The 285,958-nt window shown below is 42.1% G+C and overlaps 3 protein-coding genes and 2 long non-coding RNA genes across 13 annotated transcripts in view; 4 read left to right on the forward strand and 1 right to left on the reverse strand.

Annotated features, from left to right (window-relative positions):
* PACRG (parkin coregulated) overlaps positions 1–5,278 on the forward strand; it is a 512,311-nt gene extending 507,033 nt beyond the window's left edge. For both annotated transcript variants that reach the window (XM_082730758.1, XM_082730759.1), the window contains one exon: positions 4,800–5,278. In XM_082730758.1, coding sequence (XP_082586884.1) covers positions 4,800–4,960 — 161 coding nt within the window. In that variant the 3' untranslated portion in view covers positions 4,961–5,278. The remainder of the gene's footprint in view (positions 1–4,799) is intronic.
* A 20,265-nt stretch (positions 5,279–25,543) lies between these two features.
* LOC309864874 lies at positions 25,544–79,258 on the reverse strand. 2 transcript variants are annotated; one of them, XR_014311803.1, is made up of 5 exons: positions 78,019–79,258; positions 73,837–74,050; positions 70,566–70,791; positions 30,089–30,181; positions 25,544–28,305 (listed from the first exon to the last, which is right to left on the reverse strand). It is a non-coding gene; the product is annotated as an uncharacterized lncRNA (long non-coding RNA). The 2 variants fall into 2 exon arrangements; XR_014311804.1 differs by lacking the exon at positions 78,019–79,258 and adding an exon at positions 75,149–75,345.
* Positions 45,072–51,112, forward strand: LOC309864281. The gene is made up of 5 exons (XR_014311427.1): positions 45,072–45,301; positions 45,856–45,960; positions 46,380–46,577; positions 48,086–48,190; positions 49,481–51,112. It is a non-coding gene; the product is annotated as an uncharacterized lncRNA (long non-coding RNA).
* An 8,444-nt stretch (positions 79,259–87,702) lies between the features above and the next one.
* Positions 87,703–243,083, forward strand: QKI (QKI, KH domain containing RNA binding). 7 transcript variants are annotated; one of them, XM_082730753.1, is made up of 8 exons: positions 87,703–87,995; positions 124,618–124,760; positions 148,292–148,408; positions 197,487–197,630; positions 231,359–231,446; positions 232,804–233,100; positions 235,825–235,899; positions 239,969–243,083. In XM_082730753.1, exons 1-8 carry the CDS (start codon positions 87,854–87,856, stop codon positions 239,983–239,985), a joined length of 1,023 nt encoding a protein of 340 aa, XP_082586879.1. In that variant the 5' UTR covers positions 87,703–87,853; the 3' UTR covers positions 239,986–243,083. The 7 variants fall into 7 exon arrangements, 6 of the variants coding, with proteins under 6 accessions (XP_082586879.1, XP_082586882.1, XP_082586880.1 ...); XM_082730754.1 differs by having other exon boundaries at positions 87,704–87,995; positions 232,825–233,100; XR_014311800.1 differs by having other exon boundaries at positions 87,705–87,995; positions 232,801–233,100; positions 235,036–235,899.
* LOC309864872 (uncharacterized protein) lies at positions 88,002–89,765 on the forward strand. Its single transcript, XM_082730762.1, has 2 exons — positions 88,002–88,500; positions 88,577–89,765. The coding sequence occupies exons 1-2, from the start codon at positions 88,145–88,147 to the stop codon at positions 88,656–88,658; spliced, it is 438 nt and encodes a 145-aa protein (XP_082586888.1). The 5' UTR covers positions 88,002–88,144; the 3' UTR covers positions 88,659–89,765.
* Positions 243,084–285,958: the final 42,875 nt, after the last annotated feature.

Genomic DNA, 285,958 nt, shown 5'->3' on the forward strand with positions numbered 1-285,958 from the left:
CCCTCATCGTTTCTAGACCCATGCAGGTGCTTTGTAACCAAGTTTCCCAAGCCGGTATTTTTTCTCCGAGGGTGTGGTTCATTGACTTTTAAAAGCACTTAGGTCTTTCCCACAGGGGTGGGGGGTCCCGCCCAGCCCTCCGGGGAGCAAGGACCACTCCAGCCAGGACATCCCCCAAACCCACAGAAGCATTTCCCTTCTGGAAATTGGGCCTGTCCATCTTCTTAGTCACACCCAGAAAGTACAGGCTGAGTCTAAAAATGATTTCATCTGTTGGTTCACGTAATAGTTCAGGCACATGGACTAAGCCACCCCAGGTAGGCAGTTACAAGTTTTATATTTCCGATGCCTTAAATAGTGCTTTCCCTTCCAAATAACACCTTTGTGTAGTACCGTTCCCATGAGAGTATCTACACATTTAACACTTAAAGAGTATTTACCGAAAAGCGTTCAAGTCAGAAAAATCCAAATGTGAATGTAACTGCTCGCTGTGTCCGTCCACGCGTCTGAGATAGAAGTCTGGGGCACCTGCTGGAAACACACAGATAAGGGTGCTCTCGGGACACAGGTCACCGAGATAAGCCAAGCAGCGAGGGGGATGCCCGCGGCCCTGAGGGTCCTTGAGGCGAGGGTGCGTGATCCTGTATGGCCTTCCATGGTGGGTGGGTGTGATCAGAGCATTCTACAAGGCGGCGCTCAGTCAGAGGTTCCCCAGGAAGGTGATAAGCCCTGATTTTCCTGGATCTCATTACTCAGCGGTGCCCAACAGAGTGCCTGGTCTGCAGAGGGCCTCACATCGTAACAGCTCCCGGGAGGGCCGGGGCCAAAGGCACCCACAGTGGGACCAAAAAATTCTGTCACCACCAACTGCAGCGCTGACGTGGGAAGCCCTTGCTCTGGCTGCTGAAAGTGTCCCCTTTTTTCTGGCTTTGCTTCTCCTGCCTTTTCCCCTCCTTCCTGTAATCACATTAACTGAAGGAAAAGAATGCAGCTTCTACATGGTTTAGAAATCGTGAAAGTGCTAAGAGAATATCTCACCCAAATTCTACGTGATATGTATCTGTTGCTGGCCCGTGTCCACTACACACAGATATTTGTGTGAAATGCAGATGTGTCTCATGTAGCATCCCTTTGAGGTGGCCCTTGGTGGCGAGGTGTGATTCATAGTCACGTCTCAGAGCCGCTGAGTTCAATGCCAGGAGCAGGCTGGTGCCAGAAGCAAGGCTGGGATCCAGACATCCCGGCTCTGACCAATATGGCGCCTGGAAGAGGAAGCATCTGGATCAGGGCGGTTTAAAGAGGGGTATATAGGAAGAAAGTATGCATGGGATAAAAACCGATTGCCCACACCATCGACCGTTCCAGCATGCAGAATAACAAATGCATTTACGAGGGCACTAAACAGGCACCACTTTCAACCACTACCTGTACACCTCCTGCATGAAGAATCTCCAAGAAGATTACTACACCCCTTGCTCTGCTCTGCTTGCCTATTACCCCTCTAGAAAAGCATTCTGGCTTAAACCTCTCTTGCAGTCCCTATTTGTTTGGTTATAAATAAAACATATCTTTTCCATCGTTGATGTATCTTTCCAGCTGCTGGACATAAAACAGATTCCTAGCTTCCTAAATTGAAATGTCATCTTTCTAATCAGAACCGACGATTGTAAATAACCATCTGGATTTTTTTTTAAGTGCCCTATTCTTACAAGTGAACCTTCCGACCGCATCGCGCGTGTTGGAAATGGTGAGCTCCAGCTCCGATTCTCAAAGAAATGGCAATATAACTGCTTGGGAAGGGAGAGCACATCGCTCACCTGCCTCTGAACATGGTTTGAGGCTAAATTGTGCCCTGTCATCGCTAAAGCATGCCAAATAAGGATGTGTTCCTTTTTGGTCTTTTTTTCTGCCCCAGTGATATACGTTCTGCCAACCACAAAATATGCCAACTCCAACTCACTTTTTGAATAAGCAACTTCTGTTCTGTTCTGTTCTGTTCTCTTTTATCATTGGGTTTATACGCTGTTGAGAAACAAAAAAGCTACATAGTTTACTTACTCCTACAGTTAAATATTTTTTAAAAAGCAAGAATAGGTTATTATTGAAATAAAGTGTTGCTTGTCACTGTAGCCTTCTGGAAGTCAGTGGGAAAAACAGGGTGTGTTAAGCTTTCCATTGTGTGCAGACTTTCCAGCCCCTCTGCCTCCACCAGGAAAATATGTGTCCCGTGATCTATTCAGTTCTTGACCTTTTGACTAATATGCCAACAAAAGATGCCATTTATTAGTGATTGATTTACGTATCTTTGCATAAGGAATGAGATCGAGGCTGTCACCACTCAGCACCATCACCGATGACATTTGCCATGTGCCCTCTAGATATTTGCGCTATGGGCTTGGCCGTCCCATGCAAGCAAAGCTCATGCAACCTTCCATCTAAGTCCACGTCTTTCATGACCAGGAGAAGTCTATCAGGAATGCCATCCTGGAAAAAGAGGCACAGAAAGATCAGTCAAAAATCCCTGCTGGGTACGCTTGCCCATTCCAATTGGAATCTTGGGAAGCAGAAGCTGTTCCCAACAGATACCTTCTATGATATCCATCACACTTGCCACACGTGATCTGTCTCTGTCCCTCCTGCCCCTTTTTCTGACTCTCTTGCCCTGCCTTCTTTTGGACTTTCTTTCTTAAGATCTTTTCTTGACACCTGTAACAAATATCAATGACCCCCTCCAACACACACACATACACACCCGCGCGCACGCGCCCTTCTCTCTTAATTCAACCTAAAGACTTTCTCTTTTTGGAAAGTTCCCCCAAATAGATTAATATCACGCTGTCCTCCCTAGTGGGCGCTTCTGACTGCAAGGACTCTCTCCTCCCACCACCATGTGGATCTAGAGGAAAAAATAAGCCTGTTACTCTGTGCGTTTGTCTACATTTTTGTTTTCTAAAAAGTTTATCTTTTGCTCAAAAACAATGAGGTAAAAATCTTTCTTCAAACATCTTATCTCTTGCTTATTCTACAGTAACTCATATTTAGTTCTTTAGGATGATCAACCACTCTGTACATCAAACTCACTTAAATTGAGCTTTCCGTGTGATCACAGAAGTGATCGTGAGCAAGGGGAGCCCGTCTAACTGAGGCGCCCTGGGTGGCTCGGTTGTCTAACTGGCCGACTCTCGGCTTTGGCTCAGGTCATGATCTCGGGGTCATAAGATTGAGCCCTGCATCAGGCTCTGTGCTGGGCATGGTATTTGCTTAAGATTCTCTTTCTCCATCTTCCTCTGTCCCTGCCCCCGCTTCACACTCTCTCTCATGTGCCTGCGCTCTCACTCTCTCTAAAAAAAGAAAGAAAGAAAGAAGAAAGAGGAAAGAGGAAAGAAAAGAAAACCCTACCTAATGACAATGGCTTTGCATTATAAGGCTATTTGTTATGAAAAATTGATATATACCATAGCTTTATGACTCATAATCTCACTTTGAAAATCAGTAATATTTCTGCCTGCCTTCACCCCCACCGAAAGAAACTAACCAGGAAAGCGATTCCTTTTCCTTATGCTATAGAAGACAGTGATATTTCTCTAATGGGTTTCTGGAAAAATCAAGCAAAAGAGCTGCTTATCTCTGCTGTATGGGGCTGCACTTGTTCCTTTTAATGCTGGTCTGAACCATTGCTCGGTCCTTTCGTACATGTCCAAAATAACTGAGGAGAAAAGTTTGAAAAACCTTTTTTCCCTCTATAATTTTCTCATTCAAGCAAAATCAACATATTGGAGCCATACTTGAGATGTGGATAGAATGAGGACTTTTGTCTGCAGCTCCGGCCCAAGCGGGTCCGCAGCCGGTCACTTCAGCAGAGATAAGGGGGGGTGACGTCAGCAACTGAGCAGCGGCGTGACCATGCCCTACTTCCTGGGAGCACAGGGCGGTGGAAGCCCAAGAAACATGTGCGAAGTGCATCATGACGTGTGTGTCAGAGAGAGCTATTGGGGGAACCCTCGCGGGATCTCTACCCTCTGGATGGAAGCCAAGGGTCTCCGTTCTAGTTAGACCCCCTCACCCCTGGGTAATTCCTGCAGACATCGTACAGGTTGGGTGCAATCAGGTACTTCTCCTCCAAATGGTTTGAGATGGAGTTTGCCTACTCAGGCTCCCAAGGCCAGTGAAGGCCCCATCCCAGGAACCCCTTCCCGTGTAGAAGCTGGCGGGGAGCTGCAGAGGGCCCTTCAAGGTTCTGCAAGGCCCGGCCTTGGCTGGTCCCTGGGAAACCGTCGGATAGCTCCAGCAGGAAAAGCAGTTTCCTCCTAGCCGCCCCCGCAGCCCCCACATCTGGGTGATGGAAATCACTGCAGATGACTGCGCGCTTGGAAGAGAGACAGATGCCACAGCACCAAAGACGTGGGGGTGGGCTCAGCCTCTCCTTCCCAGGTGTATCCGTTCAAACCCCTAACCCGAAGAGAGTGTTCATTTCTGGGACTTTGAAGAACTCAGGGTCCAAGAGAACACTCTTCGTTACGGTCAGTCCTGAGATCTGTGGTTGGTCGTGTGCCTGTGATCACCCCACTTGGGGTTAGTCTGCTGTTCCCTTAGTTCAGAGGACTTTGCGTCGGCCGCAGTCTGGGGCTTTGCATGCTCGCAGCGCTGCTGTTTCCACTCCTAGAACTCCCCGGGACCACCTAGAAAATGTGACGCGCTTGCGTCCCCTCCCAAGCGTTTGGAGAAAATGCCTAGACGGGTGTGTAGGGCGTCCTGGAGAGAACGGCGCAGTAACGGGGCTCTTTGTGTGTTTGAACCAGTGAACTCCGGAGACGGCATCGACTACAGCCAGCAGAAGCGGGAGAACATCGGCGACCTGATCCAGGAGACGCTGGAGGCCTTCGAGCGCTACGGCGGGGAGGACGCCTTCATCAACATCAAGTACATGGTCCCCACCTACGAGTCGTGCGTGCTCAACTAGCGGGCAGGCCCCTCCCGGCCCCTCCCGGCCCGCGCCCGCAGCCCTCCCCACTGCTTTCGGCATCTCATTCCTGGTGACGTCTACAGCTTTCTCTTCTCCAGCTGCTAAAATAGTGGCTTCTGGACCATTGGACCGCTAGCCCTATTGAGAGCAAGGCTTTCCAATGCATAAATAGTGCCTGTTTCTTAGATTACAATAGTGTACTGTGCTTATTTGTTCTCCGAGAAGAATTGCTTCTTTATACTGCTCGGACAGAAGCAGGAGTCCGAGCGAAACCTTCAGTTGTATAGACAATAAAACTATGATTTTCATGCGCAATTCAGCAATTGCTGTTCTGTGTCTGCCTGCCCCGAGGGTGATGTCAGAGGTTGTAAGGGAAGAGTTTATGCTGACAGCTTAATAGGTGTTTATCATGGAGGAAAAACCCGGGTTCTGCAGCCCCTCCCCGGCAGCTGGGCAGAGCTCCGCGCTTGGACGTTCAATAAAACCGTTGACTCTCCACTCCAGTTGCAGAAGGACAGGGTTGTGGCCCCTTATGGGGCTCAGCTACCAACGTAATGAATGCTCCTAGCCCACTGGTCGTCTGGGCTTGTTGGGGGCTTTCCGGTGCATGTCTTGGGGAGACTGAAGGGTTGGGTGGTGTAAAATGCAACACAGCAAACGCGATAAAAATGCCAGCATGCAGGGCGCCTGCGTGGCTCAGTGGGTTAAAGCCTCTGCCTTCGGCTCAGGTCATGATCCCAGGCTCCTGGGATCAAGCCCCGCATCAAGCTCTCTGCTCAGCGGGGAGCCTACTTCCTCCTCTCTCTCTGCCTGCCTCTCTGCCTACTTGTGATCTCTGTCAAATAAATAAAATCTTAAAAAAAAAAAAAAAAAAGAGTGGGTATAAACTCACTAGCTCTAAAGAAAAAAAAAAAGCCAGCGTGAATGCCTGACAAGATGTCACCCAGCCGTTTGCTTAGGGCTTTTGATCATTTTTGAGAATGACTTACATGCATCTCAACAATTGTTTGGCAATTCTCTTTGCCTTTGCTTCCACTCACAAGGTGGACGGGTTCTCCTCTGTAGGTCTAAAGGCAGTGTTTTGGAATTTTACTGTAACCAATAAAACAAACAAACAAACGAAGAACATGTACTTTTTCATTTAACTGAGAAAGAAAAAAAAAGGTGCCCAAAGAGAACCCCAACCGTAAGGTAATCAACCCCCCACCATTTGGCTTTTTAGGCTCAGCTGGGTGCTGAGCTCGGGGCGTTTGAAACTCAGCCCAGAAAACTTCATAAAGACGGAACACGGACTTGCACACCTGAGAAACGCTGCAACTGCCCAGAAATGCGTAGCCTGAAGTCTCTCATTCTGTAGCAAAGTGCAGTTTCTGCACAAAAGTGAAGACACGGGACGTGCTCCACCATGCACGGAGCAATGGCCTCGAGATTACTGTCACTAATTATTTAAGACTCAAGTTTCCCAAGGCAAACACCAAATTCGAAGACTGGTCCATTATTCATCTTCCTCGTTGACTGGCTCAGCATACGAAATCTCCCATCTCAGCAGCTCCCACCACCCAGATTCCGGAAGCATTTTTTAGGATAAACAGAGACGCATGACTATGTAAAACAAAGTGGCTTTGGTGTATATTTTGCAAAGGCGTAGTTAGAAGCAGACACCGACAGGTTAAGGCAGGCTTTTCTCCAAACGGTAATGTTCACTTACACCCATTAGAGCTTGTCCTGGCATCGCGGACGTATCTGAAGGGACACCCACATCCGTGAGACTCACAAAGATGGTGGCTTGTTGGCACCTTTGGAAAGTTCCTACTTTCCTTGTTTTGTTAGGAGATGGAAGCAGGGCTGGCCTATGGCAGCAACAGGCCTGGCTTCTTGCTCTGGGTCATGTTCTTGAAAGCTACCTGGGCGAGGGAACAGAGAGTGCTGTGTCCGACACCCTGCCAGTCCAGGAGCCCCAGCTTTGGCTTGGAACGAAAACATCACAGTTCCTCTTCTGCTCTCAACTTACTAGCTCTGCGCCTTGGGCATGTTAGTCAGCCTCTCTGAGGGTCAGGTGCTCTCGGTGGTAAGGTAGAGATTATTCCTACCTGTAGGAATGTTGTAAGGACTAGAGTGATCCACGGGAAGGGCCCAATGCAGTTTCTTATACTTTTGGCGTTTTATTTCCAAGAGAAACATTATGAATAATGATGAGTTTTTCCCCCAGCAAAGCAATGTATATTCGGAGAATCTTCAAACAATATGGCACTTCCTGCAAGGCAATGATGAGTTCCTTGTTATAACGAGATAATCTTGCAGAAAACCAAAATAACTCCATAAATAGCACCACGTTCTCTGGAGAATTCTTCAAACGTCATTTTACCGCTACGGAGATAGGAATGGCCTGCTTTTCAGATCCTACCCTAGGTTTGTCTTCTGCTTCTCCCAAGTAATTTCAGATTAACTCCAAGGCAATAGTGGCTTCTTTCACGGGCTCCATCTTTGCACTGAAACTTCCTTTTAAAGATGCCTAAGGGCATGCGGCAATGAAGAGTGGGAGCTGTCAAGCACTGGTATAGTAGGCAATGGTGTTTGCCTGTGTCGCTTGTGTGCGATTGTGTTATTTTTACCAGAGGAAGACGCCAGCCCAGTGTCACAGTTAGTTTAAGGGAAGCAGTCAGTAAAGCTCTGAATGTGAGAGTCAAGATCCGGGTGGGAACTCTGAGCTTGGTACTCAGGAGCTGCAGAGCCCAGAGTGAGTCACTGGAACCTGATCTAATCCCCCTAATAGCCTCTGCTTCCCAGGGTCGATGCCAGGGCCAAACGATGGGTGCAGGGCCCAGTGGTTAGAGCACCGGAGTGGGAACCCGGCAGATCTGGGCGTGAATCTCTTTCCACCAAGAAACGGCCTGGTGACCTTGGGCAAATTCTCGAAACGCTCTAAAACTCAAATCCCTCATCCCAGAACAGGCCTTGCAATGTCTTCTTTGCAGGCTTGTAACAAGCATCACATGACAGACGCATGTGGTCAGCCCATCAGGGTGCCCCGTGGGCTTCCGGGATCCTAGGAGGATTTTTCCTGGGAAAGCAGCCAGCCCAGTGCCTGAGGTTGGTCGTAGGTGCTCAGTCCCTGAGAAATGCCCCAGGCGGGGCGGTTCTCACTCTGCCTCACTAGGTCCCCATCAGCGAGGGCATGGTCTCCGGCCTGCCTCATAGACACGGGTCTTGGGTAAACATGGGTCCTGGTGAGAAAGACAGCAGAGCTTCCACAAGGCCACCCGCCCTCCCAGAATTCATCTCGGGAGTCACGCCCTCACCCGTAAGAGTGGCCTTCCCCTCCGGCCACCCCGGGACGCCAGCCGGTCATCGTTACTACAGAGGCAAAATGTCAGGCAGAAATACAGAGTTCAAAAGTTCTGCGAAATGGTTGCATACTTGGGGAATAGGATTTCAAACCCGAAGCTTTCTTAAACAAAGAAAGCTTTAAGTCCTTCTGGGTTCACTTACATGAGCTCTCGAGAGAAGTTTCAGGGTAGGCTATGGGATATCTCGGAACACCGTAATTTAGAGAAGCAAAAATGAAGTCATGTTAAGTCTGTTTCAATACCCAGGGCATCGCGTACTTCTTTTGGCTATTTTGAGATGTTCGACACCAGCCGTTCGTAAGCAGAGGCTGGGGAGCTAATATACCCTGGGAAATAGTCCCCGGGACATTTTTTGAAATAGAAATTCTACTTTCAGGATTTTAAGTGACAGCAGAAAAATCTCAAATGTTTTTTAAACAATTGTCTCCACAAAAGCATCCCTTTCCTAGGAAAGCCCCCCTTAACCAAAGTTCATCCAAAATCGGACACTTCCAGATCTGAGCTGAAAATGACCCAGTTCCCGTTCACAACAAGACAACTCACGTCCACTGATTGGATGTTCGGGGCCCCAGAGGATCTCGGCGCTGACACAGTCAGCAAATGAGCTGTGCTCTGAGCCACCCAGGAGCCATGCAGGCAGTAAGTCCCCCTCGCGGTCAACCTTCCCCACCACGTGCCCCTCCAGGGCCGTCACAGAACACGGCACTCTCCCAGAGACCCAAGAGGAAATGCTTCCCCAAGCTCCGCCAACCATGTTTTCTAAACCTCGGTACTTTCCATGCAGTACGGTTCTGGTCAGTCCTCGTGCCCGAGACTCAGCACGGCCTTGCTCTGCTCCTGAGAGCCCTGCTGAGCTCAGGGGGAAGGGCCTTTTCCAAATGGGACCTCGACCTCACGCCCCAGTGACCATTTGTCGACATGCTGTTTCAATACAAAAGAAACCACAAGCATCCTAAATAATAATAATATAATAATAATACAAGGGTGTGGGACTTACTCAAGAGCACATGCCGCAGGGAAATCTGTGTTGGGGCTGACTCTGATGGTAAAAATATCTCGCGTCACCTCTGTCTCTCTTGCGGTCTAAAATGCGTGAGTGTGAAATCCCAAACCCACATCGGCTCTGTTTCTGAAAAACCCTAAGAGCCTTTGCCCCTTCCCTCAAGTGCTGACGAAGCTACTAAAGCGAATGCAGGAGCGACCCAGCCCGGGCCAGAAGGTGGCTCCGCGCCATCTCCCAAGGAGGGACCGCTTCTGTGACCTGCGCCCGCAGGTGCCCGCCCGGGTCTCCGGCTGACGGGTTTGCGCCCTCCTGCAGGCTGCGCGGGTTCTGGCACTCGCCGACGATGGTGCTCGGCAGTTTCTCTGTTTCAGGAGGTGGATGTTTGCTCTCCCCAACGGGAGTATTTTTTAAGTATTTTTCTTTCTTCATCCTTCCTTTGCCAGATTGCTGTAGGCTTCGGGCTGGGTGAGACGTCTGTCCTCGTCCCATGTTCCCGAAGTCTAAACACGCATCACATCAGCTTCGTGATTCTTTAGAACGTACTGAGGAATGTCCCCTCGTTTTGCCTTAAGAATCTTCTGGAAACTGTACACGGTCTACTCAGACGAGAGCCCGTGGCCCGCGGGACCTTGAGGATAATTTCAGGGCATTCCCAGCCGAGCCTGTCCCCAGCTGTGCACCGTGGGACCCCACATCGAGACCGCCTTCGTGAGCAGGCGAGCCCGGCTCTGGCCCTGAGGAAAGCAGCGCTTGGGTTCAGAGAAGAAGAGGACACGCCGCCGCGCGCTCAGGGACGGGCCCGGGGACCAGGACAAACCGCGCGCGCGCTCAGGGACGGGCCCCGGGGACCAGGACAAACCGCGCTGGAGGATGAGCCTCCAGCCTGGGGAGGCCCGCGGACGCTCACCCGCGCCTCTCCTCAGCCCCGGCGCCGGATCCTCCTGCTCCTGCTGACCTCGAGCACGTCAGGGTCCCGTGGCCAGGCCTCCGTCTCCCTCCCGTCCCCCACCCGGGCCCTAGGTCACCTCACCCAGGCCAAGACTTCAGATGACAGCTACACGTCCCCGATTCCCAAACTCAGCGCCCGCTTCCCGAATCCCCACCCGACGTGCGGCTCGGATGCCGAAAGGATGCAGAAACCGGACGGGAAGCCGGGCCCGGGCCCGCCGCCTCCCGGGCCTCGCGGCCGGCTCCTTCCCTCCTCCTCGCGCCTCGCTTCGGCCCGTGGGGACGCCGCGCGCGGACGCCAGCGACCCCTCACACCCGGATGCCCTCGGATCAGCCGACCTCTCCGGCCGCCCAGCGACGTCCCCCTCGTCCCCGGGAGTGGCTCCAACTCTCGCTCCCTGCACTTTGGGGCCACCGGCTTCGCCTGAGCTCCCCGACCCCGCGTCCCCCCAACTCCCGCTGCCCCCGGTCTCCCACCTCCCTGTTGCGGCTCTGCTGGCCTCACCCCTGCCCCGCAAACAGGCCGGACATTCTGGCCTCCGAGCTCTGCTCCCGTACCCCCTTCCCACCTCCACTGCGTCCCCTCGCTCCAGACGTCGTCCTGGTCTCTGCGAGCGTCACTTCCCCAGAATGGCCTTTCTCGCCGCCCGCCTCCCTCCCACTCTCTGTCCCTTGTTTGGCTTCATTTGCCTCAAAACGCTGCTGAGCATCTGACCCGCTGGGGCACGTTCCCTTGCTTGTTGGTCGATCGCAGGCTGCGTGAGCCCGGGGACTTTGTTGTGTGTGTGACGGTGTCCCCCGCCGTGAGGCGGCTCCCGTGCACAGTCAGAACTCAGTGAACATTTGCCCCATCCGTGAATGGGTGACCCTTACAAAATGGCCCAGAGGGTCCACTGTCAGACCAGCGGGCAGAGAGAACTGGGCCCCTCCTCGCTCGTTGCAACTGACCTCAACTGACGGGGACACCGACCGTCCTTGGGCGGTCCCCGGCCGGAAAGTTAGCAGTCCAACATAAGAGTCATTGAAGACGCTCAGACCTTGGAAGATTTAAAAAGAATCTGCTGTCATGGGGACAGGCATTCATTATTCTGTTTAAACCAAACCAGAGGAACGTGTTTTAAATATCCTCCCAGTCTGCCAGAAACACGGGGCCAGCGGGGCATCCAAAGACGGACGGACAGCCTCCGTGTGCGTGGCCACATCAATGTGGCTTTGGCATGTGGCGCTGGATTGCGGGCTCACCGCCTCCTCTTCCCGTTCCTCCTACCAGGTTCCTCCAGGAACACTACCGGGCTGGAGTCGGGAGGACCATCAAGGTCCCTTCCAAATACCCACAGTCAAATGGATGTTTCCGTGGGGGACTCAGCATAAATGGACTCAGGTGTCCGTTTAAATCTGTGTTGTCGGGGAGGTTAACCAGAAGTAGACACTGACACCCGGAGTTAACAGTACATCCGAGCACAGTGGTTCTCAAATTGGGGTCCCTGGGAGCTTGGGATGGGTTCACATTCGGGACCCCTGCTCAGATCTGCTGATTCAGAACTCCAGAACAGGGCCAGCCTCTGCGTCTGAGCAAGTCCTCCAGGGGCTTCTGATGTCCTGGGAAGTTAGGGAATGACAGTTCCAAACCAATGTCTCTGTCCCAAACATTGGTTCCAGCCCTTGTGGAGGCCGGTCTACACATCTACACATCCTCACAAGGTCATTGACTGTGTGGCACCAGTCTCCAGAGACCCTGCTTTCAAGCCTGACCACTCTTGCAATTTTCCATTCAGCATAGGACTCTTCGAGAAAAGTAATTTAACGAAGCCTTTAAGAATAGGAGGAAAGCTTCAACGTCCCTCATCAGGAAGATAAACTAAATTGTTCACAGACTAGAGAATGAATAGGTGTATCTTAGAAAAATATGGTTTAAATCAACCAATAAAAAGCCAATGGTAAAAACCCATCATCTTCGCTTCAAGAGTTACCAGGAAAAAAAAAAAAAGGCTTAAAGTATCAGACTTCACTCTCCCATTTCCAAATATTCAAGGTGGTTGTCATCTTTATACTTGAAACTTAGAAAAATTGAATTATTTCTATTAATACAGAAAGGGAACTTTCTAATGAACTGGGCACAGTTCAAAGGGTTTGGAGCAGCGGTTTTAGAAACAGCTCACTTACTACGCGCCCCCTTGCCAAATTCCCATGCCTACGTGGGCATCTCCCCACCGCCTCGGGTTTGTCTCCGGGGCTGAGGAGACCATCCCACAGCTCCCACTGTCCACGTGCGTCCAACCACTCCCCCAAATGCAAAGCGGGAACCTTCCAGAACCAGAGCTTTAAGTGGCCTTTTGTCTTCTCCCTCATGCATCTGGGGCTGTGAACATTACATTAAAATGCAGCAGGGCAAATGTCCTCTGAAGAACTTTATTGACAAAAAGGTAAATTTTTAATAACCCGTCAGTAGGCTCCCTTCGAGAGGGGGAATGTGTCATGGGATTGGGCTTTTTCCATCTCCTCTAGGAATTCTCCAGACGAAAAGGATGTTTTCCGTTTAGAGGGAACCCAACGGCAAAACATCCCTGAAGTGTGACAATTTCTGCCCCAAATCTCATATATCTGGCGGATCTCTGTTTGCTGAGGGGAGTCAGCTGCCCTCTGGTAAGGTGCCGTTCCCTTCTGTCAGAGCACCACAAGAATGACCCAAACGAGGAAACTGATGAAAAGGCTGTATTGGGACGGAACAGAGTTTCTCTGGACTTGCTTGACTATCTAATGACATCACTAACAGTAAAGGCCACGTATCTAACAAATACCACAGCGCCTCACAAGAGGCCGGAGTCCTGACTGAAGAAAGCCTTTCTCTGGAAATCCCCCGTGAGAATAACCCACCCAGCCACGAAACGCAGAGAGGCCTCTTCTTCTCCAGCCGCGAGAGGGGCCACCAGAAGGCCCTCCCCACCCCCGGGGTTTCCTGGGCCTTCTGGACTGGCTAGAAAAGGGAACCGTCTAACTCCAGTGTGAAACATAAAATTAAGTCCAACGAGGGGGTGTGGGGCAGGCGGGGGTGATACATGGTGGCTTGGGACTGGGTTGGGACTCAGGGCACGTTTTAAATGGCGGCTCCACCACCAACCAGCCAGATAATGTCCGTCTTCCAGTAGAATCCTCCGTGCCTCAGTTTCCCCGTGCGGCGGTGGGAGGAAGGACTATGTGGGAAGGCGTCGGAAGGGTTACATGAGGTATCTCGGGGAAACCGCTTAAAACTGTGCCTGAGACGTCATCTCTCAACGGAAGACACCTGGGACCTGCAGCTGCCCGTCAGACATGAATACAGACCAAGGGACACAGCTGTGAGCCTCCACCTTCCCTCGGCGGCCCAGACACGCCACCTCAGAGCACGTGGCCTTCTGATCACGAGAGAGAGACAACCCGGGACCTGCCAGGGCTCGTGCCATGAGGTGCGACTTCCCGCGTGGTGTGGCCTTCCCTCAGCGCCCGGAGGGGACACCCCGCACGAGGCTGCAGACCCGTGTTTTTCCTTCCGTGCGTCACACTGTGAGGCGGTGTGGGGTGTCGCTACAAAATACCACGGTGAACACGGACCCCATTGCGTTAAAACGTTTCCTCCGCATTTTATTCGTGAAAATGCCAGCCCGGCTCGGCTCAGCCTCCGGAGAAGTGCGGCTGCTGCGCTGGCGAGCGCGGCCCAGCCCGCAGGCCCCGGGCTCGCCGGCTTTCTTCTGGGCCTTCCGGCCTCCAGCTCTTCTCTCGGGCGGCTTTCCGTCCCTCCTGGGCCCGAAAACCAGATCAATAGTCAGTCGTTGGACAAACATTTTTTAATTTCCCAGGAACCGCAGACCTAAAGCAGGGTGAGAGGGAGCTTGGATTTAATCACAGATGAGATTTAATTTGTGTATTTTAAGCTCCGTAAGAAAGTTGTAATTTTCCCTTCCGAGCTCCACAATTAATCCTCCTTCCTTCTGTCCCAGGCGCTGTGAATGTCGCTCGTCCTTGGCCTAGAGGAGGGGGCGGACAGCTTGGATCGCGGGGCCCCCGCCGGTCTCGGAGGAGATGCTCGGGGCGGCCCAGCCCGACGTCTCCGCGGGCCGCTGGCCAGGCAGGGCCGCCTCCGGGTGTGGACGGGGCGCCTCCAGGTGGGGAGGAAGCGAGGCCACAGGCGGGGCCTCCGTTGGCCTTGGCTTCTGATCGGCAGGTGCAGCCACTGCTCCATCCGCCGGGGCTCACCGCACCGCGCCGTCTGCGGAGGCCAAAGAGGCATCCACGAGGCCAGGAACATGAAGGAAGCAGGATATGTAGCCTGGACTCGGGCCTCCGGAGGACGGTGTGGGGCAGAGAGTCCTTGGGCACCGCACATTCGCAGACACCACTGCTGACACAGTGCGCCCGCTCCGTCCCCGAGATGAGAACACGGGCCGTCGGGGCCGCTCATGAGCTGGTCCCGGGCCATGCAGCCAGGAGACAGGGATACCCAGGGATACCCAGGGTGCCGTGGGGCTCCCAGCACCCCAGTCCTTCCACCACAGGCCCCTCGAGTATCTCTGGGGGAGGCTGTGTGGGAGCAAGACAGGCACAAGCTGGAGGTTTGGGTGAGTACCACGCATGGTTTAAAACCTGACTCGAGGGGCGCCTGGGTGGCTCAGTGGGTTAAAGCCTCTGCCTTCGGCCCGGGTCATGATCCCAGGGTTCTGGGATCGAGTCCCGCATCAGGCTCTCTGCTCAGCGGGGAGCCTGCTTCCTCCTCTCTCTCTGTCTGCCTCTCTGCCTCCTTGTGATCTCTGTCTGTCAAATAAATAAAATCTTTTTTAAAAAAATAAAATAAATAAAATAAAATAAAACCTGACTCAAAGCTACCCAGCTGCCCAAGGAGCCAGAGACTTCCCTTCTCCTTGGAAGCTTCAAGAAGGGCCAGGGACCGTCAGAGACTGTCCCAAAGGGGTTCCTAAAGTGGGCAGGAAACAGGCCCACGGAGACCCAGAAGTCTCTTATAGCCTTCACATTCTGTGAATCTGCACGACGGCATCTACCCCTTCCAGAGGTCAGGAAAGGAGAAAGAGCAGGTCAGCCAGCGGCCAAAGCCCACAGGAGGGATGGGCGTCTTCCACAGACGCCCGCTCCCTGCTCGGGGTATCCGGACCCCTTCCTGGAGCCTTCCCCACCCCCCCGTCCCAGGTGCTGATCTGCCCAGGCCTTCCCTCGTGGGGTTCCGACCAGGACGGCGCCCCTCACGGACCCAGAGACTCCTTCAGTTTCCCACCCCACGGCCTTTCCCCTTCCAAGGGGCACGACGGGCCTGCCCTGAGCAGGGCTTCAGGAACCACCAAGCCACTGAGAGCTCCTGGACACCAAACGTGTAAATCCTCTGGGCCTCAGTTTCCCCTTCTGTGAAATGAGGCGACAGGGGTAAGTCTGGATCTCAAAGCTCCTCCCAGACATTGGACTCCGGGATTCCAATCCGTGATCACAGAGGCCAGGGACTCCCTGTACTTCTCCGTGTGCTTCTCCCACACAGCTCACCACGGCGCCTGCACAGCCTTCGGAAGAGAACAAGTAACATCCGCGTGGCTCCGATCTGGGCCACCCTGCTGGGGAGAGAGCTGACCCCCCCCAAAATGTGGCAGCCCCTGCCCCTTCGCGGGGCTAGAGCTTTTCTCCAGGAGGAAATGGGTCTTGGCCAAGGTTGTCTGCGGGGCCTGGGAATGCGCCATCCGGGAGCGCAGAGGCCGTGGCGTCCTGTGCCAGCCTGTCGCCCTCCCAGGCTCCCGGCCACAGCTGCCAGTGGCTGCTTTCACTGCGGCTGAAAGGGGCCGGCCCCACGCACTTTCTCACAGCTCCTCACTGCCGGAGGGAGCCCTGGCCATGGCGGGCACGCCAAGAAGCTGCTTTGTGCTTGCTTGAGCTGCGCTTTCTTACCCACTGGCCTTTCTTCTCCGCGCCCCCCTAATCCTTCCTGGCTGGCATGGGTAGACCCAAGGGGCCGGGCCGTCCTGTTGGGGGGCCCTCGGGGCAGGGCCCCATGCTGGGCCTGGCCCACCTCGTGGCCGTCCACCCGCGTTGACCGTCCCTGAGCCGTCCAGCTTCTCTCTCGCAAATCTTGAAGGGCTGGGACTGCCGCTCTCGCGGGCAGTTTCAAGTTCAGGTGAGGTGACATGGTGGCACCTGTTCTAAAGGAATAAGGACAATGGGATCTGGTCCCAAATGAGAACACTCGGGAAGGGGAGCGTATTTTTATCACATGGGTCTCCACCGTGGAAGACAGGGCCTAGAGGTCTCTGGATCATAAACTCGTGTTTGTAAGCTGCTCATCTGCTGGTCTCTGTTTTTCACCAGACTCGTTTTAAACCTGTACTTAGGGCACCGTGGGCTCTCCTGCAGGTGGAGGGTCCTCCGCGTCACTCTCCCACGACCCTTCCAGGAGCACGTAACTCCCACGCAGGAGCAGACCGCGGAGGGCTGTGCGACCCTCCCGCCCCTCCCCACTCATCCAACCTGCCCCGTCCCCTCCCCCCACCCCAGTGGTTTCCTTCTCTCTTCTGCCTCGTCTGTGGCCCATTCGGAGTTCTTCCAGCGAAACTCCCGGGCAGCTTCTAAGGCCACAGAAGCAGAGCGGTAAAATCCTCCCACGGTGAAACTAGTCCCTGTAAGTGAAGGGGTCCGTGTTGGGGGTTGGGGGAGCCCCTGCAGAAGGACAGATGAGGGGTGACCACGTGGGTCACCGCGTCCAGCTGCGTGGGGAGCAGAGACCCAGCAGGGCCAGGTGGCCACGCTGTGCTGGGCAGGGGCACGAGCTCCCTGCCGCTCCCTGGTGGCTCTGCGCGTTCTCTCGTAAACTGTCTGAGCTGGCGCGAGGGAACCTCCTCCAGGAAGGGTCACAGATGTCACTCCCCATTTGGAGAACTGGATTCATTCTTGAAGAAAACTCTTTGGCGCCATGATTCTCCAACACCAAGGGGCCAGTCCCGGAAGTGTCCCTCCTCCCCTCCTCCTCCTCAGCGACCAGCTCTGTCCTTCTCTCCCACCCCCCCCAAGCCCCAGAAGGTGAACTCCTTAGGGTACAGGCCTCGGTCTTTCCGGACATCTCGCCCCGTCCAACCCTGCCCCTCCCGAGGCAGCAGGATGCTCTCCGAGAACACCACCCACAGAGTCCAGTCAGCACCTGTCTACTGGCGTCCAGCACCTGCCGATGGCGAACTCAGCGGACCCCCGGACGGCAGGAATCGGGAATAACAGGAGGAACACACATGACCTTGCTTCTTCTCAAAGACCGCTTCCTGTCCACATGCCTTGGATACTCTTCACTAAAGGTGGGCAAGAAATTTGATTCGTGTGTTGAATGCCCATCTGAATAAGTTCAACAATAGCTATAGTGCTTATTAAGGAAAAGGGGAAAATTAATTTTAAGAAGTCGCAGAAGGACATACACCAATGGCCAATAAACGTGTAAAAAGAAGTTCTCACCATAGATCGCTGGGGAAATCCAGACTTGAACTGCACCGAAGCACCACGACACACCCACCAGAATGACTGATGAAGACCACAACCACCATACGTTGTTGATGAGAGAATAAATGTCATAACCACTTCAGCTTTGACCCACGATTTTCACTCCTCAATATTTACCCAAGAGAAATGAAAACATTTGTACACAAAGTTACTTGTACAAGAATGTCCATAGAGCTTTATTTATAATAGCAAAGAACTGGAAAGAGCCCAAGTGTCCATCAGTAGGAGAACTCCCATAAATAAATGGGAGTATGTTCCTATAATGCCTACAGCTCGGGAAATAAACACAATGACCTACCGACACCAGCAGCATCGGGGACGAAACCCAAACTAGACTCACCAGGAGAGAACGTGCTGTCCATTCCCTTCACATGAAGTTCCGGAACAGCCAAAATTACTCATGAGGGAGAAGGTGGTTACCTCTGGGTGTGCCAGGACTGACTGGGAAGTGACACGTGGAAGCTCCCAGTGATGGGATTGGTCTGTTTCTTGATAGAGATTTGGGTTAAACAATCGTATACATTTGTCAAAAATAAATAAATAAATTAGCAAATATGCGCATCCACTGTGTGTGTGTTGCATTGTAAAGGGGTCCTCTAAAGATAAAAGAAAAAAACACTGTAAATGCTGGAGAAAAAGAGCTCTGGTCTTCCTTGGGAGCGGTCTACGAGGGAAATGGGAGAACACAAACGTCTTGCCTCGCAACAGTATGGGGCTCAGGCCGCTGTGGAGGCCTAGGTCTGGCGAGAAAGCACACGCCCATCACCCCATCACTAACATTATTCACATTAGTGGAGGTGGTGCTGGGAACCCAAGGACGGGATTTCTTAGAACTGGAAATCTTAGGATGAGTGTGGTTCCCAAAGGGTATCTAGCAATTAGGGGGGCTCAAGAGACGGGCCAGGCTTCCCCTCGTAGTGCCAGCTGCCACCAGATAGGGTGGCTTCCTGCCTCAACTACCAGAAGCCTTCAAGTTGTCATGACTTCAGTGTTGCGAGGAGCACTGGCGGTCAGGGGCTACTTCCCTTCCCAAGCAGGAGCCCCCAGGCACCATCCCCATACCTAGAAAGGCCCAGCCTGAGTGACCCAGACATTTTATGTCTGTTGATATGAGGGACTTAGAAGTGATTTTATGTCTGTTGATATGAGGGACTTAGAAGTGACCGCCCTCTATGCAAACATGCCTTACAAGTGCAGCTGACGGTTATGATGAGCCCCAGGGTGCAGGCGACACGGGGGACAGAGGAACGGGCCAAACGACATCTCGGAGACACAGTCAGACAAAGCCAGCAGCGGAGACGTTGTGCAGCATCACCATCCAAACGAAGTCAGTGCCACAAAGGGACAGTGATGCTCAGAGAGACTAACGGACACAACCGTCAGCTACAGTGAATGGCTACAGATGCGTGATTGGTTTGAGTGAAGCCACTGGAAACAAGACACAGTTTGAACATAGGTCATGTACTGAGTGAGAGGTAAGGACAGTTGAATGAAGCCAGTAGACAGCGGTGTATGCATTTTGTCCCATTTTAAGAAGTCTTTTTCAGAAGGATATGCTCTAGGATATTCAAGGTGGTCGTCTCTGAGCAGGAGAAACATGGAAGTTTTGGCTTCTATTTTCTGAATTTCTACAGTGCCTATGTACCATATCTGTTGTGAATTGAATTGTGCCTCCCTGCCCCCAAATTCATATATCGAAGCTCTCACCCTCAGGAACTGAGAATGTGACCTTACGGGAAAGAGGGTCATGGCAGACAGAATCAGGTAAGTTAGGATGAGGTCATCCTCCTGCTGGAGTCCCGTGAGCCCAGCCCAACAGTGCTGGTGGCCTTATGAAGGGAAGTTCGGACACAAGGAGAAGGCGGTGTGGGGGTGAAGGTGGAGACTGGGGCCGTGCTCCCACCAGCCTAGGAAGGCCTGCAAACCGCTAGAAGCGAGGGGGGAGGAGCGCAACAGGCCCCCCCTCCGGCCCCAGCAGGAGCGCCCCTGCCCACACCCGGCTCTTGAACGGCTAGCTTCCAGAATCGGGAGACGGTAAATGGTAGTTGTGGAAGTTCCCCAGCGTGTGGCACTTTGTGGCTACGAACTAGCAAAGTAAAACGTCTATAAAACAAGAAAATACTTTAAATTTAAAAATTAAAGTAGAGAATGTGGGGCTGGGGTGGGAGGTGGCTGATGCACGGGGTGGGAGCTCTCAGCACGCCAGGGACCTCTCTCCCACTGGGCACTTGGTTCCATTTTTTAAACAGCTTTAACGGCGAGAACATTCTTCCTTATGTCAAGCTGAAAGCTGCCTCCCCAGCTCTCCGCCCATTGATCTCATGAGTCAGGCTCCCCATGAGTCACTTCTGCTCCCTGGAGCGGTGCAGAGGAAGGCTTCCTTCCTGGGGAGCCCCCAGAAGCTGTGCCACTCTGCTCCCCGCCTTCGCTTCTCCCCTGTGTCCCCGCGATGAGCTCTCCCTTGGATGGCACCGGCAGAGCAGAGCCCGGGAGGGAGGAGGGGCCCTGAGCCAGCGAGCCACCGTGGTCCCAGTGCCCTCGGAGAGCCACCGCCTCCAGCGAGCTCGGAGTCTATTATTATAATGAAATGCCTCATCCTCCGGTTACGTGGCCCTGAGGCTGGGCACAGAAACATGAGCTGACGGGGGCCAGCAGATCAAAATCACTTCCAAGAATATCCCGGCCCGCGCCGCTCCTCCTGCACGGCCCGGTGTAGGCCTGGCCCGGCCGGCGCTTCCTCCCCACACTGCCCGGGAATGAGGCTATCATGTCGCACACACTGAAATTCAATAAACTGGAACAATCGGAGGAAGTGTAGAGCTTTCTCCACACGGGGAGTGAAACGGGACCCTGCTTATCAAAGCGACGAGATTTATTCAGTTGCTACAAACTTCCAAAGACTTCCTTTCCCAAAAGAAAGGCCCGGGGCAGGGGGGGTGGGGGTGGGGGTGGGGGGTCATGTCCTTCGGTCACCTCCACGGAGCCCGGACCACCATCTGCTTCACTCCAAGCAGGCCTTCAAGGGCACCCCCACCCCCCACCTGGCCTCTCGCCTCCGAGATCCAGGGCCAGGGAGGGAGCGAACCATCTTTCAAGGGTCCAGGTAGGGGAGGCCCAACCTCTTCTCAGACCACAGGCCAGTCCCCAACACGGGGACCGACCTGGGAGCAGGGAAGGGGAGGAGAAGAGGGGGAGGGAAGGGCAGATAAGGACAGAGAGGGGGGTCACCTGGAGGGACGAACCCAGGGAAGGGGCGAGGCGAAGAGAGGGGGGCAAGTTCCCTCCTCCGCACCTGCTCTTGGCACCTTCCGCACTAACCCAGGCCCTCCAGCCCAAGCCCCACACCAGGTGGTCCTCCCTGCCTCTGGACTCCCCTCCCCTGCCCGCTGGCCTACTGCTGCAGATCAATCTTGCTACCATCGCATTTCCGTCCTGCCCTCTGTCTCTATGTCGCGCCCTCCAAGTAGAACACACCTGCTGAGCCAAGTGAATGGGGCTCTGGTTCCCTGGCCCCAAGCAGGCCCCAAATCCTGTGGTGGGCCCTTGCCCGGGCTGCCTCCCCACGGGTCCTCTGCTCTCCTTCGTAGCCAGGCAGAGGCTCCTGCCAAGCCTGCAGAGCCCTGGGCCTCTCCCCTGACCCCGTGCCTGATGCCCTTCCACTGGGACGGGCGTGACCCCTGTCCCGTGCTCCCCTGCCAGTGCCCGGGGTGGGGGGTAGGCTCTGAAATGGGAGCACAGCGGAGCTGGCCTGTGCTCTCAGACGAGGAGGTGCTCTTGGGGTGGATGGAAGCCCACTTACCGCAGCGGACAGGTGAACCCGACACCGGTGTATTGGTATCCACAGAAGTGGCTTCAGATGAACAACTTCTGGGAAGCTTGCTCTGCTTCCCGGAGGAGGTGTGCCCCCCATCTCAGATGGTCTCTGCACAGAGAAGCCGATCTAAGGGACCGGACCTTTTACAAGATGTGGGGAACCCTTTTGGTGGTCTCTACTCTGGAGGGACTCCCTGACTTTCCTGCTCTAGAAGCCAAGAACCAGTCCTTGGAAGGATGAACATCTCACCTGTGTCCTTGGGAGCCTTAATACTGATCAAAGCTAAATTTGGACAGGGCTTCAGAATCCTTCTCAACACCACAAACCAGATCAGTCAGAGTTGGCCTCTACGAGTTGAAACCTGTCCGTTCTTCCTGAGGAGGACCCTTGGCATCCCCCCACGGGTGACATGACTCCTGAGCCGCCAGCTCACGGCTCATCTCCAGGATATCACCCTGGGGTGAGGTGCCCCAAGCCGCCCGCTTGCTCTAACCTTGAGGCCTCCCTTGTTCTCTCCCCCGTGGCCTGGCAGCACTGGGTGGTGGGCAGGAGTGCGGGGACCACACGGTCCAGCCAGCCACCTCCTCCACGCAGATGGCACCTTCCCGTGCGCCTGGGTCACTCAGAGGCATTTCTAGGCCTTCTCTGGGCTTCCATGTATCCACCAACCCGTCAGCAGTGACTGAACACCTCCTACAGAGAGCCTCAGCCGTGGTCGGCAGCTGATCACCTACAGAGACTCCGGATGGCTGCATCCATGTTAACTGCATCAGCTACGAACAGAGAAAATTCAGTTAAAATTGCCTTAAGAAATAGGAAATTTATTGTGTCTCATAAGAAGCACAGAGTGGACAATCGGGGCTTGCGGAGGCACACCCCGAGTCCCAGGAGCTCCGACTTCCCATGGGGTCGCAGAGCAGCCTCTGGTCCAGGGCCTGGACGCGTCAGGGGGGGGCGCTTCTCCCTCTCGAGTCTCCAGGCCCCTAGAACCGGCTTTCCCAGAGGTTCCCCTGGGAAAGGGCCAACCATCCTTCAGGTCCCCTGGGTCTGGAAGTCTCCTGGCCTAATCCTAACCCGAGCGAGGGCAAGCAGAGCGAGTCCTCGGGATGGGCTCAAGCCCCTGGGGGCTTCCTGGGACAAAGGAATCCAGGACCCCATTTGGAGGCCTCAGCAGCGGGGGCTGTGCGGGCATCCACACCCGGCCCGGGGTTTGGGGAACTTCACAGACCCCCTGACGTCTCTACAGAGACCACACAGGAAGATTCCCCCGGCGGCCTGGGGACCAGACACTAGGTCAGCATTATGAACTGGACACACGCCTCCCCCAGAGACGCACGCTCTCAGCTAGCAGGGGACATGCAGGTGCCCATCGGGGCCACAGAGAGACCATCCGGCCGTGGCAAGATCACCCTTGTCAGTGGAAGGGCAAGGAGAGCCCCACAGCGGCTCGGCGGTTCACACGGAGGAAGGTTGTGCTGGGACGACATGGGGAAACCGAGGCAGCACGCTAGCATGGACCAGCTTCCAGGGGAAGGAAAGGCAGGCGGGGGGCGTGGCCCACAGACATTCCAGACCCCGAAAAAGCCCTGAGTTTTTCCCGTGACAGAGGAGTTTGCAGCTGTGGCTACAACTAAGCCACTGGCCGGCCCACGGCTGTGTTTGTATTGAGTCCTTTTGATGACAGCGTGAATTCTGAGAACAAAGCTTCCAGGCTGGGGCTGTGTAACCAGAACCCGGAGACAAAAATAGCTTCTCCTGCCATGCGTGTGTAGGGTCTGATGTGTCGCTTTGAGAAAGTGTTTCTGTCATTTAGAAAACTTAGCAGGTTTCTAAAAAACCACAAAACAGGTGAATGATGGAACATTTCTATTGGGCTAGTTTCATCACATATAATATTTTTTTAGTGTTATTTAGTACGTTCCTAATTAACTTTTCCTTCTCTGATTGAAAAAACCAGTGACTTTTCAAAGTGTTTCAAGGTATAATATAGAATGATCTAGCAGATTAAAAGGTTGGAGTTCTTATAGAAACGTGGAAGACGGTATCAGGGAACTGAAAACAAATCTTTTTATTTTATTATGTTATGTTAGTCACCATACACGACATCATTAGTTTTCCACGATTCATCCAGAATTCCACGATTCATTGTTTACTAATAACACGCAGCGCTCCCTGCAGTCTGTGCCCTCCTGAATACCCAGCCCCTCACTCCCCTCCCCTCTAAAACCCTCGGCTCGTTTCCCAGAACCCATAGTCTCTCATGGTTCATCTCCCGCCTCTGATTTTGCCCCTTTCATTTTTCCCTTCCTTCTCCTAATGTCCTCCATGCTCTTCCTTATGTTCTACATGTAAGTGAAACCAAAAGATAATTGTCTTTCTCTGCTTGATTATTTCACTTAGCCTGATCTCCTCCAGGCCAGTCCATGTCAATGCAAATGGTGGGTAGTCATCCTTTCTGATGGCTGCGTAATACTCCACTGTGTATACGGACCACATCTTCCTTATCCATTCATCTGTTGAAGGGCATCTCTGCTCTTTCCACAGTTTGGCGACTGTGGTCATTGCTGTTATGAACACTGGGGTGCTTGTGCCCTTCTTTTCACTATATCTGTATCTTTGGGGTAAATACCCAATAGTGCAATGGCCAGGTCATAGGGTAGCTCTATTTTTAACTTTTTGAGGAACCTCCACACTGTTTTCCAAAGTGACTTTACCAACTTGCATTCCCACCAACAGTGTAAGAGGTTTCCCCTTTCTCCACATCCTCTCCAACACTTGTTTCTTGACTTGTCAATTTTGGCCATTCTAACTGGTGTAAGGTGGTATCTCAAGGTGGTTTTGATTTGAATCTCCCTGATGGCTAGTGATGATGAACATTTTTTCATGTGTCTGTTACCCATTTGTATGTCTTCTTTGGAGAAGTGTCTGTTCATGTCTTCTGCCCATTTTTTGACTTGATTATTTGTTTTTGAGTTTGAGAAGTTGAGTGTTGAGTTTGAGAAGTTCATTACAGATCTAAAAAGCAAATCTTGAGGAATAAAGCTTTCCTTAGAAAGGCACATCCACATCCTCAGACGATATTGCTAAATCGAGTCAGGAAATGCCCCAAAGAGAACATAGCTCCCTTGTGTCCTACCTGAATTCCTGAATTGGGATCTTTATACCCAATACCTGGTCAATAAAAATTGAATCATGAAGAACTATGGATTTATAACATGTACTATGGAGAAATTAAGATTATATAAATATATTGATTAATAAAACAATATAAGTATATCCAAATCTCTTTATCAACATAAAACGAAATGCATTTCTTTATAGCTTCCTTTCATGTGTATCATATATATTTATGTTACTTTTATAATATTTTCAATACTTCAATATTTCATATCCTATCTGACATTATTTTGTAGACATTGTATTTTGTATACACTCTGTCATTTTTAATTACCATGTAATATGTTATACAGTTTTAGTATTCTGTGACAAAGTAATTCTCACTATATTATTGGATTTTTAAAACTCTTTTAATTCCACCTTTATGCCTCATTATAGATATAGCTTTCTCTTAATTTGTATTATTTCATTCTCTGGAACAGAATTATGGGGTCAGTGTGTAGAATGTTGTGGCTCTTCATGGTAACTCTTCCAAATTCCTTTCCAAAATAATCAAACCAATTGGTACTTCCATCAGGAATTCCTGGATATTCCAACTTACCCATTCTTTCCTATAACAACAGTGTCTCTGTTGTTACAATGATGGTACATATTTGCATTACTTTGTGCTTCACTACCAGTGAGTTTAGTGGTAGAGAATAGTCACTAAATTCATTCGTTAACTTTAGTTTCAACTTCTGTGAACTGTGAACTTTTTTGGCCATTCTTTTTTTTTTTTTAATTTTTTAAATTTATTTGACAGAGAGAGATCACAAGTAGGCAGAGAGGCAGGCAGAGAGAGAGAGAGAGGAAGAAGCAGGGTCCCTGCTGAGCAGAAAGCCCGATGCGGGACTTGATCCCAGCAGCCTGAGATCATGACCTGAGCCGAAGGCAGCGGCTTAACCCACTGAGCCACCCAGGCGCACTTCTTTGGCCATTCCTTAGAGTCTTATATGCCTGGACATTTGTAAGAATCTTTTATGTATTTTTCACACCTCTGTCATTTATTACAAAAATACTTACTGTTACCACATTATTATTATTTACCATTTATTATTGCTCACATGTGCCAAACTCAGTGCTCAGTAACCTCATTATAACCACATGTGAGGAAGGACGATCCCCATTTTATAGATAAGAAAATAGAGGCTCCACCACTTAGACATTTTGGTCAACAACACAGAGCTAGAAAATGTCAGCCATGACTCTAGATGGTCCCTTACTGCCCTGCCATGGTCCCAGGATTCTACAGACTCTTTCTGTCTTGGTGTATTCTAGTTACTTGGTTTTTATAACATTGTGGTTTTTGATTCCATATAATCATGTATGTCCATATTGTTTTAAATTTTTTTATTTCTCTATAACCATAATTGCCACTAAGCACACATTTGTTGACTTCGCTTGATATGGGTATTTAATAAGTCCCAGTGAACGGTGCCCAAAACTACTTTGTAGAGCCAATTTTGACATCCGAAGCATCACTTGAAGTAGATGGTCACTGAGATGCAGAGATCTTTGTCATAGAGAATTTTAATTTAGAAGGATTTCTTTCCATAACTCAAATCTACCCATTTTAGAATTAGCATGAGTAATAACATTTTCCAAGTAAGAGAAGAAAAATGAGGCCGTAATGAGCTGTGCTTTGGGAGGAGAGCAGAAGCGAAGCAGACGTGAAGATCTGAGCTGACTGTCCCCTGTCACCACGCTGGCTCGCTACTGCCGGGGGCCAGCCTTAGACTGCCACGCTTGTAAGATCGGGGGTGAGTCAATGCTCCCATCACTGCATCTGAGAACAGGTCCGGACACCCCGTCCCTGGCTCCTGTGCTTTGTCCGCTGCTTACCCTTCCTCCGATTCGGACACAAACCCTGAGACTCCGGGACTGGCCCACCCATCCCCAGCCCGGCCGCGGGCTCCACTCTCTGCCCCCTGCCCCCCTGGTGCCCTGCCCGTGCCCGCCGCCAGCCAGGCTCTCTCTGGCAGCGCTCACCAGCCGCAGGTTGTGAGAACCATGGCCCCGGCTGCCATGTCTCCGGGGTGACAAGGGATTCCTAAACCGCTCATACTGTCACTGGGGGATACAGACCCTTTGATCTCCGGAAGCGCTGCCGCTGCTGCTGCCCTTCTGGGCAATTCTAACAAAGGAGGTGACTCTTAGCAAAGAAACCTTTCTGCAGTTCTCCCGAAGCCAGACACCACACTCGGGACAGGTGGCTCCGGCCGTCTCTCCGCGCGGCTCCCGGAGGCGACGAGGGACCCCGGGGTCTCCCGCAGGTGCTCCTCGTCCCACGACGCTGTCCTTGCAGTCCTGGGGAGCCCGGCCGGCCCCCAGGCAAGCTTTCTCTTCCCGCCTTGCGTTCTGGGAACATGAGCCGCAGCCCGCCTTTTAGTCCGGACCTCCCTCCTCTTCCAGAACGCTTGCACCTGCGGATCGACCGGCCGGGGCCCTCTCCTCCTCCCACTGCTGCTTGCCCGTCCCCCGCCGCCCCCGGTCGTCGTCTCTACCGAGAGCCCATTCACTTCCCGGCGGCGCGCACGTGACACGTCGCAGGCAGCTCAGCCCCGTCGGCTCCGGGCTCTGGCAGGACCCGTGGCCCCGCTAGCCCCGGCTGCAATCTTGCTCGTCCCACAGTTTATTCTGCGGCTAAGAGAGCCGTACCTCCAGCGCAGGATCCCAGCACCCCACGGTACTTATCGTAAGGACAGCTCTGTGTTTAGGAATGAGAGAACCAGGCGCGCCAGCTTTCCGGGGCCACCGTCACGGAGTGTCCCAGACGGGGCTGAAAACAGCTCTAGCCTCTCACCCTCCAGGGTTAGGAGTCTGAAACCAGGGTGTTGACAGATGCTGACAGATAGGGCCGTGCTCCCTCCGAAGCCTCTTGGGGAGGCTCCTTCTCAGCCTCTTCCAGTCCTGGAGGCCGTGGGTGGTCCTGGGCCCGAGGCAGCATCTCCCAGGGCTCTGCCTCCCCCGCCCTGCCCCCGCTCCAGGGAGCCGCCTTCTCCCTCCTCTTCTGGAAGCGTCCCATCAAAGCGGAGTAGGGCCCACCCTGATGACGTCATCTGATCTTGATCACAACTGCAAAATCCGTACCCCCAAAGAAGGTCACGTTCACAGGCCCTGGTGGGTAGGACTTCATGTGTCTTTGGGGGTCACACAGCTGAACCCTTAACATAGGCAAAGTCTGTCTTCGGCCTCCTTCTCCATCATCCTTCTCCATCTGCATTTCCATCCTCCGCCTCCCTGCAATCCCTTCTTTTCCGTATCTGCTCCCCAGCCCCATTCCAAATGAGCATCGGCAGGAGGTCGGAGGGAAGCCGGGCTCCTGCTGGGGTGGGATTAAAAGTCTTACACTCACAGAAGACACTGATGATGGGGTTGGACACATCCGTGAAGGACGGAGGAAGGCAGGTGATTGAGGCCTTGAGATCCTTTCTGGAGGCATCTGCTGGGTTTGCTGACACCGAGGCTCGAGCCAGAAGCCTGGTGTCCCCGGGTCTGAGTGAGTCCGCCAGTCCCGGCACTCCCCGCACGAAGCAGCTGGAGGCTCACTACTGCAGGGCAGAGGGAACTGTCAGGGAGAACAGATCTGTGAACATGAGATGCTCAGGTGCTCGAAGACCCAAAGGGTTACAGGGAAGAAACAGGGGTGGGTCCAGATAGGAGAGCCATACGTTCCCACCTTAATGGAGGACACACGCTGGCAGACACTGTGAAGACAGGAAGCCAATGACCCCAGCCCAGTATGACCAATAAATGACACACATGTGGTCAGGCTCCTTTCTAGCACCTGCCACTGACTCAATCAATCCGTTACAGGTCGGTGATTCCTAGAAGCCAGAGGGTGACCTTAAAATCTCCCCACACAGTGGCCCAGGCAGATCAGCAATTGGAAAGACCTGACACTGAGATGAAATCCGTCTGCGATCCTTCGTCTGGACCTAGAAGGACAGACATCTCCGGAGTTGTGACCCGAACTGCACGGGGACACCATGGCCTGTGTGATGACAGACTGGCCCCCTCCATGGTGTCTGTGTTATGGGGCCCGGGAAAAGGAGACGGAAGTGCCTGGCAGGAAGAGCTGGAGGCCACACTCCTTCACTCCTTTGGGGAGTAGGGCCCACTCCCCTGTGCCTACCTAGCAATGGTGACGCTGTGGCCAGGGCCAGGGCCAGACCCATACATCTTTACTCTTTACCCTTGTCTCTGCTCAGGGCTGGAACGAGGGCTGTGAATTCCAGCTTGTGGATCAAAGCGGTGGCGGCTAGAGAAAAGCTGGGACCACTCACAGATGCGCTGCGGGTGAGTAGCCCGGGTGCGAGGGCACAGGCTCTGGGGCATTTCAGAATCAGTCCTCTCTTCTAAAAGTGTGTTCATGTCATCCTGGTATTTTAAAAAATGTGCTGCATCAAAGTTCAAATTCAAGCAATAAAGTTGTTATTTAGCAACAGGCTTGTGTGCCTCCTTCAAAATTTACTTTCAGGTCACCTGGGTGGCTCAGTCGGCTAAGCGTCTGCCTTGGCTCAGGTCACGATCCCAGCGTCCTGGGATGGAGCCCCAGGTCCGGCTCCCTGCTGAGCGCGGAGCCTGCTTCTCCCTCTGACCCTCCCCCACTATGCTCTCTCTCTCTCTCAAATAAATAAATAAACATCTTTTTAAAAATTTACTTTCTGAAAAGATCCATCCTATGTCCTTTCACGACCTACTCTTCTGCCTCATCTTTCAACTTCTTCCATTCATGGTGACTCACTATGCTCCAAGCTGAACAGTGGGAGTGACACCTGGACACAAGGCCGGTGGGTATGGGCGGAGATACGCTGCTTTGCTGTACAGAAGAAAGCCTCCACTTTCCTCCAGTAGGCGCCCACCATTTCTCAGACCTAGACAGAACTGTCAGGCGACTGAAAATAAATCTGCACCTTGGTCTTAAACTCTGTGCAGCGTCCTGGACCTGCCAGCTGCCCAGCCCCCAGGGACCCACTTCGGGGTGGCACACACTCTCCCCTCTGGGTTCCTCCCCAAGGGCAGAGCTCCAAGCAACTCCAGCAGCTGCAAATGTAGACTTCCTTCCCCACAGTCAGATTGAGAAATAGGACCCCCTGCATGTTTGGACCCCGCTGGAGCAGGATTTGTGTGAAAATGGGAAGGAAGGAGCCCCTCGTTGGCTGACTTTTTAGCTCACATTCAGCAGTTTTTCTGGGGCTCGCTCACCCTTGCCCGATCTGCTCCTCAAGGACATCAGCCACACCTCTGCACGGCTTCCTCCCCAACCTTCCGCCCAGCTTTTAGTCTTGCAGCCCACCTCCTGCCTCTAGGCTCTGCCTGGAGTCCCATGAAGAAGTTCTAGAGCTTACCGGCCTGCGGTGCAGTCGGAGCTGGGAAAGGACTTTGGTCCACTGCAATTTCCAAACGTCTTCCTGTTTGTGCTCCTGCACTAGGCAGGCCCTCTGGGAAGCGGTCACAGACACAGAGAAAGAGCAAGAGATTTAAAAGGTGAAAGGGGAGGAACCAGGGTTGAGCAAGGGGAGCCCCGGCCCGTGGGGCAAATCTGGCAGAGTCTCCGCCAGCTCCAGAACAATGACTTCCTATTAGAGGACTGGGACAGGTAGCAATGCCCACGCCCTCAAAACGTAAGTCCCCACCCCAAGTTCAGTCACTGATGGGGCAGCTCAGGAAGAGGATGGCCTGGGCTGGAAAGCTGAGTCCGGCTATGGGGGAGCTGGTTGCTTCTTAAAGGAAGATAACACATTCCTACCGGGACACTTCCCCATGGCTGCCCCAGCTCAGATGTGTTTTGCAGGTGTGTGTGTGTGTGTGTGTGTGTGTGTGTGTGTGTGTGTGTGATTTCACTGCTTCACTGGAGGTTCTTTCTTAAAAAGAAACCATCTCTTCTCTTCCCGGTCCTTGACCACTGACTGGGGTCCCATGCAGCCAAGTTCCCTCTCCTAGGTGTCCATTGCTAACGCGTGTGTAGATCACTGCACGCAGCATCAAGCCAGGGCCACCTCTCCCTCAAAAAGTACAGGGAGGCTCTCTCCTTGAGAATTAATTTCAAGCGGCCTCCTGATGCTTTCTGTATGTCCCCGGGACTTGTCCTGCAGTGTGCATGTGGCCAGCAGCACACTGGGCGGCACCTCCACTGTAGGGCTGGTGGGCAGGGGTCTTGGCGGGTCACAAAGTCTTAGCTGGCTGAGCAGAGCGGACTGGTCCTGCAGGCTGGCGGGGGGACCCCTGAGTGCCCCCCACCTCCCGTCATTCCTCCACACCCTCAGAAGTCCCGGGATCCAGCCCAGCTTCCCATTGTCCGGGCCCCAAGGTGAAGGACGGCCGACCGTGAATCAGCTCAAGTGCCTTTGGCCATCTGGTCCGAATGCCTGGGTCGCAGAGTGTGTTAAACACATGTCACATCAAAACATCCCTAAAAATAAGGGCTGATGTCAGGAGGCTGGGCCGTGAGAGCTCCAGGTGAAAGGGCAGAAGAGGGAGCAAGACCCAGGCGAGCTCGTCCCTCCCGCGTCTTCTCTCTTCCGGGGACACTGAAGAGCCAAGTGCGAGCAAACTGTGCCCTTCACCTTCGGAAAGACCCTGAAATGCTTACTTTCCAGATAAGGTTAAACAACAGGAAACTTTCAAAATCTGTTTCTTCCGACTGGAACTCCAGCTCCAAGAACCTCTCCTCCGGGCCCCAGGCCTCCCCTCTCCCTCCCAGGGCTCCCCCCACTCCTGCCTCCGCTCCCTTCTCCCTCCCCTCCCCCTCCTCCTCTCCGCCCCCCCTCCCCCCTCCCAGGGCTCCCCCCTCTCTCCTGCCTCCCACTCCTGCAGGAGCCCCTTCTGGAGCCTCTCTGCGGGTTTGGACCCAGCCCGAGCTGCTCCAGATTCTGCAGGCGAGCCGCTCCTTTATAGCCTTACACTCTGTTGTCACAGACGCGGACCCCAGGAGCCCAGAGGGCACCTGGAACCAACCGCGTGGAAGGGGCCCCAGGCGACAGTGACCGTGGCCCGCGCTCCAGTGGGCCCCGCGCCGGTGCAGGGGTCAGCACCCGGTGCGGAAGCTTCTGGGGGTCAAAGGCCTGGAAATGCCAGAGTGCCAGCCCTCGGAACGATTTTATTTTATGAATGTTAACACACTAGAAGCTCATAACACGGCCAAGTGGTTATGAGCTCAAAAGCTTTGTGAGAGATTTTCTCTGAGGACTCGTTAATGTGGTCTTTTAATGGAATCCTCCCGAACCTGGATTCTTAACCGGAGCTATAAATAGGCTGATAAGTACTTGACAGGGAAGCAGCCCCGGCCCGAAGAGCCCTTCTTGTCCCAGAGTTCTGTTTGCAAAGACCACGGAGGGGACAGAGGGCACCGGGCAGGGGAGGAGGCCACCGCAGCGCGGTGGCGGGACACGTGTGTCTTGGCATTAACAGCCCACGGGAGCTGGGCGGGGAGGGCGCCGCGGCGGGAGAGGAGTTAATGGAGTGGGTCGAGGCACATCCCGATTGCCAAGAGCCGTGGAGTTGCCTCCCAGCGCTACCATTAACCTGGATAAATCCCGCAACTCAGCCAACCGTACCCCTCAGCCCGGCCCACCCCCAGGGCCTGAAATCCTAGGGCAGAGCTCCCCGCTGGTGACTCACGGTCAACTTCCCGGCCCGCCCGCCTGCCTAAGGCCCTGCTTGGTGCCACCTTCCAGAAATCTTCCAGTTGAGGGAAATTTCTTGGGATATTTTTGGTACACAGCTGTTTGCAATTCTAGCCCCGAGTGCTGGGTGGCACTGGCTAAAAGGGTGAGGCCCGGGGACCCAGCTGGAGGATGTGGACATGAAGAAGGGACGAGTTGTGCCCGGGAGAATGGTGCCTGGCAAACCCGCATTAGGAGGCTGGGAGTCTGGGAGGCTGGCTGGATGGCTGGACGGCTGGCTGGACGGCTGGATGGCTGGACGGCTGGCTGGACGGCTGGCTGGGTGGCTGGGTGGCTGGTGGCTATGTGCCCGTGGGAAGGAACAAATGAAGGTCCAGCTTCTTCAGCTGCCCATCTCCAGCGCGGAGGGGAGGTCCAGCAAACCCTCGCCAGATATTTCTGAAATGAAATTGCAGATCCTTCAGCTGGAATTCCTCTTCCCTGGTGCTCGGTGCTTCCCTCACCAACATGTGGTGGCCTGCAGAGAATGCGCCCAATGGGAGACGCGAGCTCTGCCTGTGATCGGTCCAGGCAACGCCCCAAACCGGTGTGAGATGCGGATCTGCTCACGCCGGGCCGCCTCCTCGCAAGGGGCTGGGATGTGATTTCCCAGACTGGGTTCCCGCTTTCCCCAGAAACATGCATCAGTGTTGCACGGGGGCAAACAAGACTGGGAAATACTACATAATACATTTCTCCCTCAGATTCTATTAATATACATTAGCATATTAAAAATTGGAAAAGTTCACCTGGCACCTGGGTGTCTCAGTGGGTTAAGTCTCTGCCTTCGGCTCAGGTCATCACCTCAGGGTCCTGGGATCGAGCCCCGCATCTGGGTCTCTGCTCAGCACCAAGTCTGCTTCTCCCCCTCCCTCTGTAATCTTTCCCCCTCTCTCAAATACATAAAATCTTTAAAGGAGAATCAGAAAAGTTCTGTGGTAAAGAAACCTATTTAACTTTATATGACCCAACATTTCTAAAATCTGTTTGTTAAAAAAGAGCACCTTTGTGTCATGTGGTTACAGAACAAGGCCAACCCCATAGGCGTCCGTGTCCTAATCCCCAGGACCTGGGCCTACATTACCTCACAGGGCCAAGGGGAGTACACTGGTACCATTAGGTTAAAGACGCTGAGATGGGAAGGTTACCCGGGGACGCCCCGTGGGCTTAATCTAATCACAGGAGTCTTTACGAGAGAGAAAGCTTGTTGTCAGGGACAAAAGTTGAGGCAAAGAAACAGAAGTCGGAATGATGGATTTGAAAAGGGAGAAAGGCCCAGGGGTCAAGGAATGGGGCGTCTCTGAAGCTGGAAAGGAGAGGAAAGAGGAAAAGAAAACGATCCTCCCCAGAACGTCCAAAAGGAACATAGCCTGCCCACACCTTGACGTTAGGGCCCACACCTTGACTTTAGGGCCCACACCTTGACTTTAGGGCCCACACCTTGACTAAAGGGCCCACACCTTGACGTTAGGGCCCACACCTTGACTTTAGGGCCCACACCTTGACTAAAGGGCCCATGCCAGCATTCCGAGCTCCAGAACTACCGGCGCGTGAATCTGTGTTGAGTTGCTAAGTCGGCGACAACGCGTTACAGCAGCAAGAAGCAGCACACACATAGAGTATCGGCGTTTCAGAGGTGATCCGCAGAGTTCGGGAAGCTGAGGACATCCCTGCTTGGTCGTCAGGCAGGACGAGACGCCCACTGCAGGCCTCCCCAGGACCCGCGTACAACGGAGCTGCAGGTGTTCCTGGAGTCCTGTTTTGGGGATATGGTAACCGCTGTTGAAGGAACGCATCCTCTAAGAAATCAGTATCTGGTCTCATCGGTTTTTTTCTAATACTGTGACCGTAGAACAGAGACAAAGGAGCTGAGCTCTTGTTTCAGCGGCTGGCCCGATGTTAGGCTGCTAAGTCCTTGTCCTAAGGGAGACCCAGCCGGGAAGGCTTTGGGGAGCTAAGCACCAGCGAATGTTGTGTGTACCTTCATCAGAACACCTGTCATTCACATCCTGGCACTTCTCCCCCATAGAACATTCTGGAGAAGGGCAAAGAACCCTTCAAGGCTTCCTTCCACCCCTCGTCCTAAGTCCCAAGTCAGTCTTTGGGGCCATGAGCCAAAGGGCCTGGCCCATGGATGTTTTGATGTAGAGAAAGATTAGAGGGGTTGAAAACAAAAAAGAAAGAAAGAAAAAGAAAGAAAGGAAAGAAAGAAAGAAAGAAAGAAAGAAAGAAAGCAAGCACATCATCTTGCCAAAAATCTTGCAAAGAAGAACCAGCTCAAAAACGAAGTTGCTGAGGTAGAAGAGCATCTCCAGCTCGTTCCCTTCTGCACGTTGGGACTTCGAAGCAAGAAGTCCGCAGGCGGGGTGGAAACCCTCATTCACTTGCTTCAACCCAATCGCAACATATTGTTCTCAGGCCAGACCCACTCCGGGGCCAAACGGAACAGCCTGCAGACCCGCACAAGGCCCATTGTGTGCCGCCCGCCTCGGCTCCGTGTGTCCTGTGGAATGTCCTCCCCCAGCTCCCCGCGCAGCCAAGGCCTGTGTCTTCAAGGTCGGGCTCCTCCGACTGACCTTCCCTGACAGGCGGCCAGAAACACTCTCACACCCCAGAGCAAGGGTCGCAGGGTCCCACCCGGCCCTCACTGTGCTGTGGCCCTGTGACCGGGTGTGTGTGTGTGTGTGTGTGTGCGCGCGTAGGAATCAAGACTCAACCGTGCCCTTGCTTGCGTCCTCAGACCGCACTTTCCCGAGGGCCTGTCTGCCTCAGGGCTCTTTGCATCCCAGACCGCAGAAGCCCGCCCAGTCTGGCTTCCTCAGAAAAGGAAATGATCCTAAGAATCCTGGTTCAGGTCACCAAGCCCAGGACTGATTTCGCCGGCGTCCACGCAGGAGCCCTCAGCCTCGCCTTCCCTGACCTCAGGGAAGGGGAAACTAGAGAAAGGAGTTTCCTAAAGACGGGGTCACTGACTGGGAAGTGGGGCGCATTTTCTCGGTTCCGTGACCTTCCTAGCACCCAGCTCAGTGACTTGCATATGGAAAATGCTCCCTGAACCAATCAGGAGTGGTTGAGATGTCTCGGGGAGAGGTTGAGATGACTCTGTGACCGGTGAAGGTCACCTCACGACCATTTATAAGGGAGAGCCAGGGCACCGCGGGGAGGTTAGGAAAGACCCTTCCCACACTGACACGCACAAGATCAAAAGTTAAATACCTTCTGCTCTCACCTACACTGAATATGTTTGCTAAACGTCTTTCTGACTTTCCAGAATTCTTTTTCACCTGTGGTACACTTCCTGTGATTTTTGTTTTTTCAGATGAACATGAGGGCCCATCGCGCTCCATTGATACCTGGAAAGGTATCAGAGTTCGAATACAAATATATCGAGCATATTCTCTGAAAACAACTATGTTTGAAAATAAATGTGTTCTAAGCCTCACAGCCTTTTGGACACTTGGGAACTCACTCTTTACGTGCCCCCCACGGCCCCCACCCGCCCCCAATGCCATATTTTTACGGTGAACCCCAAAGCCCTTCCTCATCCTGCAGTGGCTAAGCCACGGGCCCAGTCACCAGCCTTTCCCGGGCGCGACTCTTCCCTCTCATTCCCCACGGCCGTTCTCACACCACTCCTCTGCACCGGGCTGCATTTCGTCCAGTCGTCGGGACCCTGCGATCAAGTGTTCAGACCAAGGCGTCTTCGGCTGGGTCACGCAGCTCCTTCCCCAGGCCCCTCTGCCCAGCCCCTGGAGTACGGTTTGTGCTCACAGGGGCGTCAACACGGGCTTCTTCCAATGGCACAATATGATGACCGAGTGGTGGCAGGCGTGATTCATTGACACGGGTCGGTGGGTTGGCTCATTTGGTTGGAGGGGCTTTCCCAGGACCCACTGAGCCTTACAGACACCCCTGTGCACCGAGCACCTCAAAGTACCGGACCCCGTGTGTGTACTTACATGCAGTATTGCCCTGGAGAAGAGGGTCTCAGGGTTTATTCAATTTTATTTTCCCACAATGGCACAACGGATCAGGACTAGACCTGAGATCAGAAGCAAGGTTTGTCTGTCTGCCTTTCGTCCAATGCAACTCCTCCACCCTCCTTGCCTGCGGCAGGCTTCTCAGTGAATTCTACGAGATAACAGCTGCTTTAGAAATAACCATATATGTCCCCTTCTAGACCAAAAGGGTATCTATTTCCAGTTTGCCACTGAGCACCCCAGGGGACCTGACCAGCTCCGTGGTCACACCCCCAACTCAGCATCTCTTGAGTGAAGATTTGCTGAGATGCTTCGGGAAGGAAGGACATCACTTAGGGAGCACAGGAATACACTGACCAGCACCACACCTCTTCTGCAGCCCAGGAGACTTGATGAAGCTGGGTGCCCCTGTGACTGCGGGCTCCTCTTCTGTCACCACCCCTCAGCCCTCCCCAGGAAATTTACAGAGGGCATCATTTGTGTCAGTGGGCCCCGGACCCCAAGGGGAACATTGGAATCAAACCCCATGGTCAGGCTGGTATCTTGTTCACTTTCCCTGGAAGTATCAGCATTGAAAGAAATTTTACAAATCAAATCATAGGCACATTGGAGTTAATTATATACTATTAAATTCACTGTTGTGGCAAAGCCTTGGAAAATGAAGAATCTGTTTCTAATTAAAGTAAACAAACTCCAGGTCCCCTCTTTGCTTTGCTTTTCTATCACACCCTCTGCGGAAGGCACAGTCAGTCCCACGCCAAAAAATGGTGCAAAAGCCCAGGCGAAAAGATCTAAGAAATCTTTAGGAGACCAGAATTTCTGAGCCTTTCTAAGCATCTTTGATAACGACTCTCAGCCTGTACTTTCCTTCCTGAAGAGCTCAAGGGTTTGTAGATGGAGACAGTGGGAAATGCTGGGAAGAGCCAATGACACAACCTCCAGGCTGCCCTTGGAAACGTGACAACCGGCGGAATATGAGAAGCAAGAAATGCAGCAAACTCTTGACTGAGTCCCGCAAGGGGCTTCCCAGTAAGGCCTGCCTCTTGGTTTCTGCCCCACACAGTCCCCATGTGACTGTGAGATTGGGCAGGGCCCACCTCACGTAATTTGCATAGGAATTTCAGGAATGTGAGGGTGTGAAATATTAACAACCCTCTATATAATTATTAGGGGATTTTTTTTTTTTTCCAGGCTGAAAAATTGTTACGGAGCTTAAATACAGGCTGAGAACATTTCATTAGCTTTTCTTTAAGTTTCTTTCAGACCAGTGGGAATCACAATTTGTAATAGTGGAGCTCTCTTTGGTAAAGAGTGATAAGGCTGAGGTTTCTGATTCTAACTACACATGCTTTAAATACCTACCATAATTAATTATTAAGAGAAGTAGCCTTCTTTTACACGCAGAAGACTAAAATTTGTGAGCAGGGAAAAAATATAAGATTGACATCTTATATTACATGATCTTTTAGGGCACCCGAAGCTTAAAATGGGATTCCTGTCGGTCAGTATTTCAGGAGTGGAGATGTCGCTTTTGAGGAAGTGTCTCCAGGAGACGTTTTTGCCCTCAAAAAGTCATGATAAAGGAAACGCTGTTCTTTCTTTCCACTGTGCTGTTCAATGCTGGGAGACAAAGGGGAAAATCAGACACTCGCTCCTGTGTTCCTCCCTGTGGTTCTCAGACGCGGATTGGACTTGCAGAAAACAGGAGCCAGACACAGGAGAAACTGTCTCGCAGCAACACGGAAGGGTCCAGACGGTGCCCCAAGGGGGTAGCACACCCATGTAGGAAGGGGTAAAGAAGGGAACACAGCCGGCTAGATTCATTTCCTTTTTTGATTCTGGGAGGCTGACTTTCATTTCCCCAAAGTGCATGCAGAGCTGGCATGGAAGCTTCCAGACTGGGCAGCCCCCCGGCAGGAGCTGTGGACAGCACTGCGAGGCTAGGGACTGACTCCTGGCAGCTCCGGTGGACCTGACCCGTCCTGCCTCATGGCCACGCGCCGGCGGGGATGTGGGCAGACAGACGGGGTCTGTGCTGGTGGAGCACAGAGTTAGGGAAGCACGTGGCTCAGGGCTGGTGTGCGTGCACACGTGTGCCGCTGGGGCAAGCTGGCATCTGCGTGCGGTGAGTGTGGTCTAGACCTTGTTAGAAAGAATAAGAACCATGAGGGCCTTTGGAGGTACTTGGGCTGGACATTGAGATTATTTTTTTTTCTTCTCCTGCTTGGCTACAAACATCCAAAGGAAGTGAATCTCCGCGACCTGATGACCTCATTTCCAGCGTTTCTCAACAAGGCACCGAGCCGTCAGCAGGAGGCCCGGCCAGCCAGGCCTTCGGGGCGGGGGGAATGGAAGGTGCTCGGGCACGGACCGCAGCCCAAGCCTTCCCCACTGCTCTGCTCCGCACCGACCTGGCCAGCTGACCCCCAGCCCCGCGCCCCTCTCCTCCCAGGAGGTGTGTCTGGCGAAATCATTCCAGAGAGGAGATGAGAAGGTGACGGCCATTCCCAAATAATAAAGCGCCCAGGTGGACGGGATCCCACCGATGGGGTGGGGTCCTTAGTCACAGGCAGAGAGCCCAGGACTGTGACAGGGACTGGGTTTCCGGTGATGATGCCCGGGAAATTAGCCACCCGCCGGAATCAGCAGGACACCTTCTACGGACGACGTTTGCCAAACTGGAGGCAAATCGAGGGCTTCATCCTGCCCGGTGACAATGATAAATGACTTTTATTAAATCAATAGATCAATTCAGAGCCAATAAGTCAAGACGTCCAGAGGTCGATCAAAGCAATATGCTAGCACAGGAGCCCCGAGGTCAGCTCCCCGCGAGCTGAAACTAGAAGCCCACGGAGGAAGCCTATGAAGGAGCAGAAAGTGAAAAACGACCGTCTTGGCCTTGCTCTGCTCATCTGCTCAGTTTCAAAGGAAAAATAGAAACAGGCCATATTTTGTCCTCGAGTCTGTTGCAGCCGAGCCTGGCCTGGCCTCAGGACCCTGTGGGCGGACCCGGGCGGTCGGAGGGTTCTTCAGCAGCCACCGCCCCTGTGCGTTTTCATCAGCGTCTCCTGGAGGAGAAAGTGCAGAAAGTGGAGGCTCCCCGCGGGATGGGGAGGCCAGGCGGGAAGCGGGAGGGAGTGTGGCAGAGCACCGGTGGGGAGCACGGTGGGGAGCACGGATTCCTAACCCCCGGAAGGCTGGAGGGGGGGCCCAGATCCCCTGCGGGGATCCGGTGGGAGCCGGTCAGCAGCAGGGCAGCCCCTCCTGGGGGCCACCCCCTCCGCTCCCCGCAGGCTGGCAGGGGCACCTCTGGGAGCTGGACGCCGATTCTCTCCACAGGCTGTCTCACAAGCAAACACACCTACTCATGCTGTCACCCACGAGTGTCACCCACGAGTGTCACCCACTCGTGCGCCCAAATCCACGCCCACAAATCCTGACACAGCGCTCATAGGTATGAGCGTGGCACTCGCTCTCTCTCTCTCTCACACACGCACACGCACACACACACACACACACACTGGACACCAAGGCCACCCCCCACAGCACCTCTGCGAAGGCTGGGGGTGGCTTTAACCCTTCCTTCACCCTCCCCCAATCCTGGCCTGCGTCACGGGCTCAGGTGGCAGGTGGAAGACCGAGACACGGCGGGGTTTCCTCAGGAGCGCTCGGCAGGACGGGACGTCAGGAGCAGGTGTGTGGGCAGCGCGGAGAGAGCAAAGGCAGCGGCCCCGTGGGGGGGTACCGAGAAGCAGAGCCACGCACAGCCTGCCCCCGGCGTGGGGAGCCCGGCCACCCGGCGATGGCCCAGAAGGAAAAGGAAATACTAGGAGAATGTTCTGGAAAGCCTCGCTGTGGAGAAGGGCGGGTTTTGACGTGGGGCTGGCTTTCCCAAGTACAGTTTGGCCTCCCGGATCTGTGCTCGCGCACAGGGAGGCCACCCGACGCGGGTAAGTGTGCGGCTGCCGGGTTCGAGCTGGAAAGAGCGGGGAGACGGAGGCCCCGGCGTGGAGGCCAGGCCCCCCCATGGCGGGAGCGGGGGTCCGGCCTGAGGAGGGCCTGGGCTGGAGATGGGTCCCGCGTGAGGAGAAGCAAGCGAAGCGAACCAGCGCTGTGTGTTCGTGGACACTCGTCACGCGCACACAACACTCTACTGAGCTACACATACGAGGGCAAAGATTCGTTCAAATAACACTTGACCCAACTCCACGTCCGTGAAGAAATACATTCTTAAAGGACACAGAGTCTGAACCCAAAAAAGCTTACAGTCAAATAAAGTCCAGAAAACAAGAGTTGCAGCAGCAGGAGGATGTATAGATTCTTTACGGCCGCTCGTAAATGTCAAGGAGTCCCAGGGGCAGCTAGAGCCACCCGCGGGCCTGAAGGAATTCGGTTCAAAAGCTCCTTGATGGGGTGTGGGAGTGTGGGAGGAATGCGGGGTGGTGTCCAGGAGGGAGGCCGGCACGCCAAGGACATACTGTAGGGGACGCGCAGGGAGGACGGGGTGGCGGAGCCGCAGGGGCGGGGCCGGTCCGAGGTGTGGCGCACCAGGGCTCGGTGGCACCGACTAGTATTCTAGGGAGGAGGGGATACGTGGTGGGGGGCTGGGAAGATCGTCCTGAGGAGTCGTAGGTCTCCTTGGAAAGGGCACAGGAAACACCGAGCTTCCAAGAAAAACGGCCCCTTAGCCAGGAAAGTTCTGCGGTAGCAGAACAAGGGGGCTGGAGGGGGCTGTTGACGGAGGTTCTGGGGACCGTGCGTGGAGGACGGGGAGAGGTCGTGGAAAGCAGCGTCCCGTGCACGGCACGGATGGGCCGAGTCTGGGAGACAGAAGAGAGAGAACTCACAAGTGACCCAGAAGCCACTCCTGACCAGGAGGATAGGAATGTGACTGCTGAGAAACGGGAAGATTAGAGCATGAGGGAAAACTAGAGAGAATTCCTTTAGCTTTAAATACTAGTGGATTTCTAAGTCCAGATTTCCCACCGAAAGCAAGAGGAGGAGATGGAGGAGGACGTGAAGGGGCAGACGGAGGAGGAGGAGAAGACTGGCTGGACTTGATGTCGGAAAACAGCCTTGCAAGGGCAAGTTTTGGAACTAGGTAGACCCACATCACCTCCTGCAGAAAAGACAGGCGCTAACAGGCCAGCCTCTACGACCAGGAGAAGTACCCTGAGACCGCCAGGCCCTGCAGAGGTAGACTCATGGTCGGTCTCCGCGGAGGGATGATTACTGGGCTGGGCCACCTGGCAAGGGGTCACCATAGACGATCACAGATTTCTTGCTTTTGTCCATTGAACATTATTTTTAAAGTTACGGTTTTCCCTTTTATGGTTTAGTAATGGGGGGATAATTTTAGATACGCAGAAAAGTTGCAAAGATAGACTCTTTGGTGGTCCTGGTTCCTTAGTCTCTTCTGCTTTTGCGCTCTTCGCAGTCTTGCTTTGGCTGGCATGACCGTTTGGAGGACTAGTGGTCAGCTGCGTTCTAGAATGTCCCTCCGTTTCGTTTCGTTCTCATTTCTTTTTGTAAATAGACTATGTCTGGTGGGTTCTGAGGGGAGGGGGGAACTGCAGAGATGCAAAGTCATCTCGCCCTCCCTCGACAGATGTGCACTGTTTACATGACATCAATGACTGTCATTAACTGTGGTCACCTGACCAAGGCCGTGGTCGAGAGATTCGTCCAGTAGACAGTTCCTTTTCCTCTCTTCCATGCTCTACTCATACTGTGCTCGGAAGCAGGTCACTAAGTCCTGCCCTACTCAAGGGCAGAGGGTGAAGGTGGAGGAGTATCCGTGTGAGTTACTTGCAATTCTTCTGTAAGGAATATTTGTCCCTTTGGTCCCATTTAAGTCCTTATTCAGGAAGTTGTTTCTGTCAACATGGACTCATAGAGATTTATTTTAGACTTTGAGCCATAATGGTGCTATGTTACCTACTTTTTTGCCATTTTTTGGTATCAATCAGTACAGCTTTGGCCACGGAGAGCTTCTTCAGGTGGGCTGTTGGGTCCCTCCGCCATCCCCATCCTTGTTATCTGAGCACTTCCTCACTTTCTGCCACCACCAGAGCCTCCAGACTCCTCTTGTGTTTTTCCTGATCTAGTCCCAGAATGAGCCATTTCTCCATGAGGCCCTGGAGAATCGCCTTGAGAAACCAAGATCTGGGCCCTCGGTGCATGTGATGCTACTGGAATGTCTCTGCTTCTTGGCCCTTTCAGCAGACAAAGCTGGGAGATCTGTGATTGCACACTAATTCATGCACACACGTTATCTGTAGTTACTTTTGTCTGCATCTATCCTGAGCTAACCAATGTCTTGGACTCGAATCTATGGCTTTCTCCCCTTGCATATCCTTAACTGCCTTCTTTCTCCCACGATCCACCAACCATTTACTCATTTGCTTGACGCCAGAGCACACGTGAAGTTGTTTCAGATGGTGAACCTGCACCGCTGTGGAACATTTTTATCTATGCTTTTGGAGCACAAAACACTCGTGTATTAATACAGTAAAGTCTCGGGGGAAGTATAAAAGCACATGAAAGAATAGGATTCATAAAAATATCAACCAGCTGGAATAAGGTATCCAAGTAAAAATGTGAACTTCCAGTACACACAAGAGTTCAAAAATAAATAAGTGACATAAGTAGAGCCCAACAGAGAACAGGCTCCCAGCAATTCACACGACCGGGGAAAGGAGTGGACGTATTTGGTTGACCACAAGCTTGGGATGTGGCCGTGCTGGGAAATAAAACCGAGAGTCTGCCCTGGTGAAAATAGAATATGGTAGTCAAGGCAGGAAAATGCCCCCCAGTCTATGTACAGGTCAGACACCATGTCTGCAGATGCATTTATATCCATCCTTTAGAACAGGGCATGGGAGGGGGAGCAGAGTCATACGCAAGGGATAAGATCATCCTCTTAAAATACTAGCAGGGATTAGATGTACCGTGTGCCACTCCAGAGAGAAGAACCAAGACCTAGGAGTCTGGGGACGAGCCCCTAAGCAGTGGGACTGCACAAGCAGAGGGCCGAATCTGCCCCAAACGCTCCTGACACGGGGGCCAGCAGAAGCATTGTCCCGATTCGGGACCCTGGAGGGAGAGGCTAGAGGTCACGCCCTTGAGAAAGCTTCAAGGACAAGCCGGAAGGATGGTCCCACAGGGCTGTCAATGACAACGCTTCGGTGAAAAGCACAAATAGGACGAAGAACCAACATGAGGGAGGTCAGGGGACCAGGAGAGCGGAGATCCAGGAGCAGGAGGAGGACGGGCAGGGAGGACCCCAAGGACCCGCTCCCGGCGCACTGGGGGCTTCCCGGCCAACTCCCTCTGACGGGTGGAGCCAAATGACCCCTCAAGCACAGCAGAAGGAAAACTTCCAAATAATCCGAGTTGTCCCAAAATAATAATCCCTAGTCAAGAGAGGGTTTCTAACAGGTGGGTGGGCCACAGTAGCGGCGTGGCCCCCGAAGACAAAATGACACTGCGGTGCCATGATTGTGGGGGACAGGCCAGTGCTGGGAAGAGAGACCTGGGATGGTGGGCTCGGAGGTCCCCAGAGAAGGAAACAGCGCTAGTCGGAGACTCACGACCCCTGGGAGCAAAGTGCGTGTCACAGAGCGTTGGAAACCTGTTTGGTTTGACGTGACTCTCGAAGTTGCTTCTGTTCTTTCTTTTACACGTATATTTTTAATTACAAAAAGATAATCTTAACATTGAGCCACGAGGCCAGGATGCCAATTCTGACTCAGGGACACGACATCTGGAGGACCCCGGGCAAGCGACTTGGGTGCCGTGAACCTCAATTTCCCCATCCACAGAAGGAAGGGGGCGCACAAGGAGATCTCTCAGGACTCTTCCAGCTCTACCTTTTGAGAAGAAGAGACCCCATTATTTCAAACAAGACCCCCTAAAAACTGTTTCCTCTCTAGGATGTCATGGAGCCGCCTTTCCAAGCCCAGTATGGTTTCTTTAACTTGGTTAGCAGAAGGAAAAGGGATCGCGACCCACAAGCATCCGCTGCCCGCCGGGGACGCAGTCCCGACAGTGGTGACCAGGAAAACTACGGGTGGATTCAGAGCGTACCAACGAAGGAGCCAAAACGGTGATCTCAGCTCTATAAGCGTCCGACACGCTGCGGACCACAGAGCGACCACAGCGTGCGAGGGTGAGGCCAGACGCCACGTCTGTCCGAGTTTGGAAAGGAACACAGCCCCGCGGAGGAGACTGCTATTTTGGTTTGCACAGGGGAAGGCATCCTGTCATGGGATACTCCAGGCTGTGTGGGCACCCCGGGCGCAGGAGCAGGAGGACTCCCGAGGGATGAAAAGGAAGACCGAAGCTGAGAGTTAGCGAGCGGGCTAAGGGGCGAGCGGGTTTAGCCCAGAGCCCAGCGCCTCCAAGGAGCTGAGCAAATGTGGGCTGGACGAATAGAAGTAACAGGGGATTGTGGGGGCCAGCAGGCGAGAGGACGTTCAGTCTGTGAAATGTGGGAATAAATCCATCTGCCTTCGCGGTGAGACTCCCCCAGTCTGACCCTGGTACACACCTGCCTGCGTGTCCGCAACTCGGTTGTGAGAGGTGTGAGGTCAGCACCTGCACCGAGATTCTGAGCCAAAACTTTTAGATGAAGGTAAATATATGCAGACCATCAGCAGGAAGTACGCATACGCACTTTGTGGAAGTTTCTGGAAGTTACCAGGGAACTGTGAAGTTACTTCCCAAAAGGGTTAGGGCAGCCCAGGGTACACTGAAAATCCACGTTGTAAGTCTGGCCGGAGCCGTTTCCTGGGTTGTTCCTGTGTCTCCGGGGTCGGCATGTGGTCTCTAGCACTGATTACTCCTGTGGCCCGCCCAGGTCTGTGGGAGAGGTCTCACCGGACCCCTTGCTATTCTGGGGTTTGGGGAAGACTGGGTGAGTAATTCAAAATGAAAGTAAAGCCTGGCTTTGGGACATTTTTGATCATTCTCTTCGTTAGCAAACTTCCTGAGTTTCTAAGGTGGATAAAATAATGAATTGAGGGACGCCTGAGTGGCTCACTTGGTTAAGGGTCTGCCTTTGGCTCAGGTCATGACCTCAGGGTCATGGGGTCAAGCCCTGCGTCAGGTTCCCTGCTTGGTGGGGAGTCAGCTTCTCCCTCTGCCCTGCCCCCCCGCTTGTGATCTTTCTCTCTCTAATAAATAAATAAATCTTAAAAAAAATAATGAATTGATAAAGGAGTTGAAAAAGAAAAAGCATGTCCTTTTGAAATTCAAATCACAATGTAAGAGGAGGAAAGCAGTACAAACAGAAATTGTATTATAAAAATTGGCAGCTTTGATAAATCTTAAAATAACAAAACTATAAAACACTAGAAGAAAACAACAAAACAATAACGAGAGGTGCAGAAATGTTTTGCAAATAAGAGAAATGTTCTTGGGTGTTTGGGGATGACTAGGTTCGAAGACACTAAGACTTCTTCCCTTCAGGGGGTCTTTGGAAGGCTGAACTTAAACGTGGGCCTTGGCTGGGCACCTTCCAGGAGCCAACACTCCGCGTCATCTCCTCTAGCCTCGGTCGTCCTGGGAACCAAGGTGAGGAGGAGGCCGCCGGGTCTGGATTTGGGGGAACTGAGCCCCTGAGAAGTTAGCTTCCTTGACCTCATTGGTTCCCACAGAGACTGCAGAGCTCTGCACAGAGGAACGGAGATTCAGTCCCGAATAGGCCTCACGCTGCACACTGTGTGCACTGATCCCTGAGGCTCTGTGACTGGCTAGCGGAGGGTAGGGGAGGTAGGACAGACGCCAGTATGGAAATGTGGCGGCTTTGGGTAACTACAGGAAGAGCACAGGGAATCCAAGTTTGGAAAGCTTTCTGGCTCGGCAGCACACGCAACGCTCCCCCCAGGGGGGCTCTGTGGCTGGGGAGGGCCCTCGTGTCAGCTCACCCCGAAGCGGGCAGGGCTGGCCTCCAGCTTTCACACAACTATCTTTTACTGCAACTTCAACCTTAGGATTAAGCAAGAGCCACCTGAGGATCCAGGGAAAGCCTAGGGTGACATCCGTGGGTGCTTCTGACACGCCATGACTCCGTACGGAATCATACACTCTGTCACCGGGGGGTGCACCTGCTTCCCAAGATTTGGCCTATGCATCAGACATGGCGGAGAGCCCAGGAGCAAAGTTCTAAGAAAGCACTGCTTCTGTAAACGGTAAATTGTGTTTTCTTTGTTAATTTGGGACTAAAAATAGCCGTCAGACCCCCATAGGGTACTTGGGCGCTATTTCCACCCACAGAGAAGGAAAAAACAAGGCTGCTGGTAGGAGAGAAAGTTTTCCTCTCTCCAGCTCCATTTTGTGTCCTTTGAATTTTCACCTTTCCCCATGGAGAACGAGACGTCGTGCATAATTAATCCTAGAGTTTACCCTCTCCAAGTGGGAATCTGCCACAAGTAAGTTCTGAATGGGAATGTCATGTGTAAGAGCTTTTAAGGTTATGATGGCACTATATAATATTTCTCCACTGAAATATCAAGTTCTAGAAGGAAGGAACGTGTCAAAATGCAATTCTTTGTTGTCATGGTTCCCAGGATGATTCTCTGCTTTGGGCCCCGGAGCCTTCTGAGAGGCCCTGACTCATAGGTCAGAGGCCTGGCCTGGGGGTCAGATCTGATTTCCAGTCTCTTGACTGTATGATGAAACCTAATACATAACAGCCCAAGGCCCTGAGCCTCTCGGGGCCTTAGTTCCAGCTCCAAAATCAAGAAATTCTGTGCCTCAACCTTCAGAGACCCAGCTACGATGTTTTAAATATGGCGTTCTGCATAAAACATGGACACAGGCCATTAACTATCTCATTAAATATCTGTCAAATGAATGAATGAAGGAACAAATGAGTGCCAGTCAGGGCTCCGAAGCCATTTTCTTGAAAATTTTGAAAGAACAATCAAAGGCAAAGTTCAGCAACCGAAAACCGGAGACTTTGATTCACTGTCACCGAACAAGTTGAAAAATCTTAGTAAGAGACACTTGAACCTTTTAAGTATCATCTTGTGGTAATAATGACCTCTCATGCATATTTATGCACTCAGCTTTATAATAACCACTTGAAAGACGAGGTTTTTTTCCCCCCTGGGGAATGAAGCTATGTGAAGTGTGACAAAATATTCCAAGTTCAAAGGTCCAAATATGTAAAATACAAAACGCTGGAATTTCTCCTACAAGCACAAAGCACCTTAGTGTTTACTGACTTAGGGAGCCTTTGGACACTCCAGCCCTCTTTGAAAGCCGCCAAATGCTTGCCTACCCCCGGCATTCCTTCTGAGGCACCCTGGCCTGCCCCGCCGAAGTGTGTGTGGCTCAGCCGTGGTCCAGGCAGGGCACGTGTGGAGATGGAGGAAAAGGTTGGTCGTCGGGTGCTCCGCAAAGAATTCCAAGCAGGTTCTGACAGCCGGAGCTGCTCGGCAGAAAACCTTTCTGCTACCGTTACTCAGGGTCATTCATTACCCTCCCAAAGTAAAATCATCTGACCCCATTTCCTCAGTAAGTTAATTATTTCATTTCTTTGTAAGAGGCAAAACACTACTTTTATTGTTAATTAATATGCTAAAATTAGGTTATGCCATTCTGGACATGTGAAATTGAATTTAGTACTTTCAAATATATTTTTTGAAAGCCGGTTAAAAATAAATGCCTTCAACATCTTTTCTTTTTCCAACAGCATAAATTTCCTTCCTATGAAATTTCACTTCTTCCTGCTGCTACAAATGACAGAAAGCCGCTTATTTTCCAAAGGGAAGGAGGAATAATAATAATGAGACATTCGGTGAGCATTTCAAAGTTCATATATTTAATAATTGAGCCAACTGAAAAGAAAAGAAAAAGAAAATGCCACAAAAGAGGGAGAGCCCTCCGTGGGTTTCAGGAACAAAATAATTAAATAGAAAACTGAGAGGAATTCTTTATTTGTGGACTGATTTCAGGCACTTAATTCAGGTTTGAATTCAGGTTTCAGGTTTCTTTTTCTTTCTTTTCCCCTTGATCAATGTGAAGAGATCATGGAAGAATCAGAAATTTCTGTTTCTGAAGAGAAGCAGAAATCCCACGTCTGTCCTAGAGACGGCAGGAAAGCTTCCTCGGAGGGAGGGATACAAAATGGCTCCTTCTCTCCCTCAGTTCTTCTGCTCTAATGAAATTCCCCCTGATACATCTGCCATCCGGCACTGTTAATTACTTTTCTATTTATTTAGTAGACCTACAAGTGGAAAGCAATCTATTGCCAGGGACTTGTTTGACTCCTATGCTAAGTAGACGGCATTCCGATGTGGTGAGGTTGATAGCGGCCGGAGCCCAACTTTTATCTCATTGCCATGTCAAATTAGCACCCAGCAGGCCCTGGATTCAAGGAGGGGTTGGTTCTTCCCTTCTCGGCAAAAGGTTCATAGTTCTTACAAGTCAGTAAACTGACGCTAGTCATTCTCTGTTGGGTCCTGCTTCTTTATCCCTGCAAGTGACAGGAGAGACTAAATGTAGGGTTTCCAAGGCGGGGAGGGGTCTTTATGCTAAGGACCTCGCTGTGAAAGTGCAGAGGCACCTTCGGATCACTGCTGTAAATGCACTTGGAATAGTGGGCCGTGTCCCCTGGAGACGACCGGAGGAGTAGGTCACGTCTACGCAGCAGACGTGCTATGGCGTCACCCCTTTGCCCCAGGTGTCCCCCCAAGCACACGTGGGACTTCTGGCCGTGCTTCTGTGAGCCTGATCTCCATTCTTTCCACCCGGGGTCATCTGGTGGTCAGTTAAGAGGAAAACGGAGTCAGAGATCAGACTGGTCTCTGCAGGCCGCTTGGGCGTCCCCAGGGGCCTGGGGAGAAGCGGGCGCCGCGGGTGTGCGGCCACCAGGCATCACTGAGGCGCCGAGAGGAGCCGAGCCGAGCCGAGCGGGGACAGCGCTCCCGTCTTGTCTCCAGCCCCGGGCCGGGTCCCTCACACGGTCTCAGTCTCCGTCCGCTGCTCCTGCCCGGTTTGCGGTGGTTTGTTTTGTTTTGTTTTTTTTTGGTTTTCGTTTTGTTTTTTTTTTTGTCTTCCTCCTGTCCTCCCTCCAATCCCTTTCAAGACTGCGGGCCACATGGTGTCTTCTGGAACGTTAGAAGGCGGGAGCAGAGGCCGCCACGCGGACAGCCCGAGTGCGATGATCAGCTGTGGCGGTTCAGCTCGCCTTCCCGTCCCGGCTGACCTCGGCCTGTCTGTCTGTCCGCCTGCCTGCCTGCCCGCCTTCCCCGACGCCCGGCCCCGTCCCCGCTGAGCGGCCGGGCTCGCTCTGTGCAGGGTCTGCCCCGCGGCAGAGGAGGTCCGCAGCCCTGAGCGCGGCCCGACCCTGCCACCGGGGTCCGGCCCGTCCCATCCTGGTCCCGGCGCGTGTCCTTCGCCCCCGGCGCGTCGGCCGTCCTGCCCGCGGGCCTGGCTCCGGCCCGACCTGTTCCCTCACGGCGGCCTCCAGCCCCTTCCACTCACGCGAGGCCTTTGTTTCCTTTGACCTTCAGCTCTGCCCTGAAGCATGTCCTGACTCCCCGGGGTCCGCTCTGGCGACACCCCGGCGCCCAGCCCGCTGGCGCTTAGGAGGACGGCCGGACGGCTCTCCCTGACCCTACGGCTCTCCCCGGCCCGACGGCTCTCCCCGGCTCGCATTTGCTTTGAAAGTGGGATTCCCGGGTTCTACCCGAGGGGGTCCTAGTGCAGGCCCTGCTACAACAGTCTGTGACCTCGGACTGGGAATCGAGGAGCCCCGGCGTCCTCTGACCTGGACACACACTGGGACCCTCCTCGGTGAACCCACCTCCCTCTCCTCCCTTCCTTGCTTGTCGGCCTCCCCTGGGCCTTCTCGCTGCTCCGTGGCCCCGGCTTCGCGGCCCGCTGCGGGGCCGGCTCTCGCCCCGCGGGCTCTGCAGCAAACTCTGTCCCAGGGTCCCGTCAAGCCTCTAGGGAAGGAGAGACTGTGCACTCTCCCAGGGCCCCTTCTCCAGGGCTGCCCCCTCTCCCCAGCTCCGACTCTCCTCCCCACTTGACCCGTCTGGGAACACGTGTGCCATCTCGCCGTCCGCCGGTGCTTCCGTGCAGGCTGGGGCCGGGCGCGGCCTCTGTTCTTCTCGATGTGGGAGAGTCAATTACGCATCAGAGTCTATTAATCTTATAAACAGTTATGGAGCTGAAGAGGCCGAATCGAACAGCTGAGGTTTTAAAGAAGTTGGAGTGTGGGAGCCATTATTATAATGAACTTCTGTGATGTATAATCATGTCTCTGGGTGACCAGCCACAATTCTTTAAGTCCGAGAAATTGTAAATGAAGTGCAGGGGTTTTATTTATTTATTTATTTATTTATTTTAATGTACACAAAGCAGCCTGCCAAAAGGTTGTGCTTATGACCAACAGCCCCCGGGACCCCTGTCTGGGGATGCACCTGCTCCCAGCCTGACTGGCCGGTCTTCGGCACCGTCATCCCCAAGCTGGCAGACCCCGCAATCTAGCGAGGAACCTCTTGCTCCTCCCAGGGACTGGGACAGAGATAGGGTGAGGAGGAGGAATATGCTGTGGTCCTTCTCTATTAAGACCTGTTTGGTTGTCTGTCTCTTAAATGTGGTTCAGCGGCATAAGAAAGGGGATTTATCTTCCTCCGCAGATGTAACAAACAGATGCTGGGACCAGAGATCTTGCATAGTCAATAAAAGATAAGTCATGCAATCTATAAAACTGCTGAAAGAAATCAGAATTTCAGCAAATTCTAGTTTCTTTTTTTCGGGCTGCTCCTTTTGATCAACTATGGGGAGAGGGGGGGAAAAGCCAGTCGTGCATAAATTCCATCTGTGATTATACCACGGTAGGAACGTGGCTGGAAGAGGAATAGGGGATAGAGCGATCATTGCGCTGCGATACTGACGCAGTAGAATGGAGAAGGATGCCGGTGATAAAGACAAAGCTGTCATAATCAATTAGCATTTAACTTTTTGTAAAGATCTGGGAGGCGATGGGTTCTTTAGATTTTAATGTGCAACTTCAAAGTAATTTTGTAAGCTATTTAAATGATGCTCCCTTTTTACAACTCTACATAATTTGATTATACAAACCATCCTCCAACCCTTGGATATGCAAATGCAGCATCAAAATGATTTTTTCCATATTTTGATAGAATTTGATGCTCGTGGCAGTGATGAGATGTGACACAGATCACAGCAGGGTTTCAGTAGCCTGTCCGTCAGGTACACTGAGGCCGGTCAGGTTAAATCAAGGCTTTTTGAGAATCACCCTTCACAGTAAAAATCTGGAAACCAAAGACAGGGCAGTGATTGATGGGAGTTTGGAGTCAAAAATGCCTTGCATCTAATCCCAGGGCCACGATGATGCTAAATCTGCGAATTAAACTCCCAGATCCTCAGTCTTCCCACCTGTAAAATGGGACTTATAAGTCATAGCTGACAGAAATGTTATAAAGGTTGGCAGTGAGAATGAAAACACCTGGTGGAACATGGAGGGGACCCTCATATGGCAGCCATCCTTGCTCTACGACTAAAACTAGGACCATTACTAACTTCCAAACTATTCCTTTGGCAAAGTTATTCTTCAAGCAGGCATCCAGTGATGTAGTGATGCTGAGATTATGCCAATGGCTTTGTCGTGATTTTAGAGGAGAGGGTACTTGGGGGCGCTTCCTCGAGGGGTCACCACCAGAACGGACAAGCCTAGAATGGCAGATTGTGCATTCACTCAACATTTCCTCAACTCTTCCTGTAGAGGAGATACTGTGCTGAGGGCTGACGAGTTAAGAATATGGGATCATCATTGACCGCTAGGAATTCAGTCTAATAAACTCCTAGAGGTCAACAGACTCCAAGACGTCAAGGGGTAGGGGAGACAGACAATTGCACAGCCGTGGAATAAGCACCAAACAGGGACGCAAATTTATAAGGTTCGGTTATCAGCAAAAGAGAGAGGACTTGCTTAGGGCAGTTCCAGAAGGCTTCGCGGTAGACCTGAGGTCTGGATTGAGGCACGAGAGAGGAGTGGGTTTGCCAACAGACAAGTCATGAAGCTCATTCCTGGAGAGCAGTGGTTATGGATCGGGTGTGATTTTCCTCCCGAGGGGGCATTTGGCAAGATCTCGAGACATTTTTGATGGGCATGACTTGGGGGTGTCAGCGTCCGCTGAAGCAGGGATGCTGCGATAGTGGACGGCAGACCCTCCCCCAGCAGAGGATCATCCAGCCCCAAATGTGAGTCGTGCCCAGGCTGGGCTGGGGGCACCAAGAGGGCGAGCACACGGGGGCAGGAGATCACACAGCGTGTCTGGGAAATTCCACGGACTCGGTATGGCCTCGTGCCTTTGCAGGAGAGGGAAAGGAGCCCGGACGGAGTCAAACTGTGACGAACCTTGTCGGCCATAACGGGCTGAGGTTTGCTCCTGTTTTTGTGCTCCTTATACTTCCCCTAAAGTAGCCCCAGTGTTACAGGACAACTAACTCAGTCTGCCATATCAGGAACCGACAGCCTGAGAGAGCCAAAGTTCTGTAGTATCTTCAATTTTCCTTCCCTTCCTAATTAAAATTTAAAAAAAAAAAACAAAAAACAATAAGGCGTTTTTCCGTACAAGTTGAAAGTCAGTGCTTTCAGTAGAACAGCACGTGTGTGTGTGTGTGTGTGTGTGTGTGTGTGTGATCCAGGATGAGATGCTTGAATGAGCCGGGCCGGGCCTGAAGAATTTCAAACGGGAAATGACAGAAGCTGACGTGGGAGTCTGGGTCCTGTGTCACACAGGGCTGCGTGAGAGCGGGCCAGCTCCGCAGCGCCGGCAGAACCGGCCTCCCCGGAGGACCGATTCTTGATCTGGTGGCCCGGAGCTCAGGGTCACAGCTGATTTTGAACCGTCCGCCAGCAGCACTGCCATGGAAGAAAGGAGCCCACTTCCTTCACAGAAAGACCAGGGGCTTCTAAAGGCTCTGGATCGGCCACTCATTAGCTGTGTGACCTGAAGAAAATCACTTCACCTCTCTGGTCTGGGGCGACAAGAGTTAGCTGGCCCAGAAGAGCTTGTAGGCTCCCAGCCTCACACTCCACACCGCCGGGCCTGAGGAAGCCTTTCTGCACAGCGGTGGGTTCTGGAAGTCAGCGGCTTTGGCTGGGCCCTGCACACCAACCACGGCACAGTTTTGGGGTTTGGGGAGGCCCAGTGGAAATTCAGCAGCAGTGAGTTTAATTTTCCACTTTCGTCATTTCATTCCTTCTGCGTCTTGAGAATTCTTTGGCTGTCAAGAGTCCCTTATTGTTATACAAATCTCCCGAATCCCTCTCAGCTGACCTCACAGGCCTCAGAGAACCCTTGAGTGCAGATTAAGGAGAATGAACTTGGGCGGACAGGACAGAGAGGCCTACGCGCGGCCCAAGAGCATGGATACTGTTAACGTTCCCGCAGAAATATTTACTCACCCGTTCATGTAGGTAACGCCCTTTCTCTCTGGGTCACACAGCATCACACACAACTAGAAATGGGTTGTCCCCACCTGCCCAAAGGGCCGTGGATGAACAAAAGGCACATACAGAGAACAAGGAGGGGCATGGGACTGAGTACCCTTTTCCTTGGTGGCCACAGGGCTCTGAAACGTCTTCCCAGACAGCCACGTGGTAGACCTGAGTCGGTTCTTACCGCCTCCCATCCATGCCCTCATCTGTGAACTAAGCAGCTGAAGTAGATGGTCCCGCACCTCTTTCTGCTCTAAACTTGTACGATTAGCGGGGTTGAGCCGTGGCTCGGTGCTGGCTCCACGGTAAAAACTAGGGAATGGAATTCTGGTTAGCAGGCGAACTTCCAATGAGGTGGCTGATGAGAGACTGAGGGCTGCTTTGTGGGCATCTCTGGGTTGACAGTGTGGCCGCTGCTCGATGAGTCATTGCTGAGGAAAAAGAATGGCTCCGAACTGAAAGTTGCCCCACGGAAGGGAGGAAAGCAGAGACCCATGGGTGGGAGAGGCCCAGAGGAGGAGCAAAGAGCCCGCGCAGGGGAACGCCAGCCCGGTCGGTGCCCCTTGGACCTCGGGCAGAAAATCCTGGTATGGTTTGGGAAGACAGAATTTGGGGGCTGCCCACTTGACTCACAAGAACTTGTAAACTTCTTCCTCTTTCATCCTTGTTTTACTGGAGTTATGTAAGAATGACGTAGTCATATCACAGGGTGATTTTCAAAGGCAGTCCACGTGACCTGCGTGTGCGGCTTTTGGGGCATTTGTATGTGGACAACCTCCTTCAGCATCACCTGCTTCCCCCGCCCCTTCGTCCATGGATCTGTCCCTTGGTTTGCCCGACAGCCCCCAAACTCACAGTAACCCTGAGGACGACCCCGGATCATCCATCCCTCTCATGGACAGAAAGCTAGTAGAGGCCTGTGTCGGGGGGCGAGTGGGAGCGGGAGGGAGATAGAGTAGGGGTGAGGCGGGCCCAGGTCAATGCAGAACCTGCCTCCAGGGCTGGGCTCCAACTGCACTGGTGGTCTGGAAGGATTCAGGAGGTCAGAGGCGTGTGACAGACTTTTTGTCATTTTGAGCATTCAAGACATGCATTTGTTGTATATGAACTATTCATAAATTGGCCCAATTGTGCATCTGTATTGATTGGGGCAGGGAATAGTTTCCCAGCAATAAACTTCAGGGGCATCATAAAACAGGCATTTTTGAGAATCGTCTTTGCCGAGATGCCAGAAGGCGTCTCACCTCCACGGGCTGTTCCTCCAGCCACTCCTGAGAACGAAGCCCACGGAGACCCCATGGCACACCCCAGCTCACTCACTCCTGGGCTGGAGCTGGGCCTGCTCCCCAGGGTGGGGGTACCCAGGAATAGGCCCCTGCATGGAGCCAGGAGCCCCAGTGTTGAGTCTGGGTGCCAAGGCCGGTCCTTAGGTCCCCGGCCAGGAGACTCCCATCTGACGGGAGTCTGGTGCCTCTGCCTCCGGCACCCCAGGCAGCCCTGGCTGTGATGGAGTTCTGGAAAACAGCAGCATTCAGTGAAGGCATCTGCTGTGGATTCCGAGTCAGTTCCAGAAGTTGGTCATTGGTTCTTGCATGAATTCTCTGAGCCACCCCAGTAACTGTTGAATATCTTTTTATCACTTAAGGTTGTTTGAATAAATAGAAGCTGAACTAACAGGAAAAATGAAACATACCCTTCTTGGGTTCCCCACTCCACCTGCTTATCAGGATCTACTAATTTACCTTCAGGCCCCATCAACTGGCAAATTGCTCTCCTCCTGCTGAAGCTGCCTGGGTCTTGCTCCCTGCGGATCGCCCCCCCCCTCCCCACCGGGCCAGTGTCAGGTGGCTTCGTCTCCGTGGCTCTGTGTCTGTCCCATAGCTCCTCAAGGGAGACACTGTCCCTCAAGCTTCAGAGTTAAGAGGGGACAAACAAAACCTGCCATTGGATTGGTCCGGACACCTTATATCTTATTATTTGTATCTTTTGTATCTTATTAGTCTTTGTATCTTATCTTTGTATCTTATTATTAGTATCTTATTACTTGGGCCAGACTCCACAGAGAACCCTGGGTGCCTCTCTCCCCTGAGCAGCCAGACCGATTGGCACAAAATCTAGTCGTAAACGGGCTGTTATGTAGCACGAGAAAGTTTAATTAGAAGAAAAACAACAAACATTCACCAGGAAGTGACAGGAAAGTTGCAGGCATTCCATGAAGCGCGATGAACATTCCCTCTGCCATTACCATCGGCAGTGTTGACCAATGGCACCCCCAAACACGTGTGTGCCCCCCGAAAAATAGGTTCCCATCCCAACCCCAGGAAGCTGTGAATGGCACCTTATTTGGGAAAAGGGGCTTTGCAGATGTGGTTAAATTAAGGATCTTGCGATGAGATCATGGTTTCCTAGGGTGGGCCCTGCATCCCGTGACAGGTGTCCTCACAAGAGACACTCGGAGGAGGGACCGAGAGAAGAGGAGGAGGTCACACGGGGATGGGGGCAAGGCAGAGAAGAGGTGCTCAGTTAGAACCCCTGAGGGGGCATAGCCCTGCTGACACCACGACTGGACTTCCGCCCTCCAGAACAGTGAGAAACGAGATTTCTGGGGTCCTTTGTCATGGTAGCCCCGGAGCCTACGACGTCAGGACTGTGGCTCGCCGGTGGCGCTCTGATCCCGGGAGCGGTTTCCAGCAGGTTTCTGCTCCGTTGTCACATCCAGTGCACAACCACCGTGTCCCCTACCTTCTCTACAGGAAGGGTAGGGGTGCAGAAGCCGCCTGTGTGCTGGGGGGCCACACGTCCGGGTCCCCTCCCTCGGCGCACGTTCCAGAGTTGCCAATGACATCTAAGGTCTCCTCAGTCACTATGACTATTTCAGTGTTTCACTGGTACAGAGACCATGACCCACACGACTTCCAGCAAAAAGCAAGAGGAACGAATTCTGCAGATGATTGGACCCCAAGGGCCAGAAGTGCAGTCAGGGCCGAGGGAGGGCCGAGAGCAGAGACTGGGTTTTTTCCGGTTCTTTTCATTTCTCTCTCTGTACCAGCTGCGTAGTCATCAGTTCTGGCTCCCCGGGCGGCCTCCGCTGGGTCGAGGCAGCGGTAGGGAGTGGGTACCTCTAAGTCCAATTCCAGGTTCTTGGGAGAGAGAGAAGTGAGCTGGGAGAGACCCCTGGCTAAGGCCAAGGGGGCAGAATCAGGCAGTCAAAGGAGCGAAGGCGGCCCGCTGTGCGGTGTGGAGGGGCTCTCCGAGAAGGGGTCTGCGGTTTAGGGCCACACGCCAGGGGTCCCTCTGTCCTCAGCCTCTGCACACGCCCAAGGCTGAGCCTGTGCACACGCTCTCCGTCTCCTCTCCCGGGGGCCCTTCCCCGCCCTTCTTTCCAGCTGTCCCCCACGGGGCCCTGCAGGCCATCCTCTTGTCGAAACCCTCTGTGCTTCCAACACCCCCACTCGGGACTGAGCCTCGTTTAGGAAGGGCCTCCCCCGCGCGTTTGCTAAGGTGCACTCCTTCCTGCCGCACCGGCCGATCGCCTCCATCTTTGTCCCTGCAGACGCGGCTACCGATGGGGACAACGCCGGACTGCCGAGCCCCCGCTCCACCCCAGGGGTGGGGTTCCAGCTCAGGATGATTACTAAGCACACACGCCGGAGACTCACCTTCGGGCCCTCCAGGGGCTCACCAAGGAGGTCAGGGCTCAGGGGCTGCCTCGGCTGAGCAGAGGTCACGGACACGGACGGTCTCGGATGGCGACCCTCCAGAAAACAGTGTCTGTTTCTGGGTACAGATGTATGTGTGTAGCTAAGGCTGCAGCACCAAAATTAATATCCAATTTCTGAAGAAGTGAGAGAAGGAAAAACAGTAAACAGGGAAATGGAAAACACGGTGCCTCCGGCCATTCAGGTGGGACTTCTGCATCTCCCGCTTCTGCCGCGGCCGCTCCACGGTCTGCTGGCCCTGCATAATGGAATTTGAAAGTGCCTCCCAAGCAAAGGGCAGAGCACCCTGTTAGGTCTGAAAATGAATAATGATGAACCCCAGGCTTAGTCCTGGTTGGATAAGGATAAATAAAATTAAAATTGGGAAATTTGTTTTAAATGGGCTGTTAATTGCTGTTGAGCTTTAAATATTTGAGTTTATTAATTTCTCCCTCACCCTCTGAATCATATTTCAGCAACATTCCCCTGTTATTAGGCTATTAAATCAGACATATCAAAAAGGAAGCATTTATTTATATCTTCAGAGACATGTACATCTAATTAAGACCGTGTTACTGTGCATATTTTATATCAGGCAAATGCTGTCTGTGATCTCAGCCTCATCAGCTCTGAAGGGCCTTCATGAGTGTTCGGAAGATATGCCTGGAGTTGGAGAAGGAAGACATCCTGTAAGATTTCTTAAGAAACTTCACCTAGGAAGAAGTGGCTGTTCCGACAGTAGAAAGCCCCTTCTTAAAGAATCCAAGACGGCAACCTCCAGAAAACGAGAGACGTGAAAGCTGGCTGCACTGCCAAAATGTTCCTGTGTTAATAAAAAGAGTGAAACTGGCTAACATTTAGAGAATGCCTCCTGAATGCCACAAATCACAAATTCTTTTTTTTTTTTTTTAAGATTTTATTTATTTGACAGAGATCACAAGTAGGCAGAGAGGCAGGTGGGGGCGGGGCGAGCAGGCTCCCTGCTGAGCAGAGAGCCTGATGTGGGACTCGATCCCAGGACCCCAAGATCATGACCTGAGCTGAAGCAGAGGCTTAACCCACTGAGTCACCCAGGCACCCCGAATGCCACAAATTCTTAATGAATGTTCATTACCTCATGCAGTGCTCCCAACAGTGCAAGGAGGGAGAGAATATCTTTATCCCCATTTTACAGAGGAGCAAAACAGAGGCTTAAGAAGATTCACTGATTTGCCTCCAGAGGAAGAGTAGGACTAAAATGAGGGCCTGCCTGAACTGGAGCCCAGGCTTTTTCCACTTGGACTCTTTTCGGAGTCGAGAAGAGTTCATTCATTCTAGAACTTTCTCAGCCAAGGTGATATCATCCCTCCCCCCAACAAGAAAATTGGTTCTTGGGGAGCAAAAGTCACATTATTTTTATGTTTAAAGCACTACATATAGTATGTAAATTGATAAACAGTATTTCTGTGAGAGTAAAACTTCTCAGGTGAGGACGTTTAGGAAGACATGTCTGAAAGGTCATCTTAGGGAGAAGTCAATGAAAAAGGTTGAGAAATACTATTTTATAGCAACTGCTGGAAAATGCCCCCCACGTTATGCCCGTCTTTGTGTGCGATGATAACACACTGCAGGCCTGTTGCTATTGCTTTCTCTTTGCAACTCAGATAAACTGGACATGAACCAACTCTGTGACCCCCTGCGATGGCAGAGCCCAAACACCAGGGTCCCACGGCAAATTCCATTCTGCTGAGTTTCTTATCTGAACTTGCATCATAAACAATAAAGTCCCGTTTCCAAAGGACAATCAAGTTCTCCATGTGAAGCCATTCCAGATCCTGGAATGATTAATTCACACATTGGGGGCCCAAGATTCCTGATTCTTTCCCCACCCACCCCCCAACATCATACAGGAAACTTCTGGACAAGGTGTGAGTTTGGGTCATATTGGAAAAACTCAAGATTGAATCATGGGTCTACACCTTCAAAGCACCTCTGTATTCTCACTGGTAAACCCAGATTCTTACTATACCGTGAGCATTTTACCCTGGACTCCTACTGTCTAATATGGAGACCATGAGTCACATGTGGCTACTTAAAATTAAATTCATTAAAATGAAATAAAATGTGGTCTAGTTCCTTAGCCACACTAGCCACAATGCAGTGCTCAGTAGCCACACAAGGTTACCAACTGGACAATATAGGTAAGGAACGTTTCTTTTCTTTAAAGATTTTATTTATTTTATATATAGGAAGAGCACAAGCAGGGGGAGTGGCAGGCAAAGGGAGAGGGAGAAACAGGCTGAGCAAGGAGCCCAATGGGGGTTCAATCCCAGGACCCCAGGATCATGACCTGGGCTGAAGGCAGCCGCTTAATGGACTGAGCCACCCAGGTGCCTGATACGGAACCATTCTATCACCACGGAAAATTCTACTGGAGACTGTAATACCAAGAAGACATGAAACTGGTTGGCAAGGGGCGGTTACTTTTCATTTAACAACTGTTTAGTAACAAGCCCCCTTTGTGGAGGCCCTCACCTGAGCACAAGAAAAGACCTATAATTGAACCAAAGTTCCTACATTCGAGAAAGAGATTATTTGTGTTATTTTTACTGTTATTATTCATTTTTGTGATTTCCTAGTGATTGGGCAAGAGTGTGGTGTCTAAAAACATTAGTAAGGGTGCAGAGCACCACGACTTTGAATCGGAGCAGAGTGATGAGTAAATCTACTTTTATTCTCTCTGAGACTTACTTTCCTCCTCTGTGAAATGGGTATGGTAATAATTTCACAGGCTTGTTTGGAAGATTAAAAAGGAAATGGATGAAGAGGGTGTAACACAGTGTCTAGCACAGTAGGTATTCAACAAACGGTGGTTTTCCTTGTTAAGATAAAAACCTGGTCTGGTTTGTTTGAATCTAGTTTGTTCATATAATACGGTATTTCCTCTGTTGTGTGGGGATTTATCGGTTTGTTATTAAGGATATGTTTCAGGATATTTCTAGAGGCTACCCGGGAAAATAATATGGAAGTCATGCTTAAGGTGCCACTGGAATCCATTCTTTAGTGCACATTTCATGATCCATTGGCCACATAACAATGACAGCATTCTTGTTGGGCTCCGTTGCTGTTACGACAGAACATAACCTTGAAGAGGTTCTAGAAAAGATAGTTGAATTCACGTGCCATAAAGGTAAGGAAAGTAAAAGGCTGGGAAGTGATGTGCCCAAGGTCACAGCTCTGCAGAGGCAAATGGACTAGAACTTGGGTCTCTAACCATCAGATCGCCTTCCATCTCTGGCAGCTGCTCCACCTCCCCAGAGAAAGTTACTACCAACACCTGACCATCCGGCAGACAACGAAGTGGGTGTTCACTCAAGTTAACACAGCATTTGAAGCCTGGAGTGCACTCAAGTTTTGCCGTGGCACCCGCAGCAGACCCGGTGCTGCCGGCCCAGGAAGAAGTTTCCCTTCCCTCGTCCTAGGTGCTGCTTTGTGCATTTCGTCATCTCCCCGATGAAGCCCAAGAAGTCTCTTTCTGAAACTACAAGCCTTGGAGGGGAGGCCCCTTCCCCTCCTTGGGTTTAGGTGTTGAGTGCTAAGGATCATCTGTAAGATGAGCCCGACTTACTCCTTTCTTCTGGTTCCTGCATGGAGAAGAATCTTGTGCTTCCCCCATTTTAAGAGACACATTCAAATGCAGATAGAAAAAATTAACGCTGAAGAGAAATTGCACATACAGATCCTTGGACACAAAGCAGGGGCTGTAACAACCCTCGGCCAGGACTGAACTTGCTGACCAGAGAGGGAGGAGTTTTACAAAAGTGATCGATTTCACTGGATGGGAGTCAGGTTGTGAATCAAGAAGGCTTATTATTATTATTATTTTTTTTTTTAAGAAAGGACTTTTTCTTTTTTTCTTGCCCTCCAGCACCCAAAATATTTTTATATTCCCATTAGCAAGCCCAGAGAATGAAAATTACAGTGGACTGTGGATTATTCCTGGGCCACCTGGATGCTTCCGCCTCCTGCCCCCAAGGTGGGTCTCCATCCAGTTACACAGTTCAGGCAACGAGGGAGGTGGGCTCCTCAGGTCCCTGTCTCCCTGACTTCCCCTCAGGCAGCGAGAGGGTGGGGGAGAGGAACTGAGCAGAGAGAGGGCGCTTCTCTGAGGAACTTGTCCAGAAGGCGATGCATCAGCATTTCAAGGGCAAATGACACAGGAAGAGGAGCTCAGTCACCAAGCAGCTGGATTACTAATGCGCGTGAACTTGGGGTAGCTGTATGTGCTTGATTTTTCCGTAAAAAATGTTTCTAGAGAATTAAACAACTGAGTGTGTGAGAGGCAGCAAGGTCGTTTTGCCTCCACGAGACGAGTGCGCAGTTACAGATCCGTGGCATTGTAGAAGGGATCAGATTGCGCGTGGGTTTTTTTAAGGAGTTTGGTGAGTCTTCATGACACGATCGATTTTGTAACAGAAAACTTGGCCTTCGGTTGGATGCTGATTGAGATCATCGCGAAGTACTCGTATTTCCTTTGGAATCTTACGGCATTGGGCGCATACAAAAATGTCCCAACAGGAAGAGGAGGGAAGAGCAGGAAGTGTATGGATGCTTAGATAAGTACGGAAACTGTCACAAACAGCGTCCTGTCCTGTCCCCTCTGCACCCACGGAGCGAGCGAGCAATCACAAGCCCTGTACATGCGGCGTTGACTACCTCGAAGCCTCAGCACCTTTCCCGGCCGGGGCTTTTCTCTGCGACAGGCCCGGCACTCGGGATGTTCTGCAAGGACTACGCAAAAATGGGGACTGGTTTCAGTTTGGGTAAAGGTAACATGACTGAATCTGAAATTGCCTCTGTGAGTGTCCTGGCTATTTGGGGATTAGAATAACGAAAGAATAGAATTTCTTGCCCATCTGTGAAGAGCTTTAAGTTAGAGTTAACTCGGAGGATCCCTGGGAGTAGATGGCACGATCCAGTGGGGGAGCAAGCAGGCTCTCGTCCCCTGCCGTGTCTCTGGGGGCCTGGCGCCCTCCGCGGCCTGGCCAGCCTGTGAGCAGGAGCGCCTGACCTTTGACAGTGTGGTCTGTCGCGTTTCTTCCCTCTCTTCGCTCTTGGCTTGTTCTGCGGCTCAGCCCCACTCATTTTGGCTCCATAACTCAGCTCCCAGTTTTCCAATAGTTACTTTAATTTATGACATGGTTTGGACACACTCATTGGCCATGACCTTGGCCCTCAGCCCAGAATATTATTTTCAGCATCTATCCTCTTGCTCTCCCACTGCAACCACGGGCAGGGGCTGCTCCATGCCATCACGGCCCCACCGCGCAGGCCCGAGGGACAAAGGCCAGGGCGAACCTCATGCAGTTTCCACCCCCAGCTCCCAATCAGGTAAGAGGTCCACATGGGGTGGGCGGGAGCATGGAGTTGGCTAAATTTGCTGCCGTGTGTCCTACTTTTACAGCGACAAACCAATACTTTTCTTCAGGCAGCACCAAAGGTCGTCACACTCATCTATAAAGAAACTTGGCACTCACTCAGGTTTTACCTTTGGGGAGACAGAACAGCTACGGGTGGCGCCTGGAGAAGCAGCACAATAAAGCTACGTCATTGAGACTTGCCAACGGTTATGCTCCGAGCACACAGTCACCCAGCTACGGAAGTTCTCCTCAAGAGGGAGGGAGAACAGGGTAAGATCTCTCCCAGAGCACCGAGTTCAACCTGGGCCTGAAGGATAGGATGGATAGACCCCACGAATGGGCGGTAGAAAATGAGAGGCGCACATTGTAGGTAGATGGTCCCACATGAGCCACCCAGAGAAGCTAGCGGCACACTGACATCACGGAAGAATGGGCTGGAAGTCCCCACCGCAGAGCCACGGATAACTGCGTACGACGGGCACAGGCATCGCCCAACGGAACGAGTCCCGTAGCTGACATGAACCACCAAGGAGATGCGTTCAGGGATGGAAAAGCTCTACAAAGAGACCTAAAAGGTGTAGGAAGGACATTGAAAGCAGTGCAGTTCCCAAGAGTTTCTCTTTGTGTTGTTACTTTGCTGCTGCTCATTCAGGTGATACTCTAAAACACGGTCAACTAGGTGTACACAATGGATAATGTATCTTGTAATTTACATTTTTTCTAATTGAAAAAATTTCAGGAATAGCCCCAAGTAAATTGCGTGCCTGATTTAACAGGAGAGGAATAAAATTTTAACTATGAAAAAACTCTGAAATGGTGCTGTTTCCTAACGAAATAGAACTAGAGAATGCTTCTGATGCTCGGTTGTGTACTTTCTGGAGATGGGTTAGCGGCCAGACGAAAGGCACAGCGAGAACTAGAATCCGTTAGTCTACCTCTTACTGGGTTAGCACTTTAGACTTCTGAAGGCACTTCTGAATCGATTCTAATTCACTCCTCATACCAACTGCAGAACGCAGGAGGACACGGTTTTGTTCATCACCCGACAGAAAGCTTCACCCATGAGCCTAACGTAGCCTTCTCCAGAGAGAAGCGGAAAGGCCCGGGCTCAGGCCAACCTTCTGACATTTGTGAGCAGTTACTGCTTTGACTGCTTCTGAGAGTGCCACCTCCTTTCTGGGAGTGCCACCTCTCTCCTCAGGGAAAACTGCTTCTCTTTCCTCCAACCACCTGGTCCAAACGGGGGTTCAGGACACGATCCCAGCCAGGGCCCCTGATCTAACCTGGGGCCGCCAGGGTCTTTTCAGGGACTTTTCAACTGCGATCAGGCTTGGGATGAGGAGGTGGGCAATTTAGTCAAGTTTTAATCTTTCTTCTTGGGGCAAAATTATGAGATGTGTGGGGCGGGCTGGGGGGCAGGAGTTGTTGGTGGCTGTGTGTCCTGGGCACGTGTAGGACGTTTAAGAAAAAGAAAAACAATATGCAGTGAGAGAAGAGAAAGTCTTCCTAGCATTCAAATTTCTGGTCCCAGTGGTTTTTGAGACTTCTGTTGCTTCTTTTCCATGGTTACTTGAAACTTTCAATAGACTTTTTTTTTTTTTTTTTTTTTTTTGCTTCAACTATTTCAAGTTGAGTTCATGTCCCTTAAAAAAAACAAAGAAGTCCTAACTAATACATCTCTCCTCAGTGGGACACTGCAATGTCACCTCTATCCCCTGTGAACCTTTCATAATCTACTTTTGTAAAAGAAGAAATAAGGCTCAGTACAATTAAGTAAGTTGCTCCAAATCTTATGTTGGGTTATTGCCATAATTACGTCACTCGCCAGTACATGTTATTAGGACCCTATACATGTCATCAATGAAGTTTCACATACACTGTCTGCTTTGATTTCAATGGCAAGTTCTTGAAACAGATTGGAAGAGCACTGTGGATCCCAACTTTACAGGAGAAAGTTGACATTCATGATGGTGGGTGATGTCCCTGCTCTCAATCAGTAAGTGATGGGACGGGGCCTGAACCCATGTCTTCTGACATAATGTCCAATTCTCCTTCTAACCACCCCTCACTGTATGTCTGAACATAACATACAACATGCACAGACATGCCTGCATGAAAAGGTTCATTTCAATTGAAAACTAAAATCAAATACAGCGAAATAACTGTCCTTCTTTGTATTATTTTTACAAATTGTTTTAAGCTATCGCTGCCCATAATTATTTGTGCCAAGACATTGGTTTAGGATCCACCTAGCTCTTCGGTAGATCTAACTGGGATAAAATATTTTCTGTTATCTTGAGACTTGATAAAATATAAATAGCTTGACTTTGTCTCTCTTGGTTTTGATACCTAATGAAATGTGAAAAAGCAAGATGACACATAAAAGAAAAGCAAAAGATAACTAATTTAGAGATTAACTTTGGAAAAGCTCCAAAATTAGATCATGTAATTAGTTCACAGTTTAGAAGCCTTTGGTGGAATTAGATTTATGCAAACAAATTCCATTCACATAGTTTAGGAAGACTGAATGATTTTATAGATGAATCAGGCTTAAAATTGAGGATTACATAAGACTTATTCCTTGTTCTCTCTTTTATATCAACGGGTTATAACAATCAAGAAAATCTGAGAGTGGGCACTGAATTGTTCACTGGAAAAACGGATGGTGGCACTGACATGGCGGAAAGAAGTCTACGACGAACCTCCATTATAGTGAGTCTTTAAAAGGCATAAACATTTCTTGAAGGCAAGTAGCCCAGGTTGGTGGGCTCCAGTCGTGATCTGCTCTGGTTCTCGCGTCTCTGCGCCGTCCCGTACAGGGGGACGTGAGTAAGGGGCGAAGCTGGATCATCGGTTTTGGAGTTGCATTTTTGTTGGTTCAGGAAATCTGACACATAAAGCAGTCAAAGGCGAACTGCTGCCATTGTATGGATCAGGGACAGAGAAACAGAAGCCCAGGCCTCTGTGATAGCCACCAGCCACCTGAAGCATTTGTGACCGATCTTAGCTGCATGTGACCGAGTGCTCCAACACCGATCACAGTCCCGTGATCGGAACTTAACACATTCCTTAACGGGAGTTCTTCCCCAGAGGATGAGAATTCAGATTTAAGACTCCTCCACGGAGATAACGACTAACCACTAAACAAACCAGGCAACCGAGTAAGTAAACTCACCCATTACTAAAAAGTAAATGTTTTCCCTTTTCACTGAACTGACTGGTTGGTTGTCATTATGGGCAAAAATGTTTATTTCATTGTGCGAATACTTCTCAGACAGCTCTTCGCTGTTTACAAACCAGCTTTTTTTGGAACGAGTCAGTGCGTGTCTACACTGTCAGAGGAAAGGGTAGACAGGTCAGGGGAGTCTCGTGCTTGTCACCCGGCCAGTAAACTTTTTCATTCACTTTGGACTTAGGCTCAGCTGTGAACCATGTGTCTCAGTGCAGGGTAGTGACAGTTTTGGGCTGGAACAATGTCATGATGTGGACGGCCAGCGTCTCTCCCAGCTTCCATGAAAACAGCTGGGGCTGGTCGGCCTGTTCCTGGCATGTTGAAGAACTGTGTCAACATTCTGAAACAAGCAGTATTTCTAAACTTTGCAATGAGTTGGGCGAAGGTTTCAAGGATCAAATATTTGACAATGTTTGAGAAACACAAATTATGAGATAAACCCTTGAGGGAAAATGACACTGAATGTAAAACTGGCATTTTTAACATTTTATATAGACAATCTCATGTGCTCCTTGCTGTTTTAGTACAGATTCAGGTCAGTTCTGGTTTGAGAACGCTTTTCTGTTTGCAGGAAACCTGACGGTAATGAAGTTGCTCTAGGAAACGCAGAGGTTAGATGAGAGAGGAGGTCTACAAGTTGTTGAAGAGTGTAAATGCTAAGTGTTGCCTATATTTGCTGTGAAGTTGGTTAGATCTAAAAAGACAAGTGAGAGGTTATACACCATTTTCAGAAATATACATATTTTTATTTGAAATAATTAAAAATTTTCAATTTTGTCTACATTTCTCAAAACATGACCATTTCACTGACCTCTGCATGTTTTATTTTAATGTCAGGACAGACACTATCTTTTTTTTTTTTTTTTAAGACTTTATTTATTTATTTGACAAAGAGAGTGCAAGCACGCAGAGTGGCAGGCAGAGAGAGAGAGAGGGAGAAGTAGGCTCTCCACTGAGCAGGGAGCCCAATGCAGTGCTCCATCCCAGGACTCTGGGATCATGATCCAAGTCAAAGGCAGAAGCTTAACCAACTGAGCCACCCAGGAGGCCCAGGACAGACACGGTCTTAAGAGTACTGGCACATAGCGTTTCCATACACTCTTGGAATCTGTGCATTTCTGTGACACTGGAGTAGTTTCCATGAAGTTCCCAGAGGGGACACTCAATCAATGAGACACCAAGCAATTTGTTGGCAGGGGACTAACTTTCTTCCTTAATAAATTTTGCTTCTTATTATATAATTATTTCATGCTTATTATAGAAATACAGCTAAGAAAAAAAAATAAAATGCAATTTCTTTCTTCTAAATCCTCATTAGAAATAATAATGTTGTTATATCTTTGCCCATCTATGATTTATATAAAATAAGTTGTCAGAAGTGATATTATAGCCTAAAGGCACACAAATCCTAAATTCTATGATATATGTTAACAAATTATCTTGCACAAAGCTCCTATCAACTTATAGTATTACCATGAGTATATGAGAATATCAGTTTATTTGCTTTGTTTATGGCGGATTTTATGATTAAGACATATTTTAGAAATTTAGTGGTAAAAAGGTAATTTCCATTTTCCCAAACTTCTACACTGTACATAGTTTTTCTTCAGCTTCCTCTACCCCGCAAGCTGTCACCTTTATGTGCTAGTCTCCCCTTCCCCCGAAAAGATATCTTGGATTCCCAGGGAACGCGGTTCTCCACGTTCTAGTACATTCTAGTAAGTTCCTCTACAGAAACACTGTTGCAAAGGCCTGAACTTTTCCTCCCTTAGTGTATTCTGTGTTTTTTGTTTTGTTTTGTTTTTGAGAGGCAGGGAGGGGTAGAGGGAACAAGAGAATCCCAAGATCCTGAGCTCATGACCTGAGCTGAAATCAAGAGTTGGACACTTAACCAAATGAGCCACCCAGGTGCCCCAATTCTGTGTTTTAAAATATGTTTGTTGTTCCTGCTGAGGTGAATCCAATACAATAATTTCAATCAGCTTAACAACAGATGGCATCCTCTCAGATTTATATAGGCTTATCACTAATCGGAATCTTGAGAAGTGCACTGATGTACTTTTAGTAAAGGGAAATTTTCTTGGAGACGTTTCACTCCATGCAGATCATGGCCTGATGCTGTGGCCTTTAAATGGCCAGCCATGCTGTTTTCCACTGTATGTTGGGTGGGAGATGTCAGTTCAGCCTAGGCCTGATGATGAGTCTGGGGTGGTGCCTTTATACTAGGTGCGCTCTGGGTGACAGGTGCCTTCTGCTGAGCTCTAGCAGCCTCAAGTATGGGATATATGTTGGACTTACTCACTGAATACTCACACCGATTTTCCAAGTTTAATACAAAATTCCCTTCTGAAATACCTTCCAAACAATGCATTTTTTTTTTTTTCTGGTGGTGTTGGGGCGGTAGGGAGTTGGAACAATTCTGTGAAGGTTTCAGTAAATTTTTCCTTAAAACCTGGATGCAGTTTTCTTTCAACTGAGACATAGCCAAGTGCCTATTTGTCTAGACAAGTAAGTAGTAGATGACTAAGGAATAGTGCTGAGTTAATGCCATTCCCTGTCAGGGTCTCAGATGAAAGACCGTTAACATTTTCCGTGCAAACGTTTTGTCTTCGTTTTTATTGATGACGTTGATTTAAAGATGCTCTGGTTTAAGCTAAGAATATGTAATGTTTAGATTATATAACCGTTACATAAATAAAGTAGGGTCAATTATTACCTGGACTTCAAATAACTATTAATCAAGTAACCAGCTTTTTTGGGGGGGGGAGGAGGGAATAGGAGACTATGCTCTGTATTTTACCCCACTGTGAAAGAAAGAAAGAAATACTAGCTCTCAACAACTAACTTTCAGTTTGTCCCCAAATGTGTAGAGAGGCCTTGAGTACTTAAAAGGGAAGTTGGAGATTTAGTTTCTGCTTTACCTCCTTCAGCCACAGCAGCCTTGTGGGCTGTGTGGGGTCAGGGGTAAGATATTTTAACCTTTTTTGTACCTATCAAGATAGTTATGAGAGCCAGGCTAATTATTTCTTGAATCGAGCAAAGATTCTAAAAAATAACAAACACAATCTTAGCCTTTTTGTATATTATGACTTACAAATGAAAATAAATACCAGTTGAGGAGCTATATATAAATATATATATACACACACACACACATATATATGAGGATATATATACATATATATGTATGTGTGTATATATATTATATATATTTATTTTTAGAGAAGAAAAAATACCCTTTAAAATCTCATATCCTGATGCACAAGTATTACAGATAATCACAAAGCCGCAGAGCCCCGGATGAGCAGGGCCCTGACTACTCTGCTCTTCTGTGTTCATAGGAGAACAGGACAGAAAGGGGAGGCCAGGAGGATGATTAAAGGGCTGGAAAGATGACTTCCTAGCAGTGCGATATTAAGGCCATTAATATGTCTGCATTTCAGCTCCAGTGTGTTAATATATTATTTTACCTATTAAAATATCATAAAGATTACCCATAATTAAAGATGATTTAGAGCCTAAGTCATAACTAGATCTAACTTCATGCAAACACATTTAGAGTGAATTCACTTTAAAGTGGAATTTAGCTAGCCTAATGAAAACAGTATCTACAGGACACTGAAAAGCCAGAGAAAAGAAAGACACTATATATGGTCAGTACAATAAAAACCCTGACAACCCTTTTATGGATTCGTACCCAAAGAGTCTGTCTTGAAGGAACATGTGTAAAGCACTGCTTAAAAGAAAATGTTGGCTAGTTCTTTGTTTTCTAATAAATGATACATTTCCAATACTGAACTTCTGTGCTTTATTTTTCATCATCACCGGGAACAGCCGGGCAGCCAGTTCTCCTTTTTTTCGGGCAATCAGCATGTTTTACTTCACATTTGTACCGACTTGAAACAACAGTTACATTTGCAACTCCAGAAAGCTAAGATGAAACTTTGTTCTTGCTTTTGTGTTGAGCCCTACAATTTATTTCTCTCCTGGCAACAGATTTTAAATCTCTCTTCCTCCCCCTCTCTCTTTTCTTCCTTTTCATGGGAACTGTTTGGTGAGTGCCGACAAAGCGCTCTGTGTGTGTGTGTGTGTGTGTGTGTGTGTGTGTGTGTGTGTGTTTTCCCCTTTGCCCGGTTTCTGTGTCGGTGTGCACAGGCACGCATTCATTAACGTAATTCCTCAACATCCAACAAGAGCACATCATAAACCCGGGAGAAAAAGCCTCATAAATATTTAGATGTTCCCTCTACCTTCCAAACTGGAGTGAAAAGCTTATTTAGTGAAGTGTTGGTCTTGGTTAATCTGCATGTGAATCAAGATTGGGGACAAAAGGATGAAAAGGTGATGGAAACTCGAATACAAACCCTATGGTCTCCAGGGGGTCATTCATCTTGTTCTTGTCAATACCATCCCGGGGCTTGGCTTTTTTCTGCGCATGAGCAAACAGAGCAGGTTTCCAAAGGCAGCTGGCAAAGGATGTGTGTGCTTTGTTCTATCTTGTAGTTTTTTAAGGAATGAAATTGCTTTACACTTTATATTTCACTGACTTCTTCATCCTTCTGAGTTGCTGCTAGCCATGGAGTGATGCATCTGTATTTAGGGATATATACAAACACACAAGACAGGCAGTATGAACAGGATTTTTTTTTTTTAATTGTGACAAAATATACAGAAGGCTTACCATTTTAATCATGTTAAAGTGTATAATTCAGTGGCATTTACTACCATCAGTGTTGTGTGGCTGTCACCACCATTTCCAGAAACTTTTCATCATCCCAAACATGAGTTCTGTACACATTAAACAGTAACTCCTGACCTGCCCCTCCCCCAGGGTACACAAGATTATTTTAAAACTCCATACCTAAAACTCTCTGTGGAGTGGTTACTCCTGGCAGTTGATTTCAGAGGTGCTGTGGTGCTGGGCAACGGGGAGTGAAGGAAAATGAAGAAGGTAAAGCAAGGAAAGTCTTTTCTTTAAGTGTGCTTTGACTGAGCTAATGGACTGGAAGCCTGGAAACGAATATGGGGAAAGAAACTTGGATGTCAAGTAGCCGGTCTGCCTGCCTCACCAGAATGAAAGAAAATGATAGTGAAAAGTTGAGCAGCTTTTGAAAATTCCCCATTATTATAAAAAAATCGGTTAAGAATTTTAAAGTAAAACTCAAAGATAAAAGCCTATTAACACTTGATGTTGTTTGAGACAAAGCAAGAGAATTAGGTATTCTACAGAGCTATTCCTGGGGGGGTATATTGTACTTGACCAAAGACTTGATGTGAAAGCTAGGAGAATGACCTTATAACTAACGGTTGAAATTAATTTATATTATTATTTCCCATTTTACTTGTCTCTGAGGTTGTAACCAATTTGCATTTTATTTTTTTTTAAAGATTTTATTTATTTATTTGACAGACGGAGATCACAAGTAGGCAGAGAGGCAGGCAGAGACAGAGAGAGGGGGAAGCAGGCTCCCCGCTGAGCAGAGAGCCCTATGCAGGGCTCTATCCCAGGATATATGCAATATATGCAATGCAATTTTAAAAAGTGGGGGCTGTCCTACTGAGTTTGTCTTAATGGGATGCTTTTTCCTAGCATCTATAGCCAGGTTCCCTCACTAAGAATGAGTATTAGCAGTTGAGACCACATGTGAGTGACTAATACTCTTCTCTCAGTGGAAGTCATGCCTGCCATTATCACTGATTATTTAAGGAATTTTATTATTTTATACAGTGTGAAGATAGCAGCTTTCAGGAGCAGGTGTTGGGGGAGGGCAGAGTGTGTGTGTGGAGCCAGAGGCCCGGGGGAACTGGGGGGAGAGGCAAAGCTGGTACATTGGGAACTTGAAGTTCCAAATAATGGGAGTTCTGATTCGCTTAACCAAAACGAAGGTTCACTGACCAAGGTAAATGGGAACTATGAATCGACATTACTGCGGGAGCTCAAATGATGCCATAAGGAAATGTTCTTCCAGGCTGGCTCTCTTGCGCTCAGAAGCTGCCTCTTTGGCAAACTCCTTCTGTGCGGCGACTGCCACCATGGCTACTGCATCCTTCAAATATTTTCTTCCACCGCAGCCAGCAGTCCCACCAAGAAAAGGGTGGTCCCTGTTTTCCTGAAGTTTCCATGGGCGTGTAGCCACAACTGACTTGCTGCGGGGGGTCGGGCGGCTTTCTGGGAAGGACCTGGAGTCCTGCGTGCACTGCCTGCTGATGCTGGCAGAGGGGTCAGGGCACAAGAAAATCACACGAGATTTCCCGTGAAACCACAATGGTTCTTTAAGGAAAGCAGGAGGAGTAAGGGGAAAGCTCTGGCAGATAGTTGTCTGGCCGGGCAGGCAACCGCGGCGCTGACCATTCACGGCAAAATTGGTCTTTTGAGCTCCGGGTATATGAGTTGGATCAGTGAGGGTTAGTGAGGCTACTGGCCAAACACGTATTAGTTTAAATACAATAAAAGCACATTTCTTATTTGGGTAACAGAACTATACCGGTAAAGAGGTCTACAGAATGGCCTTTCTCTGGGCAGTCACTTGGGGACTCTTTATCTTCTGGACGCAAGCCCCATTCCAGCTGGCCCCGCTAGGACAGACTGCTAGAGGACATGGGGAGGCTTCTATGGGCCAGGCTGGGAAGGGGCACCTAGCCCCTCCCCTTGACCCCTATTGTATTGACTAGAACTCAGTCACATGGCCACACCTAAGTTTAAGGGAGGTGGGAAATGTGGATTAGTGGGGTGCCCAGAAAGAAGAGGAAATCATTTTGGTGAATTGCTGTGAATTTTTGCCTCATTGCTTGCCATGATTCTGCAAACGGGCCGGAAACCGGAGGCATGTAGTGGGCGAGAGGAACAGTTACTGTGTTCTCACCAAGGCCTTCAACTCCTATAATCCTCTCATCAGCCTGGGGGCTGGGACAACCAACCTCCTCATCAGAAGTGAAGAAACAGAGGCCTAGAGAGAGTATGTAACTTGCCCAAGGTTGCAAAACTGGAAATTGTTGGGAGTCAGGATTTGACACAGGATAAGGCTGAGCACACAGGGCTGTAGGGGAGACTAGGTGAGTTGATGTTTGTGAAGACCCAGGTCATGCCAAGCATGTGCGAAACAGTCAGTGGAAGTTGGACCATTAATCTGGTCCTCAGGCTAAGCACAGCCTCTCAGAGGGAAGCTCATCTGGAGACCAGCCTTGAGGCTCAGGGATGATGGGTGTCCGTAGAGGAACGTTCCAAAAGGCTCTTTCCTACTGAGGATAGGGGACTACCAGATCTGAATCTATCCGGAGCCCATCCGGAGGCTCCTATCCTGAGCCTGGATCTGTTCATTAAGTAAGAGCCATTACTGAGCTGGTCAAGTTCATGTTAGGGCCATACCGGCCATCACCACTGCCCCAACACACTACCCTCCCCAGGGGAGGACAAGCTTCTCCCATTCTTGTCCTCAGCTGAAGCTGGTCACTGCAGGCTCAATACTCGTGAAGGACATCAAGCACGTTAACAGGCAGCTGATTGCTTGTAATTTGGGGCTTACTTGCTCCCTTCGCCACCCAGCAAATTTCTCGAAGGCACAATCACTTGGTGTCCTCACTTCACGCATGACACACAGGAAGCCATCTCAGTGTACGCCAACAGCCAATCCGTACCGAGCAGTCCCTAGATCCCAAGCGTCTGTCTGGCCTTGACAGTCGTTGCCCATCTCATCCTCACAGTAACACTCTAAAGTGGGTTTTATTAGAGCCCCGTTTTCCAGCAAGGGACACGGAGAATTGCTGAGATCCAGGTAACTGCCCCATATCACAGCAGGAGATTTTCTTCCTTGTATCGCCTCACCGGGCTGGCTTTCTTTCTTTCTTTCTTCTGTAACATTTATTTATTTGAGAGGGAGAACGAGAGAGTGAGGGAGAGGAGGACATCATGAGTGGGGGGAGGGGCAGAGGCACAAGCAGACTCCTCGCAGAGCAGGGAGCCCAAAGCCTGACGGAGCTGGATCCCAGCACCCCGAGATCGTGACCTGTGCCCAAGGCAGCCACTGCTTAACCGACTGAGCCACCCAGGCGCCCTGGGGACCACTTGAATTCCGTGACAGAGAGACCGACGTCCTGTTCCATGCCAGAGGCACAGGGACATCTAGAAGGAGCAGTGACTCAACTGCAAGCACAGGGACAGATGGCTCGAGGGGGAGGTCGGGGCTGTGGGAAGAGGGGCAGTGAGGCTAGATCCCCAAGACCTCGACCAGGAGGGGCTCCATTAGAGACCACGGTGGCAAACGGAATGTCAGGACAAGTAGCCTCAAGCCCAAGAGAGCAGCCTGAGAGGGCAAGACGGGACTCCTTTGTCATAGGGGCAGAGGCCCGGGCTGGATCCCTCAAGAGTAGGGCAGCACACCCAGTAACAGAGAAGGGTGCCGCCAGGGGACCTCGAACTACAGAAAAGATTAATAAGAATGTTCAGAAACATTCCACAGGGTTGACCTGGGTCTCCATTGAAATGTAAATGAGGTCAGGCTTCGGGAACCCCTGCTGGATTTTTCCGAGATTCTTTATCAACCCTGTAATTTTTCTCGCTGTTTGTAATTTTTAAAACTCTGACCTTTCGATAACTAAAACTCCTTTGTCCTTTTTTTAATTTGTGTTTGTTTTGGAGGCAGCAGGGATGAGGAGAGGTTGAGGAAGCTGTGTCCTTCCTGCAGGGGCCTGCGGGAGGGGCTGGCCTCAATTCCAGGGGCTGGCCAGGAAGGAGACCAGGTGGAGCTGAAGGGCTGGGCTGGCGGCCGGGGGCTGGCCGGGGACGCAGGGGCACAGAGGGCTGGTCAGGAACTGGCCGGGGACGCAGGGGAAGGAGGACATTGATCCACTTCTTTGGTCACTTCTAGAACTTCACTCTCAGACCCAAGAAGGATCTGTGTCACACAGAATTTTGTGTCCATGTCAGGAGGAAGCCAGTGCACATACTTACCTTTTTATTACAACTGCAGTTTCAATTAAATTAGGAGGGGAGCCTGGGTGGCTCTGTTGGTTAAGTGTCTGCCTTTGGCTCAGGTCATGATCCCAGGATCCTGGGATCGGGCCCCATCTCTGGGCCCTCTGCTCAGCCTACAGTCGGCTTCTCCTTTTCCCTCTGCCTGCCGCTCGGCCTGCTGTGCTCTCTCACTCTCTCTGCGTCAAATAAATTAATAAAATCTTAAAATAAATTAGGAAGGAAAGACTACAGGCTTTGCAAATCTCCTTTGTCAGAATTTGGGGATGAGAAGCACCTTACAGCTAAAATCACTGGAGGCCTACCACTGCAGAGGGGGAACCGCAGCTCCTGAGCTATCTGCTTGGAACGGCTTGGCCACAGAAACTCCTGGTTGCTGAGCAGATAGGGTGTTGGTAGAACAAACTGTGAGGCTTAATTAGCATGAAGCTTTTCTCCCCAGATCTGGGGCTTCCTTTTGATTCCTAACAGGGGAACATAGCTAGTGAATGGCAGCATGTTTTAGTTTTGTGAAGTCGACCACTAATTCAATTCAATTCCAATGAAAAACAAACAGCGGGTCCAAGAACTCTTCTGTTTTTTCTTCTCTGAAAGACTTCTTAATATTTTCCTATGGTTAACATTATACAGAAACCAGGACCTTTTCGTCAACAATGCAGATCTTGTAAACAATTTCAAACACAGCCTAGGACCTTAACGGCCTGTTGAACCACCCGGAGCCAACGGGAAGTTTAGGATCCATAGAAAGACTAAAGCCGTGGAAACCCCATGGGGTTGACAGACACATGAGCTAAAACCTGAGCTAGCAGACAAGGAACGGTATTTTTGTGTGTAGAACTTGAAAAATAAACCTGCCTGGTGAGAATGTTTTCCTGGAGTTCTTTTCTTCCCCATGCAATTCCCCTTTATTTCCTTGACTACACCGACACCGTTCCTGGATGCTGTGCACCGTTGAGTCTGCTGAATACAGGGCCAGGGGAAGCATAAATGGCACTGAGAAATCTTCGGTTAAGTATTTTTATTATTTATTTATTCATTCAGTCACTTATTTATTTATTCATTTATGTGTGTGTGTGTGTTTTAAAGGTTTTATTTATTCATTTGACAGAGAGATCACAAGTAGGCAAAGAAAGAGGGGGAAGCAGGCTCCCCGCTGAGCAGAGGGCCCGATGTGGGGCTCGATCCCAGGACCCTGAGATCATGACCTGAGCCGAAGGCAGAGGCTTAACCTACTGAGCCACCCAGGTGCCCCAATTTATTTGTTATTTTTAAGTAGGCTCCATTGCCCGCCCAATGCGGGGCTTGAACTCACAGCCCTAAGATCAAGACCTGAGCTGAGATCAGGAGTCTGAAGCCTACCTGACTGAGCCACCCAAGTGCCTCAGTCTTATGTTAGATATTTTTAAAGAGCTATAATGAGATGCCAGTCATGGTTCCCATCCAGAAAGTTCCCTGACAGACATTAAGAACAAGGTTACAGTGCGCACACATTGTGCTGCTGGTATGCATACGTTGTGTTATAAATAAAAAATTCTATCACATCACACCAGCAAGTTCTAAGTTTAAAGTAACTCGTAGCAACACAGAGACTGTGTGGCGAGGCTGCTGGGCTGGTAGGAAATACCCTCCAACCACAGAAAATGGGGAAAAGCAGAGGCAGGGAGTGAGCCAGGGAGCTTGAGACTGCATGGGGGAGGGGAAGCCCCAAGAGGGAGGCCCAAGCCCCGCGCTCAGGTCTGTGTCATTTACAAAGTGAGCTGACAGCTTAGTCATGGGACCAGGATTTTGCCTTGGGAAAATCTGGTGTAAAAATCAGTGCTTTGGGATTTTTTGCTGTGGTCTGTACAGCATTACCCTTACTTAGTGCACAGTTGTATACAGAGGTTACAGTAAGTGAGTTCTGTAAAAACAGATATGGAGAGAAAAATTCTTATCGAGCCCTTGTCAGGGATTCAGTTATCGTTCAGGCTCAATCACACCCCCCAGGTATGGAGTGATGACACTCTGCCCTTTTGGTAACATATGAGACAAGCGTGGATTTTGTTCAGCATTAGTGTTGTAATGAAGTGAGCAATTCACTCAAGAGGGACCCCCAATTCCAGAAGTGTTTATTTAAACGATTCCTTTTTCTTTTCAGCTACCTTGATTTAGTTGTGGGTCCCCCGGCTTTCATCTTGAAATGATTCTCTGAAAGCTGCTTTTGATAACCTGAAAACCACGGAGAGAAAGTCCTGGGTCTCTGGGTCAGCTTTGCAGAGGTTGTCTGCCAGCCAGGCATGGTGACAGATCCAGAGGCGATGGAAATCAGCGTCAGAGAGCTCGTTTGGCCGGAGTTGAGGCTTCTGGGGTTCACTTGGAGAGATCAAGGTCACTTCAGGGAAGGCCCTGGGAAGCCAGAGCTGTCACCGGCTCTCGAGTTGCTTCATATGCGACCTGACGAAACTGACCTGCAGAAGCCGCTTGCGATTGTAGATACATATGTCCCCCCCCACCCCCCGCTCTCAGACCTGAAGTTCCTCAAAACATGAGCAATTTTTTCCCATGGCGTCTGATTTAAAAAGTGGGGGGGGGGGTGCTCGTTGCTTTGTTTACCGAATGTCTGCTAGGAGACACCCTACTTGTTCACTTGCCTGTGTTGTTGGCTGTGGCCACCCGTGCACGGTCTGGAGAAGGCCCTCGAACTGGCCTAAGGCAGCCAAACAGGTGCTCGGGCATCACATTTTTAAACCTGGGGTTAGTCGGCAACTGTCGGTGTTAGAACACAGCGGTGGGATCCCAGGGTTCTGTGAGCTCCTGCAAGTCTGGACAGTGCCTGTCCACCCTGTCCCAGACCTTCCAGGCCCCCCTACCTGTCTGCTCCGTTGTCAGCAGGGCAGGAAAGGGAGGGACGCAGCCTCCTTTTCCTCACTGGCCCCGCTGCTTCCGAGCTCTTTCTACTGTCTGGCAGCTGAAAACTGGGTCTTGAAGAGCTTGGGGGCCCCGGGCCAGCTTTCCATCTTTGGTCTCTGCTGCGGACAACACAGCCAGCCTGGGAGGATCAAGGCTCCTTTTCATCAGGTCCTTTGTCCTTTTACTTCCTGGTGTCAGCAGTCCTGGGAACAGGAAACGGTTTGTGCAATAGGAAGACAGGAAACTGATGACTAAGTACCTTTGAGTTTCGTGGATGCAATTTCAATGCAAATAGAGTTATTTACCCACTTTCTAAAAACCCACGTGCATCCACATAGGAGCTATCCCAAGAGCTCACTCTTTTTAGGTTTCTGTTTACTAAAAGCTACTGTGTGCCAGGGATTTTGCTGGGCACGTCATGTTCATTTACTCCCGTGATCCCAACACCATCCTTCGCTTGCACGACCCCATTTACAGGTGAGAGGACAGGCGTACATAGTTGAAGTAGCTTCTGGTAAGTGGCAGGGCCGAGATATGAGCCCAGGACACCGGTGGCTGCCACGCTGGACCCCCCGTGCTCAGTGCTTCCGCCAAGGGCCAGCAAACACTTCACAGTGAATGTTTTAGGGCTTTATCTCCTTGCTTCGGTTTAAAGACGATTCATCTATGTCATCTGTGAGAAAAGCATTTCTATGGCTTGGCAGGTAGTTATGTAGTGTGGCTAAGGCACTATTATTTCATATTTTCACGATGTGGAAGGAAGTACTCATTAGACACCAAGTGTCTGAGCCCAGAGAGAAAGGCCTCCTTCTCCCTGATCCTGATACCAAGGAGGGCTGGCCACTCCCTTTCCCGAGGGGAGTGACAGGGTCTGGTTGGGGCCCTTTGATTAAGTGGAAGCCGCCTTCCTCTAATCAGGCACCTGCCCCGATTAATGTTGGAATGGGGTCGGCTGAGGGACTGGAGAAAGTAAGTCTGGCTCTGGGTCCTCAGAGGTCAAGGATTCCAGTTGCAGAGAAGGGCCTGCCTCCTCTCCCACCCGCGGCCAGGCGGGCCAAGAGGAAGCCGGTCCTGGAGGGGGAGTTAGGATTATTGCTGGCATGTCCGCTGATGGGACAGTTTACAAAACTGTCTTTGAACTCTGTGAACGCAAGTCTTTTTCTCTTTCCTCATTTCAGGATATAACAGTTTAGTGTTCTTGATCCATCCACCCCCCCCCCCACACACACCCCTTCTGTTCCCTGAACAGCTTTACCTGGACAGAGAAACGCTACCCTCACGGGCAGAAGGTGAGGGGGGGAGCGGGGAGGCCGCACTCCACCATCTGTCACAGTTTCAGCGGGCACTTCCCCACTACTTAATTCCAAGCTCGCACTATAAATACAGGGCACCCATTTTAGAACTGTTAAACAAACGTGTTACTCATTTCACTATGCTGCGTTTTATTTCCATCTGAAAAACCATGCTTACTACCAACGGGTATGAGAAAAACACTGCCACCAATGCCTGTTCATCAGGTCGGTGGCCCTTGAAGGTCTACAAAATGTAACTGTCACACATTTTTATAGATGGGCTTGGACAGAATAATTAGGAAATAGTAAATGCTGGCATCATCAGGATTGCTTGTGAGTTCAGCAAAGGAGCGTGAACAGCTATCCAGGACAGAGGAGAGAGCAGAACAGAGGTACTCCTTATGGAGTGAAATATCAGAGTTTTCCGTGAGGAGAAAGTAATCATTTTTCAGCTCTGGCAACAACCTGTTTATTAAACCATTATTTGGTGGAAAATAGAAAGTAAAACAGAAAACTTCAGTATTTCATTATAACTGGCTAAATATGATTTTCATAAATTTTCTTTCTAAACTTGGATATATGCCCAAAGAGCCTGTATATGTATACATATTTTCAACAGAAAAATTCGGTTTAGTCACAATTGTAAATCTGAGTAAAACTCAGATTTAATGGACATGAAGATAAGAAATGAGAAGTTTTCCAAATATGCAAATAAACTGATGCAAATGTAAGTATTATTCAGTATTATTCAGAACGTTTTTGACAAGTGGTAGGACAGAAAGCAGGTGACCCAAGTGGCCGTCAGCCCTGCTGGGAGCCAGGCACCAAGCATCACTCTTCAGTTGCTGGATCAGAGGCATTCCTGGGGCTTCGGCGGGAAGGGCAGGGCAGTGTGGCTACGAGAAGGAACTAGGCCCAGAGTGGTGTGGAAATAGTTCAACATTTAAAAATGGAGAATGTTTACCGGTGTGTACTGATTGAGTATCAGTGCTGTGAATAACTGCTTTTAACCTTATACGTAAAGTGATTCTGACAAAGCCTCTTTTATACTAAAACAGGAGGTACTTGTTTTCTGACCTAGTAAAGATTGGGGGGGGACTATGGATGCCCGGGCCCCTGTTGCCACAAATGGTAGGGTTCTTGCGGGGTGGGAATAGGCATCTCACACTCCAAAGGGCTTTTTAGGAATTGTGGAATCGCACTGCAAAAACTGTTCGCACAGTAGCAGACGCCGAGGCCTCTTCTTCCCCTTTTGTCTTCCCTGTGTCACCGGAGGCAAGGGTTTTCTGATGCTACTATTTACTCAGGTAAGTATTCTGGACTGGGGAGCAGCTTACACAGCTGCCTGCCCTGCCTAGAGACCAAGTAGGTCTAAGTTTTTTTCTTTCTTGTTTTCTTCTATTCCCTCAGGACAGGTAACTACCAAAAGAAGACGATGTGTAAACCATCAGAAGAGCAGACAGAGGAAAAGGCCTGGAGTCTACTCTCCAGGAATTGTTACGCCCTCGGAGTGGTAAGTTTCTCCACTAGGAACTCTAGAGATGATTTTGTAGGGCTCCACTTTTTCAGTTGTAACATGTTAAAGAAAAAAAGAGAGAGAGAGAGAGAGAGAGAGAGAGAAAGGAAGAAAACAAAGAAATTTTTTGGTTTTAACCTTTTGTTAATTATAAAAATGTAAGAATTTCAGTCAAATGTATTATATTGTCTAAGGAACACCAATATCCAAAAATATGACCTTTTTTTTTCAGTAAGCAGAGCAAAAATGACACCTAAGAATTTTAAACAGATTTCTTACTGCCATCATATGACCGCCCATCTGTGCATGGGGTTATCCTAGGCACAGAAATCAAATTCCAACACAATCAGCTTGCTGATATGGTGAGAACATCTTATTTAGAATCTCAGAATTTTAGAACTTCAAAGCCTTCTGAGATTGCTCAGTTCACATGTCAGAGACAATATTACTTACTTGGTGTTGCACAGCTCATTAAGATAGAATAAGGGCTTTTTATACCCAACACAGCAATCTCTTCTCTATAGGACACCTGCATTTCAGCGGGATGTAGGAATTTAATGTTTGAAAAAGATTCAACATCATCACTGGTTAGGATACTGAAAGAAGACGGACTCAGAGAGGACAGTATTTTAGTCATTTCAAGACACAGCTTTGGGGCACCCAAATTTAACTGACAGAACGGCCAGAAGTGTGCTGTGAGTCGCTCAGGACTTAGGAGGTTTGCTTTGAATCTGGTTCCCAGCATTTACTAACTGCGTCACAAGAGTCACATCACTTGGTTAACTCTGAGTCTCAGCTTCTTCACTATAAAATAGGGGTAATAATTAACTCGAAGCTGCCAGGTACTCAATGAGCTCATAACCAAAGTGTTTAACAGTTCGTAGGGACTCTATAAATGTCAGTCCTCTTCTTGTTGTTCTAATCTTATAAAAAACTGTTTAGAAAGTACAAATACACAGTAATTACAGGAAAAATGTACAGGAAAAATGCAGCATTTTAGGCTATAAGTTAAATTTTAGTAAAGGACAGTGGTATTTGATTAAATGACTTGGACATGAGTAGGCACGTCCTTGCTCACAAAAAATGTTTACTCACATTAGTTATTTAAAACTAACACAGAGAGGGGTGGGTCCCCGGCTGGCTCAGTTGGTAGAGGATGTGACTCTTGATCTTGGGGTCATGTGTTTGAAGCCCAAGTTGGGGGCAGAGTTAACTTAAAACAAATAAATATATAAAGGGTACATTTGAAAAACCAAACCAAAACAAAACCCTAATGCATAGATTATGAATCACTCTGTATCTGCTTAATATGTTAAAAAAAAGTCTAATTACAGGTCCATCCTGAATGAGTCAGATCTCGAAGGGAAAAAACAGAAAATCAACAACTCTAGGGGAACACTATGGAAATCGTTTTGCAATTGTAAACCCATGAATCAGTCTGAAAGTTGATCAAAACTAAATGCATTCTGGGGCGCCTGGGTGGCTCAGTGGGTTAAGCCTCTGCCTTCTGCTCAGGTCATGATCTCAGGGTTCTGGATCCAGCTCCAGCGACCCAGCCCTGCATCAGGCTCTCTGCTCAGCAGGGAGCCTGCTTCCCCACCACCCCCTCCCTGCCAGCCTCTCTATTTGTGATCTCTGTCAAATAAAAAAAATCTTTAAAACAACAACAACAACAACAACAAAACAAAACACATTTTTAATTTACTCTCATATTCCTATAATTAGCAGATGGTTATTTTTTTAGTTGAAGTTTCTGTTCAAGTGTGGAACTAAGATGGGATTACCTGGCACAAGCCTACATCCTGGCTGGGAACGTCTTTCCCTCTCAAGTTTCATGTAGGGTCAAATGAGTAGAAACTCTACACCATCAGTCCACATTTAACCACTGTGCAGTGGTTTAAGCTAAATGTTAGTATTACATCTGCAACTATCATGTTAGTGGTTCTAAAAGGCAGCACAATTAACAGAACAGCTGTGAAGAGCAATGCCTTTCATTTTACAAATGGTACATTTGCACTAAGAGATTATATAAATATGCCTCACTGAAAGGAATCCATGTTATTGCTTGATTAATCCATTTCCTTGTATTAAAAAATTCTCAATGCTCTTCTCCATGAACACTTTAGCTTGACATTTGAGGCCAACCAAAAACTGGCACCTACTACTCTTTCTGGAAATCCTGCTCTGCAGCCTGACCGAGTTCTTGTCCATACCCCCCACCTCCCAGGGCTGTGTTGCTTAGGCTCCCAGGCCCCGAGTGGTAGTGCTCATTTCCATTCTTAGGACATTTTGTCTTTACTTTTATTAGTTAACTTTTCATCCGTATGTGATCCTAACTCCCAGCTTAGCCTTAGGGTTCGTGACAGTCTTTCGATATACTAGGTACTCAAATATTTGTTCATTAAGAAATTAAGTGTCATTTTCAGACTTCCAAAATAGTGACTGATAAGACATCTCACAACTGAAAAGGATACTTGAGAAATCTACTAAGATAATAAAGAAACATAAATAAGACAATAAACAAAAGATTATAGGAAAGCCCCACTCCATTGTAGGAACATTTAAAGATTAAAAAACAAAACAAAAACAAAAACACAAACACATTTGGGACACAAGGCCATCAAAGATTGGATTCTTAAGTCCGAAGAAGAGTATTTTATTTTAGTTCCTGATAGAACTCCAAGGTGATGGAAGAGAAGAAATATTTGGAATTTTCAAGTTTTCTACTTTAAATGTCAAGAATAGCAATAAGCAAATAAAAGCCAATCAAATTTTAGAGAACAGAAAATATATTTCCACTCGTGTTTAGTTACTGATGTTAGATGTGGAAACAGTTTTAGTGTCAACCTATTAAATGACATAGTTTTTCATAGTGAAAACACTATTATAGAGATCTTCAACATGAAGCTCACCATGTGTGCATTGTAACTTGTGAATATTGTAAAGCTATTTTGTAATAATGTTGATTAACGAGTCTTTCCATAGTAACTCTTAGATTTTTAAGCTTCTTGGAGTCAACTGATATATCCCAACAATTTTTGTATTCTTCATGCACTTGTTACATGTTAGGTAATTAATTGGGGTAAGATATACCCAAAAGGTCTGAGGCAGGAGTGTGAGAGAGACAAGGAAGGGGTATGGTGGGTAGCACGGTTGTCTCCAGAGGCATCTCCCCGAATGGACCCGGTTCTGCCTGCGTGGGACCAATTGCTTACTACTCTGAAGCACCAACTACCTCTCCTCTGAAGTCTGGCTATTCACATCTATCCTAAATGTTTGCTGGAAGGATCAAAAGAATATAGGTAAGGGGTTTGCACAGTTTCTGGTGAAGATCTACTTAATACTTTTTTGAATATATTTTTAATGAGTGCCTACATGTACTGTTCTGTTCCAGGTGTTGGGAATGCCACAGAGAACAAAATAAAGCCCTTGCTCTTCTGGAGTTTACATTGTAGGGGGAGGGGAGAGGCAAATTTTCCCATAGAACATGTCTGGTAGAAATAAATGTTATAAAAAGAATTAAAATGGTGGGGGTGGAAGCAGATAGAATATAGAGGGAGCGTATGTGTACTTGGCATGTGTTATCCAGGGTGGTAAGGGGAACCTTCTCTGGCAAGACCTGAGAAAGTGTGGGAGGCAGGCTTACAGATGCGAGAGGAACGCTCTGCAAAGAGAGGGTACACCAGGTGCAAAATCCTGGAGCGGAAAGCATGCCTGGCCTGTTTAAAGATGGGAAGGAATTCCGGAGGGAGAGCTCAGTGTGCTGGGGGAAGAGAGAAACAAGGGCTGTGAGGCAGCAGGGGCCAGAGCATGTGGGGTCTTGAAGGACTTGATAAGGTCTTAGGTTTTTCATCTGAGAGGAGAAACGCAGAACTGTGAGCAGAGAAGTGATCTATGTATATCTGAAAAGGCAACACATAGCAGCTGTTATAAATGCTATAGCCACATGAGATTTAATATGTGGGACATGAATATTGATGATTCTTTAACTCTGATCTGGTTTACCAGAAGATGGCTTACCAGAAGAATCAGGTGAGCCATATGAAATTGCAATTTCTACCCATCAACAATGGTGGAACATCATTAAAAGTTTCAACCTGACTTACTGGATAGGATTAGTAAAGGGGTTTAGAACATAGGCTTTCGGATAAAATGTAAGTGGAACTGAATCCCCCGATCCAGTACTCATGAGCTTGACAAACATCACTTAACCTCCTTCTCCTTGTGTTTCCCCTAACATAAAACAGGGATAATAGCACACATAAATTACAAGGTTGCCTTGAAAATTAAATGAGATATACTTGTAAAGGATTTAGCACTGGGCCTGGGAGCTTACTAAATAAGGAAACTGATTAAGAAGGGGAATGAAATCTTTTACACTATCAAACTACTTGAATAGCTAAGTCCTCTTTAAAATACCTATCATTTTGCTACATACTGAAGTAGCATAGGTTAGTTTCTAAAGAGGCAACAGGTTTATTTTTAATCAAAATCCTGCATTTAGAAAATCGTGCATTTACAAAATCCTTCCTTTAAATTGGTAATTGAGTAGGCGAATATTCTATGGCAATGGAAGTAGGAGAACTTAAAATATTTTAGAGTTAAATGTTTTCAATGTCCACTTTGTCTGCAGGGCAATTCCATTTCCTCTACCAAAGTAGCTTAAATTTAGAAACAATGTTCCTTAAATGAACAGGACAGAAGCTACTTGCTACTCAAAGAGTATCTGTTCAAAATTCAGCTAGTTTCAATACAACTCAAACTTAAGTGTTCCTCAGAATTTCTATGAAGTTAAAATTTTACCAAGAAACCCCCATGTAAGTTCTTCCCAGTTAAAACAGAGTAGACATGATTAACAGATTTCAGCCACTTGTCGCTCTCACCACGGTCAGTATGATGTTCGATTTCGTCTACATTTATTGAACATGTCATAATAGGCTTGCAGGAGAATGCAGATGCAGATTTTGCGACTGACAACATTCTATAAACCAAAGAGAGCTACAGTGTTGCACTTCAGAAATCTTTCCCAAACAAACCTAAATATTTGAAATCCATCATACCACAAGGAAAACCCTCCTGCCCATTGTATCATTTTTTTACAAGTGGGCAAATGTGAACGTAGACTTCCACTTTTCGAACTAGGTACATGATCTTATTCCGGCTGCATTTCAAAACTGCACGCTGATGCCATCACGGAGTGCAACATCATCCCCCCTTCACGTCCCCGTCCCCCTCCGTATTTCCTACAGCTCGGTGCCTGCTCCAGACTGCAGCCTAGTCTCAGAATAACGGACGCTGCATCACCGCAGACCCTGTCCCTAGAGGCGTGCCCCGCCACTGGGCCAGGTACTGCACAGGTAGTGGCGATGCCGTCGGGGCGACGAGGGGCGCCCACGCGGAACCCACGGCGCGTCAGGCTCCTTCCCGCAGCGGTGGCTCTGGAAGCCGGAGGACCGCGGGGACGCCGGCGGGGGGCGGTGGGTGGGCATGTCTTCGTGCGATGCCACCAACGACAGAGCAGTAATCTGAGCCCCCCGGGAACGCGTCCTACAGGGGAGAACTCGACACCCGGGAACGAAGATTCCGCAGCTTCTAGCCCCCACCCCGCCATTTGGGGGTCCGACGGCCCCGCCGTTCCAACCCTCCCCCCACGGCGCGCCCCCGCGCCAGCCCCCGCCCCGGCCCCGGCCCGCCCCACGCAGGCGCGCGGCAGGCCCGGCCCCTCCCCCCTCGCTCGCGGGGCCCCGGCAGGGGCGGAGCGACCCTCGGAAGGGGCGTGGCCGCCTGACTCGACGCGCGCACGCGCTCTCGGGCCTTACGGCTACGTGTCGGGCCACGTGACGCCCACCCCGAAAGTCCCCCGTGAAGCAACAGGACGTTAAAAAAAATTCTTTTCTTTGGGGTGGGGGGTGAGAACGGACGAGAGGATTTTTTAAAAAAACTATAGTAACGCAGGAGAGGATGGGGCCGTGCGGTGGCGAGCGCAGCCCTGGCGCGGCCCGCATGCCATCCCTCTCACCTAACGCCACAGCCCGACCGCGCCCGCCAGACGAGCCGGCCCGGCGGCGGGGAGCGCGAAGCGGCGCGGCCCTCGCCCCCGCCCCAGTCGCAAGCACCGCCACCCGGCGCCCTCCCCCACCCGTCGGCCCCGCACCCGTCCCTCCCGCCACCGTCGCCCGCCTCGGCGGAGACCCCAGCCCGGCGCCCAGGCCGGGCTCGCCGGGCGCCGCCTCCGTCACGCACCCCGCCGGAGGGAGACGTCGCGGCGGCCGCGGCGGCGGCGCCCGGGCCGGGGGCTGCGGGGGGCGGTGGCGGGAGGAGGAGCGCGCCGGCCGGGCCCCGCTAACGGCCGCCCTGCGCGGCCCCGCCCGCCGCCCGCCCCCGGCCCTCCCCGCGCCGCCGCCCCTCCCCCCGCGCCGCCGCCGCCGCTGGCAGCGCCGCCTGAACTGAGGCGAACTCCGCCGCCAAGTGAGTGAGGAGGAGGAGGAGGCGGCGAGGAGGAGGAGGAAGAGGAGGAGCGGAGTCAGAGCGCGGCGGCAGCGGCAGAGGCGGCCGCGGCGGGGACCAGCCCAGAGAGACCCCGAGCCCGCGGCAGAAGCGGCGGCGGCGGCTGAGCGGGCGCGACCAGCCGAGCGAGCGGCGGCGGCCCGGCTCCTCCTCGTCCGGCGCCGAGCGGCCCGCGCCCGCACTCGGCCCGCGGAGACCCGCCTCCCGCCCGCCGGCCTCGTGAGGGACGCGCCGAGCCGGCGGCCGAGGAGCGGCGGCGGGCCGGGAGCGCGTCGGGCCGCGGGCGGAAAGTGCCTGCGGGGGCGGGGAGAGCGCGGCGAGCGCGCGGTCCGGCCGCCCCGGCGCCCGGCGCGGGAGCGGAGCGGAGCGGGACGCCGAGTCCCGAGCGGCCGGCGGCCGGGGCTCCCCGCCCCTCCCTCCTCTCCGGCGGCGGCGGCGGCGGCGGCGGCGGCGGGCGGAGTGAGCTGCGGAGCCTGGAATATGGTCGGGGAAATGGAAACGAAGGAGAAGCCGAAGCCCACCCCAGATTACCTGATGCAGCTGATGAACGACAAGAAGCTCATGAGCAGCCTGCCCAACTTCTGCGGGATCTTCAACCACCTCGAGCGGCTGCTGGACGAAGGTGAGTCTCCTCGGCGGCCCCTCGCGGCCCGCGCCCGGGCGGCGGCCCCTCTTCCCGGGACCCGACGCCCGCCAGCGTGTTGGGAGGGCGGGAAGGTCGCGGCCGGCGGGGCCCGTGCGCTCGGGGACGGAGAGGCCCGGGCGGGGCGCATGGAGGCGGCGCCGAGGCCGGGCTCGCGGGGCGCGGCGGCGGGCGGGTCGGGGCCGCGGGGCGCGGGCGGGACGCGCCGGCGGGACGCTCGCCCCCCTCCCCGCCCCCCCCCCCCCCGCCCCCGGACCCGAGACCCCCCGGGCCGGAGATCCCGGGCCTCGCGCGGCCGGCGCCCAAGTTGGTGCGCCGGGGAAGGCTGCAGGGCGAGCCCTCTCGCGGCCCCGGCTTCCCGCCGCGCCTGCGAGCACCGCGACGGCCGGGAGCTTCGCGGGCCTACCCGAGAGGAGCCCGGCCTCGCCCGGCCCGCGCCCCGCGGGCGCCTGAAGGACATGGGCCCCGGGGCGCTCCCGGAGGGGTCTCTCCCGGAGGACGCCGCCGGTTCCCCAAGTGGAGGATCCAGCGGGGCTTTTGCTTTTTTGGAGTTTGTGCAGCTCGCAGACACTCGGGGGGAGTAGCGCGGGGCCGGGCGATTTAAAGGAATTCCGCGGGAGAGCGAAAGTAGAGCTGGTTTAGCCCGAGGCCAGGACAGCGGAAAGCACTTTGTGTCCTTTTGTTGGGGGAAGCGAGAACTGTTGGGGAGTTGAACTTCACTTCGGGCGGGCGGGGGTGCGGACGCCAAGTACCGCGAGGACGGAGGTCGACGTGGTCCCGGCCGGAGAGAACTCGGGCGGGGAGCTGCTGCGAGGACGCCGCCGCCTGCCTTTGCCGCGCAGGAGCCAAGACGGGTGCAGGGCCGAGGGGAGCCGCGAGGAAAAGTTTCAGCGACGCCTCGGTGGTGCAGAGCTGCGCGCTGCGAAGCACGACAAGAAGATTAATTTGGGCCAACTCTGGAATTTCTTTAACAAGTTCTGTGGCGTGGCTCTGGATTTCGGAATCCTCGGAGCGGGGCACGTCTGCGAGCGCCTGCAGACCGAAGAAGGACCAACAGAGCAGTCGGCTCTGGAACTCGAGTAGCCAGGAGTTTTCTCCTAGAAGCGACACCGGAGGACCTGACGCTGAGAACTGTCTTACGGAATTGACCAGTGGATTTTAGATTTTTCACAGGAATTTCGAAATCTTTCCTATAGAACTAGGGAGAAGGAATCTGAAGCATAGAGAGTTGGAATGTCACCGAAGAACAAAAGACCGGAAATCTCTCCGTGGTTAAAGATGGTTAAAGAAGAATCCCAGGAGTTTTTGTTGTCAAGAAAGTCATAGAAACAACTTTAAAAGTACGAAATTGTTAGGTATTACTGCGTCCTGGCTTTTGCTTACATATGTTAAACACAGCAGCAGTAACCTTACTGGAATGTGCTTTTCCCACTGTTGAAACAGCAAATGTTTATTTCATATTGCTCCAGAAAAAACTTGAGCTGTCCCTTTAAGGGGTTCTGCTTTTTCTATTTGTGTTGGCATTTGAAAGATTGTGGAGGCAGAAAACTTTCTGGAATGTCAAAAAAAAAAAAAAAAATTGCTGGGACTCTTAAATTGAGTATTTCCAAATGTGAGCGCTAAGGGGCGCCAGTTATTTTTTTTTTAAACGTGAGAAATGTTTGGAGCAAAATGTGTATAACGTACTCAATAATCGGATCTGTATTAAGTTTAGTTGAAATTTAAATCACAATAAATCATTTTATGTGTTATTTTGTGGAGTTATAATACATAATGTATTTGCAAACACTGAGAACACATTCTTTAAAATTATAGAAACAATTTTGTTACATTTCAAAAACAATATGCTTTTTCTGCCATGGGATATTGTGGTAAAATTAAGTTTTAGTAGTATTTCTAAAAATTTCTTTCAAGGTTTCTTTTTTTAGTACAGTTATTTAGAAGAAATCTTTCATAGACATTAAAATGAAAATGGGTCTCACAATATTTAGGGCTAAAGTTGCATTCTTTATATTAAAATATTGAGTTTAGTCAAATGACATAGGTTATAAAAAAATTGGAAGTATTTTCTCTTTATGCGTATTTTGTTTAAAAACATACATAATTTGAGTTTCTCTGATTAGTTCTGAAAGGCTTCACACTTTGCTTTTATGTTGATCTAAAATCTCTAAATGATAATTTGGAATTGTTCTCTGTTCAAGTTTCTAATGTTGGCTTCAGTAATTTGTAATCTTCGAAATCTAGAATTTCACTTATGTCATTATCTCTTAACAAAGGTTTTTTGTTGATTCCTCTGTAGTTGGAAATCATAACCATTTGCATTTTAAAACTTGGAGATCACTAGCTGAGGATACATTCTAAATGATTTTTTTTTTCTTTTATTGTGGTTTACTCCATCCCTTATCTTGGTCTATCTTGAATTTTAGCCTTTTCAAGTCCCCAGCCTAAGTAAAGATTGCTTCTTTGTGGTAGCTGGGATGTTTAAAATGGACAGCATAATGACTAGGAAGTTTGATTGTTTTTTTTTTTTTTTTAAATCAGACCAGTACAAACACACAGGAAAAGGGGCTATTCCTTACTGTGGAATAAGCTGCTTCCTCTAATTGTTAGTCTTATAATAAACTTAATTTAACTTAAGAAAAATACGTTTTTTGAAATGTATCGCTTTTTGGGGGGCCAGATTTTATTCTGAAAATTTGGCAACTTGCTTTGCCCCTTTTGTGGCCTGTCATTGTCTAAAACAAATTAATCATGACTTCTGTTTGTGGTTAGGAGTTACATTTTTCCTCTTCCATATGATTGGTGGAAAAATTTCTTCAATTTAGATAAAGCTGTAAACCTAAAGCTAAAGTTTTAGGTTGATAATTAATTAAACCAAGTTAAGGTACTGGACTTAGAATAGATGTATGTTCTCATAATTAGAAATTTTGAATGATTATTTCAGAATCCTATTAAAATATTTTTTAGAGTAGATTTCAAAAAATGTGCTTGTCTGAGAACTTTTATTTGGCTAGTTGCAAATTTGGGATTTACGTGTGCTCTATTTTCTTAGTTGATTCAAACTTGAATGCTTTAGTTTGAGCATTTCAATTCCATGCCAAGTTCATCTTTAGCCTATATTTTGACTATGGACTTTCTTTTTGGTTTTTGGATTTATTTTTTTGTCTGGGGTAGGAAGGAGGTGTAGGAATTGTCAGACTTTCCTCTAAGTGTCTTCACAGTGCTTTTAAGTTGTGAGTGCTTTTTGGGTTGAACCACTCACATAAAGGGAGTAATTTCAGTTGTTTTCAATACTTTAAGAATCTTTCGTTGGACATAGTAGATGATTACACATAAAACCGGGGTTTTAAAGTCTTAAACTCTTTTCTGAAGAGAAGTTTCCGAACTGAAAACTGGGACCATCCATGGGAAAGAGCAGTTACCACAAATTTTTTATTAAAAAAAAACTTCCTTTGTCATGAAAATGAAAGTCATGCAACAGTGGTACTTGAATGCAAATTCTGTTTTTATAAAGTATTGTAATTGGAATTGAGAAGGCCAGAAATGAAATTAGTTAGACTAAAAATTCCAGATGGGGGGAAGGGAAGAACTAGGGATTTTAAAATCAGATTTTGAGTTTTCATTTTTTAGGCAGAGGGAGGTTAAAGCTGCTGATGGGAAAATTAAAAATGCATGGTATGTATTATAAGTAAGGCTAGCCTAAATCTTCCGTAAGTATTTGAAAAATTAGTGTGTGGTTCAGAAAAAATGAGCAAACATGTTAAAGACTACATTCTGCATTTCTGATTTGAAAATGCATTTTCATTTTCTCATGGTCTTTTGGGGGCGTTAATAAATTTCCTTTCTGACCTCAGTTTTCTTTCCCTCCTTTAAAAATGTGGGGAAAAATTTTTTTAAATGAAAACTTGCTTCACTTGTTAACATTTTTCCATGTTAATGTTTATTTCCATTTATTCATTCAATGTTGAAAATATTTTATGCCTTTGGTTTTCTTAAACTTCAAAATTTTTTTGCAGAGGACATACCTTGTCTACAGAAAACTTTGTTTCAAAAATTAATATGGTTATTTGTTGGTATTAAGAGAATTTGCTATATGAGTTTATTAAAATTTTAACGTTTTTTTCTGGAGCATTGTTGACAGTAATCAGTCTCTTTAACAAACAGATTTTATTTACTTAAGTTGAAGTAATTAATCTGTTCTTTAGGAAGAAAAATTTTGCAGTTGTACAGTAGCCCTTTGAATTAATAGTGATGAGAGAAGGACGTGGTATTTATAATTAGTTGTCCTTCCATTATTTTTCTCCTCACCCAGGGGGTGTCACCAGCTCTGTAAAGTAATAATGGAAATAACTTGTATCCTTGGTCATTTATCCAACCTTCATTCTGCACTTCTGAAGCTTAACTCCCTTAAGGCAGAGTATATATTCAATGTACATGTACATTCAGTGAGGCAGAAGGTGATTCCTTTCTCTTAACTTTATTCAGTTTACATGTTTCGTAGTAAAGGCTGTACTCCCAAGGATAAAATGTGATTGAATTAATAGAAATAGGTCTCTTTGCTAATCGCACTTGCTGGTGTGTTTGGTAGGAGCACCTTTTCTTAAGTGGCTTTGAGAATATAAAGTGAAAAGTTAATTTGGGTTTTTAATGTTTTGTACACATTATATATCTGTTATTATCCCTCACTTGTCACTGTCCTGAAGCTGATTGGAAAGTGCCTCAGTTTTTCATAAGAAAAAAAATGGTGTTTTGTTTACTTTTTAAAGGAACTAGATTTCCTTGACAAAAGACAAGTGTGCTCCCCCCCCAACCCCCTGCACACACAAACCCACACACCACCGTCTTTATTGGGCATCTTTTTTCCTGTACTTTTTTGAGGCCAATATATTTAGATATGTAAGCTTTTTGTTTTTGTTTTGTTTTTTTTTTTTTTTACCTTTTTGGCCCTTAAGAGAATTAAACCAGTGTGGTCATAGGAACAGCTTTTTCAAAAATCTGACTGGAACATCTTCTAATTTACTTGAGAAATTTATTACAGTTAATGCAATTTGATTTATGATGGTGCAGTTACAAGTAAAACTTGTCTTTGTTGGAGATGGAAAATGCTGTGCCTTTTTTGAGTTTTATTCGTTTGATAACTTAAGTGACAGAGTCCATTGAACAACTTTCTGCCATTGGTATGTCAGATACTATGAAGATATCCAAGGATCTATTTTAGTGCCAAAGGGTCAGGATAGTGAAAGAGCCTATGTCAAGAAGTCAGAATTATATTATGTACCAATTTTTTATTTTTGTGATTGACAGGACTTCATTATTTTTTCTGACCCCCCCCCCCTTTTTTTTTTTTTGGACGTCAAGATACTGTGTTTTTCCCTTCATGGACACTGTTAGGGAATGCTTATACCCCTTTTAAAAACTGGCATTTCAGTTTTGGGGCCCAAAATAGCTAGCTTCTTTTTTTTTCATTTAATAGGAAGCAAGCATGGCATTAAGCTTTTCTTAGTGAATGCATTTTGTTTTGTTTGTGTTATGAAAATTGACTGTAAATACAATCCATTGTGTGTTAAGTATTAATGTCTGTAGTTATCATCATACTTCATGTTGTAATACTATCTCTTCTTGTGTTTGCCTACCCTTATTAGAATTAGTTCTTTAAAAGTACCCACTTCATTCCCTGGTACACTAACTCTCAGATGTTTGGTGAATTAATAAATAGGTTGACATTGTTATCCTCTTGATTTCTGTTTATTTAAAATACGGGATTAAGCCAGTTATGTAATAATTGGTGATAGTTTTGGGCAATTAGAATAAAGGTATGTGTATTTTATTAATGATATTTCTTAGAGATCTTAAAATATTACTTGCAGTGCTTGTTCTCAGGAAGCTTTTATCTTCATTTTACTTCAGTACCTTTGGTGTGAATGAGAATTAGAAAGGTAAAATTGCTTTACTTGGGCAGTAGTTTTCAGCCAGTCCTTATACAAAGTTTATCTATCAATCATATCTATCAATCCGTAAGCAGAGAGAAGCGGTCAGTGCCTATTGCAGCTCTTAAAAGTTTTGGTGTTTATGGAATTATGTAGGTAAACCTTTTCCCTGGTCAGTTACCTATAAAAGTCAACATGTAGCTGATATGTAGGTCTTGTACTCAGTAAAACACAGTATATGGGAAAGATTCCAGGTCCCCGAGTGCTGCTTTGATGTGTTCAGGATAAATAAGGACTATTTAAGTGGTTTTAGTTTAGAAGAAAGCAGAGCATAAACTTATGCGGCAGTTACAGTTATGTAACACAAATAGTAATTTTTTAAACACAGGTGTTTCTTTAAGTTAATTTTTAAGTGCCTTTACTTAGAAGACTGATAATCTAGGTTTTCAGCTAATTTAACCCTCTTAAAAGCAGTCTACTCTACTGCTTTAGCCCTAACAGTGTTGTAAAGTAAATCAGTCATGAATTTTTAACAGTTATATAACTTGTAGAAGATAGGTGGTTTATCCAAAATTCTTGTAATTAACAAGCAAATGATTGTACTTAGTGGTTCATTTTTTCAGTTTCTTGAAGCAGCCGCTCTAGTTTGAAATTCTAGCAGTCCTATCAAGTGTAGCAAAATAAACATTTTATGTTCATAATGTTGCCTTGTATAGTGATTCTAACTTACATGTTTTATTAAACTGAATTTTGCAACTTGTGAAATGAATCAGTTTATTCTCATATTTCTATCACATTATTTATGATAAAGCATGATATGTCAGTTTGGATGCTTTTTCAAGGGTGCTGAGGTGTCAGAAAAAAATATCAAAATGTAGTTAAATCCATAAGTGGTCCCACATAAATGACCATGGTAATAAGGAAAGGGCTTTTGTGTGCACCCATGTGTAGGCATGGATGTATATAGAGAGAGACATGCAGTGAATGTGAGCTGGCCCTAAATCCTTCAGATTTTGGGTGCTAGGGCTGGTGAAGTTTTAGAACAAGGATGATTTTTGAAGTAATGAAATACCTGCTTGGCCCCAGGATTGAAATGATTGTGTATTAATAGTGGAAAAGGATCTTATTAGCAGGTCCTAAGTAAACACCTTGGTTTTGGCTTTCATGCAGGACAAGTTGTAAAGATCAGGTCAGTTACAGATTATTGGATACTTGGGGCTTTTAAGCTAACTTAAGAGTTTAAAATCTATAGGAAAGTCTAATAAAAATACATATATATGTATATATATATGTATACATATATATATATATGTAAATATATATATTTACTACATTTAAGAGTATTAGGAAAGTGCTGGTAAAAAAGCAAAGTTTTATGAAATTCTGAAATTTTTATTTTCCTTAATTGTTAGTGTCATAATACGGGCACTCAGAATGGTTTTACAAAGAGTATTTGAGGAGGTGTATATATGAAAAAAAAAAAAACAGAAAAAGTGGAAAACATTTCTTGGATGCCATTTCATGTAGGGAAAACAATAATAATATCAAAAGATCATGGAATTTGAGAGCTGTGAGGGACCTGGGAGTACATGGAAATCGTCGTACTATAGGTGCAAAAACTGAGGTCTAGAGGTTGTGACTCGTCCACATCATAAGGCAAGGCAGTGTCAGAGTTGGAGTAGATCCTCAGTTCTGTCTTCTGATCTTTTTGGTGAATGTGTCTCTGCATAAGTGGAACTGGAGAAGAAAAACCTGGAATAGTTCCACATGTTAAGAAGTTGGCTGTGTTGCCTTAGGTTGTGAACATGAAGGAAAAAAAAAGTCAATGGGAGTAGTGTTAATTCTGTGGTATGTTGGACTTGGACAAATACTGGTCAGATTCTTGGAGCTAAATTTTTGTGATAGTTAAGATGCTAGAAATGAGAAAGAAAAGGTGTTTAGAGGATTTCAGCTCATTCACTTAAATTATTTATATATTTATTTTTTAAGATTTTATTTACTTACTTGAGAAGGAGAGGGCAAGCATAGAGTGAGAGGGAGAAGTAGATTTCCTGCTGAGCAGAAAGCCCAGTGCAGGACTCAATCTCAGGCTCCTGAGATCATGGCCTGAGCCAAAAGCAGACCCTTAACCCACTAAGCCGCCCAGGCTCTCTTACTTAAAGTTCTTAATAACAATAGGATAGAGCCTTAATTCTTTAAAAGGTACAAACCCAGTGTGTATTTAGTGTTACTACTGGTATTATTATTGCTGATATTATTATCAATGCAGTTACTATTTTTAAAAACTACTCAAGAGGAAATCTAACCTTTCTGACTGGAAGATTGGTTGACTGATAGATTGATTTGACAGATCACAAGTAGGCAGGGTGGCAGGCGGGGTGGGGGAAGCAGGCTTCCTGCTGAGCAGAGAGCCTGATGCGGGGCTCAATCCCAGAACCCTGGGACCATGACCCAAGCTGAAGGCAGAGGCTTTAATCCACTGAGCTACCCAGGCGCCCCTGGAAGATTTAATATAAAGGTTTACTGTTGCTTGGTGACTCAAGACAGGAATGTACACTTGGTTTGCTTTTACGTAAGCATAGAGTGGTTCATAGCAGAGGTAGCAGCTCTGAAGAGGGACTGGCTGGAGGTGGAGGATGATGGACGGAAGTGGGAGCTGCCCTGGGTAGCCTCTGCGCTCCATTCCTGATAGCCGTATCTGGAGGATCAGCTGATGCTTCAAGTATATTTGAAGAGTATTACTTCATGGGAGGTAAATAAACTTTCTAAGAAATAAAACACCACACCGAAGCCAAATAAAAGGTATTTGGAAATTAACTGTATCTAATTCTTACCATTGTTGCTGCTACCATCATTGTTGCAGTGATGCTCTAGTTGTTAGGACAGGTCTTCAGGTGTCAACTGTGTAATAAGCATGTGTGTGTGTATACATGTATGACTGTGTGAGCCAGCATAAAGATAAAAATTAAGTTTTTGTGTTTCTGTCCATATACTAATGAGACCATGTTGCAAGTAGTAAGAATTCTTTAGTAGACCTGAGATTTAGTCATGAGTTTGCAGTTAACTAGTTTGGTGATCTTGGACAAGATACCTAACCTCTCTGAACCTCGTATTCTTCATATGTAAATGGAATTATTAACTACCCTGCTGACTTCAAATGAAAATATTGGGAGGCTGGAGGGTACTATATACAAAAGAATTTCTCAGACTGTAAGGTAGCATCATCTAGTATCTTTCAATATTTTTAGGTTTTTTTTTTTTAAGATTTTATTTATTTGATAGAGAGAAATCACAAGTAGGCAGAGAGGCAGGCAGAGAGGGAGGGGGGAGGAAGCAGGCTCCCCGCGGAGCAGAGAGCCCCACTCAGGGCTTGATCCCAGGACCCTGGGATCATGAGCTGAGCTGAAGGCAGAGGCTTTAACCCACTGAGCCACCCCGGCGCCCCTAGGTTGTTTTTGATAGGATGGACATTGAGATAAGCAAGGCAGCTTGTAGAGAATCTAAGAAGAAAAGAAAAAAACAAAGGTAATTTATCCACGTGAGTATCCACTAGTTTTTATGTTCATGAGAATCACTCACTAGCATTCTGGTAGTCAGGAAGTCCTTTTGAGAGCATTAGAATCTGACTTGGTACTAGTAGATGGTAGGATTTAGTGAGGTGAATGGGAGAGTAGAGGATGTTCCACTAGAAGAGAAAGTGCTCTAGTGTCAAAACGGTGGTGATGGGAGATTGAAAGATTTTCGGAAAGTGTGTTTAAACTCAGGTGGAATGGCAAATGTGAGCGAAGGAGAGCTATGAGCAGAGCCAGCAGCCTCAGTTTGGGCTCTACCATGGTGGGCCTTGAATGCCAGGATGAACAGCATACATTTTATTACGAGCTTTGTAAGGAACCAGTGGAAGGCTTGGATTATTTTGGGGTATCATAATGAACTCTCTGAGGTATCATAATGAACATCTCTAACAAGAATGTAGACTCTGTGGGTCTGAGGAAGTAGAAATTGGAGGCGTTGTGAATAGTTAAGGTAAATGGTTAGGTAACTTTTAAATACTTTAAAATTTTAAAATATTTTCTTAAAATATTGAATAAAAATATATCGTGAGCTTTATCGATTTAGGTTTAAACTCTTTAGGGTTTTTAAGCAAATGTTTTTTTAACTAAAAATAAACATATACAAAAATTTTTTCCTTACCCTTAAGTTCATTCTTACATTAATCCTGAGGTATGGAGAACATGTGGGGCTCATTTGTATAGCTGTCAACCAAAAGTTTGGTTACTTAGAATTAAGCTTATATGTAAATTAAAGAGAATTGAAGAAACTCTTTGGTTTAGGGGGATCTTAGAAGTTCTTGAATTGATTTGAGTTCAAGGAAGTTTTGTCCAAACCTCACTCATTTGATATTGTTGAATCTAGGTGTGTTATCAATTACAAAGATTTTTGAGAACTTCATTATTTTATCATCTATTTTACTTTGTTTTTATTTAATTGCATTTTTTAATCTTGATTATTTTAGGTAAATTAGAGATGTCTTGACCTTCCATCTCTGTATGTTCATGTATCTCTTTAAACACTAGCATTTTCCTATATAGCAGCATCACACTGAATAAAATAGATCAGTCCTATACTTAATGTAATAACCAGTTCATATTCAGGTTTTTGTTGTTATCCCCAAAATATTTTTTATAACTGGCTTACCCAAACCAGAGTTTGACTCATGCATGATCCCACTCATTGAATTTGGTTGTTAGGACTTTATGTCTTTTTAATTTAGAACCATTCTTTTTTATGGCACTGCCATAACTTCCTTTATCACTGGAATTGTTCTTTTACGCCCTGTATGTCTGGTACCTGGGAACGTAGGTATAAAGGAGTGAATAGGTTCAAGTACAAATGCGTAGATGATGCTATGCACTTAATTTTGTATCATGCTGGGGACCCACATCCGGTTCCACCATTGGTGAAACTGAGACAGGTATCTGGGTTAGCGTGGTCATAGACTGATTCTCCTGCTATAGTTAGGTAAAGCTTTCTTTCACCAGCAGGGAATATATTGTTATTCTGAAAATAGTTACTTTACTGTTGGAAAAGCCAGATAAATGCTTATTCTTAATTAGTTATTGGTGGTTCTTGGAGTAAAGCCTTGGTTTGCTAGTTGCCTCAAATGGTGACCAATGAAAAGGTTTTATTTCTAAGTAGTTGCAAAATCTCTACTGCAAAGTTTTTCTCCTTACAAACTTTTAATAGTAAGAAAGTTCTGTTCCAGCAGATGGAGATATTAGTACACAAAAGACAGTGTTTAGTGATTAAAATTTGTTGAACTCTTTTACAAGAAAGGAAATTTTTTCCTTTAAATTGTAAGAGGAGAGTTGTTCAGGAATATGAGAAATAACAATTATTAAATTCATTATTTAGAAGAGTCATGTAAATCAGTTGTGATATTTCTTTAAAGAGTTTTTTTTATTTTTTATTTTTTTGAGAGACCATATGTTAGATGTTGACTATAAAATGTGACTGGATTAGGACATTCCATTAAGTATAGTAATATTCTGAAATACAGTTTCTTCCTTTATAGCATAGTTTTTTGAAGTTTTTTTGTTTGTTTTAGTGCAGGGCTGGGTCAAGTCTGTTGAAAAGTATTCTACTTGTATATTTTCTTTTCAATTTTAAAGTTTTTAACCAGGCAGTTTATTTGTTTACTAATGTAAATCAGGAAAAAAAAAAATCTGTGCCCTAGTTTACTATTTCATTTTATATGAAGAGAAAGTTCTTTAGGGGATTATAGTTTTATTATGGTAATAAAAAATTATCAGCAGTAAAAAGGTAATCTTATCTCACTTTATTATAGTTTATAGCATTCCTTGTCAGCTTATTTTTTTAAGGTAAATATTACGTATTTTAAAATATAGCTTGCAGTTGTTGAATAAGAAATACTGCTTATTTAAGTTCCTTCTTAGATATGATTTGGAAGTGTGCGTTTTTTTTAATAACACATTTAAATTATATTTTCCAACTTGTTATTCTGAGCTTTTTTTAAATTGCTCTATCAGTTGTAAAGTATTTTATTTCCTTAATCAATTGAAATTGAACTCAGACATGTTTATATGTAGAAGACCAGGGAAGAGGATATCAATGGTGATACATTCCTTAATAGAACTGATAATAACTCGCATTTTACTTCTTTCTCCCCAGTGTTCTTTTTTTTGTTGTTGTTGATGTAAACATTTTCAGTTCACCTTTGGCAGTACTGCGTTTTTTGGTCCCTGAGTCCTAGGAAAGGTGGTATCGAGGGCAGAGGGGTGTCATAGCATATTGCCTGTGAACCTTAATTGAAGTAGTGTTTTTCAGGGAAAGTTTTTCCTTGTGGCCAATTTTGTGTATACATTTTAAATATTGTTTCTCATAATCGTTTTAGAGTATAGGAAAAGCATAAATTGTAAAATATGTTGTTATCAGGAATTAAACACATTCATTTTATTTTAACAAGTATTCTTCATCTTACGGAAAAGAACTAAAATGTATCAAGAAGTAAAAATTACTCATAATTCAGTGCTAATCACTCTTGATATTTTGGCACATTCTCTTTTAGACTTTTTTCCCCATCTCGATTTATGGATAAAACAGAATTGTGACTCTACTCTAGTGCTGTCTGTGTTTAAGTAAATTACATCAGGAGCATGTTCCCCTGCCATTTCATATTCTTTGACAGTATGGTTTTATGTTAACAGGTCATTTTACAGAGGTGTATTACAGTTTACTTAACTATTCTATTCGACGTATCACTTTGTTTTCAGTAAGCTTGTGTGATGAAATATCAGATGTTTCAGAACTTGATTACTTACTGTTTAAAAAGCCTTATGTTATTAAATATTGTAATGGCCCTGTGAGTACCAGGCTCTTTTATTTTTGTAATGTAGTTAATTAATTGGAAATCAGCATTTTAATACTGCATTCCAGTAGAAAATGATTACTATTATGTGATATTTAATTTTTGAGTAATGTCAGAGTTGCATATTTCACTTATTTAATGACATATATTTGAAATTTTTTATTCTAGTCACAAGAAAATTTGAATGCATACTATGTGTGCATACGAGGTATGCAACAAAGCTTCGAGTTCATTCCTGACCTTTCAAGTTGTCTGAGTAGTAAGGTAGATAGTATAGAAAGAAAGTAATAAAGAAATATAGCCAAGAAAGGTTGAAAGACTGGTGCTAAGGTCACATTAGGCTGGGGAGATTATAGAATGTTTCAGGAAAAGAGGTAAAATTTCAACTTTTACAGGATAGGTAGGATTGAAGTGGAGAAAAGTTTAAGGGAGTAGTAGCATTAGTAGCACAGGGAACACTGTCCTTGAATGTGAGGACATTCTGAGTAGGAGAAAGAAGTGAATTATTCTATATCTCTTCCATAGAAAGCTTTAACTTCCTGGAAAAAGATTCCATCCTGTTGATAATGGGAGACCCATTTAAGGCTTTTCTTTTTACATCTTAGCTTTTTTCCCCCTTTTATCTGCCTTCATAATTCTGTTTAGTTATGGATTCATGTGATAGATTGCTCTGCTTATTGCATATTTTTAGTCTTTCTGGACTTACTCCTTACCATCCCCCATTCCAGTATTTTGCCTCTTAACTTCTGTTTTAACTTTATTTTTTTAACCTGTGCATGCTTAGTTTGGCTTTCTATTTTGTTTTACTAGTACATTTGGATATGCTTGACCTGCTCTTTTTTTTAAGATTTTATTTTATTTATTTAACAGAGAGAGAGTGATCACAAGTAGGCAGAGAGGCATGCAGACAGAGGGGGGAAGCAGGCTCCCCGTGGAGCAGAGAGCCCGATGGCGATGGCGGGGCTCAGTCCCAGGACCCTGGGATCGTGACCTGAGCCGAAGGCAGAGGATTAACCCACTGAGCCACCCAGGCGCCCCAACCCGCACTTTTTATTATGCCATTCTGTGTGTCTTTTGGTGATTGTGTTCGGTTTAGGTGCCTGGAGAAAGGGAGTTTACCTGGCATTAGTGAATGTGTGATTTATAGAACTGGTGAGTCTAAGCTCTGAACTATAAATGAGTTGCTAGCATGTCTTGTCCTATATGGATGGCGTGGCTTTTTGCCCTTCCTCTTTCTCTCTATTTGCTTTTGCTCTAATGGCTTGAAAGTTCCTAACAATCTTATATTGGGTGGGAGAAATGGAAGATCTGCCAGTTTAACTCTGAATTGAGGGAGGCTATAGGGAAAAGTGTTTGCAAAGTGTATTCCATGTAATACTGGCCTCCTGAGGTAGTCTGAGAATAAAGTAGTCAAGGAAGTGCTGCATGTTCTTTTGTGAATTCAGCATGTGGTGACATGTTAAATATCCAGTATGTGCTAAAGGAAGCTAAGTTGGTTTAAATGAGTATTTTCTGAAAATTATTTGGTAGAGGAATGCCTTTTTTCTTTCTTTTCTTTTTGGAACTGGTGTCCTGAGGATACATTATGATAAATACTAGAAAGAGGATTTATAAGGACTGTGGATCCTAGGAAGAAGAGGGTTTAAGTGATAGTTGTTTGGGAATCTTAAATTTTGGATGGGAATATTGTCTCAAGTCAGATCAAAGTACTCTCTGAAAAACATAATTAAATTTCATTTAGTTTGGGATTATTTCAAATTCCATCTAAAAGGAAGCAAGAAAAAGTATTTTTTCTGACTTTATATAATGGTACCACATGGTTTCAGTAGTGAATTTTGTTTAATTGAAAGTATTTGTTGGGGCGCCTGGGTGGCTCAGTGGGTTAGGCCGCTGTCTTCGGCTCAGGTCATGATCTCGGGGTCCTGGGATCGAGTCCCGCATCCGGCTCTCTGCTCAGCTGGGAGCCTGCTTCCCTCTCTCTCTCTCTGCCTGCCTCTCCATTTACTTGTGATTTCTCTCTGTCAAATAAATAAATAAAATCTTTAAAAAAAAAAAAAAGAAAGTATTTGTTATTTAAATAAAAATTTAGACTTGCTATTTTTTAAAAAATAGTTTTCTAAGTGAAAGAAAATTAACAGAATTCTGACAACTTAAATGTAGAACTTAAAAATACTTTAAAATAGGTAATGCACAGAGAAATAGTGTTCATTGGTTTAAGTTGGGAACTAGTGAATTGTTAGGTGAAAAGAATTTTGAACAGAAAAATATTTACCTTTGTTAGATTGTTTAATAAATATTGATATGCAGTGATTTAGTACTTTGGTAAGATCTGTAAGTCAGTAATTAGATGAGCTTTTTCTGTTTAGATTTTAATCTGAAAGATATTAGCTCTCTTTTTGTTGCTACAGCAATTAGTCATATTATAAAATGAACTTTTGATGACATTTATAATGAGCAGTCTTTAAAGAAGGGTAAGTGTAGGGTGGTTGGTAGAATAATAGCATTTCATCTGGAGGGCCCAACAGATTTTCATTAACATTTTTTTTCTAGTTCAAAGAAAAATCTATAATTCAGAGATTTGAAGTTGGAATGGATCTCAGTGATTACAATTCCATCTTCTCATTACATATGTAAGTGTAGTTCATTTACAAAGGATATGAAGTTTTACAGATTAGAAACTGCTTGCTTCAGGAATGGTAGTTGATTTTGCGCTTGTGACAGAAATATGTCTGTAAGTGGTATTATTAGTCATAGTACCTTGGGCCTGATTGCCTCTATGGTGAATGACGTTATGACTGATAATTGGTATATTGTGACTACCTTCCAAAGTGAGTAGTCTTAATTATTTTAAATTTTGTTTAAATACTTGAAATAATCTTCCTAGGGAATTTTTTTGTGTGTGTGAGAGAGAGAGGAGGGGAAAGAGAGAGCATCTTAAGCAGGCTCCATGTTCAGTGCAGAGCTGGACACAGGACTCAGTCTCATAACCTTGAGATCATGACCTGAGTGGAAATTCAGGAGGCCTATGCTTGTCCAGCTGAGCCACCCAGGTGCCCCTCTACCCAGGGTATTTTTAACTTTTCCTGTAAATATGAATAAACTCAAACTGTTGTTAAACTGATGTTAAAGACAAAAAGGCCCTCCTAGGTTCGTTTTCCAGCCAGCTGACTCTAGGTCTAGATACAATTTAGTGTACATAGCAAAGGAACTTCCACTGTCTGTATTTTTACACAATATTTTAAAGTCCTTAGTTAGAATAATCTCTCCATTACCCCCCTTGTAGAGCTAGGTCATTTGCGCTAGAATAACGGGATAAAAGTCTAAGGTGAGGATAAGGGAAAATGAGAAATCTGCTTGCTTAAGTGTCTTCTAAATACTTGGTTCAGATTCTCTTGTCATTGCTAAGACTTAATATGTAGACTTGTGTTTGGTGATGTCCTATATAGGTTGTTTCATAGGCTAGTGTAAATTTATCTAAATTTTGAAGGGTGATAAGTTTAGGAGAGGTATCTTCAAAAAACATTTATGTTGTTGTTTCATGAATCCTGAATCGAAGAAAAATGAAAAGGGGAAGAGGGTAGAGAATGATAGTAATTAGGGATGGTAAAAGTAAGATCTGAGTTAGAAAATCCTAAGTTTGTTTTTAGGTTATAGAAAAATGTATTCATTTTACGGTGGTAAAACATGAGAGTCTCTTATTTTTTACATTTCACTTTTATTCAAGGGCTAATAACCTTTGATTTTCTTATTAAAATGTATTAACTGAATGTCATAAGATATGCCACATGGTACTACAGATATGGGTCAAGTTGTCCAAATTGGAATATACAAAATTTTTAGTCACTTATAAGTGGATGTTTAAAGCATTGGAGAAAGTAGTAATAAGAGGAATTTCAAAGTGATATCTTTGATTTTGTGAATCAGGAGGCTCTTTGATTGCTAATACAGTTATTTATTGAAGAACGGGTATATATATTCTGACTGTAAATCAGAAAAAATGGTATAAATGTGAGCAAAAAAAGGTGTTTGTATCAAATTTTTAGAATGTTACCTGTGAAGAGAAAATTTTTTTTTTTAAGATTTTATTCATTCATTTGACAGATCACAAGCAAGCCGAGAGGCAGGCAGAGAGAGGGGGGGAAGCAGGCTCCCTGCTGAGCAGAGAGCCTGATGCGGGGCCCGATCCCAGGACCCCAAGACCATGACCTGAGCCAAAGGCAGAGGCTCAACCTACTCAGCCACTCAGGTGCCCTGAGATATTGTTTTGTACATACGTTTTGATATAACTAAACAGCTGAAATGAAAGCTTCATTAAGTAACCTCTGTGTTACTTACCTGTGGCATAATCTACTGTTTTCCCGTTGTGTCATTTCTTTATTTTAAAGATTTACGTATTTTAGAGAGAGAAAGCATGTGCGCATGTGTAGGCAGGTGGAGGGTCAGAGGGTGAAAGGGAGAGAGAGAGAATCTCAACCAGATTGTTTGCTGAGTAGGGAGCCTGAGGTGGGGCTTGATCTCACAACACTGAAATCATGACGTGAGCCAAAGTCAAGAGTGGGATGCCTGACCGACTGAGCCACCTGGGCATCCCTGTTCTATGTCATTGAAAAAGTGTTGGTTGTGACTAATACTATAGAATTAATAGGTTATGACTTGTGTAGTTTTAGCAAAACTGTTTTTGTCTCCTACTATAACTTAGTTTTCAACAGACTTTTTTTTTTGAAATCCGTCCCTTACCTGGGTGTTGCAGATACAAAAATGAATTAAGACGTGGCCTAGTACTTAAGGAGACATGTATGGAGAGAGAAATGAAATAAGAATCTGCAATGTAGTGCTTTAACTGCTGTGGCAGAGGCAGACTCGGATTAAGATGAAAGGGATCACATTTTCTAGCAGGTAGATGAAAATTTCTTGGAGGCTCACGTATTAAATAACCTGATAATTTCTCTGATGATGGGCTTCATTTAACGTGAAATTTAGTTCCCCCCCCCCCATAAATTCTAAAGTGGTTACTATCAAGTTTACTGAACTATGGGATTTCTGAATTTTTGGCATAAAGCCAAATTTGTAAAAGTGAATGTTAATTTTATAGATAATCTTGAAAAATATCTAAATCTTAGAAATGAGTAATACTGTGTTCTTGAATATGTCATGGTGACTAGCTTTAATGACTTTATTTGGGAAATACTATTTCTTTTCTGACTTGATCTCCAAACCTTATATTGTCACTAATTATGAAGGTAAAGTTAGGTAGAAGGGTTTTATAAATATAAACATTATTTATCTATAGATCTTAAAATTATCTTTGACCTTTGGCTGTTTGCTCAGATAATGAAAGTTAAGTTACAAAGCAAATGATGAACTTTTAAAAAAGATGGATACTTAATTATCTAACATTTAAAAATCATTTTGTCATTTTATTGAAATTTGGAAATATTCCCTATGTTAACATCTTGGAAATATTCCCCATGTTGATTCATTCACAATAACAGTGAATATAAAAATTTATGAGATTGGTTGGATATTATAGAGGAGGGTCTTCCTATCGAGTTTAGGTTCTGTGAGTTACAGAATTGTTACAGTTTCTCTTATGAGTGATACAGGCTACTACATCAGGTTGAAGAAGCTAATGTCTGAGTGGACGTGGTGGTTGCCTTAGAATGATTTTGCCGTTAGCAGTGAAAAATGTTTTTCTTATAGTTCTTGTGCAGCAGGCCATGGAGTAAAGCACATTTTTATAATAAAGGTGATGAATTTAATCGCAAACTGGCAGCCAAATGGAAATTGCAGACCTTGATACTGGGAGAAAATTGCCTATAAAGCAACTCTTGAGGGAACAGGCTTTAAATTTATCCACCCATTTCGACATTGAGGAGAACATAGGAATCAGAGGATATTTTGCTTGGCCTGCTTAGTTCAGATGAATGACACTTGAGCATTCTATTTAAGATCTAAAGATGGTTGTTTTAAAGTTGCTTACGCTTTGTACGTCAAAGCCTTAACCACATGCATTTTTGTATTTCATTAAATGCCTAAAACATTGCTGATTTTTTTTTTTTTTTATATTTCAGCACATGATATGCCTAATGAATTGAAATCCGTTTACTACATTTATGGTGCTATGCTGTGTAATTTATGTTTCTGCCATTTGTGTGATGAACTACAGTCTTAAAGGATGCAGAACACTCTGGGTTTATAAGTAACATTCAATTGATAGGTCATATAAACTATCAGTCTTAGCTGTTTTATATTATATTTAAACAGTTTATATTACAGTATTTAAACAATGGTAGAATTTCTAATATGGGAAATCTGGACTTTGTCAGTTTTTACTCTAGATGACTAATGCTTGTCATTTCTAAGAATAACGTAACCCTTGATTCAACATACAGTATTCAGAGTGTTTTATCCTGAATTTTGGTATATTGTACCATGCATTTTGGTGTACACTTTCCTCCCATGGTACATATATTTGTTGACAGGTATCTCTGTCCAAATTCAGAGAATTAGTTGTGACTTTTTTTTTTTTTTTTAAGATTTTTTATTTATTTATCAGAGAGAGAGGGGGAGAGAGCGAGCACAGGCAGACAGAATGGCAGGCAGAGGCAGAGGGAGAAGCAGGCTCCCCGCTGAGCAAGGAGCCCGATGTGGGACTCGATCCCAGGACGCTGGGATCATGACCTGAGCCGAAGGCAGCTGCTTAACCAACTGAGCCACCCAGGCGTCCCTAGTTGTGACTTTTTAAAGTGAGACTTATTCAAAGGTTGGTAAATATGTAAAATGAAAAATGTTAATGTAAAATATAAAAATAATATTTCCTAGTATACTAACTGAAACTGTTGGGTTTTAAGGGTAATTGAGGACTACTTCTGGGAGGCTGTTAGATTTTACTTGGATACGTAACCTGATTAATAGATTATATAATATGCCATGCTATCCAGAAAATTAATAGGAGTATAACTGTGGTAAGTCTGTTTCTGTTCTCTTTAAGCACAGGATAATAGAAATATTTAATTTTGAAGTAAAATGTGGGAATTTAATATTTGATGCCTGGAAAATGCAAGAGTAGAAAGAAGAAAAAAGTTGTACAGGTTATCTATACTTAGAAAATAGTTTATTGAGGTTGTACATATGAGATTGAAGGTATAAAAACCTTCGAGAAATAGTATTACTTCTTGTTGAAATAAGTTCCAGTTGTCATTGAAAGTACTTTAAGTTATTTTAAATGCTAGATTGATTTTGATACAGCCATGTGAGAAGTAAGCCTCCATGTGTTGTTGAAGATAAATTAGAATGTTTAGCCATCTCTGACATTTACAGAGTTTAAATCAGGACCTCTCGGGGTGCCTGGGTAGCTCAGTTGGTTAAGTGCATGACTCTAGATTTCTACTCAGGTCATGATCCTGGGGTCCTGAGATCAAGCCCCGTGTGGCGCTCTGTCTGCACTCAGTGCGGAGTCTGCGTGTCCCTCTGGCTCTGCTCCTCTCCCTGTTCTGCTCTCTTTCTTCCTCAAATAAATAAATAGATAAAATCTGAAAGTAAATCAGTACCTCTGTTTTCTTATCCCTGATACAGTTTGGCTTAAGTAGGCTGTGGCAACTTTAGAATTCAGAGATAGAGTCTAAAGATAAATATTCTTTAAGCTAGGCCTTCATGAGAGAAATACAGTATAATTATTTTAATTCTAATGTTCCTGATTGGTAAATCAGTATGTGGAAAGCTATGTTTTCAATTTCAGAAAAAATTAAAAATTTTAACATTGAAAATGAAGCTCTAGAATAAGACATATGGAATATCTATGAATTGTATACATATTTAAGTTAATATAGTTTGGTAATATATTTAATGTTTTAATGTTACACACGTGTATAATAAGTATAGCATATATAATTCATATATAATTTTATTGATAGTAGTATGTGTGTCTACACATGTGTATATATATAGTAACCATTTCATTAAAATCACTTTTCTGTAGTGAGATGGTTTTAATTAGTTGTTTATAAGCTGATACAAAATTCAAATTCCATAGTTACTGGTGGGAGTTTATGTTTTTAAAAGGGTTTTTTTGTGATATGTTTAAATTCACATCCAAATCTACTATTGTGATAAAGGTAGGCACAATTTAGTTCAAGATTGTTTATGCCAGAATCGGAAACGCCTGAAGCATCTAAGATAAAATTCTAAGTTTTCCTGAAATGATTTTAGAATCCTGTGTTTTTTACCGTTACATCACTGAATTAGCTTAAGTAATGGATTTCACAGAGGAGTGAAATAAGGGGAGTGTTTGCAGTAATATTGTGGTTTCAAGGTGACAGTTTAAGATGTGACCTTTTTGTATTGTTTTGTTTTTGTTCCTCTATTTTAAGTTATTAAATTGTAGTTATGCAAATATGTATTTACAGCCAAACCGTGTCTCTAACTTTTCTTTCCTCAAATTATTTATTTGAGGTAAAAAGTAATCTTAAACAAATGGTTAAACCAAAGCAGGTCAGATCCTGATGCAAAGAGCTCTTAACGTTTTCTAAAGTGTGTTCTGGGAAGGTGCTGTAGAGAATATCTGCTTCAGGTATTTAAGGGTTATTTTTAATAAACTGAATATACTTGTGGTATTTGTATTTGAGTAGTTAGCATGGTTTTCTGGAAAACATGGTTGACTGTTTGAGGAGGTGCTTAGTAAAAGTGAGTTGGAAAAATTAAACTGTATCTTTGTTACTTTCTACTTCCACTTTGCCACTATGATAAATTTACATATGGAGAAGTCATTTGCAGAGTATTTGTTGGTAGGTGCCTTTACTCTGTTTTCTGTATGTCTATAGTCTGGGAAAAGTCCGGATTTCAGGTAGCAGATATTCATTAAATTAGCAGTTACTGTCTTTCAGACATATCTGTCAATATAACAGCATTTCCAGATATATGATTTTATATCACAATTATCATTAGTAATGATGATATGAACATACTTAAATTTATGTAGTAGGCACTCTTTATAAATACATATTCATTACCTCATTTAATCTTTACAGCAGTCCTGTGAGATGGAAAGAATTCCATTTTATAAATGAAATGGAGTCAGACTGAGATAGTACAATAGTTTTTATCAAAGAGGGCATTTTCAGCAGTTTTCTTCTTTGTCACAGATTATTATTTACAATTTTATAGTCAGCTGTTAGGTAATAGTTTTTTAAAAATAAAATTTTATCTGACTTTTGAACTGTTACTAGGTTAGTTCTGCACAAAGACCTGGAGACTTGGAGTTTTTTCTTTAGCAACTGTAGCTACAGCTGTGAGAAAGGTGATGGTCTATTGATTGTGTTAATAGCTTGCTTTATTTTACATTGTCATTCTTTTTATAAGAGAAAAAACAATATATTCAGAACGCAGGAAGTATGTTTAAATTTCTTTCAGAGCTTGTTCCATTTAATACTGAAATTCTGAAAGTGGGTTCACTTTTTCTTAAATCTTGATACACTGATACACCTCTTACTGCGGGTTACTACAAATGTCTTCTGGCACCTGTGAATTGGCTTGATTTTGAAAAACTTCATGGCCTTTTCTACTTCTTCACTTAAAAAAAAAGGTGAGCTGGGGAGTGCTAATGTACATCTTACTCTTCTGTTGCCTGTGAAATTCTCCAACAAAAGATGATACATACATCTTGCTGTACTTATTCTTCCTAGAAGTGTTCAGTTTTAAACCACAATTAGGAAGGAATTAATTTTTTGTGAAAGAATTTTATTCATTTTCCAGTGTGATGGGTTTTGTGGAGTGCTTTTTGAAATAGGTTGCTTTGAGATTTTGGTTTATATCAGTAATTTTCCACTTGCTCCTACGGAGGCGGGCCTTGGTGAAGATAGAACTTTGGTTTCTTAGAAATTCTATTCTGTTCATTACGAACTTTCCACGAAAAAATTTGTATTGGTTTTAAGAAACAAATACCTAATTTGCATAGTAACTTCCACACCTTTAAACCTTAGCGTGACTATTCTAAAATACGCAACTTTTCATTGACCTTTGCCTTTGAGAAGTTTCTGAGTAAATGAAAAAGTACCATGGGTGAGAAAAACAGAAGTACTTGCCTGGATAATTACAGTCATTACTAAAAATAGCAATCCACTACAGAGATGGATTAGAAGTCAGAAAACTGAGGTTTGGAAAAAAATCCTTGAGGGGGACAGAAGCATATGTTTTAAGCATTTTTTCATTTATCAGCATCATCAACATAAATGTGTGTCATTAGAGTGATAAATATACATCATTTTTTTCTGCTTTTATTGTCCTTTCCTTCTTAATAATTAAAGTGATTGTTTATATACCTAGAATCCAGCTTTCCCTGGCATGGTCTCTTCTACTGTGGAATCAAAAGGAACCATAGAACCATAGAACTCTGGCTTACTCTTTAAAAATATTTACTTCGTCTAATGTTCAGGTCCAGGTATTTATGTCCCAGGACGCTTAGCCTCATTGTCAGTCACTTCTAACCTTCTAATCTTTTTACATAGAAACCAGTTCTTACTACCAGAAGAATTGTGATGGCAGGAATCACTTTGCTTACCAGGGTCAGCCTAGCACCAAACACAGTGCCTGATACCATAGAAAAATAGCATATAGTCGGTGAATAATTGCAGTTTGAGTATCTGCCAGAGAGTCTACAAATGCATTCTAGTTGAAAGAACTTTTTTCTGTGAAATTCAGAAATTTAGGTGTAGAGTTATCTTCGATGGTCCTTATAAATGATAGAGTAAATGTAGACCATGTGGTTGAAGTATGTGCAGCTAGTCCCTTCAGAGCTTAAATGAGACTATCATTCTAGTTTTACTTTAGATTATACTGTTCTTTCTTTCCTTCATTACTGTATGTATCTCTCTGCTTTTCCCTCTTTTTTATCTGTATCTCCCATTTCTATATTCTTACCTTTTCCCCTCTTTCCTGTGTGGCTTTTACTGTATTCTGACACTACTTTCCCTATTATTTTTACTAAATAAGCCTTCAACAGACTGTAAACTTTGCTGATCATAAATGTTAGAGGTTATTAAAAAATTTTCAAGGGGAATGAATCACTTATAACCCCTTGATAAGGGGTAGTCTTTTTCTTATGGGTTAGGGTTTTTTAAAAAGCTAAGCCCATTCATTTAGATGCTTGTGTGTTTTATCTTGTCATTTGATCTAAAACACACCAGAGAAATTTAACACTGATATAATGAACATATGTTATTAACTAAGTGTTTTAGATTTTCACAAATCCTGAATAAATACAGCAAGCCCTTTTGAGAAGAGGAGTGCATTTCTGTTACTTTAAAGGGAACAGGAGTAAGTCGTGAAGCTAGTAACTTACTGATGCTCGAGTGAAGTTTCAAGCATGTTTTTGTAGCTTTGTATGTTTTTGTACTAATTGTCCTGCCAATATTATTCAAAAGGTGTTTTTTCCCCAAGGATACAGATCCTTGGGAATATAGCAAAAGACAAAAAGCAAAGCTGTCTGTCCTTCCGGAATTTACATTCTTGTAGGAGACAGGCAATAAGCAATCAGTATGTTCTATGATATATTAGACAATATAGGTTCTGAGGGTACTCTGAGCCGGTTAAAGGAGATAGAAGTGTTTTGGATAGATTGAAGCAGGTTGTGGTTTTAAATAGGGAGATCTGGGTGGGCCTTTTTGAAAAATTGATGTTAGAACAGTGATTTAAAGGGGTTAATAGAGTGAACCATACTGCTCCCTGGGAAATAGCTTTCCAAGAGGAGGGAAGAGTCCGTGCAAAACGGTGAGGCCAGGATCTGCAGTTCCTTGTGTGGCTGTGGCTATGAATGAGGCTTGGAGGGTGAAGGGGGATCGTGGTCAACTGGTTAGGAGAGTCGGTCTGAAAGGTAAGGAGGGGAGGGTAAAGGGGAGCTGCTGTGAGGACCTGGGCTTTTACACTAATTGAGATGCAAGGTCATTAGAGCATGGGTGAAATGTGGTCTGGGTAGTCTCTCAGGAGTCTGTGAGGTCTACCTATTTTCATAACAGCAAGTTTTTTTGACTGTTTTATTCTCATTCTCACTTGAGTTTATAGTGGAGTGTTTCAGAGGCTGTATGCTGTGTGATACTGCAATGGTTTGAAATCGAAAAAGATTGGAGGGAAAAAATGAGAATTCCATTGTGTCTATTAAGAAAGACATTTAAACAATTTGCAAAAATAGAACAGTATCTCTCCTCACTATTTTGTTTTGTTGGATAAAATGTTTTTTGTCAAAATGTAATGGGGTTTACTATTACGTTAAAGTAAATCACGAGTAATGGAGATACTTTTTGGTTTTGATTTGTAGTATGGTTAAATTTTAACAAGTGTAACTCGCACAACAAAACTCTTTTGTAACTACACATGGAGTCCTGAGACCAAAAAATAATGACCGACAACTCCCTTAGGTTTGAGCAAAGGAGTGACATGTCACTTGGACTTGAACAGGCTAACTCTGGAAAATAGAGATGAGGCTGACAGGAACAGTGGTGGAAATGGGGTAGACCAGTTAGGTAATTTCACTGGTTTAGGTGAGATGATTGTGGCTGGAACTAGGGGGGTGGTGGGTTGGGGGGAGGGTCAGTGGGATTCTGGGTATATTTTAGAAGATGAGTAAATAGTATTTCTTGGTAGATTGGGTATGATGTGTGAGAGAATGGACTTGCCAGTTTTTGAGATCAGGAGGAGCACATTTGGGGTCAGATAGGAGTTTGGTTTTAAGTGTGTCGAGGTGACATGTTTAGAAGACAGTTGGATACAGGCATTTGGGAGTTCAGGAATGTCTTTGACCAGGATTTTTCTTGTATTATTTTGGTAATATTTTTATATGATAACATTTAGTTTCCGTTCTAATAAATTAAGCTTTTATGATCTCAGAAGAGTGCTGTATTCTGCATTTTATAAACTCATATTAAAATTGCATTCTAAGAGTATTTTTATAAGATAGTAAAATGTATACTTTTAAGAGGCAGTAAGAATGTAGTAAATGTAGCCGGTAGCATAGGCAACATTAGATTTTCTGAATCTGTTTTTTTGTAAAGTAAACCAACTTTTGTTTCATTAAAGGGGATCATATTAAAATACCATGTTAAAATAATGTTTTCAGTATGAGTTATGTTGACAACTGAAGGTATTGTGTATGTTGCTCTTGTTACAAAGTTTCAAGTTTTTAAATTCAATCTCAGTGCTTGCTATAAAGGACCTTTGGAATATCATATATAGTAGATTGTTTATTATAGCTTAATAAAACTCCTTTGCTTTTTTAGTATGAGGGATTTCTCATGTACATGGGCTGCTGTAACAAATGTGAATGTCATTGGACATTGATTTGCTTCAGTTTGTGGAATTAAGATGATGTTCAGATACTCAAGGGATGTATGATTAGTGATCTTCAGTTTTTCCTCCATTGAGCTTAGGAGGAATTTGGAATATAATTGAAAAGGATAATTAAAAATCAGATAAATTGTTAGGTAGGAAAAGCAACCTATCTCCACCTCTCCCCCTACACAGACATAATTCCTTCAAAATTTTTGGGAGTTCTGTTTTATTTTCACTCGTTTACCAGATTCCTTTTAAAGCCCTAAGTAATTTAGAGCTCGAGGAGGGTAAGATGCATAGGGCGGCCCTCTCCTTACCTCCCACAAAAATAAATAGTAAAGCTGGTGATATGATGATTTGGTGCTTTACCAAGGATATTACTTAAAATAAATCCTGTTGACGATTAGTTTAGGATATTTTGAAATGTAAATTCTGAAAAGAGTAGGTTTGACTGTCTGTGGTTTTTGATTGGTTGTTGAGTTTATGCAGCCCTTTCCTATGGGGTATTGATAATACACAGAGGGCACAAAATGAGGTTCTCAGAGGAAACAGGAAGGTGCCCAGACTCCTCCTGATCAATATTACTGATCCGGTCTAACCTGATTTTACAGAGGAGGAAACGGAGACCCAGAGGGTTAAATTCAAAGCCACACAGCTAGATCCTGTAGGGGGTCAGAAATAAAATTTAGGTTGCATAAATTGAAGGCCAGTGCTTTTTTTCCCCCTTACTACTTGTGGTTATTAAGAGAGGTTCTGTGCTTATGGAAAGATTATTGTTTATGGATTGTAGTCTTAAGGTTCTTAAGGCTCGTTTAAAGTACATTGGGTTTTTTAAGCAGTAACTGTTAAAATCTGAAAGGTTATTTTGAATTAAAGAGATTATTCTTAATGACTTTGAGATCCTCAGTTTTATTGGTAAGCAGGCATTTTATTTTTTAAAACGCTAGAAAAGTAAGACATTTGCATGGCTTTCATTCTCTCCCTCAACTGTTCCCCCTCAATGAGGATAAATAACTCTGAGGCCAAAGCAAAAACTTTATTTTGCAGCAAATTTAGACTTATACAAAAATAGAATTACAGCACAGAGGTTAATGGTAAGAATTCATATAACCGTAGTACAATTAGAGGAACTGGGGAGTTAACATAGATATCATATTATTAGCTAATTTATAGCTCTTACTCAGACTTCACCAGTTTCCTATTCACATCCTTTTCTGGTACAGGGTCCAATCCATAATCGCACACAGTATTTAGTAGTGATGTCCCTGTGGTTTCCTAGGTCTGTGACAGTGTCACATTCTTTCATGATGCCTTTCTTGATATTTTTGAAGATAACTGGTCATTTAGTTTGTAGAGTATTATTCAATTTTAGTTTGAATACTATTCAGATTTAGTTTGATGTTTTCTCGTGATTAGATTAAGGTTGTGCATATTTGGCAAGAAAACAACAAAATTACCATTTGGCCTTTCTCAGTTTGTCATGCTAGTATATATCTTATTGGTGATAGTAGTCTATCACCTGGTTAAGGTGGACTGTGCCAGGTTTCTCCACTGGATGGTTAATTGCTTTTTTTCTTCATAATTAGTAAATGACTTATGGGGAGATACTCTGAACAGAGAACCCTGTTTCTCATTTTTTTTCTTTAAACTCATTTTAGCAGTACCCATTGAGTAGTTCTTATCTGTGATACTTAACTACCCTGGTGGTTTTCTAACGGTGATTTTCTATATCCATCTTTCCTTCCATCTTAACTGGAATTCTGTAAGGAAGATCTGCCACTTCTCCTTCTTGTATTTGTTTATTCAGTAATTTATGTCATTGTGCTCTCATGGATATTAATCTGTTACTGTTGTTATCAGTAAAATCTTCTGAGGCAAGCATTTATTTTTAAGAAGTTAATGTATTGAGATGCTTAAACATTTCAAAGGTATGTAGAAGTATATGGTAAAATCTACCCATGTATGTTGGGCACCCATTTTCCATTGTTAGGAATTTGTTTCTGTTCTTTAAGAAATATTAAAAGGGTTGGGAAAAGAGTTATTAATAAGAATAGCTAGATTCTCAAGTATTAACTCTTTACCTGGATCCCAGTAGTGTCTGCTGGTTTATTATTGCATCTTCTTCAGCTCTGCATTAATGGTGTTTCTTAACTAGGTTTCTTAACCTTCAGATGTAAATTTTAATGCAGTGATTATTATATAGAGATAAGGATTGGTTTCCCCTGTTTATTTTTACAAAACTAAATGAACAGAAGGCAATATTTTTCTTTTCTTTTTAAGATTTTATTTATTTATTTGGCAGACAGATTACAAATAGGCAGAGAGGCAGGCAGAGAGAGAGAAAGGGAAGCAGGCTCCCCGCGGAGCAGAGAGCCCGATGCGGGGCTCGATCCCAGGACCCTGGGATCACGAACCCAGCCGAAAGCAGAGGCATCAACCCACTGAGCCACCCAGGCACCTCAAGGCAATATTTTTCATAAAAAATCTTTGACGTATAACATAAAAACTAACCATGTTTAAAATGACTTCCAAACAAAATTCAGTTTAAATGAGAAAGGATGCCTATTCCAATTAAATTATTGGTTTTTATTCACTTAAAAAAAATGCCTTCCCCCTTTCGTTTCTGTTCTTCGTAATGGCCTATTTTGCCTTCTTTATATGCCGGCAACATGCATTTATTCATTCAGGATTGTCACTTTTCCAGGCACTTAGGCCTAGAGTTCCCCCACTGAAGCGGTGTTTTGTTAGCATGAAAAGAGGAGGAGGGCAGTCATTTTTGCAGTCACTAGGAAAACAGTGCGCTGAACTTGTCAGAGCACATCTGGCCATAAACTAAGTTGGTTTGTTCCGTTTTCCTCTTTTCCATCCTCTAATTACCATCTCCTAAAGTAAGTTTTAAGGGTTTCTTGTTCCAGAAAGTCTTTAATGAAACTCTAAATAAAAAGCTGGTTGGTCTTGCTGTGACACTGGACCAATTCTTAAATTTCTGAGCCCTATTTTTTTCCCCTTTATTTGTTTCTTTCATAAAGTGGGTATTCTGTCTACTTCACATTATGGTGAGAATCATTTAATAATTCATATATAAAGTATTTCAGCATGGTGGAAGCTGCTCATGTTAAAAAAAAACAGGTCTTTGTAGTTTATTTTTATAGTTGGGAGTCAGTGACTTAATCCTTTAATTATAATCCAATATTATATACAACATTTTGACTTAAAATACTTCCTAACATCCTAATGAAAATATCTTTACTATTTTATGGAAGTAAAAAAAAAAAAATTCTTATGTGAATCTAATGTGAAAGTCAAAAATAGTCCCTATAAATCCATCTTCCAGAGATGATTACTGTTAATAGTTATATCCTTTTTTTGACTTCTGTGTGTCTGTCCATGATATATTCCATGATATAAAACTGCTGCTGAGAGCAATTATGGAATTAGGATGGACTTTTTTTTTTTTTCTTAAGATTTTATTTATTTATTTGACAGAGAGAGGGATCACAAGTAGGCAGAGAGGAAGGCAGAGAGAGGAGGAAGCAGGCTCCGCGCTGGGCAGAGAGCCCGATGTGGGTTCAGTCGATCCCTGGTCCCTGAGATCATAACCCGAGCCGAAGGCAGAGGCTTAACCCACAGAGCCACCCAGGTGCCCCAGGATGGACATTTTTTAAAACCTTTGCTTTTTTTTTTTTTTTTTTTTTGTAAAATTTATCCACAACTTTACACAATTGTTAAATTAAATTGCCAGAGCAATCCAAGGGAAAGCTATGATGTTAAGTCTAATTTTGTAGTTTTTCTTTTTTTGCTTATGGTTGTGAGTTCAATACCCCAAGTCAGGTCCCATTAGAGAATTATTGATGGCTTGATTTTTTTTGGGGGGGGGGCAGTTTCTGAGCAATTTCCTCCATGTTAAATCGGGTTTATTTGATTATTCGAGTAAGCTAAATACATTTTACTAAATGTTGTGTAGTCTCTATTAGCCTGTGTTTTAAATTATTTTCTTTCTGTACCTTGTGGGTGTGGCTTTTTAAAGTAAGTACAGTGAAGTTACATTATTTTTGCTCTACTCAAACTATCTTCAAAACTTTCCCTGTATTTAGTAAAAGCTGAATTAGAAATTACTTTTTATAGGAGATCTTTGTTCCCTCTAAGTACATAACAGCCATCACCTAAACTGGTGTTTGGTTATAAATAGACTGCTAATATTATTGTTTTAAGATTTAGTAAGTTTCTTGTAGATAGAGTGTAGGGATTTGTTAATTAAGACCTTAAGATAAATAAAATCTTCCTTTGCTTTTTATGTTCCTGTGCCAGATTAATGTCCAGCAGATACTGAGGAAATGATAGAGCCTATTTAAATTTCAGTTGAAATTATGAAAGCTGTCATTTTAACTTCACTTATAAAACTTTTACTATGTACATCAAAACATATATTTTTATAAGTAAGTAGCTCTTATTTCACTGAATAAATTAATGAAAGCATTAATTTTAAAAACAAGGCAGTAATGGTCAAATGACAGTGTAACATTCTCATTTCTTTCTGTATTTTTAGGTCTAGCTGTATTATAATGATAAGATAATTTTTTGCTTGATTTTAAATTTAAGGCTCAAAGAAAAAGCAAACAGATGCCCGAATAAAATGATAGCAGCAGACCAGTTGAACAATTGGAATTAGCTACCACAACACTGGGTGTAAAATGTGTTTTATGTGAAAATGTTTTCAGTGTTTTAAAAAATTGTCTTTTAATTTATTGTTAAAATTCTGGAAATAATTTAATGCATTTTATTTTTATGTTATTTGCATATCATTAATAGGCTTTTTATGTACTCTTGAGCCAGTAAATATTTTTCATATTTCATTTCCTAATTTTTATTTTCTTGGTTTAATTTTGTTGAAAAAATTCTAAAACCAGTCAGTAAATAGGGTTATATTCAAGTCTTTATCCAGTCTTCCAACATTGTACTATTAAATTTATACATAGCCATTATGTATCTGTCTTGGGAAATAACTACTTAATTTTATAATTTAGATTTCTCAGCCTTTATTTTTCTGTTCTTTAATAGTTCTTCAGGTTATCCTTATTTCTGATATTACTTTCCCACAGAGAGATTGATATGTTAGTTAATCCAATAATTCAGAAATTTTAAAAATGTGCAAAATTTTAAGGTGGCAGAGGATGGGATGCACAAATAGTGGTTCAGATAGAATGAAAGAGTCATGGGGATAAAGTGCCAAAGGCAAAAATGAGCTGAGCCTTATGAAATGATAAGAATGATTTTAAAGCAAAAGTTTTAGTTTCTTGGTGAATTAGGTAAATTAGGGGAAAAGGTGATGTAATATTAACAGGTCACATAGAACAGAACTGTGCAGTGACTATTTTTCTTCTTAGGAGCAGAATTCATTGACTGATGATTGAGTTTAAAAAAGGGAAAAATAGGGACACCTGGCTGGCTCAGTGGGTTAAAGCCTCTGCCTTCTGCCAGGGTCATGATCTCAGGGTCCTGGGATTGATTGGGCTGCATCCGGCTCTCCGCTCAGTGGGGAGCTTGCTTCGTCCTCTCTCTCTGCCTACCTCTCTGCCTACTTGTGATCTCTGTCAAATAAATAAATAAAATCTTAAATAAAATAAAATAAAAAGGGAAAAATCAGGATTGTTAAACAGAGAAATGTAAGGAGACACTAAGTAGTAAGACCGAAACAAATTTTCAGTCTTAAACAAAAGTAGTTTTCAGGATATCGGAATTTGAAAAAAAAAAGTCATAATCAAATATCAGTTTTAGAGAACATGAAAAATTAGAGGACCCTGAGTGCTGGAAAGGTAAATACTCCCAAAAGCTGAAAGGTTTGTGTTGTGAAGTTGCTGATGCAACCTATGGAATCCAAAACAGACTATTTCCTGTTTAAACTAGCAGAACCAGAGTGGGTTTGGATCCTAGTGTGGCTTGAGATTTCATCAGGTAGTTGATAAGGTATGCCTGTATTTCAGTATGCAAGCTGCAGAAATGTGTGTACTAGGAAAGTGCAGTTTGTTGGATCCTTGAGCCAGAGGAGTCATCCCTAAAGGATGTCAGCTGATAGATTCACAGTTGGAAGGGATTTGTCTAGTAGAAAACAACCAGGAAAAAATACTCGGTCTAAACAAACAGTTGTGGAAGTATGGAATGGTGAAAGCTTGGCTTAGCACCACCTTTTGTGTCATGTGTTATGTTCATCAAAGAAAGAAAGGTGTTCTTAAGCACACTGTGGACTTGGAGTGTTTGGGATTGGAAGTAAGCAGCCTATCTGCATTCTTCTCATTTGTCAGGGAAGGATGTGTTTCAGGGAAGAATTTTCCATTTTAAAGGACATAGATATGTGGGAGTGTATCTGAATGAGTGAAAAGGTATAAAACCGTATTATTATATAGCTCAGAGAAGAAGGTACTCAGATACAGAACTGTTCTAAGTATTTTTGTCAGAGGAACAAGGCATTGGATCTGTTTAATGACCTTTGGAGTGTTGAATGGGGGGAAGTGGGAGAATTTTTAGGAATGATTTTGACTCAGTAAAATTTGTAAACTCTAATAACTTCAGAGATGTCTTATAAACAAGTTGTCCTGATAGTGAGGATTTCTGGGATTATTGTAATGGGAATTTTTATGCTAGGTGATTAAACAAATGCTTCTGAACTTACGGTGCTCTGAGCCACGGTTATAGGTTGATGAGGATATTGTGGAGATGAGATGTTTGAGCATTATCATGCAGTGTTTGATAAAACAAAATTTAATACAATTGACTCTTGAGCAACACAGGGCATTGGGGCACTGACTCCCCTCATGGTCAGAAATCCATGTATAACTTTAGATTCCCCAAAACCTTAACTACTAATAGTCTGCTGTGGACTGGAAGCCTTACCAATAATATAAACAGTCAATTAATTCATATTTTGTATGCCATATATATTATATACTGTATTCTTACAATAAAAGTTAGCTGGAGAAAAAATATTAATAAGAAAATCTTAAGGAAGATAAAATATGTTGACAATACTGTATTGAAAAAAATATCTGGATATAAGTGGACCTGTGTAGTACAGACTGTGTTATTCAAGGGTCTGTAGTATAAAATATATTAATTATGAAGCACTTCCATGTTTCATAAATGAACACTTGTAAATCTACCACTTACAAAGGAACTAAAGCACTACCCATACCCATGACATGTTTCTGTAATATTTTGGCCATGGTTAGATAAACTTGATGGTATAACTAACAAAAACCTTTGCTTGCCAGGACTTACGTACTGCAAGCATTGCAGAAAAAACTTTGTAAAATACGGGGTTAGGAGAGAAAATAATAAATGGGGTTCTTGCATACTAAGGTTGGAGAACAATGGATTTAGTTGAGTCATTCAGTAAGCAACCTCTAATTACACGAAGTAAAGGTGCAGAGAGTTTAAGAGATCTAAAATCACACAAACAAGATTTATTTTTTAGGTAATCCTTATACCCATTGTGGGGCTTGGAGATCAAGAGTTGCACGTTCTATCATCAACTGAGCCTGCTAGGCTCCCCAGAACTTGTTTTGACTTGAGTATTGGGAATAACATAGCAAGAAGTGCTAGTGATTTCCTGGTTAGAAAGGTACTGTTGATAAAGGTAGTACTCAGCTGGTTAGACCCCCACAATGAATAAGATGGTAAGATATTTGAGACCTAGGACTTGGTTGTCTTTTCATTACGGTCAGTACAGTGTTGCTTATGATTTGTATTACTAAATTGAGTGATATATCTGAGACTAAAAGAAGCATGGTAGAAGAACCTTTTATCTTAAGAAAACTAGAATTTGTAATTATATTTTTTGTACCTTTGCTTCACAGTTTCTTTCTCAGAGTTTATGTATATCCCATATGAGACTAACTTTTGGAAAGCTTGAAACCATGGCTTGTTCAACGCTAATGCCTTAGAACCTAGCTCATTTACCCACCTACCTGCCCAGTGCACCGAGTATTAACAGAGGGCCCACTGTGTTCCAGGTGTTTTTCTAGGAGGTGGAGCCATAATGGCTAGCAGAATCTCAGAACTTTCAGTTAAGAATCAGAGAATCACAGAAATATTTATAGAAATAAAATTTAAATGGTAAATATTATCTTCTATTTTATCATGTAAGTGGATATGTAAAGGTCATGGATTATTGTGGTATTTGTGTATTTTTTTAATTTAGTCTTCTGAATTTTCTTCTAAGTCTCTTGGTTTTTCTAAGTTTGATAAAATTGTGTACCTGGAAATATGCTGGTGGAGCCTGTTTTTATAGCATGTTTGCATCTATATTTATAAGCAAATTTTATTTATAGTTTTCCTTTTTGCTATTGTCAGGATTTTTATGTTGGCATTACTAACCTCATAACAAGACTTAGTTTCGGAAGAGGAAATTTAAATGTAATAAATTAATATTGAAAGTGCTTTTATATAGGGACCTGGACTAAAAGATATATGCATAATTTTAATTAAATTTCCCTAATGTCCTTTGGTTAATTATTTACTGTAATTGTGTAATTATATAAACATTTATGTTTAAATTATTTGGTGGTTCAAAACTTGATTGGAGAATTGCTGTTGCATGCTAATATAAAATAAACACTACTTTGATACTGGCCATGTTTAGGAAAGAGTTTGTTATGAAACTAAGTAGTATTAAAAAGAGCTTAAGGAATGAAGTCTTACCTTTATAATGTAGGTAAATCTAAGGGACCTTCTTTTGATTTTTTAAAAATTTCATTTGCTATCCAGAGGTGAACATTTGGTAAGCTTTGACAAGCAAATTGCTATTTAAGAGATAAGATGTGTTATAAAATGAATATTGCCCTCATTGAAGCAGAAAATGTATGTGATACAGTATTTTCACTGATTTAAGGCTATCTAACTGGGTAAGAACACCTTCGATCATGACTTTCTGTTGTATTGGGTTTTATTTAGCAAAGTGATATAAGTAACTAGTTAAGAAAATTAAAGTGTGCATTTATATTTCAAAGTTCCTTAATAGCAGTAGATTGAAATTCCATGATTGGAAGGCAGTCAGAATACATTATAAAAATAAAAGGCATTTTACTTTTAAATACTATAATGGACACAAGCCTCTTCCCTAAGAAGGTAATCTCTAGCATAGGGAGAGAGATAAAGAGGCATCCAGCTAATTTAGTAATGACAACCCTTATTACACAGTATGTTCTAATGGGCAGAGGACTATCTTCTAACACAGTGTGGAAGTTTAATAAAGACTTCTTGAAATAATTAATCGATTTCTTTGTGCAAGTCTTGATTCATTGGATTTCTTATATTTTTTCTTATAAGAAGCATATTTATATACCTGGGAATTGTCCTAATAATTTTTTAAAAGGTCATTGGCTTTAGATTCTTGCCTTTCTTAATATATTTCATATATTAACCTGATGTAGTTTGATCTCTGTAAAACCATCTTTTCCTTGAAACTTCTCTGATCACCAGTGGCTTAGTGGTCAAATCCAAGGTACCCTCTTTTGCTCTTTACTTGACCATACTTCTGTGGTTTTTGACCCTGTTGATTACCCTGTTCTTCGTTCGGTCATTGTTCAGCTTCTTTGACACCTCTCTTTCCTACTTCGGCTGCCCACCTTCATTTCTTTGTGGTTTGGATCTTTGCTTTATTCCTTAAATGTTGCTTTTCTCCCTCTTTTCTCTCTAAGACATCTTTTCTCTTCCTGTAGCTTTGACTAAGATACTTGTGTATCAAACTCAGACTTCTGCTGAACTTAAAATCTCTTTTATCTATTGGGCATTTGTTCGGATAGTCCAGAGATAGCTAAAATAGCTAAGGAAGTGATTTAGTTCAAAATCTCATTCAGACAGATTAGTTCTGAAGTATAAAAGAGCCTTTGTCATTAGTTTGGCTAATAGGCATTCTTATTTGATTAAAGTTCTTGTTTGGAATGACTGGCCTCATTTAAGCATGGAGAAATAAGCAAAATAACAGGTATGTTAAAATAGAGGATAAGAGCTTGGGCTCTTTAGTTAATTTTTAAATAAAATATAGGGGGGCGCCTGGGTGGTGCAGTCAGTTAAATGTCCGACCCTTGATTTCAGGTCAGGTCGTGATCTCCGGGTTTTGAGATTGAACCCCTACTTGGGCTCCACCCTGAGGGTGGAAGCTGCTTGGGACTCTCTCTCCTTCTGCCAGACCCAACCTCCAGTATGCTCATTCTCTAAAATAAATAATAAATCTCTTAAAAATAAAATATATTATTTGGTTTAGATAAATTTGATTTTTGGTAGAAAATTAATTAAGGCTATAGTCCTGTTAAACAGACTTATTCCAGGGAATGGTAGAATAGGTTAATAATTCATTACTCTTTGAGTTTTAACACTTTATCAATGAAGCCCTCCCCTACCTTCTGTTTTATTTCCCCCCCTCGACTAGCAAGAATATTTTTTTGTCTAACACATTTAAAATTTTTACTTTTAACAGAAATTAGCAGAGTACGGAAAGACATGTACAATGACACATTAAATGGCAGTACAGAGAAAAGGAGTGCAGAATTGCCTGATGCTGTGGGACCTATTGTTCAGTTACAAGAGAAACTTTATGTGCCTGTAAAAGAATATCCAGATGTAAGTATATTTTGTTGTCTTATTCAATTTTTTTTTTCTGCTTTACATACTTTGGGAAGGGATATATCTGGTGACATATAAAAATAAATGTCATCTGAGGGAAGGTTAATACTAGAGGTATTAATTTGGTGTGGACAGTTAAAAAATTTTTTTAGATATATTTTCATTTAATGGCTGCTGTTGTCACTTTTGGAAATGTGCATGGTAAAGACTTGGTTTTAGATTTCATACTGAGGCCAGAATTACGGAAAGAGCTTTTGGCCTGAATATCGCGGAGAGCACCAAATACAATTCTCTTCTCATTTTTAATCTGACCTCAGAGAAGCCACAACCTGGGCTATGTCATCCTTTCAGTAAAATGAGAAGTTGGACTATATGACTGCCAAGCTTCTTTTCAGCTCCAAAATTTTTATGATAACCATTGTTCATAATTTTTTTCTTTTTTTTTTTTTGTCTTTTTCATTCCTGTTTCTTCCTCAGATACTCTCCATAAACATCTCGTTGCAAGTAGCCGCCTTGTCCTATACCACTTAATTTATAATTAGCTCCAAACTCTTGTTTGTTACAAAGCGCTATGTCGTATGGTTCTTTATATCTCTCTGACCTCATCTTAAGTGAGATTCCCTCTCCTAAATACACTGTAGTCACATTGGCTGTTAGAACAAGTCAGGTCTATTCCCAGCCTAAGTATGTTGATGTTAGCTGTGTACTGGCTGGCTTCTTGTTACGGTTAAGATTTTAGCCCAAATGTTACTCAGAGAAGCCTCCCCTCACTATTTTATCTAAAGCAATCTAGTTACTCATTGTTTCACCTAATTCTCTTTATTTTTCTGAGGAGCACTTGCTGTTTGGTATGTTTTAATTTGTTTTTCTATTTATTTCCATCATAGTATAAGGAACTTAACACAAGAACATTTTTTGGTTCTTTTTTGGTAGTGGTTCACCATGTACTTCCAATGTGTATAATCGGTTCCAGTGCCTTCTGAATACATAAAGGCAAACTGTTGGTATTTTGCTAGGTTTCAGAGAACTATTCTGAAAGAAAAACTATTGATTCTGCAAAAAGGAATTGGTATTGTGAGGTCAAAATGTGATGTATATTGTAAGATTCATTGATTATATGGATAGTCTGCTTGTTTAAAGATGGAAAATAAATTTCTTAAGTTGGATTAATGGAAAAAAGCTTTGACATTTCACAAGTTTCATTTCTAATACAATTTTCTTTAAGGCTAATATATTTACTTTGTAAGTATTTTTGGTTGCACATATATAAACAGTTCTGGATAACGCAGGCAAGGAGTTTGTTGGAAGGTAATTGGGTATCATAGGATTAAAAGAAGTGGCTAGAGAACAAAGCCTCCTGTAAGAGAGGGGCCATGATACAAGATACAGCTTTGAGAACCTCAGCACTAGGAATTCAGCCTTTTTTTTGAGACCCTTGCTTTTATCATAATTTGATTTCAGTGCTTCCTACACTTTATCTTCAAACTTCAGATTCTTAGCAGAGAAAATGTGTTTTGGACCAGTCTGCCATGACTGAAGATGGAAGGCTAACTAATAAAACCAAGACATGATTACTCTGGTCCCACCCTCGATGACTGGAATGATTCCTAGAGATGGGAAATTATGTTTTGGCAGCTATTCCAGTTGGTGTCTACTGCTGTTTGGTGTTTCATTAAAGGATATCAACCTTCTCATCTGTTTGTTTAAAAGATAAAGTTTCAGCACTAGTCATTAACACAGAATACACAAGATCATAGGATGTTGCTAGAGAAAATAATCTTGGTCTGCTTGGTCTGCATTCTTCTGGAAAAAATCCTGTTCAGGGAAGGTGATATTTATATTGCATTATTTAAAAGGCATGTTTGATATAATCCTCTTAAGTGAGAAGAGATATATTTCGTAGCATGGGTACAGTAGTAGGTAACTTTGCACTCTGTTCCTGTCTGTCTTCCACCAGTTGAGATTCATTGCCATGGTCAGCTCCTGTTGCTGATAGCTGTTAGGCGGTGTAACATTGTCCAGGTCAGTGGATCTCAGTATGTGGTCTTCAGATATCGTATCCATGCCTTCTGGGAACTTATAAATGTTCAAACCCTACCCCAGACTAGTTGAATCAGAAACCTGCGGGCTAAGGCATCGCAATCTGCCTTCCAAGCCCTGTCATTGATTATGGTGCACGTTAAAGTTTGAGGAGCACTGCTCTTACTTGTTTATCAACAGAAGAAGTGGGGTAACAGGTGGTTCTTTCACCAAGGATTGTTCAGGAGGTGGGTATAATGGTGAATTAAACAGTACCTCTGCTCTTATGGACAGAGGCAGAGATGGAAAATAAACAAATGAATATTTAAGTGCAGTCAGTGCTATTGAAAAAAATAAGGTGGGCTAAGCATGTACATGATGATTGTGTCTTTATAGTACAGTTATCTCTTACAAGATGGAGGGGATGCAGAGACATGACTGATGTGATGGGGAGAAAGGCATGAACATTATCTGGGGGAAGACTGTTCCAGGCAGTGTAATTCCTGAGGCATGAGTGTGCTTGGGAAGTGTGGTAAGATACAAGATTAGAGAGTTAGCAGAGGGGCCATCTCATGTAGGGGCTGTGAGCCCCTGTAGGGATTCCAGATACTACTGAGTGAAGTGGGAAGCCATTCAGATGTTTTGAGCTGAAGAGTGGTAATGGGCTGAGTTCGGTTTTAAAAGATTCATTCTGGTTGCTGTGGGCAAGGGAACACCAGCTTAGGGAGTAGAAGAGAAACTTGAACAAGAGGACTTAGAAGTTCTTGGTTCTTGGGTGGCTCAGTGTGTTAAGTGACTGCCTTTAGCTCGGGTCATGATCCTGGAGTTCCAAGATCAAGTTCTGAATGGGTCTTCCTTGCTCATTGAGGAGTTTGCTTCTCCTTCTGGCCCTACTCCTCCTCGTTGCACTCACTTTCTCTCAAATAATAAATAAATAATAACATCGTTATTTATTTTTTTTTTTTAAACAACAACAACAACAAAAATCCAAAAGAAATTCTTGGATCCTGCATAGATTATTAACTTAGAGCCAGTAGCATTTGCTGATACATGGGGTATAGAGTGTGAAGAAAGGTCAGGAATAACTTGCAGGTTTTGATCAGTTGGAGGAACAGAATCACCAGTTCCTAAGATAGAAATCTAGTCTAGAAAGACTGAGGCAGGAGCCCATCGGGCAGGAGGGGATTCAGCAGTTCTGACGTAGCCATGTTGAGTTTGAAGTCAGATGTCCAGGTGTGGGCATATCAAATAGGTAGGTGGGTTTATGAGTTGTGGATGACTTTTGGCATCCAACAATATCTATTTTAACAAAGCTTTTAAAATGAGAAATTTAGTTATAATTCATAAGAGGATTGACATGGATTTAAACCATTGTGGTCTTACAGGTAATTTTTTCAAAACCTTAAAATTTTAACTTTGTTACAGGGATTTAAGGTATATTTAATACAAGAGTTCTATTACAAGAATTAAGTTAATTGTGGTGCCTGGGTGGCTTATGTGTCTGACTCTTGGTTTTGGCTCAGGTCATGATCTCAGGGTCCTGAGATCGAGCCCTGCCTTGGGCTGCTCTGTGCTGGGCATGGTGTCTGCTTAAGATCTCTTTCTCCCTTTGCCTTTGCTACGCCCCTCCCCCCAGCACTCGTGTGTGGGCATGCCCTCTCTCTCTGAAAAAGTAAAAAAGTTAATATTTGTTATAAGAATTTAAGAATTATTTTTCTTTGAGGTTATTAATGTATACCAAATGAGCAGTAACTGTTTTGTGCTCTGTATTAGGAACTTTATGTCACCTTTTGAAAAAAAGAAAATAGTTCTCAAATAAAACAGGGGAATGGGAAAAGATTTATTTCAAAATTATGAATTAGATATTGGCCACAGTGGAAAAAAAGATGAATTCTTCCTTTTCCTGATTTTCTTCACTTTTGTATCTTAAGAGATAATTTCATACAGTTCTCTTCCACCCACACCATTTGTATATAGGTCTGATTTTGTGAATTCATCCTTTTTGACTCAAATGGCTTTTATTATTTTACATTTATTTTAGAGAGAGAGAGAGAGCATATGCACGCGAACCTGGTGGGGAGTGTGGGCAGGAGGGGAAAAGGGAGAGAGAAGCTCAAGCAGACTTGCACTGGGCTCGGAGTCCGATGCCTGGCTCGGTCTCATGTCCCTGCGATCTCCACCTGAGCGAAAACCAAGAGTTGGACACTCAACTGATTGTGCCACCCAGGTGTTCCTGCTTGTTATTAGAGCTTTGAAGGGGCATGTGACATAGTAGTTTAAAAAGTATGGATGCAAACCCAGACCCTTGACTGGCTCTGCCAACTTACTTTGTAACTTTGGGCAAATTACTTGACATTTATGGTTCTTCGTTTTCTCACCTATATAAGGAGGTGGTAAGTCTCTCACAGGTATACAAGGAGTTAGAAGAAGTGAGTTAATACACATGAAGCACTTGGAAAATGTCGTTACACTGTATAAGTGTTAACTAGAATGCAAGGTCCATAAGGGTGAGGATTTTGTCTCTTTTGTATTCTCACTGCCTAGAAGGGTGTCTGGTGGATGGTAGATGTACAATAAATATTTGGTGTGTGTATCTGTGTGAAAGCCTCACTCTTTCAAATACTGCTAAACTTATACTTTAAACTTGTCCTTTCCGTCTGCACATAGCAACTTATTTTATAAAAGTGTTAATTTGGAGGTATAACAGTAGCATATTGAAAATGAACTGAAAATTGGCTAAAAATTCACATTCAGTATTTATATTTATTAACAAAGCAAGCTTTTATTGCATCTCTACTATGTACCAAACACATCCTGGAGGTGGGGATATTAATTCTGTTGAGAAAAACTCTTTGACATAGTTGGGTAATAGTGGGTTTTTGAGCCAGACAGCCCTCAGTTTTGAATCTTGGCTTTATTCCTTTGCGGCTGTATTTGTCAACAGTTGCCAGAGTAATACGCCGTAATAGACGACTCTGAAACTTACTGGCTTAATAGAACAAGCATTGGTTTTTGTGCTCTTCAGCCTTTATTGTATGGTGGCTGAGAGTCTACTGATTAGGCTTAGCTGAACTTGACCTATGCCAGCTGCCGGTGGGTTTAGATCTTTGTGTTCTTTCTGGGCTCACTCTGAAGGGGCAGCAGCTAGTAGGAGCGGCCCTGGAGTACCAGAGCCACACCAAACTGCTTCAGCACGTTTAAGGCCTCTGCTCCTGTCTGCTAACGATGCATTAGCCCAGTGATTGTCCACTGTGGATGATTTTGCCCCTCTCAGAATTTGACAGTATCTGGAAAAACTCTGGGTCGGCAAAACTACAGGGGGTGGAGATACCGGTGGCATCTAGTAGGCAAATGCCAGGGATATTGCTGAACATCTTAAAATGAACAGGGAAGCCCCTGCACAACAAAAGATTATCTTACCCCAAATGTCAGTAGCACTGAAATTAAGAAACTGCATTGACAGGCCATTCAGTCCATAGTGAGAAGGGGACTAGAATAAATACTTGCTGAAAAATAGTCTATACTATCATACTGGCTTTGAGGTATCATGTTAACTTTTTAGAATCTGTTTCCTTGTTCACTAAATTATAAGGTCCCCCTCATAAAATTGTTTGGAAGAATAAAGATAACAAATGTAGGGTATCTGATACTGTACTCAGTATGGTTCTTGTGATCATGAACATGAAAACAATTTCTTGTCTTGAAGGAGTCTATAGTCTTGAGTGAAAGATAACATATATTACATTAAATCATTCAAGAATATGTAAGTTTAGGGGCACCTGGGTGGCTCAGTAGGTTAAAGCCTCTGCCTTCAGCTCAGGTCATGATCTCAGGGTTCTGGGATTGAGCCCCGCATCGGGCTCTTTGCTCAGCAGGGAGCCTGCTTCGTCCTCTCTCTCTGCCTGCTTCTCTGCCTACTTGTGATCTCTCTGTCAAATAAATAAATAAAATCTTTAAAAAAAAGAATATGTAAGTCTAGGGGTGCCTGGGTGACTCAGTGGGTTAAAGTCTCTGCCTTCAGCTCAGGTCATGATGTCATGGTCCTGGGATTGAGCCCCACATTGGGCTCTCTGCTTGGCAGGGAGGCTGCTTCCTCCTTCTCTCTCTCTGCCTGCCTCTCTGCCTACTCGTGATCTCTGTCTGTTAAATAAATAAAAAATCTTTAAAAAAAAAAGAATATGTAAGTTTATCATACATTCGTAAAGTGACAGACAGGAAGAAGATTAAAGTTAAACGTAGGCCATCAAACTGGTAATTTGGGTGGTTAAGTTATTAAGGACTTGTCCGAATCTGTGGAGATCTTACAAAGCGGTATGTGAATGAAGTTAACTCTCATTGATACAAATAGAAGATGTTATGTTTCAATGAGTCAGTAATAATTCTCTCATTAAATTTGCCTAGTTATTCAATTTTGAGTTGTGAGATACTGTTTTATAGGATTAGCCTCGGTGGTAGATAAGTCCCAAATACTGTGAAGGTCTGGCTGTTAGGGATATTAGTTGTGTAGTACACACATGGACAGATGAGATTGCTAAACTCTTTGCTTGGGATGTGATATGAAATTAGTGAAACTTTCTCTAAATATTAAATATGAAGATGTCTCTGATTTTTTTTACATTTTTAAAATGGGTTTTTTTTGTTTTTAAAGATTTTATTTATTTATTTGACAGAGAGAAATTACAAGTACACTGAGAGGCAGGCAGAGAGAGAGAGAGAAGGAAGCAGGCTCCCTGCTGAGCAGAGAGCCCGATGCGGGACTCGATCCCAGGACCCTGAGATCATGACCTGAGCCGAAGGCAGCGGCTTAACCCACTGAGCCACCCAGGCGCCCTAAAATGGCTTTGTTTTTAATGATTATAGCTTTGAAATGTATATCTTGGGTGTAGGCTATTATGATGACCATTGTCAGAGGTTTGTAAGATGGTTAAATGCATTTTCATTTTTTTAAAAGATACTGTTCATTTGAGAGAGAGTGAGAGAGAACATGTGGGGACCGGGGAAGGGCAGAGGGAGAGGGAGAGGGAGAAGCAGACTCCCTGCTGAGCAGGGAGCCTGAGATAAATGCATTTTCAATATTTTTTCCAAGAAGGATCCCAGCCTGGCAACTGTAATTAATAATACAGGTTTATAATATTGCTCATTACTTGCTGTAGTCTCATAGGAATAGTCTGTGTTAATGGTGGAGCAAGAGTTTTAAGTTGCCTTTCAATTCAGTTTTCAGTTGATTTTTTCCTATTTCTCAAGGTTGTCTATTGCACATTGGCTGTTGAACTGTCTTGTTTGTTTGGGATGGGCTTTGAGGAGAACAGGCATCAGTACAGTTACCTTTTATTAGGCCGTTGCTGCTTTGACTATTGTGGCTTCCTTATTTGTTGAAAGAATTAATCAAGAGTCTTCGAGAATCTTCATATAAACTACTTTCGCCTTTGTTCTCTGGAGTGACAAATGGACATTAAATCCAAATAATCTGCAAAGTCTCCTTTTTCATTACCTAGGTTAAGGCTTAATTTTTGCCTATATATGATCTTAATTATGAGTGAAATATAAAATAAAAGTAAGATCTGCATATCTCTATCTCTCTGATAGTTTACATGTTAAACTATAAATGATTGATTGTTGATTTTTAGGAATATTGAGTAGAGCTGTGAAATACTTTAGGTTATATATTAATCTGTTGGAGTTTTTAATTTAGCAGTGCTGTTTGATGAAAGGGAGCATATCTTTATGTTTTAGGTAGAGAAACTGTTAACAGTTGACTTTGAACTTTAAACATAATTTAGTGAGGGTTAGTTTCATGACTTCTGTCTTTCTAGTTTTGATTTGGAAGTTTCCTTTTTATTTTACTCTACCAGGGCATATTAAGGCCTGCTGTGTATCAGATATTTAATTAGGGTTTTTATGGCCTGAGGTATATTAAAATTTCTTAGATTCCTAATAGAAGTTATTTGAAAAAGGATTTCAAGACATTCTGAAAACAATAAATTTTGTTTACCTCAGGTTTTCTCAAAGTTTAACAATTTTAAAAATAATATGTCTTCTCAGAGTCTTAAATTTTTAAGCTTTATTTAGGTAATACATTAAGGTAATACATTAAGAAGAATTAGTATTCAGAATAGATTTGAAAATGAGTTTGCTTTTAGGGGATTATTATTTGTAAGCAAGTGTTTTCGAGGGCCACCTGAGATAAAACGTTTTGTCTGTAACTTATCCAAAAAGAGTTTCCTAGGATCTGATATGGTTAAATTATTGTTGTAAGAGACTTCTCAGTCAGTTCAGTGCCTTATCACTGATATCTAACCTCCATATTTCTAAGATTGTCCCTTAAATAACCAAAGGAATATAATAAAAAATGGAGTGAATCCAGATTCTCAGGGCTATTCATATTCCAGAAACATTGACGTGTTTCTCTTAGCTATGAAAGGAAAGTTTGAGATGTTTATACTGTTGGCCCATCTTGAGGTAGCATGGCCTCCTGGAATTGAGTGAAGCAGTCAGTAATACAATCTTCCTTATTCTAACCCTCTTCCCTCCAAAACCGGCAAACGAAATGGGCTTTGGAGTAGTTGAAGGTTCTATCACTTGAGCTTGACCACCCGTCTTAGTGCTTGCTTATAGTCGAAGACCTAAATTTGTTTTATGAGTGAATGAATTCAGCATTTATACTTAACTTTTGGGTTGAATTTCAGCAGAAAACTAGTTTTCAACGGAACCTGCCTTAGCTTTACTCTAAGAACATTGCAATCAGACATTTCAGCAAGTAGCCTTAGAACTAAATTCAGTTAATTATTTCATTGGGAAAGCATTGTATGTCTTAATAAATTCAGCTCTTTAAAACAAGTAGTTTGTAAGTAAATTAGGCACTTCCTGAAATCTCATTTTGACCTACTGTAGAAAACTGTTTTCCCCAGTCCAAAAACAGTATCATCAGGTAAACAGCCTATCTAGCATGACCTTGGCCATCTCCATGTTTCATATTGGCGCGATTTATTTATTTATTTATCCATCTATTTATTTATTTATTTTTACTATTTTGTAAGGAATTGATTGAGCTTTAAAGAAGTGTGTATGTATTGTATTCTTTGGGGTTAGAGAACAGTGATTGCTTTGATTTATCTCTTGCCTTTTTATTTATAAATTGTACGAAAGCCATATAAATTTGCAATTTTAATAGATTAAAGCAAAAGAGAAAGTGAAATTTGAAAGGTAATTAAAAGCATGAAGACTGAAGAGAGATCTGAGTACAAACCAGTAAAATTTTGGCATCATTTTTTTTTTTTTTAAGATTTTATTTATTTTTTTGACAGAGAGAGATCACAAGTAGACAGAGAGGCAGGCAGAGAGAGAGAGAAGCAGGCTCCCTGCTGAGCAGAGAGCCCGATGTGGGACTCGATCCCAGGACCCTGAGATCATGACCTGAGCCGAAGGCAGCGGCTTAACCCACTGAGCCACCCAGGTGCCCTGGCATCATTCTTTTATTTCAGACTTGTGTGTGACCTGTGCTAGGCACCAGGCACAAGAAGAATATGAAAAGATGCAGTTCCTGCCCTCATAGTATCTGTTATGGCCGTAATCCTGTTATATAGTAACAAGGACCTGAACTAAGGTAGTGAGGTTGAAATGAAGAATAGAGGACAGATTAAATGTTAAGAATGTTATGTATGCGGGCGTTAAGAATGAGAGAGGGCTTTGGTAGTGGTGCTATTTATTTAAAGTAGAGAATACATGGCAAGATTTTATAACTTACTATTATAGAGAAACCAAGAGTAACATCAAAAACATACTCTATTAACAAAAGAAATAATTTAACACTCTCTAAGCCTCATTGTTCTTAACAATGTGGGAACATTGAAGGAGGATGGTATACAAGATGGTTATCAGATGTGACCAAAATTTGTGCCAAAGAAAGCAGGTCTCTTTAAGAGCTGAATTAATAATTTTGAAATAGTGTATGAGGTTGATAATACTTATGCAGCAAAATTTCAATCCATTTCAAAGAGCCTTAGAACTATATATTTAATCTTCTAGACTCATCTTCTGGGTTTGAAGTCACACTTGTAATACAAACTCAGTTTTGACTCAGATAATCATATTCTTCTCTTTCTCTCTTTTTTGAAATTACCATATTTTTTATTGAAATAAATGGTATAAGTAATAAAAACATAAAGGTTTTCATTCCTATAAAAGTTCAGTTATGCTAAGAAGGATGTATATCATGATTGTTAAGGCAGTGATCCCAATCAGTAAAAGGTGAAAATATCAGGGTGTGGTTATGTAATAGTGGTACAGTAATCCTAAATTTTGAGATATAAGTAGAGAAGAAATTATTTAAAAAAACACAGTTGGACTCTGAAAGTAAACCTGAATCTGAAGAGAGTTTTTATAAACGTTTTACCAGACATTTTGAGTGAGAAAACTGAACATGAGTTTCTGCTGTGATTAGGATGTATAGTTTTTAGGTCTTTAGAAGGGGCCTTGGGGCCTGGGTGGCTCAGCGGGTTAAAGCCTCTGCCTTAGGCTCAGGTCATGATCCTGGGGTCCTGGGATTAAGCCTCGCATCAGGCTCTCTGCTTACCAGGGAGCCTGCTTCCTCCCCCTCTCTCTGCCTGCCTCTCTGCCTGCTTGTGATCTCTGCCTGTCAAATAAATAAATAAAATCTTTTAAAAAAAGAAGAAGAAGAGGGGCATTATACTCTACAAATTAAGTGTCCAAACTCTGTATGCAATCTAGGTGTTCTAGGATTGGGGCTAGCTACTCTTGTCACCTCTCATGTATTAAACATTAATGATAATGGTGCCTGTCTTTCAGCAGTGTTATGAGGATGAAGTGACTTAATGCACATAAAGTGCTGAGCATAGAAGCTAGTTCATACTAGAACACTCATAATAAAACACACTTCAGTGTAGTCACCTAGGAGATGTTGAATGACCTAGTCATTGCACTCATGATACTTCCATATTGAAATGGAAAGTGCAGATAGCATTTTGTTTCTGTGATGTCATTGGTTTTATCATTTGGAGTTTATCCTGAGATTAGTCCATCAGGCTTATTTGAGAAATTTCTGAAATTTGGAAGAGTTCCTGTGCTGCATATGACTTAGTGATTTAATTTTTTACCATGAGAATGAAAAAATCACTACATCATTTCTTTGAACGCTTTTAAATTGTATTAGCCAATAATTGAATAAATATTAGCTTTGTCTGTGTGCTGTATATTGTGTGAGGCATTGTGGATGAAAACTAATAATAAAGAGGACCAGGTACTGGTTTCTGGCTCAGGGGATGATCTGCAAGAGACATGTATGTACATCCTTGCATTTCATGTGGTAGGGGCTGCGAGAGGGGTGCTTATATAGTGCTCTAAAATCCTCACTTTGGAGAGGAAAACAACTGTTTCTAGGAATCAGAGAATTCTGAAAATCACAGGAAGAGGAACACTTGAACTCAGTATTGTATGTTGAGGAGTATTTGACATGTTTTGAGGGAGGGAAGGAAGAAGAAAGATGTTTCAGGAAAGAAAAAAGTATCTGCCTTTTTAAAAAAAAGTACTCCCCGTTTTTTTATAGGACAGTGAATTATGTGGCTAAACATGCAGGTAACAGCAAAAACAAAGGTTTAAAAAGTAGTTAGAGACTTTTTAAAGAGCCTGGTGTATAGGAGTTTGGACTTTACACTGTCAAAAATTATGTCCTAAAACTCTTTGTGTCATGAAACTCTTGTTGGCTTTCATATTTTTATTTTTATTTTTTTATTTTTTAAAGATTTAATTTATTTATTTGACAGAGATCACAAGCAGGCAGAGAGGCAGGCAGAGAGAGAGGAAGGGAAGCAGGCTCCCCGTTGAGCAGAGAGCCTGATGCGGGGCTCGATCCCAGGACCCTGAGATCATGACCTGAGCTGAAGGCAGAGGCTTTAACCCACTGAGCCACCCAGGCGCCCCCAAAAGGTTATTTTTCTTAAGGAGCTGGAAGGGGTCTATCATGAAGATTACTTAACTAGTATTGACCAGGTAATTTCTGACTGATTGGTTTAAGAGTCCATTTGGAGAGTCAATGCTGTAATTAAGTCTTGGTTTGGTGACATGAGGCTTACCACAAGAAACTCCATTTGGAACTGTCGTCTTGTTTTTTTTGTTTTTGTTTTTGTTGTCGTATTTTAAAAGATTTTATTTATTTATAAATAAATAAGTAGAGGCTTTAACCCACTGAGCCACCCAGGAGCCCCTCATATTTTTATTTTAATTGCTTACATAATGTTTGTTTTCCAATGCAGTTATTATTATTTAGCTTCTAGAAAAATAATCATCTGTTTTACTAATCGAGGTTTGTTTCCAGAGTGGTTTCAGCTTCTTTCCCAATTTTTATCTATGCTCAAATGATGAAGACTTCCTAAAATTTAGGTTATACACATTTTATAAGCCACAGATTTCATATTTTAGTTATTACTAGTTCCTGTTTCCCCCACCCTTACATCTGCTGGTACAAATGCCTTTTCTTGCATAGCATTGTGCCATTAGTAGAAGATGATTATAGAGGCCTAATATATGAAGATTTACAAAATGGTTCCTGTAATAGTTATTGTGTAGCGTAAGAAGACTTACTGGCTGCTTGTCAAGAATTAATATGGAGATGGAAAAGGGATAAGACATTTATCTCCCCCAAAAGCACAAGACTTTAAAAAAAAAAATTTTTTTTTTTTAAGATTTCATTTATTTATTTGACAGGAGAGAGAGAGAGAGAGAGAGATCACAAGTAGGCAGAGAGCAGGCAGAGGCAGAAGAGCGGGGAAGCAGGCTCCCTGCTGAGCGGAGAGTGCAATTGGGGAGAGCGCAGTTGGGGCTCCATCCTGCGGCCCTGAGATCATGACCTGAGCCGAAGGCTTAACCCCCTGAGCCACCCAGGCACTCCAGCACAAGACATTTTGATATATTCAGTCTGTTTTTTGCTTTTGGAGTGTGTTTGTATGTGTTTTACACAATGCTTTTATTGATTTTTGCTGAACTTTTGTATCTCTGGCTAAATCCTGTGTTTGAATTGATAAAGGAGTATAGTTCTGACATGAATATTTGTTGGTTTCTGCAATTGTGTTAATAAGTAGATGAACATGAAAATCAAAAGACATGTTGAAACTTCATTTGTTCCTAAATGACAAGAGCAGCTTTGCTGCATTGGATAATGGTTTCGAATACTGAAAGAACATTGTGCTATTCATGGTGAATGACTATAGACACAGCAAACTTTCAAATTTAATCTGTATTATTTTCTCTCTAAGTGCGATAAGTCTAGAGCCAGTCAGTAAAACAAACAAAATATCATTTTGGTATTTTATTTTAATTACATATTTTTAAGGGTGGGGAGAGAATATGCATTGTGAGGGAGGAGTAGAGGGAGAAAATCCCAGGCACCCTCCATGCCCAGCACCAGAGCCCAACTTGGGAGTCAGTCCACAACCCCGAGATCATGACAGCCAAAATTAAGAGTCGAATGTATAACTGACTAAGCCACCCAGGTGTCCCCGTTCTGGGATTTTAAAATAAAACCAGTTGTACTGCCCAAAATACCATGTCTCTTCTTTCCTCTTAACATATTTGCATAAGATAAGCTCACTAATGTTGACTGCATTAGAGTTGGTATATTTTTTGTTACTTCCTTAGAGAAGGAGTTCAACAAATACACATTTGTATGTGTGTTTCATGCCTACTATGTCATATAGGAAATACAATATAAGGTTGTAAGGTGTCTTACACTGTAGAAGCACCAGGAACAGTATTTTAAAAGATTATCAATCTGTTATGCAAAATACAAGGCAAAGAGTACATGTTCTTTTAAAATTTATTTTTATAAAATTTTAAGCAGAAATTGCTCTTTAATACCTCTGAGTGTTTCACTGAAATGCTTTTGGAAAGCCATGTTTTATTAGTTACGTGTTTGACAGAAGATTTTATCTTTAATTGTAGATTTCTTAAAAGGTTAATGGAAAGATTTGCCATATTACTTTCTATTTTGTCATTGTGAAAAATCTGTCATTTCTATTTAAAATGAAGTGAGCAGCAACTAATAGCATTAGACATGATTGTTGTTAACCTCTTCTTCAGAAAATAACATGCCATTGGGTAGAAATAGAATTGGTGAGCCACAGAGAAGGTCTGTACTTAAACAGTGGGGTTAATGAATGTCTCTTCTTATTTCTTTCCCTTTTTTGGCCTTCAAAGTTGCAGTTAACTTGGGCTGTTTGAAATGATTTTCTTTGACTGTATGGTGACATTGTTTTAATTGAATGAAGCTGCAGAACTAGCGTGATAAATCAACACAGAATGAATTTTAATGCAAGGCAAATGATATTAACTTGGAAATTGGTTGCAGTAGACAAAGCAGCTGCTATGATAATTTTTTTTTTTTTATTCTTACAGCATTTTGAGAAGGATGACCTTGACAGTTTCAATTGTGTTAGAATCCCAGTAGTATGCACTTTAACACACTTGAGCTGTTTGTTGGTTTTTGGGCAGTAGAGATTGTTTCATTTTTTAGGTTAGGAAATTTTGGTTTGCAGTTTTAATACATTGGTTTTGACTGGTTTTAAAACATTTCCTATTTAGATAATGATTGTGAGGATTACTTAGTTGTGGTAGAAGACCATGTAATCATAACACTGTGGTTCTGGCAGAAAAGGTTTAATAAGTGAAAGAATAGGATGTGTCAGAAAGGGTCTTCTAAGTGTGTGTCACGAAGTTTATGCCAAGCAGTTTGACAAAGAACACAAATCAAAAATAATTACGTACTACTTATTGGAAGCACTAAGTTATCTCTGTTTATTAATGTATTTTTCTAGACATTCTTTTCCATTTGTATATCCAATACATGAGTTGCCTTGGAAAAGGATCTGTATAGAGCACAATATTACTGAGGGAGAGAAGAGCTGACAAGGCCACTTACTTTAAGAAACAGTCAAGGTAACACATAGAGTAACAGCATTTTCACACATTTCATGAGAGCAGGGAGAGTTTCTCCTCTGCCTCCACTTCTTCCTTTTTTCTTCTTTTTTAAATCCCTAGCATCTCTTTTACTCTATCACATAGCAGACCTTGAATAAATGTTTTAGTGAGTTAAATTTAAAGATGTTGTACTAAAAAAAAAATAACCGAACTAAAGGTGAGATGTGCAGATTCTTGTCTCTCTTCATGCTGTTTGGAGGGGATGAGGGGCGTGAAGTTTTAAGGAATTTGTATGTTTAAAAAGGTAGAGTTTGGGGGCGTGCCTGGGTGGCTCAGCCAGTTAAGTGTCTGCCTTCAGCTCAGGTCAGGGATCTAGCCCCTGTTCAGCCTCCCTGCGTAGCAAGGAGTCATCTTTTCTCTCTGCCCCTCCCCTGCTCATTCTCTCTCTCTGTCTTTCTCTCTCTCTCTTTGTCGCTCTCAAATAAGTAAGAAAAAGGTAGAGTTAGGAAGTAGCAGGTAAGTAGGAATAGTCAGCATAGGGCCAGGCTTGCAGGTAGACTTTCTGTGGTATGTGCCTTATTTCTCTTCCTCAGACTCTCATTCTGATGTAGTTTTACCCCATATTGCCTGAAATTATATTAGTTCTGGATCTCTTTAGGTTAAAAGGCAAGCAACATCTTTAAAAATGCTGTGGACTTCTCTGTTCTAAGGGCTAGCAGGGTAATTCAGACCAGCTAGTAGATTCGGAGCTAGAAGTTCAGAGCAATTCCAGTAAAATAGGACACAAGACAAAGAAACATTTGCTTGAACTTATCAAAGCCCCAGGAAGATCGAGGGCAGATAATCAAGGATATAAGTCTGGCTTTTAGAAACCTTTCACTGGGTATGTTTTCTAAATCTGGAGAGGACAGTGGAGAGGCTGAACTTTGGGGGACAGAAGTTGAAATTTGTAACCTGTCTATACGGACTGTTCCCCATCTCCAGTCTTTGCTTGGGGGAGGGGTGTTGATGGGTATGAATACGGGAGTAAAAGTGAACCAGAATTTCAGAGGTTCTCACAGATAGTGTGTGTCCGCATCTAATTGTTTTAAGAGGTGATCTTGGATTGTTAGTAATAGAACTTCTGGGAAAAGCTGATGCATATCCTTTGTGGAAGAAGGTAAGGTCATTTTGGGCCTTGCATTATTTTTGTAAGCTGTGATAAGTACAGTGTCTGGCACCCAGTAGAAAATAACCCAAATCATAAGAAGATAGGATGACATTAGCAAAAATCTGAAGAAACAACAAAATAATAAAAATAAATCCACAGGGGCTCTAGGTATTAGAATTATCAGACTTAGATTTTATAAGAGCTATGCTTATTACGTAGAAGGAGACAAAAGTTAAGTTAGAGAAATACGGCAGGGAAATAGGAGCTGTAAAAGAAGAATTGAACTGGAAAAATTCCTTAACTGGAATGAACAGGTTTACCAGAAGATCATAGAAGCATTGGAAGATAGCTCGGAAGAAAATACTCAGCGTGGAGAGGCAGAGGGATAGAAAAACTGCGAAAAATTAAAGTGAGAAAAGTCTAATGTATGTAGTCGGAGTTTTAGAAGAAGAGAGACTGGCACAGAAGCAGTGTTTGAAAGGAGTGCATCTGAGAACTTGAATAGCAAAAGCAGTCAAGTCAGAGGTTTGTGAAGCTGAATTGTAAAACAGAAGTCATTCCTAGGCACATCATAGTAAAACTTTTGAAAACTAACGTTGAAGAAATCGTAAAAGCAGTGAATGAGGGAAAAGATTACCTTTAGAGGAGCCATAGTCAGGACTCACTAGCTCATTTTTCAGACGCATGACGGAAGAAAACAGGAGACAAACTAAAGGGTCTTTAAGGTGTTGGAAGAACATAACTGTCCAAGTAGAATTCAGTACCCGTCAAGAAGAAGGTAATTTCAGATGAGGACAAAAATGAGAGACTACATTACCAGAAGATGTTCACTAAAGGCAGTGCTTAAAGGTATTTTTTAGGAAGGAGAAACATGATCTTCTTTGGAAAACTGAAGATGAGAAAGTAATAAAGAGCAATGAAAATGGTAATTGTGTGGGTAAATAGAAATGCACATTATTTGTACAGGATGATAATCTGTTGAGTTAAAAATGCACACAAAATTTAGAAAAACAATGGTATATAAACTGAATTAGAATAAATGGTGTTAAATAGTCTGGGGTCCTTGCATTATATGGGAAAGGGGTAAAAAAGTACAAAATAACATTAGTGTTGGACAATTCGGTGATGCATGTCTAGCATAAACATGTAACTTTCAGGCTAATAGGAAAAATAAAAGAAAAAGCATGCTCATTTCTGTCTGTGTCCCTGATACCCCCTCCCCACAAAGAAAAAAAAACCGAAAAGGAACATAGAGGAGGATTGACCTGTAGAAAGCACTAGGCTCAGTGTTCCAGTTAAAATTCAAGGATTACAAGATTGGTGAAGAAACAGACTCATCGAGATGCTGTTTAAAGTAGTCCTGTTTAAAATACAAGGATAACAAAAGATTGAAAGTAATAGGTTCAAGAAAGATACACTTTGAAAAACAAAAAATTTTTGCCTATTTGAAGATCTATAGGCTAAATGGCATAAGGTATTTCTAGAGATTACCATTTCGTAATAGTATTGGTAAAAGGCTACAATAATTTAAAATTTGTATATATCAAATAACAGTGTATAATAAAGGCAAAATAGAACTACAAGGAGAAATAGACGTAATTATGGAAGAATTTGCATTTTTTTGGAGCACCTATGGAATATTTAGAAAAATTGACCATATGCTATAGTATAAACTCTGAACAAACAATGCATGATTAATATTCCTGCACAGTATGTGTTCTGATTATAATGTAGAAGTTAGAAATCAATGACAGATGATTAGGAAATTCATGTTTGAAATGAGGAAAACATTTAAATATTAAATAACAATTATTTGATTTGAATGATAAGGGAAATACTACATTATCAAAACTTCGGGTTGCAGCTAAAGCCAGTTTAGAGGAATACTTAATGCTTTAAAAGTATATAAGGAAAGAATAAGGTGCAGTAAGCTAAGCATCCATTTCAGAAAGCTGAAAAAAGATACATTAAACCCAGTAGAAATAGAAGGAAGGAAATAATAAAGTTCAAGAAAGATACACTTTGAAAAACAAAAAATTTTTAGAGTAGAAATCATTGGAGACAAGAAACCACAAAAGGAAGAGAATCATTGTATCTGGTGGGTCTCATGGCATTATAATAACTGATGATGATTGGGTTACTTCATTCTCTAGTAGGTTAGTCTGAGCTGCTTTAAATGGGAATAATAGGGTTCTAAGAGAGTAAATGCTCCTAACATTGAGATTTAGGCTTTTCACACGAATGTCATTCTTCCTACTATGTTTTACTGGAAAAGCAAGTCACAGTGCTAGCCCAGACTCCAGGGTTGAAATGAGCTACAAGTTTACACTGCAGAGGCATAGATGTCTCTAGGGGTGAAAGAATAATGGCCATTTTTAAAGTCATTCTACCCCTGTTTGCAAAAAACAAAAGTCATTTTTTGAAAAGACTGGAAGGCTTGATAAAGAACAAGGAAAACATAGATAACCAGTCAAGAATGAAACAGGAGACAGCACTACAGATTCTGTAGATACTGAGAAGAAGATTAGATCTAAGCCTACATCAACAAATTTGAAAGTTTAAACTAATATGGACGTATTTCTAGGTAAATACAGGTTACCAAAATTGACATGAAAGGCTGGAAAAACTGAATTAAAGAACTGAATCCATAATTAAAAACCTTGCACAGAGAAAAACTCTAGGCCCAGGTTGTTTCACCACTGATTTCTATTCAATATTTGAGGAAGAAATCATGTGTCTTCTACAAAGCCCATCGGGAGAGTAGAAAAAGAGGGAATGTACCTCAGCACGTTTTGAGGCCAGAATAACTTTGATGCCAAAACCGAAGAAGCATATTATGAGAAGGGGGGGATTACAAGCCAATTCCATTTATGAATGTAAATTTTAAAAAATCCTCAAAGTGCTAGCAAACTGAATTAACTTATGAAAAGGATGATGCATCAAGATTAACTCGAGTTTATTTTAGGAAAGTAAGGTTGTTTAACATTCGATAATTGTAATCTACTGCACTAAGAATTAAAGAGAAATATTATGGTTGTCTCAATAGATGGTAAACAAATGTGATAAATTTAAATGTCCACTCATGGTTCAAAAAGAAAAAAAAAACCTTTAGCAAACTGAGAAATAGAAGGAAGTTTCCTTGATCTGGTAAAGTTATACCTACAAAAAACCTACAGATAGCTTTGAACTTTATGGTCAACTGTTGAAAACTTAATTTTGAAATCTGGAACAAGTGAAGGATGATAGGCTCTTCTTTGACTTTGAACTTGAGATGTATTGGCTAGTGTCATATGGTTGGGAAGGAGAAAGGATATATGACAGTCATTATATGCAGGCGATAGGTTTATTTACCTAAAGAGTAAAAAAGTACCTGCAGAAACAGACTGCAGATTTTAAGGTTTAATACAGAACATTCAGTTACATGTTCATATACAAGAAACAAAAATTAATTAAAAAATCTATATAATAGCAAAAATGAACCCCCAAATATCTAGGAATAAGTCTAACAAAAATGAGTAAAGTCACAATAAAAAAGCCCTATGTATATTCTTGATAGAGATTAAAGAAGACCCGACCAACTAAAGAAATTATACTTTGCTCTTGGTTTTGAAGCCTCTGTTGTAATATTTCAAATTAAAATTACCACCAGTATTATTTCGGAAATTGGTTTTAAAATCTGTACAGAAACAAAAGGAATGAGTAGCTGAGACATTCTTGAGTCAGAGCAAGGTAGAATAACTTGGAATACTGCCTATTAAGATTTATTATAAAGTTATAATAATTAACACAGTGTGATATTAAAGTAAGAATAAGCAAATAGATTGATGTAATAAAATAGAGAATTCAGAAATAGACCCAAGTATATATAGGTGTTATTTATGACAATGATGGCACCATAGAGTAATTGGAAAATAATAGTCTTTTTTTTTTTTTTAAGATTTTATTTGTTTATTTGACAGAGAGCACAAGTAGGCAGAGAGAGAGAGAGGAGGGAGCAGGCTCCCTGCTGAGCAGAGAGCCCAACATGGGGCTCAATCCCAGGACCCTGGGATCATGACCCGAGCTGAAGGCAGAGGCTTTAACCCACTGAGCCACCCAGGTGCCCTGGAAAAGAATAGTCTTTCCAATAAAATATGCTAGGACAATTGGGTGTCCATGTGAGAGAAAGAGAAAAAGCTGTACTATCACAGACATTAATTCGTGGTATACTGTGGACATAAATGTCAAAGAATAGTAATGCTTCTAAAAGTTAATACAGAGGGATATCTTGATCTTGGGATGGGGAATGATCTCATTAACCATGAAGAGAAGACCGATAACTTGAGATGCATTAAAATTAATTCAGTCTAATTAAATTCAGTTTACAACACCATTAAAGAACTAGGAGGCAATGGGTACCCGGGTGGCTCAGTCCGTAAAGCATCTGCCATCAGCTTGGGTCAAGTCTCTGGGTCCTGGGATTGGGCTCCCCCTGCCCCACCCCCGATCCGGTTCTCTGATCAACAGGGAGTCTACTTCTTTCTCTCTCTCCCTCTCTATGCATATACTCTCTTTCTCTCAAATAAATAAATATATAATCCTAAAGCAACAACAGCTAAAAACCAACAACCAGAAAGTTAGGAGGCAAGCCACAGGGTGGGAAAAAGTATTTGGTACACATGGAACCACAAAGTAGAAATCAATTAAGAGGGATGCCTGGGTGGCTCAGTTGATAAAGTGTCTGCCTTCAACTTATGTCATGATCCCAGGGTCCCAGGATCAAGTCACACACCAGGCTCGTTGCTCCACAGGGAGATTGCTATTCCCTCTGCCTGGTAGTCCTCCTGTTTGCTTGCTCTCTCTCTTTCTGACAAATAAATAAAATCTTTAAAAAAAAAAATCAGTTAAGAAAACACAATAGAAAAATAGAAACTTCACATGTGCTTCAAGAGAAGTATAGATCTGAGTAAGCATTAAACTTGAAAAAAATGATGAACTTCATTAGTAATCAGGAGAATGCTAATTCAGATATTGAGCGAGTGTGTCAGGACGGCTCAAGTAAAAAACATTGTTAAGAAGGGCTGGAGAAGAAATGGATCGAAACAAATTCTTACCCTCTTCTTTGGGGACCCTAATATGCATACAGCCATTTTAGAAAATATTTCAGCATTATATACAAAGTAGTTCTTTTTGGATATTATCTTCTTTACCAACAGTCTTTTACTCAAGGAACTGTGCCCTGTTTATTTTGTATTGTCTCTTTCTTGTTATCCTTCTTAAGTCTTTGGTGAAACTGCTTTGTCCATTTGTATTTAAGTCTGAAGCATGGAACATTGGAATTCTGAACTTATATATTCATGGATGGGGCTCCCCCGCTGCAAGCTTCAGTTTGAGGTGAACAGCTTTGAGAAAGTAGCCATGTGCTCTTTATGGAGACAAAGACTCAAGCCTGTTATCTGCAAGTCAGATCCCTGTTTGTTGGTTTTCTTTTTTATTTTATTTTCAGCATAACAGTATTCATTATTTTTTCACCACACCCAGTGCTCCATGCAATCCGTGCCCTCTATAATACCCACCACCTGGTACCATTTCCACCTTTTCTTTCTGTGATTGTCAAGTTTTTCTGGGGTTCTCTAGGGCAAATTTGCTATGGACCATATCGCATTACATGGACATACTAAGTTGTGTGGGTATTTGATTGAGGGCCTGAGGTTTCCTAAAGTGAATTTGTAGTGGACTTGGTAGGCTATTGATTATCCACTATATGTGCCAGACCATGTATTGAACCTTTTATATGTATTATTCTGTATCTACACTCACTCCTCAGTACAACTCTGCTAGATAGTATCATCTCCATTGTATAATTGAGGCTTATTTGATGTGACTTTCAAATTCCTAATTATTATTCAGTATTGGAGCTTGGATATCAGTTGGAATCTGTGTGCTTTAAGAGTTTTTTTTTAAACATTTAATTTAACATTTAAATTTACATTTAATTAAACATTTAATTTTTTTAAATTAAATTTTTTTAAACATTTAATAATAGTTTAGTTCTTGAGTTTATTCAAATTGGAGATGTAGAAAAGGGATTCTGGGTTGGAAGCACATTCATTGTTAAAAATGGATAATGGCAGGGATTTGGGTTGGTTAAAGAGGTGGATAAAGTACTATATGCCAAGGAACGAGGAAAGGATAAGGGGTTTTATTTGAATATAAAGGCAAATTTCAGAATTGGGGATCTTGTAGAGCTTGATCAGGTGTGTATATGATCAGTCTATGAGGTTGGTGTGGACAGAGTTGTATCAAAATCCCCTGAGGAAAAATCCCTTGAGGAAAGGGTGCTTTCTTCCAGTTATCCTTCTTTGATTTGTCTGTCACTTACGAGATGTGGCAGTATTGGTGAGCAGTTTAGTGAGGGGAATGTGAAAAGCTGTTGGGAATACAGAAGGTTGGAGAAATGCCTTAGCTTCTGGAGCCAGCGAATGCTGGCATGTTGTTTTTACGTGATGATATACTAATAGTAGGATCAAATGCAAGAACAAGGTAGGAAGCTGTAAACATCGAATCGGTACCTGCTTGAATAACTGAATTAAAAACCACCATGGCTTTTTTGTGGGATTGATGGATAATACTCACTTTCGTGTATTTTGTGCAGTTGACCTGGAATGAGGGAACTTTACAGTATTCAGAGTCAGTTTGTGCTTCCCATTGGCCTTTATACTAGAAGTTTCTGTTGAGGGATGGCAGTTATTTATATATACAGTTACTCTTATCACTGTCCTACTCATGGAAAGAATTAAGGTTCCTTGCAAAACTAGTAGCATAAGTTAAAGTTAGAAATGGAAAAAAAGGAAGAAAAATAAGGTACCGACATAAAATTGTATAAATAATATATTCTCAAGACTGAAATACTTAGTGGAATCCAGATTTGGCCATTGGTGTTATGGAAGTCAACGGAAAACTACTATTCCTTCTGAATAATTGCTTTAGAGAAAGTATATTCTTGTTATGTAAATGAGACAGGAAGTTTTCCCAAGGATCTCTGTAAAAAATGGAAGTACTTATTTAACATAATGAACAATTTCTTGTATGCTGCTGACATTCCAGAGTTTTGTGGAAAGGATTTGTATTGGGAGGCGTCTAAGATTTTGTCAGACTCTTTAATATACTGGTTTATTCTGTTCAGATTACATGTTGTTGGCCAGTTCAGTATAGTACCTGTTTTATGTAGATACTGATGTTCGTAATTCATATTTTGTGTTAATACATACGAAACTTCATGCTGAACAATGAGCTCTTGTAATTATGTCCTCAGACTGGGCTACAAATTCATACGTACTCTAAGATTTATTAAAAAAACAGTTTACTTGACAAAGTAAAAATACTTTTTAACATAATTTTAAGAGCTATAAATTCAAGCAAGTGAATAATTATAGTGACTTTTTTTTTCTAGTTTAATTTTGTTGGGAGAATCCTTGGACCCAGAGGACTTACTGCTAAACAGCTTGAAGCAGAAACAGGATGTAAAATAATGGTCCGAGGCAAAGGCTCCATGAGGGATAAAAAGAAGGTAAGTCCTTGAACATGAGAGGAAGTCTTGATGTGAATAGCTTACTTACAATTTTGCATTCTAATAATAAAACATCCCGATCTTTTGTACGTAAAGCACTATACATTACTTCATATCTGAAACTTTTGAACCTTTTTAAGGTGTTGTCATGATTTTTTCTTTTGATTTCAGTTTTCATTTAGCCAACTAAGGTATCACCCAGTCCATCATGTTAACTTATTTTGGTATTTACAGTTGAGATGGTGCCAGTTTGGAAACTAGTCACACTATAACATTGTATACATAAAGGTATGTCATTAAAAGTTTTAAAAATGTAAAATGTTTCTGTTGATGAAATTTTAAATGAAAGTAATCAAATGAATAGCTTTGGCTGTGTGTTGGATTACTGGGAGAGCTATTAAACAGGAAAAGAAAGCTCTAACTAGCCATATGATACTTATCTTGGATTTCACCAACATTTTGTGTTGATTGTGTATTTATTAGATATTTTACTTTATATTGTTCCTGTTTTCTCTTTTTAATTTCTCCTGCCACTTACTGCTCTGCTACTTTAATTAATGAATACCCAACTATCTACTTTAAATACTGTTTTTTTTAAAAGATTTTGTTTATTTTTTTGACAGAGAAAGAAAGATCACAAATAGGCAGAGAGGCAGGCAGATTGAGGATGGGGTGGGCGGTGGGGGGACAGGACCCCTGCTTAGCAGAGAGCCCAGGATCCTGGGATCATGACCTGAACCTAAAGCAGAGGCTAAACCCTCTGAGCCACCCAGCCGCCCTTTAAATGCTATTCTTAGGAAGGTTTTATATGCTGGTTTCCTCTTCTCTAGTGATACTGTTAGGCAGGATACTTTTTGAATGTGTATCTGTGTAAAATGGTGTTCGACTGATTTTTTTTTTTTTAAGGTTATTTAAAAAAAAAATCCACGTATAAATGAAATCACATGGTATTTATCTTTGACTGATTTCACTTAGAGAAAATCCTCTAGGTCCATTTAACCCTGAAACTAATGTAACACTGTATGAGAATTATACTTCAGTTTAAAAGAAGAAAACCTAGGTTTGATTGCCAAATATAAAACGTACTGTCAGGGAGGGTATTATTTTTTAAAATACAATGCCTTGAGAAGGCTATCAAGTAATAAACCTGTGGTTAGCTTATGTCGGGAGTGTGCGCATTGAATCACTTTGTGGAGTTTATGGAACAAACATCAGGTCTTCAGAGGAGTCTGATTTTCGGATGTGCTGCTTTTCTGACCTGCCACCTCATTGCATTCACGTTCTCCGCCCGCCTGAGTGGATTACAGTCATTTTCTCAGCTTGCAGACAGATAATGACTTTGCAGTTAAAACATTGGGTATGTGTGGGGAGGGGGTATCCCCAATAATAATGATGATCTTTAAATCTTTTTAAAATCTGTTCTTGTCAGCTGAGTTTAAATATATTTTGAGGCAAGTATGTGAGTTCTCCTTCAGCAACTTTAAATATTGTATTTAAAACATTTATTATTAGAATCTTAAAATATTTAACCCATTTTCTGAACCAGCTAAGTGGCAGTCTTACATTGGCATGCAGTTTGGTTCCCCTCTTTGCTCTCTCCCCTCTTCTGGTTGTATTGGCATTAAGCAATGCTAATTTAAGAGCCATAGAAAAATGAAATCGATAGTGGATGGACAAATAAATCTTAACCTTAAGATTAGTGTATCCGTCAGTTAAACAATTACTCTATAAATCCATGAAAAAACGTGTTTTCCCCTCTCCTCAGCCACTGTTAATTCTGTAGTAGTGCTCCCCCCCTTACTCACACACTCCTAGACACCAAGGATTAGAGCTTAGAATTTGTGTAGTAAGACATACATGAAGTTTTTGTTTTTGTTTTTGATTGGGGTTGAAATTTTTATCCTGAAGAACATACTCTGCTGTCTTTGACAGAAGAACCAAATAGTTAAGACAGTGAGCTTTGTGACCACATTGTTTAGGTTTGAATCTTGGTTCGGTCACTTAGCCGCTTTGTGATGGACAAGTTACTTAATCTCCTGCTGTATAAAAATAGGAGTAGTAAAGGTGCTTGTGAGGATTAAATTAGAATAGTACTTTGGATCATAGTAAGTGATCAGTTAATATTAATGATTATTCCTAATAAATTTTATCTTTAGGGGCTCTTGGGTGGCTCAGTTGGTTAAGCAACTGCCTTCGGCTCAGGTCATGATTCCGGAGTCCCAGGATTAAGTCCAGCATCAGGCTTCCAGCTCCGCCCAGAGTCTGCTTCTGCTTCTCCCTCTGACCGACGCTCTCTCTTACTTGCTCTCTCTGTCAAATAAATAAATAAAATTGTTAAAAAAAATTTTTTAGCTTTACACTGTCATGGTAGTGACCCGTATTCCCAGGTGGGGGGTCTGTTCTTAGACCCCCAGTGGAAGCCTGAAAATGCAGATAGTACTGAACCCTGTATGTACTATGCATTTTCCTGCATAAGTTTAATTTATAAATGAGGCACAGTAAGAGATAACAGCAATAATTAGTAATAGAACAATATATGTGTAATAAGTTATGAGACTGTGGTCTCTCTCTCTGATGATATCTTTTAGATTGTACTCACCCTTATGACGATATCAGAGGGTAAAAGGCCTACATGATGAGATGACGTGAGATGAATGATACTGTGATAGTAGGCTGCTGTTGACTTGATGAGTTGGGAGGAGGATCATCTGCTTCCTGACTTGGGATGACCATGGAATAACTAAAATTGCAGAAAGCAAAGCTGCAGATAAGGGCGGACGACTGTAACTGGATAGTTGGTGCCTTTTTTTTTTTTTTTTAAGATTTTATTTATTTATTTGACAGAGAGAGATCACAAGTAGGCAGAGAGGCAGAAAGAGGAGGGAGCAAGCTCCCTGCTGAGCAGAGAGCCCCAAGCCGGGTTCGATCCCAGGACCATGAGATCATGACCTGAGCGGGAGGCAAAGGCTTTAACCCACTGAGCCACCCAGGCTCTCCTACTTAGTGCATTTTATGTTTAAACTCTTACGTTGCATCAAGGTTGGGGGGACTGCTACTGTTTTTTTAAGTTTTGGAAAGGAGAATACTTCGTTCTTTTGTGATCTTTGAATACCCCATATTCTCATTGCTTTTCTGTTTTTCTCTGGTGGTTGGTGCATCTATATTCTGTCTTGTCCACTTTGTTCTTAACCACAATTAGAAACAGTTTACACTTCTTTTTATGTTTAATTTATACTGTTGGCTATCAAAATAAAACTTACAGAGTATACATAGTGCAAGAGTTAACAATAAAATAAGACACCAAAAAAATTTGGCCACAGATTATATTTTTAGTTTTATTAAAATGCTACAGATGAACATAATTTAGGCATATCAAATTAGTTTGAATGACTACCATTTGTTTGATATTATGGTATATGGAGTCTTTGAAGAATTTATGCACATATTTTTAACGCCAGGAGTGTCTTCTATAATTTTAATGTAAATCTATACATAAATAATTGTTAATAAGTCATTTTGGTTGATGCTGTAGTTACTTTATTCATTGAACTTTTGAAAATGTCAATGAAAGTAAAGTCAAGTGGAAAGTGCTATCATTTGTTACTTGACTATTATTTTGAGAAAAAACTCGACAAGCAGATTGGAGTAACAGGGAAGTATTGATGTGATACTTCTTTATACTAAGCTGATTTAGTGTTTTCACTAGTGTTTCAAAGGAAAAGCCAACTGGCTTTAAGCTTTTCTGCAAAGTTTTCAATTTTTGTAAAAGCTGAGAAAGCTAGAAAATCTTTAATTTACTGGTTGCCTAAAATAGGATGGAAAATGCGGTTTGCTGATCTGCATCCTTCATTAGCCTGGGAAACTCAGTGAAGGCGAAGCATGTCTGTTTGATGGAGCATTTCCCTGGTGTCTGATGAGTACCTGGCTTAGAGTAGGATCTGAAAAAAGAATAAATGTTTAGTTTAGGTAATGAATGAAAGGCATAGATGCCTCACACTATGTCTCCATAAAAAAGCTTATAAATATAGGAAATTATAAACCCTATGTGCTTTTAATTCTTTGGGCAAGATAAGCAGTACCATAGTATTCTAAGCTGCTGGTTTTAAGCAAGGGAGTGAATATGCCACCTTAATTTTTATTCTGTTGGGTTGGTATTCAGAGTTATTGATGGGGATAATAGCATTCGTTTTTGTATATAAGTACCCAGTAGAATGGTACTGGGTAAACTTCATGGAACCAAAGAGTAGGAGCTGTGGTCAGACCTTATGAGAGACTATGGCCAAAGCTTGGATGGCTTGTCTGTTCCAGCAAGTACTCACCTGGAGCAGGCCACGTAGCCTCTGTCTCTGATTAAGTATATGGTACCTTGGTGTCAGCAAGTGGAAACCAGTAGTTTTATGGACACTTCTTTTTAGAAGACTTATTTATTTGAGAGAGAGGGAGGGAGGAGTGTGGGGAAGGGGAGTGGGGGAGAGAGAGAGAGAAATTTAAGCAGACTCCAGAATGTGGAGCCAGATACAGGGCTCAGTCTCCTGACCGGGGCTCCATCTCCAGACCTGGAGATCAGACCTGAGCCAAAACTAAGAGTTGGATGGCCAACCAGCCGTGCCACCCGGATGTCTCTTTATGGATAGTTCTTTTGACTTGTATACTTTGTATTAAGTATTATTCTAGGTATTTTATGCACATTTGTTTAGGACTTGGTTTCAGGTGTACAATATAGTGATTCAGCAGTTCTGTAGATCATCTGTTGCTCATCACAACAAATGCATTCCCTAATCTCCTTTACCAGTTTAGCCCACTCCCCACCCCCCTCCTCTTTTTTATGTCTAAATGATATGCAGTTATGCATACCACATTTTATTTTATCCATTCATCAATCAGTGGACCCTTGGGCTGCTTCCATATCTTGGGTATTGTAAGTAATTGCTATAAACATAGGGGGGCATGTATCCCTTTGAATTAGTATTTTTGTATTGTTTGGGTAATACTCACAGGATGATTGCTGGATGGTAGGGCAGTTCTGTTTCTAACTTTTTGGGGGAACCTCCGTACTGTTTTCTACAGTGGCTGCAGCAGTGCAAGAGAGTTCCTTTTTCTCCATATCCTTGCCAACACCTGTTGTTTCTTGTGTTGTTAATTTTAGCCATTCTGACAGGTGTGAGGTGATCTGAGTTTTATTATTCCTATTTTGTAAGTGAAAAAAAACTGAGCCTCAGGAGGTTAAATAATGTGTTCAAAGGTCAATTGCCAAAAATAAGCAGTCCACATTCCACCTACAGCCTGTATTCTGTTCCATGGTGTACTACTTCCTAGTTAAGAAGCATTTCTGAGAGTGATAGCAACTTCAGAAATATCAGAACTTGAATATTGAGTAGTTTTAAACTTTGACTGTGAGGTCAACATGGATATATTTGGTGAAACTTCTCTAAAGTTTTTAGTTTTTTCCTCAGGGATAATATATTTTGAAGTTTTGATTTTGTGTCATTCCCAGGATTTTCACAAATCTTTGTAGGAAGAAATTAATCCTATTTTCTGATAAAAACCTATATAGTTGAGCCTAGAAATTCTAGAGAAATAATTTTTGGAAAAGGAAGTGGTTTTTGATAGCTTTTCCATTGATGTAGCAGAGGGCTACCGGGGCCAGGTGGAGAGCTCTGGGTAAGATGTCTGTGTGCTAGAGGAAGTGTATTCATCTTTCAAAAAACAGAGATGGCAGGCAGCTGGTTTCCAGTGTAGCAGATGAATACGTGTAAGTCATTAGAACAGAATACATAAATACTTGATAATATTTTGGAGTGATAGTTATTAAAGTGGTAAATGAAGTTCACCTTTGGGAGTTCTTTGTGAGTGGCGTTGTAGGGGACACTCTTGGGGATTTGTCTCTTCAGCATCCATTAGCTCTTCTCTGAGAGCTCCCCTGTCATAAATAAGTGGGGACTAAGTATCCATGCTTGTGTTTCTGCTTCCCACTTCCGCCCCCCGCCAAGCCAAAAATGTTGATGAGTGAAATGTCTATAGTTGATCAAAGCCAGGTTAGTTAAGTGTGGTATCTTCTGGACCTTTTCATTGAGATTTAGTAATTTTACTTAGAGTTCTTTGCTTGAAATCAAGGAATGTGCACTTATGGGATCAGATGGCCCTTCTAGGGCTGCTAATAACTATGGCCAGATGGTATTAACTGCTTTCACAATCTGTGCAATGTCTGATTTAGACCCTGCAATAACCTCAGAAAATAGTTTTACTCTTCCAACAGGATTGGAGGCTTAAAGAGGTGATGTAACCTGTCCTGTCCCCCATTTCTAACTGATGACTACAGTAGATACAAATGCATATCTCATTGAACATTCAAATTGAACTATGCAAATCAGTCTCCTCAGAATATGGGCTTTGAATTTAAAACCTGATCAATCTGTAATACATTTTTAATTTTATTTTTATGAGCATATACATTGTTTTGTGGAACTTGGTTTATGAAATGTTATTAGACATATTTTGTAATTGCAAACAGAATTTCATAACATTTCTACATTTTTTCATATACATTACAAATGTTTCTTAAGTATCTCTTAAATCCTGTCACTTCATTTCTTATGGTTAATATATATTTTAATTACTTAATATATATTTTTGGAGAAGTTTAAGAGTACAGATAGTCTGAAAAAAAATTAAAGGCACCACCTGCTCTGTTCACTCTACAGCCTATCCTTGTTAACAGTTCTTGCATGTCTTCTGATAGATTGTTTTTCATGCAGTTATATATATACATTCATATGTGTTATAGAAGACGGATAATGTTAGATATGATGCTTTATAATTAGCATTTTCTTCTGCAATTCTGTATCCTGTCCTGTTTCAGTTCACTAAATAATGGACCTTTATAATTCTAAGACACACACGGGATGCTTCAAGGCACCTATTGACAGCAATATGCAAGGACAAATTTTCTCGATTTTGGGGGGTTGCTTAGACTTTTATTCTTATCAAAGATGTCGCTCTTGTCTCGGCACTTTGAAAGTGAACAAATTAATACAGTTTTTTTGGGTTGACATCCTAAAGTGGTTATGATGGACAGCGACATAACATCAAGAACAAGCATGGTTCAGACAACCTTGTAATGATCTTGTTTTATACTTAGCTTTCTGTCATCCTTTAGCATAGGTACATTTTATTCTTTTAAACTTTTCATATAGCTTTTTTTTTAAAAAAATTTATTATGTTCAGTTAGCCAACATAGAGTACATCATTAGTTTTTGATGCGGTATTCGATGATTCACCAGTTGTGATAATACCCAGCACTCATCACATCACGTGCCCTCCTTAATACCCATGATGGCTAATTGTAAACATCACTAATCCGTTAGTGAGCATCAGCATTGCTGGTCTCCTTCGAGGTGCCCTTACTCCTCTGCACCTCTCACTCCCTCTTTTGCATGCCGTATGATTTGGGGAGCACATTCTGGACATAATATCCTGTGTAAAGATTTTATTACGCTTTTCTAAAATAACAGGGCTCTTTAATGCTATCATGCTTTTTTATCACCCCAGATTTTCTTTGTTATCCTATATCTAGTCAGTGTTCCTCGCTCTCCTCTTGTCTCATAAATGTGTCTTTAAAATACTTTGTTTGAATGACATCCAAGTGAGGGCCATATACACTGCAGTTAACTGATAAGATTGCTTAAGCCATTCCATCCTTCAGATCCATTTCTCCTTCTACATTTTTATTTGTCAAGGGACTGAGTTATTTATCCTAAATAATTACTGTGGATTTTGCTGATTGCATGGTGGCATTTAACACTGATCTCTGTCCTCCATATTTTTGGGTAAGTGAGAAAGATTTAATCAGATTCAGATCTCCTGCTCTCCCTTCTTCATTTCCTTTCTTCTTTTTGAAAGTGTATTTCACAAGTAGTGTGGTGATGGTGGGTTTTTTAGGCCTTTTATTTCAGTAGGAATTGTGAAATGGTTATATCCTATTTGCTCATTAATATTAACTAGATACACTTTTTTTTAAATTTTTTATTTTTTTATAAACATATATTTTTATCCCCTGGGGTACAGGTCTGTGAAACACCAGGTTTACACACTTCACAGCACTCACCAAAGCACATACCCTCCCCAATGTCCATAATAGATTCACTTTTTATAGGAAAGGCTAGATGAATGCTCAGTTCTTTATTTACTAGTTTAAAAATAGTTGGTTCCTAGGAATCCTTCGAAGGTAAAGAATAGGGTTTTTTTGTTTCCTTTTTAAAAATCAGTATGAATGCATGTTAACTATTTTGATGTTTCAGTTCATTGCAGTTTTTCAGTGATCATGCTGTTTGACCATTGGGGGCTTCCTCAAGTTCACTTCTAAGTGCTTCTAAGTGTTCACTTCTAAGTGCTTCTGACACTGCCTCAGTGGTTGGGGCTAGTAACTTTTCTTTCTAGTGTGGTATGATAGTCCAGTGTCATCTTAAAAAATTTTCAGGCTTGGAGTCATCCATTTCTTTAATAAGGAATCCTAGTTACTTTTAGTGAAAAATACTAAGTAGAGATTGCATTCTGGACTTAGGTGACACTCATTATTTGTAGACCTTTTCAGGACAGAGCTAGGAGATACATACGTACATACATACATACACACACTCACACATTCAGGAATATAGGTGTGTATACAAGTCCATTCTCATTCAAAATCAGGGCTACAGTGTTTTATTTAATTGATCCTATAAATCTGTTTTCTTCCCCACTGAAAACTTCTGCTTCCTAAAGACAAAATAAGGATTCATTGGCTTTATTCTAAGATATATAGAAGTCTCAGAATAACAGTACAAACACTACTGTCAACAACATAGTAAGTGAAAACAATTTTTCCACAGTTCCTATTGTTTTTAGGTTGTATCCTACTAGAGACTGAAATTTTGTCTTTTAAAACTCTCAATAATTTCTGAGTGTATAATAGGTACATCATTATGGGGGTACACATTTAAGCTCATTTGTACTTGGTCTTCTAAGTTTAATAGTTGCTTCAGTTATTTTTCTGTTACTTGTAAAATAGTTATGTAGTTCAAATCTATAAGTAGTCAAATCTGTAAGTAGTAGGGAATTTTCAGAGACTCTCGCTCTTAGCCCTGTTGCCTGTATGTATTCCTGCTCCTTGCTATTCAGGTAAATTTTTTATATTTGTTTCCAGTTTATCCTTACATTTCTTTTTTGACATAACAGTTACATAAGTGTGACAATTGTGTATGCCTGTGTGTGTAATTTCTCACTTTTTGTAGGTGGCTATGTACACATTACACTTTGTTGCACCTTACTTTTATTTAACAGTATATTGTTGAGATCACTTTGTGGGGATATATTGAGACAGCTCTTTTAATAGCTTACCATATTCCATTGTGTGGATATACTGTAAGTTATCCCAAATTTCCCCTATTAATGGACATTTAGATTGTCTCTAAGCTTTTTTTTTTTTTTTAAAGATTGATTTAATTTTTAAAACACTTTTTTTAAGGTTTTATTTGACAGAGAGAGGGAGAACACAAGCAGAGGGAGTGGGAGAGAGAGAAGCAGGTTCCCTGAGCAAGGCTTTCTGAGCAGGGAGCCTGATGTGGGGCTCAATCCCAAGACCCTGGGATCATGACCTGAGCCAAAGGCAGATGCTTAACTGACTGAGCCACCTGTAGCTCCTGTTTGTTTATTTTAGAGAGCCAGCATGCAAGCATGAGTTGGGGAAGGGGCAGAGGGAGATGGAGAGAGAATACTCAGGCAGACTCCTTACTGAGCAAGGAGCCCGACAGAGCGCTTTGTCCCAGGACTCTGATAGCATGATCTGAAGTGAAATCGAGTATTGGCTGCTTACCTGACTGACCCACCCAGGCTGCTCTGCTTCTAGGCTTTTGCTGTTACACATAGGGAGAATGCTACATTGAATACCTTTTTACATATATTTTTACATGACCTTGTTAATTTATCTTCAGGATAGAGTTCTAGAAGTGGTGTCCCATAATTTTGCTAGCTAGTCCTGAATTTCTCTCTCTCTAGGGGTGGTTCTCATTTTGCATTACCACCAACAATGTATGAGAGTTCCACTTTCCTAAAAGATTGACCAGCAGTCTTAAACTTTTTTATTTTATACAGGAGATTGAACATCTGATAAAGGCACTTTTAAAAGTCATTCTTTCAAGTTTATTCCTGTGTGTGTGTGTGTGTGTATAGAAGGTCATTACTGTTAGGAGCAGTGCAACCGTCTCTGGTTTCCAGTTAGTCATTTCTTTGAAATATATTTCTTATGTTCCCATCCAGCCCATTTATAAATAATTATTAGACATAGTTGAAATAGTGTTATTGGTCTTTAGGTGCATTATTGGTCTTTAGGTGCATTATAATTGTAACAAACTTCTGTTTGTGCCTAAGAAATTAATTGCTATTTAAAATGTTTTCTAGAGGAAAAGTGCTGTGATCTTTCTGTTAGTTTATATGGCCTTTTTCAGCTAGGGTTCCTCTTCTGAACCACAGAACATAAAAATTCTCAGTTTTACCTAGAGTGATTCATAACAAGTATCATTATAGATGTGTAGGAGAGAAGCTAATTATGTATAATTTATGCCTTGGGCCCAGCATTAAGACTTGATTCTCTTGTGAGTCCTTAGTTGGGAAAGGCTATTTATTCCCTGCAAGGAATGTTTTTTTTTGTTCTACTTTATATCCCTTCCTTACTCTCCCCACTCACCCCACCCCCTCTTCCTGGTACCTTTGACTTGATGCATTCGAAAATAGGAACTTTTACAGATTCTCTTTATCTTATAAATCTTATAAATTGAATACATATGAAGTTTCATAAATATGATTTGAATAATAGTATTTATCTGTGAAAACAGATTACTTGCTTTAGAAGAATGATTATGAAAATTACAGTATTGTGTAATCTGGTTTGGAAGGAACCTTATTAAAGCCATGAAGTCTCACCACCGTGTGATACTTTATTCCTATATTGCAAATGATTGTTACTCAACTTTTGTTACCTCCTTTCATAGTTAATTCAGTGCCTTCTCAGGCAGCAGATATTTTTCAGTGCTTTTGATTTTTGTCCTCAAGGAGCTTTCATCCATGGGAGACTGATGTATTGACAGTGAATTAATGCGCAGTGTGCTAAATGCTCCTTTAGATGTTATTCCTTGTGCTGTGGGAAGTCGAGGAGGTGTGTAAGGAGTTCTGTTGTAGATTGAAGGTTTTAGGAAAAGGTAGAGAGAATCAGACTACAGCAGGAATTTACAAGACAGTTGAGAGGAATAGTATTCTGGATACCACCTGTAGGATCAGCCTGTGTACACTTGGCCTGTTTCAGTGGAAGCTCTGAGGTATGACGGGGAAGGCAGCATAGATACTGGAGGCAAGACTGAGATCTGAGTATGTAAGGACTTAAATAAACATTTTTTTTTTAAAATTTTGAAAGCAGTGCATTTGTGCTCTTATTTTTAAGATATGAAGTTTTATGTTAATTGTTCTAAAAAAGATAGCTAGGCAGTGATAGGTGGAAGGGAGAAGTGTCCTAAGGCCAGAGACAAATGACCAAGTTTGTTAGAAAGTTCTTCCTTGTGTTGAGATAGAATCAGTATCTTTGGAACTTAGATCCTCTGATCTTAAATCTGTTTTGAATTCAAAACAAATATAATCTCTTAAACCTTGGAGCCTTTGACATAATTATGTGGTAGTACTTATGTCTTAAAAGTATGTTTTTGTAGCTATAAACTAAATCCCTAGTAGCTGTAGTCTTTTTTTTTTTTTTTTTTAATGTTATGAGATTTGGTCTTGAATTCAACCTTGAAATGATTGATAGGTTTCTTTTTAAAAAGAAAGGAATGCTTGCCTTCTGAAGAGTTAAATTAGTGCTCTTCAAATAATCTGCTGGGAAGACCATTACAGAACAATTCTAATCCATTGTAGGCCAATCCTTTTGTAAACTATAATGAAATTATCAGATAAATAGAATTTGAAAAAGACAAATTCAGTCCTGTTTAAGACATTTTTTTATCAATAGATAAAATTATCCAGTTGGAATGCTATAAAGCTTTCTAAACATACTTGATTTCTATACTTGCAGGCTATATCTCTCAGCAGTACCAGTTTAAATACCAGTTTATGACTTGATCTCCTGGTTCACAGAACTGTAAACTAGATTCATGGTGTCTTCTCCCTCTCTACTTGGTTCTCCTCACTCTCTCAGCTTCTCTGTGTGTGTTTTTAAAATAAAATTCATTTTGGAATACTGACTTCATAGTTTTGTTTCTGATTACATGTTTATTATGCGCTCAAGTGGCTTAGCCTTATTTTAAGATAGAAAAGTATAAAGCAATGTATTAAAAATTAAATGTTTATTTCAAATTGGATAGTATCTCAAGACACTATTACAGAATAGATCTGCTGTTGTGCCACCTTAGTTGTTAAGGAAGATTGGGAGGATATGAAATAAAAATTCTATTCATTTAAGGTACAGTTATTAAAATTGGTGAGGCACTCTTTGAGGAGTAAAAGATGGATCCAATGAAAATAAACCTTTGTTTTCATTAGGAAAGTAACACATTAAGTAACCTGTAAAACTTAAGCTAATTACTTGCCATAGATCTAATACCAAGATGAGTTAATTGTCCATGTCTAATGAAATGAGATATGAGTTTCATTGAAAAGGGAGAGTCCATTTTATCACTAGATGCTGTTAATGAGCCTTTTAAAATTGTCTTGATTGGATTGCAGTCAACTTAGTTAAAGAATATTTGAGCACCTCATAGTTATGTTGTATATAACAGATTTTCTTTTGAGAGGATTCAGTCTGTGTTGACAGAATTAGTAGGGGACTTTTGCTTATGTGTATATCATATTGCATCAGTTGATTTTCTTTTTCAAAATCCTTTATAACAAACTGGAAAATTTTTTTCTCTCATATTAACAACAGATTATAGGCAGTTTCATAAGCCTAGTGACCCATCCTGTTCTGTGTTGCTAGTTTTATTTTTTTGTTTAACTCCAGTTGTGAATGATGAGTCACAGAAATTATACTGTTAGTCTCTTGATTTTTTTTAATTTTTAATTTTTTATAAACATATATTTTTATCCCCAGGGATACAGGTCTGTGAATCACCAGGTTTACATACTTCACACACCAAAGCACATACCCTCCCCAATGTCCATAATCCCACCCCCTTCTCCCAACCCCCCTCCCCCCAGCAACCCTCAGTTTGTTTTGTGAGATTAAGAGTCACTTATGGTTTGTCTCCCTCCCAGTTCCATCTTGTTTCATTGATTCTTCTTCTATAGTCTCTTGATTTTAAAACAGGTTAACTTTTATGTATAATTGTTAACTCTTTTGCTTTTAAAGGTAGGTGTAATTGTTTTGTGAGGTTTATGTATTAATTTATTTATTTTAAATTGTCATGCCAGGTCAGTATCACAGCCTGTGGGCCCGAAAAATTAAAGCTGAATCTAGATTATTGAAATGATTTATATTTTGTGATTTGTTACTTAGAAAGTAAATAGAGATTATAGCATATAAGCATATTTTATAAAGGTATTAATAATTTTTAACAAGTTTTTGCTGTATTCAAATATCTATAAAGTATTGCACATATAGAGGACTGATCATTTCATATTGAAAATATTTTTAAGAATGTGATATTAAGAAAGTTTTGTGTAATTTCATCTTTCTAACTAATAAGATTAATTTCTGACAAGTAACTTGTGTTCATTTAAATTAATGAGATTCTGGAATGTTAAGAAACAAGTAATTGGAAAGTATTCTTGAATATGTATAATATGATCAAGCTGTTGCATCAGAGTGTTTTAAGAAATTTAAAATTTACAAAAGGTCACGACTTTAAGGCACAAGTAGTAAAAGCAAATGCTTAAGTTTATCTATTGTAAAATAAATTTTTATCCCTTGATTATGAAAGCCTTTCATGTTTAGTATGGCAACTGATAGACACTTTTTTAAACGCCGTAATCTTTTCCATTTGGAGGCAGGTTTTACATGTATATGTTGATGTGTATTTTGAGACCATATGTTTTTGTAAACTAATATATTTTACTTTAGATTATTATATCTATTGGGACGCCTGGGTGGCTCAGTGGGTTAAGCCTCTGCCTTTGGCTCAGGTCATGATCTCAGGGTCCTGGGATCAAGCCCCACGTTGGGCTCTCAGCCCCACACCTCACTCTCTCTCTGCCTGCTTCGCTGCCTACCTGCTTCTCTGCCTACTTGTGATATCTCTCGTTCTGTCAAATAAGTAAAAATCTTTAAAAATAGTTTTATATCTGTCTGTGCCTATAAAAACTCATGTACATGTTAAAAATGAATTGTTTTTTTACTATAAAAATGTTGTGAAAAACATCTGCACATATTATTAGGATGAATTTATAGAAGTATAATTGGTTGGTTGAAAATGTATTACCAAAATTGCCTTTTAAAGCTACTATTTGAAGTTATAAGCACTCTTAACAGCAAAGGGAAGTGCTTGTATAAAGAATCGTCTGTGAAATTGGGATACCAGTTTTTTGGGGGACAGAAATATACTCTGTATTGATTTGTATTTTTAGTGAGGTTAATGAGGTTAAATCTGTTACTATATATCTATTTGGACTTTAATACTTTTGTATTGCCTGTTATTGCTACCAACGCAAGCCACATTTTGTGTTTTTTGTTAATATCACTTTGAAAAAATACAAATTTCTATCTACAGAAAAGTTTGAGAGTGGTACAATGGATCCTGTATACCCCTTACCTAGATTTGCCAGAGTTATTAACATTTTGTACATCTTTGTGCATGTCTGTTCTCTTCCTGTGTTTATATATGTTGTATGTAGGTGTCTTCACTTATATACTCACAGTTAATGCCCATTTTCTAATTGTGCACTCATAAATTCACCTATTTGCTAAGATTTATTAATAATTTCAAAATTAATACTGGTGGTGCTTTCACAGTTACACATGGATGTGCTTAGAGCAGGGAAAAAAAAAATTGTGAGTCATCCAGTGCTCTTGTTCCCAGCTGAACTCAAGTGAGGCAACACCAGTCTTTCATTTTAGCTCTAATGCTGTGAATAAGTGTTCTTTTCACGGTCTGCTTAGTGCTATGTTTTTTGCAAAGTTGCTTTTTGCTGGTGAGTTTGGTGTTAAAAATGACCCCAAAACAAATTGCTATCTAGTGTTTCTGAGCTCACGAAAGCTGTGACATGCCTTAGGAAGAAAAACACACGTTCGTCTTCCATAAGGGGTGAAGTTGGCTGTGAGATGAATGTTAATGAATTAACAGTATGTATTAAATAAGGTATCTTTTAAACATAAACACACACAAAAAACACATAAAACCAGATTACGTATCCATTGATTGATGAAAATGTTGTGACCAGAGGCTCACAGTAGCATGATCCTATTCCAAGGGAACCATTGTTCCTAAGGGAATATTAATATTCTCTAATTCATTGGTCGCAGGACTTTATAGATCATAACTATACTGAATAATGAGACTGTGTGTTGTGCGTGCAACGTGTGTGTATAAAATTATTAATACCTTTTATTTGTGAATCATTTGAGAGTTAAGCTGCAGATGCCCTGACCCTTCATCCCTATGTTAGGGTGCGGTTCCTTTGAACAAGAACATCTGTTTACATCATCAGGGTCTCTTTATTCACATCCAGCAGAGTCAATACTACTACAATATTACATTCTTTGATAGACATTCTGAACTCAAATTTTTCCAATTTTCCATTCATTTAAATTCTTTCTGTCCCAGAAACCTGTTTGGATCACAAATGACACTTGTAGCTCTAGGTCTCCAGTTTGAAACAGCTACTGAGCCTTTCATTGTCTTTCATGATTTGGGCTTGTTTCATTGTTTTCTTATGATTAGAGTCAGGCCATGCATTTTGGGCAGGAATGTTTTTAAAAAAGTGATGCTGTGCCCTCAGCACACTGCATTAGTTACCCAGTGTTAGTTTGCCCCATTTTGATGATATTCAAGTTGATCATTTGGCTAAAATGGTGTCAGTCATATTTTTTCACTATAGAGATACTTTCCCCCCTTTTACATTAATAACTAATCTAAGGGTAACACTTTGAAACTTTTATCCTTTGGCCTCTGCATTTTTCTTCCTCTTCTTCATCACTCTTGAGATACTTTGTGTTTATTATTTATCCCTCCTCCTGGGGGAGTGGATTTGGTGTTTTACGAGAGGAGAGTGCTGACTGTTGTGTTCGTTTTGTTCACAGTCCTGTCCTCAGTGGTAAAGCTGTTAAGTACCTGCCACACTGGTATTCAGGAAATACATGTTGAGGGAAGGATTTTCCTTTTAATTTTGCTTATAATTATTTTGCACAATGAAGTTTTCACTTGGACAGTCCAGCTATATTTTATTGTTGCTTTGTGGATTCTGTCTTTAGGGTAAAGCTCAAAGGTTTTAACATTTCTCAGTAGTTTGTATAGTTATTTGATGTTTTCTCTAATTGTTATGGTTTTATTTAGTCAATTAAATCTTATATTCTTTTATAAATTATTTCATTCTATAAGATAAAATTGGAAATTCCACTGTTCCTCAGTTATTTCTTTTATTTCAATTACTTTGCTTTTTAAAACAATTTAACAATTTTTAATTGCTTTTGATAAATGCATAGTTTATTTTTTACAGTATGTAAAAAATGTGAAATTTTAAATTTTTTGAAATTCTTAATAGCAAATCTTTATTTTTTTTAACTTTCTAAGGAACATTTTTGTTTGCAGTTTACTGTTTGGAGGAATTGACTCCAATGGTATATGTCAGAATTTGCCCAATTAATTGTATTTTGTCCAGTTATGATATATTTATTACCAAATGAGCTAATAAAAACAGGAGTAATGTTTGTGGTAAAATGATGTGTAGTGTTTCTAAGCATATTATCTTCGTATTTTGATACCATGCTAAGTCGGTTTTTTGTTTGTTTGTTTTTTTGAATAACTCTTTGGAAGGAAGATGCTAAGTTCTGATTTGCTCAGGACAGGCCTAATTATTGATAAATATATCTTTTCATTTTTAAAGTGTACTGGTTTGAATGACAAATTGCATAGTCACCCTCAGATGTGGGTATTTTGGCGTTCAATTTTTTTTTTTTTAAAGATTCCATTTATTTATTTGACAGAGAGAGATCACAAGTAGACGGAGAGGCAGGCAAAGAGAGAGAGAGAGGAGGAAGCAGGCCCCCTGCTGAGCAGAGAGCCCGATGCGGGACTCAATCCCAGGACCCTGAGATCATGACCTGAGCCGAAGGCAGCGGCTTAATCCACTGAGCCACCCAGGCGCCCCGGTGTTCAATTTTTTCTACAAAACATTAGCATTGTCATTAAATCTGCTTTTGTACTATCCTTCATGAGATTTGTTATGGAATGATACTGTGGCCTTATGGAATTTTTGTTATATAATCAAAATGTTACTTTTAATACATCTGTTTCAAAGTGGTTCCCTTAGAATAAGAACTAAGTTCTGTATATTTGAAGAAAAATTATGGAAGATGTGTATCTGAGGATCATTTTGCCCTCTGGTACTTGATGCCTTCCTTGCTTGTTTATAGGATTTGATTCATGTTCTTTATTGGTTTGCTCTTACCAGCAGCCATGGTTTAAAAAAAAAAAAAATACGTGGGAGACATCCTCAATTCTTTGTGTCCGTGGTTGGCCATGAGCAGATTTGAGTAGTTGTGCAGCTCAGTCTGTTCAGATTTCTCAGCGCCGCTGGCTCAGTCAGTGCTGTCCTTACTCTTTGACTAGACTTTTGCAGTCTCCTCTTTACTCTTCTTTTTCCCAGTTTATTTGCATAACATCTTTTTTATTTTCCTGTAAAGTGAGTTGTTTCGCTATTAATGTCTTGTTAGTATATGTATATGTGCCTGTGTCTTCTATCTAGATAGGTGTAAGGTTGTAGTACTCTGTTAGGAAATGAACTTTCTTCTCACACATTGCCAGGCAGTTGAATGTCCTATTTCCATTACCTGATTTACTTTGAGTTACTCTAAACTTTGATTGTTTTAACTGTCTAGATAATTCATACAGTAAATACATTCTCACCTGTCAAGTTTTAGACTTCTCCTTGTATATAGGGCACTTTCCTTCTGTTGATGTCACATAACCTAAGTTTTTTTTTTTAAAGATTTTATTTATTTATTTGACAGACAGAGATCACAAGTAGGCAGAGAGGCAGGCAGAGAGAGAGAGAGAGGGAAGCAGGCTTCCTGCGGAGCAGGGAGCCTGATGCGGGGCTCGATCCCAGGACCCTGAGATCATGACCCGAGCCGAAGGCAGCAGCTCAAACCACTGAGCCACCCAGGCGCCCCATAACCTAAGTTTTTTGAGTCAGGGTTGTCTTAAGCATTTGATCAGAAGCATCTGATGTCACAACTATGATGTTTTAGAAGTTAAGATTCTTTTAAATTTACTCTTTATTGCTGGTTATAATTATCAGAAGAAAAGAACGAAGTCCCCATGGAGAACAGTACGTGAGTTTATGTTTTGAGCATTCTACAAATGTAGAAGTCATTGGTAAAAGAATTTAAAATAAAAATCATTTTATTTATTTGGCATAATGGCAGAAATCTGTTGGCAGGAGGTGACATTGTTGTCCTGATCAGATCTTCTGGACAAAGACTTCTTTCAAAATGGAGTATTCTATTATAGTCAAGGTTGAGGTGCATGTAAATACTCCAAAATGATCTTTTGTGTCCTTTGTCACCACCAGTTAGAGGATATCTAATGGGACCCTCTGTGATTGAGTTCAAGATGCTTGTCATCCCTAACCTCCCACATCCCCACCTGAGCCCCAGGCTTGTTTAAATAGAACTTTCTTCAAGGTATACCTAAAAACATACTGTCATTTTTCATTAAACTAGTCTAAATTAATCAAATTAAAATTGAATAAGAAAACTTGAGTAACCTCACAGCCACACCGAAGTGCTCAGTGGCTGTGTGTTTTAGTGACTGGCCTTCAGGACAGCAGAATAGACCATTCTCATCATTATGCAGAAAGTTCTAGTGGACGTTACTGGCCTAAGCAGAGATTGGAGGACAAATAATTTCTGTTTTGTAACTTTGTGTAATAATTTAAAATTTATAGAATTGCAGAAATAATACAAAGAATTACCATGTACCTTTCACCTCTTTCACCATTTTTTATTTAACATTTGCCACTTTAGAGCTCTTGGGCCTGTTTATGTCACGCATTCCTCCACTCCTCTTTCTCCTTTTCTCTCTCCCTCCCTCTCTCGGAATTTATCTGAGAATATGGAGAATGGCCTAGCCTTTCTTTGATTTCTGCAGACATTGGATTTTGGGGGGAAATAATTTTTTATGATTGAAAATATTTAACATGATTATAGATGTTTGACAGGTTTATAAACCAGATTCTAAGGGTGCTCATTTTGTTTCTTTGGGGTATTTTCCATTCACTGAAACATATGTATTTAGTTGTATTTATTCAGGCAATCAGCGGTCTCAGTGCTTTTTCCCTTGCTGAAAAATTTTTTGAACTCGTTATGAGAAGTATTAAAAATAATTCAGGAATGTGCTGATGACCAATCTCTTTAACTTTTGTCCATGTTCACCTAGATACTTTGGACCAGTTTGCACTATGTAGGTGCCAGTGATAAGTGAAATTCAGTTGATACAGCAAGTGAGTTTTATTGGTATTAAAGCTAACTCATCATTTTTGAGGAATGATGGAATGATTGATTCTACTTTGATGGAAAGATTAGATGAAAAAGAAAAACACTTCCTTAAGCTGGCAGAGAAGACCGGGAACCATTGTGACATTAAGTGTGAGGTTTGATGACGATGTGAAGCAAGTAGTAGTGGCATCACGATGCTGCGACATGTGACCTATTGCAGCAGCAGCAGCAACAGACATTGAATTTAACGTGACACAGCAGACAGTACAGTGAAGTCCATTATATCCTTTGTAAGATGTTGTTTTCCCTCATGACGTCAGCCCTGTCTTCTCACCCCCGCTGTGTGTTCATTACTTGCCTTTATCCACCAGAGTATTCTTCCACCTCTCAATTTATTTAATAATTTAAAAGTATTTTGATTTCCTATATTGGGCCAGACGAGAAACAGAGAGTTTTCCTGTATTCACGGGGGCGGGGGAGCTAACTTAGAGAGGAAGACCAAAACTAAACAGCCAAGTATAAATGCACTAGACAGTTGTAGATAGTAGTTAAGTGCCTTGAAGGGAATCACATCAGGTGATACAGTGTGATCAGGGCGGAGTTTTCAGAGAGGGTGTGTGACGCTTTTACCGGGCTGTGTAAGGAGGTGACACCTACCAATGACAAAAGGGGCTGACATGGGAAGGCCTGAAGACTGGATAAAACGAGAGCCCAGTGCAAAGGCACTCGTACTGGAACGAAATTACACTGAGGAATAGCAGGGCCCTGTTGGGGTGGGGGTGAGAGGAGATGAGGGCGCATGGAGATGGGATCTGTCCGGATTCTTCCAAGCAGGCATGGGAGGGGGTTGGGATTTTATCGGAAGAGCAGTTGGAAGTCAGACGATTTTAAGCAGAGTGGGATGATCTGATACATTTTTAAAAAGAATAGTCTCAAGGGGCGCCTGGGTGGCTCAGTGGGTTAAGCCGCTGCCTTCGGCTCAGGTCATGATCTCAGGGTCCTGGGATCGAGTCCCGCATCGGGCTCTCTGCTCATCAGGGAGCCTGCTTCCCTCTCTCTCTCTCTGCCTGTCTCTCTGCCTACTTGTGATCTCTGTCTGTCAAATAAATAAATAAAATATTAAAAAAAAAAGTCTCAAAGTAGTTAGAGAATGGTTGTAAAGATTATAAATGTGTAGGGCGGTGGTTAAGAGCTGAAGCAAGGGGATTTGAGAGTAGCTCTAGCAGTTGGTGAGGTGGGAGGCGACAGTGCCGTGTACTGGGAACCTTTCCCAGGTGCGTTTTAATTCACCACTGTCAGGGCACTTCAGCCTTCCCTAAGCTTCCCTTCTGAGCTTCCACAATGCTTGTCTCTAAAGATACAATGTAGTATTTAATTTTACTACTCCTGTTTCCTTACTAGGCTGCATTCTCCAAGAGCAGTTACTTATTTGTATTTCTGATTTCCTCAGTGAAGTGTGGACATAGTTGTGCCCATGTAAAAATTACGTTCTAACAGAAGAACATAAGTTCTTAGTCACCACTTCCTTGAATTTTCCGAAGTATAGAAGTTCACATAGATAATATGGAAGACTCATTGAAAATTTATTTAAATACAAATGACTGATAGTATGACTTAAACTACATGAAGAAAAAAAAAAAAAGAAAAAGAAAAAGCCAGCAAGCACTTAATAAGTTAGTTCAGTAGGACTTAAGGTTAAGAAATGAAACTGAAATTTAAAATGTAAAAGTAACATTAATTGCCAGGGTAGAAATAATACATTAAGTATATTTTGAAAGAATATCAGTGGCCTTAATTAGGTTTTAAGTCACACCCACAGACATAAGTAACAATTTTTTACCTTTTTTTTTTTTTCCCCCTCAAAGATTTTACTTATTTGACATACACAGATCATAAGTAGGCAGAGAGGGAGGCAGAGGGAGAGGGAGAAGCAGGCTTCCCGTTGAGCAGAGAGCCTGATATGGGGCTCCACCCAGGACCCTGGGATCAAAAAGGCAGAGGCTTTAACCCACTGAGCCACCCAGGCGCCCCAACAATTTTTGATCTTCTTAAAGTGAAAAATGTTTTAACCCACTCCCCTCCACCAGGATATACATGATTCTTCACCTTAACATCTGTATATAGCCTATAATGTAGACCCATAATGAAAGATAGCTTTCTCGGTCCAATGGTTGGAATACTTAACTACTATTACTTATAATACTTAAAATATCTTATATTTTGTTAATAATAGGTTTCATTTAATAGAAAATATTTTAAGAAGTTTAAAATAAGTTTTGACAAGTTTTGAAGTAAACCTCAGTAGACAGTGTGAATTAGGATGTATTCTTTCCTTTGGTCACTTACCATGCCTCCCCACCCAGCACAAGCACATACACATGAACTGGGTTTTATTAAGAGTTATTCCAAGGATGTGTTTTAAATGTTTTTGACATTTAAAAAAAACTAAGGCATTTGAGACAGAAATGTTTTTTAGACAATAGTTGTTTAATGAGCTGCTTGTATATACAAGAGAAGAGAATGGGCCTGATTACTCACAATCTGATGTTTGAAAAAGTATTTTTCCGGATCTTCTACATTTGCATATCTAATTGCCATGTAATCAAAACTAAGTGAACTGTAGCTGCTTGAAACTCTGAAATGAAAAGCAATCATCTGTCTGAGGAGGAGGGGAACCCCCTTACATGCAAGCTAGCCTGAGTATTAGCATTATAGTCTTCTTGTGTTTAATTATAGGTGTCTGGCTGAGCAGTAAATGTATGCTTGTGTAATAAAGAAGTGAATATGACTCTGAAACACCAGCTCGGCTTTTTGGTAACAGAGCATTGGCTCTGAGAGAAGTTAGTATCCATTGTGTATTTTGGCGATAAGGGATTGTGCCATAATGGCTGTTAATTACCTGCTTTGTTTGATATGGAAAGTAGTGGTTCCACGTTTTCCTTCTTACCAGTGGCAGCACTCAATTAAAATGTGTATTAAGCAGCTACAATGCCCTTCTTTATCTGTTGGGAAGACAGGAACTAAAGAAAAGTAACGGGGCTTTTTCCAGCTGTTTGTTGGCAGCTTTGTTTTCCGGTAAATCCTTTGAAAATAGAAAATTGTTTACCCCAAGATATGTCCTTCATATGTCTATAGACTTTAACATTGTATTTTATTATTTTTGCTACCACATAAAAGCGTTATTAAGAAAGAAATTATTTTCTTAATATTCTTAAATGTCATTTGGAAGTTCTGTAGCCAATGACTACCAGAGAATTTCAGATTACTTAAAGTTCCTTTTATGTTTTAACTCATTTGAATATCTAAATCTAACACAAATTTAAAACACACACACTCTCTCTATATATTTTTAAAAATTTTTCTTATTGTCAAATAAGTAAATTACCTCTTAGTTTGTTTGGTATTGCTTTACCTTCCTAACTTGGGTGTTGAATCTGTGGAATTAGAATATAATTAATAACCACTACAGTCTGCTTAGAGAGATTACGGTAATATAGGTAATATGTGTAAAGCATGCATCCTGGATGTGGTTAGACGCTGCTTAACTCAGTGCCACTTCTTCTAATGTTGTCTCTGAGAAATTTTTCTTTTAAAAAAAAGTATTTATAAATATAGTAAATCGCCAATATGTATATTTTCCCCTGCTCTGCCTGCTGTCCTGCACTCTCAGCCAAGGAATGCTAATGCAGTGGATCACACATTCCTCAGCATCGTGCGTCCTCCTGCAACACTGTCAGCTGCTTGAGTGTTGCACATTGTATGTAGTTCCCTCTGCTCTGATCTCTGCCATTTGTTTTTTGTCCTTGAAATTGGTTTTGACCTACAATGGCTGATAAAAGATGTGCAAGTTACAGTTTTGGTTAGTCTACTGAATGAGAAAATAAGAGCCTTAATGAGAGTTTTGGGTATTTTCAAGATAAAAAACTAACAGGCTCAGGGTCAGCAGGGACAAGTATATGGTCTAGGAGAATTGAATTGACTAAGAATAGCTGGAAGAAACAGGATTTGGAAAATACTGAATCATTAATACTAGTCAGAATGGGAGAATTGGGATACATTTACAATGTTTTAATAAATGTGGCGTATAAATTAAATTAAAAAGCAATGAATGACTGTGCTATCACAGCCTATATAGAATTTAGGGCTCGGAGAAGATGTGTTTGTGTGTGTATACACATGCATACATGTACTGTACATGCGTGTATATATATAGTGTGTGTGTGTATATATAGTATGTATATGTGTAAAATGTTTATTGTGTATATATGTGTATATGTGTGTATATATAAATTGATTTTATTTTATTTTATTTTAAAGATCTTTTTATTTTATTTTAAAATTTTATTTTAAAGATCTTTTATTTTTATTTATGAGAGAGAGACTGTGCGTGTATGAAGGAGAGGGAGAAGCAGACTTCCTGCTGCTCAGGAAGTCCAACTCAGGACTGGATCTCAGGACCCGAAAATCAGGACCTGGGACAAAGGCAGCCGCTCAACTTACTGAGCCACTCAGATGCCCCTAAGTTTGTAAAATTTTAAAGAAAATAAGTTTCAATCACTCCTGAAATATTTTACTTATGTCATTTGCTGTTACGGTGTGGGAGTAGGGTAGAGATTATTGATATATTAAAATTTCTTAAGTTTTACTTTGGAAATACACCGGGTTAAATAGGGATGACTTAATAGAATATTAACCTTTGAATTTTTTGAATTAACCTTGGAATTCAAAAATTCAGAGTTTTTGAATTTTGGTAAATACTTATATAACTTATTAAGCTTACATAGTTAAATGTAATTCAAGCTTTAAGAAGAACAGGTTCAGGGGTGCCTGGGTGGCTCAGTGGGTTAATCCACTGCCTTCGGCTCAGGTCATGATCCCAGGGTGCTGGGATCGAGCCCCACATCAGGCTCTCTATTCGGCAGGGAGCCTGCTTCCTCCTCTCTCTCTGCCTGCCTCTGCCTACTTGTGATCTCTCTCTCTGTCCAATAAATAAATTAAAAAAAAGAAAGAAAAAAAAGAAGAGCAGGTTCAGTTTTGGACTAACATTATGAATGATAAAGATTCAGGGTTGGACACTATAAAATATTAAGTATTTGATGAAACTGTAACTATGATTTCTTTAAGAATTCTTGAAATTTTGGCCTTCTTACAGTTTTTGTGCTAAAAAAGAACTCCACTATATTTGAATCTAATAGAAGAAGGATTATTTTATTTAGAGTGAACTTGAAATTTATATTGTCATTGTCATTTTAAATGGAACTTACACATGAATTCACTAATTCTCCCTTCTCTTTTAATACTTCCGAATCCAAACACTTATTCTAAATTAGAACTTTATTTGGAAAACACTGCATCCTCTGAAAATTTTTTGCTTAATTATTTGAGAAAAAAAGTTTTGTATTTTAATAAACTTCATTAATTGAGAAAACGTTATGAGAGAGATGTCCGTTTTTCTTGTGAAGTTTTCCCAGTTTAGGTGACATTTTTGTTACAGCATAATTAATATTCATGAGGTGTTATTGTGTAAAAGAAGTAATTGAGGGATCAGTTGGTAAAATCTGAGTAATTGAGAGTTTTATGGTTAAAAAATATTCCTTAATTTCGTGAAGGACATCTATAGCCACAGGAAATAATCATTGTGCAAATGAGGAAAAGTACCCTTTTAAATCACATAGTTTGTGATCTCTACAAAGTTCCCCAGTGCCTAGTCTATGATTTTGGATCCCATTTGGATTTTTCAAATCCTTTTCTAAGTTTTCATTAATGTATTCAAAGGAAGTTAGTTGTTTTGTACTCCCATCAATCCCATACTAATCTTTTATCTCCATTCAGTCACCTAATACATTTTTGTGTTTGATTACAGAATGTTTCTCAGAGTGCAATTCTCTCTGGAACGTGCACAGTGCCTGTGGCATATCCCAGAGACTCAGGAATGCTTCGTGTTTCCCTTTGTGTCTTGTATTCAAGTTATTAACTAGAGCTGTTCATCTCTACTGTTGAATTAATTTTCCATTTTCATATATAATTTTAGTTCTTCAGTACTGTGTTTTAAGATTTATGTTGTCTAGTACTAGTGTTGGCTAATATGTGTGAATTTTTCCCTCTGTGAACCAGAAACACATAGCTGTAAGCAAGGACTATGGAAGACTCACTCAGTTCTGGGATGATTAAGGGCTAGATGGACAGGATATTGACTCTGAGCACAAGTAATGGGAATTGGAGCCAATTTCACAGAAGTAAACTGGGCTTTGGGGTGGGCTGTGTCATGTGTGAATAGAGGCTAAATACAGTGACTACCACCTAGGAAATGTTTCTAGTGGCAGGAAGAAGGAGAGAGTTACAGAACTGTAACCAGGGCCGAGCTGTCTGCTGTTTTTGAATACTGGATTATCACCACCCCTCTGGAAGAAAAGGAGCTTTGAAATAAGAACTTGAGGTCTTTTGCTTCCAGTAATGAATGAACAAACTCCTGTCAGACTGACTCACCTGCAGAAAGCCACTCTGCAGAAGGCTACCATTTGTATCATACAAGGCTATTCCAAGGCACTGGGAAATGAATATAGGCAGAATTTACATGAGGGAAGGAAAAGAGGAGAAGAAATCCCCAAATTCTTGCTGACTCCTAAATCACACACGTAGAACAGACGTAAAGGATCTCAGCTAAAGGTCTGAATTAAGACCAGAGCTGAGACTCAAGAAATGAAGTTTGTAGTTCTGAATTGAATCAAGACTAATTGCCTACTAAACTAAAAATAGATCTTCAAAAGATAAAAATCTAAAATCAGCATATAGTCAGAATTAAAACTTAAAAGTTAATCACCTTCTCAAAGGACAGTCCACTGAGCCCATCCTCCAGATGTCAAAACTAATAAGACATGTATTTTAAAGTAGTTGTTACAGTATTCCTCATAAAGTAAGAAAAGATACAAAAGGATAGAAAATCTTAGCAGAGAAATAGAAACAACAGAGAAGATGAAAAGGGAGTTCTGGAACTGAAAATAGAGTATTTGATGTAAAAAATTACTGATGGATTTAACTGCTGAGGAAGGAGTATGCCAATTTGAAGACAGAGCAGAGCAATAGAAACTGTTGTAAATAACAGGGAGAGGAAAAAATTGAGGTAAAGGGAATAGCATGTCAAATGGTCTATCTAATGTGTGATTGGAGTTCCGTAAAAAAGAGCGAACAAATGAAACAATAAGAACTGAAAAAATGATGGCAGAGGATTTCACGAACTTGTTGAAAGATATAAATCTACAGATTCTTCAGGATGCTTACCATGTAACAATGAGAAAGAACATGAAGGAGACCACACTGTAGCACACTAGAGCAAAACTGTTGGAATCCTTAAAGCAGCAAGAGAAAAATTAAATGCTACATATATAGGAGCAATGATAGAGGTAATGGCTGATTTCTTAGAAAATAGGGAGGCCAGAGAAGAGTAAAATATCTTTTAAATGCTGAAAGAAAAATACTGTGAACCCTGAATTCTATAGCCATTGAAAATATCTTCAACTGAAGAAGAAATAAATCCATTTGAAATAAAAGATAACTAAGAATAAAACCTGCATAGTGGAAAAGCTAAAGAGGAATTTTTCAGACTTAAGGTCAGCAAGAGCAGAATGAAAGTTTGTTACTTAGAAATAGAAATGAACACCAATCGTGGTAAATTCCTGGGTAAATAGAAAAGACTTTTCTTTGTAGGGAGAAATGGGTGTTTTTCCATTTAGTTTCTTCATAATACACATAACTGTTTAAAGAGGAAAAAATAACACTGTCATGTGGATTTTAAATTTTCGTATGTGTAAACATGGACCTCATAGTAGCGGTTACAAAGTTCAACATACTGTGTGAAGTTGTAAAATGTTAATCATAAGTGGACCTTGAAAAGTTGAAGATTTATATTGTAACCCTCAGAGCAGCCTCTGAAAACATAATGTAGAGGATAAAAATACCCTGGAGAAAACTAAAGTGGAATTGTAAAAATATATTGAACTAGTGTATTTTTAAAAGTTGGGACTGGAAGCAGAGAAACAAAAACAGGCTACAAATAGAAAGCAAATAATAAAGTTGGTAGATGATCCAAACCTAATTTTATCAATAATTTCAGTAAATACCAGTGAAGAAACACCTCTATGAAAAGATAGAGGTTGCCAAAATGGATTAAAAAAACTAAGGTACAGCTATAGACTATGAAGATGTAGCTATTCTAAACTATGTAGCTTCTGGAAGAAAAAGTTGAGTAGTAAGATAGAAGTAGTTTGAAAGTAAAGAGGTGGAAAAAGATACAGCAAGAGGGGTGCCTGGGTTGCTCAGTTGCTTGAGTGTCCAACTCTTGGATGTAGCTTGGGTCCTGATCTCATGGCTCCCAGGCTTGAGCCCCACGTCAGGCTCCCTGCTCAGTGGAAGTTTGCTTGGACATTCTCTTCTGCCCCTCTTCCCACTCTTGCACATGGGTGTGTGTATGCACCCCCCCCCCCGCCCCAATCAAATACACCTTTTTTTAAAAAGAGCAAGAAAACAGTAAACAGAAGGTTGGAGTGACTATATTAATATCATGTAAAATAGATTTCAAGAGAGAAAAAACTGTCAGGTAAAGGGGACATTTTGTAATGATAAAAAGTCATTTATCAGAAAGACCTAAAAGTAATCATAAATGTTAATACTGTTTATTCACTTAATACAGTGCCACTTACTGTATGAAATAAGAATTGACTAAAAAGCAGAAATAATTCCATGATCAGATTGAAATTTTAACTCTTTCTTCATCAATTTATAGAATGACACCAAAAATCATGTAAGACTTAGAGGATCTGAACATTATTATTAGCCACCTGATCTTAATGGTGTTTATAAAACACTACAACTGACAACTGAGTGAACATGGCGCATTCACCAGTATTAAAATATTTGCTAGACCAAAAGGTAGAAAGATTGAAATTATGCAGATTATGCAGAGGATGAGCTCTGGCTGAAATGGAATTATCCCAGAATATTTGGAAATTGAATAGTATACTTCTGTATAGGCCATTGCTCAAGAGATGTCACAAATTAGAAAAATTAGAAAGTATTTCTAACTAAATGAAATTCTAGCAAATTTCATCCAGGGATACATAAGAAGGATGCCGCATCAGTCCCCAGTGGGATATATCTTGGCAATGCAAGTGTAGTTTAACATCTAGAAATTAATTAATGCAATTCATATGAATAGAATAATTTTTTTAAAATATATGATTATTTATGATTATGAAGAAGTATTTGAACAAAATTTTATGATATAATCTCTAGCAAGCTTAAACTTAAGGGAACTTCTCAATTTGATAAAGGCCACCTCTGAAAATATCTGTAGCAGCATCATACTCCACAGTGACAGACTCACTGCATTTTCCTAAGCTCATGAACAAGCCAAGGGTGTTTGCTTTCACCTTTTCTATTCCAGTTCCTACTAAACTTCTTAGCAAGTGCAATAAACAAAAAAGGAATAAAAATGGCATGCATATGGGAAGGGAAGAAGTAAATAATACTGTTACCAGACTTCCTGATTGTTTATATAGAAAATTTTGAGTTACATACAAGGTCAGTCCCAATAAGAAGAGATCGTGGTCTTAAATTTGTATATACCAAATAGCATAGGTTGAAAATACATATTAAATAAAACTTACCAGAACTACAAGAACTCATATCCACAGTCATAATTTTAGTATAATCTAAATAACCGATCAAAAAGAAAACTTAATTAAGAATGTAGAGGATCCGAACAACACAACTAGCAGATTTGACTTCGTTAACAACAACAAAAAGAACATTGCACCCAACAGTGATGTAATTCTTTCTTTTCAAGTGTATGTGGAACATTTTGCAGAATTGTGTGTTGGCTAATAAAGCCTCACCAAAGTTCAGAAAACTGAAATAATTCATTGTGCTTTTTTAATCACAATGGAATTGAGCTGGAAATCACCTAGAAATTAAGTGTTGACAATAAGTGACAATAAATGACATTTTAACTTAAGGATCTAGAAATAACAGTGAAGTAGATCAAAGCAAAGGAAAAGAAAGAAGTAAAGCAAAGAGCAAAATTTAATAAATAGTAAAGTTGCTCAATGTTGATGATTCACAAAAGTAAAGCCTGTTTCTTTGAAAATGCACAAAATAGATAAACAACAACAAAAACGGATTAAAAAAAAAAAGGGCAGAACTAATTTGATGTCACTAAATGCAGCACTATTATGTACCACCAAGGTGAAGAAAGTAACCAAATAAACTTACAGAAAGTTTGTTATTTATGTAGAATCTGTATTTATATAGAGATTTACTTATTCTGTCTTTTCCTTATATTCTGTGATCTAAGTGAAAAAGCAATTAATTTTTAAGAACTTTCCAGACAGTTCTGTCATCCTTTTACTCAGTCATCTTTCTCTTGCCATATGTAATCTAACCAGGAATGTTGGAGATGTAGCATTTTTAAAAGGAGCACTTTATTATAACCTAGTTTTCCCCCCAAGTCAGTGCAAGTTTAATACATATACATTGTTGTTAAGAAAAGCAAAGGGTCTGAAATTTTTATCCTACTTATAAGCTCAGAGGGTAACTTTATACCACAGTTTCAAGGATGCTGGTGGAAGACTTGACACTTTTGTATCAGAGAGCAGTATACATGTGTCAGCTAGGAACTGGGGCTCAGGGAATCAGTGCAGAGTCCAATTTTTAATTATTATTCTAGGTACTTTCAGTGTTTAAAAATATTAATGTGTTTGTTACACAAAGAATAATTTGAAAAGGGAACCTTAACCCATGGTGAGATGGTGATACGTCGTTCTGTATGTGAGATGGAGTTTCAAGAGATTTTTATGTCTAATTTATTAAACTATCAAGAGGCACTCTAAATATTGAATACTTATTTTTTTGGAGGGCATATATAGTTACTGTTTTCTGTTTAAAGTACAAAATTAGTCTAGCAATTGATTGTTCATAAGTGACCAAAACTTTTCACTTTTTTTTCACCTTTCTCAAATCTCACCTCATTATGATAATCTGTTCATTTATATATGGAATTATTTTCAAAGACTCCTCTCATGATTAAATTGTAACTAAGTCCAATTGTAGGGGCGCCTTGGTGGCCTTCAGCTCAGGTCATGATCTCAGGGTCCTGGGATTGAGCCCTGCATCGGGCTCTCGGCTCAGCGGGGAGCCTGCTTCCCCCACCCCCCCACCTGCCTCTGCCTACTTGTGATCTCTCTCTCTCTCTTTCAAATAAATAAATAAAATCTTAAAAAAAAAAAGTCCAATTGTATTCTCAGATATTAGGGTAAAACGAGATTCATATCTTTCTGGGTTTATTAATATGTATGCATACACATAACATAAACGATACATGTATGTGCATTCTGCTCTGTTGCTTGCAATTTAGTAATATGAAGGTCTTTTGGATAAGATGGAGGATTTCCAAAAATTCATCATAAAGTATTGTATCTAGTTAAATTTGGGAGTTTATGGCCTTTTCAATGTGCCTTAATGCTTTGATGAAATAAAAAGAAGGCTTTTCATTTTCCCTATCTTAACTGCTTTTTCCAGCAGGTTTATTGAATAAGAATTAATCCAACATGTTTATTTTTTTTTATTTTTTTAAAAGATTTTATTTATTTATTTGACAGACAGAGATCACAAGTAGGCAGAGAGGCAGGCGGTGGGGTGGGGGGAACAGGCTTCCTGCTGAGCAGAGAGCCCAATGTGGGGCTCTATCCCAGGATCCTGAGATCATGACCTGAGCCGAAGGCAGAGGCTTAACCCACTGTGCCACCCAGGTGCCCCAAATTTAAGTGTTACTAAGTCAAATTTGTATACGTAGTAGATAAATTCTTTGCAGTTTATGAGCTGTAGACTTTTGAGGATTAGTGTTCCATTTATTGTGTAATAGTTTCAACTAAATGCTTAAAATAAAATCAGTTCTTTCTGCATGGAAAAATTAGAATAAAATGCTCTATTTTTTCAAAGAAAATCAAGTTAATTTGATATGTAAGTTCTTTTTTTCCCCCATAGAATGTCAGTTTTATAGTTGAGTGAGAAGATCTGGCATGGTAAGCCTAGGAAGCCACAGTTCAGCTGTTTACAGCTCTCCCAAATGCAGTAGGCATTCACAGAGGCTTGCTTTCTTTTGGAAAGATTTTATTTGTTTATTTATTTATGTATTTATTTGAGAGAGTGAGAGAGCATGAAGCTGTGAGTGGGAGGAGCTGTGAGAGGGAGCTCCTAGAAACAGCTATTTATCTTCTAATAATATCCAAATTTTTATCTCTTGCTCATCAATGAGATTATCCTAACTTGCAGAGGGAGCGAGTTAACCTCAAAGAGACTGCACACTGAGCACAGAGCCTGACGTGGGGCTTGATCTCATTATCCTGAGATCACGACCTGAGCTGAAATCAGGACGTGGGTGCTCAACTGACTGAGCCACCCAGGCACTCCCAAGCTTGCATTTTTTATGGCTGCATGAATTTATTTGTTTAGTGTTTTTTTAATTTTTTTAACGCTTTCTTTAAAGAGTAGCATGGAAATAGTCTCCAGGTGTTGTCTACTTCGAGGGTATTTTGTTACATGTCCTACTTTGTAGATAAAATTAGAGAGCTGAACTAGGGTTGGTATATGGAGTTAATGTTTATTGAACATGGTATTTTCTCTCCCGTTTCACTAAATAAACATCTGAATATGAAGAAGAACATTGAATATAAGAAACATTGGGCAAGAATCCTAATCTTAAGTAGAATTTTAACCCATAGCAGAAATGAAGAGATGAGAGCTATATAGATATAGGGTTGCCTTATAAAATGTGTCATCGGTAAGAATCCGAAGACTTCAGAAATTCAAGGTGGAAGAGCTCCGGAGACAGCTTGTCAGAAATGGGCCTCAGAGATACTTTCACATTTCATGTGGACATGGAGAAAGGTCGAGTGATGGTGCTTCCAGTGTGGCGTAGTGGAGAGGACATGAGAAAGAAAAGTCCGATTTGCATTTCTGTTCTAGGTCATTCACTTACTGGTTGAAGGACTTGTAACAAGTTACTTTCTCTGACTAAATCTCATCTGTAAAATAAGGTTGATGATATCTATCGTTCATGGTTACTGAATAGGAAAGAGTTATCTTTAGTATTTTCTGTATTGTTTTATAATATAGGCCGTTGATAAATCTTTAGGTATATGTGGTCATTTTCAAAGAGATATTTTCTTCAGTTATAATGATTACTATTAACATTATTTAAATTGAACCTCATTCTCAAAATTAACCATGGTAATTATTAATGATAACTTAATTCATAACCATTAACAATGATTTCATGCGGTTGTTATAAAGCTTGTTTTATACCTCAGAAAATGTTTCCATTACCTTCATATTTCAGTTAGATGGGGAATAACATCTGTTACATCTGTTCCTTAATTAGCTGAGAGAAAGTGGAGCAAAGTTATTCTGAAGGCATGGACTTAGGTGTTCTGTCTAAGCAAATCTTGTTTCTGGAGGTAAGAGAAGTCTTTCATCACTAGCGGATAAGTGGTGCACCATTCCTTGGTCACTGAAAATACTTCCTTGGTCACTGATGAAACATATTTTAAAGCTGTAATTAAGACTTTGAAGCAAATAATAGCTTTGTGATTTATATTGCTGTAGTGATGTCAGTGGACAGTAGAGAGAGGAATTTAAGAATTGTACTTTTGTTCCATGTCTCTGAAACTTGAGCATGCTCAAAATGATTTTTAATAAAGAAAACAAAACATGGATTCTCTGAACTTTTATTTTTTATTCTGTTCAGAGATCATAACTTTCTTTGGTGAGGTAGGTGAATTCTCAGGAATTACAGTAGAGTGTAAAAGTAACAAAAGAATGCATAACGTTTAACTTGAACATTATTATAACATTGGATAATGTATAAAATATATAAATATATATAAAAGTTTGTAACAGTAAAGAGTCATGAGTGTAACAGGCCAGGTTTAGAGTTAGTAAATAGTTCAGGAATTTTTTGAACAGTTTTTAGGGAAATTACATGTATTGGCTGAATAACTGTAATTCATGAAGAAGGCATTTCGAAAGCTGTTTTTACCCATTAAAATGCCGGACATGCAGAGTGACATTTAATAAAGAAACAAAAGGTAACAGACCCTATCCTATTTTTCCCTGTTTTTGCTTGACCATCACCTATCTGATGCAAGTGTTTAAAGGTGCTGTTAGCTGTTGTGTTTCCACTTAACGTGTGTTCAGACTGTTGAAACACATTCCAGTCATCGTAACAACATCGTTGAAGAATAATTTTTTTTTAATGTTTTCAGTTTATTTACATCTTTGGATGTACATGGCAGTCTTATTCTGGGTCAGTCATTTTTCACAAGTACCTACAGGAAATGAAAATAATTCAGTATCTTTAAGGGAAAAGGAAAATTGTATTACATAATACACTGTCCTACAGTAACTGTATCACTTTTATGGTTATATTTTGCTGACCAAATTATCTTGGAGGTTTATTAGAAAGGTGTCATTTTTCTATAGCTTTATTTTGTTAGCCACATTTTAATAAGATTAGAAGAAAGTCTTGGATTTCATAGGTTTTGGATGATAGAGGAGGTATAACAGGAGAAATGTAGACCTGGAGAGCCCTGAATTCACTTAGTTCTGCCAATGAGGTAAAGTTATTTTTGCTTTTTATCCTCTGAGAAGTGTAGATAGGTGATAGCTTAAATATGTTAATACTTGGGCATTATTAGGAAAAGAACTCTGCTCCTAATACATTAATCATTTGAACAATCTAGTATTATACTTTTATTCACCATCAGACATCATATCATCTATTAACCAGAAATAAGAGGTATGCTGTTCACAGTTCTTACACCGGCTACCACCTGGCTGTGCATTAGAACCATCTGGAGAGCTTTTCAAAATACAAATGCTTCTGACTCATTGCTCTGATAATCTCTGGGGTGTGTTATGGATACCTATTTATATTTTTTTTCAGTTGAAATCAGGACAACGTTAAGAGACTTAACCAAATAATCATCAGTGTTACAAGTATTGTAGATAAGAAACACAGAGCCTCCATGGGGTCATGATCTCAGGGTGCTGGGATCAAGCTCCACATTGGGCTTTCTGCTCAGTGAGGAGTCTGTTTCTCTCTCTCTCTCTCAAATAAATAAAAGCCTTAAAAAAAGAAAAAAGAAACTGACTATTAATATTACATTGGTTTAACTGACTGTTATCATTCTAATCTTAATTCTCAAACTTTCCAAGGTTGAAAGTTCTTGTCATGAAAAGAATAAAATATCCCAGGTGATTGGGGGTGGGCATCTTTATTTTTTAATGTAGAAGAATCATTGATTAATTGCTATTTTATTCAATTTAATTAATTTTATTATTTTTCACTGTGGCTTTGATTTTGGGGCTTCCTTACAGAGGAACTAGGACTTCTTTGATAGTTGGTTATGTTAACATAATGACAGGCAGTGGAATTCATATTACCTAGAAAGTCATCTTTTAAGGAAAATCTAGGAAGGGAGTAGGGATACTACTAGGAGGTACATAGTAAAATATTAGGTACTATGAACTGAGTCACTGTCTTAACATCCTTTCGTTCATTTAATCCTTCTAACCTTGTAACCTTTACAGATGAGGAAATACAATTTCAGGAGGTAGTTATTTGACCAAACAATCTAGATCAGTCAAGTGTAATATGTACTTTGGAAGTGAATTTTGGTGTCTGTCACTTCAATTGTAAGTAAATAGCTATTCGTTACTACTTATTTCACATGTGTCTTCTTACCTAGCCTGTGAGCTCCTTCGGGGCTTGTATGTCTGTCCACTTAGGTGTCATAAACCTTGTTTACCAAAGTACCTTCTGTTTAGTAGAAAAAACTAAAATACTTACTAAGTAAATAAATGAATATATGGATGAGTTGCTCAGGTCACAGAGGTAACTGAAATAAGGTACTGAAATAAGGCTGGCATTTGAGTCTTTGTTCACTTTTTTGAGGTAGGGAGAGACCTTCGTGTTTGTTGTCTTTCTACTTAACCAGTTCTTTTTATTCTCTATTACACAACGACCAAAATGCTGATTTAGGGTTTGGAGCATACTTAACACTCCACTTATTGTTAATAAATATGAATACTTGATAGATGCTCAGGACCATAGAATATAAAACAATTATAAAGCATATTCCTTTTTTCCTTTTTTCCTACCAGAGATCTTGAAGTTCAGTTATGGCAGTAGAGCTCTGCAGTATGCCTTTCTGTATTAGAGACAATTGTGTTTTTGATCCTGCTTATCACCGATGGGTTCAAGATTACCTGAAGGAGGCTGAATTAATGTTTAGGCAGTAGGAATGCTGTAAATGTCCATAGTAGCATTAGGTTGGACAGACAGGACATTGCAAAGTAATAGCTACAAATAATAGAGCTGCTCTTCCTCTTTCACTCCTCAAGGACTGTAACCTAACAAACCACGTGCTGTTGTTCTATTACATTCTGGAAAATCCTTATTGTATAACATTCAGCTTATGGTCTTTGGCTTCCAAAGAAATGAGACAGGCCATACCTGTATGTGGATCAAGATAACCTTTACTTCCCTCTGACTATAGTTTATTCATTGATCTTTTTATTTTGAATATGTATTTTTACTTCAGTTACATGTTTAATGTTTTTAATCACAGAGGAGAGGTGGAATATTCTGTTTTGATACTGCCTAGTTGATATTATTCTTTATAGGTCTTAAATTGAATTTTTTAGATGTTTAATGATTTTCCCTAACATAGAAAAGTACACATGTACAAGGCACAAAAAAAACACCATATGGCTTAGGAGTTTAGTGATCATTTAACCAATATATTTTATTTACATGCTCCTTTAAGTTTATAATGCAGAAATTTAATTCCAGATTTTTTTAAATGCTTCCTGTACACAAAATATTTTTCCAGATGTGTTATGGAAATGATTTCTAATATATAAACATAGTAAACATAGTAGTGAGTAAAGCAAATGTATAATGATTAAAAAAATACTAATTTGAATTTAGTGATGCTTTTGAAGTAAATTTGTATTGTGTTCATTCGAGTAGCACATATGTATCTTGAGAAATGAGTAGGACACTTGTATGTGATTTGTTGTTCCATTGATAAAATATACATATATATAGAATGTCAAATACTCAACAAAAACTGATGGAAACCTTGGTAAAAGAAGTACAAATCCACATCTGTGCAGACTAGAACAGAGAAATGTACAGCTACTGGTTATATACCAAACTCTTATTTAGGCATTTTTAAATGTATTTGAATAATACAAAAACTGAGAAGGAACCATTTAGCTCTCTGGAGTCTTATTACTCTGTGTACTGATACAGAGGACTATCAGTAAGTATAGTATTAAGTAGTAGTATAGAACCATGAAATTCTATGGAAAAAAAGTGGGGGAGGTGAATTTTGAGGGGATTATGGGAAAAAATTACGGAAGCAGTATTTGAACTCATTCTTCAGTTTCATTAATTTTTAATAAATTCCTCTTACTGTTCCTTTGTTCTGTTTCGTATAGAGCTCATGGAAAAGACATGGTTTATTCCTTTTTCTGGGAAACTGTAGTCGTCTTTATATGCTGTTCCAATTCCAAACCCTGATTGGAAGACAGTTCAATGCCTTGAATAGCTGAGCGCTCTCTTGGTCGGCTACCCCAGAGATTATAGGTGGATCCTTATTGAGCTTCTTTCTCATAAAAATTTTATTTTAAGATAATTTCATGTTTTTACTTATTGTTTAATCTATTTTTATTGATTAAGTTAATTAAAAATTAGGCTATGTTAAGGTGGTACTCTTGATCCCCAAAGTGCCTTCTGATTTTATTTTTCTAAATTACAACCTGTAGTTACCTGTTTATTTGCTGTTGTTCAGTCCCTTCTCTGAAGTCGCTTCAGTCCATTCTCTTGTTCATTCTCTTGCAGTCCTGCGCGTGTCATTTCCTACAGTCCTTTATTCCTGTTAGATTGTAGATAGCTGTCCTTTTGAACCACAGTAACATCAGTTACATAGGTCGGATGAGATGCTTGGTGTTCTTCTGTACAAACAGCACACTGAGAGCTCATTCTAGTCCTGTGATGTCAAGTACTAGACTTACCTCTGTTATACAGGGAGGACACCAAGGTTCCGGTATTTTGCCTGAACAGCTAGAAAGTAGAGTGTCATAAATTCCTTAGAATATCAGCAAATGAATATTCAAAAATCATATTTAAAAATCATATTCTAAAATAATTGTGTTTTAATTGTGTTTTTTTTAAATGTCTGTAAAATTTATTGTCTAAATCAATTCCCTTGGGAAAAAGTACCTTTGTAACAGTGAACCATATTTTTTGTCACTCTCTTAACTCTCTCCTTAAAGCTATCATACTTGGACTTGGGAATGATCTTTGCTCAAGCCAGTAAGTTAATCTGTAGGTGGCCTTGTCCGAATAATCATCTCATTTCTTTTTATTGTTTTCAGTGAAATAACTAATATTTTTGTTATTTTGGTTTTAAAATATTATATTTGCCCTTTCTTACTTAGTAGCATACTGTTGTGTGGAAGGCAGATTGTATGATCAGCAGTCACTTTAGCTGAGTAGCACCGAGTAAGTCATTTTTTCAGTGAGAAACAAGTGATTTATAATAATACCTACTTCTAAGACTTTAAAAGAATTAACTTTGTAGGATATAAAATGCTGAGTATGAGGCCCCTATATGTTTACTTTTGTTAATAATATCAGCTATGGCTTTGTCTTTGTATTTCGTGCTGTGTTCTAGTAAAAGTTGAACAGTTATGGGGAATTAACTGTGATCAATGCCTTACAAGGAGTATGGAGGTGAGTTTGATTTTAGACTTCTTGGAGCCTTTTAGATAGTAATTAAAATCAGACTTACCATGTCAGATGAGAAAATGATAGCAGGAAACATCCTTTCTGAGAGGACGTGGGGAAGATTTCCTTAAGAGATGATTTTTGAAATTGGGATTTTGATGATTTGAGGGGAAAAAAAAGTAGAAATGTTAAGTCTTTTTCTTTTTTCTTCGTGTACTATCAGCAAATAAATATTTCAATTTAATATTTTAAAACATTTTTTAAAACAAATGACTATTTTTCTATACCTTAATAATTCTTTCTTACATGTACTAGATAGTGAAGAGAATTAAAACGCAGTATACAAAATTTCACATAGGAATAGCAAAAGGATTCTAATGCTTTGAGGAAGTATTTCATGCTTCCATGGGCAGTAATTCCTTTTATAAGGGTGATTGTTAGTAATAGAAACTGAGTCCCAAGTTTCCAAAAGAACTTCCTGATTGTTCTTTATTTCTTTCCTCTCTGTTTTTGTTAATCATTACCCAGCCATTGATCTTTAAACTTGCTGGGAAATGAAATTAGGAAATCACTTGATCATTTTTCTGTGAAATTGTTCTTGTAGGAAATTCTTTTTTTTTTTTTTTTATGGGACAAAATTTTTTTTTTATGGGAAATTCTTTACACTTTTTTGATTCAGTCTTTTCAGCCTTCACTGTGGCATCGTTAGGGTCATATTCAGCTTCCCATATGGTCACATCCAGAGTTATTTCGGCATACTAGCAGCTCAGATCTAGAGATATCTTGTTAGTTTTTGGTTGTCATTGGAAGAAACCAATGTATTTTGGCCATAGTGTGGCCATAATTGGCGATATATAAGTTTATTTTGGACACAGGGTCATTATACACTTAGATTAGTAGAAATACACTTAAATTAGTAGAAATACTGGATTAAAACTGGAAAGGGGATGTACCTGACAGTTTTGTATTGTTTATAGGCAATAGATGTTTCTTGTGAAGAAGTATTGAGAATAGTTCTTTTGTTTTTAACTTAGAAAATATTTGATGTAAAACAGTAAAAGTTCTTCAAATTTAGTAAATTGTTTCATTGTGCTTAATTAATTTATTTGAGAGAGAGAGAGCGTGAGTGGGGGAGGCAGAGGAAGAGGGGGAGAATCTCAAGCTGACTCTACACCGAGCGCGGAACCTGATGTGGGGGGCTTGATCTCATAACCCTGAGATCACTGCCTGGGCTAAAATGAATTGGACACTCAACTGACTCTGCCACCTAGACACCCCTCATTTTGCTTAATAAGCATTTGTTGAATGCCTGCTTCCTAGTAAATTTCCTGGAGGTACCTTCAACAAACTGAATATAAACATATTCTAATCTTCATACATTACTAGAAAATAATTTGCTTTGAAAATACCATTGTTGGGATGCCTGAGTGTCTCAATTGGTTAAGTATCCCACTCTTTATTTTGGCTCAGGTCATGATCTTGGTGTTATGGGATAGAGCCCCTGTTGGGCTCCTCACTTAGGTGGGAGTTTGCTTCTCTCTCTCTCTCTCTCTCTCTCTCTCTCAAATAAATAAATAAATAAAGCTTTAAAAAAAATATGATTGTTGCTGGGCTCAAGTTCAAGCTAAGAAAATTTTTGAGGAACTTTATAATTAGAGTGAGCAGTTAGATTATGTGAAATCCACTTTATGTCCAGTTTCTCAATGAATATTTCTTAAACTAATTTAAGATTGTGTATACAGTTGGAGGTAGTTATATGTTTAAGCTTTGTCTCTCAAATGTGCATATTCATCATTGTGTCATTGGAACCTTGGTTTGCTTAAATATGTAACACTTTTGAATTTCTTTCTTGGAAGTTTTGACATAGGAACTTTCACATTAAGAGCACAGTAGGGGCAGAAGTCTTGTACTCATTTGCCTGACTACGAATGTGTAATTAGGAGAGATTATCAGCAGGGGTTGGTACAGTCAGTGTGGTCTGATGTTTCATGTTACAGGATTACTTTGTTGTTCAGATAGATGCTGTAATTAGAACATAATTTTAAGCTTCACAGAGCACTGACTCATCAGGTGTTTTTTGGTTTTAATCTGAAACTAATCAGATACAAAAGTGGTTTCTCAAATTTTGAGAAATTTTTTGACTTAATATGTTTATGTCATGGTATATGGTAGCTTCAAAAATGAAATGATTGATGTACAATTGAGAAGTAATGGTTAGAACTTGTTTCAGGACAATGGTTTGAATTAACCCTAACTTATTTATAATATTGGATATATTCATTGGGTATTGAGACCAAATTTTAGTTCTAAGAATCTCACCCATTGAAAATTTAATAACTTAAGGAATTCTATGTGTTAAGTGACCACAAGTTTATCATTTCTCTATATTTTTGTTACTGAAATTTGATAAACAGTTGTCTCATCTCGGACAAAATGCGTATTTGTAGATGTAAGAGATCTGTTTCACTGGGTGCTTCTCTGCCATTTGTTGATACTGCTCTTCTTGCAACTTACTCAGGAATTCATTTATGGAGAAGAGTGCTTGACTTGGAATTAGGAGTTAGGACCAACACCAAAAAACCCCCAAAACTACATTTGACAAATAATTTGTCTGTTTCCTTATCTGTATCCAAAGTGGCTAATACCTCTGAATGTCACACAGAGTTTTAAAGGTAAAATAGAAAAAGTTCTCAAGATTTAGATCTCATTGTTCTGTTTCTTTTTCACTATTGATGCTATTTTAGGACAGTTTGTTTTATTTGGGCTCACATGTAGTTGATGACGTATGCTAGGAATTAGTATTGCTACTGCAGGCTCAGAAGTCAATTCTGCCAGATAGAACTGACAGAACTTATTGTCTGTGAGACCTGGGCAAGCCAGGTCTGTCTCAACCTCCTTATTAACATATTAGTAAGAATAATAGTACTGCAGTCCTGTGGCTGTTGGGAGGATTGGATGAGGTGGTGTGTTTATATTACTGAGCATAGCACTTGGCAAGCAGTAAGTGTTTAATAAAAGCTTAGTTACATGTGTCGTCATCATCACCATCATTATTTTCATTTCTGAGTTTCTTCTTCATCACCTGATTGACTAAAAGTTATTTGAAATTTGTTATGTTTTTATAGTATATTTATCAGGAATGTAGATCATGATAAAGTATCATTGGCAGTTATATCTATTCTATAATTAAGGAATGAATGGTATTATAAAGTTGCTTTATATGCTACTGAACTTTAGTTTATTATATAAAGCTATATTGCTATTTCCTTGAATGTTGTCTTATCATTTCAGCCTCTCTTAAATCAGTGATTTTAAGCTTTGAACATACAAGTTTTCTTTGCTCTTAACTTTGTTAAGATATAACTTTACTCTTGCAGGTTTTTTTTTTTTTTTAACATTTTATGTATTTATTTTAGAGTGAGAGAGCATAAGTGGTGGGGAGGAGCAGAGGAGAGGGAGAGAAATGTTTTAGCAGATTCCACCACTGAGCTTGGAGCCTGGCCCAGGGCTTGATCTCAGGACCCTGAGATCATGACCTGAGCCAAAACCAAGAGTTGGGAGGCTTAATTGGCCGAGCCACTCTGGTGCCTCTAAGTCTTGCAGTTTTCAAAAGACCTTGACCTTTCTGTTACTGCATTTTTCTGATAGAATGAAGCAAGGTAGTACTGATGTGATAGAGTAAAGGAAAAGCACTGTCTTTGAATATGAAAATCAGACCTCAGGAGCAAAACTGCAGAGAGTCTGGGAAAGTTGACTAGAAGAGACCAAATGTAACAGGCAACTTAAATATGAGGTCAGAAAGAAGCAGGCCCAGAAACCAAGATATATAATGAAAGGAGATTATATAGAGGCTTATATAGACAGAGACACAGAAATCACACAGCAAGGCACTGTGGGGAAAGCTTCAGTGTGTTGATGTGTGTGTGGTTTTTTTTTTTTTTTAATGATTTTATTTATTTATTTGACAGACACAGATCACAGGTAGGTAGAGAGGCAGGCAGAGAGAGAGTAGGAAGCAGGCTCCCTGCTGAGCAGAGAGCCCTATGTGGGACTTGATCCCAGGACCCTGGGATCATGACCTGAGCAGAAGGCAGTGGCTTTTAACCCACTGAGCCACCCAGGCGCCCTGCAGTGTGTTGACGTGTTTTTGACACTCCTTAATAATTAAAGCTCAGTTGTTCAGTAAATACTTGTTAAGGGCCAGATAAGGATAATTTATGTCAGTTGTATACATATTATCAAGACTATAAAAGTCAATGAGACATGGTTCTGGTATTCAACTAAGATGGAACTTTCTAATAAGCTAGAACAGGTAATTATTAATTGCAGTATGATGCTTAGAACAAAAGATAAATAAAAGCAAATACTAAAGAAGGCGTTCTGGATATACGTGATGACTTGCATGAAGTTATAGGTACCAGACTCCATGTCTGTGAATAGGCCGATTTATTTACAGCATGGAATGAATATAAGCACGAAACTGCACCTGAAATTTGTGTGGAGTGAATAGGAATATGTATAGCAGCTTCTCTCTTTCGAGGCATAAATAACCTTTTGACTGCATTTCGAAGATTTTCCTACAACACCAGTTAGTCTTTGTCCTGAAGTTTAAAATCTGCATTTACTAGGATCAACAATAACTGAGACCCCCTTGTAGACAAGTTTGGAGAAGAGAGAGAATGAGCTCCAGCTGAGACATGTTGAGTGCTTTAGAGACTGTGACATCCACATGTCAAGTTGGCAGTTGAATCCGAAGCAGGGATGACTGCGCTGGAATGCAAATTTGGGACTATGTCAACTGGAAAAAAATCCTTGTTCTTCTATATTGCTTAAATTTGGTGGCACTTTAAATGATGAGACATTGCTCTGGGTGATTATAAAACAGACATTTAATCATGAGTAATAAGGAGCTATTTTTTTCTACATTGTGTCTCTGCTGTTGACTCTTGAAATATTTGAGGGGCAGCTGGGTGTCCTAGTCGGTTAAGCATCTGTCTTTGGCTCAGGTCATGATCTCAGGGTCCTGGGCTCCCTGCTCATTGGGGAGTCTGCTTCTCTCCTTCTAACCCCCCTCCTAGCTTGTGCTTATTGTTTGTCAGTCTCTCTCTCTCTCTCAAATAAATAAGTAAAACCTTAAATATGTATAGTATTTGAAATGTAACTGTAGAAAGAAATCAATGCCTTGACCCAAGTTTCTAAGAGATACATCATTTTTGTATCTATTTTGCCATCCCTCCTCTCTGCTTCATTTCAACCTTTTATTTGTCTCAAATTATTTATAGAAGTGAGAAGTTTAGGGAGTAGATTCTTTTTTTCTTTCTTTCTTTTTTTTTTTTTTTTAAGATTTTATTTATTTGACAGAGATCACAAGTAGGCAGAGAGAGAGGAGAGGGAGGAAGAAGCAGGCTCCCTGCCTAGCAGAGAGCCTGATGCAGGACTCTATCCCAGGACCCTGAGATCATGACCTGAGCTGAAGGCAGAGGCTTTAACCCACTCAGCCACCCAGGCAGCCCTAGGGAGTAGATTCTTAATGTAGGTATTGGATACAGAAGTGTGTAGTCTCATTGTGCTATAATTTATTATTATTTTTTTTATGACTGAAAGAGAACATTTATGGATAGGTTTTATTGACTTCTATGGTATTTGCCAATTCCAGATTGCCTTTTTATGCATTACAGAAACAGAAAAAGAACACAGGGAGAAGTTGTTTGTATTGAATAATAATTAGGCTTAAAACTCACTTTTGAAGAAGTTTGCTTTAACTCTACTAGAGTTTAGAATGGACTACAATTGGATAAATGTGGCTTCTTGGTACAGTGATCTTTTAAAACCTTTTTTTTTTTTTTTTTTTAAGATTTTATTTATTTTGACAGACAGAAATCACAGGGAGGCAGAGAGGCAGAGAGAGAGGAAAGGAAGCAGGCTCCCTGCTGAGCAGAGAGCCTGATGCAGGGCTCGATCCCTGGACCCTGGGATCATGACCTGAGCCGAAGGCAGAGGCTTTAACCCACTGAGCCACCCAGGTGCCCCTAAAACCTTTTTTTAAAAATCAAGTTTGATAATGTTCATTTTTTGAAGTCTGAGGATGAAAACATGGGTCGTCCCCCTTGCCCACTGGAGATTCTTTGGTATTTATTTCTTCTTGCTATCTTTTGTACTTATGTTGCTGATAGTTGATTTTTTTTTTAGTTTTCATATCCTTTTTCCATTGTGGTGAGAAACCGTGGGCCCTTTTCATTTGGAAGCTCTTATCCTTCCGTTTCATTTTAAAAGTATGTATTGTGTTGATGATTTTTCTAATTCCATTTTCTTTTTCTTGGTAAGACATTGGTCTTTTAGATTCTGTACCTCTTGAACTAGTCCTCTAATTTTTATACTGATCTTCACCATTTTCCACCTGTGTCTTTGCTGTTACTTAGAGGGAGAGTTTCTAAGTTTTTATCTTCCAGTCTCTCGAGTTTTTCATTTCTACTATCATATTTTTAGTTTCTCAAGTTCCTTTTTACGTTTTGAATTTTCTTAACAGCATCTTTTATCTGTTTCAAGGATTCAGTGTCTTATTTTAGCTCTGCAAAGTTTTAAATTTTTCTTCTCTCTGGTCAGCATTTGCTTTCTTGGGGTTATTTTTTGTTTGTTTGTTGGGCTGGTCAGACTCCCAGAGAAAGGTCTTCCAGTATCCCTCCCCTCATCTGTGGGCTGACTGCCTTCACTCTAGATGCAGAGTGGGGGAGAAGCCTCAGTCTTCAGTATATAAGTGACCGCATGAACTAACCCTCAAAATCCTGATCTGGGGGTGCTGGGTGGCTCAGTCCATTAAGTGTCTGCCTTCAGCTCAGGTCAGGATCCCAGGGTCCTGGGATTGAGCCCTGCATCAGGCTCCCTGCTCAGTAGGGAGTCTGCTTTCCTGTACACTCTGTCTCCTATCCCCTGCTCATGCTCATGCTCTGTCTCTCTCTCTCTTTCAAATAAATAAGTTAAAATCTTTTTTTAAAAAGTCTATAAAGTGAAACTCTATAGGAATATATTTCTTGTCTTTTGCTGGGAATTATGGAATGCCAGCTCTCTGGGGAGAGGAGATGTGGAGATTATCAGCTGCTCCTTAGTGCAAGTCTTCTTCTGGTCTTAGACCCACCTTTACCCCTACTACTGTTGCTGCCATTGCCTCAAGTTTTTTCCCTGGGGGATAGGAAGGGGTGGCATGGGGTTGGGGTTGGTTCCTTTTCACTTGGGATTAGCTAAATCCCTGATTCCTTAGCCCATACGCTTTGTGGTTTCTAAATTGTATTCTTTCCCATTTTCTTCTTCCTTATGAGTTTTGTACATTTTAAACTCTATAGTATTCTAGAATTTTAGGAGGGAGTAAAAGTACATGATTACAATAATTTCATCATCTTTATCTTTGTCTACAAGTTTTTGTTCTTCTAAGTGTTTTAAAACTAAGCAAAACCCTTCATTTTGAAGCCAACATTAGGATAGGTATAACTTCTCTTTTATTTTCAGTTTTTAACTGGCACTTCAGTTACTGAATTAAGAGTATACATTTACCAAGATGTTTTCAAACTTAAAAATTTATTCAATACAATACAAATTATTGTAAAGCACAATGTCAGATTATACTTTAACTTTATTCCCTGTTCCTGTAATGCAAATAATACCTCTTCCTTTTCAAATCCTTTGACTTTTTGTCTTTCCATGTATAAAGGTTTCTCTGGTCAGTCATTTATGGTTTTAGTTTTTATTTTTACATCTTTCTAAATTTTTTGAATTACTAATGTTCCTCAGTTATCATTGTATTAATATCTATATTAGTATCTGTACTCGTGTCTCACATGTGCGTGTGCGCACACATGCGTGCACACATACACTAGCTTTTAGTGTCTTTGTCTACTAATTACAACAATTCTAGGTTAGTTTGATGATTGGTTTTTCTTCTTACTTATGTTACATTTTCCTGCTCCTTTGCATGCCTGTCAGTATCTGATTAGATGCCAAATAGTGTTACTTTTACCTTTTTGGGTGGATGTTTACTATTCTTTTAAGTGTTCTTGGCCTTTGTTCTGGGACAGTTAGAAACACTTTTCATCCTTTTAGGCCTTGCTTTTAAGATTTATTTAGGCGGTACCAGAACATGGTCAGACCAGGTTTAATTACTTCGCATTACTGAGGCAAGACCTTCTGTTCATTTTACCCAATGTCTGTGAATCGTGAAGTCTTCCAGTCTGGCTGTCTGTGAGGACCCAGCGCTTCAGCCTTGAATCCTGTGGCTGATACCAGCCTCTGGTATCTTCTCTCCCACACGTGCACTGACTAGTGTTCAAGAGTGTTTGAGTGGACCTTGTGCAGATCTCTAGAATTCACTCAGTAGAGTTCCTTCTAGGCCTCTTCTCTGAACTCTAGTGAGTTGGTCTTCCTGGATCTTTAGGTTAGTCAGGCTAACCCTGAAAGGCAGCTGGCACTGTTCCCTGGGCTGCAGCCTTGGAGACTCCCACCCTAGAGAGCTGAGGTAATCCTGGGGTCGACTTCATTGATTTGCCATCTCTCAGCCTCACTGTCTTCATTACCTGATATTCACAGGCTTGAGACCTGGCATTTCTTACGTTTTGCTTTTTTTGTTGTTGGTTTTTGTTGTTGTTATTTCAGGCAGGAGAGAGAGTCTTGTTCTTGTTATTTTTATCTTGGCTGGAAGCAGAAGTCCCTTATTCATGAATATAGGCATACTTTTTTAGGTTCATCAAAAAATATAAGTCATTTTATTAGGTCTGTCTACCAAAATAAAAAAATACAAATTCTGGTGGAAAAGAAAATTAACATTTTAATAAAAATTAAAATCCGTATTTAAAAATTGATTTTCTTGCCACAGTAGAGGTATGTGTATATACATTTTACGTTCTTTGGCATACAGAGAGCCCTAAGGTTGTCAAATTTTAACTTATTGATGCCCTAGTTTCTTATTTTTTCATGGTGTCTGTCCCCTAAGCAAAAGGAAACACTTAATAGGATTTTTATTAAATAGTTACTTCCAAACAACCTCATTAGTACTTATATCAAAAAATAAATATAGTGAAAAATAAATTTTATTGATAATTTAATTTTTATTCACATCATTTATTAATGGGATCTCTATTTTTCTTGGGCACCATTCAGATTAGCAAACATTAGGATAATATTAACAGAGAAAAACAGGGGAAACATAATACTTGACCATAAACTATATCTCCATCCTTAGTGGCTAAGGTCCATATATTTTCCCTAGCATGAGTCTGCAAACATGTAAGCTTTATGCCAGTTTTTATCTCCTTTGATTGGAATCTCACATTTTATTTTTTTTAATTTATTTTATTTAAATCCAATTAATTAACATACAGTATAGTATTAGTTTCAGAGGTAGTGTTCAGGGATTCATCAGTTGCATATAATACCCAGTGCTCATTATATCCGCATGCCCTCCTTAATGTCCATCACCCAGTTACTCCATCCCAGAATCTCACAATTTAGTAAATAGTGACATTGAAGAGGAAAGTACAACCAGACTTACTATCTGTTACTTATATATGGTATCTTGCACTAAGCCAGGTACTTTCAAACATACTTTTTTTTTACTTATTTATAAATTTATATTCTTATTTTTTATTTTTAAAAATTAATTACAAATTATATATTACTTATGTGTATATAATATATATAATTTATGTGTTTATGTATTATATCTAAAATGAAAAACAAGAAGTAATTCTGAAATTCTGAAAGGAAAATGTAGCCAACCCTACTTCAAAACCTCCCTGTAGCTTGACTGTGTTTCCAAACTGGGGTATCCCTCACTAAGTGATATGAAGACATCAAGGAAATGAAACATTGATGTTTCTATTACACTAGCATTTTTGAGTTGATAAAAATAAGTGACCTTATAGTTCACTGTTTTTAATGCAAGGTCTGTTGAAAACATATATTTCTTGTAGTGATTATAATGAAATGTTTCCACAGTTAAGCAGAATTTCTCTTACACAGTAATGTCTATGTGCAAAATACTTGTCCTAATCTTGGATTCAGCCAATGTTATTAAAAGTAGTTGTACAGAAATGGAGAGCTCACTGAATTTGAGAGTGAAAATGTTGGTTCAGCTCCTAAATTGACATGTTCTTAGCTATGTGACCTTGACAGCTGACATAAGTTAGTGTTCATGACCTGTTTACCCCATAAATAAAATATGGAAGAAATAATATGCTTTTCATGATCACCCAAGGATGACTCCTTAAGTTTCTTAGTACATATGAACACTGCAGGGGATCTGATAGTCTTGTTTATTACTATTGTATCTTTAGTTTAGCATCAAGTTCCATGCTTGGCACATGTAGGTGTTCAATAAATATTTGTTGAATTCACAGTCATTTGACCCCACAGTCTCACACCCAGCCTTTTTATGAGGAAAATAATTAAAAAGGTTTATAATGTCATCATAGCAGAATGATCAAACATAGCCTAAATAATAGGCAACAGGTTAGTATTCTGAAAGATAAACTCTCTTGGAGAAGAAAAATCAGTAATGTGTTTTGTAAATTTTTTAGGAGGAGCAGAACAGAGGCAAGCCTAATTGGGAGCATCTCAATGAAGATTTACATGTACTGATCACTGTGGAAGATGCTCAAAACAGAGCAGAAATCAAACTGAAGAGAGCCGTTGAGGAAGTGAAGAAATTACTGGTACCTGCAGTAAGTAATAATTTCCAAATCTTGGGGCCCAACCCCTTTTTCCATATAATTTTTTAAAATTACTGTAATGTTTATATTAATAAAGAAAAGGTTATTTATTTTTTAGAAATTTCATTTAACCACAAAACATAAAAATAATTTTAAACTCATTTACTACACTGTAGTGGGCAAACAAAGACATTGCTCAAATCCTAAAATGGGAAAGCCTGTTTACTTTGGGGGAAGGAAATGTTGAGAGGGAACAAACTCAGTTAGCGTCCTACTTCTCAGAGGTAGTCTTTTTATTGCAGCACTCTGGTATAGGGTAAGAAAGGTCCATGATCAAGGTGATGAAAGCTTTTATTATTTATTTATTTATTTATTTATTTATTTATTTTTTGAGGGGGAAGCAATTTCTCACTCTAAGCAGGTAATGAGTATACGGAAAAGTCTGAACAACTAGTATTTACGTTGGAGGGCCTGTGTTAGTAGGAGCACATTGTTTGAGTTGCCTGTGGGTTCCAAGTACCTGCCTGGCATCATTGTCTCTCCAATAGAAAGATTCATGATCCATAGTGAAATTTTCCCATGTTACGATAAAATTTATGATAAAATTTTCTTTTAGAGAAATAAGAGCTAACTTTTGCTGAAGCATCAGATACCATTCTGAGCACTTTTCACACGTCAACTCATTTAATGTTTTTTCTAAGATACTGAAAGTATTAAAGTTCATATTTAGGGATCTTAGATTAAACACCGAAAGTAATTTTGGGGGGTGACTTCTCATAAAGAAGTGGCCCAAACACCTTTGTGTCATCCTCTCCCTTACATCCTCTGTTTCCCTCCCCCCACCCCCCTCCTTTTGATCTTTTCCTCATTATTACATAACCCTTTAGTAACTCCTCATTTAGACATGATGATTGCACTCACTTCCAGGGTATTATCTTTTTCAATGGAAAATGAAAAATAAGTTACTATTTTCAAAGGCATTTAAAATGTGTGTGTGTGTGTGTGTGTGTGTATTTTGGTAAAAATGATACGAGTGTGGACCCTAATTTTCTGTTGAAAAAACTAGGAATACTTTTAATATTCTATCAAACAAAAATTTATTGACATTTACATAAATGAGTATGGTGTCAGTTGTTCTTTATTCCCTAGATAATCTGTTCTGTAAATAAATTTACAAGCTATAAACATTTTCCATTTACTGGATAAAATTAACTACTTGGAAGAAAAACATTTCATTTAAATTTTGTTCAATAGGTCTTATAAACAAACAGGTTTAATTATGAACTAAAATACTTAGTTGTATACTATTAAACCATATAGTCTTCCTCCTTTTCCTTAATAATTGTGCAGTTTTGAAAAGCTATATGGAAAAGGGCATTTTTCTAAGTATATTGGACTATTAGTTCCATGATCAGAAAGTTATTTAATATTACTTATTGCTCTATATCATTGAATATGCTCCGCTCACTAATACTAAGTACTTAAGGTCACCTAATATAGCAAACAGATCAGTTGTCTGATAATTAAAACTCTTCCTGACCTATTATTTTATTCCAGCCATTCTGTGAACTACTTTAGTTCTTAAAGTTATTAACCTGGGAAAGAGCATCATTTTAGAAGCGGTGTTAGTAACTAGCTATATGTCTTTCAGAAAGTTCGTATATTTCTGTTTCCTTGTTTACGGAATGAGAATTGTAGTAAATGACTTCAAAAGGACCGTTTTGGTTTTAAAGTTGTCTTTGAATAGACAACAGAATAAGTAGTAGTAGATAAAAAATGGTAGAAGCTTTTTAAAAAATTCATACAATTTATATTTTAAAGGAAAAGAGCACTTTTGATGATAAATCTATCTCCTATGGAAGTACTTTTAGGATTGTTATCACCACCTCTGAAGGAATAAAACTTTCTTAGAATTACAAATTTTAGACTAAAAATACTTGCAGGTATGGGTTCAATAAAGTGATTTAACCTTGTAGCAATTTCTTAATCTTACCATTTTGTCAGCTATGCTTATTGTAACATGGCTCCTATGCTTGGGAATTTGTTTTCATTAAACTCAACATTACTGTACATTTCTAGTGATGGTGCCCTAATAAGCAGAGGTTTAAACAAAAGAGAAGCTTTATAGTCCTGAACTATCAAGTGATTTAGGTTTTTACTTTTAAGTTGTTGGGAGACAGAATACATCATATTTGAGAGCTGACTTCTGGATTTGAGTCCCGTCTTTGTGGCTCTTTCTGTCTGTCTCCCTTTTCTCATCTCTAAGATGGGAACTTCACTGAACTCTCATGTGGTTATTGTGAAGTTAGGTAATACATGGAGAATGCTTGGCATATTGCCTACCACATAACTGTTTCATTAAAGCTTGCTGTGGCTTCTTGATGCTGTCTCAATATTACTGTTTTATGATTGTATATGTTTGCATACTGTTCTTTCCAAGTGCTGATTATAAAATGAATGCATTAATTCAGAATTGGAGAAAAATACAAGTTCCTTCTGAATTCATTATTCTTTTTAAGTAAATTGGTTTGACCCTTATAAAAAAAAATCACTGTGAAGCTCCTTACAAAACCCTTTAGTTTATTGTTGCTTAAATATTTTCAGAACAGTAGTTTTGGATTGAAAATGTGGACTCATCTTGATCTTCTGAAAAGAATTCACATATAAATTCGCATATAAATTGGTTAATTCTGATTTATTTTTTCCTGTTCATGTAAAAGTTAAAAAGGGAAGTGGAGACTAGCATTTGTTTTGGAATGTATTATTTAAGATGTCCTCTTATTAGGTTCAGAATTGCAGAAAAAAATTATTGCCCCAGCTCAGTTGGTTCAAAGGGCTGTCAGAATCACTACATAAAAGATAGTACATTTCTTAATCAGCATTTTTTCTCACCTGCGTGTCCCTCCAGTGAGCTGCCAATAGATCTTACTTAATTTATTCTTATATTACATGAAAACTTTTTTCAGCATTTCTGTGGTTTTCATGTCTCAGAATTTATCTTGAGGATAGTGATACTCAAAATTCTGTTGACCATTCACTCTCAGTGCTTACTTAACATGTCCATTAACAGGAACTTTTGCCTTTCCTGTTTCTTCAATATTCTGCATATGACTTGGAATCTCTAGGTGTTTATCAGGTGTCCAGAAAAACACCAGATTCAGTCACGTTAACTTCCTGTATCCCTCAAATGTGCCCATGTCCTTTTGTTCTCATTTTCTTTACCTTTGTTTCAAGCTAGAGTTACCCAAAACCCCAGAGCCAGAATCCATGCTTGCAGTTTGGGACCCACAAACATTGCGGTCTGTTCATAACCTTCCCATGCTTCAAAAAGCCTCTTGTTGGTTCCTTCTCACTCCAAGAGGAGAATGGAGAATTCTTTAACATGGCTTTACAGTTGCTTCATGATTTGCCATAGGTTATCTTTCAGGCTTCATTTTTCACTCTCCCCCCAAACATAAAGTACACACACACACATGCCACACTATACCCATAGATTGAACCATTCTGTATTTATTTGATTTCTTGAAACTTTAGTTTTCTCACTTCTGGGCCTTTGAATTCATTCAGTAATTGTTCATTGAGTGCATTTACTGTGTCAGCTGTTGAAGATACAGAGTAAAATAAAGCTGACTAACAAAGTATCTACCATCTTGAAGCTTACCTTCTGGTGGGGGGGATGGGGCAGCTTGGATTACAGACAATAAGCAAAAATAAATATAAACTATATTAGGTTGTGCTAAAATGTGAAGGAAAATAAAGCAAGAAATCAAGAGCTGTGGATTAAGGAAGTACTATTTTGTATGAGATAATTAGAGAATGCCTCTTCAAGGTGACATTTGGGAAAACAACCTGATTGAAATACAGTGCAATCATTTGGATATCCAAGGGGTTTCCAAGCAAAGAGAACAAAAGTGTGATAACCCAGAGATATTTTTGAGGTGTGTCATAGGGGTCCAGTGAGGAGCTTAGGGAACAGGTAGAAGGATAGGAGGAAGTGGGGGGAGATGGCAGGTTACAGAGGCCTGTAGGCCATGATAAGAATATTAGATTTTAGTCTGACATGAGAAGCTATTTGGAGGAGTTTAAGAGAGGAATAACATAGTCTAATTTGTATTTTAAAGGATCATTCTGAATAGAGAACACACTTTGAGGGTGATGGAGAAAGTAGAGATGCCAAGGCACAAGCATTTGTATTTCATAAATGAGGTAAAAGTGCCATGGACTAGTATTGAAGGGGCTGAGTGGTAGTAGATTGGAGGTTTATTTTCAGGGTAAAGCTAGCAGGAATTTCAGTGGATTGGGTGTTGTGTATGTGTGAAGACTTCAAGGTTTTTACCCTGAGCAATTGGATTTGTTTCCTGTTTATACTGTTAGGGGAGCAGGTTTGAGAGGGAAGTCAAGAAATTGGGTTGGGAAATGTAAACATTGAGATCCCGAATGTTAAATGGGCGTTTGGTTAAACAGTCAGGTTGAGAAGATGGGACTAGAACATGTCAGTTTTGAGGTTGTCATCATACCAAAAGCTTTTAGAGCCAGGAGGCTAGATGCTGTCATCTAAGAATTGGATAAAGGTAAAGAATAGTCTGGGGACTCAGCTCCTGGTACTTCACCATAGAGAGATTAGGAAAAGAGGAGGATCTAGCAAAGGAGACGGGAGAGGAGCTGTTGAGGTTGAAGGAGAACCAGGAACGTGGAGTCCTAGAAGCAAGGTGAAGGCGTTTGTTGCTGAAGGTTGTTCATTTAAGATAAGAATTGGGAGTTAATCACTGGATTTGGCAGGTAGTGGTCATTGGTGATCTCACTGATTGATTTTTTTTTTTCCTTGAATGTTGGGTTTATATCCTTTTTTTTTTTTTTTTTTTTTTTTTAAGATTCTATTTATTTGACAGAGAGAGAAACAGCAAGAGAGGGAGAGAACACAAGCAGGAAGAGTGGGAGAGGGAGAAGCAGGCTTCCTTCTGAGCAGGGAGCCTGATGCGGGCTTGATCCCAGGACACTGGGATCGTGACCCCAGCCGAAGGCAGACGACTGAGCCCCCCAGTTTGTTGGGTTTAAAAAGCCTAATAGGTTTGGGTTCAAGAAACTGGGGGACAAGAGGAAAAGGAGCTGGAATTTTTTCACCTAAGATTCTATCATTTACGTAAATGATTCTTTCAGTACTGTTGGCCTTGCAGTTCTTTTATTGCTTCACTGTCTGTCATCTTTTTCTCCATGCTATATCAGCTTCCCACTCCACACTGGCTCCTTGGGTCTTTTGAGGGCACCTCCCTAAACATACAATAGCAGAATGTCCAGCAGTAAACCATTTCCTTCTCTTCGTCGAGAAGATGCTGCATAAATTTGGCAAGAAGGGTACTTAACTTGTGCATATACTTGTAGGATAAATCTCTTGAAGTAGCATTATTAGGTTAAAGGGTAAGTGCATTTAAATTTTTTTTTTTAAGATTTTATTTATTTGAGAGATAGGGTACTATGTGGGGGAGGCAGGGCAGAGGGAGAGGGAGAAACAGACTCCCCGCTGAACAGAGAGCCTGATGCAGGGCTCGATCCCAGGACCTGAGATGACAACTTGAACCAAAAGCAGATGCCTAACCAAATGAATCACCCAGGCATTTTAAATTTTAATACATAATTCATAAATTGCCTTCCAGAAAATATTTACCAATTTATTTTCCTGCCAGTTTACATGAAAGTGACTATTTCCCAGCACAGTCTGAATCCTGGGTATTGACCAAAGTCCTAAATCTTTGCTCTCCTAGTAGTTTAAAAAATGTGAATAGAATAATTCTCATGGTTCTTATAAATGTTTGGTTTTAAAGTTTTTATATTAAGTGGCTGTGTGATATTACAGATATTTTTCTAACAAAATGTATGTGTTCTTACCTTTATGTTCATATCTTGAACAGGAACACGCAGTCCCTAGTTTCCTATTGTTTCTATGGAGAATATGATTCTGATTACATTTTTATTCACAATAAATCTGTAGCTAAAGTATGGAATTGTCTTTGTGTTATTTCAGTATAAATGTTTCTTACCTAACCATGGAGACTAAGTTGATTCTTGGGAAGAAATAGATGTAGTAAGAGTTGCATGTATTTTAATGTGGGGTTTTTTTTGCCCATTTTGTTTTATGTCATATAGCAAAAGATCTGTCCCTGGCTTGAGGGACCCGGGAGAGGAAGGAAATGGAGAGGAGAGACTTTCTGCTTTATCTGAACTTCCATAATGAAACGTAATAAACGATTGATTTGTATCCCGCATCTGCTGATTTCTAAGATTTAATAAGTCTGGGTAAAGACTGTACCTATACTCAGTGTGACAGGGTTCGAATTTTCCAAAGATTTGGGTGATTTTAATGTGTCCCCATTAATTCACATAACACTACATGTAACTAACTGTTTAGTAAACCAGGATTTACTAAAGGGTTCAAACCCTTCAAATTCAAATTGGGTTTCAAAACAACCTTATGAAGTAGGTCCTCACCATCCCCCCTCAATTTTTGTGAAAAGCACATGGACTCAGAGAAATCTTAGTATCATTAGAGTACTTGGTAATTTTTTTTTTTTTAATTCTTATTTCATTGCAAAGGTAAAGAGTTGAGATGACTCATACTTAATTCATTAGTAGAATCTGATAGCATTTTACCTAGGGAACTTGTTTACTTTGGAAAAATACCATTTTTATTTCAGATGTTTCTTTGATTTTCGTGGTCAGTTTATTTAAATCTCTTTTGTTTCTTAAATCACAAACCGTGCATAATTAGGGAAGAATAATTTCTCTCGTTATATATAAAGTTTTTATCTGACAAGTGTAAGTCTGTTACCACTAAATATCTACTAAATATATCTTTTTATTTTTAGTCTGTTCTGTTGTTTGAATCCTCACTTTCACAAACCTGAACTATACTCCTTCAGATTTTTGAGGTCTTCAGTATGCTGTTACAATTACAATGTGACATTTTGTGAAAATTTAAACTATACTCACTGATAAAAAGATTATAGAACAGTGTCCTAATTTTGCGGACTATAATATAAATACATTTTTTGTATAAAATATATATCTATATATATAAATATAAAAATATGTATATAAATAAATACAAATATAAATCTACCTTCAGAGTATTTCTTAAGCACATGTATTCCTGCCACCCAGTTGAAGTAATCTTTCTCCCCACTGGTAGTTTTACTCCGTTTAATTCTCTCATAAGTTAGTAAGAGTGATTTTGAAAACATCCGTAAATCTTATTAAAGACGTGACTTGCCCTTTCAATTAGATTAAAATTCAAGCTCCATATTGGCTTCAGGAGAGCTGCTATTTGGTATGAAACTGTTGTGTGGCGTGGGGGACTCACTTGTAAACAGGTGGTTGTGAAAACACACAAAGTCAAAGAAGAAAAATGTTAATGAAATAATTTTAGGATTTTGGAAAGCTCCATGTGACTATAAATTTTAATTTCCACATATATTATTCTTTTCTTTCTAAGTTATTTTGTAAATGGGAGAAAAAACTTTGAAGTACAAGGATGGAGTCAAAGGAAATGACAGGAGCAAAGAAAAAATAAATCACTTTTTCTACAATGATTATGAGGAGATCCTCAGACTGACTAGTAGAATTTTGCTAAATGTGCAGGTAGAATGTTAAGGAAGGGTTTTATAGGAAGGAACTGTGTGTTGTGACATGCTTTAATACAGTGATATCCTTCTTATTTTAAGTATACACTATAAGGAAATTAGTGTTAGGGGATTATTTAGGGATTTGGGATTTCTGGTTTTATATACCTGTTTTATTATATAAGTTAACTGAGTAGGGAAAAAAACTAGTGTTCTTGATATGGAATTTTACATATGGTTAATTTACTAATTTTTGCTTAATATTTATTTAAGACAGGTTGTTGATTGTTTTTGTTTGGTGGTAGAACTTACTGCAAAGTGGCACTATTACTTGCTTTTCTACAAATTTTTGGATCTTCAACTGAAATTGTGTGATAAGTTACTAATTTAATATAGCCTTTATGATGAGTTATTGTTTTGTAGTTAAATTATATTTTAAGTAGATTATTTAGTTCTTACATATGTAAACCTTAGGGTTTTAAACATATGTTGAACTTCTTTATTATAATTAGGAAGCTTTCTTCAGGTGACATTTTAATTAATGCTTATTCTTACACACATTGTAAATTCTCACACTTTTTCTATGATCCCTTCAAAGTAAACTGGACTATTAAATTTCTTGGCTGAATTTCTTCTTAAAGTCTTAGGATTTACCTAATATGTATATATAAGTAGATAGGATTCTGTGAACTATGAAATAATGACTTCTTACCTTACATATTTTCAAATCACTTTAACATATATTTGATTCTTAGAGAAAGCTTGTGTGTTAAATTACTCATTTACCAATTCTGTCATCAGATGTTTTCATTTTCCTTTATAATTACTATAGTGATACTGTAATATGTTATAAATTTCCGTTGATTTTTGCCTTTTTTAAAACAGTAAACTTGTTCATAATTAATTTGGTTTTGATATGCTCATGTACGTATTAGGACATGAGCATATGTCATAGATTAGTTATTGTCTACTATTTTAAGGATTCAAGCTTTTAGTGTGGGATGGGTAAGACCATTGGAAGGCTTTGAAGAGAGAGGAAATGACAATATCTGATTAGTATCTTTCAAGATTACTTGACCTGCTGTGTTAAAGGAAAGAGTAAAGGAGTAGAAGAAAGGAAGCTCTCACGGGAGCCTGCAAATTTTGGCCCATGGGCCAAATCCATCCTACAACCTGCGTTTGAGTAATGCATGAGCTAAGAATGGTGTTTGTATTTTTTAACAGCTGGGGGAAAACCAGAAGGAGAATACTTTATGAAATGTGAAAATTGTATGAAATTCAATTTTTATTATCCATTTAAAAGTTTCCTTGACTGTTGGGAATGCAAGTTGTTGCAGCCACTTTGGAAAGCACTGTGGAGATTCCTCTAAAAATTTAAAATAGAGCTACCTATGACCCAGCAATTGCATGCCTGGGTATTTACCCCAAAGATACAGATATAGTGAAAAGAAGGGCCATATGTACCCCAGTGTTAATAGCAGCAGTTCCCCAATAGCCAAACTGTGGAAAGAGCTGAGATGCCCTTCAGCAGATGAATGGATAAAGAAGATGTGGTCCGTATATACAATGGAATATTACTCAGCCATCAGAAAGGATGAATACCCAACTTCTGCATCAATATGGATGGGAATGGAGAAGATTATGCTTAGTGACATAAGTCAAGTAGAGGAAGTCAGTTATCATATGGTTTTACTTACTTGTGGAACATAAGGAATAAATGGAGGACACTAGGAAAAGGAAGGAAAAGTCAAGGAGGAGAAATTGGAGGGGAGAGAAATCATGAAAGACTGTGGACTCTTGAGAAACAAACTGAGGGTTTTAGAGGGGAGAGGGTGGAGGGATGGGTGGTGGTGGGTATTAAGGAGGGCACAGATTGCATGGAGCACTGGGTGTTAAACAGTGAATCTTGGAACACCACATCAAAAACTAATGATGTACGGTGACTGGCATATCACAATTAAATAAATTTTTGTTGAAACACAGCCATGCTTACTTATTAGTATATTGTCTCTGGCTGCTTTTGCACTTCAGTAGTAAGTTGAGTAACTGCAGTAGAGATCACATACCCAGAAAAGGCATTTATTGTCTGTCTCGTACAGAAAAAGTTTGCCAATTCATGGACTGTTGAATTAATCCGCATGAGAGGTAGTGATGAGTTGGGCCAAGATAGCTATAGAAGTGAAGCATGGTCTGATTCTGAGCATATTTTTAAAGTGAAGCTCGCAGTTTTGCTAATGGATTATCTTTGGGATGTTAGAAAGCAAGGATTGTAGACAGAAGAACTGGAAGGATGTATCGGTATGACCTTGATAAAGAAGACTGCGTAGGAACAGACTTTGAAGAGATTATCAGGAGCTCAGTTTTGTACCTCATAAGTTTGAGGTAATAGTTGGCTGCCCAAGTGCAGCTGTCCTAGTATTCTTTTCAGATTAACAAATACTTCTAACAGGTTGACTGTGTTCTACGGCATTAGGATACAGAAAATTACTTAAGGCAAGATCCTTAATATGCAGGGCAGTGCCATTTCTGTAACTGTATTCCATGAGACACTTTTCATAGGTATTCTAGGTAAAGAAAGCCTTTAATATGCTAGTAAGTATTGTGAAGCACTGGTAGGAACCATTTCCAAATTTAATGGACCATCTTTTTTTTTTTTTTTTTTTTGCTGGGAGTGCATTCCCATCTAGTGTTCTAGAGATACATGCTTAAGAAATAATACGGCAGCTCATGGGTCCAATTTAAATACAGTTGAGCTGTTTTTCAATGCTGAGGAATAATCATTTTGAAGACTCGAAGGAAAGGAACTTAAGGGTTTTTTTTTTTCCCCATTTCTTATTACACATAAATTAAAACACATTCATTTGAAGTATACAGTTAAGGGTTTTGAAAACTGTGTACCACAGTCACGATTTCCTTCACCCGCTGCATCAATTTACTACTTCCTCTTGCTGCCTTCAGGCAACCACTGGGGTTAGTTCCCCCCACCCCCTTTTAATGATCTCAAAATTTTCCCCAACTTTATTGACATATGATTAACCAATAAAAATGACATATTTAGGTTGTACAGTGTGATTTTTTTAAAAGTGTGCATGATGATTTAATATACGTATACATAGTGAAATGGTTATCAGAATGATTATAACACATCCCTCACCCACCTCATATTTATTTGTGTGTGTGTGTGTGGTCAGAACACTTAAGATCTCCTCTCAGCAAATTATAAGTAAATAGTAAAGTTAATGGCAGTCACCATGCTGTACTTAAGCTCTGTAGAACCTACTGCTGACGGTTTGTACCCGTTGGTGAACAGCTCCTCATTTCTTCCACCCCCCAGCTCTTTGCAGCCACTGTTCTACTCTCCAGTTGTATGAGTTCAACTTTATTGGACCCAGTGTCGCATTTATTATATTTCATATAAATGAAAAAATTTTATGCCTGCCTTTTTTCATGTAGCATGGTGTGAAAGTCTTTTGAAGTTCCTCTGTACTGTTGCATAGATCAGTGGTCTCTACCTTTTTGTTGATAATTAGTATTTCATTGAATAGATAAACCAGTTTATCCTTTCGCCTGTTGTAAGTTTCATTTTATTTCTCCAGAGACAAATGATCTCAAGCATCTTTCCATGTTCTTCTTGACAATTCGTGTTTCTTCTCTGGTGAAATACCCATTTAAACCTTCTGTCTTTTTATTGACTTGCCCTTCCCCCCACCCCGCCCTGCCGTTCTAACAATTTTTTATGTAATTTGAGATTAAATTCTTGGTCAGTTACTCTACTCTGTGGCTTCTATTTTTCTTCATTTTGTGGGAAAGCTTTTAATTACAAATACACTTTTATTCATAAATATGAAACTTGTCGGGTTTTTTTCTTGTTTTTATATTTTTCAAGGAGTTTATCTTTGTGTTTTCTTTTTACCTTTTTAAGGTCTCTAGGATCTGTGGTATTGTTCTCTCTTTTATTCATGACATTAGCAATTTGTGACGACTTTCTTATTTTCTTGATGTCTACCTCTGGAGAGAGTTTTTATTAATTCTATTGATATTTTCTAAGAACCAACTTTTGGTTTTGTTTATTTTTCTCTAGTCTACTTTCTTCTATCTTAAAGATAGAAATTTCTCTTTATAATGCTTTAGCTGCTTCCAAAAAATAATGTTATGTTTTATTTTCATTACCAGTCAGTTCAAAATATTTTTAAATTTCCTTTATAATTTCTAATTTGACCTGTGGGTTATTTTCATATGTTTCCAGATATTTGGGACTTTTCCATTTATCTTATTACTGTGACTGATTTCTAATTTAATTTTTTTTCTTAGAGATTGTATTCTATAAGACTTTAGTCTTTTTGAATGTAATTAAGACTTTTTATAATCCAGCATATGTTATGAATATTCCACATACACTTAAAAACATGTTTATTTTGCAGTGGTCGGGTATGTTCTGTAAATGTTTAGATGAAGGTGATTGAAAATGTTCAGGTTTCTCCTGTTCTTACCCATTTTCCCTACTTCTGTGAACTACTGAACGAGATGTGTAAAAATATTCATTCATTGTGAAAGTATGCACAGTAATATACTGTCCTTGAAAACACTAAAGTAGCAAACTAATTTGGTATATGCACATGGTTACATGTGTGTATATGTGTATGTGTGTGTGAATGAACAGGGTTTAGCATCATTTAAAGATGTCATTCTACATTTTATATGATGACACTTTTCTCCTTGCTTTAATTTTGAAATCTTTGTTTTTTTCCTCAAAAAATGCCAGTTAACTTCATGCAACACATTTTCTAGAGAGATGGTACCGAGCAGTACCTAGGTGGCAGTCAGTGTTAGAGAAGATGTTAACTGAATTTAAAAGAAGGTGTACCATGGGCTGGGTGCTTAAGGAAGAAGACTTGACAGCAGTAGCTGAGGCTTGATCTGACACAGGACTCTAGCGACAATATCCATGTGTTTTTGTGCCAGGTCAAAAGTAGTGACAAATGCAGTAGTATGTTTGGACAAATCATGCATGGTCAGGGACTGTCCCTTAAACTTGGAGCTTTTATTTCCTTAATTATAAAATTGGGCTATTACTATTTTTTGTTCATTTGCCTTAGAATGGCTTCGTGGAGGCAAAAAATTATTTTAGTTATATGGAATTACAAGACTTTTTTTTTTTTTTTTTTTAATATATATTGTATGGACTGGTTACCTCAACTGCACCATTGGCTGTGACAATTTCTGGTCACAGAAGGCACCACACAAAAAGGAATTCTGTTCCTCACCGACAAAATGTACCGTCATTGCTAATCCACAATTTTACTTTATAGGCTTTTGATTATGGTGTTAATAAGATGATTATGAAACCATAGATTAATGTTACTAAAAAGTAACATCCTGTATAAAAGTCTGCTTCCCCGCCCTCCCTTCTCTTCCCCCCTCCCCCATCTCTCGTCCTCTGTCTCTGGTCCCCCTTCTCCCCTCCTCCCTCCCATCTTTCTCCTGCGCCCCCCCCCCCCCGCCATCTTCCTTCCTCTCGCTCTTTCTGCCGCTCTCTACCCCTCCCTCTTGCTTTCTCTCTCCCCCTCTCTTTTCTATCTTTCTCCCCCACCCCCGCCTCTGTTGCCCTCACTCACTCCCTCACTGTAGTCCCTCGGTCACTCGCTGTGGGAACGCGTCATCAGCTCAGCTGATCACATACCATCCCTCTGGCAATCAATTCTCGTTCCAGTTCGTTGTAAAATAATAAATACCATTTCTCATCATTAGCTAAGTCCTTACACGAATACGTATCTAATCCTCTCCTAAGGAACCTAAAAAACACTAGACTAGTGGAAGTGGGGGAGATATTATGCTGCACTTATGTTGATACGAAGACTGAGAAAGTAGAGGTAAGGGATATATGGCCAAATAACCCTCTTTCTCACTATAATTTTTCTTCCCTTTCGATAGGAGCAGAGGTAAAGATTTCTCTAAAGGAGGTATAGAGTACTAAATGGAAAGACCAGACTAAATGAGCAGCACCAAACTGTGTATTAGAGGAATTAGTGTTGCTAGGCAGCTGAAGTTTACATGGTCTCATAATTTAACACAGACTTTCACATACCAAGATGCCACCGGTCCCAAACAAGTCATAAAGTATTCATTTCACTTTTTAACATTTCAGCTTTTAACTTTATTGTGGGGGTAATCAAATCTGTTTTGTTCTTTTATTTTTTCTTTAAGTTTGCTTATATGTACTTGAGAACTTGAACATGAATCAATTTTGGACATTATAACTTATTTCTTCATGAAACCATTAATATGTGTAGAGCTCAGTAATAATTGATCTAATACTTAATAGATTCTGATGAATCTCTCAATGAGGATTTTGAAATTTAAAGTTGCTTCTGGTTATTTCAAGGAATATTACGACATTGGAAAAATAATTAAGTAATTTTAATTCAGTGTCTTGAATTTAAAAAACTACAGATGCTCTCAAAATTTGGGAGAGTGGTAGGAAAAAAGGATCCGCCACAAAATTTTTTAAAAGTTTACTTTTCATGTTACCCAAAGATTCTCTTCTTTCTGATGCTATATGCATTTGGCTCATAGTTAACTGTGTATTAATTATAACCTGAAAATAAATGAAGAGAGATGGAGTAGTCTTATCTTGGAGTTCAGGGTTTTCAACTGGGTTGTGAATGAACTGATAGTATTACTTTTAGTTCTTGACCATGGTGCGACTCAGTCAAGTCTGTGGTCTTCTTGTTCTCCTTTTAATTTTCCTGGGAGAGAAGGTAACGTATTAAAAGACATCTCCTTGTGATGCGCTTGGCCCTTGATAGAGCTGTAGTCTGAGAGAGCATCTCTCTCATGTAAAGAAAGGTGTTGCTACTGTTTTCTCCCATGCACAACCGTTTTAATCTGAATGGGAAATCTGTCTAGGGACCCAGAGTACAGTAATTAGCAGTCTCTTCAGAGTGTCAGAGCAGAATTACTATTGTAATGGTTTAGCTGCAGGATAAAAGGATTGAATTTGGGTCTGCTTGTCTGCCAAACTAAAATGAGTTGCCATGGGAATTTTCAAATGTGAAAGGCGTTTACTTAAAGCAATTTGGCAGGTTTGAATAAACTCATAAATTACAGGTTTGAAAGGAGCCAGTCCTCGCTTCCTCTCATACAGGCAGGACTGTATAGAAGGCTGATAGCTTCTTAAGTTCTTAATGAGAATGAGTTGATCCATGCTCTCATGCAGTCGATCCACTTATTAAGGCTTGTTTATTCACTAAATATAGTACAGTAAGCACATTTAAGGAAAGGTATTTTGTTCCAGATCGATGGAGGAAAAAGAAGATGAAAACTAGAGACATAAATTTCCCTCCTAAGTTAAATATATCTTCAGATAACTCCCTTAAAATTATTGTTTTGTTTTAATGAGCACTGACCTGATGTTAACTTTAATTTTGCTCAGTGCATGTAATAAATGTATATTTTTACACATGCTGCATTTGTCTTAAAAGTAAGATGAACATTTAAAGCTTTTTTTGGAAAACAAGGTACCCAGACTTAATAAGCTGGATTATTTAGTTTGCATATAAATGCTTTTCAGAGAGACCTTCAGTCTCTCATATCTTTCAAAAGAACTGGGTCTTAGTATAAATCACTTTTTAGTAGAAAATGCTCCTTTAAATGCCTTGGTGGTGAACATCACTTAGGCTTGTATGACCTCTCTTGTCCTCAAGATATCAGTAATAATAATAGTTCTTGCATTAGTGTTTTATGTCTGCCCTCCAGAAAAAAACTTAGTGAAATTTAAGTATTTAAAATTTTGAGACTAACATATTTTCACACAATAAATCAGGTCTTTGGGGTAGTCTCTGTTAACATTTTCAAGATACCTTACTTTTGTAAGGAAGAAAAAAATAAGGTTGTTGCAAATCTTAGTGCCCTGAAAATGTAGGTGGAGGTTTCAGTAATGTTTTACAAGGAGATACAGGTATGCAGAAATTGTTTAATTCAAATAAGAAAGTACAAAATGAGTATTTTTTTAAGATACGACAAATATATTTTTGTTTATATAGTAATCTTTTTAAATTATATTTACATATCAAAGTACTCTGATTAAAATCCTGTAGTTCTAAGATTACCATTGAGCCTTAATAAATTAATAAACCTTGACCCAGTGACAGAGAAGACTGTCAGAAATCTCATTTAAATTTAGCCTACAGAGATCATTAGAGAAGTCCTTGTCAGAGATCTAAGACTGGAATAGAGTGGCATAGCACACTGTATGCTGTCTGTGAGATGCTCTGATGCATCAGTCAGTGTGCACTGCTTTAGGAAACACGAGGGGGAAGTGCTTGCAGAAGTTGAAATGTGGTTAACTGCTTCTTCTAGAGAGGGACAATGCTAAACAAAATTTAACTGGATTCCACATCAGTATCTTTCTATATCCTACCCTAGATTCTGCATTAGAGCAGCCGCAGGAGCCTATTCCAACTAGAATTTTCACAAATAATTGAAAATACTGTATCTTTGGATAGCAATCCATGTGGACAAATTAAGAAGTGTGACATGGTATAGGTTGTAAGACTTCGATCATTGTCATAAATCACTGAGCAGCTGTGTTGAAATCTCTTTACTGTCTGTCCAGCCATCATGTGACTAGAAATGGGTCGGCATTTTTTTAAATGAACCGGGGCCTTTTCCCCACACCTGGAGCTGCTTGACAGTAATAGTAAGATTAGGTCTTGTGTGTGTGAACAAGCCCTCAGAAAGAGAGTCTGCAAAAAATATCCTTTTTGTTATTACAAGGATTCATTAAAGAATGGCTTCCCTAACACAAGAAATGTGGTTGACAGTTTAGATAGCTTGTAACTCTAAATTTAAGGTGTTGCAAATATAAAACAGATTCTTGGGGTAAGGTAATAGGGAAGTATGTGTTTATTCTCTAGGAAATATTTTTGTAGTTTATATAAAAGTTCCTTTCATTTTAACCTTACATTCCATGCATCCCTCAGAATTTGCATGCTGAATTTATTATGTAACATTTTACACTTATTAGTACCTATGTATTCTTAACTCTTAATGTTTCTATCCCATAACTAAAAACGCTGGCTGGGATAATGCATTTTAGTTGTTTATTTGTTTGTTTTCTCCCTTACTAAATGTATGGTATTCTACACAGATACTCTAAAATTAATTTACTATATATTGATTTTTTTAATTAAAGACATAAAATTATTTAATAGAAAAATAGAGTGATTTCTCGGTGTATCTTCTTTAGTTCAATTATTTTCATACATCCCTTTAATTTGTTTGCATGCCCTTCTGATGGTTGGTAAGTAGCATCATGTTCCTTATATATAGGTGAAGCATTTGTATTCCATTCATTTTCTATTAATGCACATTGAAGTTGACTTAGCAAAAAAGTTAAGAAAATCAAATACCCTTTAGTTAACTTACGTTTTTAAACCCTTATATCTAATTTTTTTGACAACACTTCAAATGTTTGAGTATTTTATGTAAGTAAAATTATTCAGATATTACCATTGTGAGATTTAATGGTATTTTAAAGAGTCAGGTGAGCATTTTAATTTAGTTTCAGGTAAACTTAATTTGGTAACTTGTCATAAATAGCTTGATTTTCTCCTGTGTTTTTGATAACTAAATTTTTAAAATTTGATTTCACAAGTGACAGTACTAATAAGACTTCTCCTTTATGGGCATTAATCTGAAGCCTGTATTGCATATTTGTATAAGAAGACGAGTTTTTTATTCTTTTAACCTTTAATACCTTTGTGGGGGAAAAAATCAATTTTTAATATGTGCATCAAATACAAAATAATAGAGTGAGTTTTTAAAGTTATGCCTTTAAAATATGACATCAACTTATTTTTGTTAAACCTCTTTGTAGAATGTATCTCTAAGCAAATTAAGAGACTCATGAATTAAGCTTTCTTCATATTTATATATTTTATGTATTTGCTTTTGAAGGATGATAGTATACTCTTAAATAATAGACTTTGATTACTGAATTTAGTATCTGTGGAATTATAACATACTTGTAGAGATTAAAAAACTCACTTAATGACTGTCAAAAGCAATTCACTCACAAACTTCTATTGAGAGACTGCTATATACCAGCCTAGAAACCAAGACTTTGGTACATACGGAGATAAGAGATTTAGTAATATAAAAATGAGAGGAGGGCAAAATTAATGAGTTTCCTGGTTACTTAGTCACTTGATGCTTGCTTTTCAGAAATGTCATGCTGTTACTGGAGGTAGAGACTTCCCAGAGTGATCTTTTTGCACTCCGGTTTGTTCTTTCTGGGCATTCTCATCCAGAATCTATCTCCAGGGACCACTGCCATCATGATCGTTCTTCATTATGCTGCTCATCTCAGCCCCGCAGCTCCCCAATCCATTCAGCACCTCCTTGGGATGATTTATACAATCTCAAACATAACCCTTCCCAAACTAACATCACATTCTTCCCTGCCCTCCTCATACAGCAGTTCCTCCATTGTTTTCTCTTTGTGAATGACAGCCCTTAACTGCACCACTGCTTCCCCTCTGCTCCTGCTCTTTCCCATCCATTTCATCCTGTTCTGATTTCTTCCTCTTAGTAGCACCTGGCTCTTCGTTTCCGTGCTCACTCTTGTACTAGGTCAATTGGTGCTCCTTCCTAGTTGCAGCTAGTTAAAACCTTTTTTTTTTTTTAAGTTTTTATTTATTTGACAGTACAAGCAGGGGGAGCACCAGGCAGAGGGAGAAGGGAGAAGGATGCTCCCTGCTGAGCAGAGAGCCTGATGTGGAGCTCGATCCCAGGCTCCTGGGATCATGACCTGAGCCAAAAGCAGACACTTAACCCACTGAGCCACCCAGGTACCCCCAGAGTTATCTTTTCAGTATATATTTGAAGTATTATCATGTTCCCTATTTTACATTTTCATGGCTTTCTGTCCTTGCCTGGTAAAATGCAAACTAGTTAGCACAGCATTTGTAGCCCATCTTCACCTCGTACATATCTACCTTTACAGTTTTGTTTCATGTTATTTCTTCCTTACCCTCCCCCAATATAAAATACCTTGCAATTCCCAGAACACCCCTTGTTTATTTGTTTAGCAGTAGAAACTAAGATGGGAAACGGCCTGGCAGAAGCCACATAAAGATTTCTCCTAGTATACCAGCATTTAGAATAGTTTAAAATTGCCAGTGAAACACTAGCAAATAAGAAATGTGTTCTCAAAAATACTACATAGTATTTGTCAAATTTTTTACATGACTGTATATTAACATGTAGTAGTGTTTTGCATTGTTATTCATAACTTCTTAAAGAAAAATTCTGTTTTAATTTAACACGCTACTGTTTTAACCATCTGCTTATATTCATTGAACAAATATTGATTACTGTTTCATATATACTGGGAACATACTAGTATAGTTTTGTTGTTATGAAATCATTGAGTCTGTTCCACAACAAATGAAGAAGTATGTTCCTTATTATATGCAATCAAGACATGGTTTGTAAACATCTTTTGATTCATAAAGTTTTTCATGGGAAATTAGGAGTTTGAAACTCACATTAATAAAGCTGTTTTTTCCTTTAGGAATTTTAGTAAGCAGAATTTTTTTTTCTTTTTTTTAAAGATTTTATTTATTTATTTGACAGAGAGAAATCACAAGTAGATGGAGAGGCAGGCAGAGAGAGAGAGGAGGAAGCAGGCTCCCTGCTGAGCAGAGAGCCCGATGCGGGACTCGATCCCAGGACTCTGAGATCATGACCTGAGCCGAAGGTAGCGGCTTAACCCACTGAGCCACCCAGGCGCCCTAAGCAGAAATTTTTGAAAAAGCTATAAATCCAGTGCTATAAAACCAAATTATAATAGGATAGATCCAGAGTTGAATTACTTCTAACTCTGGAATCAGAGATAATGCCTTTCTTTATATCACCAGCAAATTTTTTCTTAAATCTTCATACCAAATATTTAAAGCACCAACCATCCCATCAAAAAGCTGCTTACCTGTGGAACATCAGTGACATTTCAGTTAATAGTGGCTACGCAATGAATATGTTGTTCTCTGATTTACTGCTTTCTTAATTCCATTACTTACCATGAAAACTTGTCTGTCAGAAAAATACCTGTGTTTGTATGTTGATGCTGGTGGTAGGAAGTATGCCACCACTCAGAATCATCATACAGCACTGAAGCGGTAGAACTTGCCGAAGCAGAAGACTATTTCTACTGTGGTTTAAAAACCAAGTAGTGAGTGTTAGATTTGGTAATGATTATAGTTATAAGCCAATTAAAATGTCCTCCAGTCATGCAACTTAATATTTTTAAGGTGTTCCTAAATCTATTTATTTATTTAAAAGATTTTATTTATTTGACAGCAATCACAAATAGACAGAGAGGCAGGCAGAGAGAAAGGGGGAAACAGGCTCCCTGCTGAGCAGAGAGCCCGTTGCAGGGCTCAATCATGACCTGAGCCAAAGCAGAGTCTTCAACCCTCTGAGCCACCCAGGCACCCTAGTGTTCCTAAATTTAAAAAATGCATTACAGCAGCTTCTAAAGTATCCTTCTGTTAACAAACCCCATTTTAGCTACTAATTGTTATAAATTTGAAGTATTTTCAGTATAAGATCTGTCACTGGAATGCAAAACATTTAAGAGTTTGCTGATTTTATATATGTTGGATATTCTCTGTGATAAAAAGAAACTGAAAGTACAAGTAACTTTTAAAAACTATGCTATACATACAGATATGTATACATAAGTACTTTTTACACATACATATGTATATGTACATATGTATATAAAATATATAAAAGCAGTAAGAAGCATTAAAACAGTCAAAGTACAAGCAATACTTATACTCTGTGATCTTTGTGGTTACTGGTCTAGCTTCTCAGGTGAGAACCACCAGGCACAGAGAGAGATCATCATTTTACCATGCACATAGCTTTTTAGTGAACTCTAGCATATTAATACAATCCTGGCAGTTACTCTGTTTTCATGGGGAAATAAAAGTGGGAAAATCACAGCTCTTCCTGGAAGATGCCTGAGAAAAAGCCCAATTTGAACTTCCCCATTTAAGGAATCAATGACATTATTCCCATTTGGTTAGCAGTTATTTTGTTTGAGTTTTTCTTTTCTTTTTCTTTCTTTTTTTTTTTTTAATAAAACAAGTTATTGAAAAGACCATAAAATGAATACCCATACCTTTGTAACCATGGACATTGCAAAAGCCTTTTCAGGACACAGTTTAATAGGGTATGCAGCCTCTGGCATGAAGTGGTGGAGTAAGTGAGTAAGTGCAGTTCTTAGTTTATTCCAAAGTGGTAATCCCCAATCAGGAAAGTAATTTGTAATAGTATTCTTCATAAAAGCAAAAAATTAATGTAAGACAATGAGGAACTATTAAACTGTGGTTTAGACTTGAAATATCATGAATATTTAGAATATTGTGCTGCCACATCCCCCTTCCCACACACACACACGCACCATTGGTTCGGCCCTCCAACCATCTCCTACTTCTCATCTCTCCATCCCTGTTGGAATTGTCTCGGTTCAGAATATCATTATTTGTTGCCTGGATTAGAAACATACAGTCTCTGCTTTATCTGTATGATCTTCCTGCCTGTCTTAGTCTTACCTTTCCAGATACTCTCTATACTGCAGCTAAAGAAGTGCTTCTAAAAATAGAATTTTAATCATGATTTTCCTTAGGTTAAGACCCTCTAGTGAGTTTGAATTACTCCACAGAGTATGTCCTTGCTTGAGCACGGCTTGCAGACTGTTACCACATTATCAATCTTACTGATCTCACTCTTGATTCTAGATTTTTGAGCGTGTTCTTACTCTTCCTTGGAACCACCTTCACTCTTTCTGACCCCTTTAACTCTTACTCATCTGTGTGTCTGACATTGTACATTACTTTAACATGTGAATATCCCAGAGCCTTCACTACCCGGTTGATCATGAGCCCAAACTTAGTTTGACATCCTTGCTGAATGTTCCTGGAAACTCCGTATAAGTTTGTTTTAACGGCTTAATTGTCTATATCCAACTCCATCTTCCCTGATACAAATTTCCAAGAGCACAGTCTTTGTTAGTTAAAACCTGTCTTAGAGATATAATCATCTTTTAGAGATTTAAGGACTATAATGTAAAGACTTTTCATAGAATATTTCATAAAAATAGTAGGATAAAATTATATATCAACTATAAGGGATAAATTCAGTTTATAATAAAATCTAGATGGGAATAAAGCCATTAAGGCTCCCTTGAGTAGTAGCTTATATGTAAATTTTAAAATACAATTTAGGGACTCCTGGGTGCTTCAGTTGGTTAAGCAATTAACCAGCTAGTGATTTCGGCTCAGGTCATGTGCTTATTGGTTGTGAGAGCTAGCCTCACCTCTGGCTCCTTGCTCAGCAGGGAATCTGCTTGAGATTCTCTCCCTCTTACACACACACACAAGTGCTCTCTCTCTTGCTCTCAAATAATCTTTAAAATACAGTTTTAAAGTTAATACAAAAGCACCTGGATTTGGAAAGAAAATATTTAAGGCCATTGGTTTGTGAGGCCAGATCACTGAAGAGCATTTCCTGCTTTCTTTCCCTGGATACCTCCTACTAAAGAGTTAAGGGCCTGCCCTTGGTAGTTTAAGACTTTGTCAGTGTATTCAACCCCCTTGGTGTGGTATATCATTGATACCTTCTTCAAAATACATCAGTTTGGTATATACATAAAGAAACCTGTTGAGGCAGTTGTCACCCTTACGTACTAGAGCTCATCAAGTCTCACAGGGAAATCGCTGGCAGCCTGAATATACCTGACCCCTTCCCAGTGTGCATAGTCACATTCTGTGCAGTGTGAACGATTCATTCGCCCAAGGCTTGAGGTCACACCACACAGCTATCATTATGAAAGAAATTTCATCTTGATTTTTAAATCCTTGTTTGTTTGTTTGTTTGTTTTAAGATTTTATTTATTTATTTGAGAGAGTGAGTGAGAGGCAAGAAGGTCAGAGGGAGAAGCAGACTCCCTGTGGAGCTGGGACCCCAATGCAGGACTCGATCCTGGGAGTCTGGGATCGTGACCTGAGCTGAAGGCAGTTGCTTAACCAACTGAGCCACTCAGGCACCCTAAACCCTTGATTTTTAAAATACTTTCCAACATTGAACATTTTCTCACCATTTTAAAATTTTTGTTTCTCTTGATAATTGTATATTACTAGTTTATAGGCTAATTATTGTTACACTTACTGGCTATAATGTGGTTTTTTAAAAATATTTATAAAACACCTCAAAATACAAGGTAAACATGGGAGCCACCAAGAATACCCAAAACCCAAATGCCCATGCGTTATCAGCTTGCTTAAGGAGAGTGCTTTGTTAACTTTGAAAGTTGGTAAGGTTCACAGTTCTTAAGTAGAGGGCTTGAGAGGACTTCTTATATTGCCTTCTTCTAAAATAATATCTGGTATACTCCAGAATAACAGCTGTTTTTCTCATAAATAACTCCTGCAGTAGAGGAAAAATTTCTAAAGTTTTAGTTCAGAATTAACTCCTGTTCCTAATTGTCAACTCCTATAACTTTCCCTGATTTATTTTATGCCTACTTTAAAATGTGGTTTTTAGGTTGCTATATAGCTAAACCCACTTAAGAAATGAAGGAGTATTTGTAGTTTATTTCAGAAGTACATTATTCTTCATCCCTAAAGAAAAGTGTTATTTATATTCCACATTTTGTTTATTATTCTATTCTGCAAGTTTGGCCACCCGTACTTGGCTTCCTAACTGTGGGATAGCTAAGCAAAAGAAGCATTCAAGTGCTTTACTAACATAGTGGCACAAACTCCTGTCTTATGTTAAATTTTACCCTAAAGTACAACCAGTGGGAGAGATAACACCTGTGTTATAGACCTTACAGGTTGTTAAGAAGGTTAAATCAGATAAGAATGACTAAATTCTTTAAAAGTTATAAACACTTGAAATAAAGGCTTATTTGAATCCCAGAAACAAGAGACCTTTAAAAAAAATGAGATAATAAGAGACCTTTTAAAAAAATGAGATATTTAATTAGCTTAATTTTTTTTTCCTCTGGCCAAGGAAAAATAGATAATAAGAGTCTCAATCTCAGAACAAAAATTATAGGGCAGGGGCGCCTGGGTGGCTCAGTGGATTAAGCCGCTGCCTTCGGCTCGGGTCATGATCTCGGGGTCCTGGGATCGAGTCCCGCATCGGGCTCTCTGCTCAGCAGGGAGCCTGCTTCCTCCTCTCTCTCTGCCTGCCTCTCCTCTCTCTCTGCCTGTCAAGTGAATGAATAAAATCTTAAAAAAAAAAAAAATTATAGGGCAAAACTTAAATCTTATTTGTCTTCATTGCAGTTGTGGTACATCATAGAGGTCAAATGCTACCAGGTGATACTTGAAGAAATTCCCTGCCCTTTTTTCTTCCCTGCTTTGTCTCCCTTGGCCTTATGTTGAGGTTCAAAGTTTCAGTCAGCTGTTTACAGGGAAGATACCCCTTTAGATATCTTACAGAACAGTAAAGAACAAAAGTTAAGGTGTGAAGCGACCAAAATTAATGGCCTCAGTGCCACTGTAATGACTAGATCCAAAAGTAGTTTGTGTATAAGTGAAACTAGCAATAGTGACCTGCCATTGCTCTGAGGACAGGGCAGCTTTCCGCCTCTACTCTCAGCTTAGAGATCATTACACTGCACTTGATGGCTCAGAAATCTCATCAATGTGTCCTAGTGCCTATAGGTTACTTTGAAGAATCCCTGTAGTAGGTTGACATCATATAGTAGCATTACCTGGAAGTCTTTTAAGACCATGATTAACAGTTTTGTTTGTTTGCTTGTTTTTAAGATTTTATTTATTTGTCAGAAAGAGAGAGAGAGAGAGAGAAGGAAGAGAGAGCACACAAGCAGGCAGAGTAGCAGTCAATGTGGAGAGAGAAGCAGGCTCCCTATTGAGGAAAGAGCCCGGTGCTCTTTCCCAGGCCCCTGGGATCATAACCTGAGCGGAAGGCAGAGGCTTATCTGACTAAGACACCCAGGCGTCCCTAACAGTTTTATCATAGATACTTTTGGGTGAGCTTAGTTCTCTGTTAACCCACTAACAGTGTAGGTAACATTTTGCCTTTGTACTCTGGATTTTTTTAGACAGGTTCGTAGTTATCTTTAGATCCTTGAAGTGGTTCTTGGTCCTTTCCTCATAGTTCTGTGTTTGGTCTTCAGCTACACCCTGCGTAAACTTCTCATAGCAGCTGTTACACTTTATTGAGCTTGCTTTCCTTTCCATCTCTATCCAAACCAGACTCTCAGTCTTAAATACAAATGCCACATCTAATTCTTTCTATACCTAGACTAGTGATCGGTCTTTAGTATGTAGTGAGTATTTTGTTAAAAAGAAAATAAATTGGGGCGCCTGGGTGGCTCAGTGGGTTAAGGCCTCTGCCCTCGGCTCAGGTCATGATCCCAGGGTCCTGGGATCCAGCCCTGCATCGGGTTCTCTGCTCAGCAGGGAGCCTGCTTCCCCCCTCTCTCTGCCTGCCTCTCTGCCTACTTGTGATCTCTGTCTGTCAAATATATAAATAAAATCTTTAAAATAAGTAAGTAAGTAAGTAAATAAATAAATAAATAAATAACCATTTAAAAAAAAAAAAAGAAAAGAAATTACTTTTCCTTCCTGTAGACTTACTGCTTAATCTGGATCCCTGTGAGTTTAATGTGTTATTACTTCTAGAACTTGTCAGGCATTTGTTATGACATCCTACAAGGGTCTACTCACTCCCTACCACTGCTGCCACTGTATATATACTTTGCAAATTTTTCCCTCCTTCTCCCATATACCTCCCACAACTAATCCATTTTTAAATCATCATCATTTTCAGGTACCTGCTCTTTATCTTCTGTAGAGTCAGGCTCTCCTAAGCTCACTGTGTGTAATTGTATGCCCTTCCTTTTGTTGCCCCAGCTGTATAGTCTGAAAGTGTTCACCTAAAATGATCTATTTCAGAGGACTTTCTTCCCTGTAAGATAATTTTGTGGCTTTGCTGATACTAGTTTAGTGTGTAGCCCAAGGTATGGATCGTGTAAATCTTTCAAAAGTTTGTCATTCCTATTAAGCTTACCATAAAGAATAAAATATCAAATTATGTCATACTGTGTTTCACATAGGAAGAAATAAATGCTTATTATGATAAGACTTTTCTGAGATTGTTACTGCTTTTAATAGATCTGTTTATGCCTTGTTGAGGAAAGAACACATTATCTTAAAAATTTAAAAAAAAAAAAAAGTATTCAGTGGAGGCACTTGGAGAGCCCAGTTGGGAGAGCATCTGACTTTTGGTTTGGCTCAGGTCATGATCTTAGGCTGCTCAGCATGGTGGGGGGGGGGGCGGGGGCGGGGAGTGGGCTTGAGATTCTTTATCTCTGCCCCTCCCCCCGCACACGCATGCTCTTCTCTCTAAAATAAATAAAATTTTTAAAAGTTAGTTTTTTATATAGTTTAATAAAATTTATGCAGCTCTGTGTGTGTGTGTGTGTGTGTGTGTTTAAACCTTTCAAACTTTTCTGGCTAAGGAAAGTGCCTCGTGCTTCTTCCTCTCTATCTTGCTTTATTTTTGGTAAGTTGTTGCTGCTAAACCAGATACTATGATTAAGTGGAAGTTTGTGGGATAATGAATGTAATGGCAAATAGTGTAAGATATGTCAAGATTTTTCTCCCCCTACTGTGTCTGTAACATTTTGACCCAGGAATTTTTCAACAAAACAATAAGATAGTCTTCGTGTATCATTGAAAGTGGGGGCTTACACATTACCTTTTAGTACTCGGCTTGTGTAGCCAAGGTGCAGCAGTGTTGCTAATGTGCCTTTGCCTCTCCACCTAAGCACGGAGTTCTGATACATGTTTGCAGTGTTGGGTTTCTGTACGATTCTGGGACTTTTCTCTTATGCTCTTCAGTTGGTGAACATCATTCTTTTTGTGTTGGACTTTAGCACAGTATCTGCATCATAGTAAGTGCTCATTAGTTATCTCTTAACTAGACATTGAAGACTGGGAAAGGAAAGGAAGGTGGAATCAAGCAACTTATAAATCTGAAGAAACAATAGATTACCATGGAGTCCACGTACCTTTTTGGCACAAGATGAAGTTGGTGACTTAAAAGAAATGGGTGTGGCCATAAAGGCCAGTCTGGGAAGTTCAGGCCCTATGAAGTAGTAGTAATGGGGAGCCACTTCCTTGTATCAGGAAAACAAAAGCCACACTAGGTTTTTCAGTGGAGAGAATTAATGAATTAACTGATTAAACATGTGCTGAAAACTACAAAAGGAGCAGGATGTAATACAGATTGAGAAAGGATAGGCAGCAGCTCTTACGCCAGGGCTGGGAGAGACAAGAGAGAGATTGGTACTGTTGTTCGATCTTAGGCACTGTGAGAAAGTTCTGTGCAGACGTGGAACTTGCCTCATACGGGAAACACAGTAGCTCAGAGGAGTCGATATACTGGTTGCCTGGTGGTGTTCCTCATGGGTGACATAAGAAAGCTTGTTCTAGAAGTGCTGGGAAGGAAGTGTGGAGCCCGAGAACCTCTGGCACGGGAAGGAGCATCCCTTCTCCCCTCCATGGTGCTTCCGTCTTGCTTAAATGCCCTCTACGGTGCGTCTCGGCTGTGAGAGCCCACCGGAACCAGCTTGCAAAGAAGAGATAGTACTATCAAGAGTCCTAAACCCACTGTTAAAAGTATAGAGCCGGTCAGTTTGAAACTTAATAATCTGCATAATCTAGGAGAAAAATATTATAAAATAGTGCGGGAGGTTAATTTTTCTACTAGCGTTATGGGATGCATTTGAGTAAATAGTCGCGGATTTACATTAAGCTCTGTACCTCACATCTGCACTTGGCTATTTAAAGAGCCAAGCATTTTCAAACTTAGTATTTCCAAACAGAGCTCTTGATTCTGTTCCCCTCAGCCTTTCCCTTTATTAAATGGAGCCACCATCTACTTGATTGCTTAATCCAAAAACCTGAACATTATTCTTTAATGTCTCCTTTCTCTCGCTTGTTCCATCCGACTAGCTGTCAAGTCCTTTTGAGTTATTTTTTTTCCATCTGATACTATTTCCACGCCAGTCCAGTACATTTTCTGTCACTGGGGTTGAAGTCAAGCTCCTCATGACTGGTCTCTCTCTAATCGTACTCAAGCCCCAAACAGTCCATTCACAAAATAACACAATATGCCTTTAAAGACAGATTCTGTTCTGTTTCTCTCCTGTATAAAATCCTCTATTTAGCTTAAAGTCAGTTATGTTCTTTATCAAATTTTCTTTAGCTGGCAGACCATATACAAGTAATGATTGGTATGAAAATTGTTTTAAACTTTTGTCACTCTCCATTTTCTCTTTTTTCTTACTAATTTCTTGTTCAGAAAAGTGAATTTATGTTTAGAAAACTGTTTCTACTCATGTATGTTCTTCTTAAGATTTTATTGAGAGAGAGGGAGAGAGAGCACAAGCAGGAGGAGGGGCAGAGGAAGAGGGAGACGCGGACTTCCCACGGAGCTCAGTGTGGGGCTCCATCCCAGGACCTGGCAATTATGACCTGAGCCAAAGGCAGACGCAGACACTCAACCAACTGAGCCACCCAGGCCTCTCACCACTCATTATTTTAAATTTATGGAAAAGAATCAAATTTTTTAATGTTAGTGAGCAAGTTCACATCTACAAGGCATTGGGAGCTATAAGAAGACTTTTAATTGGTTAATGGTTAATTTATGGTTATAAGTCACATGAGAAATTTCCTGCAAACTACATGAAAAATAGAAAAAATGAGATAGTACATGGCTATATAGGATTGAGTATCCCAAAAGGAGCAACATAGATTTAGGAAAATGATACCCATTGTGTGTGGGTGTGATTAGGAAAAATATACTCTACAGGGAACAGTCATCTGGACTATCAAAAGAAGTATGCAGAGGATGCTCCTAGATAGGATCTTGTCTTGGTTGGGGGCAAAAAAGCACAAGCAGGCTTCTAGGAACAGTAGGAAGATGATTTTAACTAATGCAAAATATTTGCAAATAGGACTGCCTTATAGACAGACGTTAAGTGACTTGATTGCTAAGCTGGAGAGTTTAGGCTTTTTTTTAATAGGAAAATTATTTTACTAATCACATTTTAATGATTTGGAAATATTCATATATTTGCTTCACTTCTCTTTTGTAATTAATTACATTATTGTAGTGGAGTTTGTTTTAATGTGTACTTTATAAATTTAAAGCTGCCAAATAAACATGGTTTTCTTAATTTCTTACTTGAGGTCTTCGATGAATCCAAAGGATAATTCCACTTAAAGGCACTGCACCAAGGAGAGGGTATGATAAGGAGTTTAGATCGAGTATGCTGGGTTAGAAGCCAGTTTGATGGTGTGACCATATGCGACATTAGATAAGCTGCCTAACCTGTCTAGGCCTCAGGGATAACACAGTACCAGTGCCACAGAAGTGTTATAAAGTGTAAATGTTTAGATGATGAAAATCTGGTATCTAGCTTTAATAAGGTATAGCAGCGTATAAGTTCTACTTTAAAATGCTAAGACCTCTGCATTCTCAGTCTAGTATTAACCATGACCTATTTCTGTCACTTTAACATAGCTGTTAAATATAGCCGGTAACGTAGCTGTAAATTATTATAATAGATTATAGAGTATGATAGATAATAATGCATAGATTATTTATACAGATTCATAATCTGTCTTCCATAATTGTAAACCCCCAAGAAGTTCAGAAAAGAAAAATAATCTGTCTTTATCCTACTTATTAGTGTATTATTTTTATGTTTGTCACAGATTGGATTATTGCAGTATTCCTCCAGACCCAATGGGGATGTTGTGTAATCCTTGGTATAATGTCTTTATACATATCTGAAAAATTCTCAAAATACTTAGGATGCCACAGGTTTTAGATATGGGACAGTGGACCTATAGATAAGTTAGCAGGTGTTTGTTATATTTTTTAAACTTCTACATTTAAAAGGTACATTATTCCTAATGTTTCAGTAACTTTACATAATACTTTTCATACAGGAAATGTGGGAGAAATATTCATCCTATGACCCAGTAATTCCGCGTGTAGGTGTGTCTTCAGAAAATGGGGCAGAAAAACTACATTCACAAAAATATCTTACATGAGAATTTTCACAGTGGCTTTATGCACAATATCCAAAAACATTCCAATGGCCATAGCAGAAGAGTAGATAAATAAATGAAATACAACTCAGCTGTCCAAACAGGTATGCCACTGACCCATGCGGCAGTGCGGAAGAGTTTCATGAATAATGCTGAGTGAAAGAAGCTGGGGCACACGAAGTGTATGTACTCTGTCATTCCATTATATGAAATTCTAGAATAGGAAAACTAACCTGGTGACAAAAATCAGATTGTGGGTTTCCAGGGGTAGAGTGGGGAGGATCTTAACGTGTGAAGAGGCACCGTGGAACTTTTGAGTTGATCGAACCATCCTGTGGCTTGATGTGCATTCATCAAAACTGACTGAATGTTGCACTTAAGATCTCAGGATTCCACTGCATATAAATTATATCTCAGATTTTAAAATATAGAGCAAATGAGAAATAAGAATTCGTAAAGCTCTAGATGAACACTTTGATTCAGCATTATAAAACACCCTTCTACGACCTGAGGTTTGGTTGTTCAAGAACAGCTTCTTTTGTTACAGAAGGAGAAATCGGTGTTCCATCTCTATAGAGGTGTTTGTTCTTGTGCAAGTTCTACAGAAATGCCTTTTGAAATATCTGGAGTTGAGATGTATGATTTCAGGATGCCTTGTTTGATCAGCTTTTATCTTTGAGAGAAGAGGAAACATCAAATAAACTCCTGATAGGAAGCCTGAGTGGCAGAAGCTCTAGAGCCTTCAGGACTATAGGAAAAACTCAGGAGAAATTAGCTAAGAAACCAGCACATTTTCTTATCTGAAGTTCTGTTGGAAAGAGAGATGACATACCCCTTCAGCAGCATCCAGGCAGGACTATGATGTCAAGTTTCACTGACAAAACCAGGACAAGAAGGTTTAACTAACCACTTCTCTGTTAGAGTAATTCTGTAACGAACTCTGCAGACTCTTGAGGCACAGCATCGTGCTCTGTGCATACAGAGTGGCGGGCGAGGTGGGGAGAAGTGATGAAGAGGCCAGAGTAAAGCTAATTTTGGAGTGAGACCACCACGTTGAAACTCTAGCTTCCGAACTAAATTTTGTGTTCTGTTAGGAGGTGTTAGTGGAGCCCGCTGTAATGTGATGTAGTCAGTGTGCATACTGTAATTCCTAACTTGTGAACCTCAGTGGCCTCCAGCGAGGTCATTGTGGCAGAGTCCATTGCTGCTGCCTCGTGAAAGCTGTGCTGCTCTCCTCTTGGGTAGGCAAGGGGGAGGTCTGTGACCCTACATCTGTTTTTCAGTGTCCTGCACCCTGTAAAAGGTCAAGACATACATGCATGAACCTTGATGTGCACACATGTGTGTCTTCCGTCATCTTTCTCTTTGGCTTTCTCCTCTGTTTTAACCCTGCATCACCAGCTAATGAGTGTGGTTAAATTGTTATCCAAAAAGACAGTTGGGTGAAAACATGCATTCCAGTCCCTCTTCCCTCTGCAGCACTCTCCGAGACAAGAGGTCACATAACTTCTTCCATCTTTATTTCTCTTACTTGATGACATTTTCAAACACGTACCATTGTTTCACTGTTGAAAGTAATGAAGGTATACCTATTGCTTTTCTTTTTTTTTTTTAATGTAGAGTATAATTTATATGTTTCTGATATTCCGTTACTATGTATAGACTTAAATTTGAAATGATTTGGTGAGATTTTAATATCACTAGCTTTCAGGGAACAAGTTTAAGGAGTTTGGGTTAGATAATGGATTGCTAATTTGTCCCTTTTGCTGATGCTTTTCTTACCATTAACAAGTAATTGCTATGGCTTTCAAAGAAATCCTGTTAACTTTTTTCTCTGTCATCGTTGTACATGTTCTTAGGGGTCAAGGAATAGTGATTCCACAAGCATTCAAGTCTCCTCTGTTTTTTCCTACAAAGTAGGTTTTTGAAAAGTTGTCAGTGACACCTGAAACTTTATCTTCGTGATGTTTTCATTCATCTTTTTAATTCTTTGCGGTTTGTTAAAAGCTAATTTAGCAGTTCTGTTTACTATAAATAATAGTACCCTTTTTGCTGCTGTAGTGCCAAGGACAGGGTTTTGTGTGTCATTGACAGTTGCAGTAGGGATGGAGGACAGAGAAGCTTGTCATGTGGTCCTGCTCCTTTCTGAATCAGATCAGAAAAAAGTGTCATTGGGTTACTTTGTTTTTAAATATTAAGTACTGAGGAGTAGATACCGCATAATACATGTGAGGAGTACATAGTTCCACTGTCTTCTAGCATCGTCTTCAGGAATGAACCTTGGTAAACGGACCTTCATCTACTGCTTTTTTTTTGCTGTCGCTAATGCTTACCCTACAGGATTTAGACATTTGAGATTTGGAAATAAAGTTAAAAGATTTTTTGTACCAATCATTTAGAAATACTAGCAAAAATAGCTTGTGGGACAGGGTGAATGGGAATACAGGCAGTGATCAATAAGAAATAGGCTCTGTTCTCCAGGAGCTTACTTTGGTGGCGGTGATGTACATGAAACTAGAACTCAAGGTAGAAACAGTATAATCTAAGGAGGGCCCTTTGAGAAGGTAACATTGAGGTTGGGAGTTTGCAGAGAGTAGGTAGGGTTTAGGAGGGTAGAGCGGAGTGCAGAGGAGCGTTCAAGGGACGGAAGTCGAAATACGCACAGAGACACGTAACACGGACTGACGGGATTGATTGACGGTAGAAGAAAGGTGTACAAAATAGTGGAAAACTAATTGCTTTACCTTGAGAAGATAATTTGGGCCCAGATCCACAGATAGCTTAAATGGTTTATATTTTTAGATAGCAAGAAACTAAGAAGGGTTTAAGACATAAAAATGTTAAGGAACATTAAGAAGAAAAGTTGTGTTTGTGCAGTTAATCTTACCCTTGTATAGATTGATTGGAGAAGAGATACCATTAACATAATACTGTGGTAGTTTTGGTAATACACCAGTAATGACCAGAACAGGGGTGACAACAATCGACAGAAAGGGTGGGGCAAGTCCAAGGTAAACGGGACGGCCAGACATTCTGATGGTCAGAGAGACAATCCTGATGTTCAAAGCCTGTCACTGTCACATAGTTGTTAAGAGCTTTTACTTTTTTTTTTTTTTTAAGATTTTATTTATTTGACAGAGATCACAGGCAGCAGGCAGAGAGAAAGGGGGAAGCAGGCTCCCTGCTGAGCAGAGAGCCTGATGCTAAGTTCGATCCCAGGACCATGGATCATGACCTGAGCTGAAGGCAGAGGCTTTAACCCACTGAGCCACCTAGGCACCCCTAGAGCTTTTACTTTTAAATGTCTCAGGGGCTAGACAGTGTATCATACAGTGGCCCTAAAGATTAGATTTGCTTTATAATGGTGATAGTATTTACTAATTGAGAGGAGACAGGAATGTTGGCATAAGAGAACAGAATATATATTCAAATTTTAGAAATTCTTATGATTGTGATTTTATTAAAGCTTCCTTTTTGGAAAATTAAACAGAATTCTCATATGTGAATACCACCCTCATATATTACATGTTTAAAATCCCAGTTTGGTGGGTCCTGGGGAGGGGGTTGTGTGTTTTTTTGGTGCATTGTTGGTGGCCCCCTTCCTTTTAATGAGCACATTGAGTTTCCGAATGTGCTACAGAATGATGGTTAAGAGAAGAAATACACTACATTTAATCTTTACTAACATTTACTCCATTTAGCTAAGCTTTGGGGGGAACTTTAATAAATCAGTGTAGTTTACATAAAAAATGTCCACATGGAAATAAATGTAGCTAGTGGCGGCTGAGGGTATTCTGGGTATCAGTATGTAGCACCTTTTGGTTCTGTGCCCCCCCCCCCTTTGAGTGAAGCCGGTGGCTGTAGTCACATACCCCTTATTGTAAGGTTTGGGAGTAAAGACGACTCGTGACGGACGCAGTCCATCTTAAGTGCCTACTGCTCTCATGTTTCCACGCAGGCAGAGGGAGAAGACAGCCTGAAGAAGATGCAGCTGATGGAGCTTGCGATTCTGAATGGCACCTACAGAGACGCCAACATTAAATCACGTAAGCCTGAGACTGAGGTCCATGGTTAGAGCCACAGCAGCCACTGGGTCCACAGACCTTTCTCCTTTTGGCAGCACAACACACGATCAGTGAAACAAAGTGAAGATTCGAAATAATGGTCACTTGAGACGGGACTAACAGTCCCATTTTTACTGTTTTCATGAATTGGGGACATTCTCCTTTATTTTATGTCAGCATGTCTAACTAAGTTTGGGGTTTATAAACTTTATTGTTCTGGTGAAATTTCAACTTCTAAAGTCAAGAGTTTCAGGAAATTTCCTGTTCTGTTAACTACAGATTTAAGGCTTCTAGCTTATTTTGTTATATTTATACAAAAGACAAAAAAAATTTTTTTAACTTTTTTTTTAAACCATATTTAATTTGGAGTGTGTCTGAAAGCAGTGACCCTTCTGTCAAATTCTGTCCTTTGATCTTGCTTGCTAATGTTCCCCTCCAGTTTTTTTTCTGTTGATTTCAAATGTGAATGAGTTCACAGAGAGCAGTAGCTGATACACTATTTTTAATCCCAGTTTTCCTTTAGATACGTCTCTGGATGCTTTCATAAAACTTAAAGAAGATTGCTGTTTTACATTGTGAGGGAATTAAAGCTTCACAAGTCTTTCAATGAACATAATCTTCTACTAGCTTTTTCTTTTTTTAAAGAAGTAGAATTTTAAAGTCCTATCCCACTTTCCAAAGTAGAGGCACTTTAGTGGGTTCAGAAGTGGTTGCTTTACAAAATGGAGTAGATCATTAACAGTCTTATATTTAGGAGTGGGACATTTTTTAATATTTTTCTATGAAGTTCATTACAGATGCAAGAAATTTATATAAAAGTAGTAGTTAGTTGGTTAATATGTAAAAGTTACTCTTTTCTTAATTTGAAACTTAAGCTATCCTATTAGAAATAAGCCAAAACTGTATTTCTGTGGACTCCAATTCCAAAAAATTTTTAACATCTTTTAATGCGAGTGTTTTCATGTGCTTCTGCATGTATCTTTAGTCTCATGAGATCTTAAAAAATAGATATATCAAATATATGAACTAAATATAACCTGTATTAATGGTCTCATCCTTTTTTTTTTGTTTTTTATTTTTTGTTTTTTTTTTTTATTTAATTTTACAGTGGCTTGTTGATTTTTGCACATGTATTCTTAATCACACTGGGAAAGGGGAAGCTGTTTGCATTTGATCAGTGTGCTTTGGCATTTTGTGTGATCAGCGCATGTACTAATGATTTCCTTTTATTTTTCTTCTTTCCTGCTTTTCCTTTCTTTTTCCTACTTCCCTCTCATTTTCCATATGTTATACTGCTGTCTCTACACTTCCTCCTACATTTCTTTGCTTACTGTAGCAGCCCTTGCCTTTTCTCTTGCAGCAACAGCCCAGGCTGCTCCAAGGATTATCACTGGGCCTGCGCCTGTCCTCCCGCCAGCTGCCCTGCGTACTCCTACGCCAGCTGGCCCTACCATAATGCCTTTGATCAGACAAATACAGACCGCTGTCATGCCAAACGGAACTCCTCACCCGACTGCTGCAATAGTTCCTCCGGGGCCCGAAGCTGGTTTGATCTACACACCCTATGAGTACCCCTACACGTTGGCACCAGCTACATCAATTCTTGAGTATCCTATTGAACCTAGTGGTGTATTAGGTAAGTTGTTCTCCCTGTGTGGCTGGCGGTATTTTTCTTCATAACTTCTGTGCCTTAGACTTTGAAATGATTGCATTAGCTTTAGAGAGGCAAGACAAGTTTCCATTAGGAAGACAGAAGCCTAAAGTTTGTTTTATTTCGACCTCTCTTAATGGCTCCCCTTTTAAGGAATTGCACCTTAAATTTGCTTGGATTCTCTTTGATAACTCAAATTCACTTTGGGTAAATCAGTTATAAACATTTTAAACAGAAAATACTTTTTACCGGCGCCATCACTGAGGTCATTCTGAGTTTGGCCTGTCCCCCTCCATTGGCTGCACTGCCTGGAGTTAGATTCCTTTCATCTTAAGGAGGTACTTAATTGTCAGCTACATTTTAAGTTTCTGTGTGGGAATATTTTGAGATCTTTTTTAAAACTTACTATCTGTGTGTTTTCTAAAATTTATGATCCCTTAAAATATGAAAGAGACCTGGTAAATTAATTGGATTCTTCAGGTTTCCCAGTTTTTCTCTTTTCAGTTTTAGTTACTCTCAGTCATAAGAGAAACTCCTCTGGTTTCAGTAGTACAGTATGGAATCGATAAGTAAATACCAAGTCACTGTTACAGAATCACATTTGAGGCAAAAGTTAAGATCATACTATGAGCGCTTGGTTTTACATGAATAGAAAGTGGTGTGCTTGAAAAAGACATTACTGATGCCTTTTTTTTATAGAGTGGATTGAAATGCCAGTCATGCCTGATATTTCAGCCCATTGACTTGCTGGATGAAGGACTAGAATACAGCAGCTGTTCTAACACGACCAGTCAATGTGGGACAAACTGTTTCCGTGCTGCCCCTTTGTTTTACCAGACAGAATTTGAATACTTTTTTTCCTTGAATTGTATATGACCTTGGTGCTGCATGCGTGCTGTTGACTCTTAGGACTTTTGATCTTTTAAGTTTTTTTTCCAGCATTAATACTGATTTATAAAAATTTGGAAGTCTTTAATGAACCCGGACACTAAGATTCAAACTTGAAAATTCGCTGTTCAATTCAAGAAAGCCACAATGCTCTGTATGTTATCTGTGTGTGTGCACGCACTCAGGTGCCTTTTGTTTCATGAGCAAATAGGTTTTATTGTACATGTGTTCCGTTGATCTCTAAAGCATTGTATAAAGTATCACAGGTCAGAATTATACTATAGAATTGTTTATGAGAGGCTTGTTTCTGTTGCACATTTCTTGAAGCATTTTTAAAATAACATGTAACATGTAACCTGTTTACGTTTTCCTTTCTGTTAACGCTCTGTCCTGTGGCCCCATGCCTGCTCCTCTCCCCAGAGCTCCTCTCTGCTGCACGCACAGCGTCTGTTCGAGGAGTTGGTTGCTTCCTGCAGGGCTGGCGCTCTAGCCACCAGCTGCTGTGCCAGCACTCTCACTGCAAGATCTCGCTGATTTTGCCTCGTGGAATTATACTTGTCTAAGATTAGTATATCTAAAATGAAAAAGGGGTGATGGACCAGTTTACTGCTTAGAAACAGCAAGAGGCACTGCAGTTTCTCATTTTAAGCACTGTGTTTTTTCTTGTGTTGGGAAATTTTTATTTATAATACTTAATTATTCAACTGACAAAAGCACAATGTACAGATCCCTAATTGGCATAAACTAAATGACCAAAATGACCAGTCCTATTTCTCGCTTTGCCACCTAAGCAGTAAAACATGACCTTGAGCACTTGGAGAACTGAGAAAATTATTTCAAATTGCTAAGTTATAATAAATTTGCACACAGATAACATGCATGATATATCAAGCCTCACATCATATTATTTTAAAATAAGCAGTGCCCTTCAAAACAGATGCAGACATGTGTGTTGGTGGTAGTGAGGAGATTGGTATTAGCATCAAATCTTCATTGATGACTAATTTTTAATTCCCTTCCTTTTATCTTTAGGTATGGCTTTCCCAACGAAAGGCTAAGAATTCAAGAACGGTCTTAACTGAACCCTCATCAGATCTGAATTTAACAAATGCTTAGTCTCAGCAGCCTCCGGGGGGGGTTGGGGGGGAAGCTTAGCCTAGCAGTCAGTGACTTACTTGCACTTTTTGCACACTGATAGAAAGTAAAAGTATGTTATTAATTTGGTTTAGTCTGTAATCTTACAAAGTAACGGTAATTTATAAAGGAGTGTATAGTAGTATACTGACTGCTAAGTGTACTATACTGTTTGCTTTACTAATCACCTAATTCATTGCAGTTCATACTTATTGACTCAAAGTTTAAAACCACAATCTGTAGGCTTTAAGAATTGCTTTTAAACCTTTTTAAGTGATAAACTCTGGAAGTGGTCTTAAGGTTAGCAGATAATTGTCAGTATTAAACATGGCATTATTTAAGTGGTCCTGCTGCAAGAAAGGCACTTCAGTGAATATGTGAATAGTAAAGCTTAAATATGTTTGGATCTAATAGAGTTGATGAAATACTGTAACTTGGGATTGTGAATGAATGGATAAAATAGGTTAAGGCCAAGATATTTGAAATGAATGCAATATTAATAGACGCATATATACACAACATGCTATGGTTAATTTTAAAACTACTGTGCCTTAACGTGTTTCTTAAAATGGAACTTTTGTAGTAAATGAACATTTGAAATCCATTTTGATAAACCTGCTGTTAATGTTTGTTTTTTTCCCTTGTGAATGTTTTCTAACTTTGTCTTGGTAATTGCAATTTAACTAGGTGCGGTGGCTACTAAAGTTCGAAGGCACGATATGCGTGTCCATCCTTACCAAAGGATTGTGACCGCAGACCGAGGTTAGTTTAGTTCTGCAGTTCTTGTTTATAAGAAATGCGTTGGGTGTCCATAATATTTGCAACACCACACCTGATGGAAAAATATAACTGCTTACCTGCACACCATTTCTTTTCTTTTTCTAAATTGATTTGTCATAATTGACAGATGTAAGGGTTGGGATTTTTTTTTTCTTTCTTTCCTTTTCTTTGTTCTTTTCTTTCTTTCTTTCTTTCTTTTTTATTTTTGCTCCCTTCCTATTTTAACTTATTAAATCCTATATTAGTATGTACTGTGATATATTCCTACTAAAACATAAATTAGTCCATTTGGGGAGCTATTAAATTTTGATGTCACCTTAATTATTTTTCAGTCATAATTTTTGCTAAAATTTACCTTTTAATTGTTCTGAAATTTTGGGTTGGTTTTGCAAAAAGAACTGAGCGGATGGTGCTTTAATGAGAGAAGTAAAGGAATATATGCCTCCTGTGTCCTTGTGGAGAAAACTGAAGATTTAGTTTTCATTTTCCTCTTTCATAAGATATTTGAGCCACTGTGTGAACGTGAGGTCATACATGTCAGACACTTAGCTGAAATCAACAAAGCAAGGACCGTGAAGATCATTTTGATGCAGTTGGTGGTTTTTTGTTTTTGTTTTTGTTTTTTTTTAATAAATGAGAAAATCAGTTCCCTTTTATTCTTACATTATCCTGCCAAAATGGATCCTTTGATTTTGTCATTTGCTGCTAAAATATATTATCTGAAGGTAAACTATCTCTTAAAGTTCTATGGAGACGTGAATCCAGCTTTGAATATGCTTTTTTGACTAACCTGTGACTGGAAAATAAGTCTTCATTTTTCTCCTTTTCAGCATTTGTAATTTGTGTCCTGTAAATGCCCTTGGACCCTTTTATAAATTATTTATGTTTTTGAGGAGTAATATTTTCGGTTTATTGACATTGAATTGTTTTCTAAGTTAGTCATCACAGGATAAGAATCTGAAGCAAGGTAGAAAAAGATTTTTTTCAAGCTTCTGTTATGGCACATTTATTACTAATTAAGTTGATCAAACTCTCTAATAATTAGTGGGAAAAGTGATGGAATTTACACTCCTGTGCTACATCTGCTCTGAACTTATGAACAACCTACCTGCTTCACATGGTTCTTCTGAGTCCTGAGGATAAATACTGGACACAGCTGTTGTCCACATCAGAATAAAATACTTTCCAAAGACATGGATGACATTTATTTAGCATCATACATAATTAAAGAGCCTTGAATTGAAGACTTCTAACTAGTACATACATTACTTGTGATTATTCAGTGAACAGTATAATTAGACCCCAAGCTCAGTGATGATCTGTGACAATAACGCACCTTGTAGGTGTGTCATGTACAAGTGTATACACCACCTTCTTGCAGAACAAGCGTCCTAGTGAAGGAGGAAAGTTTTTTTTAAGCTACTTTGGATTTAAGGAAACCGGATAATTCCATGAATAATTTGAAGCTTTTTTTTTTTTTATACTGTTAATGTCTGAAATAGTTTGAAAGAGTATTTTAAAGTAGTTTTTATTTTATTAATCTTTCCCTTCCTGCCCCTTGTAGGAGATTTCTCTTAATTTTAACACAGTAATTATTGGTTACTCAATGCAGTGCCTTGAGATAGTTGAAAATACTAGGAGGATTTTATAGTATTTGGAAATGACAACACATTCCATGCGTGGCTCTTTTGTAGTTATATGTGTTTTTGATTAGTCTTGTCATTTTATCCAAAATGCAATGTCAGCAAACCGAAATGCTACCTTTTTTATTTTCTTTAAATAACAGAATACTTGTATACTGCTGTTACTATCACTGTATGCACTCATTGGGTCTAAGGGAGGTGTCCGAAGTCCTTCATTTAAATTATTTTTTATGATACTACTGTTTTCTCTATTTTTGAGGTTTTGTTTTTTTTTTTTTTTAATTTTTGAAGGGAAGAATAATATAAGCATTCATTTAATGCAAGAAAACTCAGCCCTTGCACATATAACCATGTAATTTTATATAAGTATTTAGAGTACTACATGGTTGACAGATATATTTAGTTCTTTACTAAAAATAAGCCCACTTCTACACATTTCTAAATTGAATTTAAAGCCTGTAAAAGACCAACTGACTTTTTCGTTGTAATGAACCATAAGTGATTTTGCACAGCTGATACACCTGTGTGTACTGTAGGAGGCCAGGACTTGGCAGAGGATGTATTCTATCTAGGTGTACTGGTATATTTATATAAGTGGTAATTTGCTTTGTTTATATATTCCACACATACACACACACACACAAAATAATCAGAATTTTTCTGAGTGATGATTTTATAAAAATCATCATTATATAATTTGTATAAGAAACATAATGCAAATGCAATTTTAATCAAAATTTAAAGTAATATCAAAAATGCTTTAAGGTTCTGTATTTTGGGAGTACTTCCTATGAAGTGGTATGACTACATCGTGTGAAATATTTATTTTCTTTAATTTTGGAATAGCAGTTTTTATTTTAAATAAAATTCCACTTATTTTTAAGAAATTCAGGGAAGATTTGGTCTCATTGAAGATACAGTATTTTTGTAGTATTTATAAACTATCCTAAATGATAGACTCTAGAAAGCATTTTTGTTATATGAAAGTAAACCAGTCCATTATATAGATCATTTCAAATAACTCTGTGAACATTATACCTACTGGGTTATGATTTATGAAGTGGCATGGAACCTACCTTTGCACTGAGTATTTTTTTCATTCACATCTCCTCTGCCTTAGTCACAGTGGCAACAGTACAGAAAATTCTCTCAAACCTCAGAATATAGTAGAAATAATTAAGCTGTTGAATGAGTCTTAAAAATCATACTACTGTTAAGTGGACCAAGTCTGGTGAAGCAGAATGTGACAAAGGTTGATTTATAAGGAAGGAACAACTTGAGGACACTGGGGACGATAACTTTCCACTTGAGAACTACTTTATGTTTTACTGTAATTTTTTAATTTTTTTTGTTCTGTTTGTTGTTTTGCAAAAGAAAATAGTATTTACAGGTGGCTTCTTTTAAAATATAAAATATAAAGCAGGAATGTATATGAAATGTCAGATTTTATTGTATTTGCAGAGTATTAGCTTTGAAATTGAATAAAGAAAGCTGTTTGTAGTTTTAAAATGCCTTATTGGTATCAATTAGAAATTTCTTCTATTTTTTGATGTACTTAGAGCTTTTTGAGTATAGAATTTTAAATGGCAGGATTTTACAGTGTTTACATGCAAGTGCATTTTATAAGTGTTCTATATGTGTAAAATAGTATTTTCAACTAGAAAGTGTTGGCTAGCTCAAAAGGCCTGGCCTTTTTCTGGTTCCCATGATGTTGCCTACACTGCTAGACTACAGTTTAGTATTGCTTTGTATCATAAGGCCAAGAAATTCCATGTTGTTTGTAAATAGAATAATTGAAAAAGCAATAAACATTTATTGAACAAAAGAAACCTTGTTTGGCCCAGAGTTTATGTTGAACCAAATTGTTCACAGAAATTTAAATTTCTTTAGACTCATTTCTGTTAATCATCAGTTATTAATAATCACATCCATTCATTAATAGTTGCTTTAATGCTTGCATCTGAGAGAGTACTAATGCTTAATAGCAGTCAGATACTGATAACTGCACTGACTGTTTCAGAATTCTGTATATCAAACCTATTCATTGTTGTTCTCCAGTTTCCTTCATTGACTGCTACTAACTATTAGTTGTTAGTTGTATTTATTTCTATTTTTTCTTGTTAACCAGTTTTTTTGCTTTTTGGTTTTTTTTTTTTTTTTTGTGGGATTGGGCTCTCCTTCATTTGTTCAAATCATGATACGAAACTGTCATGATTTTTATTGTATTCTGTAGATGGTGTCAGTCAGTTTGTCAGAATTAAACATGCTTTTTTTTTATTAGTTGTGATTAGTTTTTCATGTTGTCATTAAGCCGTCACTAGCTGAAACTAATCTCTTCTCTATCTTTTCTTTTCTTTTTTTTTTTTTGTTTTTTTTTTGTTTTTTTTTTTTTGTTTCTAACCACCCAGCCGCCACCGGCAACTAACCTATGACCTTCTGACCTCTGAACTCTTCACCCAATGATGACCTGACCATGCCTGCCTGCTGATCAGTTAACTGGTAATCGCCTTTGCTTGCCTGTCGTCAGTGCAGCGAGCTGAGGCACTTGTCCGTTCGTCTTACCATCTAACCAAACAAAAGACAAAGAAATTGTTGTCCTCCAGTTCAGCTTTCGGTTTTTCTTTCTGTTTGGGTGAAAGTGGTTCTAGAACCTGCACTGAATAGTAGTAAAGCAATAAGGCCCAATTCATCCCACAGCACTGATCATCTTCTCATGCCCTGCCCTCAGCGAACGGTAAGAAGGCCTCACTTCAGGAGGGGAGACAGATGGCCCTTAACTACTCAGTGACAGAGGCAGTTACTGTGAGAGACTTCTAGGAACCTTCTTCTCATAGCGAGTCACAGCTCTCTGAATGTACTGTGTGATGATGCATCATGCATGAACCTTTGGTCAGGGATGTCATTGGTGAAGTGATTTCAAAAAGTATTCAAAATTTGATATGCTGTTTAGTCACTACAGTGCCCTCAAAGGGCAGAAGTTGCAGCCTTTTTTATATTGCCTGCCAAAATTTGAAATATTAGAAGTGTGCCATGAGAGAAAAAACTTAACAAGGAATTTTGAGAAGTAATGCAAAGAGCAAAACTGCAACACTATTTTTAAAAAGATAAATATCTGAGTTAAAATTACTGAACCTTTATTTTACAACGTCCTTTAAAAACTATACGAGAACAAGGTACATGCATTATGTGTCACATTACTGGGCAAACTGTTCAAATATTTTTTTTAAACCTCCCTGTATAGAAAAAAAAAATCATTAAGGATGTAAAAGCCATGCTTGCCTATTTGCTGTATACATGTAATGAAATTGTAGATAAAGTGTAGTGCATTGAAACAAATGAACAAAAAGTAGATACTTTTACTATACAAGGGTGCTGGTGCAGAAAAAAATATATATATTTTTGGAAATGTAGCATTTTATACTTTCAAGTGTTATAAAAAAAAAAGAAAAAGAAAAAGAACAAAGAAACCCTTTATTTCATTAAATGATTTTTTCTGGTGGTTGTCAAGAAACAAAAGACCAAAAGAGCCTTTTTGTCTTTCTTTTTTATTTTTTAAGTATTGGAATAAGTCTAAAGAAAAGAAAGTGCCTTATTTTCCTTCATGGTCATTTAGTCAAGTGTCTTGTAAGATCAGCTCCTCCCTCAGAATACAAGTTAATGCATGTTACTCAGTCGCCCGCCCAGTATGTGAAAGATTTGAGGGGAGACAAATGAGTTGATGGTTTGAATTATATGATTTTTGCCACGTTACCTTGATAGAAATTTGCCAAATCTGATACTGTGAAAAAATTTGATACCTTTTCTAATGTCTGACAAGTAAGTTTTAAAACATCATTCTTTTAAAATCATTATTGAGTACTTTCGGTTATTGTGATATTTAATGGTAGCCCACAAGGTTCTGAGATAAAAATTATGTGTGATCTGAACATCAGTTTACAGACAAACGTAGAACTTTATTTTATTCAGAGAAGGAGGGGTATGTTGGATTTTTTCTTTTTAAATTGAAGATAATAGTATCCCTAGCAAACTTTTTCACAAAAATGAATCTTTGTGATTTCATTCTGGAGAACAGTATTTTTTAATGGCCCAGATCTAATCAGACTTCTTTCTGCCATATCAGATCACTTGGGTAGTCCCTATCTTTGGTGGTTTTAATAACCTAAGAGGCCCCCCTACCCCCACACACCGTTTTTTTTTTTTAAGTTTAAAAAAAATGAAGAAAACTGGCATCATTGTGCATAGAAATGCTCAACTACATGTGAGTTTAAGCTTGCAGTTTCTCATGAAATGGAGTCAGTTCTGTAGTTGAAGCGATTCGTGCACAGAGCAGACTCCATGTAAACACTGGAGGGAATAGCCCTTACCTGCTCAGTACCGGATATGGCAAATACCAAGTGGCAGTGGGTCCCCCGCTCATCAGCTCATCCCCTCTCGCACCCCTTCACAGCTTCCCAGTCACAGGTCCGCAGTAAGCTCGGAAGCACCTTCGCGGTGACCTCCTCCATCATCTTGTCTCACTTGGAAACCATTTTCAGTTTATTTACTATGCAATAGACATTCATTATTTTGTATTCAGCTAGCGTGGGTTTAATATGCCACTGCTTTGTCTTTCTGTTACACATACAGTTGTTCTGATTTATTTACAATATATGCTGTGCCATTTTGGTTTTTATTTTGTTTGGTTGGTGAATAAATTTGCGACACTCGAACACTTGAGGTGACAGTAGTTTAAAAACAATACCAGTATTTGATCCAGTTTCATCTCAACTACGTTGTACCTGGACATTTTAGATGTTTATCAAAGGTCTTTTATGGGGAAGAAAGTAAATGTATGAAATAAATGTGTGACATTTATAAGTGATGTTGGCTCTGAACAAACTTTTGAAAACTTAGTTGATAAAATTTTGGATCAACTGAAAAAAAGCATGACTTTTGAAATCTCTGAATGCCTTGGTTCTCAGTATTATCATTCTTTATTGAATTTATTTCTTATTAAAATATGTAGTTTTTAAGACTTCTTTTCTGACAGTATTATGTAATTTTTTAGCGTGGGTAGATGGGAGTGTCGCTTGTATGTTACCGTACAGCTGACATGTATTCTGTCAATTCTTTATTATCTTAGTAGTTTCATGCTATGTATGTATCATAACCAACCTATTGCCTATGAGAAACATGTAAGATAATGTATTTACAGCCATTGTTACAAGTTTATAATGTATTTTTCTATCTTGTTTTATATGTATGTTATATAACATTCAAAAAGAATTTTTTTCTTGATTGAGAAAAGGATACAAAATGCCGAATCCACAATTTTGATAACTGAAAATTGCCAATTGTTTTGCAGTACTTTATTATATTGGGTGTCTTGTCTTTCTTGGGCTTTTAGTTAGCTAATGAATGAATACATTAGACACTTTTGGGTTTTAGTTGGGATTTTACATAGCTTGCATTTTAATTCTTTGGTTCTTTGCTGTTTCTATTAACCCATAGCATTATTTTAATAAATGTTATAATACCAACCTACTAACTCTGGACTATGTCTGTTTATTAACCTTTTCGTGTTTAATTAAAATAAACAAATAAAGACAAAAGAATGTAAAGTCTTGAGTTACTGGACTAACCCTGAAGAACGTGACCACAGATAACATAGCGTGACTTGTTTTTGTGTTGTTCGTCAGCTGACAACTGCGCGCACTACTGTTACAATGGCTTTGGTTATTCTGGCCTTTTACCTTGGGGGATAGGCACCAGTAGAGATGGGAACAAAGTAGCATTGGTTTGAGGCATTCTTCTAGTCTTGCCACTTGCCTTTCAGTCTCTTGCATTACTAATTCCACACTCTTATTTTTCCTTCTCCAAAATAATCACTGTCTGCTCACGGCGTAAAGAGGAAAGAGATTCCTTGTGATGATATACCCCCCAAAAACCAGTTTGATTCTTTGTTGAACCATTTCTTTTAATTTCTATTAAGTGGGTAGTTTCATGGTCACATTATAAAGCAAAGAATCTGATGAGGCTTTGTCTTTATTCACATTTGTGTTTTAACTGGACATTTTCCTTTATAAAGTGTTAAAGTGTTTTAGCCACTGTTTCTTTTGGCGTGGGATGGTGGCGGGGTGGGGGAGAGCTCAACTAGCCAAAGGTAGAGTGGCTCTGTTTCTCAGAACAGTCCGAAGCACGCCATTTAGTAATGACAGTGCACCCTGCCTCTCTCCTCTTGTAACCCCTAGGGACAGATGAGACAGCATCCTTGAGTTTTCCTGAGGTGTAATTTCTCTCACCCTCTTCCAAAATGCAGCCAGAATATTCTATTAATACAAGAAGTTTAAGGGAGAATGACAGCGGCATTTGAGAAGTTATATCTCATTCATTTCTTGCAAGCAAGTCGATTTCAGATTTATTAAATACTTTCATGCTTTTCTTGGCTGCAACTTAGGTAAATTGACCTCCACATGTGACTTCTTTACTCTTGAGGTACATTTTTATTTCACAGATACTGGTAATTTTTTTTTCCCCTATGAAAGTTCTCCTGAAATTAATAAGTTCTCAGGATGAATTCCTATGTCTGTAAATAGTGGCTTATTTTTGTAAATTATACTTTATTTATTTTAAAGTTCTAAAACTTGGGGCTGAAATGAGTTATATGTTATAAAAGATATACCAGTACGCCATTAACCAGTCAGACTGTCAAAGTGCCCTCATATTTATATATTCCCATAGTATATCTACACAAATGAATTTTATAGAATAGTGATAACAGCTAATTTAATCATCATAGAGATAGTTTGGCTCAAACAAAAACAGCCATTTCTTTGATGGGGGGGTTTGTGTATTTTTGTTAGGTAGATAGACAGAGCTTTAATATGCTACTCTGTAAACGTTCTCATTGCTGTACAGTTCATAGATTATTTTGTAAAACTTTGAAGATACCTGTCAAGCTGCTAATCTGTAAGTCATGATGGTACCGTGTCACTTAAATTGATGAATTTCTATGCAACTCACTACACATTCTCTGAAGCCTGTGAATGCAGTCTCATCTCATTTTCAGTTAATGGTACTTCATGTATAAATATGTCATATTGCCACCTTTTATGTTGAAAAATATGGAAAAGACTTTAAAAGGTGAAAAGAACAGTACAAATCCCATTTTAATACAAGTTGTAATAGTATTAAAAATGAAACTACCAAATTCTTAGAATGATAAAATACTCTTCCATTGTTTTATACTATCCTTTGACAAAACAATTGAAAGTTAGGCTTTCAGTCAAGAAGATGGTGAACTTAAGTGTTCTTTGTAGTTAAGCATGTTTTTCTTTGGCAAAAGGTCAGGAAGAACGTACCATGAAAGCGGGTACACACACCTTAGGGCAGCCGCTTGCCCGTAGACACTAGTCCGCCCAGAGCTGGTAAAGCACCCTGTTCACGAAGGCAAGATGTGTACGTTCATACACAAGGTGGTTAAGATTTTCTTTAAAAAAAAAAAAAAAAAAGTAGATCGGATCTCAGTTTTCTAGTGCAGTGAAAGCAGACAATAGGTTTGAATGAAATTGCTCACTACCAAATCAAGAATCTTTACCAGTGAAGCCCAACACTTTTATATATCCTGTATGACAGTTCAGGGTTTCTCCAGTTTCTTGTTGTTTGCCATTTGCTTGTTTGTGATAAAGTGTCTGTCTTTTTTCTTTGGTAACAGTTAGCTATTTCAGGATTTCTAGCAAGTGATTTTTAGTAGAATGTAATATAATGCTAAATTATGATAGCAAAAGTTACTCCGAAAGCTTTGACTCAAACTTTCTAAGTGCTCAGGCTAGTTTTTTAACCCTGTCACAAATCCCTAAATACCTTTAATCTAAAATGGAATAAATGCTACATTTTATAGGCAACACCTAGAAATATTCATAGGGTACACACACGTAATTTTGTCTATGGGTTCTTCCATAAAAAAACCTGAAATGCCTTTGTTAGGAAGAGACAAAATTCTATGCATACCTGGTACTCAATGCTGAATCAAACTGGTTCACCTAAGCATAGTGCTCTCCTGTCTGTGTTTCTGCTGCACTAATTGCCAGGGGCGGGAGAGGAGGAGGAAGAGCTAATTGAGAGCAGAAGCGATGGTAGCAGGTGCGGCAAATAGCAACACAATGTTGATTTCGCATTGCTTAGGATTTTGGGGTCCCTTCTTGGCAAAAGACATCACTTTGCGGAAAAAGCTCAGCTCCTAGGGTAAAAAACTACATATATATAGTTTTAAATGCTATTATTGAGAAGTTTTGATTACCAAATACATCTTTTCTGGTTTATGCTGTAGTGGTGTGTATAAGACATTTAGAACTTTACTTGTGGAAATTGTATATATAGAGAAAACTTTGCATAGGTCTCAAATCACATGTGAATGGAGAACCACGTATGACTGTACATGAAGTGCAATAAACCAACTGGAAAAAGTGCATGTGCTTCCTCTCCGGCCCGCTGCAGCCAGACATGGTGCTTATCCCCCCACCCCCACTCCCGCCAACAAGACACAAGAATAAAGAATGCACGTTATTTTTAAATTTTTGATGCTTTTAACACTATTTTTAAAGGAAAAGATAATCTGACATTATGGAGCTCTTATCACTTAACTGGAAGGGGGTCATACTGTTTGCCTTGATCTCAGTGATGAAGAGAAGGAATCATAGTGTTCCTGAGCTGGATGTACGTACAAAACAGTTACCACTTCTAACTGAGCAATAGGTACAATTTGTAGTCTTTACGCATAAGAAACAAGAAAGGATGCTGACCAAGTCTCGGTCTGGTCAGCTGCATGTCAAAGACTCGTGTGAGTTTCTTGAACAAAGCAGAAGAACGGTTAAAGAGATTGTTTCCAGTAGTTTGAAACTTGCTCCCTGAAGATTGCATCTTGGCACCCAAGTTTTATGGCTCCCCTGTACCTGCGGTTTCCCAGTTCTTACGTGCCCATATAATCCAATTTCTTCTCTCTGATCACAAGAACCCTCTTTGTCCTTGGCAGTATTTTTTCCACACTCCTGCAAGTAGCTGATGGCGGTAAGACCCGGAGCACGAGATGTGAAGTAGCAGCCCACAGAGGGCGTTCGATCTGGCCTGTACAATATTGCTGTTGCTTTTTAATTGCCTTCCGTCGTTTAATGTCTGAAGATTACACTTTTAAAAAAATAATTTCACAAGGTCTGCCCTTTAAAAATCAAGTATCTTAGAATGCTGAAGACTACATTCTCACGCGGTAGCCATAACGCTGAAAATGAATAATTCTGACGCCCCCTTTGAACTGTGCCCCCACTGGTTTGTCAACCCCCGCCCCAACACACACGCACGCACACACTCCTCACTCCCTCCACTTCACAACTCCCTGTTGAATTCCTTAATCCTATCTTGAATTTTTACCCTCAACTCCCTGGTTCCTGTGGGGATCTGAGCTTGCCTCTAGAAATCCAGAAAATCTGACTTCATGCCTCCAACTAGCTTCTCAAATGTTTATAATTTGTAAAGCAGGTTTTAATGATTTTCTTCCTGGAAAAGTCAGATGAGTAGGTTTCTAAATTAATAAGAAATTATTAGCCTATCATTCATGTCATATTAATATTTAATTAGGGAGGAATTTCTACTGAGTGAAGGGGGTAGATGACATTTGGGTTTCCTTCCTAATGTAATTTTTTAATAATTATCAGCTACCTCTATATCATAGTAACTCTCCGTGGTCTTGTTAGAAGACAGTTAAACTCACGGAACATTTAACAATTATGTTAAAAATACTCTACAGCTAAAAGAAAATATTAGTAATAGTTTGAGATTACACTTTCCCAGGAAATGTATGTTAAAATTAGGTTGTTCCAGTTACGCTATTCCGTGAAGTGTGTAGAATACACACCACCATAAAAGTGCTTATTTGTACGTATGTGCCATACAGCAGTTGTGTTTCAGGGAGCATCTAAAAATTAGGGTGAAAAAAAAAATTTTTTTTTAATGTACGCTCCTGATACGTAACTGGATATTACTTATACTCTGGTTACTTAACTGGATACTAGGGAAAGTCATGGGAGAGAATGGTTAAGATCAAATACTGAGAGAAGAAAATATTTGCAGATGATTCCACAAGTATTTTCTTGCAGAACTGTTGGAGTTGATACTAAAAATTTCACGATCACTCATTTACTTAGAACTATCAAGGTTGGGAATGAATAAAATACGTTATGCTTGAAATTTTAAAAGCGCTTTTAATCACAGTGTTTTAAATTTTGTCTTATAAAATTAAAAGATTAGCAGTGTAAATGGAAGGTTGCCTTGAATACATTCTAATTAAATGATTTATGTTAATAAGTGATGCTTTTGCCCGTTGTTTTCTCAGTGAGGTAAGAAAACACTGAAAAATTGTTCGAAGTTTAAACTTAAGATTCTAGTTGGTGGGTAAACTTAAAACTTGAAGGTAGTTCGTGGAGTGCATATGAGGACGCCTACCCTCCTCATGTCTCCGATGTCTAAATTGGGATGTCGGAAGAAAACCAGACCCACGAATCCAACACACAAGTGCCCCCACCCTGAGCCGCTGCTCAAGCATCAGTTTGCTTTTGGGGGAGGGGGGTTGGAGGGGGCTGTTAGCAGTAAAGTTGCATTTTAAGTCAAAGGAAAAAATTAAACTGGGAAAGTCTGATTTCACATCTGGAAGTAGTCAGTCACTAAATTCTCAGTGTCCGTTCTAAAATGAGTTAGATAACCCCTCGTTGCTCTTGGAATGCGTAAGAAAGGCAGTCTGGCATGGGGACACACAAAAGGAAAAATATAGTTTGAGTTTTCGGTACTCCAAAGGCCATCGCGTTTTCACTGAATTCTATGTGAGTATTTGACAAAGAGATTTTGTGCTATTCAAGAAAAATCACTGCTGTGGACTCCACCAAGTGCCTGTATACCATTAAACTAATAAATACAAAAAGTCCTTTTATACATATTTTGACTCCTTCAAAGAGCCCACATTTCCCCCACCTGCGTGTCACGGTGTACTGAGGATTCTCCGTCTCTTGTCCGTGGCTCCATTCTAGACACTTCCCAGCAAAGAAAAATTGCTGAATCACACGGCATAGATTATATCTGAAATAAAACTACTGAGCAGTAGTCACCGGGAGGCGTAACGTGTATTAAGTACTGGAGTACATGTGTGATACTTTCATCTGTAGAACTCCACATCTGAGCAAATACACAATCAACTGTAGCCAGCAAGATTGTCCATTACTGCTGGGACTACTGGGGAGCTCATTCTTTCCTCGCCTCTGTATCCCCTAACCTCAAGGAGCCTATGCTTTCAGGACCAAATCGAACAGCTAATCAAAGGAAACGGGGAAAAAATGTGAATTTAAATAATTTACGAACTCAAAAAACAAAATTGGTTACCACACCAACTCCCATTTCAGAGTGTTGTTTGACGTGTCATCCTACCAGACCCTAACTCGGCTGTGAGGGTGGTCTTAGCCTTTGGAGCCACCTGCTCTCTTGAGAGTTGGCTAATCCGTCCCCAGGAGCCATCTTCGCCGGTGGTCAGGAAGGTCTCCGATTTTTATGGATTTTTATGCCCCCTCTCGCTTCTCCTTTAGGGTCTGCCTTACTGCCCGTTTTCCCTACAAAAATTTCTCGTGTAGAAACTCTTCGTCAAACTGTGGTAATGACATTAAAACACAGAAAGGTCGGAGGACAGAAAAGTTCATTGTGGTACCAAATCATATAACAATGGCTTTAAAAATCGAATACTAGATCCAAGACACTGGGAAGTACCCCATTAGGAATCGTGTCTGTCCGGCACTCGGTGTCTGCCTCACATGGAGGAATCCCAGCCCTGCTGCGGTCGACGTTTTGAGTGCTTACTGGATCGGATTCGTGGTGTTGATCTAGATGCTACGATCAGTATACGATTCAGTGAAATCAGTGACATAAAGTGAACAGAAATAACCATTTCTCTGTATATGGAAATGCGTTAAAACCAAACTTGTGCATAAATTTTGTTATCCAAAGATGGTAAAGCTGTGTAATAAAATAGATTAATGCTTTGGAGTCAGAAACCAAGAGAAACCCATACACACGTGGACATCCGTGTCCTTTCAAAAATGCTTCCCTGGTGACCTGTTCGGGAGATTGTGCTGCTGTTGTTCTAGTTGCTGCTGAGTCTCACACAGGTGGTCTGGGTAGACAGCATTATAGGGAATTTTTTTTTAAAAGATTTTACTTATTTATTTGACAGACAGATCCTAAGCAGGCAGAGAGGCAGGCAGAGACTGAGGAGGAAGCAGACTCCCTGCTGAGCAGAGAGCCCGATGCGGGGCTCGATCCCAGGACTGTGGGATCATGACCTGAGCTGAAGGCAGAGGCTTTAACCCACTGAGCCACCCAGGCGCCTCCATTATAGGGAATTTTAATCGAAGACATCTTTCATTGTACAAGGAATTTTTATTTATTTTTTAAAGATTTTATTGATTTGAAAGAGAATACGAGAGAGAGCAGGGGCAGAGGCAGAAGGAGAAGCAGACTCCTCATGGAGGAGGGAGCCGGAGGCAGGCTCCATCCCACCACCCCCTGGGAGGCATGACCTGAGCCAAAGACAGCCGCTGCACTGGCTGAGCCTCCTAGGCGCCCCACTGTACAAGGACATTGTAGAAACAAAATTTATATTTGTTTTACTGCCACCCTTAAGTTAAATACTTGTCAAGCAAAACAACTCAAAGAAATTTAAAGGTGAAGTATTTGTGGAGGCCACAAATGAAAAACCACGGACACAGTGTATAATGTATATGCAGTGCATTAATATTTTAATTTGTGTTTTAGAGCAGCATAAGCTTGCTTTTCCCAGTTACACTGTGGGCTTATGTTGCCAAAAGCCTCCGAGTCAAAAAGCTTGATGTATTGCAAACCAAGCTGGAAATTTTATGTGCTCCTTAGGATTTCATGAGCTTGGTCAGAAGGAATATAAAAGCTGTGCACTCACTGTCAAAAAATAAAGATTGCAATTCCACATCGACATTATAATGCAGCAAGTTAATTCGGAGTATGTGTCTTTACCGAGATAATATTTTTAACGAAGGCTGCTCGATCAGAGTCCTTTTTCTATGCTTCCTTCTATCATAGGAAACGTTACAGATAAATAGAGGTTGCTTTATTTTATTAATTTAGTACGCTGGTGATACTGGCAGAGTGTTTTTGTTTTGTTCTTAACACGATTTTTTAGAGCCATTTTGGCTTCATGGGAAAATTGAGCAAAAGCGCCCCCTCCCCGCTCTGTGCGCACGCGCACAGCTTCCCCCGGAGTCAGCCTCCTAACCCCCGAGTGACACATGGTTACACCGGGGAAGGTATAGCGACACGTCACAATCACCGACCTCCTCAGCGGATCCTGTGGCTGTTGTGCACTCTGTGAGTTTGGACAAACGGACAAATGGCTAACGGCATGGTTACGTCCCTGCGGTGGCACATCGAGTTCTCCCGCGGGGCTCCGCGCATCCATCCTCCCCGGCCTCTGACAACCACTCCTCCGTCCTGTCTCTGGAAGCCAGGGGGGCTTGAGCTGGAATCCCACACTGTCGAGCCATCTCAGACGGGCCTTTCACTGAGGGGTACACATTTAAGTGTCCTCCATGTCTTGTCATGATTTGATGGCTCGTTCCATTTTAGTGCTAAATAGTATCACGTTGTCTGGACGGATCCACACTTTACCCATTAATCTACTGAAGGACGTCTTGGTTGTTTTTGTGTTCCCACCATCATGAATAAAACTGCTCTGGATATCTGTGGGCTGGTCATTGGGTGGACATAAGTTTTCCCCTCCTTTGGGTAAAAACCAAAGAGTGCGACTGCAGGATCTTATGGTAAGGGTATGTTTAGTTTTGTAGAAATCGCCAAAGTGTCTTCGAAAGTACCTGTACCATTTTGCATTCGGCATGTAGTAGAAGGGTGATGATAAAAGACGTAGATAAAAATATATGTAGAGGAATTTCAAGACTGAGCCATCAGTTACATTGTTTCATAGACAAATCCAATTTGGAACTCATGCTTATTTATTGAAATTCCAAATATGAGTAAATGAAGAACTTTCAAAATTGTTAAGCTATGTTCCTCATGCAGAAATATTTGTGTGCTGGTATGATAGTGCTGAACACCATGTCTTGCCCCTGGTAGACAGGAATGAAAATACAGTTCTTGCTTCAAACAGCTCACAGTCTAGGACCGGGGAAGACACACATAAGTAATAAGTTCATTATCCAGCCTATAGAGCAACAGCATTCCAAGCCCCAGTTGTGTTCAGAACATCTAGTAAATTTATGATTCTCTCTTGTGAAGAAAGGAGCTAAGGGTCTGTTCATGGTAGAGATGACTTTAATATTTTAATGCAGTTCTGCTTCTTGGTGTAGCCATGTTTGAAGCAACCCCATTTTGTACAAGCCTCTCGCCGAATTCCTATCCAACAAACGTACCTTCAAAAAGTGACCCGTTTTGATTGCTCAGTGTTGGGGAAACACCCCATTTGTCTTCAGCTGCCTTTGACTTCTGTTTAGAAAGGCACTTCCCCAGCCCAAGCACAGTAGCTTAGGTCCTGACTCTGGGTGTCCTAGAGGACTCAGTGGTCTCCCTTGGACCCACAGCCAAGCTCTAGCCTGAGGGAATTCACCCAGCTGGCATGGCTGCGGCCCTAGTACTGACTCCCTCACCAGTCTCTGAAATCTTTCTTGCTCCCCTGGGATACAGCTTATTAGGGACTTTGAAATTCAAGAGACTTCCACGGTCCTTGTCTAAGAAGAGGAATTTTATCTAAAAAGGGCCGCCTTGCATCGAATCTTGGTAATCTACACGCATTTAGAAAATTTCTCTGTAAGCTAGTCCTTTGGTTAGCTCTGTTCTTTGAAAGCAGCTTCAGATGTGAGCCAAAGTATGTCTAGGGTGGTCTGAGGGTGGGGAGCTCCCTGCACGTTCCCCCTCTTTCTCGTCACCACATTTAGTTGCGATTGGGACCTAAGTGCCCGATAAACATTTGCTGAGTGAGTAAGCGCCGTTCAGGGTCTTGCCGAGGCGGCTCTGGAGAATTGTACAATCGCCTGAGAGCCTCTGCCTGGACGCCGGCGTGGGGGGCAGCCCGCAGGCTGAGCGCCCTGGGGAGGCGTCGAGCTGGGCCCGGGCGGTGGCGGCTTCTGGAAGGCAGTCCCGCCGGGTGGCGAGGGAGGCCGGGCCGCGGCGGGGCTGGCCTGGTCTGTCGCTCGCGTCGGAAAACCGTAGGCCGTCCCCCGCCCGCGTGTTCTAGACTCCAGGGCGGCCTGTGGCACGTGCCCGCGGGCGCGTTTACTCACATCACGCTCCGAATGGGACAGACGGCCGCGCGCCTGCTCGCCGGCGGCCCAGGGGAAGCGGTCGAGGACCGACGCGAGGGATCCGCGCCTCTTGCAAGTGGGGAGGCTTCGGCGACCAGACCCAGGCACCCCCGACCTCCTCCGGATGAGGGCAACAGACACCCACAGAGGATGTCCCTGAACCCATGTCCCCGGGGATGCACCGGCTCGACCTTCCCCACCAGCCCGGACTTAGAGGCGCGGTTTTCTCGCCGGACTCGGGCTCTCTTGGGGCGACTGTCCCCCCCCCCCCCCGACAGTGCGCTCTCGCGTCTTTATTGTTTCAGGCATTTGCTAAAGACAAAATAAAACGGAAAACCGAACGAGGCACGTTCTGGAAATCGTGTTCTGTGGAATTCTAGAATCCCACGAGCGGAGAAAGTCTGCAGAACCCGTCCAGCTGCTGAAGGCTGGCGTGGGGCGCGGGGACACAGAGAGTCCGGACCGGGAGCTGCCTGCCTCTCCCCCGTGTGCTCGGTCCCCGGGGGAGCCCGACACCGGGTGTCCGCACGGCCGGGTCCGCCGACCGCGCCGCCCGGACCCACGGCCGAGTCACCGCACCGGCCTCGGACGCGAATTTCGCTTCTTGCTTCTCCCAGAGTCCGCCCGCCTTTACCCTCGGTGGCTCGCGACGAAATTCCCTCCCTCGTCTGGTGGCCCCTTGCAGGGGCCGCACCCGTTTTCCTGCACAGTCATAAGGAACAGGGGGAGGAAGTGGTTGGCGAGGAGGCCTGGCCCCCACCCCCAAACCCCGGGGCCCAGGTTCCCCAGACCAGGGCCTCCGGGAGTTTTTCTGCTCAGGCCTGTGAATCTGGGAAAAGGGCTAAGTGGGTCCCTGGGGGCAGTCGGTGAGGCGGTGGCTCACGGCCCGAGACTCCCACTCGGGACTCATCACCCGAGTGGACGCCAATATTTCGGATGCATCTTGCTCTGGGGCTGGGGATCCGGACAGACAAGCCCCCCTGGGGCAGGGCAGCTCCGGGAGGGATCCCCGCTGGACCTCGAAAGCCCAGAGTTGACTATAGCATGATTTGAAAACTAGTATTGTTAACGTACCACTATATCTAGAACGAGGCAAATGTCACGTGCTTTATACTGGAAATTCATAGAGTTTTTGGTAATAGGAAGTGAAGCCAGTCTGTTTTTCTGAACAAAACATAAGCTATTATCTACCAAACCTGATTTTTGGCCTTGCTGTGTCCACTGTACGTGTTCTACCCTTATAAATCGTTTGTCACCTACTTCTGGGTCAGAGAAGTGAACATTCTAGCAAGAGTTGACCTCTTGGGAACTTATTTTATGCCACTGCACATGTTCATGGGAAAGTTAGAGAGGCCTAAAGACTTAGAAAATTCTCAGTATAATAAAATGAGCTTTATTCTCACCTTGACCTGCAACAATTAAAAATAAAAGTGTTTCTGTTGTTAGAAGCGTGACTATTTGGATCAGCTAAGGATTTGATCTCTCACTACTTCAAATCTCCTTTAGAAGAGATGTGGGTTGTTAACTAAAGATTTCCACTTGGTTCCGGTGATCCCCCCCGTGCGGAGTCTGGAGGACAGCTGTGCTACATAATGCACTCTCAACCACGGCCGGGGCAGGGTCAGAAACAGTTTTCGTCTACAGCCCAATGGCAGCCCACTCTCCCATCCAATGGAGAGAGGGCTGAGCTCCTAGTTACTTAAAGAAAAAAAAAAAGTAATATTTTCGGGAAGCAGTTAGAAAGTACTGTCAACCAATCAGAATTGCTGATTAGAATCCAACACCTTGGGGCGCCTGGGTGGCTCAGTGGATTAAGCCGCTGCCTTCGGCTCAGGTCATGATCTCAGAGTCCTGGGATCGAGTCCCGCATCGGGCTCTCTGCTGAGCAGGGAGCCTGCTTCCCCCTCTCTCTCTGCCTGCCTCTCCATCTACTTGTGATTTCTCTCTGTCAAATAAATAAATAAAATCTTTAAAAAAAAAAAAAGAATCCAACACCTTGCAGGTGTTCTAGAAATATTTTTCTCAGGCAAAAGGGTATGTATCCACCAGCAGCACGAGGGCTCTGTGTGCTCATGGCTCCTGCTCCTGCCGGTGGTTTGCACGGGTCACTTCAAGCTCCCATCTCGGATTTCTCCTGTTGTTCCCGGTGCCACATTAAAGGCATGTATTTAAACTGGAGTCACGGGACCGGGAGCTTTGGAAGCTTTCCTACCCTATCATAGTCTTGAAAGAATGGGACATGCCTTCCTGAGCCTTGTGCCTACGTAAAGGGGGCGCCCAGGCCCCCTGCAGTGTTAAGCAAGATATGTTACAAGTTTCCTACATGATTAATGTAACTTGTGGCATTTTATAACTAAGCTGAAGTTTTCAAGTCTAATCCAGCTAAACTCTCCCACTGATAATGGGCATATACAACTCTGATGGCCTAAAAAGTCATGATTATTAAATGATATTTAAAACTTGTCCATCCGCATATGAAATTCTACTTTATATATTAAACATCAGTTTACATGAACAGAAAATTTCAAAGGTAAACACTCCCCACCTACACCTCCCCCTCCCAACAATTAGATTAGGATGCTGTCTCCCAGGCGGTTTTGCTCGCGTTACATGAACATTATTCGGATGGGGCATACACGGGGATCTGACGATCAGGGAGCGAGAGGAGAATGGCGGGCCAGCCGGATGCCAACAGCCTCCGCTGACGGCCTGGAAACCTTCACAGCCATGTTGCTCGGCTGCCTTCCATGCTGCCCTCGTACAGGGGACACAATCTGTTTTGACCCATTGTCTGAATTTTTATCTAAATTCAGGTAATTAACATATAGTGTATTATTAGTTTCAGAGGTAGTATTTAGGGATTCATCAGTTGCATATAATACCCAGTGCTCATCACATCACCTTTCCTGAATGCCCGTCACCCGGTTATCCCACCCCCCACCCTCTAGCTACCCTCAGTTTGTTCCCTGAAGTTAAGAGTCTTCTTTGGTTTGCCTCCCTCTCTGATTTCATCTTATTTTATTATTCCCTCCCTTCCCCCATGATCCTCTCTGCCTTGTTTCTTAAATTCCACATACAAGTGAGATCGTGTGATAACTGTCTTTCTCTGATGGACTTCCTTCACTTAACATAATATGCTCAAGTTCCATCCACGTCGTTGCAAATGATAAGATTTCTTTTTTGATGGCTGCGTAGTATTCCAGTGCATGCGCACATGTGTGTATGTGTGTGTGTGTGTGTTTACACCACCTCTTCTTTCTCCATTCATCTGTCCTAATGTCTTTCTTCACCGACTAAACTTGCTGAGTTTCTCCTCTAAGCGCTACTGCTGGAGAAATGCAAGCAAACATGAACAAGCAGACAAAGCTGAAGGAGGCTTCCTGGATCGTGACTTTGTCTGTGTTCCTGCAGAGGAAAACCCTGCTGTGTCTTTACCAGGTCTCAGAACTGTGTCCACTCCTTTCTCAGGAAATGACAGGCTCTGCTCTCATGGTCAATAGTCAGAGGAGCGTGCGGCCGTGGAACCCTCCCCGGAGAAGCAGCGGGACGCCAGGAGGAAAGGCTGCTAGGTCACCTACCCTTTGTTGTTGAGGGGATGTGTGGGGGAAGCAGCCCTGCACAGGCTTTAACCTTACCAGCCCTGCTAGTCCACAGGGACCAGGCCAAGAGGCAGACATAGAAGGAAGCCAATCTTTGAATGCACCATGGACTTGGTCCAGACGGATGATCAGACATGGAGCATTAACACACAATCGAATATCTTAAACTCTTCTGTTGTCTGTGTGAGCATAGCTTCGTTTCACGAGAAACCTACCCCCTCTGAGAAAAAGGATATAAAAATGTAGTAATAACCATAGCATTCCCTGGAATGTTATGTAAATCTGTTCTTAAAGGACCCCGAGAGGGAAAGCCAGAGTGAGAAGGAGCAGGAGACTAGAACGGGGCCTGGTCGCATGGTCACAGGAGAATTCGCGAGAACATTGATGACTAGACCAACCCCCTTATCCTTCTGTTCGGGGAGCTGGAGAGGAATGGGAGGGAGAAAAGGAGGGAAGGAGGTAAAACTGCTGGTGTCAGTGGGTTTTTTTTTTTTAATTTTTACTTGTGTTCTCTTGGGTTCTTGGGTTTTATATATTATACTTCCACAGTTAAGCACGTGCCAGAAATATCGTTTTTTCTTTGAGTAGATTTGAATACTTGTCAGCAAACAAGAACCTTGTAATTGGTCTTGTAGAAACTTCCTGGCTCCAGACGGCACCAGAGGGGTCTGGATAGGAGCTCAGTTATGGTGTGGAGGAGACAGGCTCGCATAAACACAAGATGAGAGCAGAAATAATTGCTATGAGTGGATTTCTTGGTTGGAAACCTGTTTTATTTTTTATTTTTATTTATTTATTTTTATTTTTAAAAGATTTTATTTATTTATTTGACAGAGAGAGATCACAAGTAGGCAGAGAGGCAGGCAGAGAGAGAGAGGAGGAAGCAGGCTCCCTGCTGAGCAGAGAGCCCGATGCGGGACTCGATCCCAGGACCCTGGGATCATGACCTGAGCCGAAGGCAGCAGCTTAACCCACTGAGCCACCCAGGTGCCCCTGGAAACCTGTTTTAAATAACAGAGGTGTGAAAATGGTGCCAGAGGTCACTGACTGGAATAGTGACATTGAGTTGGGAGTAAAGCTGAAGAAAATGTAGAAAATCAGCCATGTAGTCATGCTGGGAACATTTTTTTTTTCTGGGGGAAGTGTCAGGGTCTTGGGAAAATTTCCTTTGCATGACACGAATTTAAGAGTACTGCAAAGCTACATGATGACTCCCTCCAGCAACACCGGGGAAGGAAGTGGAGAGAGCTTAGTAGGCTTGAACCCAAAATAGAAAAAAGGACACTGTTCACAATCCCATGGCATTGCACTGAAGGCTACTTCCATTTTAAGTTTCTGTCCACTACTGAGACTCAAATTCAATATATTTGCCTCCCTTGTTCTGGATGTACCCTCAAAGCTACAGAAAAGGATGCTTGAGACCCACCAGATCCAACATGAAACCCATCAGCTTCCCATTCAGGTATTTTTACCTCACCATCCACTGGTTCCCATGAACCTGGAAGTCAGCCTGGCTCCTCTCTCCCAGACCCTCCACCTTCCAGCAGCCATCCTGTTGGTTTCCTCTTCTGTCCTCTTCCCCTACCCTCCACGCCCGCCATGTTGGTGCTGTGCCCCTGGGACACTTCCCCAGTGCCCTCCGGATAGCACCTCTGCTTCTGTCTGTCTCCAGCAACCCCTCCCCATGGCTCAGAAGACCTTCCAGGCTCGTGAATGCTGATGCCTGGGTTCTCCCACGCCCATCCCTCATTTTCTTTTGGAGTCCAGAGCCCAGAAAATTCTATTTTTGGCATTCTCTTCCTTTCTGCAAGCCTCTAATGTGCCAATTACAACTCAGCTCTGTGGACAAACTATAGTGACTACAGTTGTCTTATGCTCAAAGCAGCAACTCTACCAGATGGGCCTTTGAGATATTTAGCTCTTTCCTACAAAGCTCATAACTCTTCAGCAGCCACTGTAATCCCCTTTACCACCCCCTCTGTGCCCACCTGTCTACTTCAGCCTCCCCAGGACCTGGAATCCAGCACTTCCTTCTTTGTGATATGTTCTTCTCCAAACCACCTCAGCAAAACCAAAGCCAGTGAGACAAACCATACTGACTGTTTCAGACTCACACACTGGAAGGTCTTCAACCCAACCCAGCCCACAGCTGGTCACTCTCCTAGAGATTCCGGGCAATGCTCTAACATCCTGCATGTTGACCTCCCCGCTGTCATCTCTCCCCACCCATTCCACCTTCATGCTCTAAACTGGAGTCCTACTTGAGTGACTGTTAGTCAGATAGTACACTCTTCCCCCTGCAAGCTTTAAGCACACTACCTGCTATTTCCTCTGAATACCACTATTGGCTTCCTACTTTTGCTGCCTAACCAGATCCTGTTTTTTTGTTTTTGTTTTTGTTTTTTGTTTTTTTTTAGCAGTTCTGTCAGAAAGTCTTCTCTGAACTGCCAAACAGGTGTGTGGCCCCTTCCCAGTATCTCATGGCTCCCCAAAATCGGAATTGGAGTGTTGATGGCACTTTTCACCCTCTGCTGTGTCTGTCTCCAAGCCCACCTCCCCAGCATATCATGATATCCTTGAGACAAGAACCGAGTTATTCATCTGATATCATAGCACCTAGAATAGCTTCCAACAATTAAAAGATAATTAATAAAGGATTTTCCTAAACTGAATGACAGATTTTTGTTTATGGTAATATGGTTACTAGGTGGTAAAATATATGTTCCTGCTGAAAATAGCAAGATATGTTGCATTAAATATATTGTCAAAATATTTTAATATTAAGCAGCATTGATAAGGAATTCTGTGGCCAAAATTTAGAGGGTTGTATGAATCTAGTAGAGTAACTGGAGTTTTGAGACTGGCTCTTGCTAAAGAGTTATTTGATAAGGCAAGAAATCAAACTCTCAAACATATCACAGAGTACGGGATCCTCTGTAAGGCACCGAGTACAGGATCCAAGACCTGGGCCAACCCAAGGTGGGGACTCCAAGAGGAGAACCTCGGTCTATAGAGCTGGATTCCTCAGTGCAAGGGTAACTGAGAGACACACAAAGGCTGGCAGCACACAGCGGACCGCAAACAGAGATGCCGCTTGCAGCCTTGTGTCTGAGAAGTTTGTCCACAAGCCGCCTTCACACCAATTTGTTGCCTGGCTTCAAACCTTCGGGATGGATTAAAAAGTCATCTCAAGCCAAATATTTAGTTTAAAGGTGTACCTTACTAGCACCTTCTAGGAACAAACAGAAATGTATCCTTTCAGGAAAAATCTTCCTTCATCCCAAGCCTCAGACTTGCCACAAATACAATCCCAAGAAAAGGAAATGCATAAGCAAATAAGGAAAGAAGCCAGCATGCTATGTGTCTGAATATAAACACAGACAGAAATACAGAAGTGATAGTCACAAGGACTTCAGGTGTGAGATGTACAAGACACACCGTATAATCCCTCTTTTTAATACACATAAGGAGATAAAAGACAGACGTAAAAATACATGCATAGAGGGGCACTTGGGTGGCTCAGTGGGTTAAGCCTCTGCCTTTGGCTCAGGTCATGACTTCAGGGTCCTGGGATTGAGCCCCACATCGGGCTCTCTGCTCAGTGGGGAGTCTGCTTCCCCTCTGCCTGCCTCTCTGCCTACTTGTGATCTCTCTTTCTCTGTGTCAAGTAAATAAATAAATAAAGTCTTTAAAAAATACATGTAGAGAACATAAAACTATAAAGAATAACAAGGCACATATAATAGGAGACAAATAAAATGCTTATTAATGAAAATGTGTAAAAATTGTAAGTAAAATTGCAATGTACTGATTTGACAAAAGCTTGGATATTAATGAAGAGACAGTTAAAAAATTGTCCAGATGTATGGATTTATAGTGTGAATGATACGTTTCATATATATATACATATATATGTATATACACACACACACACACGTTTATACTGTGAATGATATGTTAAGTGTGAATGAGACATTGAAAAATATGAAGGTTGAGCGACTTCCACTATAGTCAGGGTTTCAGTAGGAAAGAGAGCCGTCATTAGGCAAAGCCTGTAAGTGAAGAGACAATGGAGGAATTTCCAGAACTCATGAAAAACACCACATTGTAAATTCATATCAGTGAATAAAAAGAAATCCTGATGTTGACAAACTAAATGTCATGTTCAATCAATGAAGATCTATTTCAAGAATAAGTGTGAAATATATTTTCAGATTAACCAGAAGCAGGAAAGTTTGCTAAAAGGCACATACTAAAGGGAATTCTAAAATGTATATTTCAGGCAGAAGCCAAGTGACCCTTAGTGAAATATCTGAACATTTGCAAGGGAATTAAACATCACGAACAGCTGTAAATATGTGCGTCAATCTAAATAGACCTTGATCAGGTGAAATAATATTTTGGGGTTTACCAAAAGCAAGATCAAGTTAAATGCCCATCAATAGTATACACATAAGAAAGTGGTGAATGGAACCATTCAGATTAGGCTAGGTCATCCCAAGGAACAAGCAGCCCTGAAATGCCAGGGACTGAACACGATGAAGCTTTTTCTCTTAAACACCTATCCCCATGCAGCTTGGTGCATACTCACTGAATCATGAACATTCAAGGACCCAGAGTAATGAAGTCTCCATCTTGACACTTCTTTCTAGATTCATAATGGCAGAGGGAAAATGAGAAGAGAATCACTCACTGGTTGTCAAACACATCTGACCTCCTTCATCTCTGGTTGGCCGAAGCAGGGCACATGACCACACACACATTCATAGCATGGGGTGGAGGGGGGAAGGTGGGGAAGGCCAAACCATCACAAGACTAGCAGGAAGAGCAGAGATGCTTAGGTAACAGCTCTAGTGACAAAGTCTTGAGTCTGTGGGGACCAGTGCAATAGGATTTCTTCAGAGAAGTTTGTGTTTATTTCTGCAAAGGTGATAGGACACAATGCAGGATCCATCAATAGAATGGTAACAAAGCATATATGTCCCATTCTTGAAGAGGGAAGAAACAGGGCGAGAAAAATAAAATAAAAAGCACAAAGTAAGGTAGTGGGTATAAACATAAACTTATCAGTTATAGTAAATGTAAATGAACTTAAAGCTCCAATTAAAACACAAAAGATTATTATGCTGGATTAGAAAAAAATCTAGCTGTATGTTATTTAAAATACAAAAGACAAAGGGTGCTGGGGGGCTCAGTCAGTTAAGCATCTCTCTCTTCATTTTGGCTCAGGTCGGGATCTCTGGATCATGAGATCCAGCTCTGTGTGCAGGCCTCCACACTCAGTGGGGAGTCTGGTTGAGATTCTCTCTTTATTTCCCTCTTCCCCTCCCCCACCTGGTATGGGTGTGTGTATACATGCAATCTCTCTCTCTCTCTAAGTAAATAGATAAAATCTTTTAAAAAATAAGAAAAGATAGAAAAGACAGAGTTTGAAATTAAGAAGATCGCAAAAAACAAAAAACAAAAAACAAAAAACAAACAACCAGTATAATTCTAAGCAAAAGAAAGCAGGTGTTTCTATATTAATACCAGACCAAATAGAGTTAAGACAAAAAGATGTAGTAGAGATAATGATAAAGGTTTGTCAATAATTAATAATTTAAAAATCTGAGATAGATGCATAAAATAAAAATTTATCAGACGTATAAGGAGAATTGAGCGAAGTCACATTTAGACTGAGAGATTTTAATGTCATTTTCTCATGAACCAATAAAACAAATATACAGAAAAGCAAGAGAAGATACAGGAAAAAGGTAGACTATTTGAACAATATGATTGAAAATATTGACCCAGTGCATCTACTTAGAACACCATACCTAACAACTACTGAATACAAATTATTAGCTGTTTACTGTGTCAAAATGGGTCTTCAAAAGTATGGAAATGTCCATGTTGTCTTTCCACAGTATAATTAGGCTAGAAACCAGTAACAAAAATGTAACCAGAAATCTCCTGTGTGTTTGGAAATTAAGAAGCACACAAAGGAGGCTGCATGGGTCACATAAGGAAGAATGATGACAATCAAAATAATGATAAGATCAGAACAAAGAAAATTTTGAACTGAATGACAGCAGCAGCAGAACTGTGTATCAGAATGTCTATGATTTGACTAAGCTCAGAATGGAGGGAAATGTACAGCCTTGGATGTTAAAGCTGCAAAGGAAGAAAGGCCAAATGACTGAGCCTCGTTTTGTAGGGAGAGGTAAAGGGACATCCATATCTTCATGTCCCTCCTCCTAAAACCATGTGGGGCCACAAGGAAAATGTTTGCAAATACTTCAAATGTAGGCCTTTCAGTAACGCTATAACACAGAGGAAGGCCACAGTTTCCAAAACATCAGTAAGTTTTGTGGAAAAAAAAACACAAGAAATCACTGTGACCAATCCAGATAGCCAGTATGATGTAGGTGTTCCCAGGAGGCCAGGGAAGTAGTAGATCCCAGAAATAAAGGGTTCCAACCTAGTTGGAGATTGACAACAAAGGTCTCCAGATTAAGGAAATTGCCCATCATTCTAGCAACACATGAAGTAGCCCCTTACATGAGAAACTAAGGGAAGCAGCCTATGAGCTGAGATGAGTACTTCGTGGTAAAATCCAGCTCAAATGAATGTGGATCATGAAAGGAAAGCATCTGCATCCATAGAAAAATAACATAAGAAAAAATAGAATTTAAGGCTTCACAGCAGAGGGGAAAAAAAAAATCAACAAGAAAGAAAAGAATTCACGGAGCAAAGGATACTTGACAAACAATATTCCAAAATGCATCTTAACAGAAAAATAACCCTATAGAGCAACTGAAACTCTGGAAGGAATCTTACAAAGCAGTTTTTTAAAAAAAATCAGAGATAACTGGAACTCAGAGAAAGTTTTAAGAACAATATAAAATCATCTCATACAGTAAAATATCCAAGGGAGAATAGATATCATGGAAACAAGGATAAATGATGGAGCTCATAAAAATGAGAAAGAAAGTGGGGAAAAATAGATTAATGGGATTGGAGGAAAAGGATAGATTCAGTACTATCAAAAAAGGTCCAACATTTGTATAACTGCTACACCCTAAGAAATAAAGTGCCAAAATAGAACAGATAATTAAAAAACTCTAACTCCAGAAAATTTCTCTAAATTTGTTTTATTTGGGTAAAATGACCCCAGTGTTTATATGAAAGAGATAAATTCTTAAGAATATTCAAGACAAAGGCTAATAGTGAGGGAGGACTTGACCCACTGGCTAGCCAAATTAGAAAGAGCTCACATCCCTTTGGGAGCTGCTTTCGGGATGGGATGGTGTATCTAGACATAGATCTCAAATATGTGTGGATTTAATATATGACAAAGTAGCATTTCAACTCAGTGTCATTTCATAGATGGCAAGGTAGTATTTCAATTCATTTAATATACACTGTTCTGGCACAGTTGACCATCTATTTGTAAGAAAATATAAACAAATATAATATATAAGATTCTTATCTTACATCGTAGAAAACCAAACTTGGATAAATTAAATGTAAAACATAAAAAATAAAAAATCATCAAAATACTTCAAGAAAAATAAATGACTATATTCCCAAGTCTGGGGTGAGAGAGAAAGGGTTTTATCTGGAATCCTTGAAAAGTAAAATAACAATGGGTCGACTCATGTGACTATGTAAAAATTAGTAAGTTTTGTATTGGAAAAGAAAAATGAAGAACACTTAATAATGAACAAAAACATAGGCTAGGATTTAATCTCTATAATATCTTACTAATTTTGTCAGGAAGGGTGCAAATAACCCAATAAAAAATGGACAAGAGACTTAGGCAATTCACAAAGAAGAAAAACCAAAGGGAAACAGTTTGAAAACATGACCAAATGCAAAATAAAGTGTCAGTGAGGTGACAGCCCCATGTGAAGGCAGTTCTGTTATCAAACAGTTGGTCATAAAGCAGAAGAGAAAAAAAACCCGGCAAACTTCCGGTGTGGAGGTAAGGATGGGTAACTTTTGTTCATTTCTCTTGGGAATGGAAAAATTCACAATTGTTTTGAAAAACAAATTGGCAATGGTTGTTAAAATGAAAATACATAAACCCTTTAATTCAGTGGTTCCGTTCATGACAGTCTATCCCACTGAAATACAAGGATCGGTTTCTGGGAATACTTGCATGAGGGCATTTATTGCCACATCGCTCCTAGTGGCAAGACCAAACGAAGACCCAGAATCTGGGAAATGATTGAGTAATTCTAGTACAATCACTTGGAATATCAGGCAGCTGTTAACACAGGGAGTGAGTTAGAATTACAACAGGTGAATTGGAGGGATTTCTTATAAGGTATTGTTGAGCATCAAAAGCAAGATTTGGAAAACTATTATGTGATCTCCATTTGATAAATAATGATGAACCCTTCACTATATATGTATAGGTATATGCATGTCATAAATACATGTGAATAGGATTATATAAGCGTTGAGAAGAATATTTAAAGATCTAGAATATTATGACAGAAGCCCACTGTTCCTACACTCATTGACCGCAACTTTTCTCAATGGCTTCCCTCTGGGTGTGGAAAATAAGAGGGCTCAACTCATGTAGAAAGTTGATTATGCAGAGAGAAGGCTGCTGCCTTTCCTCGAGAGCTGTGATTTTAGCCAAGCTCAAGTCTCCCACTGTCAAGTTGACAGAAGAACATGTGTTGAGCCAGGAAGGGAAGAGTATAGAATTGCAACAGGCTTAGGAACTACATCTCGGAAACTGTTTTCAGTGTAATAGGCATATGGAAGAGGCTAAAAGTGAACATACCAGATACTCAAAAGGCTTATGAAGGAATGAGATCGCCAAAGGGTAGTTTGCACCTGGCCCAAGACGAGCTGGCTGTGAAGGGACCTATGAGAACCTGAGCCTAAGACAAACTGGGTGCACCCAACCTGCACCAGCATCCAGGGGATGTGAGCTCTGCAGCCACTGCAAGCCCCCTTCCCACGTGGTGATAATGGACAAGCCTTCCCAGAGGTCAAGCCAGGAGCCAGAGAGAACACTGGACCAGGGACTTCCTCCCAGAGAGCAGAACTCAGGTCTGACCCAGAAAAAAACCCCTGTCGTGGAACCTGCTTTGCAGTCCCTGTCCAGCATAACCCATTATGGTCAAGGACAAGCGAAAGCCATGGTTTTTCTTTCCTCCTTTTCTGAAGGAGACTTTCTAGTGAGCATATCCTGTGTGTACTCTAGCATTATCTGTTGGGAGAACATGTGGGAGCCTTGATGATTATCTTGTCATTTACAGAACATCAGACCCGATGGAGAGAACTGAGGTTTGCCCAGGGATCCCTAGGCTACGCTAGCTGAGTGACTTTGGGCTGTCTTCTTGGGGGAGGGTGGTCTAGGCTGCCTGCGACAGACAAGGGGAATGCACACATAACTGGTGGCTAGGACATGGAGACCCAGGTGGGGACTGCCTCTTACAGCCTTGCCTTGTTCCCCTGAGCACCCCGGGCAGCTGGATGTGATTACATGACTAGGCTCTCCCACGTGGAATGTCAAGAATTGATGATGTGCCCTTTCCACTGCACATTCTTTGGCTTCTGCTCTTCCACTCTTCCAGGTGGCTGGAATGTCAGGGATGAGAGTGACCTTGGCAACCACATAGAGAAGATGGCAGACCCTCCATCATTGAATCTCTGAATAGTTACATCCAGGACAGCCACCTGCCCACTTGGAACACCCCCACCAGAAAAGAGACTGTTAACTGAACAAGACATACCCGTATGTCTTGTTTGAGTCGTCGGGACTTTCTAGATAGCACAGCTAGTGTAATTCTACAACACATACTTTATTGGGTGACAGGTGGTAGGACCTATGAGGGGGTGCATTAGTGTCTTATGGTTTCTGTAACAAATTATCACAAACAGTGGCTTAAAGTAACACAAATTTAATTCTCTTAATGTGGAGGCCAGAAGTCTAAAATGGATGTGCCAGGTTACATTCCTTCTGGAAGTTCTAGGGGGCAACCTGCTTCCTTGCTTTTTCCAGCACCACAGCTCACCTACCGGCCTCAGCTTGTGGTCTCCTCCTTCATCTTCAGAGCCGGCAGAGCCAGAACCTTCTCTCCTCTCTGTTTTCTGCTTCTTGGTCACCATGAAGGTCCTCCGTCTCCCACAGACCCCAGGGATTACATGGGTCCCACTTGGATAATCAAGAAGAATCACCTCATCTCAAGGTCCTTATTGTAATGACATCTGCAGAGTCCTCTTGTCATGTAAGATAACAGACTCATGAGTTTTAGGTGTGGGGAATGTGAGGACCTTTGCAGAGAGAAAGCATTCCTTCTACTAAGAGTGTAAAGAGAGGAAGAAAAAGGCAAGCAAAAACCAAAACACCAAAAATCTCAAGCTTTGGTGGGATGATGCAAAATTATGTGTGTGTGTACATAAACGAGCCACTTTTAAAAGAAAACCAGTATTTGAAGTAAAATGATAAAGGAGAGAGTACAGCTAGAAAAAAAAATAAGAAAAGGGTAAGTAAGAAGTAGCAAGAGTTATTTTCGAGGAACGATTTAAAGTAGTATATCCATCCATTCATGCCTCTGGGCAGCAAAGGTGTTTCCTAAGAAATCATTTCAAAATGTGATTCTATTTCTCATAGGTTGAGTTTCAGTTCCCTTGTTGGGAACAGAAAAGCAAGTGAGGGTGTGGATGGGGATTTTCATTTTTAAAATGTTCCCAAGGTGTTCCCTTTCTAGAACTGAAATCCACTACTCTCTCTTCGTCATAAAAATAAAAATCTTCTTTTTTTTTCCCCGAGTGGGTGCTCATTGAGCTGTACGCACCTGACAGCCAAGCTGGGCTTTGTGTAATTTCTGCCCATTGGTAGGTGCTGGGAAGAGCCTTAAGAAAGCCAGATATCTTTTTATGATGGTATTGAGAAAAAGTAGCACTTAAAATAAAATTCTTAGAGAGAGAATCCCTTGGAGAGAAATGAGGTGAAATTAGACATAATACCTATTTTTATCCTCTTGAAATTCAAATTTTCTGGAACCAAGAACGGGATTACTGTGTGAGCCTTTTTCTTTATTTAATTCCTAAAGAGTTTTAAGAGTAACCATTTCCTTGCCTTCCTTTGAGTTTTCTCTCACATTTGAAGCTGGACAGAGACCACCAATGCACGAATTCTGGTTGTTGAGCATCACGGGACAAGGATGCCCGTGTGAGGGCAAGGAACACCTTCCCACCGCGTTCTGAGGGGCATTGACTCCTCCACGCAGAGCTCCGGTCCATCGCTAGAGCTGACTCTCCAGCTGCAAATCTACTTGCCATCCTGACATGGAGAGCTTGCCAGGGGGTGCGGGTGCAGATGACCCAACGGAAGGGAGACAGGACAGCAACAGGTGGACGAGTTGGAGGACGAAGGTGAGGAATGGTATAAAGTAGGGAAAATGGACGAATGAGCCACAGAGTCAGCCTTAGGTCTGGGCCCTGTTTGGAAGCACAGACTTAAGTGGCTTCGTGGAAGTCCCCAGGTTCAAAGTTCACAACGAAACTCTCGTGGAAAGTTACCTTCGTGTTATTTAGGTCAAGGCTTCAGGTGTTGGTGGGAGGTCTAATTTTACTCCTTGTGTACAGATTTGATGAAGGGCCCTGCACAGATTCCTGGTGGGATGGTGTGTGCATGTGCACATGTGTGTGCGAGCCTGTGCGTGTGCACGTGGTACTGTAACTGTCCTTTCCTGCTGGTTGTAGAAGAGCGGTCCAGCACTTATTCTCCTGGTGGAATTGAGAGCAGCCCTCAGTTCTTTCAAGCTCTTCTTGGTTTAATTCAGTCAGCCTGATGGGTTCGATACACACTTACTGTAGGAATTCCTGAGATACACATGGGGCGTCATGTGGCCCCAGGCCATACACTGAAGGATGGCATTGTGGGTGAAGTCCTGCAGCTGGAGAAGGACTCCAGGGATGGCGTCCAGGCCACGCTCCCCTACCGTGCAGACGTGTGCAGTGTTGGGCGCGTTAATGCAACACACACCCCTCCCTTGTGTTCTTAAGCCTGTGGGTGATGTGGAATAGATTTCTTTACCAATTGATACATTTTATAGCCTGAATTATAAATCAAATGTGTTTATGTTCATTGAAATCTGTCTTTCTGGATCTCCCTCCTGTTGGCCCTGGATCTACTCCTTGGAGCTGCAGCCATTTAAGTCTTTCTCTAGCCTGCGGAAGCCCTTCAAAATGCTGCATGCTCCCAGGGACTTTGGGCATTTTTCTTTGTACATGGCAAATACCATCACAATCACATCTCCATCTGATGAAAACATTTCCAAACTTCAGCCAGTAATGGCTTAATTCTAAGCAGCCCTTGCTAGGGGAATGTCATAGCACAGAAGCAACATGAAAAATAACCACTTGGATGACAGGTTTTTGACTAGTAGGTTGTTCCATTGTTGGAAAATAAAAAATGGCAAAGGGATAGATAAAAATCAAAGAATGTTGCTAAGGATAAACATTTGCCTGCTGCCGAAAGATGCCAGACTGAAGTTACCACAAGGCTATGTATGAATCAAAGGTTATCAGGAAGCCATATGATGAGAACGAGAACAACTATGATGCATTATGGAAAACAGAGTGTTTAATAATAATTTTATCCCATATTATCTTAATATTGGCATCTGAGAGCACACATTATGTATATTTATACATTTCTTGTTTTCTCTTCTGTTTCTGATAAAGAAGTTCATTCCACTCACAAAATTAATTCAAAATGGATTAAAGCCTTAAATGTAAGATTGGAAACCACAAAACTCCCAGAAGAAAACATAGGGGAAAAGCTCTTTGACAAGGATCTCAGCGAGGATTTTTGGGATCTGACACCAAACGTAGAAGCAATAAAAACAAAAATAAACAAGCAGGACTACATCAAACTGAAAAGCTTCTTCACAGCAAAGGAGAACATCAATAAGATGAAAAAACAGCCTACTGAATAGGAGAAAATCTTGGCACATCATATATCTCAAATCATATACCCCCAAATATATGAGGCCCTCCCACAACTCAATAGCAAACAACCCAGATAATCCAATTAAGAAATGGGCAAAGGATCTGATCAGATGCTTTTTCAAAGAAGACACAGAGGTAGCCAATAGGTACAGAGGGAACAGTGCTCAAAATCACTAATAACCTGGAAAATGCAAGTCAGAACCACAACGAGGTATCACCTCACGCCTGCTCCGATGGCCTTCATCAAAAAGACGAGACAACAACAACAACAAAGATGAGAGAACAGGCGTCGGTGAGGAAGTGGAGCAGTAGCAACCCTCGTGCACTTTTGCTGAGAATGCAAACTGGTGCAGCCACTCCTGAAAACAGTATGGAAACCCCTAAAAAAATTAAAAATAAAATTACCAAAGGATATCTGAAGGAAATGAGGTCATTATCTGCACCTGCCATGTTCCCTGCAGTGTTATTCACAAGAGCCAAGACATGGAAATAATCTGTGTCCCTTGACAAATGAACGGGTAAAGAGGATGGAGTGTATAATACATCCACAACAGAGTATCATGCAGCCGCGAGAAAGAAGGAAAGCCCGCCATTTATCACAACGTGCGTGGACCTCGAGGGCATTATGCTAAGTGAAATAAGTCTGACAGAGAACTATGAGTAGTATCTGTTCTCATTTATATGTAAAATGTAAAAAAAAAACAACAACAACACCCCCCCACCCCCCCCCCCCCCCCCCCCCCCCCCCCCCCCCGATATCACAGACACAGAGTAGATTGGGGGTTGCCAGAGCAGGCAGGGGTGAGGCGGGGTGGGAGAAAGGGAGGAAGGTGGGGAGGGGCACACGCGGCTGGTTAGGAGAGGAAAGCATTCTGGGGATCTAGTTGCAGCATAGTGTGTCGAGTTAAGATTACTGTCTTGTACACTTGGAAGTGGTTAAGAGAGTAGATCTCAAAACTTCACACAACACACACAAAACGGTAACCACGTGCAGGGATGGACGTGTGCATTCTCTTTATTCTGGTGATCACTCTGCAATAGTTATGCATATCAAATCATCACATGACATTTCTTAAACAGACACAATGTTATATGTCGACCATATCTCACTGAAGCCAGGAGAAAAGATTATAGGAACATTAACAATGCTGCTAACAGTATTGAATCTCAACTTGGAAGTTCAGATTTACTTTCAAGTACTTTTAATTAGACTCACTGAAATAAGGATAAGGCTAAGAAAGAGAGGTAATATCACTCTCTTTAAAAAACTAGGGAATTAGAAAAATAGGAAGAATTAAAAAGGTTAGCAATTTCTCAAACCACTCTGTATATATCCCTGTTACTATTATTCCAAAGGTGGCAAATACTTCATTCAAACCTTGTAGGAGGGGCTTTCGCGTGGTTTGGAGCCTACAACATTTCTCCCACTCGAAGTGGGAACTTGTCATGCTTAAAGTTAAGTAAAAAAGATTTGGTGCCGTGAGGAACAAGACTTTCATCAGCAAAGAGCAAAAAAAGAATTTCACTTTTTCCTGAAAATAGTTTATGAAGGATTCATAGCATGTATTTAGAGACATGGAGAAAATCATTACGATAAAAGAGCTTCCCTGGGTTACTTCAAATGTCGCGCCCATGACGCTCTGGAGAGTGCCAGGGTTCTCCTGCCGCTCCGGCTGCGGACGGTGGGCTGGACAGGACCTGGTCTCTGCCTTGGAGAACCTGCAAGGGTGCAGCGGAAGGATCCTCAGCCAGCGCGGGGAGAGCGATGGGCCAGGTTTGTCCCGGACAGGACGGGGAAGGCAGGAGCTCACCTGGAGGGCCTGGAGGGGACCCGCAGGCCCTTGACTTGCTGGCGCTTTGCCTGCTGTTGAGCGACCTTTTAGTTTTTCAGTTACGTGTCAACAACGCTTTGGGCTAGTGTCACTCTGAGGTAGGCCAGGCCGAGGTAGAGTAATAGGTTGAGGCTTTACTTGGCTCTACTTGGAATACAGATGCTGAAACGTCAGGAAAATCTGCCAACAGGAGCGTCCACGCCGAGGTGCCCCGACCCCGGCCTGGGACGGCTGTGCCGGGTCTGAAGGCAGGTGCGTCTTCTCGGCCTCGTGCCCCGCGGGCGCAGTGCAGCTTCTCCCGGGGCTGCCCTCTCCCAGGACCCGTTCCAGTGCTCTCTCGAATCACCGCGTCCTCACAAGCCAGATGTGGTTTCCGCTGGCTTTTTTTTCCTTCTTTTCCATTTTTATTGGGGTGACGTTTACAAATGATAAACCTCACCATCATGAATGGACAGTCTGACCTTCAGCGAATTTGGACAGCCGAGCAAACATCAGCACCGTCCAGTCTTAAAACACTATTTATTTATTTATTTATTTGTCACGTTCTTGACTCCCGGCGGCCCCCTTCTCTCCTCCACGCCCGCGCACCCCGATTCCACTGCGCCTGTCCCGCCTGCCTCGCCTCGCTCCTGTGCTCTCGCCTGAGCATCTGCCGCGCACAGCTGGCGCCGGTGAGAACAGAGCTTTGCGTTTGCCGCCACATCTCAGGCCACCAGGGAGCCGAAGGACAAGCTGCGTCTGAGCTCTGCCGAGAGCGCACCCTTGGCTGAGTCCGCCGAGGTGGCGGGTCGGGGTCCTGCGGCCGCCGAGCAGGAGGGGCGGCGCGCGGGGCTGGCGCGGGTGGCTCTGGCTGCGGCGATGGACTGGTCGCAGGCCGCGCGGGAGGCCGGCGCCCTCGGGCTGTTCCGCAGGCCCGCAGGGTCCCAGGCGCCCAGATTCGCCGACACTGGAATTCGGAAGCTCTTGGGGGCGGCGGCTGTCCTAGCGACTCTCCGGAGGGGCTGGCGTCCCGTCGCTCACCAGGGCGGCTCTTGCTCCGGCCGGGCGCTGGGGCCGAGGCGCGGGCGCGGGAGCCGCGCTGCTTCCCCGGAGACCGCGGCTGCGACCACCCGGCGCGCCCGCGCGCGACGCTCAGCCCCTTGCTGTCCCACTCGGACTCCTTCTCTGACAAGTAGAGACGGTAGACCCGGCCCTTCTGCACCCCTCCGGAAGGTTCTGCCACCACCCACGGGCCCTCGCGTCCGGCTCGCTCAGGAAGGCGGGAGAGCCGCACTGTCGTCGGTGTTTGTCACCGGGCCTACAGCCTGTCGTCGGTGTCTGTCACCGCGCCGCCAGCGCATCACGAGATCCAGAGTCAATGTTCTGTACAAAGCCCTAGGAGAGCCGGAAGGAGATTGGGCCAGCATTCTGATGTGCTTTCATTAAAGACACTTTCTAACCAAGGGTGCAGCAACGGCTGTTGAGAAAGCGTGGGTTTCTCGGCCAGTCCGTGGCGGGGCGAGGGCCGGCGGTCGCGCTGGGGTCCGGCAAGAGCGGGACAAGAGCGGGAACGCAGAGGGTGGGACGTTGTGCCCAACGTGCTGCTGACTGTCCGGACGCGGGACACGAGGCTGCGCCTGGCCTCGGCGTGCAGGGCTCCCCGGTTCTAGAAAATGCAGGTGGATCAGCACCGGACAGCGGCCCGGGCGAATCCCCCACGCGAGCACCGAGGCGCCGGAGCCTCTCTGCGTCTGCGTCTGCGTCTGCGCAGGACCCGCGGGGCAGCCCCTCCCCGAGGCTTCCTGGTCCCGAATGCGAGGAGCCAGAAGGGGAGCGAGGACCCCCGGGCACCGTTCTCTTCCTCCGCTCGGCTCCTGCGTCCTTCACCGATCCTCGCTCTGGAAAAGCTGTGTTTTGGTCCGGAGGCTTTTGTGAGGGACTAACAGAAAATAATAGCAAGACGCTTACCCAGGGATCTGATGGGGAGCCGTGGTTTGGATTGTGGATGAATAAGAACCATTCGTTCGCTTGTCTCGTGCTGAATGTTTTCATGTATCAGTCATCTCACTTAGTCACACAGAGAATGGGAAGCGTCTGAGTTCTCATCCTGTTTCTCTCTCTCTCTCTCTTTAAAGATTTTATTTATTTATCTGACAGACAGAGAGATCACAAGTGGGCAGAGGGGCAGGCGGGGGGTGGGGGACAGGCTCCCCGCTGAGCAGAGAGCCAAGTTTGGGGCTCCATCCCTGGACCCTGGGATCATAATCTGAACTGAAGGCAGAGGCTTTAACCCACTGAGCCACCCAGGCGCTCCTCATCCTGTTTCTTAACCTCTTCCAATTCATGGGTGCCAGGGGTCTCCTCGGAGTCTCAGTGCGAGGCCCATCCTAAGGACCTTGGGGCTGCTTCTTCACTCTGCTATTGTTCATCCCTCCTTTCCTGGAGGGGCATTGGATTAGAATCGTGGCATCAGAGTAAAACTGCTTGTGAAACAACTAAAGCTTCGATGTGTTTGGTTCAGAGCGATACATGAACAGGCAAAGTCTCCCATCACACTTGGAGGCAGTGTGGTGCACGAGGCAGGGAAGGCAGCTGCGACTTGGGAGGTGGCTCTAGCCTGGTCCCTGTCCAAGTGCCCCTTACCTCTAAATGCGCTCCCTGCTTGCTCTCTTAAACATAATCTATTCTTATACAGCAGCTAGAAGGATCTTTAAACAAACAAACAATCCCCCCAAAACCCCCAGGTGAATCTCTTCCTTTCAACCCACTATTGGCTTCTTATAACACCTGGAAGAATAAGCACAAGGCTTGGCCTTTCCTAACCTCCTTGACCACCTGGGAGCCTACCTGTACGCACCTGGGATTCCAATGAGAGCCCCATTTAGAACCCCCCACCTGGATTCCCACCTGGAGCCCACCTGGGACCACTCTCCATCTTGCTCACTGGGCTCTACAACCCCAAGGTCCTGCTGTGACTCCATGGTCCCATGCTGACTCCCACTTGGGAACCTTCGCCACCAAGGATCTTGGGCCCTGGAATTTCGCACACACACTCTGGTGGCTCCCACCTTGCCATTAAAATCTCAGATCTACTCTCTCCTTCCTGGTTTCTAAAGGAGCCTTTACAATGAACCTCAACTCATTTTTCAGTTTTATCTGTCCGAGCACTTCTACTTGAAATGATCTCATTACCAATTTGCCAGTTCATTGCCTGCTTCCTCTAGACTATCAGCATCATGAGAGCAGGGACCGTGCTTGACTGTGTCACTGTGCCCTCAGATCCAAGAACTCTGCGGGGGGCGTGGGGGGAGGGTCAGGATGGGTTCACATACCCTGCACAAATGGCTGGCATGGGATAGGGGGCAGCTTCATTGTTACAGACTTCAGTCCTCTAACACATAAAAGACGATGGACCCCTACATGCTTACCACATGCACATGGGAAGCAGTACAGCCTCTGTTGCTGCATGAGGTCAGCTCCTGCTGCCTCCTGGCTTATCTGTCCTTACTGCATTTGCCACTCTCCAAGTAAGAGGTCCTAGTAATGCTGCTGTTAGAACAGTGAGACCTCAGCCACCGGCTGAGGCCGCCTTATGTGAGAGCCAGGGGTGTTGCATCATCTGCGAGAGGTTTAGAGATTTTGTTTTAGAGGTTGAGAGGCGAGGGCTGTGGAGGTGGACAGACAGGTGTCACCTGCAGTAAGTGTACTTAAATCCTTGTAACCATGAGCTTCGACACACAGGTTTCTCTGTACTTTGCTCGTCGTGGGCAAAGCCCAGTGCCAACCACACTGGTAGCTTTGTTCCTCGTTCCAGTGGGAGCCGAGAACACTATTTCTCACTATTCTCCCTGAGGACTGGCTGGCTGTGAGTCTGCCCTTGCAGGGACTGGGTATGCTGAGAGGTGACCCAGACTCCCTGCTCCTCGCACCCCCTGCCCCCTGCACCGCCCTGCATTGGCTGCATCATTACTTAAAACACTAACATTAATGGGGATTTTGTGTTAGTGTTAGAAGAGTGACTACCTCCCACCTCCGAAAAGGGTTGATGCAAAACTACAGTGTCTGGGCAGGAAGCAGCCCGTTGATATCTGGGCATGAGCTCTCACTTCATTAACGCTGTTGCCATGAAGCCAAATGAAAGCTTATGAAGTTAATTGAGTAAAACACTGAGAAATAGGCACCTTATCTTCAGGTTACAGTGACTGGTGGGTCTTGTAGGCATCACTAATACATGTACTTGATGAAAATGATTTATAGGGATTTCCATGCATATTTAAAATCATAAACTTAATATCTTTGAATATTAAAAATTACAATCCTAAAATTTGTATGGAACCAGAAAAGACCCTGAATCGCCAAGGAAATGTTGAAAAAGAAAAACAAAGGTGGGAACATCACGTTGCCTGATTTCAAGCTATATTATAAAGCGGTGATCACCAAGACAGCAGGGCACAAAAACAGACACAGAGATCAACAGAACAGAATAGAGAGCCCAGAGACAGACCTTCAACTCTATGGGCAACTGATCTCCGACAAAGCAGGAAAAAATATCCAATGGAAAAAGTCTCTTCAATAAATTGTGCTGGGAAAATTGGATAGCTATATACAGAAGGATGACACTCGACCATTCACTTACACCATACACAAAGATAACTCTAAATGGATGGAAGACCTCAATGTGAGGCAGAATCCTAGAGGCGAACATAGGCAGTAACTAAACTCTTCAACATTGGCCACAGCAACTTCTTTTAAGACACATCTCCAAAGGTAAGGGAAACAGAAGTGAAAATGAACTTTTGGGACTTCATCAAGACAAAACGTTTCTGCACATCAAAGGAAACAGTTAACAAAACAAAGAGGTAACCCATGGAATGGAAGAAGATATTCACAAATGACACGACAGACAAAAGACTGATAACCAAGATCTATAAAGAACTCCTCAAACTCAACACCCAAAAAACAGATAATCATGTGAAAAAATGGTCAGAAGACATGAACAGACACATCTCCAAAGAAGACATACAAATGGCTAATAGACACATGAAAAAATGTCCATCATCATTAGCCATCAGGGAGATTCAAATCAAAACCACATTGAGATACCACCTTATACCAGTTAGAATGCCCAAAATTAACAAGACAGGAAACAACAGGTGTTGGAGAGGATGTGGAGAAAGGGGAACCCTCTTACATTGTTGGTGGGAATCCAAGGTTGGTGTAGCCACTTTGGAAAACAGTGTGGAGATTCTTTAAGAAATTAAAAATAGAGCTTCCCTATGACCCTGCAATTGCCCTACTGGGTATTAACCCCAAAGAAATAGACATAGTGAAAAGAAGGGCCATATGCACCCCAATGTTCATAGCAGCAATGGACACAGTCACCAAACTGTGGAAAGAGCTGAGATGCCCTTCAGCAGATGAATGGATAAAGAAGATGTGGTCCGTATATACAACGGAATATTACTCAGCCATCAGAAAAGAAGAATACTCAACTTTTGCATCAACATGGATGGAACTGGAGGAGATGATGCTGAGAGAAGTAAGTCAAGTAGAGAAAGTCTATTATCATATAGTTTTACTTACTTGTGGAACAAAAGAATAGTATGGGGGACATTAGGAGAAGAAAGAGAAAACTTAAGGCATGGGAGAACCAGAGGGAGAGAAAAACCATGAAATACTATGGACTCTGGGAAATAAGCTGAGGGTTTTAGAGGGGACAGGGTGGGGGGGATGGCTTAGCCCAGTGATGGGTATTAAGGAAGGCATGGATTGCATGCAGCCTGGGGCATTATACACCCACAGTGAATCGTGGAACAGTACATCAAAAACTAATCATGTCTTGTATGGTGACAAACAAACATAATTAAAAATATAAAATTATAAACTTAAAGTTCTAGATAGTCTGTACTGTTGTTTTGGAACTGCCTGAGAACAAAATATTTCCTGATAAGTTGTAAAAATCTTTTTTTTTCTTGTATATCACAGAATAGTAAAATCTCAATTAGTTTTTTTTTTTTTTTTAAATCCAGGTCTCAGCTCTCCCATTTGTTTATGTTGTAATTATTTTACCATTAATTTACAGTAATTCACATCAGCTCAGGCAAAATTTTTGGTGTGTGACTTGACCCTTGAGATGAGAATGAGATTGGAGTAAGAACTTCGTCTCCTCTCCCCTCTCCCCTCCCTTCTTTCCAACACTCTCCCCTCCCCAGGGCAGGGGCGGTGGTTAGCAGGGTGTGGCCAGGCAGCAGAAGTCCCGGATGGGTCATGCTGGACAAGGCTCTGCCTGGTCCCTTCATCTCTACTCCATGAGAGCTCTGCTTTCTGGCTCCTGGAATTCTTTTGTTCTGGGACACATGCCCATGTGGGTAAAGTCTGTCTTTCGCTGAAGTGCGAATTCCCCTGGGAGAGGGGAGACAGACAGACAGACAGACACACACACACACACACACACGTTTTGATCCTTATTGTTCATTCTATCTCTCACGTGAACCCGTGGCTCTCATCTTTCCTGTGAGCAGAGCTTAGAAGTGGAGGCAGGAGGAGGCAGGAGGAGGCTGGGGGTACGGGTGCCATGCACAGGAGAGGCTGGGGCCAAGCCTTCTTCCACTGTCCGGCCTCAGAGCTGTCCACACACACGCGCCCCCCTCCATGGGCCTGTCTGCGCGTCCACGTTGTGAAATTCCACTTTGAAGCATCACTCCGAGGGTAACATCACTTTGAAACTGTATCTTACATTTTAACGTGCCGATTTACCTCATCTTGTCATTTTGTCTCCTTTGTATTGTTTTAATATAAAAGCCAAATGATTTTTCCATTTTCATGCACGATAGTCACTGAGATTATTTAGCTGCAGAAGTTAATAACAGTCTGTCATCCAGAAAACTAGTTTGCGTTTCATTTGGGGAAGAGATTTCAATAATTAAATATAATCAATTGTGGAGTTTTCATTCCAGCAAATATCCGAATCTGAGAAAGATGCTGTCGATTTGCTCTTTAGTGCCAGTGCTATTTATTCCATTAACGGCTCTTATTTTAACAAGCTTAATCATCTTTATAGGTTTCTCTGAATCTTTCTCCTCTCCCTCTTTTATTGCTTTGCTCATATAAATGCTTCCGTAATTTAGTTAATACGAGGCGGGAGAGAGATGTACTCTTCTTGCTTGATATTAACATTAGGTCAGCCCCTCTGGTGACCTCTCGATCACTTAGATAGTGTGTGGGCTATACATATTTTTTTAAGCTCATTTGATCTAGGGGGAAAAAGGGTAAAACCCATGGTCTTAATTTTTGGACCCAGAGGAATTGTTTTGTTTGTACCTAGTGAGGCCCTCTCTTCTTTCTCTTCCTTACCTCTTGATGAAGGCGGTAGGGAAGCTGTTGGCGGGGCAGGTGTCAGCAAACTTCTTTGGGCTGAATCCGGCCTGCAGCGTAGCCCGGCCCAAGCGGCTCCCGGAGCTAGCCTCCTCGTGCTTATGCAGATGAGAATGCCACCTTGCTCCCCAGGACTGTGCGCCCACCCGACCGCACCGACGGCCTCCAGCCACTGCACTGGCTGGGTGGACCCTGTGCAGGTGCAGGTCTCTGCTCCGCTCCCCAGGGACGTGCCCCTTCTCCCTTGAGGACTGACCACGCTGAACATGACAGGAGTTACGGGTGGCGGAATAGGAGCCCAGACCCCACGGTGACTGATGGCCCAGGACACATGACCCCATGCCTCCTGGTGTGGAAGGAGGAGGGAGGACAGAGTCCCTCCCTTCCTCACTCCCTCCACACCTGCCACAGAGGACACATTTATGACTTGCGGCTGGAGGCCAACGGCTGTGCACTGGGTGCTGCGGGGGCATGTGGTGGAAGGTCGATGCGGCTAAGGAGTCTCCCGGGCCAGCCTTACCTGAACCGTTCCTCCTGACAAGGCTTGTATGGGCAGGTGTCACAGAATGTTCCACAGCCCTGTGTGTGTGGCGGTGACCTCTTTGCCCTGCTGGAGCAGCCAGCCAGGAACTGAATTTTGGGGCCAAGGACTATGCAGCTTGCGTCTGGGACCCTGTCTGGCAATCCAGCCTTTCTGGGTCTGATGTGCACTTGAGAAAGTCACAAGGAGAAGATGTGGCTGCGGGGGAACCTTTGTAAACAGTTTCTTATTTCTACTTACAACCAAAGAAACTACTTTTGCTTATAGCCTATGGCTTCAGGTTTACAATTTGTGCGTACATTTAATGGATGAAATTTGCTGAGATTAAGCCAGTTTCTGGGGAGCATGTGCAGTGATTACCTCTCGCACTCACACCTTCAGATTCTGCAAAGAGCCTCTAGTACAGGAGCGGTGGACAGGAGATGCAGGGAGATCACAGGTGCCAGCAGATCACAGTTGCAGGCGGATCACAAGTGCAGGCGGATCACAGGTGCAGGGAGACCACAGGTGCAGGGGGTCACAGGCACGGGGGGATCACAGGTGCAGGTGGACCACAGGTGCAGAGAGACCACAGGTGCAGGCAGACCACAGGCGCAGGGAGACTTCAGGTGCAGGGGGACCCAGGTTGGAGCCCTGTAGCTCCCGAACTTTCCCTTAGGGGTACTTTCCTGAGTGAAGGCAGACAAGAGGTTCGTGGCTTTTCTTGCTGCATTTCGTGCTCTCTGCTTTGACAATCTTTAATAAACAAAATGTTGGGCAAGAATGAAAACACAGAAACAAGCCTTTCTGCAAATTGAGTTGCCACTCCTGGCTTGCTCTGCCCAAGCGTTGCTGATTGACAGGACCTGGTCCAGGCAGCACCTGGCCGCGGGCTTTATGAAGCCCAGGGCGCCTCTGCGGGGCACCCTGGGCAGGCCCTGCAGGCCCTTCCACAGAGGCTGTGGGGTTGGAGGTGACCGGAGGGCGGAAGGAAGAGGTACTTCCCCAGAAACTAAAAGGAAGAACACGAAATGAAGGTGGTTTCTCTTCTGTGTATAGATCAGTGGGGTGGGGGACGGTGCGGACTCCAGGACTCCACGCAGTGGCCTGGCGCACCGCGGGGAGCGCGCGCACCACGCCTGCTCAGCACCTCGCCTCTGCGGCTGCCGCGCCAGAACCCGGGGACCGCGTGTTGTGCGCGGGGCCTGTCGCTGGGGGCACGAGGACTTCATAGAATTTGTCCATAAAAATCTCTAACCACGGTGGGGGCAGAGGAAGAGCAAGAGAAAATCTTGTTTGAATCTCACACGGGGATTCAAGTGAATTAATGGAAAACGTGCGTCTTCACTTGAGAAAAGAGATGTCTGAGTTGGGCTGAGTGTCGTGATCACTCTGAAGCTGGGGGACGGTCGCCTGCTCTGCTCCCCGCTGTAAACCCGCGCAGAGGGACCGCCCGTGAGCTCCCCTCGGGCCCACCAGGGAGAGGGTCCGAGGCCCGCGGCTCCGCTCGTGCCCCCTGTCCTGCAGACTGGCCGCTGCCGTGTGAGAGCAACGTCGGGATCATGCTCACAAGTAAAGCACTAGTTGGTCCCAACAACCATAGCTAACCCGGGCAAGACAGGCCGCTTCTCTCGCGGTGGAGGAGCTGAGCGCCAGCGCGGGTGCGGGGCGAGCGGCTCTCAGCGCCTCCGACGCACCTGCCGGCCGCAGCGCACACCGACCGGGCTGCGAGGGTCTCGGGGCGGAGGACCTGCGTTTCTCCGCTGCCCCGGGTCAGGCTGAGGTTGTTGACTCAGGACGACACTCTGAGAACCACTTGTCTTCGGGAGCGAACATATATATATATACATATACATATATATATATATATGTATATGTATATATATATAATTTTATTTTTATTTTTTTCCAGTGTTCCAAGGTTTATTGTTTACGCACCAGGAGCGAAATTTAATCCTAACAAGCCTTTCAGCCTTCCCATCCCCACTTACCTCCGAGAAAGCGCCGTGGAGAGGGTCGGACGCGTCATCTTCCAGTCTGAGTGGGTCCCTCTAAAGCCCGGGACCAAAACCACGGTGGTGGATACCACGCGAGCACGGCAACTGCCCAGAACGGGGGCAGACTCGGGGAGACCACCTCAGAGCCCCAACAAGTCAGCGGGCCAGACGCCAGGGAAAGCCAGCCCTTGACCTTGGCCTTTGGAAACTGCCCTGGTGCTTCCCACACCTGCCTGTCCTTCCTCCTCCGGAGCGTGCCCAGGCACTGAGAGATAATGATAGACTTGCCCTGCACTTTACCACCCGGTCATCAACACCAGCCCTTCCGCCAAAACTTGTTCCAGGGCCGCTCCTGCTCTTGGGGGCACCGGGGCTGAGAGACAACAAACGCACCAGATTTTAATCTCTACTCTGGTTTTCCCTAAAAGGAAATATCTACCTCCCTACCCTCCCACGAAGTACTTTTTAAAGACACAAGAGTTAACCACCGTTCATGGATTAAAACATCATTTTTGTGCAGATGTAGAACTTTGATTCTGTGTCACGTTTTAATTAAAAAAATCTTGACTCTTAACATTGGTCCTCAAACACCCGGAAAGGCACTCAAACTGTAAGAGTCCATGAACTGGGGCGCCAGGGGCTCCATCGGTGAAGCATCTGCCTCCGGCTCAGGTCACGATTCCCGGGTCCTGGGATCGAGTCCCAGCTGGGGCTCAGTGGGGAGCCTGCTACTTCCTCTGCCTCTGCCTGCCTCTCCCTGCTTGTGCTTTCTCTCTCTCAAATAAATAAAGTCTGTATGAAAATAAATCAATAGAATCCCATAAACTGAGGAGGCCCATTATAACGCGAATCCCCAGAGCTTGTCAGAGTCCCAAGCGCATCCTTCATCAATTATAAATCTGTGCTGGGTGTTTACCGGAGGCGCTTGTTTATCATGAAACATTTATTTCCAGGCTCTGAATCCGCTCTTCAGACAGACGACAATCTCTCCTGTTTTTCTGAGGGGGTACCACTAAGACAACCCAGGTGACGGCATCCAGATTTTCTCTCTGGCCCATGTCAGAAGCAAAGGCATTCTTTCAGCGGGGGCAAATTTTCTGATTTGCAAAAGAGGCACCGAGATGAATTTCTTAGTCGGTTGCAGCCATAATGACCAGGCATAAGAAGACCCCCCCGCCCCAAACGCTGCTACCCCAGCAGCCCACATTTATTCCACACGCGCAGATGGCCGGGCCAGGCCACAGAAAGGCAGCACCCACTGGGCTCCTGCTTTCTCCTGGTGGGTCAGTAGAGCACAAGAGGCTGGTCAGACTGACCACACACATGAAAGGCATCTCTTGTGTCAGGTCCTCTAAGGGGCTGAGCCACCCAAAGGACCAGGATGCTGCTGCTCTGTCCCTGAGTGGATGGAGAAGGGACAGAAGTCTGGAGGGTCAGTGGCCTATACCATCCATCTTACTGTGTCTTGCGGGACCATTTAAAAAAACAAACAAACCAAAAAGTGCAGTCAGTTCAATGAGAAATAAATTGAACTGGTCATTGTATAGCTTTAATTTCTCTCCGTCATTGTTTTCTTACTGCAGAAATGTAGGTCTACGTGGATGAGGTTCTTGCATATTGACAGTTTCAATGTATTTCCATAAGAAATATATTAAAGAACAGCCCATGTCCCGCTGCAGGGACAGCCCATGTCTCTTTATCTATTTTTGTTTTACTGTAATTAGGAGACCCAGGTTTTGGCTACAGGATTCCCAAGATGAGAATTGTTTCTGGCAAAAATATCTATATTGTTAAAAAGAAAAGACCATACTACCTTTTGAAAGGAGCTAGATGAAACCATTTGTGCTGGACCATTTCATTTTTTTTTTCCTTTTAAGTCTTCAGCCACTTTTGGGGCTTGGGTTCAGGCCGTGGTCCCATGGACTGATCGAGGCCATTACCCTTCTCTGTCCCCGGTGCAGGGCGTCAGGCGAGGGTTATGGAGGGGACTGTCTCTGACCGCTCAGCTGGGCCGCTGATCCTTCAGCTTGGTGACCCCGAGCCCCGACCCAGGAGAAAAGTGTGTGGAGTGTCTTCTGGGTTGAGGGCGGCTCTGAGAAGTCTGGGCCTCTCTTGTGTGGTGTCAGCTCTGAGAGCCACGAGGGCAACGGTTCGTCCCTTTCTTTCAGCGTCCTTGAGAGCCGAGAGCAGGAGTGGATCTCCTCTCCGGAAAAATACACGCACGCAAACAGACCAGCGTTTTAACATTTAACATCGTCACTGTTCCTCGGAAATGCAACCCTTGAATCCCATGTTCTGTTCTAGAATGTTAGCTCCAAATTGATGTAGACACTAAGATTTTTTTGAAAATACATATCATTTGAGTCCCAAGTTAATTTTATTTGCCAACATGGCCTATTGATTTCTTTCACCTGCTGTTTGGGCTTATTTTTTATTCTTGAAGTATATTCTCGAAGTGTATTAAGATGTCCTTGTGGTCATTTGTATCCGTGCGTGCAAAGATCTTCACTTTCCCTGCATTCTTGCCTCGTAAGCTAGAGGGATGGGCCTGCTCCGGTCGCAGGTGTCCCCCCTGGCGAGCAGGTGTCTGAGGTTACTAGTCCACTGTCTTCCGGTGCAGCCGCCTCCGGTGTCTGGTCGGCCCCACGGTGGCTTCCTGTCCTCCGCTGGGTATCCGTGTACTTGCGTAGCTTCTGCCAAGAAATCATGTTTTCCAGAATTTCCTCCTGTACGCACCTTTTCCAGGTTTCTGTTTGGACAGTGTTGTGGTTTTTGAGTTGTGTATTGGTCAAGGTTCTCCAGAGAAACGGAGCCCCCAGTAGATTTATTATTAGGAATTGAGTCACGCAATTTTGTCAGCCAAGTCCCAGGTCCTGCTGGGGGCGCCCTGGAGGCCCAGGAGACCCTGCAGCCCGCTGTGCCCACCTCACCTCGGAGCTGACAGCTGAGACGACGGACCCCCGTCTGTGTCCGAGGGACTGTGAGGCAGGGGCACTGGTGGTGTCAACCACAGTCCAAGGCAGGAGAAGACTGACGCCCCAGGTTAGCAGGTGGGGGAGGGTGGAGGAAGGGGGGGCAAAAAGGGGGGGTGCAAGAGAGTAGGAAAGACAGAGGGGGAGGGGGAGAGGGAGGGAGGGAGGAGGAGAAGGGGGAGCGAGTGGGGGGCGAGTGGGGGGAGGGGAGAGGGGCCGGAGAGGGAGAGGAGCCGGGAGGGGGAGACGGGGAGGGACGCGGAGCAGGGGAGGGAGAGGCGAGAGAAAGGGGGTTCTCCCTTCCTGATGCTTATTCCCTTCCCCCGCCTCCGCCTGTGGGATGAGCTCCTCACGCCCGGAGGGCGCCCGCGGGACTCCCCCTGTGGATTCAAATGCGGCGTCACCCAGAGACACCCTCGCAGACACGTCGTGGTGAGCATCTGACCAAGTGCACGGCCCCCTGAAGCCTCGTGGAGGGGACACGCCGAGTTTACCGTCACAGGTTGGGGGGCCGTGGGAGCTGCTCTCGGGGTGGGGGGCCTCGGCCCGCCGCCATGTGGCCCTGCGCGCAGTTCCCGCTCTGGGCTCAGGGACAGGCTCCTCCGCCTCGGAGGGGGACGGGCGTTTTAAGCGCGTGTGTGTGTCGTGCTTCTGCACGTGGACACTCCCGTGCGCGTGCGCATGTGCACCTCAGTCTCTGGCAGAGGAGGGGAGGTGTGCGGCCTGTTTCCGTCATGACCGGCAGCCCCATGTCAAGGGACAGTGAGCAGGGACCAGTCAGGGTATGGGACAGGCTGTGTGGACGTTCAGGCTGTGTGGACTCGGGACAGGCTGTGTGGACTTTCAGGCTGTGTGGACTCACCACGCAGCCCGGGGGGGGGGGGGGGTCCCGCCTGCTGGTGTCAGAGCATCCCGGCTCTGTGACTCTCAGAGCCACCAAATAACCGCCTTTGACCTAAGCTGCTCGAGTCTCCCTACCTGGAAACCGGACAGTCCAGTTGCGAGCACACACAAAGGCTGTATTTAAGTTTCTGAACATTGACTTTTCTGGAATCACGACTTCCGCCAGGGAAATGAGCAGCAGGGCGGGAGCGGGGGCAGCTCACTGGCGGGAAGCCCGGCAGAGCTCGGGTCCTGCCTTCCCGACGGTGTTAGGAAGGGCTGCGGCTGCTGCGGCGGCTTTGCACGGCGAGTCGGCAATGCCAGAAGAAGAAAAATGGGAAGTCAGAGGGCACCGGGTGCCAACAGCGTTCCCCGATGGCCGCCCGAGGTGCACCTGTAAAAATGGCCGTCAGCAGGAGAGGCTCTGGCTTCACCACATGGGCCCAACGTCTTCGCTGACTACACTTTTCCTTCACAAGACCTTTGTCCCTCATGTCAGATGTCAGATGGAAGCCATCGGCGACCAGTTAGTGAGTCAGTCTCAGGAGTAGTAATGCCTGTCGGTGTTCACCCAGAACTTCCAAATAAATATGCTTCCTTTAAAAAAGAGGTTCCTGTGTCTGGGTGGCTCAGTTGGTTAGGCATCTGCCTTCAGCTCAAGTCATGGTCTCAGGGTCCTGGGATCGAGTCCCGCATGGGGCTCCCTGGTTAGCGGGGCATCTGCGTTCTCCCTCTGCCCCTCACCCTGCTTACCTGCTCATGCTCTCTCTTTCTCTCAAATAGATAAATAAAATCTTTAAAAGAAAAAGGGGTCATCAGAGTTCCATGATTTTGCTGTTCATAATAGCACTAAAATCATAAAACTCATTAGAATAAATTAATGATCAATACAGGTATATAAATATAACGAAAATAGTGTTTATGAAG

This window comes from Mustela nivalis (assembly GCF_964662115.1).
Source record: "Mustela nivalis genome assembly, chromosome: 5".
NCBI classification, from domain to species: Eukaryota; Metazoa; Chordata; class Mammalia; order Carnivora; family Mustelidae; genus Mustela; species Mustela nivalis.

Excerpts from the sequence above, each read along its gene's own strand:
- QKI (XM_082730752.1), top strand. The coding sequence starts at position 87,854 with ATGGTCGGGGAAATGGAAACGAAGGAGAAGCCGAAGCCCACCCCAGAT. Across the intron at positions 87,996-124,617 it reads CGAGCGGCTGCTGGACGAAG|AAATTAGCAGAGTACGGAAA; the intron begins GTGAGTCTCCTC and ends TACTTTTAACAG. Across the intron at positions 148,409-197,486 it reads CCATGAGGGATAAAAAGAAG|GAGGAGCAGAACAGAGGCAA; the intron begins GTAAGTCCTTGA and ends TAAATTTTTTAG.
- LOC309864872 (XM_082730762.1), top strand. The coding sequence starts at position 88,145 with ATGGAGGCGGCGCCGAGGCCGGGCTCGCGGGGCGCGGCGGCGGGCGGG. Across the intron at positions 88,501-88,576 it reads CCCGGGGCGCTCCCGGAGGG|CTCGCAGACACTCGGGGGGA; the intron begins GTCTCTCCCGGA and ends GAGTTTGTGCAG.